Consider the following 288358-nt stretch of genomic DNA (forward strand, 5'->3'; position numbering starts at 1 on the left):
TCTCCTGCAAACAAACACTCACAGATAGTTTAGTGAGAGGAGTACTCACCCCGGCTCATGACAGCGGGACAACAAAATGCTGTGAACGATTGGTGTCGAAAGCATTTTGTTTATTAATAGAAAGATACACTTGCAGTAACCCCATCTATAGTTGCTGGATCAATGCTTAAAAAGAGAGGATGAAAATCTTATATCATCACATGTTGGCTTAGACAATGCTCTGACTATGGTGTTACTAGACAGTTTCAGACGACACATACATTTAGACATATAATTCCTCAAAACAGCATATAAAGTAGGAACATTACTACTAACAAACATCTGAATCGCTGAAGTCCATCTCGGGAGTCCAAGTATGATTCTAAAAGCGTCCTGATAAGCCACTTGTAATTTCCTCATGGCTGATTTGCCATAACTACACCACAAATGAGCTGTGTCAAAGGAAGTGCAGTAGGTCCGAAATAGGGCCACTTTGACATCATCAGAGCACATACTAAATTTACATGTCAGAATATTTGCTTGCATATACAACCTACTGCATTGTCTCTTTACATCTTCATCATCAGATATATCGCTTCTCAGAATAGGACCAAGATATTTTACTTCATCCACCACAGTCAGGGGCTGGTCCACCAGAAATAATGTTGGAAATTTCAAATTCTGATGTTTAGTTGTAGCAGTCACAATAACACTCTTTTTAGGATTAAACATGATGTCAAACTGAACCTTATCGAGCACATACCCGCAGTAACTGCTGCAGGCTAGCACTATACGGGGACAGGAGGACCAGATCATTTGCATATAACAAGTGATTAACAAGAAGATTCCCCATCCAGTTTTACAGGCAGATAGTTCCACAGACAACTCATCAAGCTGCAAGTTAAAAAGAGCACCCGCCCTGTCTAACTCCATCAGAGACAGAGAAAGATTCAGAGACCTCAGTGCCCCACTTGACCTGCATGGACTGATGAGAGTACCAGAAATGAAGTATTCGAATCAGATATGCAGGTACTCCCCTATATTTAGCGAACAGCTTATGATGGCTAACTCTGTCAAAAGCTTTTGATGCATCTAAAATGCACATAAAGACAGATGTTTTGTGTCTATTATAGTTGCCTACAACTTCCTTCAATGCATACACACAATAATCAGTACTAAGCCTACGTTTGAAGCCAAATTGATTATCGATTGTTACCATATACCACATGTGTCAGACACAAGGCCCGCAGGCCAGATGTGGCCCGCCACATCATTTTACGTGGCCCAGGAGAGATTCAAGTGCCTTAAAATAAGTCTATGCTGCTTCAAAGCGCACACTGACTATAAACTACATTTCCCATAATGCATGGCGATTGTGTTCCCAGTGCAATGACTCGCCAGTAGGTTGCAGTGTATCCTCTTCAGTGTTTAATTAATGCAATAAGTGAAAATAACTGTCCACACATCATCCCAGCATGTCCAGGAAGAGAAAGCCTGATGTCATGTTGATGCTTTAAGGAGAAAACCCGATATGTCTTTACAGTCATGAGCGTCCATGCTACTAGCATTATTAACTTGTTTTGCTCCAAAGCATGAAAGTTAACAGGTGAGTTATTACATTTTCTTTTAAGAGAATTACTATTTTTTATTTATGTTGTTGGCCTGTGAAAAAACATGTCACCTACTTTAAAACAGGACAGATTACAGATAGAAGAATAGAATAGAAATAAAATAGAAAATTTCTTTATTGTCCCTCAGTGGGGAAAGCTTGGTGTCACCGCAGCAATGACATTCATTACAGGAGCAACAAAGGAGAGTAAAAGATAAAATAATAAAGCATAAAATAGAAACACTTAAAAGATTCAAAAGATAAAAAATAAGAAGAAATGCTGAATGTATGCAGATTTTAAGGAATAAAAATATTTAAACAAAATGGAGACATAAGTAACGAATACCACTGATGTGTGCTTTATTTAAAATCGATTTGCTCGTGTGTAATTTGGTTATTCCACATTCAGTGTTACTGCAAAAATAAGTTTGTTTCCAAATGAAAAGGTTCAACCATTTATATCTGTAGATAAAGGAAAATGTTGTAGCGTTATGAATATGCCCTTTCTGCCCGTAACAGCTGCCCTTTGACCCAGTGACAGTGTGCATAAGTTGCCACGGTCGTGCGCTTGCTTCTGATGTTTACATTCCAGCAAAGAAGACAGAAGAAGGACGAAGAACGCTTTTCATTAGTTAATCAAAGAACTTTATTTTTAATAAAGCTAATCAAAACAACTGTTGGTCAATAATAATCAGGTGACCGATCTGTGAAATCACAATGTTATGATTTATGTGTTTAATGAATAACAGGACTTGGGCTAACTGAGCTAGACATCCTGATCCACAGAAGGTAAACACATGACACATTGTTCACTCATCCAATCAGAACTTCCTCTCTGATGCGTGGCAGAGTCCTGTGGTGTTTAGTTAATCTGTCTACTCCGATTGGCTAAGAACCATAAACAACTAAGCTTAATAAAAGACAACAACGCCATTTTAATTCAGTTCCACCGCAAGTTTCAACGTGAGTTCAACGTGAGTTCAACGTGAGTTCAACCAGCTCTCAAGTCCATCTGATGTCCATCATCGCTAAGTGAAGTACAGACTGGCCAGCTGTATTTTCTACTTTTAAGCTGAGAACTGTCAAGCTGGAAAACTCTGTCGTTTTATCATCAAGGCGACGGTTCCTTCAGAATAAAAGCTGAACTCTATGACCCAATAAGGGGGGTCTCTACGGGACGCTGAAACCCTGCCGTTGTACCGGGAGACGATCCTCAGACTGGTTTGTCGTGCTGTCGACGCTGTTTCACCAGTTACAGCACAAGGAGGGTCCGAGGACCTGGCATCCGGATCTAACACAGAAGTCTCCGCACGGTACGTAGATCGGCATAGATTGCGTCTCATGTCTTCCTCCTGAAGTCCATCGTCGGTCAGTTAGGAGCAAACAACACCTCGCACTCAGACTCGCCTCCACCAGATGGAGGTTCTGAACTGACACACACACACCAACACTTCAGCATTACATCCATCTGCATCCATCATTAGAGAGTTAGTCCTGGTGATTGTTTCAAATAATTATAAAATAAATATTCTTAAACGTCCCATCTCTCTCTCTTCTTGTCTCTAATTCAATACAAGGTGTTTGAATAAAATTCCCTGTGGTAAAAACAACCTCTTCTGATTCTAAGGGCCCGGTCCAAAGATCAATGATCCAGCTCAGGTTTGGATCAGTGATATCTCTGAACCGTAATAAAAGTGTATGAATATATCAACTATATTCTGCTACAATGTGCACATTTACCGTCACTTTTTAGTAAATATTGCGTTTGGCCCGCAAATTCGTCACAGTTTTTCATTTTGATCCAGTGTGAATTTGAGTTCGACACCCCTGCCATAAACATTTGAAGTATGTCCTATAGAGTGTGTTTGAACACTCTGGATACTACACTAGCCAAGGCAGTTGGTCTATAGTTGTCAATGCTAGATGTCTTTCCTGTTTTATCTTACTACTGGCACTAAGATGACAGACAGTGTGCAATCAGGTAAGACACCGAGTTTTATAAAACATGTAAAGCACAAAGAAAGCAACACATGAGCTCTCCGACTCGTGCCCTTCACATGCTCTGCTGACAGCGGATCGGGGCCAAAGGCTTTGTTCAACAACATTTTATCAGTAGAAAGATACACTTGCAGTAACCCCATCTGTAGCTGCTGGCACTAAAAACTTAATATTTTTTAATATCCTTGATTTCCTTCCAGAAACCAGTCACATTGCTGTTCTGTAGCTTATTAGCAGGGGAATCAGCCTGCATTCTTTGCTCATTCTTTTTTTATAAAGCGGACAGCTTTTTTGAATGTAATGTTTGCCATTTTTAAGCTCCAGCATCACTCCAGAGCTCGGTTTTCCAGCATCAAGCCAGTTCCTATATGCTGTTCTTGATCCAGCATAGTGCCGAGGCACACTCCAGCCAGCCTGGTTTTGGTTTATGGACAGATGTCTTTCTTTGACACAAGAACTTACCGCCACTATCCAAATAACATATATTGGTATGCAGAGTAGATCTCATTTATGTGTTCCACATTTTTACAATTAGCATTTTTACATAGGAAGGTTTCCCTGGCTATGCTGATACTGCTCAAACTTCTATCAGACAAAAAAAAAAACAATACCTCGTAATATCTTGGTCGGACACTTTAGCCCAGTTTGGCTTCTGTTTGTGGGTCGAACTTTCATGCCTACACGTCTCTGGCAGATTACCGTGATTCAGCTCGATATACACTGGAATATGATCAGTTGTTCCTGAGCAACATAGAATCTCTACCTTAGTGATGCATTCATGTGCATCAGTAGAGCAGCAATGAAGCCAAGATGTTGTTTGCCAAGCTTCGCTAACATATGTGTGACTATCAGCAGGCGACTTTTCTTTTGTTGAGAGAATCCAATTATTACTCTGACAAAACTGCACTAAATGCTGCCCAAAGACGTACATCAGATATATCAGCATTTATATCCCCAAAAATAAAAATACAATTACATTCACACTCATTAGTTTAGCCAAGTACTCATCTTCATTTTGCTGACACTCAAAAGGAGTGTAAATAGTCCACCTCTAGCCTTATGACTGATATATAGGGGTCGTATTCCTTGCGCCAGAACGTGGCCACCCCTCCAGTTATTCTACCATGAGTTATTCCAGATTTAATATCTGTGGTGGACTCTCCTGCACCATAAAAGTCACTACGTAAAGAGTCTAATTGGTCCAAGTTCTGTTTAGACAGCATAGTTTCTTGTACGCACAGGATATCTGTGCACTCCAGCAGCTGATCAATAACAATACGACACACTTTATCCACATCTCTAGGCACAGACCACGGGAGTTATATGCAACAACTCATGTATTAGTTTAAATTAGATCCCTCTGTTACAGCAGCATCCACATCAGCCTCACCCTCGTATCCATCATGTGTGGGCCTTTATGCCCTACTAAACGTTGCGTTGTATTTGGGCAGACTTCAAAGAGGACCTTTTTGGACGCCTCGGTCCACTCCGATCCAAAATGATTCACAGCCAGGGAGGTTAGGTTCAAACTTTTCATTTTGATGACGAGAAAATCAAAAAACTCGTCCTCCACAATAGTTTTGCCTTCAGAAGTACTATACACTTCTGGTCTCACTCTGGTTTTGGTAAGAGCAGTCCCAGCTCGCACCCCACCCGTGTCCCCTATGTCGCTGCCGCTGCTGCATTACTGTCTGCTTCACAAATTAGTTTTATAAAAGCTAATAATGAATGCATTTTAATAATCTGGTGCTTTTTGTCTGCTTTAAGATGTTTAAAGGTTTTAAATGTTTCTAGGCCTGCACAATATATAGCAAATATATTGATATCGCGATATCAGCATGCACAATATGCATATCGCAAAGAACAGATCAAAGAACAAATATTAATATAATTATGCAAAACAAATACATTTAAATATAAAATCCCTTCAGGTAGGCTAGAAAGGTCGATAGCAATCCCACGTGATCTGTTTTCAATAATATGCCGGGTGTAACCGCAGGCTTCACAAAACCAGGCTCATCATCTGCACATTTACGTACTGCGACATCCGTTCTGATGTTAGGACCTTGTGGCGTTATATGGTTAGCACACACAGACTGCTGATTAAAAAGCTGTTTTCTGCATTTTGTGGCTCAAAGGGGAAAAACATTTCAAGTCTAACAGATTGGACCAGTAATGAATATTCTTTGTTTGGTTTTCTTTTAAATGAAGGAAGTCTGGTGGGGTTTTCCATAATAAGACGACTTTGATGTTTTATACTTGCTTTGTCTGTTGGAGGCGGCATGTGCACCACTGTGAACTTTATTTTTTTCTTAAACAGTTTAACCTAAATTCGCTATGTGAGTTCTGGATTAAATGAGTCTTACGTTGGCTTAGTGATGCATTACATAATATGGTTAAACAGTTGTTATTAAATAGTTTATTAATGCTTAATAATGCATCAAGTAATGTAACTAAAGGGGCCCTTACTGTAATGCAGGGGTACTCAAATACTACAAATAATACTGAAATACTTGTGGCCGGAGTACCACTGCTGTAAAGTGTTACCAGATTGTTATAAACTTCAGTTACTTCCTGTCTCTCCAGTTGAATTAGAAATGTTGTTTAAACTATAATACATCATCTTATAAACATGTGAAATTGATCAAGTATAAATGTGGTTCATAAAGTAAGAGAATTAAATCAAGGTTCATCAAAGTGCAAGAAAACCAACGAAAAGAAACTCATCGTTGTCGGCAGGATTCGAACCTGCGCGGGGAGACCCCAATGGATTTCTAGTCCATCGCCTTAACCACTCGGCCACGACAACTGTCGCTTCCACCTCGAAGCTGTTAGTTTAAATCCAAAATTTTATATGAGAACACTGTATTTGTTCAATATTTTGGATTGTTTATTTTCAAATGTTCAACGTCTGTCAGATTATTAGATCTTGTGTCTGAAATTGCCGTCAGAGCAACACGGAACGGATACCCGGTGCAGTCATGACGCTGCATCGACTACAGCACCACCTGGTGGCCTTTGACACAAGTTGCAACAAACTGGTGTCTGTTATTTCTGTTGAAGCAATGTGCTCTAAACAGATGCATCCAAGCATGAATCCTGCAAGTTATTGAATATGAGTTGCAACATTGGATTTCCCTCTGCCACACAGTATTTTTGAAATTAATTGAAATTGACTTCCTAAATGTTAACGTTTCTTAATGATGTTGCATAATTATACTGTACTGGAACACAGTTTCATTGACCCTCATTCTGATTTATGTTTCATTTTAACACCTAAATCAAACAATCCAAAACTGAAAAAACAAAATCAAATGACATCTATGAAAATATGTGAAAAATGAAATGGAGAGGAAAATATGTTCAAACGTATCCATCTTTGCTGTCTTGTAGGGGGATTCACAGCAGCATGTATTGATTGGACTGCATTGCTCTGACCCCTTGCAGCATGAAGGATTATGGGTATTCAGCCAGAGGAAGTTGCATTCAGTCCTCTGAAAAGCAGAGGTGATGTGTAGGTTGAATCGTGGTCAGATTAGTGGCTTTGCTTAAATTTTCTTTATTCTTAGAAATGTTGGTTTTGCTGTGTGCTTCAGCTCCTAATTTGGTAATCACCACACCTTCTAGCACTAAGTTTTCTCCCCGAGTATCAATTCAACTCAATCATGTATTTATTGTTGTGTGCTGTTCAGGACTGATTTACTTTTCTGAGGCCTTTGAAAATCAAAATGGAATTTATTATTTTAGGCAGGCCCACGGTCTTGAAGGAATAATATGCCTTTTCATATTTTTAAATGATTTTCTTAAGACAGAATGTGCTAAAATGACCCTTTAAAGGGTTAATGAAACGTCACTCACCCTACTGCCCTCTGTGGACAGCATACCGGGGTTCTTTTTATCTCGCTTAAAAAAATTGGAATGGGAGTGAGACTGCAATAACTATTTTCAAACAATTTTCAGAATCCTTCAATCATTAATGGTGAGGATGTTGGAGAGGATTCTTGCACGCTTTAATAACGTCCTAACGCCGCTTGTAGTCAAAACAGAAACCTCCTTCTACCAGTTTAGGCACAGTCACCAAATAGCAGTAAAAGATAGTGTGACAGGGTGAGTGTCACTGCATCCCGACTGATCGTGCAACCTTGCTACTTGGCCAAAGGATGCGTGTCTCTTACCCGCGAGTCTGGGGATCGAATCCCACCCGGGCCCTCGTTTCTCCGCCTTGCCACATTTGGCGTTGTTGGCAGGATCCATGTAGTACTGTCAAGTAGGTCCATGGGTTTGAAGTTTGTGGCACCCTGCGCGGGAGCACGAGGACGTGCTTGTGGAAAGAGGGGGGAAGATGTGACAGGGTGAGTGTCACTGTATCCCGATTTGCTCATGCACCCTGGCTACTGGGGTGCATGGTTGGTGCGTGTGACTCTCACCTGGCGGTCTGGGCCCTCGTTTCTCCACTTTGCCACAACAGGTGTTATATTCTGGATCTGTTTGTTCGGATGCATTCGAGCAAAAGTACTCACCACTGCAAAAGTAATTATTTTTTTGTCCTAAATGGTTAATAGGCTTGGATACAACTAGATAAGTGCAGTCCCCTTTGGGGAAGCCGATGATTGGCTCCCCCGGAAGCCTTCAAGTGACACACGCAGGGACCCCTATAAAAGATCCAAGAGCTTCCTCGCTCTCATGGAGCTTCAACAGAGGTAATAGGATGGATTACTCCACCCCTTCTCACCCCCCCCCCCCCCCCCAGAAACCTGTGTAATACAATATTGTTGTGACAATCATATTTACACAACGCACACACACACACAGCATGTTACATTTCGTGATATAAATTATTTATTTACATTTACAGAAAAGAATGACCCCATCAAGACAATGTCGTAGTAACTATTGGAAATAGAACTCAGGAAACAGTAGCCGACGTCATCGTCACAACCTAACGAAGAGCTCTATTGTGCCCTCTGTCAAAAATCTCCTATAACACAAGGTGCAAGGCATCACGTGTAGCCCCGAACCCCCCACCCCCGCCCCATTCCCAGACTGAACACACACTGCATTTAAAGCCCAGTACCCTGCTTTGCACTACCCCGATTTGCTTGGTACCCCTCATCTACAAAGAACAGAGGCCGGCTAGTCCGCCCTTACCAAAACACACACACATACTCACACATCTAAGAGACACTCACACACACTCACATTCTGTGTCCTAAACACTCCCTCCCTCCCCTCTCCAGAATTGTTCCGTCTTTCTGTAAAAACAAAATCCTCTGAAAAAGGTGCAAGGACACACGTTGGTGTCTGTAAAGTTGGAAGGAGAGGTTGGCAGCGGCTGATGACATCATCGTCCCAACGTGCAAGTCTCATCGCTCACTGCCGTGCCAGCCCAGTCTCTGCAATGCCGCCGTCCTCTGTGGGCATTTACACATTTCATTTGGGAGAGAGGGAGAAGAGTGAAGGAAGGCAGATGCTAATCGTCACGCTTGGCCTACAAAGGGGGAACATCTATCGTCACAGCGCTCCATAGTGTGAGGGGGGCTCGTTCTAGCGTGTCTGGGCTCAGATAAGTCGAGTGGAGGCGCGCATGGTGTTCTCAGAGCTGAAGTGGACATTGTTCTGCTTCTGCCGGTTGATCCTGTTGGTCCGTGGGCACTTCCTGTACAGAGAATAATGAAGAGGCACGATTTACTGACTTGTAACCAACTGAGCAGCACTCCACACAGAAAAAAGTACAACAAATCCCAATTCTATATTTGGTGTGTGGGGGGTTGAATCAGCACGATTTTTGTGGCATCATCCAGAAACAACATGCAGAAACATTCATCCCTTTTTCCTGTTTGTTATCCAAGGCTGAATTAGCCTAGCAAGCCGTCCTATACATGTAAATATATAGTCTGGCCATGACCCACATAGACAGAGCTCGATTACGAGGCAGAATCTATGATTGTCTGTTAATCTGTCTCCGCTCGCAATGGGACAGCGCCAGGACCAATCAGATGTATTATTAGCTACAGAAACCAGTAAAGAGGGGAGTTCGCCATAGGTCGTCAAAGAAGATGCAAATACTTCCTTTTTCAAAATAAAGGACTTCATTACCTCCATCTGCTCTTGTCTAAAAAAGGCCCGAGTCTAAATATTCCAAAGATGATGCCACAGTCCTTCTGAATGTGCGCCGTTCCTGAGCCGATGTAATCTTGATAACTTTTCTCATTGCAGTTCTGGACCTAAGCCCACCCAATGTCTCCACAGAGAGGGACGTGACTGGCCCAACCTCAGGGTAATGGTAGACCTGCTGAGGCTACAATGGAGCAAAGCTAGAAGAGCTAGATCTCTTGCCACTGCCACTACTTACCGTCTGGCTGAGTTGGATAGGAAACATCCAGAACAGAAACCCAAACCTTCGTCTCCCCAGGAAGTCTCTGCACCTCTTCCTGATTAGATCCCAAGGTATTCCCAGGCCTGACTCTCGGCCGTCTCCTAGAACATGTCAAGGAAACCTCCAGACAGAGGCGATCGGGATGTATCCTCATCAGACACCTGAACCATCTCAGTCGGTGGCTCTCTCTCAGGCTGGGATCACGGAACGCTACAAAGTTCCCTCATTTCAGCCACTTTTTCAGAGCTTTGCTCGTTTGGCTCAGCTGCAGAGAAAAGTCTAGTCCTTTGGCTAAATCCAATCTCACGAAACCCAAAGACACCTGAGGTTAAGGCAGACTCTCTCCCAACCCAGCGGTGTAATTTTAGACTTCACCCTCGGAAAACCGTGATCCAAAAACTTGTTTCTTTTCATCGAATGCAAACAGAACAAGTATAGCATAATGTGGCAACACCGTGGTTTCTGGTGAGGTTTTTATTTTCGAGCAGAGCTTTCCCTCGACGTGACAGAACGTCGTACACAAGAGGCAAAGAGCGGAGATGACCTTTTCTGCTCCCACCTGTTTGTCCTTTAAGTGAACAGAAAACAAGCAGAAATCCTATAAAACTCTGGCAACATTCATAAAATGCAACACAAGGCCTGCAGAGCTGGAGCACGACAATAATCCCCCGGTGTTTTCAGAGTCAATAACCCGAGCTCCTGCAGTTGGGCGGTGAACTCCTACAAGGTGTGTGTGTGTTTAAAATCTTTGTTAAATGAGTATCGCTGAGCTGCATGAAGCATCAGCGCCACCGGAGCTGCATTCGGCGGTATAAACTCTCCCTCTGCTTCTTTATCTCCCCCTTTCCCTCCTCACCCAGCTCCTTTACAGCTGCTCGCTCTTTCATTTTATCCCTCCTCCTCCTCCTTTTCCTCCTGCCCTCCTTTGCTCAGAGGAGCCGTTTTGTTTCAGCCAGAAGTCTTAAAATCTTTTATTAAATGTCATAAATTGCTACGGTCAGCCGGAGGCAGACAAGCTGCAGGCTACAACTATAAATGTGTGTGTGGGTTTTCCTTACCGTCTCACAGTGATTACATAATGCCTGTTAAGCCACAACCAGCACAGCTATCGCCGTGCCTGCCCTTGTGTGCACACGCAGCGTGTTTTCGGATGTGTGCGCCCTCAGGGAAAGTGACAGCACTTTGTCCCAGGGGTGAGGAGCTATGTGACCTTTCTGCTGTTTCCTCCAGGCTGCAGGAGCTTTTCGTGTCTAAATACTTGCACAGAATGGGAAATGTACCTCTAAAGCTCATTACTTTGCTGTGTTGGCCTGTTTGTGTGTGGGCGTGCATGCATGAGGTAGCAGTCGGACGTGTTGTGGGGACCTGAATCTGTCTGCACAGCATCGGAGAGTAAAGACACTTTGCTGCAGTTATTTAAAGAGAAAATATGAACTCTTCTTTTTTTATTAGCTGACTCCTCAAAATGACACTTGGCACCAAGTCGAGGGATTGTTTCCACCCACAGAAAAGTAGTGCGGGACATTAGACAAGACTATAACTTGTGATTTTTGAGAAAAAGCATGCAGATATCGTGGTTCTTAGAAGAAAGTTTTAACCTAAAAGACTTCAATCCACAAAATGGGATCGGATCCAAACACAACCATGTCCCGAAGCCGAGGCTTCCAAACCCACATCTGTGCTTCCAGTCATGATATGGGAGCGTCTTTATGGAGGCAAACAGTTGATGAAGATGATCAAATCTGAAGATGAGCATGTGTTTCACTAGGAGACGTTAACGGCTACAGCTGCAGTAAACATCTGTAAATGTGTGATTATAATGTTCTCTTAAGTTATGGATACACAATCTGGAGTGTGTGTGTGTGTGTGTGTGTGTGTTAGCATATGACTAACCTGGTAATGCAGAGCACCACCACACAGATGATGACCACCTGGAGGGCTCCGATGATAGAGGCGATGAGGACGTAGTGCAGTTTTCCGGACCCTGGCACCACGTAGAGCACGTTGTACTCTTTGATGTCACATTTAGGTCCCCTGAAGCCTGAGTGACAGCTGAGATCACACACACACACACACACACACACACACACACACACACACACACACACACACACACACACACACACACACACACACACACACACACACATTGAGAAAGACATGCAACACTTCCACCATGACTAAGATGCTTCCTGTCTCACTAGGATGAAGCCCCCGCTCTCCATCACCAGCAGGGGGCAGCAGAGGTCCTCCACACTGCCCCTCCTATTATCGGTGCTCTGTATTCAACACGAGTGTCTGGCGGGGACAGCCAGGCCAACCCAGGTTAAGAGAGAACTGAGACAGAAAGAGGGAGCAGGAGGCATAAAGACCCCGTGGCTACACACCTGAGCAATACGAAGGTGTGTGTGTGTGTGTGTGTGTGTGTGTGTGTGTGTGTGTGTGTGTGTGTGTGTGTGTGTGTACTAGGGGAATTAATAAAAGTCCTCATACATTATTGCATGTTTGTTTCAGTGCAGTCTGTGAATCTGGATGTTTATGTTTATTAGCACATGCTAACGTAGCTTAGCACTGTAAGCAGAATGTTTGTTTTTATAAATGTGCAAAGTGGCTTTCTGTTTGTCTGAGTCACAAATATACCCAGACATACTCCCAAGGTGCTCCAAGCCCAGAGAGGGTACAGAAGGTATGTTTCCACTCGAGCCAACGGAGCACCTGAGCTGGGGAAGGTACTTCCCGGTAGACATTCTGGTTAACTCACACTGACTGGCTGTAACTCAGAAGGAAATGCCATCGGCAACATTGCCTAAAAACCGCTATCTGTAAAATTTCAAGAGTTGCTGCTGAAGTGCAACAGAAGGAAAAAAAATGCTCACAGTTTTAAAATCGCTGTTACTAAACTTACAACACCCAAAAATACAGCAGACCCCCCCCCCCCCACACACACACACACACACAACACAGTAATTCAATAAATCAAAGCTTTATTTATAAAGTGCCTTCCACGACCCTGTCGGGAAGCCCAAGGCGCTGAACATGGTTCATGAGAAAGGTAAATATGATGAATAAAAGCAATTCAAATATTACAAAAACAGGTAAAACATTCTAGTAGAAGACAAATGGGTGAAACAAGGGATGGAGTGAACCAATGAAAACAGGGAAATAAATTCAACATAAAAGAGGGCCAAAATCAAACATGTTCTGGAAACGCCAAGCGGAGGAGGTGTGTTTTTAGGCGACTCTTAAAGACTGGCAGAGAAGGGGACAGCCTAACTGAGGGTGGCCACTGGTTCCAGAGTAACGGTGCTAGGACTGAGAAAGCCCGGTCCCCACGAGTACGACACCTAGAACGAGGGACAGCGAGCAGGCCTTGGTCAGAGGAGCGCAGAGCGAGTGATGGGGAGTGTCTGTTCAGGAGAGTGGCTAGATAGGGGGGAGCACCATCCTGGATGAAATGATAAACAAAGACGAGGAGTTTGAAGTGTGAGCGATAGCAAACCGGAAGCCAGTGCAGGGAGGCCAGAACCGGACTGATGTGGTCCTGTTTCCTGGTCCCAGTCAGGAACCTGGCTGCGCTGTTCTGCACAACCTGTAGGTGGCGCAGTGATGACTGATTCACAGGGCTTTGTGAAAAACGGCACTTCTTCTGGTCATTGAGCATCATACAGCCACTCTCCTGGCACTTCTACAGAATCAAACTTTTAAAACTATGTCCTCAGATACCTCTCGGCGCTCATCTGTGATGTCATCACCACTGAAGCAGTCTTGATCTGCTCACATAGCAAAGTCCTGAAAAGGCTGAATTTGTATGGAGACAGTGGCTGAGAGGACCGAGTCACCGTGTCCTCTGCTTACTTTTCTCTTGCCCAGACATTTCCGTAGAAACATGGCTAAATCCTCTCCAGTAAGTTCTGGGTCTTCCACAGGGTCTCCTTCCAGTGGGACATTTCTGGAAAACCTCCAGATGCTTGAACCACCTCAGCTGACATGTTTGATGTAGAGGACCAGCAGCTCGACTCTGAGGCCCCCCTCAGTGTAGGGAGCATTCCACCTTTCTCCAGTTAGGAACCATCAGATATGGAGGAGCTGTGGACAACCCCTCTGCAGTTTAAAGGTCATAACTTGGAGGCACCAACTGAATCACATCACCTGCAAATGGCACATACGAGATCCTGAGATTCTCCCACCAGACTGATCTTTTCCATTAAATTCATCCATCCATCCTTTTTTGGCCGCTTATCGGGGGTCAGGTCGCGGGCGCAGCGGCCGAAGCAGAGAGGCCCAGACGTCCCTCTATCCAGCCACTTGGGCCAGCTCCTCCACGGAAATCTCAAGGTGGTGTTTACCGGCCAGCCGAGAGACGTAGTCCTTCCAGCGTGTCCTGGGTCTTCCTTTAGGTCTTCTCCTGGTTGGATGTGCCTGGAAAACCTCACCAGGGAGGTGTCCAGAAGGCATCCTAATCAGATGCCCGAGCCACCTCAACCGGCTCCTCTCGACATGGAGGAGCAGCAGGTCTACTCCGAGCCCCTCCCGGATGACTGAGCTTCTCACCCTCTCTCTAAAGGAGATTCCAGCCACCCTGCAGATAAAACTCATCTCAGCTGCTTGTATTCGCAAAGTTGTGTCCATGAAATTCCACTCCGTTTCATCAGCCTTACGCAGCCAACAGGCTCAGGCTACACACACGTATTCTGAGATACTTCAGCCTGGCTCTAGTATCGTTACAAATTAAATCCAATTTTGCCTCATGGCTTTTAATAAAGTATTCCTGCTCATTTTTGTTCTTCCTTTCCCAAGGAAAGCCCAGACTGGGGTAAGAAGACCCATTATGAAGTTTCCTTTGAAACTTTAATCATCAAAGGTTCCAGCAGCGTTTACAAAAAAGACCCTCATGAAAAGTCACGTGGCATAAAACAAATAAAGTTTTTATTCTTGGATAAAAATCAGAACTAGTGTGTTTCCATGCTGTAACTCATGCTAGCAGATGGTTTTAACGTGCCGGTTAAAGATGGCATCAGAGTGGGAGAGAAAACAGAAACAAAGGTCTGGAACAGCTGCACAGCGCTGGAAATAAAGCTAATAAAGTCCATATTTATGTAACTGAATGTAAAGAGGGATTACTCTGATTAGTTCCCGGTGAGGTGAGGTTTTCCGAGCACGTTCAACCTGGAGGAAGCCTACAGGAAGAGCCGGGACACGCTGGAGGGACGGTGTTTCTTGTCTGACCAGGAACACCTAGAACACCACCAAAGGAGCTGACACTAACGTCTCACAAGAGGGAAGTCAGGGACTCTGCGTAGGATGCTCCCCCTGAGCCCCGGCACCCGGATAAGCAGGAAAATGAATGGTTAGATGTTCTGAGTCTGACAGGAGACGATCACTGCAGCGCAGTCGTTATGCATGACTGCACCACTTTGTTAACCTTTATTAAGTCTTATAGAACTGGCACAGTGTTCTTTTTAATTAATCAAGCACCTCATGCAGCTTGTTGGTTTGCAACAGCCAAGAATTCCTAAGTTTCCTGTTCAGCCACAGCAATGCATCATCATTACTTCATTCTTAGAGCGTAATTGGAAGCAAGCTGCTGTTTGGCTCTTTATGATTTGATGTGACCATTTATGACAGGAGATAAAGAAGTAATAAAACCAAAATTGTGTTGTATCATTGCTAGTTATTTCTGACAAACTACATAATTAACTCTTTATTAGTAATATTTATACCTCCAAAAAAAATCATCTAGTAAAATCAAATCAGTTTGGCTCCATCTGTGGATTCGGGTTGTTGTGTGATCATGCAACTTCCTGGAGATGCATCTTTCAGTCTGAGCCATTGATGTCATGTTTTCTGTGAACAGCACAGCTGCTTCAGAGCAGGAACGCACTTGTAAATCCATGAAGCATCGTTCTCTTTAATGATCAGCAGCATCATGAAGACCACCTGCCCCAGATCGCTTCTCCTGGCCAAAACAGCTGTGACCCATTGGGGTATTGGATGCAGGATGTCCGTTCTTGTTTGGTACCAAACGGGTTTAAGTAGATTTTTAGATACTCTTGAGTTATGAGGTTGTCTTTCTGACTCGTACCAAAGGGATCTGGGAATGCTCGGCCTGAACTTTCAATTGGATTTTAATGGTGTGTCAGAAAACGAGGGCCAGATTGTGACAGTTTCAGGACTAATGCTGAAGTTTAGGGGAAAATTCTTCAAATACATAAACTCGGACTAATGCATTTTTGCTCATACTTCAGTGACATGAGATTTCATGCAATGATGCAAAAATACCATTAACCTAGTAAGAATTCAATATGAAGTACCATTTACTAGGATTTTTTTCTTTATCAGAAACATGAGTTTCATAGTTTTCAGCTTTTACAAGAAGTCTGAAAAAATATTTGCAAAATATTTGTTTTCTAATAGTAAGGATTTTTGTCAGTGGTGTCATGAACAATAAAAATTCTACTTATCTCTTAGGCAGGTCAACCACTTGACTGTCGTCTATAAATGTGGTCCCTAAATTCAATAACTGCAAATAAATAAATAAATAAATAATAAAAAACAACAAAAACAAACAAAAAAAACCCATAAAAATAAATTAATTAATTTGAGATACATTTTATTTACCTGAATATTAACATATTTTTAGTTTTTTACAGTATAATAACCACGTATCATTTTCTTTATCACTCTAAATTGATAAATGGTGCAAAAAAAAGATTTTTGTTTGGTGTGGAAATTAAAAGGGCAGCCTTTTTTATTATTAAAGGTGCATTATGTAACAATGACATCCTGTGGTTAAATTTGGGTACTGCAGCCCTTTTTTTAAAGGTGTAGAACATTTGTTTAATCGACACATTTGTAGTGGTCTCTTGGAATGAATGCCTTGTAAGTGGTGCTCTGGGGAAACAAAGCACTGGCGCACCATTTTCAGGAAAGACGCAATGGATTCTAAGGGATACAAAAAATAACGTCTTAGTTGCTTCGGTTCTTTAAACAGCTCTGGAGTGATTTTTCTGCTGGTGTTGAATTATAAATGCCGGCGCTGCTGCGTTAGATCGGCACAGACTCAACCCCACGTCCCTCCTTGACCAGTTTGAAAGGAGAGAAACTGACAACTTCCCAGCCGGCTGAGAAGGAAATCTGTTTCAATGTAACCTTCCTTCCAACATGAGTGAGATATTAGTGTGTTTTGTTATTATTTCACTGTAGAATTCTTACATATCACACCTTTAAATACATTTTTTCATTAATTACAAAAAACTACGCTTCTGTTTTTCAATACTAAATATTGAGGACTAAAATGTACTTTACCAAATGTCAAAGGGTTAATTCCATGCATCTGTTCTGTTTACAATTAGTCATTCTTTCTTAGGATAAGCCAGATGTTAACTGGCTTCAGCAGAATTACATGACATCACTATCATGGATCTCCAAGCAGCTCAACCAGTCCAGATACATTCCTGCAAGCCAGATCGCCCCAACAACACTAATTGTAGCCTTAATTGCAGTGGTTTGAATGTTGTGGCTGATCCGAGCATTCACTCCACTCCACCCAGCTCTTTTGCCACTTCGTGCTGCTGCACATGTGCAAACCACAACGGGAGTTGTGATTGGTGATGCCCACACAGTCCGCCTTGCACACTTGGAAGCAGAACCCAAGATCATAAGGCGTGGGGCCAGGAACGCCAACATCCTCATGAAGCAGTGAGACATCCAACATGGAATTAATTTGAAGCAGAGCAGCATGTTTGACTGGTCACGGGCCCGACTTACTGTACTGCCACAGCAGGAGGCATCTCCGACACTTGTACCTCTCAACACATTGGCTTACACTCACTAAAAACTAACAAGGCTGATTAAAACGTAAACGGATTCCAGCATTTGCTAGTGACTGTTAGATTTTACAGCCTATTGGCAAACTTACAGTACATGCTTTTCAATTTTAGTTTCCATAACTGAGGGAAGACCAACAATTTGTGGTGGGAGAAAGCTTTGTTTATAAATCGACCCTGTAAACTTTAATTTGACTGTAACACAAGAATCGGTTGAGCAATCTTCCTCCAATTGGCAGACATTGCACACCTCATTGCCTTCTTGGTGTGTAGAGTGCAAAAAAAAAAAAACAAGCACCATGAGTGTGTGTTTGAAGGTGGGAATGAGAAACACACTTTAGAATACTCCGTAGAATCAGGATTTAAATGGTGCTATACGAGTGTGCACCATTCACTGCATTTTATTACACCATGACTTCTACAATACCAAATGTCGTAAAATAATTTCAGTATGGCTGATTTTACTGCAGTGTTGTAGTGTTACACCACAACTTAGTCCTAGCAATAGGAATCATTTTTAAATGACCTCATGGCACTTATTTATAAATCACAAGAAGTGGTTTAAATATTCCCCGAGACAGAAAGAGACTAGCTAGTCATAAAAAGCTTGGTTCTGGCCTGCTAACTAGATTCAGTTGAGATGTGAGAAAGAAAGTCGCTGGGGAAGATGGCCTCCATCTTGGAAAACCCCTCCTATCCATTGCATTCCACTGTGGGCAGCTCCTCCAGTGGCAGACTGAGACATCCCAGATGTAAAACAGAACGCTACCGTAGGCCATTCCTCCCTTCTGCTGAATGCATACGTCCTCAGTTTAACTGGTACTGGTATTGTTACACAGTAACATCAGTGTAATATTCACTATGTGCAGGAGTTTTAATACCGTTCTGCTGAAAGGGACTGAACAAATGTACCAGCTGTTAGCCACCAGTTAGCATGCATGGCAGTAAAACATGAATCGTACTACCCATAAGCATCAGTAAGAATGAACTTCCAAGTCTGCGTGGAGCAGTCTAGATCAGATGCTTTTAAAAATGTTGGCTTTTTGAGAAAGCCAAAGCAAAATAATTTTGTCTAGCCACGCTCCATTGTAGTCCCAGCAGATCTACCATTGGACCAATCAGCTTTGTGTCATGTCAGTCACAGAACCCTATTGGTTTGATGTGATGGAGTGGAACAACTAAGATGGTGGCTGTTATTTTGAAACAGCATCAACATTATCCCATTTAGATTTGGGCTTTTCTTTGAGTTGGGAAGATAGATACTTAAGTCCTTTTATTTAGAAAAAAATATGTATTTGATTCTTCTTCAAGAGTATATGGCAGACTGTCCCGGTGACGGACATCTTTAGTGATGAGTACGTCACGTTGTTTGTTGTCCAATAGCATGTGGAGACAGTATGAAAGACAATATGGACTCCACCCTATGACTGAGCTCTGTCAGTGGGTTGTAGCCAGACTATATATTCACATAGACAGGGTGGCTTGTCAGGACAGCGTTTCTGTTAGCTTATTAATGTAAGTTATAGGAGCATAACTATGTGAAGCTGTTTTTGAAAAGTTTCATTCTCATGTACAACCAAAACATGTTAAAGCGCATATTTCTAGAATCTGAAAATGGCCTTACCTTTTGGTGGTGGTTGACAAAAGATGGCTTGGGGTGTCCAATGTAGCAAACCAAAAGTCTACGCTAGGGCTATTCAATTCCGGGCATCAGGGGCCGGTATCCAGCACGTTTTAGTGCTTCAACACACCTTATTCAATGAACAGGTTATTAATAAGCTTCTGCAGAGCCTGATGAGCTGCTGCACAGGTGACTCAACCACTGAATCTAGTGTGTTGGACCAGAAAAACGACTCAGGCCCTGTCCACACGTAGCCGGGGATCTGCCAAAACGTAGATATTTTTCTACGTTTTGGCCCGTCATCCACACGAAAACTGAGTTTTTTCACACGAAAACGGATCTTTTTAAAAACTCCGGCCAAAGTGAAGATCTGCGTTTTCTCCGTTTTGGGTGTCTGCGTGTGGACGGACAAAACCGGAGTTTTAAGGTCCGCAACGTCACTTTCCACGACAAAAAAATGCTGACATCACGTGTGCGACCTGTGTTTACACTAGCCGACAGCATGGATGCCCTCAGAGCTGCGCTCGCTTTATCAACTGTCCAAGCGCTTTCTGCTTGTTTGTTTTTGCAAGAGGAATTACTGCTCCTTGCGGAAGACCACAGACAAAGGACGAGGTTAAGAACGGGGGAAGTACTGCCACCTACAGGTCTGGCATGTCCTTAACAACGTATTTATCCGGGTACGTGTGGACAGAGTTTGTTTAAAACGAGGCGGTGTGGATGCAAGTTTTTGGAGGGGCGGATATTCGTTTTAAAAAAAACCCGGCTACGTGTGGACTAGGCCTTAAACACGCTAGATACTGGCCCTCAAGGTTGGAAGTTGAATAGCCCTGGTCTACGCCATCTCTGACCTGCTGTCTTATGCAAATGAGCAATTCTCTAGTGGCCATGGAGTAACAGTCCAGTCTGGATAAAGCTGTGATAACACATCATTGGAGCTGTAGCCCACTTAGACACACCCCCTTAAATGTGCGTGTCCCAACCACTTCATCATCAGTTATATTCAATTTCAATTCAGTTTATTGATATAGCACCAGATCTTGACAAGAATCGTCACAAGGTACTTCACAAAGTAAACATTCCAATTTAGTTCAGTTCATTAAGCCAAATTAGCTAAACGCTTCCTGTTTAAGGAACCTAGCAGATTGCATTGAGTCAATGCTTTGTGTGTCGATGTCATTACAGCAGTCCTCATACTACGCAAACATGTAGCGACAGTGGAGAGAAAAACTCCCATTTAACAGGAAGAAACCGCCAACGAATCCTGGCTTAGTATAAGCAGTCATCCTCCAGTAATATATAAATGTTGGGGTAACGCTAACAGCAGACCAATGCTGGCCCGAGCTACTGCAAACGCTATCCTGGGCTACTGCCAATGTCCTTGTTGGATGAGAGGGAATCAACAAAGAGGAATGTCAGAGCGCACATGTACTGTTCCAGGAGGTTCTAGGAACAGCCACACTTTGAATGAATGGCAAATTGTTCCATAGCTTGCCTGTTGCATTTTTCCAAATCGGATCTCTGCTGTAGAGTTTCAAGCTTTAGGCAGCGTCATAGATCCATTGAGGTAACCTGGCTAATCAGCATGCTTCATGTCCTGGCCGAGTGGGCGAAGTGAACCAGTCTTTTTGGATTGGGGGTATTTGGCCATTTATCAGGGCTCCGGGGCCATTGTGAGCCCCAACAGTCTAATATGCTATATAGAGGCTCAAAGAACAGTTTCCTTTAAGGAATGCTTTGTTGTGATCAAACTAATGTGGGAGATGCAGAGACTGACCCAGATGTGTGAATTCATACCTGCAGGAGGGTTGGGACAGCCTACTGGGGAACTGGCACTCTCCGTGGACGCAGTAGTTTTTGTAGAGATCTGGACAAGGAATGTACAAGCCACTGGCCATCCCATTGCTCAAGTCATCCAGTTCCTCTCCTACAGAGACAAACACACGGACATGTTATTGCTAAAAGCTTGTATTCGCCTGTTTGCTCTGCAACAGACTATGTGACGGGAGGGAGAGGTGAGTAATAGAAAGGGAAAAAACAAGAACATAGAAAACGGATGATGATAAGAAAGTCTAATTCAGCTCTGACAGCTCGAGTTCTTTTGCTAATCCCCCACCCGTTACAGAAGCACTCACCCTTGTGGTCACTGTGTGCCAAGTGTCCATCGCCTTTGCTCCCAGGTTTGACGTCACCTGGAAAGGCCAAAGACGTGTTAAAGCAGATCTTGCGCCAGTGCAACTTCTCCTCAAACACCAGTCCCATCCACTAAACGTTCCCCCTTTTAACCAATGCCACTGCGAGCGGAGAAGTGTGGATGTGAATGATCATTTTAACAAAGGGCTTTCACGGCGTGCACCTGTGCGCCTAATACGTATAAATGCATCCCTCCTCTTCTGAAGCGGTCTGCGCTAATGCATTAGACCGAACAAAAGCAGAATCTGCAAGGAAGATCAGAGGGAATAATGCATTTTTCTCACCTTATTGATGCTGCGTTGAATTTTCTTTGCTGAACGGCTAAACAAACTCTTCAGATCATTATTGGAATGGATTTTTAAGAAGTCAGAGTTTGTGCTTTGAATTTAAAGTTGCAAAAGTAGACTAGTCAAAAAAATGAAAGGTTTGTAACTTCAAGTCAAATCAAACTATCCACTTAGGATAGTTGTGCAAACGGAAAAGGTGGAAATTATAAGCTATGGCAGGACATCCCCAACAAAGGAGTGGATCTGCAGACGGTGACCACTTCTCAGCTCCTGTTTCTGGCTGATGTTTTGGTCACTATTGAATGTCGGTGGTGCTTTCACTCCAGTGGTAGCGTGAGACGGAGTCTACAACCCACACAGGTGGCTCAGGTAGTGCAGCTCATCCAGGATGGCACATCAATGTGAGCTGTGGCTAGGTTTAATGTGTCGGTCCAGAGCCTGGAGGCACCACCAGGAGACAGGCCAGTATATCAGGACACGTGGAGGAGGCCATAGGAGGGCAGCAACACAGAAGCAGGACCTTTGTGCAAGGAGGAGCACTGTCAGAGCCCTGACGTCCAGGAGGCCACAAACGTGCATGTGTCTGTTTAATCCATGAGGGCGGTGTATGCTATATTTTGAAATTTTTCGGATGCTCATGTTTCATTTCCTGTCAAACCTGATTTGAACTGCTGAGCTTGATGTGTTCTGGGAGCGCAGCGCGTAAAAAATAGACCAACGGAGACCAACTTATTGACCATGACGGCGGCTGTTTGCTTCTTTACACACTACTCATGCAGCTGGTGGAAGGCAGAGGGTGTTTCTGCTTCTGCACAAGTGTTGGTTATACCAGTTCAGTCTCATTCCAGCTGAAAATGTACACACTTTGTTGTGATTTTTAGTTGCCAACGGTCGGCGCTGAGACACTGACTGAAGAGAGAACAACTGAACAAAAAGAAAAGAGACTGCACAGACTAAAGTTGTTGTTTGTGTCTTTTTGTCGTTCCATGTGAAGCCAATGTCTGCTCAGACCGACAGCTTCTGCTCCCTTTCTGACCGTTTAGCGTCAGCGCATGCATGATTCTCTGTGTGAGAGTCAAACCTTGGCAGTGGCCCAGGTACTTGACTTCAATGCGCTCCTGCCTCTGACAGGACGCCTCCTTCACCTGGCAGGGGTTGTCATAGGAGTGACCGTCTGAGGCACACACGGGGTTGAAGCTGATGTGTGAACAATCGATGTTGCAAACGCACCTGAAGAACAGAAAACACGTTAGAGTTCTATGCTTTTTTTAACCCTCCCACATTGTTAATGGTGTCAGACGGACCTCTGGTGTGTTTTTATTTTTATTTTAATATTTTTTAACGGGTGCTTCACTTCCCTACATTTTAAACCCTGTTTAGCCACCCCCTGTCCTGGTGGGGTCACCTGATTGGAAAGTGGAAGAGTTAATACATTCATGTATTTATGCAGAATACAAGAACATTAGAACGTCTGAAAGTGTGTGTGTGTGCGTGTGTGTGTCCGACTAAAGGACACACCTGATGCAGTGAGGGATTAGAACTGTGATAAGAAAATAAAGGGTTAGTACAGCTTACACTCAGTCAGAATGTTGGACCATGAACAATAATCCTGTTCTAACTGAGTTTTAGCTCATTCAATTTCACACAAGAGCAAAACGCCAACCTGCAAGACTGACAGACAAATGATGTACCTCTACAGCAAGAAGCAATTAATGGTAGAAGAGCTGCAGATAACAAGGCTGTACAGTCGACTTTGCAGAGAAAATAAAAAGTTGTCATTTATTTTATCTGAGACTGAAAACGGCCTAAATGGAAAATAACTTCATTGTGCAGAAAACCAATTAAAGACTCACCAAAATACTTGTTTTGAGGATAAAACTGAGGTTGTTCAGTTGAACTATCATCGGCGAGAGATTATAATGTAGAGATTATGACGTGAAGGTTTTGTTGGATTCACAGACGAGCCGGAAAAGTTCAATAACTGGTTGGAATTTCTCTGGATTGGGACTTAAGACACTTTGTTATTAAAACAGAATAAATGAAGAATTTTGTGTAAAGGGTCATAAATTAACCTTATCGTCCCAAATTCACCAACAGAGTTCAGACGGCTACCTCTGGTTTGGTAGGGCCAGCGGGAGTCGTGTGAGGCATTTAGCAGCATTTGAGGCTTTTCATGTCCTTTTTCCTGCTGTAACCTCTGCCCTTCATTAACATGCTTGAGTCTAATTTGCACCGGGTGCATCTGCAGCGCGTTACAGCAGTGCCACATCCCCGTAGCAAATGGAAGACAGCATAGTCTATGGTTTGATTCCCACCAGACGCAGCATGGAACGCTTCAGGCATGTTCCAGACGCGACCTCTGCACAATAACAGGATTGGGTTATATTCTTGAAGCAGCACATATCTGGGTCATGTAAAACTCTGCAGTTAGCTAGGACTAGACAGGAAATAGCACTGTATCAGTGTAAAGCATCTAGAAATTTTCAAAATAAAAGACTAATGCAGATTTGCACTTCCGTATATGTAGAAATGATGTTTTTACCGGTGACAGCTCTTTGCTTTCTGCGTCTTTTCAGAGGAGCAACGATGTGTTTTTCAGCATGAACAAAGCTTTTATTCTGGCAGAGGGAACTCGCAACATGAAGACAATCTAAAGAGTCCACCAACATGAACAGCCGCTCCACGACGCTACTGCCCAGAGAGGATTAGGGGAGACGCTGGGAAGGAGAAAGCTGGAGGACTAACCCCGGTTTCACACTGCAAGCATCAGCTGAACGGAACAGCAGCGGAGCGGCTCACTCGCGAACTTCAAAGCGGCCCTTTTCACACCGGGAGAGTCTTGGCCGCGGCACGGCTTCCTCGCCGCGCCTCTCTGTACCCGCGAGATTCTAAAATCCCTCGAGACTTCCGACACCTTCCTCATCAAGAGATCACAACCCCTGCGAGGAATCACACCGTTGCACTTCTCGAAAGAAACCGGTGGTAAACAAAGCCGTTCGGTCACACGTGCAGACCTAAGTTACACATAACATCGCAACGTTGCATTTTATTTTGAAAATAACCGGGGATTTTACACTGAAACCGTGTGGTTTCCTGTCTCGCACTATGCGAACTGCGGAAATTGACGTGTCCCAGAAGCGGCTTGCGGAAAAAATATAACTCGATCCTATCTTTAGCGGCGCGGCGCGGCACGCCGCTTCTGGGACGCGCCTGGAAATTGCCGCGTCGCGACTGGTTAGAAACGCTCCATAGACTATAATTGGATTCTATTGAAGCGGTGCCGCTTCGCTGCATTCCGTTCCGCTGATGCTTGCAGTGTGAAACCGGGGTTAAGGTAAAACTTGCATTGCACAACAGAACTGCTTCCCCTGACAGTGTCTTTATTAGGCTTGTAATTGAGCCTAATTGAATTTCCAAACTCTAAAATGTCTTGAAATGTCTGGTTCTGGATTGCAGGTTAGAATTAGGACGTTTCTCACGGTGGACGGATGTAAACTAAACCACAAAGGGTTCTTCATCTCCAGTGTCATTCCTTTTTTATTGCCAGTGAGATTCTGGCTTCAGCCCAACACAGAACATCTATAAAGAAAGTTTTGCTCCTCGTTGTCTATAATTGTTTCATTTCCAAGCTTTTACTTCATTTTTTTGGTTCCCTAAATTATTGAGTGAAATTTAATTAAAGTCCTATTTGTCCAATCTCGTAATCAGGTGAGATTTTTTTAAATGAGCCGGGTTTCGTGTTCTCTACCTGGTGAATCATTCATGTTCTTCCATTAAGCTGATGTCTTAGTGCTGCACTGCGATGACGACTTTCCCTTCGGGGAGTTTAGGTGATCATTTCATCTCCAACAGATTAACTGGGCAATCTGCTGTTGCACCCACATTTTAGATGGAATTCTTTTGCATGCCACGTATGCTTCTGTGCGTGTGAGCGTGTGCGTGTGTGTATTCTATTATACCTGCACTATGACCGTTAAGTGTGTGGCGGGCCTGATCAGCAGAAATTACACCCAGATTGCGTTCCACAGACAGTTGGTGCTGAGCAGTGCTGAACGCACGACTCAGTAATTATAAATCTGTCATTACTCTGCCGGTCTTTTCTTTCTCCCCTGGTGCCGAGCTTCCGGTAAAGCATGGGCATTCGACTGTCTCACAGCTGCGTTTGCATGCACGCCCACGTGGGTGCCCACGAACGCAAAAATGTGTTCACACACACGCACACACACACCTTCACAGTCAGTAGGGATGATTCCTAGCTGCTGAAGCTGATGTTGACTGAGAAGTCGTGCAGCAAAGCGTGGCACTGTCGGACGGTTGCTGCTATGATGACTCAGCAAAGTGAGCGAGAAGAGGAGGAAAGCATCAGAGAGGACAGGATTGTGGAAATGTTGGCAATAACCTAAAAATCCCAGATGGTGAGCTGCAGAAGATATCCTGCAGCTTAGTAAAAATATAATTTTAAACGTTTTACTTAAATTAAGAAGAATTATTTACATTTGTCTGTAATTAATGCTGCAAAAATGAGCTGAAACTGCATTTATTCATGGTCAATGCAAAGATGTGACAGAGAACTGACACAGCTGGGGAAAAAGCCTTTTTTTATCCTTTCCCTACATCCAAAGTGTTTAGACAGTTATGGAGAAAGCTGCCTGAAATCTTAGCAGTAATTTCTCCCGAGGAACTGATAAAACGTACCTGTTGCACGTTGTGCTTTGCTAACTGTTCACATACTGCAGTGAAGAATAGCTTCCTTCATATGTCTGAGGGTTGCTGCAGACATCTTTTGGAAGCTCCGTTTCTGTTTTATTCTGTTTCTCCAACCGAACCTGAGCTAAGCGGGCGTTGCACCGGTCTGTCGTGGTGAAAAGAGAGCCGAGCCAGAAGGTTGATTGACCGGTCGATCTACGTTCCTACCCTCACCTACTTGTGGTCACGGCTTTGGGTGGTGACGGAAAGAATAAGATCGCGGATACAAGCAGCCGAAATGAGTTTTCTCTGCAGAGAGGCTGGGCTCTCCCTAAGATATGAGGTGAGAATGTCGGTATCTGAGAGGGGCTCGGAGTAGACCCGCTGCTCCTCCACAACGAGAGGAGGCAGTTGAGGTGGTTCGGGCATCTGGTCAGGAAGCTTCCTGGACCTTTCTGGTGAGGTTTTCCTGGCACGTCCAACTGGGAGGAGACCCAGGACACGTTGGAGGGACTACGTCTCTCGGCTGGCCAGGGAACGCCTTGGGATTCCCCGGAGTAGCTGCCCAAGTGGCTGGGGAGAGGGCAGTCTGGGCCTCCCTGCTTAGGCTGCTGCCCCCGCGATCCAAAATAAGCAGACGAAAATGGTTGGATGGAATAATCAATTGATATTCAATAATTGTTTCATTTAAAATGTGATGCAGGCAACAGACACAGGGATGAAATAATGGTTTACTTCCTTGTAAAAACAAATCCTGAAACCATTAAATGTATTTTGTGGCGGTACACGATCCTGATTAAAACAGGGACTGTTCAGTGCAGATTAAATACTTAAATCTCAATGCATAGTAATTATTTTAAAAATTACAAAGAACTCAATAAACTTGATTTTTTAAACATAATTCAAAATGTTAAATTATCCAAAAATAATAATTATAGAAGGTAAATGGAGAAGACTTGTATTTGACTAAGACCTGGAACATTTAAGGTTCCACATCAAAGAAAATGTGTGAATTTTATATGAACAGAAATGTACTTTGCATCAAGTCAATTGTTAAGACGAAGAAAAATGAAGCAGATTAAGATATTCAAATACAAAATTCTCCTATTTCCATCTGTTGAAGCCAGAATTATCTGCGTAGCTGAACGCTTCTCGGGGCAAGAGACGAAAACATTTTTTAGCAGTGTGGGTTAACCTTTAAAGATTATGCAAGACTTGTTGTTAAATTTGTAAAAGCAACCCTTAAGACAAGATTAGTCGTACAATCAAAGCGTCGTCATTATCATAAAAGAGGATCTAAATGGGAACAGTTTCAACATGAAAGGAGACAGAAAAAAGAACTGAGGAAGGCGAATCAAAGCAAAAAGATCTATAAAAAAGAGATTTCCTCACATCCGCCAATTAAAAAGAGAAGATATGATATAGGCTCATCATCACATGCATGGATTCATGCACACCACCACTAATCCCAACCACGGAGGAGCTTTCCATCTCGAGAGAGGCTGCTGCTTGGTTGGCTGCTGATGCCTGGGCCGCATACATTTTTAATGAGGTCTCACTTTCTCCACAATAGGCACCACACCACCTGACTGCAGTGCGCCAACACATCCAAGTGCTTCCCGCAGACACGCGTGCACGGACGCTCACATGCATGTGCGTGCAGGACAGAAAATCGCCTTGTGATAATCCTTGTTTTAGCCGTGGCTTCACTCACACATGCCAAATCATTCATTTACACATTCTGTGGAGCGGTACGGGAGGAGGGGGAGTGTTAAATGAAACTTATCGGTGCGTGGATGTGTGTGAAAGCGAGTGAGTGTGCCTCGTGTGTGTGTGTGTGTGTGTGTGTGAGTGAGAATACTTTCTTAGCAGGATGTGTCGTATTGATTAGTTCCCTGCGATTCCCCTCCAATCAAAGCCTCCCCACCTCCAGACTGTCTGCAGGCTACGCGGTGAAAGGGCCTCTTTATGCACATTTCAACTCTTAAATACACACACACACACACACACACACACACACACACGCACACTAAGGCCAACAGATCCACTAACTGCCTCATGTTGTGTACAAATCCCTAGCAGCAAACCTCGTTGCAACTGAACATAGCATTGATTTTTCATAATCCTTAGCCTCAAATTTCACTGTAATCCTTTGAAAAAGTGAGCGAGAAAGTCAAACAGATAAACAGAGAGCGAGAGAGGGAGTGAGGAAGGGAGCGAGCATAGCAACAGAGAGAACAAAACAGGAATGTTGCAGGAAAAAGGAGAAAGTGGGCAGAGCATAAACACCCACAACCACAAGCTGCTGAATCACTGACACAGTCCATACTTGGTCTCAAACATCATACAGGTGACATTCATTTCATTGCATCATCATCTTTCTCAGGATTTTTTTTAAATTAGTTGTCATGTATTAAACTAATTTGAGGTTGGGGTTTTTTTTTTTCATTGTAGAATTAAAACTTCTGTCTGAACAAACTCTGGTAGCTGCACTTACTGACCAAGCCATGATGGGAAGCTATTAGAGCAGGAACACACTCCCACTGCAGGGAAATGTTTAACATTTTGAATAATTTAATGTTAATGAGATGGTTTTTAAAGTGGAGTTTTGCTGGGAAACGTAGAACACTCTGAGTTTCACATTCACGCTGGACACGAACTCAGTCTTCTACCCCTGTTTCCTACATTAGCTGCAGAAAAGAAAGAAAATGGGAAAACTCGAGTCAGAAAAACACACACATATCTATGTCACACAGTTACATTTGCATTTGTGGCACCACCTGCTATGGTCTGCAATCTCAGAGGGCCGGATGGATTTAGCGGCTAGGAAGGCATAGACCACGTCTAAGCTAGTAGAAGCTAACCATTAGCAAGAACGATGAGTGAACAAAGGCAATAGAAGAGTCGCGTTAGCTAATCAGAGGCTAGATTTTCACATATCCTGAAAAGGTCAGTAAGACCATTTTCACCCCATTCCTCTAACTTCACCCCATGAAACAGGAGCAACAGAGTTTTCATCCTGCAGAAAAAGACTCAAAAAGCATTTATTCTTACTGACCACAGCAAATTTTGAAGATACTAGTAAAAAGGTGATGTTGAATGTTATAAAGCTGCATCCTACACATCTCATCAGACTGTGGCAGAAGGCAGAATGATTTTGGTTTGCGTGTCAGTCCAGCCACTCTATTAGACCCTCAGCACACCCAAACAGTCTCGTGTCTGGCCAATCACAGTGCTCTATCAGTTTGGTGGGTGGGCTGTTACTGCGACTGAGCGAAACAATGCAGATGGTGGCAGCTAATATGAAAATCAGCTTTAGATTTTTAGACGTGGGGTTTACTCTGAGTCAAGAGCAGATAGAGGTACTGAAGTCCTTTCTTGAGACAGAGGATGCGTTCGCATCTGTTTCAACAGTTACGGCCTCGTTGGCTTTCCAGGATAATAAAGCTGCAGATTAGGGCTGGAAGATATGGACCAAAACGTATGTCTCAATATCTTTTTGCTGAATTCCGATATACGATATATATCTCGATATTTTTTCTCTTGTAAATATTTACAAGTTGACTCACTTCAAGCTGACTTGAGAAATTATATACATGAATCAGTAGATTAATGCATAAAAATGTATTGATTCTTGTCAAACTTTAACCTTTGTGCCTATTCTCTACCAGTCTGAGCTTTAGAAACACTGGTGCAGCTGTCTGCTAACACACACACACACACACACACACACACACACACACACACACACACACACACACACACACACACACACACACACACACACAGTTGAGAGCTAGAGGTGTATCAAATGTCCCACAGGCACTTTTTAATTATATATTTATAATTAATGTAAAATTGTTTAAATGTCATCTAGAGGTGGGCCATGTCGTATATTTCTTATCCAGAGAAAATAAATCTATCATGTTAAACTAAATGTATGATGATGTAATTGCATCTACTGAAGATCACGTGGGTCATGCACTGTGGGGTTATTAGTTATCAGGGCAAACATGGCTGGAGTCCAACAGTACTGGCTCATATCAGCGATGATACTGTAATGACTCAGAGTCTCTGGTTGCTCTTTTATCAGGATTATTTTCGGGCTACTGTTGCCGTAACCCACGCCTTACAAACTCTTAACTTTTTCAACAGAATTGCTCGTAACAGAGTATTTACTAGCATAGCAAACCAGAGCGGAAAAAACCCGGAACCGGAACAACATTTCTCACCCATTGAGCTCACCTTCAAAATAAAACGTTTACCCTAAAGTTTACTATTCAAACCCTTACATTATGTTTGAGGTAATTTGGCCACTCCGGCTATCCGTAGATGTTTCCCGATTACACAGGAGATAGAGGGGTTTGGCTCAGTGTTGCCAGATGTACGATAATTATCGTATTTGTACCATAATTTTGGGCTCTGTACGATGTACGATCAATAGTTTCAAAAATCCTCCAATGTACGATAATTTCACATTGCATCTAGTAACACCGTCTTTCGCTGTGGCTTTCCCAAGTCCATTACATCATTTTAAACTGTTCTGAAGTCAGATTTCACCTCAGTGCTTACAGGTTTATGCTATTGTGTCTATTACAAAAACTGACTCTGGAACTAGGTGAGTAGGCTGCTTTGTCATTTATTGGGTCAGTTTTTCCACTGGTGTGATGTTTTGTCGCGTGCGTTTAACCTATGTAGAAATGACATAAATAGGACTGCGCAAATGTGCATGTTGTGTCAATGCGTGGAGGTCGGAGTGGTGCCGACACACTCTGCACGTTTATAGGCATTATATTACTGGTTTTAAAGATGTTTGTTTAAACAGGGCAATATAAAACACCTTCTTTGTTATATTATATTGGAGTGAGAAGTCATTTATAGAACGTTATTATCAAATGTATAATGTACGATAATTTGTACTGAAAAACGATAATTTAGGCCTCTCTGTACGATATTGTGGGATTTTGGATCTGGCAACACTGGTTTGGCTCGTCTCTCCGCGCGAGCAGGATGGAAAACAGAACTCTGTTGGCGTTGAACGTCCCCAAATAATTAAAAACCAGGACGCCAAATGCAAAGTTTAGAGCAGCACGTTTACTCAGAGGCTCTGAGATTGAGCAAACTTGTGAGAATACACGCAATAGCTGCTTAGAGATGGAGCAACGTGTCGCTAGCATAGTGGCTAATTGCTAGCGTAACAGTTTGACCAGATATATCAATAAAAAGATATAAAGTCATCTTGTATTTTGTTTAAATTGTATATCAATGTTTTAAACATATCCCACTGCAGATGCTGCATTGTTGCCAAAGATTAAAATGACAACAGATCTCATAATCTGCTTTTATATTAGTATTTTTCACGAATGCATGATTATTACACATGATGTAATGGTGTACGAATAGCAGTTCCAACAGCTGCGGCTGGTGCATTTGCTGTTGACTGGCCAGGACCAAATGGTGCCAAAATCTTCAGACTGTTAATAAAAATGTAAAAGCAACACTTCTTAGCTTATAGCATCATATAAAAACTTACTGCCCACTCATCAATCCTAGACTTTCATCATCAAACAGAAAAGGAGTCCGAAATACAAAAGAGTAACTTCCTACATTCGTTTAGGGTCCTTTAGACAATGTTCAGAACCCCGAGGGATAAAGTGTGTTTGTGGATTTTACTACCTCCGCATTTCTCCTTTTGAACAAATTTAATAAAGAATAATTGTTTAACAAAAGCTCAATGGCCATGAAGCGTAACCATGTAAGGCCCCGCTCTGCCTGTACAAAGCAGAGCAGAAGTAAGAAAATCCGCCTTTGAGCGCTGAAGGTTTTGAGCAGAGAAAGCACACTCAACCTCTCAAAGAAAGGGCTCCGATGATGGTGTCTGTCTGCAGCAGGAGGGAGGAATAAGTCACGGTGCGTCTCTGCATCTGTTTTCAGAGTTTATCAGAGACGGGATGAGAGAGCGAGGTGAGCTCCTCCAAATATAGAAATTCAATTTGTAGTAAGTAAAGTTTTATTGTAGCTGCCTGCCAGAAATAAATGAATATATGGGGAACACTGCTGCGCTCCGACTGTGCCGGGCTTAACCAAGGTGCCGTCTCGCTTCCTGACACAATGAGCCCTCTGGAACTCCTGCTCCCTGTGTCGGCAGGTTTTAGGGATTTTTATGTTTTTGAATTTTGTCTGATAAGTTTGTTTTGTCTGTTATTTATTTATTTATTTGTTTATTTATTTATTAATTATCATCCTAATGGCAGCATAGCTCCAGAGAGCCCGGCTTTATAAGCTACCCAAAACTTTTGGTTGCGTTTGTTTAGATCTCAAGCTTAAACACACTGAGCGTCTGAATGAAATGGGCTCTGATGGCACGGACCTACGTAGGCGGAGTTTCAGCCAGATTCCTTGTTCAGATCTAGCAGAGAGAACGGCGCACGTTCCCACTAGAACCATCTGACTTAATGCTATTAAGTCCATGACTCTGGTCAATGCACTAATGGATACATGTGCAGGTGATTTGTTTTGCATTATTAGAATCAGAATCAGAAGGTTGTATTGCCATTCGTGCAGAAATCACAACATTAGGACAATGCTGCAGTACTTGGTGCAAAAAAGGAAGATGGAAGTAAGAGATGAGAAAAGATAGGAAGGAAGAATATAATCATGATAAAATAAAAACAGAAAGTGGCAATAATTAGAAACACGGCTGCTATATACATGTGAGTGTAGGTGCTAATCAGAGCAGTTCAGTTACAAACGCAACACCGGGTCATGTGACTGGAATCAAGCGACTGGTGTGGGCAGTCCTAGGTTTGTCATTCATGAGTCCAACAGCAGAGGGGAAGAAACCGTTCTTGAGGTTCTGGTCCGAATGGATCTGAGCCTCCTGCCAGATGGGAGCCAGTCAAAAAGACGGTCCAGGGTGACACGAGTCAGCTGTGATCCAACCTGCACCCCTCAGTGTCCTGCAGGTGTACAGGTCCTGTATGGAGGGGAGTTTGCAGCCAATGACCTTCTCAGCAGAGCGTACAACACGCTGCAGCCTCTTCTTGTCCCCGGTAGTCGCTGCTTTACGGATAAAGTGAGTCATCTTAATTTTCCCCCATTTATGAAGTTTTTTGGCCACTTTGTGTGTAAGTTATTGAAAATAAATCACCTTCTACAGTTGCAGATAGTTTACTGAATGACTGAAGAAATAGTGTCTGTTCTACAGGACTGATGAGCTAACTGCTAGTCTGTGCTCAGCTGAAACCAAATTTTTCATAAACATTTACAATCACAGTTTTTGTGGTTTACGTATGTCAGCAGCGGCACCCAAACGCATCCCTTCTGGTCTAGATAGTCTTGCCTTCCTAAAATTTCAGTCCAAGTAACAGCTGATGCAACACGGATGGTTATGCAAAGCTTTAAGATATAAACTTTCCTTAAATTCTTCAAACATTTTGGATATTTGTTTTGAACCGTGAGAAATCCCAGAATGCACCTGAGGTGCTGAGTATAGCTTTCAGAGACGACTGCAGTCCTTTTTGGTGTTGGTTACACGCAGACTAGCTCTTCAGTTCTATTCTCTTTTTCTCTGAACAGAGGCTGTTCGGGAGGCCATTTTTAACAAGATTCAAACAGAAACACACTTGAAAATGGCAGAAACTTGCCTTTGTGAAATCCATTTTACTCATCTCTTATTTGGGTCATGGCCCGGCTGAATGAGAGGGAACGACGAGACGACGCGATGCCGAACATTTAAAAGTGTTAGCCTCATTGTTGGGTCCAGTGGGAAAGGAACTCCTAAATTAATGATTCACTGTAAAAATGATAAAATGCGTAAGTTAATAAGTTAAAATGTGCAAAAGTTAGCATGAATAAAACAAGTTATGGAGGCAAGAGTCACGGCAACGTTTCTTTATAAGAATATTTGTTCTCTGGAGGGTCAAAGATGAAGTAAATTTATTTTACATACTTCACATCTGTTTTCAGGCATTAGGGTTAAGAATGACAACAACTTTTGTTTTATTATCGCACAAAATGAGCTTTGAACCACCTCAAAGTCTTTTCTCAGCGTTCACACGCAGCGTCCCTCTGGAGCCTCGATGAGACCGGCCAGCTACCTGCTTTAATCCCACCAACACCAGTGGCTGCTGCTGCTGATGCCTTTGAAAGCATAGATTTTCGTGGGTAATTACTGATTTACACCACAAATGGATCTAAATGGAATTTTGTGATGCTATATTGATCCCTCTGGGGCAAATTAGCCTCTTTTTTTTCCGCCCGGTTCCGGCCCCTGGAGAATATGGAGCTATGGAAGGATGGAGAGCAGATAAAGTCTCTCCCAGCATTCAGCCAAATGGACCTCACCAAGCGTGCGTTATCTGCACCACAGCACAGAACAGTCTTCTTTATGTGAAAATGCAAGAAGAGGCAAAATATTAATTTTTAGGTGAATCACAAATGATGACAAATGGAATCATTATTTTTGGGGGCTGGAATCGTCATTTTCTCCTGACCAGGCACAGCCCCTTATTACAACAGGCAAATATGTGTTATTTTATGCTGTCAGAACACATCAGGAAGATAATTTTTTCTTTAAAGACCATCCAAACGCTAAAAGCATAAAGAGATTTTTTCTGTAAAAATGCACAGAAATGTTTCATCCTCCTGTCTAGATACAGAACCTCCAAACTGATTCTAACATCTTAAAAATGCTCAGCGATGAACACAATTTACTTTCAGATGTTTTTGAATAAATCAGACTTTTAATATCTTTGTTGTCTAGAGAGGAGGTTCTGTTACTGCCGAGCCAAACAGCGCAAAACATCTTTAAATGGTTCTGTGGGTTGGTGGGTATAATTAGTTCCTTAACAGATAGCTAGTTTTTAATCTATGTGGCTTATTTTGATGTAAAAATACTGAATAATAAATACGAGAAAATGTATTTTTCTTTTGTTTTAGCATTTTTCAGTGATGTCTGTAAATATGAAAAGTTTGCAGTTTCAGGACTATCGGCTGGAAATTTAATATTAAAAAATCAATTTCCTCAATCCAAAGGTGTAAATTAAGAAGATATAACCCATGGGCTCCAACCATCTAATGCAGATGAGGTAAAAATATAAATCTTGACAGGTTTTTAAAAGTGGAACTAACTGATACATCTAGATCAGTGGTTTACCAAAGCTGTCCAGACATGGTCCAAAATCATATTTGCCACAAGAATGAGTTAAAAATAAAAATACAATCTTTTTTTATTTTTATTTATCCACTTAAAGGTGCATTGTGTAAGAATGAAGTAAAACTGACATCCATGGTCAAATCTGGTTACTGCAGCTCATTGTCGAAACATACGAGTCACTTTCTCACCACCGTTTCATGGCTGTTGGCTACAGATCAGCACCAGGGGTCTCATTTATCAAACATTGTGTAGAATACTTACTAAAACGTACTTAGGCTCAGCAAAAAAAAAAAAAAAAAAAAAAAGGACTTACGCCAAGTAGGTTTGTGATCTATCAAACATGGAGTATGCACAGCTGCACGCAATCTCCGCTTCATGAATCAGAGACTAACGAGAATGTTTCTCAGCTGCTTTTTAGTCACATCCCGCCCTCACCACGCCCACTTACTGCCATAAATGGTCAATGCAAAGTGCCTTGTGGATCTCATGCATATACATAAGCCGGCTTGTTGCAGCATTTCTATCACGACCGCAGATCAAGGAAGATGTCTCCACAAGCAGAAGTTGAGGTACCTGTGGGTGAGGTGGAAAAATGAAAGGAAGTGCTTTTGCAAAACAAATAAGAGAAAATCCATGGAGTGGCACAGCGTTGCTGAAGCCGTCAATGTTGTGAATTCTTCAGAAAGATCTGGATATAAAAAAATGGTCTAATCAGGATTTGATCCCCAGATTGCCAGGTGAAAGTCACGCGCTCTAACAGTCACCCAAACGGAGATCTCCCTTCTCCAAGTAGCCAGGGCGCATGATCAATCGGGTCACAGTGACAGGACACACATTGTCACAGATGCATGACGTTCTGTCTCAATCTGCCCCCCTGCTGATTTTCTGCATTCCGTATTCTGTGCTTCAGGCTGTGTGTGTGTGTGAGTGTGCATGTGCATGTGTGTGTGCATGTGGGGGGTCTTGTTCTGTGTGAAAACGAAGCGGTACAAGTGATGATGCTGCAGGATTTCATTATTTTATCCTTCTCAGCAGCAGCACTGCAGGCGCTCTCCATGTCCAACATGTGCGTAAGCCAGGTCCTTAGTCAACTTAAAGTTGTGCACAGTTTTCTTTCACAAATCCCAAAGTTTGCGTGGAAAGTGTCTTACGCAGTTTTCAGACCCCGTTTTGTGCGTAAGCAAGCTTGATAAATGAGGCTCCTGATGATTCTAGAAGTCGAGCAGATATGAGTCTGACACAGTAAGTCGATACGTAGATAAATACATTTCACTGTAATACTGAAATTTTTTAGAGCAGACTATTTGCTTCTAATTCACCGTTAGCATTGTTAGTTCAACGTTAGCCTCTAGCCTGCATCAACCGATATCAGAATATAACAAGACACCGTGGCTTCTTAGGGGTACAAGACATAACTTCTGGGTCGCTCTTGTTTACTGGCTTCGGCTCTAGAAACAACTCTGGAGCTTCTTGCCTGCTGGTGTTGAATTACAAAAGCTGACGCTACAGCGTTAGGTCAGCGCAATCCTGCGGGTTCACAGATAGTAAACACACTTCTCTCTGACACCCACACAACTGGCTGATAAAGACATCTGTTTCAATGTAACCTTCCTTCCAATAAGATTGAGACATTCAGCTGTTTTGTGATTATTTAACTGTATAATTCTTACATATTGCTCCTTTAATACAACCCAGTAAAAACATTCAAGCTTCCAAAAAGGATTTCCAGGTATTGCAAGAAACAAACCTCCCTGGGGGATCGAGTCAACGCTTTACACACACTTTCACTACATCATAAAGCTTAGAATAAACCAAACTTGTATTATGTTTATGCTGAAAACCCAGTTTTGAAAAGCTGGAGTGGAATGAGATCCCGTTTATTGTCTACAATAAAAATCAACTGAGCCCAAAGAATAATAAATGCATCTACTTAGAAAAAAAGTTGCCCAGTTGTTTTTAAAGGGCACACCAAAGGAACGGATTTATTAATCTGGACTGTTTGTGTGAAAATAAGAAGGTTTTTGATTACAGTCACCTCTGTGTTCAATCACTGTGTGGTTAACTGACAGTCTGATTAAAACCAGCTGCCGCTTGATTGGAATAACCTGTCATTTTAATCAAAACAATCTCCAATGACAGCAGTTGTTGGCTGCTGTTTCATAAAAATCACCCACCGTTGGGTTGCAATTACCTTCCTGATTATTCACCAGACGCTTTCTTATCCAAACACCTCTGGGCTTTTTAAAGATTAAAGATGGCGTGTAGTTTCCGTTTTACAAGTCAGGACACTGAAATATTTATGGCTGTTCTAATATTTGAGTCAAATGCTTTAACAGGACTGATTTACTCACCTCTTCAGTTTGTTGTCTTGTGTAATGTGTAATTGTCTTTGTTTCAGTTTGAGCTAAATAAGATTAAAAGCCCCATTTTCCTAATGTTTTCAGGTTTATGCGCACAAACCGGCAGCTGTACCTCTGAATCTCATGAATCCTCCCGTTGGGGATTCAAAAATTGCCAATAAATCAATTTCTGTGTTTTAGTGGCATATTAAGGTGCATTTGCTAAAGTGGGTAGCATCAGAAGGAGTGGACTCCAGCTGTTTAGTATTTGCAACAAGACTCAAAAAGCATCATGAAGCCATTCCTTGGCATTATGGTTATAGCACACCAGGGTACATTATCTTTCCATTACATCAAGCCGTCTGATGGAGTCGTACTCTCAGGGCACTTCTAATTTCTAGCGGTACGTCTGGGATTCCTTACAAGCACTGCCTCCCATTTGCTGATAGCAGCTGATTATGTTCAGCAGTGTTGGTTCATTTAAGTCTGATTCATGCTGTACAAAGCACCGGTGCTGGTGCTGGAGCAGTTCACCAGTTGAGCCTCCGTTTAATTGGGTTTTCCTTTTTTCCACAGACATGTTTTTATGTAGCTACCCCCCGAGGGTGTTCTCTTCTGCCGCTTCCTCGCATACAAGCAAACCAAAAAAACACATTAGCCGCATCCGTCTCATCTGCAATAAATGGTTAAATCTCTGACAAACGTTATTTCATCACTGAGCTAGCTTTTCTTGTGTGAGTCAAAGTCATTTTTGGCCTGACATTGCCAAGTCCTGTAAGAATAGTAATTGGATTTCCAGCATAAGCGAAAATCTCCTTTCTCTCTTAACCCTGCTCTGGTAATTGAGGTTAAATGAAATGGTCAGCCATGCAATAAACCCTCAGTGGGTGTTCAGTGGTGGGTGGGTGCAGGACAAAGGAGCACTTCTCTACAGTCTTTGTGTTTTAAACTACATGTGAGGCTTGAAATGTTTGAAAGAGTCAGTGTGGTCTGAGCAGGAAGCGGGCTATAGCAGCGTTTGTGTTTGAACTGACCAAACGTCTTCTGCGTCCACATCGCACTCTGCCCCAAACTGGCAAATGTCGCAGGTGGACGTCTCCTTCTGCCCAGTCTCAGATGATCCTTCTCCTCCTAAAAGCGACACAAAAAAGACTGTAAACTAGATAAATTGCATTCCTTGCAGAAATGCTGTTTGAATGCTGGATAGCTTCAACTGTTAGCTGAGCCAGCTTAATAGCTGAACTGAAGCTGAAACTAAGCAAAACTGTCAAAATGAGCTGAATGTATCGACAGATGTAGGAGCAAAAAGCACCAACCAAGTAAAGCACAAAAAGTAAGTGAATAATAGAGAAAAATAATCCTAAACAGCAGAAAACTGAAATCTGTGAATAATGTATAAAAATCTGGACAGCTAAAATGTCTAAACACATGTTATTTCAGTAGGACAAGTTTAACAGTTTAATATTTACATTTAGCTGAACTGTGAAATTAGCAGCATTTGCTAAATTTGAAAACTGATTGCTGAAGCTGCTGAATAGCTGAAGTGAAGCTGAAACTAATCTAAACTGTCAAAATTAGCTGAAAGTATTAAAAGATTTAGAAGCAAAAATCACCAACAAGTGTAATAAAGCTCAGAATATAGGTGGAGAATGGACAAAAAAAGCTAAAAAGCAGAAAACTTAAATATTTGAGCATTGATTAAAAAGTCAAAAGTTGAAATATTTAAACAGCTGGCATTTGAATGAGAATAGTTTAATAGGTAAATTTTTACAATTGGCTGAACTGTGAATTTAGAAACATTTACTGATATCTGAAACAGATTAACATATGTTCAGACTTAGTATGGAATTGATGAATGGTTGGATGAATGAAATGATAAATGGACTGTTGGATGGATGATAGATGGTTTATTGGATGGATGGATAAATGGATGGATGGATAGAAGCATGTATGGATTTATATGTGGATGGATGGATTCCTTAGGCCAAGCCGATCGGGTTGATGTCTCACATGCGTGGGTGTGTAAGTCCATTTAGCCAGAAGATGATTGACCTCTCTCAACCAATCAGGGGACTGAGAGGGAGTGGGGCACTTTCCCACCTTCTGACGGTCAATAAAATTTAACTTGTTTCTAGATTTAAGTACAGATAGTTCAAAAAGATCAAAAACAGAAGTCTGTTATTGGCTCAATATTCAGCTTTTATATTAATTCCTATGAGACTTGGTTAAAGTGATTTGTAGTTCCTTGTGTTGCCATGGTAACAGATGACAGGAGTCTGATTTAATAAAGCAATGTACAATGACACATGACTTTTAAACTTTGAATAACATTTCTATATTAAAGTATGTTGATACAGTTGTGTCTAAAATGTTTTTAAATGTTGTTGCTAAGCACGTTGCCATGGTAATGCAGAACACAATATCAAGTTAATACAAGACTCCTGGGACCAAGCAGGTTGAATTGATGTATCATATGTGTGGGTGCACATTTCCTTTTAGGCAGAAGACGATTGAAAACTCTCAGTAGGGATGAGCGAGTACACCACTATCAGTATCTGTATCTGCTCAACCATCTAAATAATCTGTATCTGTATCTGTACTCGGAGTGGGCGTGGCCTAACCCAGAAGTGGGTGTAGTTTAACCGGAAGTGGGTGTGGTTTACATCAATACATTATTTTAAGTCGGATCAGAAGTTGCTGTGTGTATTGTTTATTTGAAAACTATTTACAGAGCAGCCTCAGAGTTGAGATTAAATGTTTTTGATCACAATAGTAAAGGAACTATTACGTGCCAAGTTTTTCAATAAAATCTGAACATTATATTTAAGTGCATGAATTAAGAGAGAGAGAGAGAAGAAAAGATCTTTTCTATAGCGCTTCTCAAGATAAAAATCATGGGGTGCTTCACAAAAACAAAACATGTAAAATAGAAAAGAGAATTTAGAAAATGCTTAAAATATATTCAAAATGAGCAACAAATAGACAATTGTGATTTAAAAATGTAAAGAAAGAGAGAGTGAATATGAAAGAGGGAGTGGATCCTGAGGAAGAGGAGGGAGGAAGAGGAAAAAAAAACGACCGGAGCGGAGGCAGTGACTGACACAGCACGAGCCGTTTTCAGCTCTGTCTTGTCAAATGCACCTCGTGCGTTATGGAAAAAGTAACTTTAAATAACTTTAAAGTAACTTTAAAAAGAAGCAAACTGAAGAAAACATAGGGAGTTCTGACGAAACGTGAACAGTGAAGCAAGCACAGAGAGATCCGTTACTGTGTGTGTGTGTGTGTGTGTGTGTGTGTGCGTGGATGGACCGGACGTGGACTGAGCTGTGAGCTCCCAGCTGCAGAGTTTTGTGTGTAGGGAGGGGCGAGCGCTCTATTTGACCAGCCAATCACAGAGCGTGAAGACAGTCAGTTACCCAATGAGGATTTTCCTTCAGCACGATTACAGATATTTACCAGTTTTGCTCGTTTCATGCTCGTACTCGTCAAAAATGCTTTATCCGTACCGGGCACTCGTCTGAAACAAGTATCCAGCTCATCCCTAACTGTCAGCCAATGAGAGAGCAGCGAAGGAGGAGGGGGCAGTTCCTGCCTTCGGACTAGTGTTAAAATGTCACCTATGCTGCTAGTTTTAAGTGTATAGAGCTCAGAACGATAAGAAACAGCAGTATGTTATAGGCTCAATATTAGGCTTTTCACATTCATTTCAGTGAGAGTTGTTGGGGGATATCCTTATGCACTTGTGTTACCATGGTAAAAGATAACGCATTTAAAATTGAGTACAAGATTCCTGAGACCAAGCTGGCCGATTTGATGCATCATATGTGTGGGTTCACGATCCAGCTTGGACAGAAAATGGTTGAACACTCTCAACCAATCAGAGAGAAGCACTGTTTTCCCGCCTTTTCCTCGGCTGTTGGAGGCCTGCAGCTGTTCTCCTGTTAATGAGAGAAGCCTTTAAAGCTGTCCTTCAGAAGTGAAATTGGACCTGTCAAACTTCTCATCACCATTCGAAAAGTACTGCACCGAATTGAAAAAGTCAAAAAGCGTGAGTGGCAGAAGCCTTTGGTGGTCATGTGTGTGAAGTCTTGTGTGCCTACCGCAAATGTTCTGGAAGATATGAGGAGAAAATTTCCGCTGTCTGTCGACCACAGGTGCCTTTTTCTAAAGGGATTTAAATGGAGGAAAGCAGGCACAGTCCTCCTTCTGGGGCTTATAGCACAAAAAATGTAATACTAACAGCAGAACTGAAGACATCCCTTTGAAGTTGACAAAATAACCTACTAAATTTGAGAAAATCATTGGTGTACTATAAAATATGTGGTCGGTGGAAATTTGTGTTTCAAGATTTCATAAATCATGCATTTAACAGAGCTCAGCTGCTCAGATGTCATTTGAGACCTCTGACACGTCTCATCGCCATTCAAAAACCACTGCACCTATTGGAAAAATTCAAAATGCATGAGCGGCAGAAGGCTTTGATGGTCATCTATGCAAATTTTTATTTGCCTACCATGAATTGTCTAGAAGCTATGATGAGAACATTTTAGCTGTCTGAAGCCAATCGGAGGAGAAAATCTCTGTTCCTTTAACATGGGTTTCAACGAGAGAATCAGGGTGTCTCCTCCTTCTGAGGCTTGTAGAGAAAGAACCGTAATACTGAAAATCTCAAGCCGTGCCTCAACTTCTACCTGCGATTTTGGAAAAACTGTAATAGATATCAAAAAGATTTTAACCAGTAATAGCTGAAAGTCTTGTGAGTTTGTTGAAACTTGAATGAAGTCTCTAGGTTAAAGTTAAACTATAAGAGTAAGAGCTCAAAAATGTGATAGGATTTAGCTGAAAATTGAGCAATCCCGTTCATTTCAATGTGACCAAAACTCGCAGAAAAAGCTGAATATCTCAAAAAGTATAAAATATTTTAATACCAAAAGTCATTGCCCGCATAAGCTGAACGAGCTGAACGTTTTGATACCAAAATTGTGTAAATAGTTGAAGAATTGTGGAAGTAGTTAAATGCCAAAAAACGTACGGAAGCAGAATAACAAACCGACTGCAAAGAGAAACAGGATCACTATAGTTTGAATAACGATTAAAACATGTGATGCCTGTTTGATCCCAACTTATACCAAGTTTGCTCCAAAGTAGATCAAACCTTTCAAAAAGTGCATTTGATGCGATAAAGAAAAACTGGAGTGCATTTACATTCTGCCATATGCCACCGAAATCCCACCGAAGCCACCTCCTTCATCCGTTCACCCTCTCTCCACCATTCCCTCGCCTGCATCTCATCTATCACTCTCAAATCCCCTGCTGATCTTTCCTGAGTCCCTCTTTTATTTCATGGCGTTGACTTTTCTCGTGCTGCGAGTGAACGACTCCTTGGCGGTGGTGTGGAGAATGGCGTCAGACTTATTGCGGCTTAGGGACCTTGCTGGTGCATATCACGCCTCGTGAGTGGCCGACGGGGAGATGAAGGAGGAATAAAAAGCAATCTGGCCAATCTCAAATTGCATTCTCCAACCACAGAAGACCCACTTTCCTCACCCTCCCAACTCTCTATTAGACAAGCTCTATTTTTAAACTGCCCCAGCCTCACGAGAACAACTTTGAAAAAGAAGATGAAGAGGTGGAAGTTGGCATCATTTCCCCATGTCATATCTTTAATATCCCTGACCGCAGCCGCCGTGCATTGCTCCCTTGTGTCATGTCTTTCATTTCCCCTTCTGCAACTTTTGTTATTTCTTGTGATCCCTTGTGATGTGCTGGATTGAACTGAAAATAACTCTGGTAGTGTGGTTTAACCTAATTTTCCACTTTAAGGCTTAAGTTTGCTCAGACATTTTATTTTAAGGTCAAAGTCGGTGAAGTTTGAGTGTTGAACATGATCAGCAAACTCTACTTGGACTTTCCCACCGTTGAGTCCCTCCAGCAGCTTTCATTCACCTCTTCAGTCCAAAATCACAATGAAATAAACCAGTGGAGAGCTGCTTTGCTGGGATCTTCAAACTCCTTCAAAAGCCCTGCTTTCCTTTCAGAGTTTGTGCTTTGTCTGTTTGAAGCTGCAGGTGTTGACCGCTAGCTGCTCTTCCTCTGAGAGCCAAACGTTTGCAGTCATGCAGAACGCTGTACATTCTGTAGTCACGGCTTTACCTTCAGGTCACTGAACTGTCCAGGTGACAGGACGTGAAGCTGACTGATGGAGCTTGTATGGCAAGTCTTCCAAGAGATTACGGCTAAAACATGTTGCTCTGTCTGTGAAATGTTCTTTTTTTAGATCTTGCATTGCACCTATGTATACTGCTCAGTTGTGGTCTGGCTACAAAAAGATTCTGCACGGCCTCAAGGTAGCTTATAATGATGCACTGAGGTGTACAGTCTGTTGGGTGTCCCCAGGTGGCATAATGCCAGTCTACTATTTGTGGCTAACACAGTGCCTACACTTGAGGTAGAGGCTGACCGATGGGTGATGTCCGTCCGTCCGTCCGTCCGTCCGTCTGTCTATCTATTCAGTTGCTGAGAAACACATAACTGAAACATTTTAACACTCATTTATTTCTAGATTACTAAAACCAGTCATTTGGGGCATGCCCTGGACATGTCGCTAGTCCATCACACGTCTGTCTGTCTGTCTGTCTGTCTGTCTGTCTGTCTGTCTGTCTGCCTGCCTGCCTGTCTGTCTGTCTGTCTGTCTGTCTGTCTGTCTGTCTGCCTGTCTGTCTGCCTGTCTGTCTGTCTGTCTGCCTGTCTGTCTGCCTGTCTGTCTGTCTGTCTGTCTGCCTGTCTGTCTGTCTGTCTGTCTGTCTGCCTGCCTGTCTGCCTGTCTGTCTGCCTGTCTGTCTGCCTGTCTGTCTGTCTGTCTGGCTGTCTGTCTGTCTGTCTGTCTGTCTGCCTGTCTGTCTGCCTGTCTGTCTGTCTGTCTGTCTGTCTGTCTGTCTGTCTGTCTGCCTGTCTGTCTGTCTGTCTGTCTGTCTGCCTGTCTGTCTGCCTGTCTGTCTGTCTGTCTGCCTGTCTGTCTGCCTGTCTGTCTGCCTGTCTGTCTGTCTGTCTGTCTGTCTGCCTGTCTGTCTGCCTGTCTGTCTGTCTGTCTGCCTGTCTGTCTGCCTGTCTGTCTGCCTGTCTGTCTGTCTGCCTGTCTGTCTGTCTGTCTGTCTGTCTGTCTGCCTGCCTGTCTGTCTGTCTGTCTGCCTGTCTGTCTGTCTGCCTGTCTGTCTGTCTGTCTGTCTGTCTGTCTGCCTGCCTGTCTGTCTGTCTGTCTACACACACACACACTTTAGCAGCACATTGATCCTGAAAGACAACTGAGCACTCACTGTGTGCCATATAAATTAAATGGGTCAATAAATGTCTTAATATTTATTAAAATATTTTGAACTTCAATACCAAAACAAACTCAAAACATTTCAAAAGACAGTGTGTTTGGGTCCTTCTGGTTTTTATGCTTCCGTTTAGCAGTGGTGGCAGTTGGCCACACAGGTGCCTGCTTTTTAAATTGTTTTTATCGGCTTTAAAAATAATTATAGCCGATATAGAAAAAATTGAATCTATCGGCCGGCTTCTAATTTGAGGCACAGTAAAAAACAATTGATGTTTGGCTTTAGGAGCCACCTGGACAATTCTGAGAATCCAATAATTGTGGCAAAAGTAAATCCTCATAACAGTAGTTTTATGTCACTGGTGTAACAGCCTGCACATTTTGTAATTCTCCTGTGTTGTGTGTTGGTTTTGTGTTGTTATGGACTTGTGTGTGGAATAATAAAGTTTAATAAATAACTACCCTTTGTTTGTTCATGAGTTAAAAAATGGAGCAGGAGATGGATTGGTGATGATCTGCAGTGATGCAGGCGTTGTACCGGTCTGTCGCGGAGAAACGAGAGGATGAGGTGGAAGGTGAAGTTCCTGATTTACTGCTCGATCTACGTTCCTACCCTCATCTATGGTCATGAGCTTTGGGTAGTAATAGAAAGAATGAGATTGTGGACACAAGTGGTCAAAATGAGTTTCTGCATAGGGGGTCTGGACTCTCCCTTAGAGATAGGGTGAGAAGCCAAGACATCTGGTTAAGACGCCCCCTGGTGGAGTTTTCTGGGCACGCCCAACCAGGAGGAGACCTAAAGGAAGACCCAGGACACGCTGGAAGGACTGCGTCTCTTGTCTGGCCAGGGAACGCCTGAGGATTCCCCCCGAGGAGCTGGCCCAAGTGACTGGGAAGAGGGAAGTCTGGGCCTCTCTGAGGCTGCTGCCCCCGTAACCCGACACCAAATATACACGATGAATGGATTTTTTATTGGATTGATGAATGAATGAACGGATGTACTACATGTTGCAATTTCATTCCAATTTGACAGAATTTAATTGAGAACTACTTACACAAAAATTACAGTTTGACAATAAAATTCAAACGCCCACAGCAACTTACTGAATTAATTTAAAGTTAGGAAAATACTGACAAGACAAGGTCCTGTACCTTTAGGCTAGTTTGAAGCTGCACGACTACTGAAAATGAAATCAGTTAAGAAAAAATGCTTTTAATGTGCAGATTCACACAGTTGCTAGAGAAGCAAAAGCAGAGTATTCCTCAGAAGTTCTGAGTCAGAACACACATGTTCGGTGGCCTACAGTCACATTTTAGACAGATCAGGTTGGGATAATAATTGGATGCTATGATACTATATGTGTAGGACTTTTACAAAAAAAAAATCAAACCTTTAAGCTGCAGCTTGAGTTTGGCCTTGGTTTGCATCTGCATGCTTTGGCTCATCAACCACCTCTGCAGACTTGGCATAGATTGTTAAACCCTCAGAGGAGCTTCCTCGGTTTAGTCTCCACTAGAACAACTGCTTTGGACACAGATGTTGGCCTAGCTGGGACCCACAACACATGCAGGGTTCACATACCAGCATGTGTGTGTGTGTGTGTGTGTGTGTGTGTGTGTGTGTGTGTGTGTGTGTGTGTGTGTGTGTGTGTGTGAATGATTGTTTGTGTTGTAAAGCACCTTGGGGGGCTTTACAACCCTAGGAGGCGCTATATCAAATGCAGGCCATCTACTTTCATGAACCTGAGAAAACCTTGTAGTTCTGTGGGAACAGAACGGTTCCCCTGGCAGGTCATGCTAGTGGAGTCATGATCCAGTCATGTCACACGTGGGACCACAGCTGATTGATTAGCCTGTTCCAGCTCTCTGACCACTCACATCCATGTGATTTTCCCTCTTTTCTGCACTCCCAGTATGTTACAACGTGTGAAATTCTCACACATGCCAATTTTCAGGTCTTGCAGGCACGCCCGCCTCCCTTGCCTCTTTGTCTGCTGTCAAACGATCAGCTCCACGTAAAGGCCTGTGGGCAGACAAGCATGTAAGCTCTCCCATGAATCCCCTCTCCCACATTGCGGGAGGGGGCAGAGCTAATGCCGGACAGTCGACTCGGATTTCCCCACATATGTACACAAACACGTGCAAGGCAAAGTCTCCATTTCCTCCTCCTTCTGTCCGTCCCGTCCTCACAGAAACACCGTGCAGACACACTCTTCACCACATCCCCGTTTACAGGTCTGCAGACGCAGCTGTCAAAGTCAGCTGGGGACGGGCCGTGTTTTCTACTCCTCAAATCCCTGATAGTCTCATGTAGCACTAACACAACATCTCCCCTGCTTCTATGTCTGCTAATCCCTGGGATCAGGAGACACGGCTGGGTAATGACTGAAATGATTAGCCCTTCTACTTCCCCCTCCATCACCCCCCACCAGCTCCTACATCACCTAGTATCGATCCACGCCTGGACGAGAGCGGTCAGCTGGGCCGCTCCTTGGGTAAAATCTTTGTCTCACTTTCATCTCAAACAAATCCTCTCTTCCAGAGTATTGTCTTGGTTGGAAACAGTTGTGTTTGCTTGAAACGCCCCAGAGAAGAGCAAAGAAAAAAACAAGAGTTTCGGAGCGAGTTACAAGGCAGAGGAAGTGGGAGATAATACAGAGGAGATATGAAATGAAAGAGCAAAAGTAAGAGATCTGGGGGTAAAGAGCAGCTTTAATCCTCTAAAAGGCTTCTAGAGCTTCACGGTTTCACTGAAACCAACTCAGACAAGAAACTATTCTTTAAGATGTCTGTGTGTAAACCTGCATCTTTTCTGATTGTGCCGAACATCCACACACAAGACTCAAAGGGCAGAGGCTTTCTGCATGAGGGGAACTGGCAACACGCTCGGAGATTATTTAACTGCAGCGGCTGGTTCAGTCGCTCTGCTGAGGGTAGCTCCGGTCGATTGGTTTAACTCCTGTAAATCGTGAAATGCAACCTGGGATGAACACTTTTCATGGCAAACCAGACAGATATGTGATGATGGAGCTGGAAACGTCGCTGAAGAAATATGCGTTTAGGCACATCTGATGTAATCACACTTAGCACTCTCAGTATTCATGCATCTAAAGGAAACCCTCAAAAGAATGCACAAAGCCAGGTTTGCATTTCTGTGACTGTCAGGCTTCTTATTGAGCTTGACTAATACATTTCTTTCTGTCCACTTCGATTTTGTCTCTCTGCAAATGTTCATGAACCGCATAACGCCTCAGGAAAAAACACAATATTTTCACTCATTCATGTTAACATTTTCTCAGCGATTCACATTCTACTCACACCGTCCACAGAAAGCAATTTATTAAAACGTGTCAGGGGTGTGTGTGTGTGTGTGTGTGTGTGTGTGTGTGTGTGTGTGTGTGTGCGTACGTGTGTGTGCGTGGGTATGTGTGTGTGTGTGTATGTGTGTGTGTGTGTGTGTGTGCGTGTGTGTGTGTGTGCGTGTGTGTGTATGTGTGTGTGTATGTGTGTGTGTATGTGTGTATGTGTGTGTGCGTACGTGCGTGCGTGTGTGTGTGTGTGTGTGTGTGTATGTGTGTGTGCGTACGTGTGTGTGTGTGTGTGTGTGTGTGTGTGTGCGTGCGTGTGTGTGTGTGTGTGTGTGTATGTGTGTGTGTGTGTGTGTGTGTGTGTGTGTGTGTGTGTGTGTGTGTGTGTGTGTGTATGTGTGTGTGCGTACGTGCGTGCGTGTGTGTGTGTGTGTGTGTGTGTATGTGTGTGCGTGCGTGTGTGTGTGTGTGTGTGTATGTGTGTGTGTGTGTGTGTGTGTGTGTATGTGTGTGTGCGTACGTGTGTGCGTGTGTGTGTGTGTGTGTGTATGTGTGCGTGCGTGTGTGTGTGTGTGTGTGTGTATGTGTGTGTGTGTGTGTGTGTGTGCGTGCGTGTGTGTGTGTGCGTGTGTGTGTGTGTGCGTGCGTGTGTGTGTGTGTGTGTGTGTGTATGTGTGTGTGTGTGTGTGTGTGTGTGTGTGTAAAGCTGCAAAGGCAAATTTAGAAAACAAATTAGCTTACAACATTTTTTCATGCATCTTAAACAAACCAAAAACTGTATGAAGTGGTTCTCTCACATTTATCCGCCAAGAGCATGTTTCAGACCCAAAGCAGCTATTGGACCATCCGGTTATCAGTCTCACTGAGTCGCTGCACTTCCCTGGCCCTCCACTCATCACACACTCACGTAGTCAGCAACAGAACGCCGCTGCTGTGAAAGCCTCTCCGCTCAATAATATCAGAGAAGGAGAAACCACTTCAACTTTAGGTCAAACTCCCCAAAAAAGTCCCACAGAGAAAAACTCCATTTGAAGTCACCAAAGACGTCGGGACAACCGGTGTTTCCTCCTGCATCGCAGGCTTTCGCTTCCTGCAGAAGCATCTCAGGGAAGAATCTGAAGGGTGGCTGAGTGTTCAGTTACCAAGTTTGTGTTCAAAACTTAGCTCGTTTGCAGGTGAGTCATAACAGCTTTGAGTGTTGAACGGCTCTTTCAGAGTGTAGCCTGCAGACAGGCTGGAGGTGGGAAGGATTTGATTGGAAGGAAAACCCAAATACTTAGTTTTAGAAGAATGGTGTGAATTAACTTTTAGTTGAGGCTAGGGTTAAGAACATAACAGCTGTGGTCAGGGTTAGACAGTGCACTCACTAAAATGAATGCAAAACAATGAAGGGTCCCCAGAACTGTGTGTGTGTGTGTGTGTGTGTGTGTGTGTGTGTGTGTGTGTGTGTGTGTGTGTGTGTGTGGGTGTGGCTGAAGAGGATTTGGAACGAAATCACTAAGCAGATGCAAAAGATTTATGAAAATAAAAGTTGCTAAATGACAATGCTGGCAAGGGTAATCCTGCAAAATCCGCTGAATAGAAAAGGAGAAGCTGATCACACCAGGGTGGAGATCCATGCAGAGACCAGAAGACTGGATCGACTCAAAGACTCAAACAGCAATGTCAAAACTAAAGCGGCACGCTGAGGCTGGGAGAGGTTTACACGTCTTTAGCGTGTTTTCATTTCTCGCACAAAAAGCGTCACCTGTGTTCTCGAAGAAAAAACAAGTTAACCATCAGTTTGACCAAGGTCATCCTTGATCGTTCTATCAAGCATTTATTTTCTCACATTTTGGTTTTAAAGCATTTTTGACATTTTTCCCATTGATCAGCCCCTCGGAGGAGCCACTTAGCTTCTGTTAGCTTCTGTTAGCTTCTGTTAGCACAGAACATTAAAACGCCAAAAAATAAAAAAAAAACAACCTTTGATCACCTTGTTTGGAAACTTGGTGATTTTTATGTGGATGATTAAAAAGAAATAATGCAACTTTTTTACAGGTCATGCATGTGCATATTTAACCAGGCGAGTAAAAGGAGCTGCAGCAGCTGCTGCTACATTCATCTCTGTATCTGGAAATGTTACGCGTGAACACTCTTCCATTTGAATCTTTTAAATGTTTTACCAAGTGGTGTTTAATAAATGCATTTTAGTCATGCAACTATATTGCTGCTGGACTGGAATAAAATAAAAAAAAAACAATCTAAACATCAAATGAACCTTTTATATTAGCAGTCAGCTCCTCTGTTTTCTGAAGCCTGGCATCAAAACAGCAGGACGTTTGTGCCAGAAGCCACAAAAACACAGTTTCCTTCCAGAGTTTCAGTAACTCAGAGCTCTTAGAATAGAATAAAGAGGAACTGAATATTTGGAGGAGGGTTTTAAAGTTGTTGCTGTATTTTTAAACACACTCAGAAGGAAGGCCGTAATAGAGCTACCCATCGGGCATCCTCCTTGTAATGCATTGCTTTGAGAGGAGGGACATTACAAAGGAACTGCATATTCCTCAAAGCGCACAATCTTAAACCTTAAAAAAAAAGAGATGCAGACAACAATTTGGCCGAAGGTGTTTGTTAAAGAACTGTCAGGCCGGGAGGGAGATGAGTGAAGAGGCCATAATGAGTTCTCTGAATGAGCAGCCGGGTTTCATGGCTGTGATGGGAGATGCTGCTGCAGGGATGATTCACCTGTCACTGTTTTATGGCGGCTAAAAAAAAACAACCTCCCGTGACATCTTGGCGTGTGTTTGCCTGGCGGTGTAGAGGAGAATCAGTGAAAAGGCCTCTGCAGCCCTGGAAAACTGATCTCAACAGCCCAGATTGTTGTGGTGTGACTGTAACGACTGAAAATCAACCGGCCCAGTCTCAATCCATTCCAGATTTTACGGTCCCCAGCCAGCCAACCTGACAGAAGCGAAGTCATTTTGCAGCAGAGAATAGAGGACAAATTGCAGTGTCCAGATGTGCCAAGCCGATATAGATCCGCTGATACCGGCCCAAGGCTGCAGCCGCTGCCAAAAACGGACCGCTAACTATTGATTGGACCGGAGTGAATCTTCCTGTATTACATTTTCTTTGTTGCTCCTCCTTTCATTTTGTTGTGTTTTCTATTCCACATTTATCTGCCTCACTGTACAACGCTGTGCCGTCTCTGGGATACATCTGCGAAATCAAAAGGAGTTTAAGAGAGAGCCGAGACAAAGGATCTTTCAGCTGAACGAGCACACCCAGGAACAAAAGTCCATTTCTCCCAGTGAGAAACACACAAACACACACGGGCGTTCACGGACAACGACACACACCCAAACGCAGACAGGAAGGGGGGGATTTAGGGCATGCTAGCTATCATAGGGATGATGAATGAAGCCCACACACCCCTGGAAAACAGAGCAGGACCACTTCGACCTTGGTTGCAAACACACCAGGGAGGGACGCGGTGAGGGATGAGAGAGACGCAGGCCAATGCATCCTGCCTACGTCTGTGTGGCTGCTGCTGAAAACCCCACACAGCTACCGAATCAACCTTCACGAGATTCCCAAAGTGATTTATTCCATTTCCCCGGAGCTCGCCGCTCGTTTATTTGCCTCATATGGGAAAAGCGTGATTGCCATACGCTGCAATGGCCTAATACGAGATCACATGATTAAGATGCGTGCACATATAAGATGTCAAAGTGACTGATTTATGACAGGATTCATTTGGTGTAGATTAACACATGAGGGGGCTATTCATTCAAAACCAAAGCACAGTGAAGTAACCCATAAACAATCCCCTGTTCACACTCGTGATGGATGAGGTAGGCGGGATATCAAGAACACTGCTCTAACCTTCCTGAGGGTGCAGGGTTGGTGTTTTAAATGCACTACTTTTGGCCATATGTAGCTAATAAATGACCACTTATAAATATAATCCGTTGCATTGAGTGTTCCGGAGGAGTTGCACCCAAGCAGCCAGACAAAATTATTCCAGGTGACAGGTGTGATAAATCATACCAAAGGCTACTCTGTTCCAGTAAAAGGACATGTGATCCATGAAAGGTGATACAGGAAGCAATGAACATGAGCCAAAGAGCTGATAATGGCCCAGCATGATGATGCAGAGTCTGTCCCGCAGCATTCGCCGCACAACCAGCGCGCACACACTTTGAACTCTGACTCATCTAAGATGTAATCTCTCAGTCGTGTGGGGAGCTCCATTAAAACTGGACTGTGCTGACAATTAAACTATGAAACCCATCAATCAGAAGGATGTTATCAACGGGCCGCTGCCCCGAGTGGCCGGTCTGATGGGCCGAGCTGGGCCAGAGAACAGAAGACAGCCAAATAATCCATAAACATAATGGACATCAATATTGAAAAGATGACAGATGAGACTGCCGACAGAGGCCAGGATTCAATTTCTATTCTTTTTTTTGTTGTTGTTGGCTGCAGGAGGCCGTATCGCTTTTCACAAAGTCGTTTGTCAGCCATGAAGCCGATGAGGAGAAGCTGCTCCAACATGTGAGCCAACGGTGCTTGTTCCCGTGACGCAAATGACAAAATGAATTAGGGACGGTACAATAACGACTCTGATAGAAGTAATGATACCATCAAATGCTTTTGTGGACACTGGCAAAGAAACGGTCGAGTGTGGCGGTGAACATGAGACCCAGCAGGCTGCGTTTTTCTGAGGGTTAGACTCGACGCTAGGGCTGCACGATATTAGGAAAACCTGCGATATTCGATAACAGTGCTTAATATTGAGATATCGATATTACTCACGATAAATGAACAAATACTAAAGTATGCAGTGTTGATGTCGTCTGGCGTGTGACGTCTGCTCTGGGTTCAAAGCAAACAAAAACGAATGCATGAATTCCATTACAACATAACGTTTTTATTGCAAACATATGCAGCTGCACCCGCTACTGTATTAGCACCTGCACCTGCTACTGTATTAGCAGCTGCACCCGCTACTGTATTAGCAGCTGCACCTGCTACTGTATTAGCAGCTGCACCCGCTACTGTATTAGCAGCTGCACCCGCTACTGTATTAGCAGCTGCACCTGCTACTGTATTAGCAGCTGCACCTGCTACTGTATTAGCAGCAACACCTGCTACTGTATTAGCAGCCGCACCTGCTGCTGTATTAGCAGCCGCACCTGCTGCTGTATTAGCAGCCGCACCTGCTGCTGTATTAGCAGCCGCACCTGCTACTGTATTAGCAGCTGCACCCGCTACTGTATTAGCAGCTGCACCCGCTACTGTATTAGCAGCTGCACCCGCTACTGTATTAGCAGCTGCACCTGCTACTGTATTAGCAGCTGCACCCGCTACTGTATTAGCAGCTGCACCCGCTACTGTATTAGCAGCTGCACCTGCTACTGTATTAGCAGCAACACCTGCTACTGTATTAGCAGCCGCACCTGCTGCTGTATTAGCAGCCGCACCTGCTGCTGTATTAGCAGCTGCACCCGCTACTGTATTAGCAGCCGTACCCGCTACTGTATTAGCAGCTGCACCTGCTACTGTATTAGCAGCTGCACCTGCTACTGTATTAGCAGCTGCACCCGCTACTGTATTAGCAGCTGCACCCGCTACTGTATTAGCAGCTGCACCCGCTACTGTATTAGCAGCTGCACCTGCTACTGTATTAGCAGCTACACCTGCTACTGTATTAGCAGCAACACCTGCTACTGTATTAGCAGCTGCACCCGCTACTGTATTAGCAGCTGCACCCGCTACTGTATTAGCAGCCGCACCTGCTGCTGTATTAGCAGCTGCACCCGCTACTGTATTAGCAGCCGCACCCGCTACTGTATTAGCAGCCGCACCCGCTACTGTATTAGCAGCCGCACCCGCTACTGTATTAGCAGCCGCACCTGCTGCTGTATTAGCAGCTGCACCTGCTACTGTATTAGCAGCCGCACCTGCTGCTGTATTAGCAGCTGCACCCGCTACTGTATTAGCAGCTGCACCTGCTACTGTATTAGCAGCCGCACCTGCTACTGCATTAGCAGCCGCACCCGCTACTGTATTAGCAGCCGCACCTGCTACTGTATTAGCAGCTGCACCTGCTAATACACCTGCTACTGTATTAGAAGCCGCACCTGCTACTGTATTAGCAGCCGCACCTGCTACTGTATTAGCAGCTGCACCTGCTACTGTATTAGCAGCTGCACCTGCTGCTGTATTAGCAGCTGCACCCGCTACTGTATTAGCAGCTGCACCTGCTACTGTATTAGCAGCTGCACCTGCTGCTGTATTAGCAGCTGCACCTGCTACTGTATTAGCAGCTGCACCTGCTACTGTATTAGCAGCTGCACCTGCTACTGTATTAGCAGCTGCACCCGCTACTGTATTAGCAGCTGCACCTGCTAATACACCTGCTACTGTATTAGCAGCCGCACCTGCTACTGTATTAGCAGCTGCACCTGCTACTGCATTAGCAGCCGCACCCGCTACTGTATTAGCAGCCGCACCTGCTACTGTATTAGCAGCTGCACCCGCTACTGTATTAGCAGCTGCACCTGCTAATACACCTGCTACTGTATTAGCAGCCGCACCTGCTACTGTATTAGCAGCCGCACCTGCTACTGTATTAGCAGCTGCACCTGCTACTGTATTAGCAGCTGCACCTGCTGCTGTATTAGCAGCTGCACCCGCAACTGTATTAGCAGCTGCACCTGCTACTGTATTAGCAGCTGCACCTGCTACTGTATTAGCAGCTGCACCTGCTACTGTATTAGCAGCCGCACCTGCTACTGTATTAGCAGCCGCACCTGCTACTGTATTAGCAGCTGCACCTGCTGCTGTATTAGCAGCCGTACCCGCTACTGCATTAGCAGCCGCACCCGCTACTGTATTAGCCGCCGCACCCTCTACTGTATTAGCAGCCGCACCTGCTACTGTATTAGCAGCCGCACCTGCTGCTGTATTAGCAGCTGCACCCTCTACTGTATTAGCAGCTGCACCTGCTGCTGTATTAGCAGCTGCACCCGCTACTGTATTAGCAGCTGCACCTGCTACTGTATTAGCAGCAACACCCGCTACTGTATTAGCAGCTACACCTGCTACTGTATTAGCAGCAACACCTGCTACTGTATTAGCAGCTGCACCTGCTACTGTATTAGCAGCTACACCTGCTACTGTATTAGCAGCAACACCTGCTACTGTATTAGCAGCCGCACCTGCTACTGTATGAGCAGCTGCACCTGCTGCTGTATTAGCAGCCGCACCCGCTACTGTATTAGCAGCTGCACCCGCTACTGTATTAGCAGCTGCACCCGCTACTGTATTAGCAGCTGCACCCGCTACTGTATTAGCAGCTGCGCCTGCTACTGTATTAGCAGCTGCACCCGCTACTGTATTAGCAGCTGCACCCGCTACTGTATTAGCAGCTGCACCCGCTACTGCATTAGCAGCTGCACCCGCTACTGTATTAGCAGCTGCACCCGCTACTGTATTGGCAGCAGCACTCGCTACTGTATTAGCAGCTGCACTCGCTACTGTATTAGCAGCTGCACCCGCTACTGTATTGGCAGCAGCACCCGCTACTGTATTGGCAGCTGCACCCGCTACTGTATGCGGCAGCACCCGCTACTGTATGCGGCAGCACCCGCTACTGTATTAGCGGCAGCACCCGCTACTGTATTGGCAGCTGCACCCGCTACTGTATTAGCAGCTGCACCCGCTACTGTATTAGCGGCAGCACCCGCTACTGTATGCGGCAGCACCCGCTACTGTATTAGCGGCTGCACCCGCTACTGTATTGGCAGCTGCACCTGCTACTGTATTGGCAGCTGCACCTGCTACTGTATTAGCAGCTGCACCCGCTACTGTATTAGCAGCTGCACCTGCTACTGTATTAGCAGCTGCACCCGCTACTGTATTAGCAGCTGCACTTGCTACTGTATTAGCAGCTGCACCCGCTACTGTATTAGCAGCAGCACCCGCTACTGTATGCGGCAGCACCCGCTACTGTATTAGCGGCAGCACCCGCTACTGTATTAGCAGCTGCACCTGCTACTGTATTGGCAGCTGCACCTGCTACTGTATTAGCAGCTGCACCCGCTACTGTATTAGCAGCTGCACCTGCTACTGTATTAGCAGCTGCACCCGCTACTGTATTAGCAGCTGCACCCTCTACTGTATTAGCAGCTGCACCCGCTACTGTATTAGCAGCTGCACCCTCTACTGTATTAGCAGCTGCACCTGCTACTGTATTAGCAGCGGCACCCGCTACTGTATTAGCAGCTGCACCCTCTACTGTATTAGCAGCTGTACCCGCTACTGTATTAGCAGCTGCACCTGCTACTGTATTAGCAGCTGCACCCGCTACTGTATTAGTAGCTGTACCTGCTACTGTATTAGCAGCTGCACCCTCTACTGTATTAGCAGCTGTACCTGCTACTGTATTAGCAGCTGCACCTGCTACTGTATTAGCAGCTGCACCCGCTACTGTATTAGTAGCTGTACCTGCTACTGTATTAGCAGCTGCACCCTCTACTGTATTAGCAGCTGTACCTGCTACTGTATTAGCAGCTGCACCTGCTACTGTATTAGCAGCTGCACCTGCTACTGTATTAGCAGCTGCACCCGCTACTGTATTAGCAGCTGCACCTGCTACTGTATTAGCAGCTTCACCAGCTACTGTATTAGCAGCTGCACCCGCTACTGTATTAGCAGCCGCACCTGTTACTGTATTAGCAGCTGCACCCGCTACTGTATTAGCAGCCGCACCTGCTACTGTATTAGCAGCCGCACCCGCTACTGTATTAGCAGCTGCACCTGCTACTGTATTAGCAGCTTCACCAGCTACTGTATTAGCAGCTGCACCCGCTACTGTATTAGCAGCCGCACCTGCTACTGTATTAGCAGCCACACCCGCTACTGTATTAGCAGCCGCACCTGCTACTGTATTAGCAGCCGCACCCGCTACTGTATTAGCAGCCGCACCCGCTACTGTATTAGCAGCCGCACCCGCTACTGTATTAGCAGCCGTACCCGCTACTGTATTAGCAGCTGCACCCGCTACTGTATTAGCAGCTGCACCTGCTACTGTATTAGCAGCTTCACCAGCTACTGTATTAGCAGCTGCACCCGCTACTGTATTAGCAGCCGCACCTGCTACTGTATTAGCAGCAGCACCCGCTACTGTATTAGCAGCTACACCTGCTACTGTATTAGCAGCTGCACCTGCTACTACATTAGCAGCTACACCCGCTACTGTATTAGCAGCTGCACCCGCTACTGTATTAGCAGCTACACCCGCTACTGTATTAGCAGCTGCACCCGCTACTGTAATAGCAGCAAAACAACAAACTGCATGCAGTTTCTCAGTGACTTTAAAACATCACCTCCACCATAAAACTTTTTCTGATGCTCCAAATACAGAAAAACATCCCTTACCAGGGTCTTTTAATAAATTTAAAAAATCAGAAAATTACTTTAAATGTTAAATAATAGTTAACATCACTTACATGCAACAGCAAATTCTCTCATTGCTACTGAACATTTTCTCCACTTATGTGGTTATGATATAAGGCTGTTGCTGTAACTGGGAAGTGAACTGTGCTGGGCCAAACTAGGAGAATATTAAGATTTTCTGAGGGAAAGAGAAAAACAATTGTCTACCTTTCAGAAGAGGAACTGGCAAAAAAAAAAACTACATGGAAAAGATGTGAAAATGTTTGTTTTTAACCCCAAATTGAACAAGTTCACCTAGATCTTAAAAATCAGCTCAGATGATGAAACTGCAACTATGATTCTGATAACAAGCTAACACATTGAACTAGCTCCTCGAAGATAACCGGCTAGCAGAGCTTCTGACTGACAGTTTATGTGCAGCAGCAAATCAACTATCCTGATTAACAAGGTTATAAAAGCTCATAAATGAAAAATCACTTTGATGTGTGGGGGAACTTTTCCAGGCCCTCTTTAGCAGGGTGGGACTGGGAGGAGAGTGCTGTAGCCTTTTAGCTGGAAGCTAACCGGAGCCTGGGCTAACGTCAGTGACATGGAGGTGGGTTGGTTCACCGGCACGTGTCGGAGTCAGCCCGGTTATTATCAGCTGCTTAACGACACCGAGCGGACTCACGTTCATGTTTGAAAGCAGCGCTGATTCCAGAAACCTCAGCACAAAGTGCGTTCGTTAATCTGAGCCAGCATGACAAACAAGGGAAGCGAGCGGCAGCGGAAAGCGGGGCGGAGCGGAGCGGAGATAGTGGAATTTTGGGGTAAGGGTCTATGTAGGGGGCGGGCGTATTACGTGAACGGACCCATCTGATTGGCCGCATATCAGAAGGGCTACATTTGATTGGTCAAATAATACTTCCGCATAAAAAACAGAGCTGGTTTACAAAAAGTTGATGTATGACACGGATGGAAATGTTGAACCAAACATTTATCGCCGTTTTTGACGTGCTTTGTGATGGGCCTATCGCACGTCTTGTTATCGCGATGACGATAAATTTTCGATATATTGTGCAGCCCTACTTGACGCCGATGACTTTCTTTGGATTATTTATATTTCTAAGTGTCAGGCTGTTCATTTCACAGAGGATGTAATAAAACCAACATTTACTTTTAACCACTTTTTCCGTTTTATTTATAAGAGCTGGCCGATGACGAGGTCCCGGTCAGATTTACTGTTAATTTCTATTCATGACTGCATTTTCAAACAAAACATGCATCGGAGGAGGAGACTGACATCGTTGTGTTTTTTTCTTCTCTATAATAAACGTAGTTCTGCCAACATTGACTTGACGACCGTAACTCAGGTCATGTTCTCACCGCGGTGTATTTACAATTGGCTGACTCATTTTTAATCTCTCTCTAATCAGAAATGCCAGCCATCACGCACATGATGTTCCTCTCTGATGCAGCCACCTTTCTTTCATTTTATTTATTCGCCAGTAAAAGTTAGAAGGTTTTTCAAACATTATTTTTTCCATATAAAGGCTAACATGGCTTAATTTTATGTATAACATGTTTGTGAAGGTTCTCTCATCCAGATCATGCAGAACATAGTTGAGATGAGCAGAAATATTAGGTTCAAACTGTCTGCATTTAAACAAAATCCTATTTTTCAGCTTTTCTCAAGATTTTCTCATTTGTTCATTTTTACTGAGACACCATCAAAAAGTAATCCATAACCATGCTTCCTGGGGGGCGTTTGAACTTTCTCGGAATGGATTAAAAGACAAATTGTTGCCTTAAAAACATCTTTGTTCTACCTGCTGGTTTTAAAGGATAAGACCCAGCAATTTTCCTCACTTACCCATAAGCCTCAGAGCTGGAGGTCTAAAACATATTTTATTTTCTGCGTTTAGGAAACAAATATCAAGAGTTTAAAATATTGTTTTGTTTTCTACAAAAACTGGTTGGATTTGGTGGTTGTGTCAGAAATCCAACCAAACTGCAACCAAAAACTCAGAGATTGTAAAGGGGGAAGCCAGGAAGTGTAAGTGCAAATCTGGTAGTGAGAGCAAAGCTCTGAGCAGCAATAATGAAACAAAGGAAATTGATAACAAAAATGCATAAACAGAAAAAGGAAACATGCAATATTCACTTTTAAGAAGTTGATTCAGATAGTAAATTTTACTTTTGAAACAATTTTTTCCTTTAGTTAATATTTTAGTTCTGTCAATTTCTTAATTTTTGTTTGATCATCAAAGTGTTTTTCTTGATCCTATTGGCACAAATCTAATCCCATATAGCCATCTTGAATCAGGTTGTTGATGGAAATCTAATGACTGTTTTCTGAGAGTTTCATTAAACTCTCGTCAGATCTTTCAGTCACTCCTAGTGCAAGGTTGTCAGTAAATAAAGTATAATCCATATCCACATAAACTACACGTTTGGTCAATTTAGAGACTAGTTAGTTTATGTGTGTGTGTGTGTGTGTGTGTGTGTGTGTGTGTGTGTGTGTGTGTGTGTGTGTGTGTGTGTGTGTGTGTGTGTGTGTGTGTGTGTGTGTGTGTGTCAAGAACTCATAACCACAAACAACCTGCAAACTCCACAGAACAAACCCCTTCATGCTGTGAGGCAGGCGCCGCCAACCTCTGCTGCCCACAATATTCATCTAAAAATAGCAAAACACGAATAATCTGAGCAGACAAACAGAGCCGCTTTATGATGCCCTGCGCTCTAGCACAGAGCAACTGGAGCCCAACTGAAGAGGAACATTTTCCATTTTCTGCAGCAAAAACACTCAGAAATGGATAGTTTGGGTTGAGTTTCAATAACAGCCTGCCTTCTGTCATAGGAGCAACCTTCATGGAGGATTTTCTGCATAGATTCAGAATTATTGATGGCTTTACAAACTAAATTGACCAAAGAAATCAGGATATGAACAGTAACGTTTAAAATGTGGGCAGCTGTTAGTTTTGTACAACACGCATTTCACAGTGTCACCACTAGCTCGGTGTGGAATCAGCTCTTTGTGCCGTTTCCTTTTCTATTTGCAACGGTTTACGATACCTTGTGTAAGCAGGCCCCTTTCCGTGTTGTGTCCGAGACGAGATTCCTCTTTTGAATCCAGAAATGCACACAGCACATGGTGGACTTCAAAAACACCAGTTTTAGGTTGTACGAATGCCCCGTGTCCAGGACTCCATTTTTAATGTCTGTAAAATGTATAAGGATCATTGCCTTTCACGTCCATCTAGTTCCATATAGTGGTCTTCTAAGGAATCCAATAAAATAATGATTCACTATTAGCCAAATGCTTTTTTTCCTTCTTCCCATTTTCCCTCCTTTATTTGTCTCACACACACACACATTTTGAATTTTCTACCCATACCTCACATCAGCATGCTTGTTGGAAATTCAATTAATTTCCCTCTCAAATGGCAGCGGGAGCTAGGCCTTTCTAACCTTGTCATATTTACTCTCCAAGCCCCAGCACAATGTGGAGAATACAGGAACAAGCTGGCAGCGAGTAACAAACACCCTCTGTCTTTTTCTCCCTCCTGTCTCTATCTTTTTCTATTCACTCTTGTGGAAAATTGTGATGCACTCTTTTTTGCCGAGTGGTCCTTCTGCAGCGAAATACCCTCTCTCATGTGGCTTGTATAGGCCGCTAGTGGACCACCTGTGATGAAGCTGCAGTGTGGTGCTGCAGAGGGCAGAAAGTACTGTAAGTTACAGAAGTTGCAACTGTTCAGAAGGACAGATGAGTAAATCAGCTGACGATGTTACCATTAAAGGATCATGGGCAAAAATAAAACATGTTGGGACCCTCAAGATTCCAAATATTAAAGGTAGGGCAGGTGTTCTTGGAAAAAGCAGTTCATGCAAGCACCTTTTACCCTTTCTTTCCACTGGATGTGAAAGTTGCTTGTAACAAAATAGAGGTGCACTCCCTTCCAACTGGGAGAGACTCTGACACCAAAGTGTTCCACGCAGCTGATCTCATGAGGCCACGAAATCACGGGAGAATTGCAACACCACGCGTGATTTTGGAAGTTTACAAGCAAAGGGAAAGCAAAGAGAAAAACAGCTGCTTGTGTCCGAAAAGGTCGTTGGCCTATTTTCTGTTCCGCTTACATAAGGAAATGGATTAGGGGTAATGGCGTACATTTATCTGCACATGACTTACATTTTGAACGTTTCTGGATGTTTTACACTGCTGTCATCTTTGACTTCCTGTCCTGGTCTGTGTTTTGGAAACACAGCACATAAAAATTAGACTCAAAATATAATGATGGCGTCTCTTTGCTTCTGGGACGCGTCCAAAATGTTTCACTTTGCTGCCAGTGGAACGGAACCCATCCATAGGGATGGGTACCGAATTCGGTACTTTTTAAGGCACCGACCGAATTCCATAGTGCCGAACGAGCACCGATTCACATCATTTCAAATGGTGCCTCGTTTCGGTACCGGTCCTTCACAACGAGAACTTGCCTAGACAGCTGCGCATGCGCAAGAGCGTTATGTCGTCGCTCGCTGCGAGCCAGTTGTAAACAGAGCAGCATGGTAGAAAGAACGCACGCTAACGCTTGGGTCCACTTCACTAAATGTGATGGGTAACTGGGTGATGATGAAACTAGCGACAACGATCTAAGTGAGACATCCTCATCTTAATCTGCTCCGGTAGGTGAATAAAACGTTTAAGATAACGTTAGCTTGATATGTTAGCTTCCGTTCTGCTAATGGTGCGTTCGCTTTCTCCTCGGAACTCCGAATTCCCGACTAGAAGAACATGAACGCGCTCTAAAGTTTGGCCTCACTTTACTAAATGCGACGGGTGATTGGGTGAAGATGAAACCAGTGACAACGATCTAAGTGTGAGGCATCATCGTTTTAATCTGCTCCAGCAGTTAAATAAACCGTTTAAGATAACGTTAGCTTGATATGTTAGCTTCCATTGCCACCGTTGTTATCAGCTAATGGTGCGTTCGCTTTCTCCTCGGAAATTCTAGCTTCCCAGTAGGAAAAATCAATTGAAAAAAGACGGCAAAAGGAATGAAGATACACAGTAAATTTAGTTCACAGTAAAGATGTTTGCTTCAGTTTAATTATCAGCTTATAAAACTACAAGGACAATGTTAAAATACAAACAGTTGAATGTTATTTATCGTGATATTTATCAAATATGGTTATATAATGAAAAAAAAATATTTAATTATAAAAGAGAATTAAAATAATAAACACTCAAAAGTATCGAAAATTGGTACCGTTAAGTACCGGTATCGATTCCTAGGTACCGGGAATTAGTACCGAATCAATTCAAATGTCAAAGGTACCCATCCCTACTTATAACGATGGCTAATTGTGCGGTGTACATTTTCAAATATTTTGTGCACATAGAGGGGTAGGCAAATAGGGGGAAGGAATGATCATAGGGTAGTTTGAAAGATGGATCAGGATCTAATTTTTAAGAACTGGACACACAAAATGATTAGTTTTTTTCAGGATTGTAGTTAGAAGTGATTAAAATAATTCATACAAAATCATGGACTGATGGTGACCTGGCTTTGTTGCTACTGGACTTGTAAGTAATATTTTTATCCAACAGTGTAGATCGTTTTACTTTGTAGTTTATGTTTGTATTAGTTGGCTCATGTTTAGTGTTAGCTCGCTGTTAGCGCTATCTACAGCAGGCTGCTGCATGACTCTTTACAGAAGTTGTAATCCCACTTTCAACCAGTAGGAAGGAGGAGAAGGAAACTGTTCTGCGTTTCATTAAATGGCTGCAGTTTCATGCCAATTCCAATGCCAAAATCCCCACCAATAAAAAGATCTTTTATACTTCCACTATCCTACATCATTAATGTATCCTGAATTTACACACAGATAGTGAAAACTCACTGTTTTTTTATGACAATAAAACAATCTAAGATAATCACCTAACAAAAGCACATCCAGAGATCAATGGGGCTAAGTGCAAAAAGAAAGTAAAAAGGTCCGTTAGTTCTCCATCAGCGGGGGTTAGTAGTTCCAATCAGCTGTCTGGTTGCTAATTTAAAGACGGACTAAATGTAGCATTAAGCTCCAAATGAAGCACCGTACTTAATGCTTATCAATGTCCTAAACAGCTAGTAATAAATGCCAGTGCTAAGCTAACATGGCACACCAACAAGACAGCAGCTGACTAATGACCATGTCTGTAATCTCATGCTTCAGTTGACCAGCAGTGTAATTATATACAGTGTAATTTGTTGTTATTGCAGAAAGCGATGGCTGCAGCAGTACATGCAACCTTTGTTGGGTTGATGAATAGCGAGTCAGCTCTCCATTATGTCCCTTTATTGAAGTAGCCACCATATCACTCAGCTTTTAACACAGAGCATGTCTCGTGGTCGTAGTTTTTAAATGAAATGACACCATTTAGAGTTCCCAGGGGCACTTTTGCAGCAACGTTTCATTTCTTTTTAAGTATTTCCCCAAAAGCATACTCGATTAAAGTTTAAAGGAACAGTAAAAAGCTTCTTTGATCAGAAAAAAAGACCCACAAGTGAGATACGATTTAAAATGTGAATGTTTTACATCTACAAATCTGAGATTCTCGACCGGAAAAGGGAGGCTTGCCACCTCCGGGTCGGGGGAGAGGTCCTACCTCAAGTGGAGGAGTTTAAGTATCTCGGGGTCTTGTTCACGAGTGAGGGTAGGAGGGATCGGGAGATCGACAGGCGGATTGGTTCGGCGTCTGCAGTGATGCGGACGCTGAGCCGATCTGTCGTGGGGAAGAGGGAGCTGAGCCAGAAAGCCAGGCTCTCGATTTACCGGTCGATCTACGTCCCAATCCTCACCTATGGTCATGAGCTTTGGGTAATGACCGAAAGAACGAGATTGCGGATACAAGCGGCCGAAATGAGTTTCCTCCGTAGGGTGGCCGGGCTCAGCCTTAGAGATAGGGTGAGGAGCTCGGACATTCGGGAGGGACTCGGAGTAGAACCGCTGCTCCTCCGGATCGAAAGGAGCCAGTTGAGGTGGTTTGGGCATCTGGTCAGGATGCCTCCTGGACGCCTCCCCGGGGAGGTGTTTCGGGCATGTCCTGCCGGCAGGAGGCCCCCGGGTCGACCCAGGACACGTTGGAGAGGTTACATCTCCAATCTGGTCCGGGAACGCCTTGGGGTCCTGCCGGAGGAGCTGGTGGACAAGGCCGGGGAGAGGACGGCCTGGAGCTCCCTAATTGGGATGCTGCCCCCGCGACCCAGACCCGGATAAGCGGAGGAAGACGAAGACGAAATCTGAGATTAGATGAATCATCTGGTTAGAATAATTGATATGAGTTCAGCTGTGAAACCTAGCATTGGGCCTGAAACCGGACATCTGTGAAGGCCTCCTAAGGAGAATTAATAAAACAATCTGATAAAAGGCAAAGAAATGTTCAGCTGGGAAATCAGTGAGTATAAACATCATTTTGTATTCAGCTGCAAATGTCATCCCAAAGTTGGCCATAGCCTCGGGTACCAAACCCTGCTCCACTAAATCTACAACAAGGTTTTCTTGAAAATGATTCCAGAATTTGTCCAGAAAACAAATTATTCTGGGATTTTCAAGTGCTAATCTGTTAAAATGTACCTTCATTCACTCTTACCTAAGTACATGCATGAAGGGAAAAATGATGGAAAGTGTCTTTCCCTGCAGAAACCTACCATTCAGATCCTTTTGTGCAAGCATGGAATATATAACAGTTGTCTCAAAAACTCCACTTTTCATTTCACTACCTAATGCTCGGAGCCATTTAGAAGCACTTCAGGCGCTTTCACGACAAAAGAAATCTACTGAGTCTAACTGGCTGACAAGCCTAAATATATTTTCTGTTGGGACAAGAAGACCTCTGTAGTGTCATTTTGGTAGATACCATGGACCTGCAGCATTTGGACTGGCACTCGTTCTGTGACTAGTCCATTTCTTGACATGTTCAAGCGGCTCGTCACTTCTCTGGTAAAGCTATTTTGGGCCAGCCATGTGCCACTTATGGCCACCATGCCAATTACAAACACACATCTTCTGTGTGCTATGGAAAAGACGGTCGCTGCGTTGGATGTTTGAGTTAAACATAATCTTTTATTTAGGGTCAGCAATAGCTCTGGAGGTAGAGCGGGTTGTCCAGAAGGTTGTAGGTTTGATCCCGGCTCCTGACAGAATTCTGCTGTTGTGTCCTTGGGCAAGACGCTTAACCCTCCCTGCCTGCTGGTGATGGTCGCAGGGACCAGTGGCACTTGTGCTATGCAGTCTCGCCTATGCCAGTGTGCCCCAGGGCAGCTGGGGCTACACGCCAGGAGAGTCTTGGCCGTGGTACGGCGTCCATGCTGTGCGCCTTGCTGGACTCGCGAGATCACAAGATCCCTCAAGACTTCAAAGGTTACGGTTTGTTTATGCAATCCTCCATTAAACCCAAAAGAAGGAAATAATGCTTGATGTCATATATGATGCTCTTCCTCTCCACTGCCAGGATTAAGGCTATAAAAACACACCGCTATAAATCTGGAAAGATATTAGGAGTAAATAAGCCGTTAGGTCACACGTAAGCTTCATGAATTTGAAATAGCATCGCTGCAGTACTTTTACTAAACCATATGTGATTTCCTGTTAACAGCAGAAATTGACATGTCCCAGAAGCTGCAAAAATAGAACCCAAACCTATCTTTAGCGGCGCCGCGTGCCGCTTCTGGGACAAACCTGAAAATTGCCACTTCGCGGCTGCTTTGACTATAATAGATTCTATTTGAAGCAGCAGTGTCCCGCGTCACTGATGCTTTCAGTGTGAAACAGAGGTTTTACACTGTAGTGTAAAGTGCTCTGGAGTCCTCTGACTCTGAAAGGCGCTACAAGAGCAAGTCATTAATCATTAATTTATCATAATACAAGTTTAAAGCTTGAAACTTACCAGAATATTTTTAGTCTCATTTGTTAAATTCACACTGGTGAGTTCTAGGTAGCAGTAGATTTTGTAGCCGAGCAAATAAGAGACACATATCTCTTCTGTATATTTGATCTATGTGTTGATACGTATCATCTTTTTTCTTATTCATCACAGTGCAGTAATTAGATGTTTCTTTACCCTCACCTTCGTCAGAGCCACCAGCTGTTCGTGGCGTCACTTCCGTTCATGTGCAGGCAGGAGAGAACGATGTCGCCTTCTGCTGCCTGCATCCTTCATGCTGATAACACAGTCCCATGTGTGATCTAACATGTGAACATCGTTGTCTCTGTTCATGGTGTTGTGTCTGCATCTCCTAATCTCTATCGCTTCCTTAATCCATCTTCTGTATTTTTGTTGTTCCGTGTTTAATATCCGCGTGCTGTCCCAATCCGTGCATGTGATACCATCAGTTCTGGTGTCGCTAAGCTACAAACCCAGCACCCCAATGCATTTGTGGCTATATCTGGTGATTTTAATCATGCCTTGCTCTCTGCTACACTTCCAACATTTCAACAGTTTGTCAGCTGCTCCACCAGAGAAAACAAGACATTGGATTTCTGTTATGCAAATGTAAAGAATGCATACATGTCCAAAACAAGACCTCCTCTGGGACAATCAGATCACAATCTTGTTTTTCACTGCTCAGAATACAAACCACTTGTTCAGGGGCAAACTGTGACAAGATGAACTGTGAGAAATTGGTCACAGGACGCTGAAGAAGCCCTGCGGGGTTGTTTTGAGACCACAGATTGGATGACTCTCTGCCAAGGATATGAAGAGGACATCAATGCCATGACTTGATGTGTCACTGACTATATAAACGTCTGTGTGGACAACATCATACCCACCAGAACAGTGAGATGCTTTGCTAATAACAAACACTGGATCACCAGTGAACTGAAGAATCTGCTAAATGAGAAAAAAAGAGCCTTCAAGGAGGGAGACAGGGATCTACTGAGGAGTATACAGAAGCAACTGAAGATCAAGATCAGAGACAGCAAGGAGGCATACAGGAAGAAGCTGGAGAACAACCTACAGAGGAACAATATCAGAGATGTCTGGTCAGGGATGAAGAAGATCACAGGCTTCAAGCAGAGGAAGGATTGCACAGATGGCAGCCTGGACACAGCCAATGAACTGAACAAGTTCTTCAATAGGTTCAGTTCAGGAACAAACCCAGCATCCTCCTCGCCTATCCCCAGCCAATCAGACATCCCATCTTCCTCTGATCCAACAATTTCCTGTCACATGCCAGCTCTTTTGTCCTCTAACACAGTCATGGACTCTTCTGGTTCTATAAATCTGTCTTCAACCAAGTCAGGAGATACTGTTGCCCCAGTTACCTCCCCCTCCCACCTATCTGTCTCTAGAAGTCAGGTGAAGAGGCAGCTGGAGAGACTGAACAGGAACAAGGCTGTAGGTCCAGATGGTGTCAGCCCCAGAGTACTGAAGGCCTGTGCAGAGCAGCTCTGTGGGATTCTGCAGCACCTCTTCAACCTCAGCCTGGCCCAGGAGAAGGTTCCAGTCCTGTGGAAGACATCCTGCCTTGTTCCAGTTCCAAAGAAAACTCGCCCATCAGTCAGTGACGACTACAGACCGGTTGCCCTGACATCTCACATCATGAAGGTCCTGGAGAGACTCCTGTTGGTCCACCTGAATAAGCAAACTAGAACATATCAGGACCCGCTGCAGTTTGCTTATCGCCATGGAGTTGGAGTTGAAGATGCCATCATCCAGCTGCTTCAACCAACCCACTGTCATCTGGACAAAGCAGGCAGCACTGTGAGGGTCATGTTCTTTGATGTCTCCAGTGCATTTAACACAATCCAGCCTGATGTACTTTGCCAGAAACTCCAGAAGACACAGGTGGGGGCCTCAACTATCGCCTGGATTAAAGACTACCTGACAAACAGACCACAGTTTGTGAGGCTGAAGAACTGCACATCAAACCAGGCGATCAGTAACATTGGAGCACCACAGGGGACTGTACTCTCACCATTCCTTTTCACCCTGTACACCTCAGACTTCCAGTACAAATCAGAGACCTGTCATCTACAGAAATACTCAGATGACTCTGCAGTTGTCGGGTGTATCAGAGACGGACAGGAAGCTGAGTACAGAGAGCTGGTGGAGCGCTTTGTGGCATGGTGTGGAAACAATCATCTGACCTTGAACGTGAACAAAACAAAGGAGATGATTTTAGACTTCAGAAGAAACAGGGTGGAGTCAAACACTGTTTCCATCATGGGAGAAGAAGTGGAGGTGGTTGAGGAATACAAATACCTTGGAGTTCACCTGGACAACAGACTGGACTGGAGAAAGAACAGCGAAGCCGTTTACAAGAAGGGACACAGCAGACTGCACTTCTTGAGGACGCTTAGGTCCTTCAATGTCTGTAGCAAGATGCTGCAGATCTTCTACAAGTCTGTTGTTGAGAGTGTAATCTCTTCAGCCATCGTCTGTTGGGGTAGCAGCATCAGAAGCAGGGACCTGAAAAGGCTCAACAGCCTAATAAAAAAGGCTGGTTCTGTTCTGGGGACAACTGTGGAACCACTGGAGGAGATCATGCAAAGAAGGATTCTCCAGAGAATCAAGAACATGATGGACAACCCTGAGCATTCTCTTCACAAGACTGTCCGACAATGGAAGAGTGTCTTCAGTCAGAGGCTTCTTCAGTTTGGCTGCAACACTGACCGCTACTGGAGATCCTTCCTGCCAACAGCCATTGTAATATACAACAACTCTTTGATGACTTGAATATTATTATTATCCTGAGCTACTACAGCAATCAGTTTCCCTCTGGGATTAATAAAGTATTTTTGAATTGAATTAAAACAACGATGCTGAAATTTCTCAAATGCTGTGTGTGTGCGTGCGTGCGTGTGTGTGTGTGTGTTGGAGAAAGAGAGAGAGAGTGTGTATTTTGTCTATGTAAAATAAATACCCATTTAAATTACTTGAAAGTGTTTCAACATGATGTGGGTGATGGAATGCATTTACCTTACCAAGACCAGGGATGTTGTGTGAAGATGTTGGATTAAATGTGGCCCTTCTACAAATATTGCCACCCCTTTGATGTCAAAACGTCCAAAAAATCATAAATCCACCTCTGGTTTTTCTGTATGCGCAAACAAACCATTGATTTTCCCCCAACTGTTCTGTGCACTGACACTACAAAAAATTAGAACAAATGACAAGACTGTGGACAGAAGAAGTGCTGCCAAGATTGGTCAACTAGTCATGATAACAGACAAGATGTAATAATCAAAGATTTTGTTGATGTTTGAAGCTTCGGTTTTCTCACAAAACTGGCGCTGTACCTCCCGCTGGCATCACAGGACAAGACTAAACAATCACCATGATACAGCAACGGAGCTACAAAATGTGGAAACATTTTGTGACAGTCCAAGGTAAAATCTGCAATGTAGAAGCTGCCTTCTATGGCAGTAAGACTGTGACGCACAAGTATTTTAAAATGATGATTACGAAGAAAGAGTCGCCTCATTTCACCAAGAAAACATTTACAGATGTACATCTATTGTTTGTTTCGTCTTGGTTGATGCCTGATACGTTTCAACTAACCATGACCTGCTAATTTCAAATTCTTTCCAGCCTCCCACACACCTGACCGAACACATCTGAAAGCCTCCACCCTCCTGTGACGGGGCTCAGAAACGCTGGTGGCTACAGCCCCTGCTGTTCCCTTCACCTGCTCCCTCTCTTATGCAGCGGTGACAGAACAGCTCAGCAAATGTCCGCCTACAGCCTCCAACCAAGCTGTACAAACTCCACTGGTGTCAGCTGGTTGCACAGTCAACCCCAACATGCCACTTCTAATCTCGCCCCCAGTCCGTTGGGCCGAGTTCTGGAGTGGAGCCTCAGACAGCCGGATGGCTGGTGAGAAGTGGCAGGATTTGGTCTCAGAGGCAGACGAGGAAGCCTAATCTTGTGTGCATAAGACCACCAGAGAGGCTTGGCCAGGACTTAGGAGAGATAGACAGAGAATTGAGAGTTGGAGACCAGACCAGACCAGGTAAGCAGAATGGAGCTGAAGGATGTAGAAGAGCTGTATGAGGGTGAGGGATAAGAGCTCAGGGAGAAGGTAGGTATTACTGTGCTGCAAGAATTTTATAATAAAAGGCTCAAGTGCAAAGAAAGTTGATAATTACATTGAATGGAAATAAGCCTTGAGTGTGCAAAAACCCATATTCATCTGTCAGCACACCACTTGTTCATGTACAGTTCATGGAGATCTGTAGCTTTCATCTATTTGTGACTAAAGTATTTCGTTTAGGTCTTTAGAGAGAAACATCTTGGAGCTGCACAGTGCATTTGTGGTTGGTCTTAATCTGAATCTGGACTCAGGTATTTGTGTCTAAGTCCTTATCCATAGTGGCCCACCAGGTCAGCCAAGAGCTGTTGTCAAGATCCACAAACAAGTGCAAGGGTGTTGAACACCTTTTCCAGTAGTAGCACATGAACACACCTGCTGGTAACTGAGCTAATCATCCACCTCCTTTGGGATGGAAAAACATAAAAAATGTATGTGACGTTTTCAGTTTCCTACCATGTACCTCGCACGTTAGTTAGTTCAATCAAACATCTTCCAGTATGGCCAGAAACATTCTTTAAAGGGAGACTAGGTAGGTTTGGCCAGCTATTAGCACCCCCTAGTGTCCGTTTTGTAGACCCAAAAGCAAAACCTAACTCCCCGATGTGCGTTCGTCTTTTTAACACCTGAATGGCTGCTTATACTGAGCCACAACATGCTCTCACACACGAAGCGTTGAAAAATGATGCTGGGTGACCAGCCGTCACAACGCGTCGGAAGGCGACGCGCTGTGCCAGAGCATCGGTTTCCGACGCCTGCGGTTAAACACACATTTCACTGACATCGTCTTCGTCTTCGTCTTCATCTTCCTCCGCTTATCCGGGTCCGGGTCGCGGGGGCAGCATCCCAATTAGGGAGCTCCAGGCCGTCCTCTCCCCGGCCTTGTCCACCAGCTCCTCCGGCAGGACCCCAAGGCGTTCCCGGACCAGATTGGAGATGTAACTTCTCCAACGTGTCCTGGGTCGACCTGGGGGCCTCCTGTCGGCAGGACATGCCCGAAACACCTCCCCGGGGAGGCGTCCAGGAGGCAACCTGACCAGATGCCCAAACCACCTCAACTGGCTCCTTTCGATCCGGAGGAGCAGCGGTTCTACTCCGAGTCCCTCCCGAATGTCCGAGCTCCTCACCCTATCTCTAAGGCTGAGTCCGGCCACCCTACGGAGGAAACTCATTTCGGCCGCTTGTATCCGCGATCTCGTTCTTTCGGTCATTACCCAAAGCTCATGACCATAGGTGAGGATTGGGACGTAGATCGACCGGTAAATCGAGAGCCTGGCTTTCTGGCTCAGCTCCCTCTTCCCCACGACAGATCGGCTCAGCGTCCGCATCACTGCAGACGCCGAACCAATCCGCCTGTCGATCTCCCGATCCCTCCTACCCTCACTCGTGAACAAGACCCCGAGATACTTAAACTCCTCCACTTGAGGTAGGACCACTCCCCCGACCCGGAGGTGGCAAGCCACCCTTTTCCGGTCGAGAACCATGGTCTCAGATTTGGAGGTGCTGATCCTCATCCCAGCCGCTTCACATTCGGCCGCGAACCTACCCAGCAAGAGCTGAAGGTCAGAGCTGGATGAAGCTAGGAGGACCACATCATCCGCAAAAAGCAGAGACGAGATTCTCCTGCCACCAAACTCGACACACTCCACACCACGGCTGCGTCTAGAAATTCTGTCCATAAAGGTAATGAACAGAACCGGTGACAAAGGGCAGCCCTGGCGGAGTCCAACCCTCACTGGGAACAGGTCCGACTTACTACCGGCTATGTGGACCAAACTCACGCTCCTCTGGTAAAGGGACTGAATGGCCCTTAACAGAAAGCCACCCACCCCATACTCCTGGAGCGTCCCCCACAGGGTGCCCCTGGGGACACGATCATAAGCCTTCTCCAAATCCACAAAGCACATGTGGATATGTTGGGCAAACTCCCATGCCCCCTCCATCACCCTTGCAAGGGTATAGAGCTGGTCCACAGTTCCACGGCCAGGACAAAAACCACACTGCTCCTCCTCTATCTGAGATTCAACTATCGATCGGACCCTCCTCTCCAGTACCTTGGCGTAGACCTTTCCAGGGAGGCTGAGGAGTGTGATCCCCCTATAGTTGGAACACACCCTCAGGTCACCCTTCTTAAAGATGGGGACCACCACCCCGGTCTGCCACTCCCTAGGAACTGCCCCCGATGACCACGCAATGTTGTAGAGACGTGTCAACCATGACAGCCCTACAACATCCATAGCCTTGAGATACCCAGGACGAACCTCATCCGCCCCCGGGGCTCCGCCGCTGTGTAGTTGTTTGACTACCTCAGCAACTTCTGTCCCCGAGATCGGACAGTCCATCCCCAGGCCTCCCAGCTCTGGTTCCTCCTCGGAATGCGCATTGGTGGGATTGAGGAGCTCCTCAAAGTATTCCTTCCACCGTCCGACTATAGCCTCAGTTGACGTCAGCAGCTCCCCATCCCCACTGTAAACAGTGTGAGCGAGTTGCTGCCTTCCTCTCCTGAGGTGCCGGACAGTTTGCCAGAACCTCTTTGGAGCCGATCGATAGTCTTTCTCCATGGCCTCACCAAACTCCTCCCACGCCCGAGATTTTGCCTCGGCAACTGCCACTGCTGCACCCCGCTTGGCTATCCGGTACCTGTCTGCTGCCTCCGGAGACCCACAGACCAGCCACGCCCTGTAGGCCTCCTTCTTCAGCCTGACGGCTCCCCGAACCTCTGGTGTCCACCAGCGGGTACGGGGGTTGCCACCACGACTGGCACCGGCCACCTTACGACCACAGCTAGCAACAGCCGCCTCGACAATCGCAGAGTGGAACAAGGCCCACTCGGACTCAATGTCCCCCACTGCTCTCGGGACGTGGTCAAAGCTCTGCCGGAGGTGGGAGTTGAAGACCGTCTTGACAGGTTCTTCTGCCAGGCGTTCCCAGCAGACCCTCACTATGCGTTTGGGTCTGCCAGGTCTACGCGGCATGTTCCCTTGCCATCTGATCCAACTCACCACCAGGTGGTGATCAGTTGACAGCTCCGCCCCTCTCTTCACTCGGGTGTCCAAAACATACGGCCGCAGGTCAGATGATACGACTACAAAATCTATCATCGACCTGTGACCTAGGCTGCCCTGGTACCAAGTGTACCGGTGGGCATCCTTATGTTCGAACATGGTGTTCGTTATGGCCAAACTGCGGCTTGCACAGAAGTCCAATAACAAAACACCGCTCGAGTTCAGATTAGGTGGGCCGTTCCTCCCAATCACACCCCTCCAGGTCAAGCTGTCATTGCCCACGTGAGCATTGAAGTCCCCCAGCAGGACAATGGAGTCCCCTGATGGAGCACTATCTAGCACTCGTCCCAGGGACTCCAAAAAGGGTGGGTACTCTGAACTGATATTTGGCCCATAAGCACAAACAACAGTCAGGACCCGTTCCCCAACCCGAAGGCGCAAGGAAGCTACCCTCTTGTCCCCCGGGGTAAACCCCAACACACAGGCAGAGAGTCTCGGGGCTAACAAAAAGCCAACCCCAGCCCTCCGCCTCTCACCCGGAGCAACTCCAGCAAAGTAGAGTGTCCAACCCCTCTCCAGGTCTCGGGTTCCAGAGCCAATGCAATGTGTCGAGGTGAGTCCGACTATATCTAGCCGGTACCGCTCAACCTCTGCCACAAGCTCCGGCTCCTTCCCCGCCAGCGAGGTGACGTTCCATGTCCCAAAAACTAGTTTTCTTGTCCGGGGATAGGACCGCCAAGGCTCCCGCCTTGGTCTGCCACCCGATTCACATTGCACCGGACCCTTCATGTTCCTCCTGCGGGTGGTGGGTCCACAGTTGGACGAGCCCATGTATCCGGTTCGGGCTGGGCCCGGCCGGGCCCCATGGGCGAAAGCCCGGCCACCAGGCGCTCGCTCACGGGCCCCAACCCCAGGCCTGGCTCCAGGGTGGGACCCCGGTAACCCTCCGGGCCGGGTACTCCGACTCTTCGTTTTAACCGCCATGAAAGATCCTTCGAACCGTTCTTTGTCTCACCCTTCACCTAAGACCAATTTGTCATGGGAGACCCTACCAGGGGCACTAAGTGCCCCAGACAACATAGCTCCTAGGATCATTAGGGCACTCAAACTCCTCCACCAAGATAAGGTGACGGTTCAAGGAGGTTTCACTGACATTTAACCTCTAACCTCTTGCTATTTAACCTTCCCCTCACCCCCATCCTAACCTTAACCCTGTTGCTCATTCTAAACTTCCCGTTAACCATGTTTGAGAGGGACATTACAACTAGAAACAAAGTTTTGCATGTGCAACAGGGTTAAGGTTAGGATGGGCGTGAGGGGAAGGTTGTATAGCAAGAGGGTAAAGGTCACAATTTGTTGAAATCTCCATTTTCCCGCGGCAGTCAGGAAACGACGCTCTGGCACAGCACGTTGCCTCTCGATGCGTTGGGGCTCCAAGTGTTTGTTTCCTGGGCTCCCAACACGTCGGAAACAAAAGCTTGGTCACCCATCATCAGTTTTCAGCGCTTTGGGTGTGAGAACGTGTTGTGAGCCACGATCCTCTGGAGGTATCTACAGGAGCGCTTTACCAATTGATTAACTAATTCAGCTGTGTTCATGATCTAAAACATGCTGGTCTAAGTCCCAACGGAGCAGCACGCCAGTCTGAAGTTGCAAGTGGAATATTCTGGCCACAGGGGGCGATAGAGGCTGGGTGGCCTTTCTTTAACCCTGTAAAGGATCACACCAGAGAAAATGTTTGTTTTCACATAACAGTGGGCTTGGATATTAATAGAAGCAGTTTGTTCTAAATGTGTTAATTGTCTCGCTGCCATTCTATCTGACACAGTAGAAATGTCATCAACAACTATTCATCACTCCCCCCCTCCCCCCCGTCGGAGGCTCAGCAGGGGGCATGAGATGAGAAAGGAGAAGGGTGACTGTGACACTTGGGCTGTGCTGCTTTAAGTGTGAGGCGTGCACTGCAAGATTGCTTTTAGTTAAAACTGCACAACACAGCTGTCTGTGACCAGAAAAGCTTGTTAATCAACCTGCTCTTTGTAGTTGTGACAGTAATGTTTTACATGTCAGTCACATCTACTAACCCTTCAGAAAGTGTAAAATGGTGATAAAGGGGGTAAAGTTTATTTTCATGAAAATAAAGTCCCACTAATGAGATTTGTCTGATGGTTAAAGGTGTTGAAAGCCAGTTTCCTGATGCATTTTCACAAAGAATGGAAGCTCCTTTACTTTTGAAGCGATGCTGTTCTTGTTTTATAAACAGAAATATGACCAAAAGCTCTGAGTAAAGGATTGAGGGGCTCTACCTGTGATTTCAACTCAACGTTTCGTCAAAAAGCATCGAAAAGGCAGAAAAACAAACTAAATGGAAAGAGCTGTGTTGGTTTTATGAGACTGCCCTCAAAAGAATCCACTTAAAATAATGATGAGAATGAAACAGAAAATGTGTTTTTTTAAACTCCAAATGCTAGAATGAGTGTTTTTTCCAGACATGACCCCCCCCCCCCCCCATCTTTAATATACTGTAATATTTGGAGGCTCTGCTCCATCATGCAGCGCTCCTGCTCCTCAATGCAATTTCAGCAAGTAAATAAACAAGAGAACTGTCCCTCTGCCAGTCTGCCATTACTGCTCGCGCAGTGATCTGCTCCTGTGATGTAAACAAACGGCCAGCCATGCTGGGCGCTCCCAAAGCGCCACGTATAAGTTCTCTCAAATCACAAAGCTCTCAGCACACAGAGAGTTTTTCCTCTTAAATGCCATAAGGGACACGCCCGCTTCTCCTGAGACAAGCGCTGAAACCCACAAATAAACAGCCTTCAGACGTTTACATATGGAGCGCGATGCCGCCGAGGGCCTCCAGAGAGTGAGCAGTAAGCTCATTTGCACTGCGGATGCAAAGATTCAGAAATGGCTGCTTGAGTTTGTGACTACTGACTAAGAGGGGGAAATATTCCAGCTGTAGGAGTAATGGAAATACTCAGAGCTATGATGGAGCTCCACGAATACTTATTTTTATTTTGTTTGTTTTTAACATGGGGCTGGCAGGGTGATGTGATGTTAGCAGTAAGCGTGGGTTTCTCTGGGTACTCCAGCTTCTTCCCACTGTGCAAAACATGCATGTTGGGTTAATTGGTGCTTTAAAAATAAATGCAAGAGTGTTCTTAAATAAAAAAAAAGACCGTTCCATTTTCACGATTGCATTTGAGATAATGTGCAGAGGTTCAATGCCCTGCAAGGCTATCACAATATAATACAATCTTGTTTTTCATATCGGTCGATATCAATATAAATGTAAAACTTGTCAATCTTTAAAGTGACAATGTGTATTTTTCCTGGCGATAGGGGGTAGTACACACCTAAATCACTTTATCTACGGATGGCCATTAGGGTCAAAAATCCCTGGGGGCTCAACCTCCAGCAAAATGACGAGAACATCAGATTCCCTTTCATCACTGGCAACGGGGTGAATGTGTATAACAACGTTCATGAATGGCAAACATTTTGTAACTGTTTGTTACAAATCAGTAAATGCATTTTGTCCTCAGGAGCTCCCAAAGGGGGAAACATGGCGTCCAATATGGCGCCGCCCAGAGACTTAGGCTACGTTCACACTGCAGGCAAAAGCGCATCAACTCTGCTTTTTTCCCTACGTGCAACCCATACCTGATTTTTTTATGACAGTCTGAACGCACAGATCCAGTTTTTCCGAACGCGACCCATGTCATTAGAATACGTGGTTTTGATTCCGACACATATCTGATGTTTTTGAAAGCGACTGCAGTCTGAACGGTCATGTCGCATTAAATCCGTCTCCTACGTCACTGAGTCAGCGGAGGACAGCGTCGTGATGGATGTTCCAGAGGAGACGCGCTGATGGAAGGGTTCAGGAGTCTGTCTGGACATCCTGTTTTAGGTTTAGGAATTACAAACACAGGAGAGCATGAGAACGGGAGGTGCTGCCGGGGCAAGGCGTTTTACCGGTCTCCATCTCCGTGAAGGGGGGGGGGGGGTTCTCTGTGAATAAATTAATACCAGAACATTTTTGGCGAATAATAATTCAGGAACACAGCAGGAACAAGGAGTAAAATAGTTTTTAAAACAGTTTCCATCCCAAAATGGAGGAATTAACAGGTGTGATCCTGATCCTGCGGATGAACCGTCAGTGAAGGGTACTGCACAGCTCCGCCGCTCCTGGTTTCGGCTCCACTGAGTGTGGCTGCTTGTCTTCTGCGCATGTGGGTCACTTTGGGGTCGTGAAGCGTTCACACTGGAGAGAGTTTGATGTCGCATTTCAGTCATAGTGTGAACAGCCACAAAAAACGATCGAATTTACTCAAAAAATTGGAATTGAGCCTCAAGGCCTGCAGTGTGAACGTAGCCTTAGATCCATTCCTGTGTATTCTAGACCTGATTTTTATGGTTTTGGTTACAAAACTGCCAATATTTTCAACAACATTTTGATGGATGTTTCCAGAGATTAACGGTGACGACTACACATTGTCACTTTAATGTTCTCTGGTACTTTTAAGTGAGATTCGATACCTCACTTCGTGTCTTTCTACTTTGTTGTGTATTTAGTATCAATTGGATCTTGTTAGCAATAACTTGTTGGCAATAACTTGTTGGCGCTAGCTACAGCAGGTGTGGTAGGGTTGTTTACAACTGCTGTAATTCCACCTTCAACCAGTAGGAGGGAGAAGCAAAACATACATTTAGTGTTGATTTGATTTAATTGGCTATTCATAGAAATGATCTCGAAATATACATTTTTATGGTTTTATTATCTAGCCCTATTTGATAGTTTAATTATTAATAAAACTAGTTTGTGGTGATTAAACAGACTCTGTGACCAGATTCTGGTGAACCATCAACATCAGTCTAGATCAGGGGTACTCCATTCTGGGCCTGGAGGGCCAGTATCCAGCACCTTTTAGTGGTTTCTCTGCTCCAACACACTTGGTTTAGAGTTGGAATCGCCTGTGCAGCAGCTCATCAGGCTCTGCAGAAACCTGCTAATTACCTGCTGCTTGAATTCAGGTGTGTTGAAGACTAAAAAGCGCTGAATACCGGCACCCTAGGCCCAGATGTTAATGCCCTGGCAGATGATCCGTCTTACTGCCGTTGCTTATGATACGAGTGAGTGGTGTAAATGATCATTTAGGTCAGGACAAATGTGATGTCCAGCTAATATCACGTTTTAACTGTGAATATAAAACTCATAAGAAATAACCTGTTCAGGTTTACTGCTGTACTGAACATCAGCACAACAGTAATGGCTGCAATTATGGTCAAGATAATGAGAAAATGTTCCTCTGCCTGCTGCAGTAGAGCACAAGAGAGGCAACAGAGGTGCTGCTTTATTCCTTTCCTCCCTTACACTTTCAATTATTTTTCCTCCCGTCTTTTATTCAGTCCTCCCTTCACCTTTACTTCCCCACGTTCCTCTGAGACCGTGGGTTTGCTAGCAACATCCATGCACACCATCTAATGAGCTAGTTTATGGAAACGGGGGCTGGTGTGGCTCGACCAAAAAGGTTGTGAAAGCAACCTGAAGATGGAGGGAACTGGTGTCAAAGTGGTAACAAGGTGGGGAATTAAATTCATTAGCAAAATTGCATTTTTAAAGAAAATTTGTTAGTCAACCTCAATTCCCCAAAGAAGAGCCAATGAGGGGATGGATGGCTCCACTTCGACGGCAGGAGGGATTATAATCCCTCGTTTATCCGGTAGATCATTTCTGCTTCCCTGAGCAGCTTTACTAGGCTGACGGTTACACTCTAGGTAGTTATGGGGCAGTTTATCATCACTGAGTAGGTATAGATTGCCAAGTTTGAGCAGGAGAGGAAAAATCTGTTGTGTCATTTGTATCATTTGTTGTTCTTTTGACAACTTTTAGATTGTGTTCCTCTCAGATTGGACGCCACAGCAGCTGAGCTGCACACACACTCATGCACACACACACACAGCATCACTGACATTCCCTCTTAAAGCATTCACCTGCTTCCTTGCCTCCGTCTCTTAATCCCAGTCAAATCCCACTATTATACAAAAAAAATAATCCTGCCTTCTCTCACCCAATATCTGCCTTGATTTGCTGCAATCCTCCCACCACACTGTACCTCTCAGCCTCGTTTCATTATTTTTGGAATAATGCGAAAAAAGCTTTGACAATAAAAATCCCTCGATGCTGGCGGGAGTCGGGGGTGGCCCCAAACGTAACGTGGCCGCTCTCTTCATGCCACTTTTCACCCACCGACGTGGAAAGCTGAGGAACACCGCCGGCCTGCACCGCCTGAACCTCACTGCCACTCCTTCTGAATGGATCTCACTCCGAGGACCCGCTGCACAAAAACACCCACACCAGTGAGGGAAATCTCAATCATTTCAGTGTGGTGTGACTGGATACGTTCCCATGGAGAGACAAAAGAAAGCAAGGCAGTGGAGGTGAGAGATGGGGATGAAAAGAGGAGGTGAGATGAAGAATCTGTGTGGATGAAGGGATCTAACCACTTTGCTTCCATCCCAGTTGCAGATTCTATCCCACTAGGTTGAGATTACATGGCCAGTATGAGGTTTATCTGCCCGTCCTGTCTTATGTGTGCTTCACTGTATTTTTTGGGTTCTGACCAACGCTGCATTAAAGTCAAACTTTCCATGTTTTCATGTCTCCTTCAAGAGGAAAAATAATAATAATAATTTTGCATCATTATTTAAAATCTGCCCACATAAAAAAAACAATCCCCTCAGCCGAGACGGCGTTTCTTAATACTTGTGTCATTTTTAAATTACACATTTCAGACAATTGGATCATTAGAACAAAACACCTCATTAAGACTCAGCCCCCAACGTTCATGAGCTTTCTGCAGCATCTGCTCCGTCACTTTTAGAACATGACTGCGGTAAATAATAGCTCATTAAATCACAGTAAGAAGTCTGCATGCAGACAATCTAAGCCTATTATTAGATCAAGAATCATAAATCACCTTAAGATTCGTGCAACACAGCACAGGGTAAGACTCACTATTTGACACGTTTCACCGTTTGTAATTTTAGTCTTTTAGTGTTTGTGGTTTCATGGTTTTAATTTCACCAGAGAAAACTGTTGTCGTCATGGAAACAAAAAGCATGCCTGTTATTCCCCGGCTCAGACACTGGAGCAGATCTGTGATGACATGAGAAGTGTCGATTAAATGGGCATGATTTCAGAAACCCCGAAGAGTAACTGAGGCCAGAGGAAAGTTGTAACCACAGGTCGGGCTTCCGTTTTACGGAAAGACCCCGAGCAGAAAGCCAGACAGATCCGGATCGCTGCAACGTTGCACCAAGGATGCATTTTTAAATGATGACATTGTTTTTTAGTTTCTATAAATCTACATGTTTGTGGTACAGTTAGTTTGTTTGAGCTGAAGTTACTTGTGGAAGATAACGGCACAACTTGATTATTTAGTTAAAGACTGCTTGGGCAGTTTGACTTTGTCCTTTATTCAGACAGTTTGAAACTCACCAAGAAATAAAGGTTTCATTAGGTCTAGGACGAGACTGTTGTTGGAGAACGATCCAACAAAGTACTTTACATTTTCACTGGAGAATAAAATATAAGGATTTTACTTCACATTACCAATATAGGATGGAAAATTCTCCCATTTTCAAGCTCTTAAACGGAAAAGGTTTTCCCCACATGAATGATTTAGTTAAAGTAACTTTGTTTATCCGTTCTGTTTGATATTTACTAGAAGTCTGGGATAAAAGATGCTAAAACATTTCTATCAACTCACTGAGTAAAACTCTTAAAAACAACGACACAGAGCTCTCAGGTCTTGGGCACTGAAAGACACATTTGGACAAGCTAACATAGGACATCTGAAGCTCATCGTATCAAATCAAAAAGTTATGAAAGTAGTTGTGTCCAAATTCAGGGGAAGTATTCTAGTGAGTACTCATCCTCTCTGCATTACATTAGTCGGGTCTTTCTTTGACCACCAAGGATGAGCAGCCCCAGCTTTGGGACAATAAGTCAAGAAATACGGGAGCGGTTGTGTTGTTGGTTTTAATTTGACTCTTCGATATTAATATAGTAACATTTAAAACTGTATTCCTCTTTCACTTCATTTGCCATCGTTACAAGAACCAGAATTTTCCTTTGGCCTGTAGGGAATCCTGGGCTAGCCTGTTTCATATGAGGGTGCATCAGAACTGCCCTCTAAATTTGGATTAAACTGGGACAAATTTTGGTTATCCTTCAAATTTGGACAGCCTTTGTTGGGTAAAAACAGTGTTGAAATGATTTTGACTGGGTAACATCTGGTGTTTTTAAATTAAACGAAGGTTCATCCTCATTATATTTTTTATTATTACTCTGTAAGTTCCAGCAGGGAGGTTTTCGACCTCGACCTTGCTGCCAGGACTGATGCAAATCTTGTTATCAGTAGAATTCCCTTGAGAAGTGCAGACTACAGCCTCTCTGTTGTATCAAGCACCTGGGAATGTTCTCTCCCTGGGTGAGAGTCTGAGAACGCCGTGTGTGCGTTTATCTTTTAATCTGTGTGTGCTGAGTAATTTCAATAAAACCTTTCTGATGGCGTCGGCCCGGCGAGAGAGCGAACCGACTACCGACTGGTGTGTATCTTCATTCTCTCTGACTTTGCAAAGTCTGATTATTGATTGGTGTTTGATCATTAGTTATTGGTATTGATAATCTAAAACCTGATAACCCTTGTGTGTGTTGGACTTTCTTTGAGGTAATCCTGGATTGAATAATAAAATTACCCAACAGCCTTCCTCCTTGGCTGTGATGCAGTTAGTCCAAAATGCATACTCCAAAGGACGCAGCCTCTGGATTTGGACACATCCTTGGTATTTCCAAATTTCCTTGAATGCAACATCAGTGGCTTAGCCCTTCCACTTTCCTATCAGGTGACCCCACCAGGACAGGGGGTGGTTAAACAGGGTTTAAAGTTTATGTCTTGGCAGGGGGGAAGTTATGCATCCTTTAAAAAACATTAAAATAAAAAAATCAAAATACACCAGAGGTCCATCTGACCCCAAGGCAGGAGGGTTAGTTGTGGTAGCTCCATAGAGCCGGGCCAATGTTTGACATCTATAACTGTATTACTGCTGTTTGAGGTAGATATTTGGAGCTCAATGTTGTGTTATTTAACTAAATGTATCATTTATTAGATTAATACATCTAATAATGTGATCTGTGTGCTGGTTTCAGCCAGGACATACAAACTGGACTGTTCTTAGATTATAACTGGGAGAACTGGGGTAGAGGGGCCACTGTGGTCATGACGAGCACATTTTGACGTAACTCCATCTTCAACAGATGTAATCTCACACAAGACGTGAGAGCTCTGCAACTATTACAACAATAAAAGCCTGGTTAATGACACAGATAAAGGTACTAAGTGAGACTATTTTTGAGAGGGATTGGAACGTATGGAATGGGAACCCCCTGGAAGTCAAAGACATTCTAGAGTCTAGAAGAAGCATCTCAGTAGTTTAACGCTCAAACCAAAGGTGTTTCTGCTTGGTTTACCGCTGACCAGTCAGTGAGACACAAACTCTGAACTTATTCTTAATGATGCAGTTTGATTTACTGCAAAGACAAATCGATGTTTGCCACCAAACGTTGGTCATGCAGTGATGAAGTCGGCTCTGTTCTATAAAGTTCCGTACACGTTCTACATACATGCAGCTCAGTTTATGGTCCAGGGTGTTTAGATGACCTCTGCAATGAACAGACTGCTTCTGTTGGATCTTGGTGCAAAAACGTCAACTTCAGTGACGTTCTGAGTTCCCAACGAGGCTGGGAGCCTATCTGGCCCTCGGCTTTCACCTGCCTGTTAAGGTGGAACATATTGGCTAGATGGGTTTTCTGTGTGTATAAGATTTGCAGCACAGAATAACAGAATAGGGGACACACACACACACACACACACACACACACACACGCACGCACGCACACACACACACACCAAATGGGTGGGCTGGGGGCGAGCCTTATCTCTGTGCCACAAAGTGGGAAGATTAGATTACTCACTTCCCTAAACCTCTAACTTGGTTACCATGGCAATAGCTGTGTGACTGAGGCAGCAGCGCACCACGCTGGAGGCTGTTGGATGGAGCAATCAGCAGGGAAACAAAGGGTTATCCAGATTCTATTTTATTTATTTATTTATTTATTTTTCTTCAAATCTATTTTATTTTATTTTATTTTATTCTGTCCACTGAGGTGTGCAGTTTGCATTTTGGAAACCTTTGCAAACATTAAGATTAGATTTGTTCCTCACAATATTTGGAAATCCAATGAAACAATTAAGTGTTTCATGGTGGTTTGTTGCATGCCGACCCAGGAAGATCAATTGATATTGAATTCATAATTGCACCATGGTGGAGCCTCGGCCTTAATTCAAACTAATGAAGTGCTGGCAAATCCATAGTGTTGTGGGTCTGATCATTGGATTAATTACCCCAGTCTGGCTATTGTATTTCAATTAGGCCCAGTACAGTGTTCATCTTTTCATTAGTCAACAAGCACAAAAACTGATACTGTTCAAAGGCTGGAGACAGAGCATGTGAGTCTGATTATAGCAGTACAAATTTAGCATCGCTAAAACGTGTTTAGTCATGACTATTCCTCAGCTTCAGTCTGCATTTAACGCGCTTTTGTCCTTATTACTCAACATATACATCACACAAACAGGGAATGTGTGAGGATGTTATCTCACTAGGCTGAGACTGTGTGAGAGAAAAAAGTAGCAGAAAAAAAAAACATTTTCAGTTTAAATCACACAAAACACTGAAAGGTGACATTTTTATATTGCATCATGGCAAAATCTACAACTCTGAATGTTAACTTTTTCTTTCTGGATCAAATTTGACCAACGCTTTTGCAGAGGCACATGTGGACCACGTAGCTACATCTTCAGGGGCCTCATTTATCAAGCTGGCTTACGCACAAAACAGAGTCGGGAAACTGCGTAAGCAACTTTCCACGCAAACTTTCCACACAAACTTTGGGATTTATGAAAGAAAAATGTGCGCAACTTTAAGTTGACTAGGGACCTGGCTTACACACATGTTGGGCATGGAGAGCACCTGCAGTGCTGCTGCTGAGAAGGATAAAATAATGAAATCCTGCAGCATTATCACTTGTACCGCTTCGTTTTCACACAGAACAAGACCCCCCACATGCACACACACATGCACTCGCACACACACACACAGCCTGAAGTGCAGAAAACAGAATGCAGAATATCAGCAGGGGGACAGATTGAGACAGAATGTCATGCGTCTGTGACAATGTGTGTCCTGTCACTGTGACCCGATTGATCATGCGCCCTGGCTACTTGGACAAATGGAGATCTCTGTTTGGAAGACTGGTTAGCGTGCATGACTTTAACCTGGGAGTCTGGGGATCGAATCCCGATTGGACCATTTTTTTATATCTGCCACAGCTATAGTGAAGCGCTATTTCACAAGCAGAAATTAGGTACCTGTGGGTGAGGTGGAAAAATGAAAGGAAGTGCTTTTGCAAAACAAATAAGAGAAAATCCACGGAGTGGCACAGCGCTGCTGAAGCCGTCAATGCTGTGAATTCTTCAGAGAGATCTGTGGCGGATATTAAAAAAAAAATTGTCCAATCAGGATTTGATCCCCAGACTACTCAGTGAGAGTCACGTGCGCTAACCGGTCAGCCAGACGGAGATCCCCCTTGACCAAGTAGCCAGGGCGCATGATCAATCGGGTCGCAGTGACAGGACACACACACACAGTCACAGATGCATGGCATTCTGTCTCAATCTGTCCCCCTGCTGATATTCAGCATTTTGTGTTCTGTGCTTCAGGCTGTGTGTGTGTGTGTGTGTGTGTGTGTGTGTGTGTGTGTGTGTGTGTGTGTGTGTGTGTGTGTGTGTGTGTGTGTGTGTGTGTGTGTGTGTGTGTGTGTGTGTGTGTGCGCACCAAGCAGTACAAGTGATAATGCTGCAGGATTTCATAACTTCATCCTTCTCAGCAGCAGCACTGCAGGCGCTCTCCATGTCCAACATGTGTGTAAGCCAGGTCCTTAGTCAACTTTAAGTTGTGCACAGTTTTCCGCTAAGTTTTCTTTCATAAATCCCAAAGTTTGTGTGGAAAGTTGCTTACGCAGTTTTCCAACCCCGTTTTGTGTGTAAGCAAGCTTGATAAATGAGGCCCCAGGCTGCTCGGATTCTCTCCAGCCAGGACTCATAATGGAGTCATTTTTTTCCATTTACTCGGAGAAATGGCCGTGAGAAGTCAGGGAAACTGTTCCGACCTTGACACAATACTTCATTTAGATAAGCGTTGGCCTTGAACCTGTGTTTAAATTAGGTCACTCTGGAGCCTGCAGCTCATGGAGCATGACCGTTTGACTGCCTGTGCTTGGCTTAGCCGCAGTCACCGGCCACTTCTTCAAACTTTTCTCCACTAACCTCCTCTTTTCCACCTTGCTCCTGTCTGCGATCCTCTTTAGTAGTGTCCCTGCTACCATCTCCTATGATCACCAGACTCTTTTGCCCTTCTGTTCGTTCACAATCACCCAAGATGCACCGGGGACGTACCATCTTGTTTGTTTACCTGAGTGGCGCACTGACCGGAGCCAAACGACGATCCCAACCAGGGCGCATCCAGCGATGTTTATCCGGTCCCGGGAAAAGGTCGCAGGAAAAGAGGTAAACGAGCAGGAATCAGGTGAGAATAATACTTCTCTTAAAGTGTGGTTTATCTAGTAAACATCGGCGTGATCTTCTAGCTTCTTGTCCTTTGTTTGGCGACCTGAGTGCCACATCCGCATTCCCGCCAGGCCGCGTTGCGGCGAAGTTTCTCCATCCAAGTTTTTTAAGGTCAGTTTATCCTCATTCCTCAGTGGTTTCTCCTCCTGTTCCCTCCATAAGTGGTTTTTATAAACACCGTGGATCTAACCCTGCTAATTTACGTCCACTAACTCCAGCTGTTTCTGTAGTTTCTGATTCCTCCACCTCACTCAGCATGGCTCTATTAAATACCCGCTCTGTTAACAATAAGTCCTTCCTGCTCAATGACTTAATTCTCTCTAAAAACCTGGATTTTCTGTTTCTGACTGAAGTTTGGCAGCAAACATCTGATTATTCTGCTCTGATTGAACTCTGCCCGAGTGGTTATTCTTTTCTTAGCCAGCCCCGGGGTTCTGGTCGTGGTGGAGGCCTAGCTGTTGTTTTCAGAGACCATCTTCCATGTAGCTCTACAACCTCTGGTCACTTTGCTTCCTTTGAACTGCAGCTGATTAAAGTTGGGCGTAAGGACCCGTTCTACTGTGCTGTGGTCTATCGTCCACCTGGTCCAAACAGTTCTTTCCTTCAGGAGTTTAGTGACTTTCTATCTTCCACTGTGAAGCTGTCCAGACTGGTGATTGTTGGTGACTTTAACATCCACGTTGATGATCCCTCCGATCTCTTTGCCATGAATTTCTCCAGCCTTATGGACTCCTTCGGCTTTACCCAACATGTTTCTGGCCCCACACACACCAGTGGACTCAGAGAACCCCTTTAAAAAGCAGCTGAAGACTCACTTGTTCAAGCTGGCTTTTGTATGACCTTCTTCACCTCTCTCTCTTTATTCTGCTCTCCCCACCTATTCCACCTTCCTCAGGATCCACTGATTTCTCTCTTTCGTGTTCACTTTCTCTCTTTCTTAACATTTTTTTATTTATCACAATTGTCTATTCTTTGCTCATTTTAAATATATTTTTAACAATTTTCTAAATTCTTTTTTATATTTTTAAATTTTTTGTTTTTGTGAAGCGCCTTGTGATTTTTATCTTGAGAGGTGCTATAGAAATGATATTTTCTTCTTCTTTCTTCTTTAAACCTCTGACTTCAGTACTGGAGGCAGCAGAGTATTGCTGAGTCATAACCAGAGTTGAAGCTGGTTGTGCCTCAGAGGAAATTAGGTCTACTGGAACTTTTTTCCAAGTTTGTTTAATATTAATTTGCGGAAACCTCAGAGAGAACACATACCTAAAGTACATTTGGGTCTTTTAAAACAAGGTCCTGGAAGGCAAACTAGGACTTTTAAAGGGTGATTTGTTTCCTTAAGGATTCATTAGATGCTGTGATTGTATTAAGTTGTTGGCCTTTCATTTGGTGTTGAACAGTTTGCTCGTCCAGTTAGCTTAGCCTCAGCACGGCTATGGCTACTTCTGTCTCTGCTTCTCCGTCTCCTATCTCTTGCTCTCTGTGTCAGATGTTTAGTTACTCCTCTGCCTCCTTTAGTGATAATGGTACGTGTAATAAATGTAGCATTTTTGTAGCTTTGGAGGCGAGGGTGTCGGAATTGGAGTCCCGGCTCCGCGCTGTTGAAAAACCCATAAACAGCCGTAGCTACTTAGCTAGCGTGGGGCTAACTAGCTCAGAACAACCCTGTAGCGATCCTCCAGCAGAACCCGAGCAGCCGGGACCTCAGGCCGGCTGGGTGACGGAAGCATAGAACCCAGCCCGTGGGCCACCACCCACCCATCCACATTTCTAATAGATTTTCCCCGCTCAGTGACGCACCCACTGACAAGCCGACTCTGATCATTGGCAGCTCCATAGTCAGAAACGTGGCATTAGAGACTCCAGCAACCATAGTTAAATGTTTACCTGGGGCCAGAGCGGGCGACATTAAATCTTATCTGAAACTGCTGGCTAAGGATAAGCGTAAATACAGTAAGATTGTTATTCACGCTGGCGGTAACGACACCCGGTTACGCCAATCGGAGGTCACTAAAATTAATGTTGCTTCGGTGTGTAAGTTTGCCAAAACAATGTCGGACTCCGTAATTTTCTCTGGCCCCCTGCCTGATCGGACCAGTGACGACATGTTTAGCCGCATGCTGTCCTTCAACCGCTGGTTGTCTAGGTGGTGTCCTGAAAACAGCGTGGGCTACATTGATAATTGGAAAACTTTTTGGGGAAAACCTGGTCTGATGCGGAGAGACGGCATCCATCCCTCTTTGGATGGTGCAGCTCTTCTTTCTAGGAACATGGCCAGTTTTATTAGTCCTCCATGACAACCCATGGTCCAGACCAGGAAGCAGAGTCTAGTTTAACCCACCCCTCTGCAGCTTCTGTACTGTTACCCACCCACTACCCCATAGAGACAGTGTCCTGCCCACGGCCAAAATCACACAGATTAAATATCAGGCTTAATAAAGCAAATCATGGAAATCTCATAAATATTAGAACAAATTCAACTGAGCAGATCACTAGAAAAATTATATGTGGGTTTTTGAACATTAGGTCTAACTTTTCTAAGATTTTGTTAGTTAATGACTTGATTTGTGATAATCAGATCTCTTTGCTCTCTCACAGAATCCTGGCAGCAGCAAGAGGACTATGTTAGCTTAAACGAGTCAACTCCTTCAAATTATTTAAATCATCATATTGCTCGAAGTACAGGGCGAGGAGGAGGAGTAGCAACCATTTTTCATTCGGACTTATCAGTCCCTTACAGATTAATAGCTACAGTTCGTTCGAACATCTTATTCTTAGTTTTCCTAATCCAGATTGTAAAACTGTAAAACCACTCTTGTTTGTAGTTTTATATCGTCCACCAGGCCCTTACTCTGAGTTTTTGGATCAGATCTCTGATTTTTTATCTGATTTGATGCTAAATACTGATAAGGTCATTGTAGTGGGGGATTTTAATATTCATGTGGACAATGAAAATGATAGCCTCAATGTAGCCTTTAGTAATATCTTAGACTCAATTGGTTTTACTCAAAGAATACATAGCTCCACCCACTCCTGCCATCATACATTGGACCTTGTTCTGACTTATGGCATTGAGTGTGAGGAAATAACAATCTTTCCACATAATCCAGTCCTCTCGGACCACTTTCTGATAACCTTTGAGTTTTTTATAACTGAGTTCTCGAGACACGAAAGTAAATTTCACTATAGTCGGTCTCTATCTGACAACGCAGTTGCATCTTTTAAATCAACTGTTCCATCTTTACTGTCCTCAGCATGTCAGAGGCATGTATCAGAGGGCAAAATTTTCAGTTCTAGTCCCTCACAAATTGATGCCTTAGTTCATCATGTTAATTCCTCTTTACGTGTGGCATTAGATGATGTTGCCCCTTTAAAAAAGAAGGTAATTAGGGACAGGAAGTTGGCTCTCTGGTTTAATTCTTATTTACAAGCCTTAAAACAAAACTCTAGGAAATAGGAGAGAACATGGCGCTCTACGCACCATGAGGAGGCCTACCTATCCTGGAAAAATAGTCTTGTGCTTTATAAAAATAAGCTTTGACAAACTAGAACTGCTTATTTCTCAGCATTAATTGAGGAGAATAAGCATAATCTTAAATTTCTTTTCAGTTCAGTTGCTAAACTTACACAGAATCATAGCTCTGAGCCATCTATTCCCTTAGCCCTCAGCAGCAATGACTTCATGGGATTTTTTACAAGTAAAATTAATTCTATTGGAAACAAAATCTTTAGCATCCTCCCTAATGTGATTTCTTCTTCCTCAGTAAGTGAGGCAGCATCAGAGGTGACTGTAGAACCTCATCTGTGCTTGAACCGTTTTGATCCAGTTGAGCTTTCAGAGTTATCAAAAATATTAGCTTCATCTAAACCTTCAACTTGCATTTTGGATCCAATCCCAACCAAATTATTTAAAGATGCATTTCCTTTGGTTACTGCCCCCATTCTAGATATGATCAATCTGCCCTTAGTAAATGGGTATGTACCACAAGATTGCTGTAATCAAACCTTCACTTAAGAAGCCTTCTCTGGATCCAGATGACCCAATGAATTATAGACCAATATCTAACCTTCCATTTTTATCTAAAGTCCTGGAGAAAATAGTGGCCATCCAAGTATGTGAGCATTTAAACACTAATGCTCTGTTTGAGGAATTTCAGTCTGGTTTTAGAGAGTATCACAGCACTGAAGCTGCATTAGTGAGAGTTACAAATGATATTCTCATGGCCTCAGATAAGAATCTTGTGTCTGTTCTAGTCTTGTTAGATCTCAGTGCTGCCTTTGACACAGTTGATCACAATGTTCTTTTAGAAAGACTTGAACATGTTGTAGGGATCAAAGGAACAGCGTTAGGCTGGTTTAAATCCTACCTGTCTGATAGATTTCATTTTGTAAATGTACAATCATCTTCATACTCCAGGGTTACTTGTGGAGTACCACAGGGTTCAGTGCTTGGAGCAATTATTTTTACTATATATATGCTCCCAATTAGTAAAATCATTAGACAGCATGGGATAAACTTCCACTGTTATGCTGACGATACTCAGTTATCCCATTCTTTCATTCTTTTTTAAACACAGAAACAGTTTTGTTTACCTGTTTGTAGCTACAGTTTGCTACAAATCTGCCCGCAGATAAACGGAGAAGGAAGTGACGCGCCACCATCAGTTTCAGCCTGAAGAAGCCGGCAGCCGTCGGCGAAACTGTAGCTACAAACAGGTAAACAAAACTGTTGCTGTGTTCAAAAAAGAACGAAAGAATGGAATTAGAAAGACACAGCAAGAACACACCTAAGATACTCAGTTATATTTATCCGTTAAGCCTGATTAACCTAATCGGTTGGGTAGATTACAGGCTTGTCTTGAGGGCATAAAAAATTGGATGACTCTAAACTTTTTGCTTTTAAATCAAGACAAGATGGAAGTTCTCATCTTTGGACCAGAAATCCAGAAAAGGAAATTGCTTAATCAATCACCTGACCTGAATGGCATTACATTAATCTCCGAGAACAAAGTAAGGAACCTTGGTGTTATCTTCGACCAGGACATGTCATTCAAATCCCAGGTTTCACAAGTTTGTAGGATTTCCTTTTTCCACCTTCGGAATATTGTTAAGATTAGAAGCATCCTTTCCAGGAGTGATGCTGAAAAACTAGTTCATGCATTTATTACATCAAGACTGGATTACTGTAATTCATTACTCTCAGGAAGTCCACAGAATGTAGTTAAAAGTCTTCAGCTTGTCCAAAATGCTGCAGCTAGAGTTCTGATGAGAATTAAAAAGAGAGATCATATCTCTCCTGTCTTAGCTTCCCTACATTGGCTACCTGTTAAATTCAGAATAGATTTTAAGATCCTCCTTCTCACATATAAAGCTCTTAATAATCAAGCTCCATCATACATCAGTGATCTGATTGTTCCATACGTTCCTAACCGAGCACTTCGCTCTCAGACTGCAGGTTTACTGGTGGTTCCCAGAATATCTAAACTTAGGATGGGAGGCAGATCTTTTAGTTATCAGGCTCCTCTCCTGTGGAACCAGCTCCCAGCTTTGGTCTGTAAGGCAGACACTTTGTCTACTTTTAAGACTAGGCTTAAAACATTTTTATTTGATAGGGCCTATAGTTAAAATCTGATGTTAGCCTAAATCTGGGCAAGTGGAGGAGTAGAGGGAGGTGGAGTGTACATTCGGTAAAGACGGCTCTCCCTTGCCCTGACTCCAACATGCCTCCATCTAAATAGGATAGATTATCCAGAGTTATCTCTGTAGTTATGCTGCTATAGGCTTAGACTGCTGGAGGACACACTGACCACTTTTCACACTCTACTGCTTTCTTCTACAGTCTGCTCTTTAACTGTATTATTTCCTGCTATTTCAGCTGTTAACTTTATTTTCTCTCTAAGTGTTTTTCTCCCCAGAAGAAGCTACAACGATGTTCTGCTGAGCTGTGGTGGCCTCATGGAGGGGGCCATCGACTAGCACACTGCTGCTAACCACTTAAACATTCTCTCTCTCCTGATAATAACTTTTTGCTTTCCTTGACGTTGGATGTGCTACTACTAGTTTACCCGTTTAATTATAGATCCACTAGGATAAATACAATAAAGTTTATCTCTCACCTAATAGAATATTTACTAAGACATCACGATATAACTGTAGACACATTACTTGGTGTGTGTGTGTGTGTGTGTGTGTGTGTGTGTGTGTGTGTGTGTGTGTGTGTGTGTGTGTGTGTGTGTGTGTGTGTGTGTGTGTGTGTGTGTCTGCACTGTCTCCTCCATCCCCAGTGAGTCGTGGAGGATGGCTGCTTTTACTGAGCCAGGATCCTCTGGAGGTTTCTTCCTGTTAAAAGGGAGTTTTCCTCTCCACTGTCGCTGCATGCTTGCTTAGGGTTAGGGTTAGGGTGAGGATTGCTGTATAGTCACTGACACTAGTCAGTGACTTGATGCAATTTGCTGGGTTCCTTATATAGGAAACATTATTTCTGATTGGCTTAATGAACTGACCTGAATTGGAATGTTTATTATGTGAAGGTCCTTGAGACGACTCTTGTCGTGATTTGGCGCTTTATAAATAAACTTGAATTGAATTGAATTTAATATGAGATGTGCCTCAACAGGTGCTTATGAACAAATACTGTTAGGACCTCTTAAATGGGGCATAGAAGTCAAGAATAAGGAGAATAGCATATTTGGGATAGAAGTGATGTCTCCTTCAGCAGGTGAAGACATATCATTTTTCTTTATGCATCAAATCTATTTATTATAATAAGTTAATGCGTTGATTTATTCATTCTTATTCCTAGGATGTCAAATCAAAAATCACTTTAGTTTTCCAACATGACTCGTGGTGAGAAACGGCAGCATGGCCCTTTTTCTTTCTTTTTCTAGATAAAAGAATGGTTGGACGCGCAGAAACCTTCTGAGCTTTTGTTGTCCTTCTCTGCGAGATCATGTGAAAGCAATTCAATCTGCCTGCTGTACAATTTGATTTGGACAAATATCTGATTCAGATTGAAGGGGCCATGTGACCATACTCATGTCCAAAGGCCCTCTCCCTGCACAGTTGACTTGTGTTCTCACTTATCAGATAAAAAAAAGCATTCTCGCTCACACGGGCATGGATGCACCCATGCGTGCGCTTCACTTATTCACACTTTCTGCCTACAGCCAATGAAGCTGGCATCTTCTTGGCTTACTCCGCCTTTATGTGTGTAGATTTATCGCTGACCATTAAAATAAATTTGATTTTCACCAGGATGGGTCTCCACTGCTGCTTTCCACACTTCAACTCCAGCCATCTTTTACAAGCATTTGCTTTAACCTTCTCCCCTGCTCATAAAACACCAGCAGCTTCTTCCACCTCTGCCAGAACCCTCTCTCCTTCTTCTCCTCCATCTCTTCTCCTGTATCTCTCCATCTATTTTGACCTCTCCTTTGATTCTATCTTTATAGGGAGCGTTTGTGCTTCTCCTCCCCTTGCCCTTGGCCCCGTGTTCCCACTTTCACTCTTCTGCTGCACAAATATACTCACTGCCCCACGGCTATTTTTTCCTAATTGTCTCTTTTCCTCCTGAATGATCGATTTGCCAGATTTATCTGGCAGTTGGTGGAAAGGACAGTTCTACTTTTAACTACCCGAGGGTAAGCATTTGTGATGAACTTTTATGAGGAGGTTACAGAAAATATATGTCTTACTTGTTTTTTACTCTTCTTTCATGTTTTGATAATAGGTATTTAACTTAAGTTAGAATTGTCTGTATTATTGTTTTGCCATTAAACAAAAAACTAATTTATGAAATACGATCACCAAAATCCACAATAAAAATAAACAAAAACTTAGTTAGGGTTCACTATCGTTTAGTGAATTTTTGCTAAATAGTTTGCATTTTAAGAAACTAAAATCAGCCTTTTTAAATTTAAAGAGCAAGTCACCCCCAAATAAACAATTTTTTGCTGATAAACTATATAAATGAGTGTCTAACTGTGTTTCAGACACGTGTTGACAAAAATTTAGCACTTTAGTGCATTTTTGTTAAAATAAAAAGGTTCTGCCTAAACCTGCCAGTGTTCTGTTGTCTTCAGGTAAGAACTCTGCACTGCATTTGAATTTAAATCGGCCATTGCTATTGGTTAGGAGGTACTCTATGACGTTAGCTGGTACCACATGATGTCACAATGTCGTTGTGAGCCTGTGTGTGTGCATTTTTTAGCAGCTCCGCCCTCTCGGTCTGCTAGGCAACAGTATTTGTTGCATTTTTCAAACAGGAAGTGGGAGTGGAGTAATACTCTGGTAGGGGGTGACTTGCACTTTAAACTTTTCTATAAAATCAAAACAATCCGTCCATTTCCATCCATTTTCATCCGCTTATCCGGAGTCGGGTCGCGGGGGCAGACGCCTAAGTCGAGAGGCCCGAACTTTCCTCTCCCCAGCCACTTGGGCCAGCTCCTCCGGGGGAATCCCAAGGTGTTCCCTGGCCAGGTGAGAGACATAGTCCCTCCAGCGTGTCCTGGGTCTACCTTTAGGCCTCCTCCCAGTTGGACGTGCCCGGAAAACCTCACCAGGGAGGCGTCCAGGAGGCATCCTGACCAGATGCCCGAGCCAAAATAATCTTAAATGGCAAATAAAATCAAGTCGAATGCTTGCTTTTGTCAAGTTGGTCTAAAAATTAGGGGTGGGAATTTAACGTGAAACTTCTATTAACCTTTTAAGACCTGCCATAGAACAAGTTCACCAGAACTTATATTTACATTTTTACATGCTGTGGTGCCATTTTTTGGAGCATTTCAACTTGCTGTACATCGATACAACCCTTATATTCTAAGTTTTAATAATATATATGTAAAATGTTCATAGCAACTAAATTACTTACTAAAAATGCAATTATCCATTCAGAAATTGAAAATTGTTTGTTTTTACACATATTTTTCATTATACAGGACCTTTATCCCTCAAAACTGTCAAAAAAGTTGCAGATAATCCTTTCAAACACCAACACATTTATTTGAAGTGCTTCCATAAATTAGTTTCTGAGATACACTCAGTTATATAAACTGTTACAGAAATGAGAAAATAAATAAATATTGTGCACAATTTGCAAAATGGCAGCATGTACATCAAAATAAACAATTCACACCAGTGCAAAGTTCTAAGTTCTTCAAGAACATGTGTAGAGAAAGGCAGAGAGTATTTTATAAGTTACCTCGTAATATACTCTATTTATATCTACTGTAAAAAAAACGAAAATTGAATAAACTGTGCAAAATTTGCAAAAAGACAGCATGTGCATCACAACAATTTCAGTCAGTGCAATTAAAGTTCTAAGTGCTTCGGGAACGTGTGTAGAGAAAAAAGTATTTCATAAAGGTATTGCTAACATACTCCATGTTATAGATTGGAATGAACACGAAAACAGAACCGACTGTGCAGAAAGACAGCAAGTACAAGTGCAAAGTTCTAAGTTCTTCTGGAACATGTATAGAATAAATTGTGTTAAAATGCAAAGAATCCCAGCATGCACACAAAAATTAACTATTTACTACGTTTGATTTATGTTGTACACGGTCAGACCTTACATTTCAGCAGCACCAGTGGAGCTGTGATCACACAGAGAGGCATCTTACAGGCCTCACACATGAAGGGAGTACACTTCCCACACACCCTGCACTTCCTGCGCCCCAGTGTGGCTTTTTAGTGGCCAAATGCCCCCTCGACAATGGTAACAGGGATGTGCTGATACTTTTCCTGGACTGGTTGGGAGGGAACTCCACAGGGCTCAGCTATCAGCTGCTCCTGGAAGGCCTGGCGTGTCTGCGGCGGCTGCTGCAGGCTGACACTCAGCTCTCTGCTGAGTAAATAGCTGTTTGTTACAGCAATGTCGATGAAGTGATGCAGCACCGTCGCGTACCACTTTCTGCTCTTTCTCCATGAGGAGTAGGAGCCAATCAGCTGGTCTGACAGGTCAACTTCCTCCATGAAGCAGTTGTAGTCTTCCAGAGCAGGTGGTACTGCTGTGGATTTTCCAACCTTGGAAGACCTTTTTACTGAGTCCCCTGAGAAGGCCTGTGTTGTCAGAAAGAACACAAAGTTTTATACCCCACTTTGTTGGCTTATTTTTGATGTACTGCTTCATGGCAATCCTGGCTTTGGTGGCAACCATACGCTCTTCCACGGAGAGGTTTTGCTGGGGGTGGTACACGGCTTTGCAGGCTAAACTGTCATACAGCGGGTGTATTCGGTGCAGGCAGTCATAGTCATCTGAGCCTTTTTTGCTGTCATTGAGGGCATCTTCCACAGGGTCACTCATATGAATGTTCCAAGTGGTGAGGAACCGGTCTCTTGGGAGGATATGGCACATGAAAAATTAAACTGGCATGCCAAAAATCACTCTTCAAGTCACTCTTCATGAAGAGAAGAAAGGAAATAAAAAAATCTACCTTTGTACTGTTATGTTTTCTAGTTAGTAGAAAGCAGGCAGGAGTAACTTTGTCCAAATGAACGTTATTACAGCAGGAGGAACACGCGTACACGCAGCATTCATCGTATAAACCTCAGCAGAACTTCCCCTGAACGCTACACTACACCTCTACATGTAGCAGCAGTGCTCTGCTGCCCCCTCGTGTTCAGCAATGTTTCAAATATACTCATTAAGGTGTCTGTATGTCATCTGTGCCTTACTAACTTACTTTTTAATTAAAAAAAATAGCTCGGCCACAGATTGTCTTGAACAAGGATTTAAAATCGATTAATCAAAATTGACTAATTACAAAACTGCTAATAAATTAGATTTTTAAACACATTTTAAAGTTCTTTTTTTAAACACAGGAACATTTTTTTGTACCTTGCTAAAAGTTTCAGTCGCTCCAGCGATCCTCTTCAGAGTGTGCCACTAACGACATTGTCACTTCTTTCTCCGTTTATTCGCGGGCAGCAGAGGACGGTGTCGCCCGTGTAAATAATGAACATTTGAGCTGTTTTTGTTTTCCTTTCTTGCATAACACCCAGTCCCACAGTTGTTATGGTAACCCCATGAGGACTCTAGTATTCAAAAACTTGATTTGTCATGTCATCGAGGGAAACATGTAAAAAAATAAAATACACCTTGGCCAACTTCCGATACATCGCAACTCCATGTCCATCCAGACTGCTAAAACATGCATGCATTCACTGACCTTCTCCTACCTCACATACTGTCTGACAACCTGGTCCCAGGCAAACTCCCCAACACTAAACCACTGCAGTCCCTATACAAGCAGACACTTACAGGTGCTGGATAAGAAGCTGAAACGTTATCCCCATTGTGACATCATAACAAAGCATAGACTCTTTAGTTGGGAAAGTCAAATAAAATTCACATACACATGTCAAATGTACAAAATTTTACATGGTATGGCCCCGCCACCTCTTGGTGATGTTGTGAAGATCAGAACATCCACACACAGACTCACTAGCGGAGCATCCAGAGGTCAGTCATCCCTCTGTGTTAGGGCAGCTCAGGAATGGAACAAAATCCCAACATCAATCAGGGAGATCTGCACATCAACCTTAGGCCTAGTCCACATGTAGCCGGGGTTTTTTAAAAACGAATATCCGCCCCTCCAGAAACTTGCATCCACACCACCTCGTTTTAAAAACAAACTCTGTCCACACGTACCCGGATAAATACGTTGTTAAGGACATGCCAGACCTGTAGGCGGCAGTACTTCCCCCGTTCTTAACCTCGTCCTTCGTCTGTGGTCTTCCACAAGGAGCAGTAATTCCTCTTGCAAAAACAAACAAGCAGAAAGCGCTTGGACAATTGATGAAGCGAGCGCAGCTCTGAGGGCGTCCATGCTGTCGGCTAGTGTAAACACAGGTCGCACACGTGATGTCAGCATTTTTTTGTCGCGGAAAGTGACGTCGCGGACCTTAAAACTCCGGTTTTGTCTGTCCACACGCAGACACCCAAAACGGAGAAAACGCGGATCTTCACTTTGGCCGGAGTTTTTAAAAAGATCTGTTTTCGTGTGGATGACAGGCCAGAACGTAGAAAAATATCTACGTTTTGGCAGATCCCCGGCTACGTGTGGACAGGGCCTTATTCTGCACCCATTTGAAAAGCTGGCTCATCAATAATCAAACCTGACAACACTGACCTCCTGCGCTGCCATTCTGTGTTCTTAGGCTGTATTGTCCTTTGACTCTTAAGTGTAATTACTGTATGTTGTACACTTTTACTAATAATATTATTCATTACATGTTTACGCTTTTAAGAATAATGTAAATCAGAACTTTTATAAGTGTCATCTTAACAGCCGGTTGTTGCAGCATGCTGCCCCTTCATTTTTTTATTTTTATCTCCGTGTGTACTCGAACCTTTTTTGCATTCACTACTCAGGCCTATCATCCTGTTCATTTTGTTACTAACATTTATTTAATACTGCTATCATGCTACTTTTTTCTACACTCGACTAATATGATGTTCAATTTTGTACCTGACTAAAGTAGCTTTTCTATAACAATCTTCATATGATGTACTTGTGATTGTCTAGGTGTTTTATAATGTCCTGCCTAGGACTGTGCAACTGGCACAGGACTACAGATGTAAACTAGCCTATGGATAACTCTGGCATGCTTCAGCGTGACTGATGTTAACATGCACCGTCCTGATTATTAAATAAATAAATTGGAACATTGGAATGCCAAATATCAAGTACACACCGTTGTTCTGTCACTCAGGCATGTTTGAATGAAGCCATATGGAACATTGAAATGAATGTGACCTGAGTCTGAATGACTGAGCATCTCTGGTTTATCACGTGTCACATATATCTGACCAGGAAAGGGCCGTGGGAGACTTCCCAATACACACATTTTAAAATACAGGCCCAAGGATTCCTTTAATAGTTTATAAACATGGGTTTTAAGTGTAAACATAATGCAGAAGAGTATTAAAAGGCAACTCTAAAATAAAAAGAAACTAGTTGACCTTAATCTGGGGTTTTTGCCCATTTTTCACATGTTCTGTTCCTTTAAAGGATTGTGAATGCTTAAAACTCAGCCCTGGGAACAGTGAGCCTTTATACGTGAAATCATTCCATTAAGATGCAGCGAGCGTGGCTTTGCAAAGCACGATGGTGAAGCTCTTGTCAGTCTGTATAATCCTTGAGTGAGCACATATAAAAGTTCTCGGTATGCCTCCTTTCCACATTCACGTATGTTCACTGAACACATACATGGTCCATCTCCTGCTCAGCCTTGTGTTTCCTCTGCTCTGGTGTCTACTCGGTGACCTTACCCGGGCCGTTTCTATGTCCACACTCCCTGAACTCCAGCCCATGTTTTTGTTTATCTCTCTATTTGACCTAACACCAATTCACTTTCTGTTTATTCATCCATCTTTCTGCCGTCTTTATCTCATTGTAATCTTTCCATCTCATACATGCAACTAATGAAGCTGCTGCAGCAGGAAATGAAATAAAGGACTGACTAGAACACACGTGCATGAATACTGATAATGCAAAGACTTGATAGACAATTAAATTTGGGCCCATAGGATATTCATGGGTACAAAAGTTATCAAAAGACCAGAAAAACTGATATAAACGGAAATAAAAAAAACTATACGAAGGAAGAAGTAACTCCTAGCTGGCTGCAGTACAAGTTTAAACTCCGCCCCTGCCATCTAAAATATTTAGACATTTTCTTTAATAAAAAACTAAATAATACATTTTTGCTTTCTTTCAGCAACATGCTCAGTTTTTGAAATTACATTTAAATCTGTACTTATTTGACATTTAAAAGCCCAAGGATCTTATACAGATCGGTTTGATTGTGTGTAGTTTCTCGGTTCTGATAAATAAATGAGTCCATTATCAGCAACAAGAACAGCATCTGGGTCACTCACTCATCTGTTTATGTTTGCTGGATTTAATCAAGTTTTAAATTGAAATTATTAATGGTGAATGGTGCTTAGCAAGTCTGCTTTTAGCAAAAGTCAGTAACACAAATACTTTCTATACTCTTTTTCATTTTAAAGTGGGGTTTTACCTTGTGGGCATTAAAAAAGGATCTGAGCATGAATTAATTCAGTTGTCTATCTGCAGGAAGAGGCTGCGCCATAATTCTTGATTTGCATGAACCGATATGGGTTAATACCAACGCGATGCTGACATGTAGAGGCACACCTGGGCAGACGGATGATATTTAGATGGTTTATAACATTATTTGAATGCTAAAATATTACACTGATGCACACCTTTTTTGAACTTGAAACTCTGAATTTAACCAACGGTTGAATCTTACATTTTCTGTGCTGCACAGTGTTAAGATCAAACGATTAACTAAAGCAGATCAGTCATCAACAAACTGACCAAGTATTACGTTTTTATAGTCTCTAAGACTATAAAGTCTTAGAGAATTAATTAAAATGATGGTTTCAACTTAAATTTATATATTTAAAGCTGTAACAGTAAATTTATGCAACAAGCTAGATCTTGAACGCAAACACGGTCACGGCCGAGTATCTTTCCTAGGTCCCATCCGGCTGAACCGGAAACCCGCATTGCCAGAGTAAACGAGAGTGCGCTAAACACCAGTCGCTGTTCTCTACATCCAATCTTCCTTTTGTTGTCTGTGACTTTGATGTTTTTCGTTTTGGGACTCTGGTAGTTTGTCCTAAAGTTGAAGTGGTAGCAGCCGGCTGTTTCGCCTCCTCTGATATTATTGAGCAAAGAACCTCTCACACCAGTGGTGTTCTGTTGATAAATGCACTTGTTAAGCCTGGTTCAGGCTTCTCCGTCAGCTCCACAAGGGACAGACGCGCACGGATTGACGGAAACGTTTTGCTCTCATACTTCTCCGTCTCCTGGAGAGCGTTGCAAAGCAATTCCCCGGCAGGACACCAGAGGGCGTAGCACTGTTCTGTGGTATCCTGTCATGTATCGGTCCAAGATCGTGTGTTTATATTGTGTTTTTTGTGTATATAAGTGACTTTTAACACGGACATATTTGTCTCTCATTCTCCCAACGCTTCATGCGCTCCCCACCTCTAAACCCACGTTTTCTGTCATTTCCGTCCACAAATAAAACGCTTGCTGCACATCTTTTCACTCCTCCAGTCACGGGAGGATGAAACGTTCATATTTTTAGAGTTTTTTCGCGAGGTATTCTTCAAGCTTCTCCGTGTCTGCCGCTAGTTATCCTCGGCTCTCTTTGCAATGGCGGCGCTGTAAGAAACAGCGGCGTCCTGACCAATCACAAGCCTGCGTAATCCGTCTCGTTCGACGGATGTTTAAAAAAGTGGGCTCGACTGCGTACGTGCTTGCGTGCCTGCCGGAGCCCTACGCAAGGACGGATAATGGCGTTGCGTGTCTCCGCACTGACGCAGACGGAGAAGCATAAACCAGGCTTAAGTCGCTTTGGACAAAAGCGTCTCCTAAATACATAAACAAAGACATAAATGTGTGAGTGTGTGATGAGTGGAGGACCCAGGGAGGTTTGGCGAGACCAAAACTGAATGGTCCAATGGTTACTTCTGGTCCAAAACATTTTTAGACAAATGCGATAGAATTTATTAATTATTTGTTTCTCCCCCCCAAAATAGTTATACCTATACAATGTTAGAATGTTAAGAGTCATGTAAAAGTGCTTTAAGCTAACTTATTTACTAAGGTTTGGCATGTGGCAAATAATGTGGCGTTAGCACCAGGCTGTCTGTAGATGTGCCTGAATTTAAATGGGTTCTACAAAGAGGTAGATCAACCTATCCCTGTTGAGAGCCCAGCATTAGCACTCTGAGGGCTGCAGATGGCCCACGGGACACAATTTGGACACCCTCGGTCTTCAGTTTCAGGCCTAGTCCACACGTAGCCGGGTTTTTTGAAAACGAATATCCGCCCCTCCAAAAACTTGCATCCACACCACCTCGTTTTAAAAACAAACTCTGTCCACACGTACCCGGATAAATACGTTGTTAAGGACATGCCAGACCTGTAGGCGGCAGTGCTTCCCCCGTTCTTAACCTCGTCCTTCGTCTGTGGTCTTCCGCAAGGAGCAGTAATTCCGCTTGCAACAACAAACAAGCAGAAAGCGCTTGGACAATTGATAAAGCGAGCGCAGCTCTAAGGGCATCCATGCTGTCGGCTAGTGTAAACACAGGTCGCACACGTGATGTCAGCATGTTTTTGTCGCGGAAAGTGACGTTGCGGACCTTAAAACTCCGGTTTTGTCCGTCCACACGCAGACACCCAAAACGGAGAAAACGCAGATCTTCACTTTGGCCGGAGTTTTTAAAAAGATCCGTTTTCGTGTGAAAAAACTCCGTTTTCGTGTGGATGACAGGCCAAAACGTAGAAAAATATCTACGTTTTGGCAGATCCCCGGCTACGTGTGGACAGGGCCTCAGTGTCACACACACACACACACACACACACACACACACACACACACACACACACACACACACACACACACACACACACACACACACAATAGCTAGTAGTGAAACTATTTTTAAATACAGACAACCTAAACAATCTCTGCGTACCTTTGCACCTATTTTTTCCCATCGGACCAAGAAAGTAAAAAGCAAATTTTCTGTCTGATGACATAAAAAGCGAAGAGAGCTTCGCCGGCTCATAAAAGAGCTGCAGAGTTGTGCAGTTCCAGGTATTTCAGTATGTCGGCAGTTCACTCCGTTAGCAACACTATACCGAAAAATAAACTGAAGGTTTATGTGATCCAGTTGACTCAACATCCAGAAGCGTGTCTAAAGAAGGTACACAGGCTCAAGATTAGATTAAATATGTGATTTTCTCACTTTATAAGAAATATTCTTTTCATCAGAGCCATTTTTTAGAAATTCACACTCCATCTGTGTGATCTGAGTGCTGGGGACTCATTTACCTTCAACACCAGCAGTTTGAGCGTACACACCAACACCATGGGGAACATCATGAAGGAAACTTGTAATCAAATCTGACTGCCATGCACAGAGTCAAAGCCACCGTCAAGGGTTTGACTTTAAAAGGCTGAAATCTGAATTTTTACAATCTTTTTTACACTGTTTTAAACAGTAGACAAAAACATTGAGCTGGTCTGCACAGTTTGACATTGTATTTGTATTTCTAATTTTTCTCATACACTTAAAAACGGTTTCATAGATGGGAAGGATCTTCATAAATAGGAGAGATGCTGCAGAGAAATTGTGTATTTGTTCATTTTGTGAGACTTTAAACAAAAGCGGTTATATTTTTGGAACTAATATTTATGGAAAAAATTAGGCAGAAAGAAAATTAACACTGACAAGTGTTTAATTTGGAATTAAATATTTGACGAGGCAGCAGGGCAGATTCATTATCCACAGCAATTTAACGCCTGAAATAGTTTTTTGTGTCCATTTCTGCCAACGGGACTCAAAAAACTGCTCTGATTGGGAAACGCAGGTGCAGGCGGTTTGTTTCAGTAATGACAAAAGCAAATTAGCACAGAGCTGCAATCAAGCAGAGCTGCTGATAATCAGGAGTCAGTAAATTACCCACAACAAAGACAGCTAGTTTCTTCTGAGCAGCAACTTCATCACCTGCTCAGGTATTTAAGCCTCAGGCCCTGTCCACACGTAGCCGGGGATCTGCCAAAACGTAGATATTTTTCTACGTTTTGGCCTGTCATCCACACGAAAACGGATCTTTTTAAAAACTCCGGCCAAAGTGAAGATCTGCGTTTTCTCCGTTTTGGGTGTCTGCGTGTGGACGGACAAAACCGGAGTTTTAAGGTCCGCAACGTCACTTTCCGCGACAAAAAAATGCTGACATCACGTGTGCGACTTGTGTTTACACTAGCCGACAGCATGGACGCCCTCAGAGCTGCGCTCGCTTTATCAATTGTCCAAGCGCTTTCTGCTTGTTTGTTTTTGCAAGAGGAATTACTGCTCCTTGCAGAAGACCACAGACGAAGGACGAGGTTAAGAACGGGGGAAGTACTGCCGCCTACAGGTCTGGCATGTCCTTAACAACGTATTTATCCGGGTACGTGTGGACAGAGTTTTTTTAAAACGAGGTGGTGTGGATGCAAGTTTTTGGAGGGGCGGATATTCGTTTTTAAAAACCCGGCTACGTGTGGACTAGGCCTCAATCTTTGGATCGGATTGAAAATTTGGTGCCCGCTGTTAAATAAAATGGCATCACTATTTTACAGTTCAGGATAAAAAAAAACTAACAATGAGGTTAGAAATCCTCAAATGTAAATACAGGAAGTGATTGGTTGAGATATTTTGCAGCTATTTACCAGATTACACCTGACGTTGTGTTTTATTTAAGAGAAATGAGAATAAAAACCTGCTGTGCATCAATCAATCAATTTGTGTCTCAAAATGGAGGTGAACATTGTTAACATCCCAGCAAGGATTTATGGTTTTTCAATATAAAATAATACAAAACTTCTTTATATATCATTTCATTATGCCAATTAGTTTTTTTAATCTAGGAAAACTCAGCAGATTGCCTGTGTCAGACTTTACAGCAGTCTCATACTGAGCAAGCATGTGGCAACAGTGGAGAGGAAAACTCCCTTTTAACAGGAAGAACTGAAACAAGAAATTCAAATCTCATTTAAAATTTTGCAGGAAACACACGTTAGATATATAGTTTTGCTGCAAATGCACAAACATAATAAGTCTGTAAACGTTTTGTATTGCTTGATCTTCTTTTTATCATGTAAATTGTGTGGTTTTTGTTAAAGGGTTATTCTACAAATAGAAACTACCTTCCAACTCAGGTGCATTTACACCCATGTGTATGCTCATTAGTAGATTTTTACCATCCAAATAAATCAAATAATTCAAAAAGAAGTTCATGTCAGTTGAATTTAATTCTTACTCTGGCAATAAGTCTTCTCACTTAAAGGTACGGAGAAGTTTGAGTAAATAGTCAAAGATGATTAGCCTGAAATGAACTATAGCTCTTATTGCCCTCCCCCAGAAATAAAACGTTGGTGCTTTATTGGTGTGGAAGATGAAAGGTTAATGAGTTGATGGAAACGGGAACTAAAGAAAAAGTAATGAAGATGCTAAACGTTTAGATTAAGTAAAAGATCTGAATCTTTAGTTGACAATTTTCTCATCATTTTCCTGCTTAAACCCGAAAACGTGATTTACTTCCAAACCAATGGTCTATTTTCCTCTAGACATCCGGAATTGTTACGTCGCTGAGCAAAGATTTCTAGTAAAACTCCCGTTTTTTACAGGAAACCTGTTAGTACTTCTCTTCTTCCCTCTGCATTCTCATGCAAAGACACAAGTCAGCTCTGCAACAAACAAAGGTCCAGAAATGAAATGTGGGCAACGCCATGTCTGCCATCCCTGTGTGTGTGTGTGTGTGTGTGTGTGTGTGTGTGTGTGGTGTGTGTGTGTGTGTGTGTGTGTGTGTGTGGTGTGTGTGTGTGTGTGTGTGTGTGTGTGTGTGTGTGTGTGCAGTCTACGGCAGCTTTTCAGAGGAGGAGGTACTTTCGCTGCCTGACAGCTGCAGTAATGCTGAGCAAACTGTGACGCTGAAAAGCTGCTTCCACGACTGCGTAGGTAAAGAGGAAGAGCCACTTGGCAGCATAATCAGACACCAGAGTGACACTTACTGCATTATGATCACAAGGTTGCTGAAGTGGATGTGTGAGAAAGCAGCTGCCTGTTTACACGTCTGACAGATGGAAAACTAAATTAGTATTCTGAAACAATTAAATGAGATTTCATTTGGAATAATTAATCTGGACATTTGCACATGAAATTTCCTTCATTTAAAGCATTTACAGTCTTTGGTGCGTGAGAATAAATTAAGGGTAAAGATGGAGGAAGTCATGCAATCTGTCAAATATTTACATCCTTTGCTTGTCCACCGTGTCCCTTCCATACCCCAGCTCCCTAGGCTCTGGTCCCCTTAGAGCACGAGTAGGCAACCCTGGTCCTAGTGAGCTGCAGTCCTGCTTGTTTTCCAACTGGTTGTTGTTCCTGCTGTTGATTACCTGGGTCAGGTGTGTTCAGCCAGTTAGAAGCTGCAAGTTCACGCATGGCTGGAAAACATGCAGAGCTGTGGCTCTGTAGGACCAGGGTGTACCCCTGCCTTGGACTTTTTTATTCATACCCAGCCACAGTTACGGCACCCCTCTGCCCCAGTCCTTCATTGTTTTTCTCCCTATTCATAAGATTTCTGGTTTGGTTCATGCATTTCCCGTAGACAGTCTTTGTGGTTTAGTTCAATTCGCCTGCTCAGTTGAAGTTTTGTTTTCTATTTATTGTGTTCTGTTCAGGTTTCACTAAGTCATCTATGAGTGTATTCTTTCATCTTTTAGTTATTCTGTTTTATAGTTTTATCTGGTTTTTACAGCCCTCTTGTGTTTTGGTATTTCCTCAGTTTCCCACAGTTCTGTTCTCTTGTCTTTGTGTTTTCTCTCAGTGCCCTGTTAACCAATCCAATCCAATCCAATTTTATTTATATCGCGCATTTAAAAACAGCATGCCAGCTGACCAAAGCACTGCGGAGAGTTAAACCTAAAAAGCCGTTCAAAATACACATACGTACACATTAAACACAGATAACAGCTGTCATAAAATAGAAACACCCAAAAACAATACAAATGTCACTCCTGGTGGTGGGGGGGGGGACTACCAATAGTTTTGAAAGCATAAAGATTCAAAAAGTGATGATATGAAGCTTAAAATGAGACATGATCTCGTTTCAGAAGGCAGACCACCCATGTGTTACAACAGGAAGCAGCGACTGTGGAAACTCAGGTGTCTCACTACAGATGTAACTCTGCAGGTGTTTTGGATTCGTTAGCTGATTAGTGTGACACTTTGAGTTAGAATATTGAATCTTTCATACTATTCTGATGGTCTGAGAGTTTGGATTTGGGGTTTTCATGAGCATCACAACTATAACAGAAAAAGACATTAAATATCTGCTTTTGTACATAATGAGGGTATCTTAAGTAGCTTTAAACAGTTTTTTGCACAATATTCTAAATGTCTGAGTTCCACCTGTGCAAATAGCAGTTATGAGAGGCTAGCCTATGAAATGGGAATCGTTTGTGCAACGTGCAAAATTAAAACACATTTCAAATTATTTTTGTTTTTCAAAAAAAGACAAACGAACTTGATATAACTGCACAGCCCTAGTCTAAAGAGCTTCACCAGAGGTCACTGTCTTGCAAAATATATCCTGAAACATGGGACACATTCAAATGAACCTCCCATGAAGTAATCACCAGATGTACACCTACACCTGCTTAGGGTTTGGAGTCGACCCAAACCAAGATGGCAGCCACAGCGTACTCCAGGCAAGAATACAGATAACGATTTCAACGTGTAAGATTGCACATCATGTTTTCTTTTGGGGATTTGATCAAAACAGCACTTATGCCTTCATTTTTCAACCTTAAATTTAATTAACTTGATGACATTTTAGGGTGAAAACTTCCGCTCCTCTCAAGCAAACTGAACTTATCTAGAAGCATTTTTTCTTTTGCCCTGCCTGTTAAAGACAAATCTACTTTCAGGGTTGGAACAGAGCAGATAGAGAGAATAATAATAATAAACAAAACTGTGAATGTGGAGTTAGAACAGAGGATGTGGAGGAGGAGGAGGAGGTGAGTAATCTTACCATCGTCTCCTGATCCCGAGCCAGCGTCTGCAGGAGAGAACAAACACAGTTATTAACCACGGGCTCCGGCAGCCGTGGACATCAGCTGAATAAGCGTGGCTGCATATGCAAGTGTGTGTCTGGGCCTGTTGGATTACAAACTGACACACAGGTTGTGTACTTGCAGATGAACGAGATGAGATTTCGCCAAAGATGGAGAGCAAAGTAATACTACAAGTCAAATGTGAGATGAAAATGAAGCTGAAAAAAGAAAAGGTGCTCAGACGGAGGATAGATGCACTCCCTGAGCGTTCTCCTTGTTCTGCTGCAGCTGTGGAGGGACCGAGGACACACACTGCTTCTAGTTGCAGATCTGTTTGTGTGTCAGTGAATCCTTTCCCACTGCCTTCTGACTGGATCTATGTGAAGCCCCCTCAAACACACCAAGCCCACTGAGCCGTTCAACAATACAGCTGTGAAAGCGATACTCACGAGCGCTCTGGAGCCCTGTGTAACTCGATCTGCTGAAATGCACAGAGCTAAGAGAGCGAACCCACACGGGCCCTCGGAGGACCGTGAGAGGAAAAGAGGCCGGCTTCGCATGAAGACCCATCTGAGATGGGTTTTTAAGTAAAAGTGCCCAAAGTGGGGTCATCCCGATGCCCCCACACACGTGGAATCTGAGCTGACACCGATATGCGCACGGATCAATAAAATACATTTTTAACAAGCAACATGTCTGCTTCTTGATGATTCTTTGACCATCAGCAGATGGTGGGAAGTGTCTGGGGGGAGAAACTCTTAAAGCAACCAGTTAAGAGTCTGAAGGTAATCGATGAGGTGGAGCCAGCTCCAGAATGATCAGTTCTATTCATTTAGTGATGAAATTCAAATGTTGCTTCATGTCATTTCAACTAAAATATCTCAAAAATGTCTTTGAATTATTAGCATATGGTCAAATTTAGCTGATTTTAATAGCATGCTGGATGAACTGGGTGAGCAGAATCAGGGTATGGAGGAAGGTGGTGGCAAACGCGTGACTGAGGTTTTTAACTCATTCACTGCCAATGACGACTACAGTCATCAGTTGCATTTTTTTACTGTTTGAGCATCGGAACGAGCCCCCGTGCGGAGAAAACAAACATCTCAGCTCTGAAGCCGATCTTCATCCGCATACGTCACACATCACATGATCAGGAAACAGAACATCCATGTGTTAGGAGATCGTTTTGGGCCATTCCAATAAAAAAAAGTGAGTCGCGAACCGGAAAAGCTTCTGCCGATCACAATCCAACAACGGATTCAAAGAACGGATAACGCTCGAAACGCGCGGATTCTTCCTGATGTAAGAGGTGACTCTCCGCTTTGTTTTGGTTGTTTTGCCGTCGACATCATGCTAGCGCGCAACGTTCTGTGACTTAAAAAACAGTAAAAACGGTGAGAAACGCTGGCAGCGAATGAGTCCAATGTGTCTGTTTACATCCACAGGAGCAAGTCACCCCCTACCAGAGTCCACCTCCACTCCCATTTCCTGTTTGAAAAATGCACCACAAGGAGGCATTTCCTGGCAGACCGAGAGGGCCGATCCGCTAACAAATACACACAAAAAGGCTTAGAGCGGCATTGTGACATCATATGGTACCAACTAAAGTCACAGGGTACCTCTTGGCCAATGGCAATGACAAATTTAAATACAAATGTAGCACAGAATTTTTACCTGAAGAGGGCGCAACATTGATAGTTATAGGCAGAATATTACAATTTTAACTGAGATGCACTAAAGTTCCAAATTATTGACCACATATGTCTACAGCATGATTAAACACACTAGTCATTAGCATCATCGTCATGTCACTCATCGTATTTTATCAGCAAACAAAAGTTGAGTTAATGGTGACTTGCTCGTTAAGTTAAAAATACATAATACAGTTTCTCTTCATCTTTTTAGGAGGACTTCCAGTTCTGTTTTAATGATTTAAAAAGAGCTCTATGAACCCTCTCTACAAAAGCTTCCTGTCTTCATCTGTTTCTAAAATCTGCAGACTTTTATTGACCTTAGATCATGTGGGACACTAAATTTGCTGGGTTTTTTGGAAAGACTCAGCTTAAAGGATCAGGCTCGAGTCAGAAGGGCTTCAAGGCAGATCAATAAAAACCTTTAGTATCCGCACAATAGCTGAGGTGTGAGGAGACAAAGACAAAATGGCCGGGAGGGAGTGGGGGCGAGGGTGGACGCGGGTTTACATTTTTACCTCAGTTTCTGCCAAATGAAGGGTCAGAAAGAGGGGACGCCGCACATTATTTAGTCAGTTAGTCACTGCAGGGTGAGTAATGGAGAGGAGAGAGTGCATTAGTGTTTGAATAGAGGTTTTTGTTTGTTTTGTGCTCTTGGGAGCACATATTAACCTTACTGATCTGCTGAGTTTATTCTGCTTTGTACATACCCAGCAAACACACACACACACACACACACACACACACACACACACACACACACACACACACACACACACACACACACACACACACACACACACACACACACAAGATAACACAAAACATGAAATGGGTAGACGCAGGTACAAGAATAATGATTATTTTGGTCAATTTTGAACCGACATCCTTTGTCTTTAAAGGCACACTTGGAAGTTTAGCGTGCTTTTAGCACCCCCTAGTGTCAGTTATTAATTCTCTGCAGTCACACCGAAACTAAAACCTATCTCCTCGCTATGCGTTTGTCTTTTTAACACATTGACCTAACAGCTGAAATACAGGAGCGGTTCATCCCTAAATTAAACAAATCAGCTGTGTTCATCATCTAAAACATGCAATAAATGTGCTGGAACCAGACTGCAGCGCCAGGTATGTCAGCTCCAACAGAGCGGCCCGCCAGTCTGAAGTTGCAAATACGAGTTTCTGGCCACAGGGGGCGCTAGGGGTCTGAGTGGCATTTCATTCACCCGGTAAAGGGTCATTTTAGCGCATACTGGCTCAACAACATTATCTAAAAATGTGAAAAAGTTGCAAAGTATAGCTAACCCACATGTTGGTTTTTTTTACTTCCTGGTAATTACAGTCTAAAAGGGTTCGGAGATCACCCTTTAAAGGCTGCAGTTACCATTTTGTGTAAGCAGGTGACAGAGGTGAGCTGTTTAATGCACCAGATCTCTTAAAGTCAATGTCAAATTTATTTATAAAGCACCTTAAAAACAACAGAGCTGCACCATAACTCTGTACAGCAAAAATAAAACCAAACAATCAGACCAGAACTATAAAATAGCAATAAAACAAACATAAAAGCAAAGGTAAAAAATTAAGAGATATCAATAAAAACAATGTCATTACAAGGACTTAAAGCCCAAGTTCACTGAGAAAATGCCTTTTACTTGTTATTTTTGAAACATGATTGTCACAGGCTAGACGTCTTCTACCCCTATTTCCTGCATCAGCCGCAGATAGGAAATAGTGAAGAAAATGTTTGAATTATGACAATGATGATGATGATGATGATCAGTCACGAACAGAACTTTTGAAATAACAAAGAAACGTATGAATAAATAGATCACGCTTGGTCTTGAGCCCAACTGAAGTGCTGTGGCTGAATTTTAAAAAGTGCAGCACATACAAGAAAACTCTCTAAACTTTGTTATAGCTTGCTCTTCCATTTACAACACTGGAATCCAAGCATGAATGTGCTTTCCTCATAAAATGTTCTCCATCCTTGAAATTATGTTACATCAAAGCCCAACTTCACAGGAACATTTCCAACTCAGCAGGGCACACAGGTTTTTAATCTGGAGACCACAGGGGGCGGAGGATGATGGGTCTCAGAGAGCCTTTAACATCTGACTGACCAAACTGCTTCAAGTATGTTTGACTGAGCCAGGCAGGAAGTGAGAGTTGGGCTCAGTTCACACGGAAAGATAATTATGCAGATTTTTGACCCAATCCTCTCCTTTGACCAAACTCAAGGAAGCACCCAATTGTCGTGATGGCTTTAGAAATAACTTTAGAGATATTCTGCCATGTGTTAAGAAAGGACCTCGGGACACGATCATGAATCAGCAATGTTTCCATTCATTTCAGTTCATTTAATCAATATAGCATCAAGACTCATCCCAAGGCACTTCACTAAGTAAACACTCCAATTGTGCCTACTGATCAGTGCACTGAGATCACTATTCCAACTAGTTATATATTTCCATCCATCCATTTTCATTTGCTTATCCGGAGTCGGATCGCGGGGGCAGCAGCCTAAGTTGAGAGGCTCAGACTTCCCTCCCCCCAGCCACTTGGGTCAACTCTTCCTGGGGAATCCCAAGGAGTTCCCTGGCCAGGTGAGAGACATAGTCCCTCCAGCGTGTCCTGGGTCTCCCTGTAGGCCTCCTCCCAGTTGGACGTGACTGGAAAACCTCACCAGGGAGATGTCCAGGAGGCATCCTGACCAGATGCTCGAGCCATCTCAACTGGCTCCTCTTGATGTGGAGGAGCAGTGAATCTACTCCGAGCCCCTTCCAGATGACTGAATGTTCATGTTCTACCGAGGCCTCTCTTCTTCGTTTGTTAGCTGTTTAGCTAGCTGAGCAAGAATACACAGGAAGTGCCTTCTCACCCTATCTCTAAGAGAGAGCCCACACACTCTGAAGAGAAAACTCATTTGGCCGCTTGTATCCGCAAGCTCGTTCTTTCGGTCACTACCCAAAGCTCATGACCATAGGTGAGGGTAGGAACATAGATCTGCCGGTAAATTGAGAGCTTCACCTTCTGACTCAGCTCTCTCTTCACCACGACAGTTCGGTACAACGCCCCCATCACTGCAGAATCAGTCCCAATCCGCTTCTCGATTTCGCGCTCCAGCTTTCCCTCACTCATGAACAAGACCCCAAGATACTTCAACCCACAGCCCTCTTCTGTCTCTTCTGGTGTGCCCCAGGGCGCTGTCCTTGGGCCCCTCCTTTTCATTACATGCATCCTTCCCCTTGGCAATATCTTCCGCAGATTCAATATTCATTTTCACTGCTTCGCGGATGACACCCAGCTCTATTTGTCCAGTAAGCCAAATCCTGCACTTCCTCCCTCCTCCCTCATCACCTGCCTTCAAGAAATAAAATCCTGGTTCAGTTCGCACTTCCTGAAATTAAATACAGACACAACAGAACTTCTTTTGGCTGGTACCAAGAACACCCTCTCAAAATTTGACTGTTTCTCTCTCACAGCTGATAATGCTTCAGTTTTCCCCTCTCCCCAGGTCGAGAGTCTGGGTGTCATCCTAGACAGCACACTATCCTTCCAATCTCATATCAATAGCATCACACGGTCAGCTTATTTCCATCTTCCTAACATTAACCGTCTTCGCCCCTCCCTTGATGTCCACTCTACTTCTATTCTTGTCCATAGTCTGGTTACATCACGTATTGATTATTGTAACTCTCTTCTCTCAGGCCTCCCTCAGAAAACCCTCCGTAAGCTCCAGTTGGTTCAGAATGCAGCAGCACGCATCATTACTAAAACTCCCATCTCTCATCACATCACCCCCATCCTCAAACAACTCCATTGGCTACCAGTGCACACCAGGATTAACTACAAGATTCTCCTTCTCACCTTCAAGGCCATCCATAACCTCGCCCCTCACTACCTCACAGATCTCGTTCACATTGTCACCTCGTCCCGTTCCCTCAGGTCCTCCTCCTCCATTCATCTCTCTGTGCCTCCTTTCGTCTCAGCACCATGGGGAGTAGAGCCTTCAGCTGCACCGCTCCCAAACTCTGGAACTCCCTTCCCCCTCTCATCAAGAACATTAACTCATTCACAGAATTCAAAAAACAACTCAAAACTCACCTCTTCATAACCACATAACAGCTTTGAATTTTAGAGTGCCTTGTTTGTTCATGTTTACATTCTGTACAGTGTCCTTGAGTGACCAGAAAGGCGCTTTTAAATAAAATGTATTATTATTATTAGCCCTTCCACTTGGGGCAAGACCTCATCCCTGACCCGGAGAAGGAATTCTACCCTTTTCTGAATCAAGTTATTTCCATCCGTTAAACGTTTCACATGCAGGAAAACCCAGCAGATTGAGCTAAAGCTTTCTGTTTCTCGATGCATCCATAGCAGCTGCAGTGAAAGGACTACATGCTTCTCTAAAGAGCTTCCACTGGCTGAAGCCCCCTGTCTACTTCACCATAAGTTAATAAATCCTGGAAGGAATTAAAACACAAAGAAATGTAAATTTGCTGTTTTAGAGCAATACAGTAAAAGTTTGTCACTTTATGTCACAAAACCTTGAAGATTTGTTCTTCCTGGGCTTGTTTTTCTGCAGCAGTGACTAATATTTATTTATTTATTTATTTATTTATATATGAAAGGGTAGTCATGATTATATGCCTCAGCATCTTCACCTAGTTTGAAAATGGCACCTCAGCAGGCTGCTTGTTTACTGTTTAGTGGAACAGCAGACTCCAACGTCTGGTCTCCTGGCCTTGACAGCATGTACCAACTTTTGCGAGCGTCTGCCTGAGGAGAGCTGCTGGGTGACCACATTTCTAGCTCATTAGATGCTTCATTTGCAGATTATCATTAAAACTGGCATTTCGAAACCAAGCAGAACATTACAAATCTCTGAAAACAAGTTGTATAAATGACCTATGGGCTAAACATGAGCCCATTGAAACAAATGTGTCTTTAACGGTTCAAATGATTCAAACAAAGGCATTTCTCCTCCCCCCGAAGCTGGTGTGGTCTTTCTTCTGAAGCCTAGATATTCTGACAAATTACTTCTGTATCGGAGACAAAGCACTGCCATAAAACCCACGCATCCTGTCTGAAAGGATGCACACAATGGTCAGCACAGGGTATGTTTCTTAGGTCATTATTGTTTGTAACAGACTTGGTGGTCTAGTTGTTTGAGTGCTGGGCTAGCTTGTAGTTTTGCGCCGGTTCACCTCCCGTTTTAGCGGCAGCAACTTTTTTTTTGTTCTTTTTTAACTACCCTTGCCAGTATTATGTTTTCAACCTGTTATTAAAAAAATTAAATATAAGGACTAATCTTTTGTTATTTTATCACCTAAATGCTGCTTGGGAATGACCAAATTCAAAGCAGTTTAAAGACACAAAATTGTTTGCAGAAATTAATCAATAAAACTAAAATATTGATAAATAAAATCGGCTTCAGCTGGCTAAAAAAATTACTGCCGGCATCGAGAGTCAAACCAGTGTAGCGACATGAATGGCCTCATATTTGTGACCCAAAGGTGACACTTCCCCAGCTGGGTCAGGCTGTAACTTTTGTTCCACAGATTATCCATCACAGGAGCCGTGCAGTCTGCTAAACATCGTCTTTCATCTGTCTGCTGTTCCGTCCCAAGATGAAGGACGCTTCAAGATTTTAAAATAATAATTTTAATAAACTGTTTTTACTGTTTATTACAGTCATATAAATAATCATCATGGTTCAGTATAAATGTATTTAATTACTGAAATGACTTATTCTTTGGGTTAATAATAATTATTATTTATGATAATCAGTAATGTGTGATCAGTAACCAGAAGGTCAGGGTAAAAGTTAACTTGCTCTCACGTCTTTGCTCCATAACAAAAAGCTTTCTGATGCTGAGAGGGCGTGTTCTGAGGTTTGTTATAACTAAACTCTCCGCAGCTCAAGTTCAGTTCTTGAACCAACCAGAGGACGAGGGACGGCCGCCTGACTCCTCACTAAGCGTTCTGTCACGCCGATAGAATCGCTCCGAATAAACGCACCTGTAACCAGCTGACGCAAAAACTCCTTCAGAGTTATTGATTTTGAGACGCAAATAGTTTCATCAGTCGTTGTGACCCGGAGACATCTCAGGACCGATTTGAGTCGCACTAAGGTCCTTCTACCAACCTCAGGAGGAAACCATCTCCACCTGACATCTCGGATCCACAGAGGGTCTCCTGAACTGGGTGAGGTAGACACTTCCCGACAGATGGCGTCTGATGCTGTTCTCTCTAAGAAACCATAAGTTAGCTGCAAAACAATATTTTTCACCCAGAACGCGTTTCTCTCTCTGAAAGCAATCTTCTGAGATATCACCCACGCCTCCAAACCTCGCATTTCATTTTAGCTTTTCATTCAGACACAGGTAAAGCTTTTAATGCCAAGTTTAATATCAAGCTGTTACAAATTGTCATTTTCAAACTTGTTAGTAATAAATTCTTAACTTTTTAAACCCGACTCTTCTTTGAAATGAAACACAGAATGGTGTATATTTGGTTATTGAATAAGCAAAGATTCCATTAAGTCTTCTGGTTAATAAATACACTTTTGTTATTAATTTAAATATCTTAAATCAAAAAGTAATCTTTGGATTAAATATAGACCGAGCCTGTTGGCGTATGAACTTCTATCGATTATATTAATATCCTAGATGTTTATACATGATAGAAGCTTCATTTGCTAACTTGTTTGATCTTCTTCAGAATCTAACAAAGCTGATAGCAAACAGCGTTAGTTCTAGTATGTAGTTTAACCACGCTAGACCAGCATCAGCACATGGCAAGACAAGACAAAAGGTAGACACAAACAGCTGGACCACCAAGACCAGTGTAACAGTAGACTCACCTAAAGCGCTGTTGTAGGCGCGTTTTATCTTTTTTCGGAGAGAGCGAACTGGCCGTTTCATTTCATAAATTCAGACTGACGAAAAGCACTTTTATTTGAGATGAGACATCTCAATAGTGCCAACGGTAGTATTTATCGTATATTGTGCCTACCTTTACTCTCAAATGTTTCAAATAGCATGATATGGAACCACTAAAATCAATGAATCCCATCATTATAATAATGAAATTGGCCCGCAGGAAACCAACACAAACTAGCAGCTGATCTGTTTGCCTCTGTCATCTAAACCATCTCAAACATATTTTTCTGCCTTTTCCTGCATTGTTGTTGCATTAAGGAACCCAGAGGTCACAGAGATGAGCCCTCCTGAAACTCAACCCTACCTGGGTTTAGTCCTGAAGCTTCCTGACCAGCAGATTAGACAGCCTGACTTCCCTGTTCCCTTTCCAGCTCCTCTGATCCATCCCTAATAAATGACTTTACAGCATCGTGGCATGGTCTTTGTTATGAAACTGAATACTACAACAGCACCGTCCCTCTCAGCTTGTTGATGTGATTCAGCCTCTTTCCGCTCTGTGTCTTTGTTCTGTTTTGTTCCATCTAGCCGAGCTCATCAGTGTCATCTCCAGCAGGAGCAGATGGCTCTTTTCAGCCACAAAGCTTCATTGAACCAACTACTGTGACGGCACATAATAGCAAACACGGCGAGGCAAAAGGCTAAAGAGACAGAAATTTGGAAAAAGTAAATATTGAAACTCCAGCCATCAGATGACTGAGAACATTGACGTCGTAATTTATCAGAAGATGCTGGAGGTGTATTTATCGTAGAGATCCAGATTATTTTCTATCAGATAAGTACATCCAAAGGTGCTTTACAGGGAAAAAAATAAAGCAAAATACTCCTCTTACATGTCACTTAGGATATCTAATAAATAGCTGCAGTAAATTCAAGAATAAAAAGGGAACGTTTTGACCCCCCCCCCCCCCCCCCCCCCCGCACTAAACCAGAGTTCCCTTTAACCATTTTTTATGCTTAACTTTCACCAAGTACAGGACACGGGCGAGCTGACACACATCCATTAAATTGTGCACTCTTCCTGCTAATAAGATTTTGGAACATGGAAGGGACGACAGCAAGACACGGAAGCCGATGAAAGGAGAACAAACGTTCTGTGCCAGAAAACACGGTAAAGCAGCACCGGCCTCCAACACAACCAGGACTAAACTATCCCACAATCAGTGACTTAAATTATATCTTAGATTCAACTGAATACAATTTTAAAGTGCTAAAGAGAACTGAGCTCTACAGAAGCTGCCCACTTTCTACACAAAAGGCTCGAGTTTAACAGTTACATAAGACCGCTCCCACACAAGCAGAGGTGTCTCAGTGACGAAAGCTGAGTTTCCCTGGTCACCAGCAATGGGATAAAATCTTAATTATCATTGTTCTGTTTCATTTGCATAAAAAGAAACACATATTTGCTACTTTTAGACTTGTTTAGCCAGGTTGCACGAAAATTCAGTACCACAATATGGGTGGAACCATGTTTTAAATAACAGCTGTGTCTTTGCCACCCATTCTGTCTTCTGTATTTGCTAACTTTTGCAAAGCTTGCAAAGATGTGATGCAGTAAATGTGTGTGTGTGTGTATATATATATATATATATATATATATATATATATATATATATATATATATATATACTGTAATAAATTGTAGGCCAGAATAACTTAAAAACGAAAGTTCAACAGCTGCCTTATAAACTTGAGTCATGTCAACTTAAATGAACACTTTCTTTCAACTCTTTATGTCAAGTTGTACAAATATCATAAATAATAACTATACTTTGTTTGAATATAATGTTGTGAGCTGAAACAACAAATCTTATTAAATTACAAGGTGGAAAAATAATTTTGGCTTGTTAAACATACACAAAAGTCTACATTATGTTGATTTAAAGGGCTGGGGGTAAACGATTATTTTTAAAACGATTATTCTGACGATTATTTTATCGAATAGTCGACTATTCTAATGACTATTTAGACAATTAATCTAATGATTATTTTTCTATTGCACAGTTTATAAAAACCAATTAATCTCTAATAAATTCCTCAAAAAAATTGATAAATTGTTACTGTAAGAGAATAAACACTACAGGCCTTCCATTTTGTATAACACTGCTTTTATTGTGTTGCGGTTGGTTATGTTCTGGTGGCGTGTAGAAGGTGGGAGTGCAGGCTGCTGCCTGAGAGGTGGTTGGAGACGGAGTGTCTCCATGCTGCTTTGTTTTGGTCACTTATGTGCGTGAGGCGAGTGGTGTTACGACCCTTCCTGGGGAGTTTTAGCCTAGTGAACTAACTAGTTCTAAGTTTGGTCTAGTGGTAAATAATACATTTATTTAGTCTGGCTTGCCAGGCTAGGGGAGTTTGGCTCGTGTGCAAAAAGGAAGGGACAATAACACGGGATTTAAAAGTTAAAATGATGATCAAGTTTATTTACAACTACAAAAAATATAAATCTTTCCATCCACAGGTTGGGAATAATAAAACTAATTCTACCTGTGGGGAATTAAAACAAATAAGTAGGGATGTCCCACTGGGCAAAGATTACAGGGTTCTGGACCAAAATAAGGATCTCCAAAGGTCCAAACTCTAAACTGGGTGGTTAAACCAAACTCAAGGTGATATTTTACATTAAACCGAAAACCCACAACACTCTAAATGTAATAAAAGGGAGATCTGCACCACAAAAACGATGAACTCTAAACCAAAACGTAACAGCTTATCCAAACGCAAGAAGCTGTTAGCGAAGATGCTAACAGTAGCTTTACCAACGTTAAGTTCAAGTTACCAAGTTTAAATAAACCAAAAACACCCAGCAGCAAACAGACCAGCACGGAGGAGAGACTGCTACCACCAAAACAGCTCTCCTCATGTCTGAAAGAAGCTCCTTTATGAAGGGAGAAGCGCTCCCGGTGATTTTCTACATCTGCGGTAGAGACGGAGCAGCGCATCTGACCCCGGAAGTTGTTGTCCGTTGCCGGGAGACGAAGGCGGGCAAAACAAGAAAGGAATCTAGTAGCGGACGGACGTTGTTCCGGGTCTTCGGTATTTGGTGGAGATGTTAGTGAAGGCGGAGAAGAGGGCGAACTAGAGGAAAAACAGGCAGATTCCTCCTCTATTTACAAACTCCTGGGGATGCAACAAGTTGGCGCGGTGCGTCGACTTCCGGATCTGACGTCGACAAATTTTTAGAATCGAGCCGTCGACGTCATCGAGGCTTCGCTACAGCCCTATTGATTTATAAATTTGAGTTAGACGTGTGGTTGTCCATTCAAAGTAAAAGTTTTTGTTAACTAAACAAATGGATGAATTGTTTGAACTTGTGTTATCAAAACTAACACGAAACAAAGCAAAAACTAAAAACAACACAACCACCCACAATAAATGTGCAGAAACACCTCAAATTAGAACAAAATAACTAAGAACAGGACTACCCACAATGCACCTCACCCACCACAGCTTTCACAGTGGGCGGGGTCATTTTTTATCAATAAATTGCAGCTTTAAATTGGCTGAACGCACGAGAATGAAGAAAATGTAATCATCTGTTCAAATGGCAAGCAGTTTTAAGTTTTCATTATCAAAACACTCAAAATTGAGTTTAACAATTAAAACTTATCAGGGAGACTTAGCTGAAATAGGAAACATGAATTGAAAGATTTTTTTGAGGCTGTCTTCTTTTACAATGTATATATATATATATATATATATATATATATATATATATATACATATATATATACTCCTCTAAAATTTCTTGAATCCATTTGAGGGAGATGTTTTAATGTAAAAGCAGAATCATTGTGTTCCAGCATTAGTCAGAGAAATGTTATTTTATCACTAATTCCACTTAAATAGTATTTCACCACAGCATGCATTATTCCTTCCCCACAGACAGCAGGTGTTGTTACTGTGACCTTGTCTGTGTACATCTGAATGCACTCAAACCACTTCTTATGGATTGTCAAACACCCACATCACAACAACGTCCTTGTTCCAATTGTGCAGAAGATTCTCAGAGGCGCTGCTTGTTGCACGAAAGAAAGGAGTCTTTATCTGATTCTTTATCAAACAGCTGAGAAATTCATATCACACACACTCACTTACTTATCACATGTCTTCAATAGGACTTCACGCACCACCAACAAACAAGCAATTTAAAAAGAGGAGCGCTCGTTGTTTCATGTGACTGTGTGTGTGTGTGTGTGTGTGTGTGTGTGTGTGTGTGTGTGTGTGTGTGTGTGTGTGTCCCTGTTCTGGAGCGAACACCACTACTCCAGTATCTCCACACGTTCCCTCCGCTCAACTGGACCCATTCACCGGGACCTTGCCAGCAGCTTTTCAGCGAGGGCGACTGAGTCAGCGGCTGCTCAGCTTGAGCCAACATCATCCTATACCGGCTTAAGAAGTGATTCACAAAAGCCCTAAAAAATTAAATAAAAACCATGAGCATCAGCCTGCCAGTGGAATAAGAACATTATTCATAATATGACTCATTAATTGGTTTATTCGTCAGTGGGCATCGCTGCTTTTGCTCAAGTACAAGCTCATTCCTTTAAAGGTGTCAACTAAGGATTAAGGCATAAGACATGAGAAAGGCATTGAAAAAAACAAACGTTGTGACAAAAACCTGACAAATGAATAGAGTATATGCTGATCTCTTACAGAGAACTTGTGGTTAAAAAGGTTTTCATGACAAAATGAACAATTAACCCTTGGTGAAAGGATTGTGCACAACTGGGAAGGACAAGTAAGAGTTCGATCCAATATTTGTAACAGAAACTCTGCATGAACAAGAATCTGTTACACAATCGAACTGCACATACGTATTTTTCTTAGTTTGATTACCTAATGTCCCACATTTGGGACATTACAGTCGTCCAACTCGCACCATTCAAAACAACTGGTCATCAATCACATTAGAGTTGCAAGATGTTCCGTTTGAGTAGCGACCACCCCACGCGTGCGCAGTAGTCACGTCGCAGGTTGTGCTGCAATGTCAGAGACAAACAAACTCGGCATGTTCTTATCTAATGTTCCTGACATACCGATCCACCAATCACAAACACTCTAACACAGCTTGCAGAAGTAGACCATGAATGGGTTGGTTGCCATATTTCGTAGATTATCTAATTCCATTGGCTGTTTGTTGCATCAATCAATAAAATACTGATGCTGTGATTGGTTTGAGCTGCACACGTGAGAACAGGTGGAGGCATCTATAGGCCTTCACATGTTGGATCGAGTAAGATGTTGATCCAAACTTAATGCTGATGGAGGGTATGATGTGAAATCTCTGTTAGACCAAGTCACATTCTGAGGAATAATATATAATGTTTGATTGTAGACGTAAGTCTTGTTGGGGCCAGACAACTTTAATTGGACCTGTGTGGATGTAAAGTGTCCATTTTGTGTTTCAGATGGCTCTAATCTGTCATTATTTTGCATGTCTACTTTTACCATGATGCACCAAACCCTGATTTGACCCAGAAGAATGTAATTTGCTGACTGAGGTGTGTACAGTAAAACACCAGATGGTGGGAGGGAAGCCTAACCTTACGTATCTCAGGATAAGGAAACCATCACTATGAATATTGTGCCTAAATCAGACCATCAGATCCATAACATTTGACTCAAATAGACTGGATGTGGATAAAACACGAGTTCCCAGACTCTAATTGTTGATAAAAACCAGGAAGTGTGATCAGAAATAGCTCCACATTCTTCATGCAGCACTACTTCTCCTCACAACAGGGCTAATGGAGTGCCTGACCTTTTCTAACTGATGACACCCACTCAGCAGCTTAAACACCTAACTACATCAGCGACCGGTAATCCCAATTATAGGTGATAAATATAAAATGTTGGCTTTTTCCTTGCAGCAAGTGGAAAGACGAAAACATTAGGTGATGGCATCAATAAAATGGGCACATAAAAGCACAATGAATACTCCAAAAGGTTGTTAAACACAATTAGGATTTCCTTCATTAACAAGGAGCCCCACAGCCACTGAGAATATTGACTTTACATAGTTATTTCTTTCCCTCTATAAATGTTTATTATGTTTATGATTATTTATTTAGCAGACGCTTTTATCCAAAGCGACTTACAATTTAGAACCTATAGGGCATGTTGTGATCTGTGGGGGAAACCGGAGCATCCGGAGGAAACCCACGCATGCATGGGGAGAACACGCAACTCCACGCAGAAAGGCCGCAGCCGAGTTTCGAACCTGCAACCTTCGTGCTGCGAGGCAGCAGTGCTAACCACTGCGCCACCATAAAGAATGAACAAAACGCCATTACATGAATCAATGCACAGCATTCAGGATGGACATGACAGTCTGCATCTGCAGAAAATGTTCATGTTAACAACTACTGTAATAACGGTATGTGCTTTTGTGAAATCTCAGTATTATTTTGCTTTATTGATGAAACAGGAAATTCACTACACTTTTCACATGATATCCTTCAATTTCAAGCTTTACTGAGCAAATGTTTTCATGCAAATGTTGCATTACCCCTCCATGATTTCCTAAAAAATGTTTAAATTCCGCATCATGTCACAACCATTTAAGGTGAAGTCGCTGTCCTGTTTAAGAAGCTCCCTTTGCCTTTTGCGTTGTCTGATGACATCAGGGTATGATTACTGAGAGGATTCTTCATGTTTTCTTTGAAAATACTTTCCTTTCCTATGGGGTGCCATTTGTAAAGGCAAACAGTCATAATCTAACAGCAATATTTTCAGCATTTTAAATAATTAGTTTGTAAAATAAATATTGAATTACCAATTAGCGGAAGTTGGTTACCAAAATAAAAGCTGGACCTCGCTAACCTCTTTATAAACTCTTGCTCCGAACCAGAACTTGTTTTATCTCCGGTTCTGTTCTTCTTCAGCCGACACGTCGGACATGTTCAGAAGAATAAAACCGGAGATAAAACAAGTTCTGGTTCGGAGCAAGAGTTTATAAAGAGGTTAGCGAGATCCAGCTTTTATTCTGGTAACCAACTTCCGCTTATTGGCAAGCAAATTTGCATATTAGCTAAATGTTTAAGTGTCAGCTAAATATTTATCTTCCACGATGTTATTTAGCTCCACAATATATTTTATATTTTTGGGTCAGACTTAAATATTTATTTCCCAAATACTGATTTTTCTAACTAAATGTTTAGCTTCAAAATAAATATTTAGCTGGGATCTAAATATTTATTTTGAAAAATAAATATTTAATTTACAAATTAAATACTTAGTTCCAAAATAAATATTTAATTAGTAAATTAAATATTTAGTTAGTGAATAAAATATTTATTTTACAAACTAAATATTCAGATCAGACCTAAATATTTAGTTTGCAAAAGAAATATTTAACTACAAATTAAATATTTAGCTTGCTAAAAAAACATTTATTTGGAAACTTTAACATTTATAAATGTATGAATAACATGATGAAAATATGACTTCGAAAAAGTGAACTCCCAATTTTTTCTCTTATGATATGCTAAATAACCAAAAGTATTGCTGTTAGATTATGACTGTTTGACTTTATAAATGGCACCCCATACTTTCCTTTAGATGAGCAGCTTGTAATAAACTGTTGAAGTTTAATTTGCCTGGCACCTGTACATTTTTCTTGTGTAGCTTTGTAATTTCATTGTATCAAAGCGTCGCTCCACAAGCACTGAATCCTGGCACTTGGAAGCGTAATTATATTCTAGAGAGTTTAACGTGCACGCCTGAATATCGTGCAGTGAAATTGGATTGGGTTTTCATACTCTGAAACTTAGCTCTGCATATGCAATTAAATGCTTTCATGCAGATGTAGGAGGAACGTTACATCCCTACTTTAATATTTTCTGTCCAAACATGTTTGTCCGTGCATCTGTTCTGCTTCCTGCTGAAGTAAGCTGGTATGAGATGTTGTAGAGATCCGAAAATACGTACCGACAGGACAGAGTCCTTCTGCCATAATCAGGACTTCAGACTGCTGCTTGCAGGAGTCTCTTCGAAGGAAACACTCGTTCTGGTAGTTCTTGTTGTTGGAGCCACACACGGGGACGTAGTTAGTGTTGCACTGCCAAAACGAGGAGAGAGATGAGGAAGATAAATTATGTCGATACGCAAAAAAGAAAGCATGTTTCTAAAAATAAAGCTCATCAAGATTCACGTATGAGCAGATGATTTCCTAGCTTAAAAAATGTTCAACCTCAAGAAAATGGTGAGCATTCAGACAATAACAACAGGTGCTTCCATGCTTCATGAACACTGAAAATAATTTAAAGCAAAAATAAATAAATAAATAAAAATCTGCAGCACTGGTGACAGTTTTAGAGCAACACAAACATTTCAAAGCAAAGCACAAGAATTATTATGAAGGACTCAACCGGGAAAACGTTTTTAATTATCAAATGGTTGTTTGTGGTTGTGGACCAATAACTGATCAATGCCTGCAGGACAGACTGAAACATCAAGGAAGTCAATAAAAGACAAACCAACCTGATAAATGTATGAAAATGATCCACCCAAGGCCACAAATACTGACATCAGTAGCTGTTATAGTCCAGAATGCTATTTTATCTGACATTTCAATAGAAATGTTTTGACAAAACAGAATATTATTGTTATTGTGATATATATTAGACTTATTTTATTAATTGTCATATTTAGAAAAGTAGCTTTTCTCTGCCGTTGATCTCGTGTTGCTCCACTGGAGCAGTGGGAGGTTAAGTGACTTGCTCAAGGGCACTCAGGAAAATAGCTGTTAAGGTACAGAGGAACATTACTCATTCATATCCCCACACGGTTTGTTGGCAACGGAGCAAGTCTGGATTTTTCAGATGACTGATGGCACTAGAGGGCTGAGTCCCAGGGTTCTTTTTTAGGGTTTGGGTGGGGGTGACACAGAAGAGATATTCATTTGATTTCATATTGATTTTCCACAGCGACGCTGCTAGAATAACAAATGTGATTATTCAGTTGAAAAATGTTCCCTGGGATGAGGCGGTGGCTGTGAGAGGCTGCAGAAAATTGTTGCTCCGCAGACAGAGCACATAACCCGATTACATTTAGAAGTGCTGATAATTTGGTAATGTGGGAAAATGTGTTCCAGCCAGCTGTAACATCACCGGGGCAAGGACTGTCCTCACAGGGGTGAGGCAAAGGCCCGGCTAATGGACTGACCAGCAAATCCTTCTCCCTGAGACGTCCTCTGCCTTCTAGAGAAGAGGCTTCGTGTTTGTTTCATCTTTTATTTAGTTGTAATGCAGATAATATTTCAGACTTTGATTTTTATGGGAGTTCTGTGTTTTCATTAGTAAACAAAAGTGAAAGTTTTACAAAGAACCAGTAGGAAGCCCAGATTCATCAACAGGCAACATGTCCTTTACAAGAGCAATGAAGTTTTTGTCTTACTCAAAACCGCATCTCATCCTGGGCTGTCAGTCATATTATCTGCCTGATTTTAAATGATTAAGATAACGATGAATTAATAAAATAATGCTTCCTTTTCTGAAAAAAATACCCACCCATGTTTATGTCAATTTAAAATGTTGATGTGCAACACATGTATCAAGAAAAATGAATGTCTCCCAAGAGTTTGTGTGTAGTTCTTGGGGAAACCAAAAGAAAAAGAAAAACAGACAAATGAAATTATTAAATAAGTATGACGACAAATAATGTTTCACATTCACCGGTGCCACAAAATTGGTCCTTGTTTGGATCCATCCATCCATTGTCTGAACCCGCTTTGCCCACGTAGGGTCGCCGGTGTGTGTGTGTGTGTGTGTGTGGGGGGGGGGGGGGGGGGGGGGGGGCTGGTGCCAATCTCCAGCAGTCAGTGGGCAATCAGGCGGGGTACACCCTGGACAGAGAGCCAGTCCATCGCAGGGCAACACAGAGACACACAGGACAAACAACCATGCACACACACACACACACACACACACACACACCTAAGGACAATTTAGAGCAGGGGTGTCAAACTCAAACTCACACGGGGCCGAAATGAAACTCTGGGACGGAGTCGAGGGCCAAACTTAATGTTTTTGAAAAAGTGTCGGCAAATTTGCACATTTTCTTTATCAACATAAATGCAATTTAGAACCTTTAAATTTGGAAACAAACTTATTTCTGCATTAACACTGAATGTGGAATAACCAAATTACACACGAGCAAGTCAGTTTGAAATAAAAGGCATCAGTGGTATTCATTACATATATATATATATATATATATATATATATATATATATATATATATATATATATATATATATATATATATATATAATCAGCATTTTTAAAATCTTTTAAATCTTTACATCTTTTCTCACGGGCCAACAACAAAATAAAAATATCATTTTATCTTAAATGAAAATGCAACATCTCACCTGTTAACTTTCATGTTTTGGAGCAGAAAAAGAGCATCAAACCAACATATTTAAAGCTCAGTTTGCTCCACTGGTTTACTGTGATGCTCACCTGTTCCAGCCAGATACCTGCATCATGGGGTTGACCTGAGCTGAGGAGGAGACTCCTGTTGTTTTGTTCATCTTCATCATAATAATGACAACATTAGATGACAACAGGTGCTCACATAGGTTTGTGCTGATGAACATGTCTGAGCAGCTTGACCATGTTGTTGTGTGTCGGGGAGGAAACACGACAGCAACGACAGAGTCGTGCTGGTTTGAGCGTGTCGCTGGAGTTATATCAGCTCTGTCTGGACGTTAGTTTGAAAACTTTCTCTTTCAGTCGTGAACACATTACTGAGCGGCTAGAATCTCCGTTTCTGGGCTTCAACGTCAGAAAACAGCTGAGTGAACTCGGAGCTGAGTGAGAGTGTTTGGTTTGTCCGAGACAGCGGAGCTGCACACCGGCAGCAGGCGCTGGAAAAACACAAAGGAGGGGGCGCGTTGGCTCTGCGCTGACGCCGCAAAGCATCATGGGAGTTGAAGTCTTTGCGGTAAAATCGGCCAGTGGGCCAGTTTTAATATATTTTTGATATTTATCTCGCGGGCCACATAAAAATGCTCCGCGGGCCGCATCTGGCCCGCGGGCCTTGAGTCTGACATATGTGATTTAGACAGACCAATCAACCTAACAGTCATGTTTTTGGACTGTGGGAGGAAGCCGGAGTACCCGGAGAGAACCCACGCATGCACAGGGAGAACATGCTAACTCCATGCAGAAAGACCCCATCCACCATGTGCGATTATGTTTTTTATGCATCAAATTCAGAACCCATAAAACGATTGTGCATGGGATAGAACACCTGCATACTGATACTACCTGTGTTTTTCACAGAAAGTGTTGACATATGACTCTGTTGGTGGTGGTCAGAGGGGCCGATGGCACTAAATGGCAGCCTGTCAGACCGCCCCAGGGCGGCTGTGGCAACAAAGTAGCTTACCATCACTGACAGTGTGTGAATGTGAGCGTGCATGAAAGCATCATTGAGTGTCCTAAAAAGCGCCATATAAGTTCAATGTATTATTATTATTATTATCCACCTTATCTTAGCACATGTTTTCTATAAGAACATCCATCCATTGTCTGAACCCGCTTGTCCATGCAGGGTCGCGGGGGGCTGGTGCCCATCTCCAGCAGTCAGTGGGCAATCAGGCGGGGTACACCCTGGACAGAGAGCCAGTCCATCGCAGGGCAACACAGAGACACACAGGACAAACAACCATGCACACACACACACACACACCTAGGGACAATGTAGACAGACCAATCAACCTAACAGTCATGTTTTTGGACTGTGGGAGGAAGCCGGAGAACCCGCAGAGAACCCACACATGCACAGGGAGAACATGCAAACTCCATGCAGAAAGATCCCAGGCCGGGGAGCGAACCCAGGACCTTCTTGCTGCAAGGCAACAGCTCTAACCACTGCGCCACCGCGCAGCCCTCCATGTTTGGAAATTAATGTTGGAAACTGATCAGCCAGCTTCATTACATTTTAGATTTTCACATGACTTTGTTCTTCATCCTTTAAGACCTGCAGATCACATTTTTCTCCTGGGTGACCTTAGACGCGGTTGTGTCCATCGTTTACTTTCCGCTGCCTGATCAGACATGACAGCTAATGGCTCGAACCTGCAGCAAGCCATAAAAGTCTTTATTCCAGCACGTAATTAGTGGTATTTGCTTACGTGCATCTGATACTGAGCAACTTGCACTTGTGCTGCACAGCATTGGTGCATTTGCTTGATGGTTCAATAAACATCTTCTTAGCTAAAAATAAATATTCAATGAAGAACTTGCATCACCCCAAACAATGTGTTGTCCCTTGAGTAGTTCTTGTCCAGTATGCATGATCGAAAAGTGCTTAAAACATCTAAACAAACGTAACATTTTAAGCACAGCTAGCTAGCATTTGCTGCACAGATTAAATAAAACAAAACAAGAATACTGTACAGACTATAGTTTCATTTCAGGAACCCAGAAGCTAAATAAAGATCAAATGTGAATAACCTACTGTTTTAACAAGCTAAAGGGAATAAAAGATAGCAGAAGACAGTAGCAAGAGGAGGAGTATGGGAGGGAAAAGAAAAGTGCACGCTGGCTCCTGATCAAAGGAATCGGGATGCTGGAACGAAGAGAGGCCGCAGGAAAGACGAGAGAGGCAAAAACGATGAGTGAAATTGGGTTAACGGGAGGAATAGGTCAGTGGAAATTAATAAGGCCAAGAGAGGAAAGTATTGAGGGGTGGCAGGAGTGAAAGAGAGAATTCAAATGCATACAGAAAGAAAAACAAAGCTCTGGATGAATAAAGTTGGCACGATTTTGTAAAAAGAGCCACATTGCCTGAAGAAATGGGAAAAAGTAACATCGCCAAATACAAGAAAAACAAAAAAGGAAAATGGGACACAGACGGGGGAGGGGGAAGATAGAAAATCCCCTTAAAGAACTGTGGGAGATTGGGAAAATGGCAACTCTACAAAGGTGCTTGGAATAGCTTCCTGCAGGGCTTGTAATTTTTGGGGTTTACTTTTAAAAGCCATCCTCTAGCATCCCACTCTTCTTCCCTGACACTCCTCCCTCTCTTCCTCTCTCTTCCCCCCCACCCCCCCACCCCACCCCATACATCCATCTGGCCTGGGCTGTCCTTAACCTGGGGACTCTCACATTTTGCCAGGCATGATGCAACAGAAGGCAAAGCTGGCCAGCAGAACCCTGCGGGTGTCTTTTGAGAGTGCCTTCATTTCTGTGAAAACTCCACCAACCCATCACCACACCTCCCTCACTATCTGGCTCTCACCACCACAGACAGGGGAGGACTGGTGACCGGCAGCGGGGGGTGAGTGAGGGAGGGCACAGATTTACCCTCCTGTGCGTGGGCTCAGAGGATTGTCTCCACTATCTTTCAGCACACTGGTTGCAACTTTTTCTGTAACGTTTTGAAGACAGCCGCCGAAATAGCGTGCTGGATAAAAGAGATAGAAAGGATGTGGAAGACTAAACTTCTTCTCTATTGAGCTCCTCCACCATTCTTGAACCAAATGTTTGTACCTCACTGCCGTCTTTGGGAATTTTGGTTGACGTGACAGCCGGGACGGGCGCGACCCGAGAGAACAGACTTCTTCCTGACTCTTGTTTCTTTGTGCAGCTCGTCTTCAGACAGCACATGACCATAATAAATACAACAAAAGGAGTTCTTGTCAGGGCCCGTGTCAGGGCCCGGCAGCATTCATCCCTTCGTTTCTTGATGAGTAGCAGCAAGTGATGTTGGCAGTCAGGAGAAATCAGCTGTGTCAGCTGTTGTGCACTACTGTAAGTCAGACAAGATGACAGTCAGCTGGATGGAAATGAAACAGACAGAGGTGTCAGGAAAATCTGAGAGGTGGGTTCTGAGCAAGAGGTTGAACAGGAGGCTCTGAAAAGACATTATGATAATGAGAAGCGGTGAATATGACTAAAGGTGAAAAAGAAACATGGTGCCCCGACAGTTCTCTGCAGACAGCAAAGGTGGGGCTAGTGGCCAGGGCCATACGGCGCAGCCTTATGCGCCCGCTGGCTCAGCCTTTTGCAAAAGTCCAAGACTTCTCCCATGAATCTGAGCTCTGACAAGAGCTGGACAGTTGGGTGCATTGCTGTCAAGAGTACAACAAGAAAGGAAGTGCAAATGGGTTCAAGATTTGCATGTTTTTTCTGATGCACTTAAACATTTTTGGTTAAAGAGAGTCTTGTGAGTTGTTTCAAGAAGTTAGCTGGAGGAGAGGGCGGCAGAAACTGACAGGATTTAGAGTCTTGCTCGTTATTCATGATATTCAGACGTCTCGCCTCTGATTTGATAATAGCAATGCAACTTCCTTCATTTGCTCTGTAATGTTTTATCTCCACAAATAACAAGCCCGTAAGAGTTCTGTCATTATGGAGTTGCTAATGCTAACTGTTAGCTTCCACTAGTCGAGATGAGCTCTACTCTCTCCTGGACACTGAACTAACAAAAAGCCTTGTCCGTTGTTAGCCTATATGGGTGAGTCCATGAATACAACTTTTCAGTGTGACATAGATCTGACTGGCTTTCGTAATACAAGAGTTTCCTCGTCTGTTTTCCATCGGCGGCTGATGTAGGAGATAGGGGTAGAAGACCTTGTTCATGCTCTGCAGGCATGTGAAACTCAGGGGGTGTTCCTCAATGTCAAGAAACCTTTCCTTGATCTCGTGGTCCCGCCCCGATTGACTAGGAGATACATGATCAGAAACCGCCAAGGTACTTCTGCTTGAGGACATAGATATCAGCCAGAGGAGAGAGTGGCAGAACAAAGCAGGATTTGGAGTCTCCATCATGTACTTTGGGCCGCGTAGCCGGGGTAGAGTCGCAGGGGCAGTAGCCTCAGCAGGGAGGCCCAGACTTCCCTCTCCCCAGCCACTTGGGTCGGCTCCTCCGGGGGAATCCTAAAGCATTCCCTGGCCAGCCGAGACACACGAGGTGTTTCTCAAAGCCAAACAATCTTGCCTTGAAGTCTTGGCCCCGCCCCGATTGACTAGGAGATACATGACCAGGAACCGCCAACCGTGTTCCAGTGTTCATGTTCTACAGAGGCATCTCTTCTCCGTTTGTTAGTCGTTTGGCTAGCTGAGCCACAGGAGGTGCGTTGTAGCCTGGCCTTGGTGAGAAAATTCCCAGAATACAGCGCAGTATTTTCAAAAAGATGGTGGATCAGGGGCCGTCAGCTACTTTGGGGGCAAATTTCTAGTTTTAATGAAAGTCAACTAATTGTAGCTATCGGGCTGGTATCTAAAATGCTTTTTTAGATCCAAAGAAGTTATCTATGGATGGTTAGTTGCTTAGTAGTTGCAGCTTCAGAGGCTAGCAGGTAGTAACTCACTTACATATTTAATTTAACCAAAATATACACAATTAAAAAAGTAAAAGGCTCTTTACATATCTATAATGAAGCATACGTATAAAAACATAACGACACCGCACGTGTTACGTGAGGTGAGTTGACCGCCGCGGAAGCCCCGGTCACGTGATGCAAGTCTCTTCCATTTAACCCTTTTCTCTGACCAAGAAAGAACAGCATCCTCGTAAGCCGGGCGCAAGAAACATCCCGGGTGACAAACCTCGTGTTTGTTAGGGTTAGAAGTCTGTTTTACACAGAACAAAAGTATATTTCCAGAGTCCTGATTTGGTTAGAATTATTTGGATCTGTTCAAAATCAAGGGTTTGGTGCAGATTCAAGTCATAATTCGGGTCTTATGAATGGTTTTTGTCACCTTTTGTTCTAAAGACAAAACAGTTTGGCAATGGAAATTCCTGTTTTCTTTATTTAAGCACTTATTAACACAAATATTTTTCTGTAACTTGGAAGGACAGGAGATTGGACATAATAAAGAAAAATGGCATTTATACACTTGATTATCATTTTTCATGGTTTAGATTTATTCTTGCACATGGTTCTCCTGCAACATGCACATACTTTTGCATCTCCTTCTGCTTTTCTAGCTTCCTAAAGCCTCCTGCAGGGGCTGCTGTGGATCTGCCTACCCTCAGCTCTCCTCATCCAGGTTCCAAATGCTCAGATTTGGGATGGCAGCCAGAACCTGTTGTCTCCCTGCCCGCCTAAGATCCTGCACACACAAACACGGGCAAAACTACAGATGCATCCACCATCTGAGAAGTTTGTGGTGAGAAAAAAAGGCATCTGCTCCTTACCAGGTCATAACACACAACAACCGAACAAAACAAGCAGAACCATCTTCATTCATAAGAGCAGAAAGCTAAATATCTAACTGCAAGCTGACAGGGAGGGGGGAAACAAGGACAGGTGGTGGAAAGAAGAGAGGATGGAGAAGAATAAGGATGTCAGGGAACAACAAGAACAGAGTTATCAGAATGAAGGGAAATAAAGACGGGTGAAGGGGTAAAAGAGCCAACAGGGATTACACTGAACATTTGAAACTAATGGTGGCCGAAGGACGAGAGGATGATAGCAATGTCGGTGAAGGGAGAACAAGGAGGGTAATGTTAGGGAACGGCGGGGGATATGCACCACACAAACCACATGGGAGCAGGAAACGGAGGAGCGGAGGCTTGTAAAGTGAAGGCGGGTTCACGCATCAGTGCGTGACTATGCAGCAAGGGGAAAGGAGCATGCCCATTCAGGGGTAGAGCTCTGCAAAATGCAGCAGCAGCAAACATGACAGGAAATCAGCATCGATAAGCCTGAAGACAAATGACACATCCCAGAATCCACTGGGGCCCACCTCCACGCCAAACCCCGCAAACTCCACATACTGTAGGTGAAAATGATCAAATTATCCAAGCAGCAATTATAGGTTGTTGACAGCAGTCACACTGAAGGGTGTGTGGACAACAGTGTAGCGAGTGGGGGGTAAATTTAAAGTGACACACACACACACACACACACACACACACACACACACACACACACACACACACACACACACACACCAGTTTGAACTTTTAATTACAAACACTGAAATCTATAGTTTGTCATAATTTCGGTGAAGTTAACAGCTGTTTGACACATCTGTCTTATAAACAAAGTAAACCTATTTTGCATTTGGTAAACTTTTTTAAACCTCAAATATCATTTATTAAAGATGAATTTTACTCATTTTTTAATACATTTGCAGTGGTCTCCAGTAGGAATGAATGCCTCGTAAGTCCTTCTCTGAGGAAAAAAGCTCAGGTACTTCTGCTTGAGGACATAGATATCAGCCAGAGGAGAGAGTGGCAGAACAAAGCAGGATTTAAAGTCTCCATCATGTACTTTGGGCCGCGTAGCCGGGGTAGAGTCGCAGGGGCAGTAGCCTCAGAAGGGAGGCCCAGACTTCCCTCTCCCCAGCCACTTGGGTCGGCTCCTCCGGGGAATCCTAAAGCATTCCCTGGCCAGCCGAGACACACGGGGTGTTTCTCAAAGCCAAAGAATCTTGCCTTGATGTCTTGGCCCCGCCCCGATTGACTAGGAGATACATGACCAGGAACCGCCAAGGCGTGTTCCAGTGTTCATGTTCTACAGAGGCATCTCTTCTTTGTTTGTTAGCCGTTTAGCTAGCTGAGCAAGAATACATGAGGTGCCTTCTCACCCTGAGGGAGAGCCCAGGCACCCTGCAAAGAAATCTTATTTTGGCCACTTGTATCTGCGATCTTGTTCTTTTGGTCACTACCCAAAGCTCTTGACCATAAGTGAGGGCAGGAACGTAGATCGACCAGAAAATTGGGAGCTTTGCCTTCTGGCTTAAGCTTGGTTTATGCTTGACGCATTCACTTTCCGCGCGGTGATGCGGCTCGCGGATGGAACGAGCTTCACAACTCGCAGCGTTTATGGTTCATGCAGCTCGTCTCTGCGGTGAGCCAATATTCTCCCAAACTGTAGGGGGCAGCATGGAGCTCTACGGCATGCACCCAACACTACACCGTAGTAGAAGTAGAAATGACTGTTTACAACATGGTATTTCAGCATTTTTTAACTGCGTTCTCGTCTTTTCCGACAGTGCGAGCTATTTCTCTCCAAGAATTATTTACAACATGTTGATCACGGTGATCTCTGAGAGCTGAATCATACAAATGTCTGTATTTACCAACCTCTGCCATTCTAGTTCTTGTCGGTCTGCCATGTTTTTCCGCGTCCGTCCGTCCGCGTGGTTAGAAATTTTCCGAGGTGCGCGTTGCGGAAATTCTGGGCCGTGCGGAGATGCGGTGGAGGGGCGTGGTTGTTAAAATGAGGCAAAATGATGCAACTTTTCCGCGCGGAGCCGTGCGGACCTCGCGGACGCGTCAAGCATAGACCAACCTTTAGCTCTGTCTTCTCTCTCTCCCTAACCCTAACCACGACAGACCAGTACAACGCCCGCATCACACTGCAAACACAGCACCAATCCACGTGTCAGTCCCGTGCTCCATCTTTCCTTCACTCGTGAACAAGACCTGTGAAACTTAAACTCCTCCACTTGGGGCAGGACCTCACCCCTGACTCGGAGAAGGCATTCTACCCTTTTCCAATTCATTTGGAGTCGGAATTGGAGTATTACTTCCTGATATTTGGACATCTCACTTCTGATTGGCTAACAGCAACACAACTCTGCTAACCCCGTTTGCTCTGCAACGTTCATGTTTTATCTCCATGAATACCACAAGCCTGGAGGAGCTTCTGCCATGTTCTTGAGTTGCTAATACTAATGGTTAGCTTCTGCTAGCTAAGATGTTCTCTGCTGATTCTGGAACCAACAACAGCCTTCCTCATTGGATGGGTGAGTCCATGAATGTTAAATGACAGTGTGACATAGATGCGTCGGGGTTTTCTAAACTGAGCATTTTTCCAGTCAATTTTTCATCAGAAGATAATGCAGAAAATATTTTCATATTCAGCCTGCATGTTAAACTCAGAGTGGCCGATCATTTTCAAAGTTAATGAGTGAAAATGGTTTCTTAGTGAACCTGGCCTGACGATAAAAACCTTTAGAGCACTGAAAACAAATCACGTATAGGCATAAGTATGAGAAAAATCAGTGGCATGTTTCCTCAGAGGCGGATAAAAACAAAAAGCAGCTATTTAGGAAACATTATTTCTGATTGGCTTAATGAACTGACCTGTATTGTAATGTTTATTATGTGAAGTGCCTTGAGACGACTCTTGTCGTGATTTGGCGCTTTATAAATAAACTTGAATTGAATTGAAATTGAATTTAAATTAATGTTTAAAATGTATTTTGGAGATGCTAATCTCTATGAAGGAGCTATTAAGGCACTGTAATGGAAGCAATTCCACACATCGTGAAATAAAAAATCGTTCCAACTGCTAACCACTCCAGTTAAAGTATTCTGGAACATTGGATGCAGACAGAGCCCTCTGCTCCTTCATTAATGGAGGTGGAGTTTTCTGAATTTCACCTCAGCCGGTGAGGTTGGTGCTTTGAAACTCTAAGATCACAGGATCAACTCGCACAGTAGGTGTTACGTTTAAGTACTCCTAATCCTCTGGTGTTGAGTCCTGGGATTAAAAATGACAAACTTGATTTCACATCTTGAAACATTTCCGTGATGTCCCAAAAGACATTTTTAAATAGTCAGTATATACATGCGATAATGCCGTATTATATTTTCTATCTATTCTTTAAAAAATGATGCAAATGAAAAAGAGCCATTAAATGCTATGAAAAGCTGCCATTGGCCTCTAGGCTGCACTTTGGAAATCTGTGTTTTAATGGATTTTCATGGTCGAATTAACCCTGCAGAGTCAATGTCATGAGTCAGCGTTTACAAAGAGCATCTAACACATCTAACACATCTATTACTATGTTAGATCAGCTCGGCACGTAGTTTGTCCAACAGAAACCCAACAGTGTTGTGAACAACTTTATAAACACCACAGGTAAGAAGATATGAATGAAAAAGGAGAGTAAAAGTGTGTTTTTGCAGTTAAGAACAAGGTACCTCTCAATATAATGTCAACGGTTGCAACTCTGTCACGAACTGAACTAGAAGGACCCGTGATGATGCCAAACACAGTAATGCACCTTTAAAAGTCTTCATTAGACGTGACGTTACCCGAGGAGGGTGAGGCTGGAGACAGAGTTGGAGAGGAGGCGTGGGACAAAAACCATAACGAGGCGAAGCAAGCAAATGGAGCAGGCCAGGGAAGAGGTCAAAGACAGGCGATGGTTGTGATGGCAGGCAGAGTCCTAGGCAGGGGTTCAGGCGTGAAAACGAGGTCGGGAGGCTGTGATCAGGCTAGGTGAAAGGCTGGAAGATCTACTGGCAAAGAGCGTTCAATAATCTGGCACTGGCTGGAGAGCAGGCTGGTTGTTATATAGCAGGGGGAGCAGGTGTGTGTGATGAGCTGATGACAGGGTGCAGGTGACGGTACTTCAGTGGCTGAGGGCTTGAGGAGGCAGCAGAGGCAGAGGAGGGTGTCAGCCTGGGAGTCATGACACTCTGGGTTCATATTTTGATTATTTTATAATTCATGACTGATTTAAGATTAACCTTTCAGTGTAAAAGGTCTCTCCTAAATGCCTTTGACTCTGTGGTTGCATCAGCCATCTTTAATGGAGTGGTCTGTTGGGGCAGCAGATTATCTGTCGCTAAGAGACACAAACTCGTTCAGAAGCTTGGTCCTAGGATGCCCCCCTGATCCGGTGCAGGAGGTGGGAGACAGAAGTACTCTAGTAAAATTATAATCACTCAGTGTGTTTATACACACATCTAGGTTGATCCAGGTTGATCTAAAATAATAAATTGGGAATCTTCATCCTAGTTTGCATGTACATTACAAAAACCGATCACTCATATGACATTTGTTCCACTCCGGTACAGTAGGTAGAGACGTGAACCCTTTCATGTGGGCACGCTTCCAGTTAGCTTGTAGCAACACAAATAGTAAACAAACGCTGGCAGGAAGCAGACAAAGTAAAAACAAGATATGCACAATGGCAGAAGGAATGGGCAACCATGCTACAGCACAGCCATCTGGTACGTATTATATGGTTGATGGTGTTACATGTGTTACTTTGTGGAGATGATATTATCAGAAGGCCGCGTCACTTCTGGAAGTTACCAATATAAGCTTGACTGAGCTGCTTACATGCAGATGAAGTCGTTTTCCTAAAGCATCATCTGGGTTTAGAATCAGTTCGCCTTCAACAAGACTAACGTGTTTACATCCTTTAAAAAAAACCAACAGCAGTTTATTTAGGGTAAACGTTTTGTTTTCTGATGCGCATGTAAACATCTACCACTCCATGCATAAATCCGTTGTGAAGCTGGAGAACTCCTTCTGTGAGTGACGCCGCATCCTCGTAGCACTAGGAACATTAGCGTATGTCCTTTCTCTCAGCAGCTGTTTGACTCCAGAACCACCACAGCTCCCACTAAACCCAGTAAATAACCTATCATGGATTCCTTCATTCCTGCTGCTTTTTGTGATTTGAAAAATTTCCTGTTGTCTTTCTACCTGAACACACTCATTCCATTAGCACAGTTCCCCATCCTACTTTCCCATTCCTTATAAACACACACACACACACACACACACACACACACGCACGCACGCACGCACGCACACACACGCACACACACACAATTTTTATTTTTAAATTTTTAACCCGTGAGTATTTTGACTCTTATGTATTTCTTTATGATGTTTTCTTGTTTTTTACTCTCATTTTTACTCTCCTGTGCTGCTGCTGTGTGACGGTAATTGCTGATGTGTCTGACAAATGGAAATTGTATAAAGTATTTCTTCTGGAAAAGGGGGCAGAAATTATAAGATGTTTTTCTTCATTCTGCTCCTTTACATTCACATTAGATTTTTTTGTTATGTATATCTTATTGTTTAAATGTTTTATGGTCACATGAGTATTTTATTTATTTATTTGTTTATTTATATTTATTTATTTATATTTATTCATTCGTTTGGCTTTATTTACCATCCAGACATGTTGTTTTAAAATCTCAAAAGGAAATAAGTGGGTATAGATAAATATAAGTAACATGTCTAATGGTCCAAAGAGAGTCCCGTCTTCCCACCAGTATCAAGTTAGCACATTTAAAATCATGTTGCACCAACAGATGCCATTGTCTTAACCCCTCTTAGATTCCTCAATGAAATGATGATTTATTAGTTAAATCAACCATCATAAAGTAGACAATGGCTGCTATTGTCGTCTTAACTGATCATTCTGATAGCTGGAGCTGCAGAATTCTTCACTTTTCAGTGCCACCTGTAGCAGACGCGTCCCCACGTCCTCCCGTCCTCCCGTCCACACGTCCTCCCGTTGACCTGATTATTAACATGGTAGAGGCCAGGACAGTGTGCGTTTAACACACTTACACAATCAATCCAAGGCAGCGCAGCTTTATTTTAGAGCACTTTTCACACACAGAGGCATTTCAGTGTGCTTTCCATTAGTAAGAACAGCAGGAACATTAAAATCAACATGACAGAAAATGTAATTTAAAAATAAAAAAGAAACAAGTTAAAGGGTGTGCAAATGCAATGGAGAATGTGCAGCATGAGAACATCCATTCAAAGGCTGAAAACATGCAGGTTTCCATTTAAAAATAATTAGAGCTGAGGTGCATTTGAGGTCATGAGGAAGCTGATTCCATGTGCAGCAAAAGCAGATTCACCCAGGTTATGAGCCCGTCAAGAAGGATGTGGTCCACAGTATCAAACGCTGCACTGAGATCGAGCCTCATCAGGGCCTGAATCTGTATTTAGACGAATATCATTTAGTACTTTAGTAAGTGCAGTTTCGGTCCTGTGGTGTTGTCTAAAGCCGGTCCACCACTCTCTGACTTCTGGTGCCTGACAACAGGATTGAATGAAAAGTTAGTCAGCCAGCGGCTGCAGATGAGACTTTCCAGTTCCCTAACAAGAAACCGGGCAGCAGCGTGTACTTTAGTAATTACTCAAAGCTCTAAAATATGAATTCATAACATAACACTAGCTGAATCAATTAAAAACAGCAAAAAATCCCACTGTGTGTAATGCTAGCATCTCATGATGCTGTTAATACATTAGAAAGATGTGATTTTGAGCACAGAAGCCAAAAGTGTCACTCGTTTGATCACATATCATCCCAACTCTTCCTGTTCTGCATGTGCTGATGAACTCAAGCTGAACAAAACGCAATTTCTTCAGTGCGAGCCAAAAGTGAAGTGAGTGAACAGATGATCTTGACCCAAAGCATTGCAACACACTGATTGTGAATTTATAGCCCTGCTCATTTTAATCGGGTCCACACAGATCAGGGTTTCCCTGTAGGAGAGTTGAAAGAGAGCAGCAGAGGTCGAAAGGACACCTGGCTGGAGAAAACAGAGGATGGGTGAAAAACACATGTAGACAAAGTAGATGACGTAATGATGTAGGTACTTTAACAACAGCGTCTACTCAAGAGTTCACTCCTCAGGAGTGTGTATGGGGGTGTGTGTGTGTGTGTGGGGGGGGGCTGTTCACTATTCTAAATACAGAGTCAGTGGTTCAGAACTGCTGAAAGGGGATTTTTTTGCAGTTGAAGGACACTCTTGGGAACCTTTCTGTGCTAGCGTCTCAGACCCTATCTCAACATAAAACGGAGGAATGAAAGGCTTCACTACACCGCTCTCCCTTCATCAGCATGTGTGGCACATAGAGTGAATTTCAATGGCAACGCCGGCATTTTCTGCAGGATCTGAAAACTGTTTCAAGAGGATGAGATCCGGCGGCCGCCATCCTCCACAACAACTAATTACCATGTCCTCTGAAACATCCCCTTTGAGTTTAGTTTGTGCATCTGAAGCTATGTGGGAAGATGCATGAACACATGAAACGCTGAGAGCAAACAACTGCACCGACAAAGAGGAGAACTGCTGTCGTCTGCACTCCATAAGCTCCTCCTGCTCTTACAGAGACCCTGCATAAGTCTAGATTATTAGACTGAATGGATTGTTTATGACAACGGTGTGCAGATATGACTCACTGAGAGGTCAGAGATGAGGTCAGCGTGGCTTTCTGCAAAGCTTCTTCTTCCTTACCAAACATTAAAGCATTCAGAGAGACAGCAGCCACATCACATTAGGTATGATTAGCAGACGAGAGGTGAGCTACAGGTTACGGAGGATGTCCTGGTCAGCAGAATCTTTCAGTGCATTTCCTGTTTTCTCCTGACGTACATATCAGCTTCCCTTAACCACAACCACAAGTGTTGTGAAGGTCCAAAACAGCGGTTAATCACCGAAACTATCAATGTCTAACTGACGTTCATCTGTTCGCCTAAAGACCTTCGGATGACGGGATTAACGCAGACAGGAGACAGATTAGAAGGCGAGCTTCACACAGACTGTAAATCCAACTGTGGAATGAAACTGAAGCAAAAATATTTAAACAAAAACCCACCAGGCTCATTTTTATGGATGTAGAGGAAATACAATTCCATTCACCGAGGAGAGAACAAACCGAGAGGTGGAGTCCACTTTCTTTTTATCGTGTTGCTTCACTCAACCTAAAACTCATCCAGTTTGTCAACTTGTCACATTCCCTGTGTTGTTTGATGATTTTGGCCTTCAGCGTGGGGTTCAACACAAACAAAATGCTCAGAAACTTTGAAAAACTGTCAATTAAAACGACGTAAGAATGTTTCAGAAACTGCTCTTCGAAGTTTATTTCCATTTGATTCTGTCCCATAAATGCACACTTTGCTTTTCTGACCAAATCCAATAAATGTTGTATTTCATTCATGCTCTAGAGTGCAGAAGCACAGGTGAAAAAGAGATAAAATAATAACAGGTAAAACGATTATAATACATCCACACCCAGTTCCACGTGATCTAGTTAATTTCTAAATCTAATAAAAGGCATTTTGTTTGGTCCAATCCACATGAAATGGAAATGACGTTTCACGTTATTTTGATATTTCATCAACGTTTCGGTGCAGTGAGTCGATACAGAAAGAACATAACAGAAAAGATGTAGAATTATGACAATCTGATGTTTATTCATCAGGTAAATTTATATTTCTTTTCAGAAAAATAAAGATTTCTTTTAATTATTAATGTTTTACAGGAGGATTTTTGTGCATGATGGTCTCCAGAGCTGCAGGTGGCCGTAACAGTTCTTTAAGTAGGTGGTTTTTGGACCTCCTGCTAGAGGATGGTGACGTTTCCAGTCAAACGCAGCGTCTCACAAACAGAAATGTAAAAAAACTTGTTGTTTTAACACTTTACATTTATTTTACATGAAGTGCTTTATTTTATTTTATTTTTTTCAGAATTTTTGATGTTCAGTGGGTTTCTGTGGTGCTAAAGGGTAAAAATGATGAATGCTGGAAGTTTCAGATTTCCTTGAGATAAAGCTCGAAGCCAAAAACTCACACTGAATAAAAAGGTTAGATCCACATTTTTAACAATAAGCCATTTACAAGCTAACTTTTCACTCTTTTCTGTGTTTTTTATTCTATCTTTACTTCATCCAACAAATCACAGAAAGCCTCTGCAGCTTACAGGTCACTGAGAAACCGTGTAACGTTTGTTTTTTCTGAAATACGATCCGAGTTTCTCATGCGTGTCGAACATGAACATTTCTTCAACTCCCGTTGCCGGCATTAGCTGCAGAAAGTAAATAAATGGGAAAATGATCAGGTCACACAAAGCCAATGTCTTCCACATCACAGTGAGTATTATGGTTCATGACCCCGCCCACAGCCAGCAAAGAGCCGCGCCTGTCTCAGCCAGTAGAAGCTAACCGCTAGCTGTCATTTGTGGAGGTAAAACATCAATGTTGCATTTTTTACTGAAAAAAGAAGAGCGAACAAAAGCAGCTTTTAAAAAGAACGCACAAGGCCTTTATTCATACAACAGCACATGTGTTTAAAAACGAAGGAATGAGACCTTTAATACTCGAACCTTTTGTAAAACATCAGTTTGCACAGTAGAGGGGACGTTTGGGTACTAAAGCCAAGAGCAGCTACCGCGTAAACAGTTAAAGCAACATGTTGCTCACTCAGCATGTGGAGCTGCTCTCTGCAGGGGGGCTGCACAGCCTCACCAGTATGGAGTCACATTATTTCACCTCACTCCTTTGTGCTGTTTAGCCCAATAATTAATCGCAATTTAAAGCAACACCACATTAAATGAAGGAAACAAGCAGCACTGTATCTACCTGTACTCCTAACACAGCTTTTAAAGCTCGTGGTTTTGGACAGAAGTGATGCATTTTTTATCCACATCTACCAAAAAATGAGCGCTGAGGTTTTAATCAAATCAGCAACTTACTTTCTAAAAGTAACATCTGTTCCAGTATGACGCATTCAGTGAGCTCCCAGAATTAATTAAAACACACACACACACACACACACACACACACACACACACACACACACACACACACACACACTGCATTAACTGAAATAATTAGATGTCTGACATTTAACACAGACTCAGGAAAAGTCTGACTTGGATCCTATTGAACCGTTTGACTCAGACGGAGTTTCGTGGAAAGGTTTCCGACTTGTCAGCCTTCTCAATCCTGAAGTTTACTTTCATCTTCTTTTAAAAATCAAAACCTCAAAATTTTTATTTGTCAATGTATTTATTTGCAGCATCCCCTCTAAAGGCAGTCCGCCCACATGGTTTGCACCTGATTAGGCCTCGTCTGACTGCTCTGTGGGCGTCTCTGATCACGTCAAGTGTTGTAACACCTGTCAGGGTGACTGAAACATGTTTTATCTGATCACTGACACTTTCATAAATGTGCCACATCTCAGCTTTCATACATCTGATCAGAATCATGGAGTTTTAAAGTGTTTGTATGTTTTTAATACACTTATGGAAGTCTCTGTTTATCTTTGTTTAAAGGTGCATTATGGAAGTGTGACAGCCAAAACATGTGTAGAAATAATAAATGTCTTCTTCATACATTCTCCTGCAATGCCCTGGTCCTGTAGAATGAGCCCTGGCATTTTTACTGGGATTGCCTGTTTTTCTGTAAAATCACAGAAAAAGAGAGATGCTCGGGTCGAGCAGGCTGCTTCATGCGCGTTCACGCTCAGGCATCGCCCGTAGCATTTGCTATCCGTAGCTTTAGCAGCAGAGAGAGAGGCAGTGCCACTTTGTCGCTGTTCCTAACGCCTAGTGACAAAGCTAGCTACATTTCTGAGGACCCTTAGCTACTTTCTGTAGAACTTTCTTCTAGATATTTCCTGCTAATTAGCAACAAAATAGGCATTTTCACTCCGAACCGTTCTTTGGACGTTGTTTCAGCTGTCATCAAGGATATAAATGTTACAGATGATGTGAATGTCAGCGGTGTGTAGCTCACCTAGTAAGATGTCTGACTCTCATGCAGAAGACCTGGATTTGATTCTGGTTGTGAACATAGTTCATTTAGAGTTTCTTTTTTACATTAACGGTATATTTGTTTACAGTAAGATGCCCAAATTTTTATTTGAGACTCGCCGAACGGCATTGAATTCACAGATAAAAAAGATGTGGGTTCAACTTTCATTTTGGAACAATTTTTCAAGCAAGGGAAGGGAATGATCTGAGCATGCAGGAGGACTGACCCATCATAAACCTTTGTCGGCTGTGCTGAAGAGAAAGCTACAGAACCACATTATTTAATTAATTAGCTGCGCGTTCTCCTGTCCTCCAGGCCACACACACACACACACACACACACACACACACACACACACACACACACAAGGGACTGTCTCAGCTGTTATTTTACAGCATGCGTGCCTCGTGCACGAGCCTACTATTGAAGCTGCCATTACGCTTTTGGCCTGAGGGGGCAATCACGAGCATAAAAATTCAAAATTCCGTAAAGTCCCTTTAAGGGTGTGGTTCACTCATTTGATCAGTACATCTGCAGTGGTCTCTAGTAGAAATGAATGCCTTGTAAGTTGTACTCTGGGGGAAAAACACTGATGCACCTGTTTCAGGAACTAGAAGTGAGCCGTGTCAGAGTTGAGCTTCGGATGGCAGAATTTGGATTCTGTCATCTGAAGTCCTGATGTTTGGACATATCTCCTCTGATATGACTCTGTTTGCTCTCCAACGTTGATGTTTTATCTTCACAAATAACATAAGCCTGGATGAGTTCTGCCATGTGGTTGAGTTGCTAATGCTAAAGGTTAGCTTCTACTAGTATAGGCGTTCTCTGCTGTTTCCTGGACGCTAAACCAACATCTGCCATCTCGAGTCAAGATGGATGGGTCCATGAATAATAACTGACAGTCTGACGTAGATCTGGGTGTAGGAGACTATTCATGTTCAGCCTGCATGTTAAACTCAGAGTGACTGATCATAATCAGAAATGATCATTTAAAGCATGGTTTTTCAGTGAACCGCTCCTTTAACTCGTTCACTGCCAACGACAGCTAAAGTCATCAATTGTATTTGTTTACTGTGTGGGCGTCGGAACGAGCCCCCGCACCATGTGAACAAACATCCCAGCTCTAAAGCCGATCTTCATCCGCATACGTCACACGTCATGTGATCAGGAAGCAGAACATCCATGTGTTAGGAGACTGTTTTGGGCCGCTTGGGCCACTGCTGTAAAAAAAAGTGAGGAGTGAACTGGAAAAGCTTCTGCCGATCACAATTCAACAACGGATTATGAAAGAACGGATAACGATTGAAACTCGCGGATTCTTCCTGATGTAACAGGTGAGTCTCCGCTTTGTTTTGGTTGTTTTGGTTGTTTTGGCGTTGACATTATCCTAGCGCGCTACGTTCTGTGACTCTTAAAAAAACAGTAAAAACGGTGAGAAACGCTGGCAGCGACGGGCTTTACCGATCAGGAAACAGCTGGCAGCGAATGAGTTAACACCTTTTTGTTAATGGTGATCTCAGAACAGGAGCAATCTTTATGGAAATAAATAGTGAATGACTTTTTAGCCCAAAGTGCGGTCAGCAAAAGCTATTTTGTCAAAATTCATGATTCACACGTCAACGAAGAAGGCAGCACAACTATCTGAAAGATGTTAAACTGACATTCACGATAATTTCAGCTTCTGTTTTAAGCCTTTACGTGTATACAAGAATACCGTTTGAGATGTTTATTTTGTTGTTACGTGTAACTTAATGTCAGATTAATCTTATTTTTTATGTAAGGGTTATAGTAATCACATTCACACGGTGTCAAGCAGAAGTTTAAGATTTCAGTACTGCCCAGGCTTGCGGTGCACGCTCACACTCACATGCTTGCAGAAAGAGAGAAACATACAAACACACACATCCTCCATCTGCGGACACCTGACTGACAGCCTGATCCATTTCCTGTATCCATTAGAGGCGGCTCGAGATTATGCAATTCATTCCAAGGCTATCATCCACCTCTATCAATAATAAACATCACCAAACTAGGGCTAGCCTCGGAGGATCAACCCAGCACGCTCCACTTCTGATGAAACCCCGCGGCTGCTCGGCCTGAGCCTTCCACAGGACTCGTCCTCCGTCGCTGAGACCTCGCCCCCAGCACCACAATCTCTACTTCTCACATTTATCAAAGCTGCAGCTTTATCGGGTCTGACAAAGACGTCTCAGTGCCGACGGAGGTGGCAGAGAGCACACGAAGCCCATGACAAGAGACAGACGCTCACGCCTGAGATTCCCTGCATCAACTGATTGATTTCTGACGACCTTTGGACAAGGACGGGGCAGGAAGGGGTCGCGACAACAAGGAGAGGTCTTTAAGCATTTCATCAGATTCTTCCTGGCGTTTTGAAAACTTCTTCTACTTTGATATTGTTTATTTTAAAACTGGGGGTTCCAGCTGCAGATTTACAGATTTCTGAGCCAAGGCTTAAGGAAAGAAGATGGGGATGTGTTTTTTTTCACAATGCACACCAAGCATCAAAACACCTACATATATAAAGCTTTCGCCGTCATGTCCTGCATGCATTTCATAGAAGAACTGAATAAGAAGTCATTAATTTTCCATCTTTACTCTGAAACTAGAGCATTTTGCTCCGTGGACAAACTTGGCCATTATTCATGTCTTCCAGTGGAGCTCCGACGCTCTGCAGGCTAATTACCTTTTTCACAATTGTTTGGCTATTTGTTGAATAATGCATAAGCATGGCGGCAGTGACTTTTCCTGATAAAAATGACATTTTTAATCGATCATACAGATTACGATCCAGTAATTGTTTATTTCAATCACTTGTGTTTAATACGTGCTGGTTTTTATCTGAGATATGACGCATAAACATGCTTTCCTGCAAGGAAATGAGTTCCCTATTGTGTATAATTTCAAATGATAAAAAACTAAAGAAAGATCTGCAATGTGTTTTTTCTTTGTTTTGTTCAAAATCATCCCGTACACTCTTTCTTTATACGTCAATTATTTAAATATTAGGAGCAGACATGTTTGAAGTGATGAAAAATGAATATTGCTGAAGACATATCCAGATGTGGACGGGGTGATTCGTGCAACAAGTAAACGCCGTTCTCCTGAAGCTGAAACTTAAAAAAAGCCTGCAGTGGGTATTCCTGTTGCTTCACAGCATGAAAGATGATTTATGCTCGCCACTTATGGCCTCACAAATGCTGTCTTGTGCAAACAACTCAGACGGGGGAGGATTTTAAGTTGTTCTGGCAGGTCGTGCACAACTTAATTTTGTAAGTTTTTGTAGCGCAGCGAAACCAAAACACTGATTTAAACAGAAATGTACTTTGCTCTCAAAGCGAGTTGCATGACCGTGTTTCTGAATCTTGGCTGGAGGTTTTCTGTAGGAAGGTTTATTTGGATTGATAAAAAGACAGTAAACTGGGATTCTGGGCCAAATTATAATTGCTGGAATTCTGGATCGATGTGGCGTGTTTCTAGTTTTCAGTGGCCAACCACAACCTATCCAATGAAGGAAACAAGATGAACTGTGGCATGATCTCAGTGGCGAACAGCTACTGATTTACATAATCATCCAATGGAAACCCTGATGACTGAGATACTCTATGTAACTATTGATTATTCTGAGCTACCATGGCATCTTTCCTCTAAAGCTTCTACAAATGACTCATTAGAACAAAATCATGGAGCTTAATATCGGTGTTGACCAGTGATCATGAACCCACGATGTCTGCTTCCTGAATCAGAAAAATGTGCGCTACTCTTACCCCAACTTCCCACTGAACATGAAAGCAGCGTGCGATGTAATAGCAACATTTTACCCGCACGCCTCCAACCGGGAGCGTTTCAGACGCAAAACGGGAGCGGCAGCTTTCCACGCTGCTGGTCCCGCAGAATCCCAAAGTCACGGGAGAATTGCAACACCACGCATGACTTTGGAATTTACAAGCAAGGAGACGGACAGCTGCGTGTACCCAAAAAGGTCTGTGGCTTCTGTTCTGTTTGGCTTACACTGACTACGCAGCAGCAGATCTTCAGATGCCTCTGGGAGTTCATGCCTCAAGGGGTCAGAGCAGCGTTGGTGGCTCGAGGAGCGGTTGCAGGGATGCAAATGACTGAAATAATAAATATGACGCACTGCAAAAATGATTTTAAAGAAAGTAAAAAAAAAGTGTATATGTATTTATTTATTTTACTTTCTTTAAGATCTTTTTTGCAGTGCAAACATTTTTTGACTAAAAAGAAAAAGTTTGTATCTGAAAATGGCCTGTGTGTGATAAAGCACCTTCTGGAGTCCTAGAACCCCCAAAGGTGCTTTACAACACACTCATTCACACTCTGATGGTGATGTGCTACAAGGTAGCCACAGCTGCTTGAGGCCGCTAACCACTCTGCCCCTGAACCCTCCACCAGCAGGCAAGGCGGATTAAGTGTCTTGCTCAAGGACACAATGACCACCTGAGTGGGACTTGAACGTGCAACATTCTGATTACGGGGCATTCCCATTATTCCTCTGCCACTCTCGCCTAACAAAAGCAACACTCCCTGAAATAATGTATACATTTTAAAATATGATAAAACTAGCAAAACTTTTTCTAGATTTTTTTAAGAGTTATAGCCCATCGGCAGACGTTATAAACTCAAACAAAAAGATCATATTTAAAAATAATTATGTTGTTTCAAGTAGAGTTGTTTTTACATATAACTCATTTTTTCTTGTTAGAATCAAAAATAAGATAAATGTCTGTTTTGTAATTTCCTGAAAATCAGTTTGTGATGTGTGATATTACAGGTAACTTATTTTTAAAATCATTTTAGAATAAAAAATAAGATTGAATGTCTAAAATGAGGCTTTTTAAAATTTTCTAAAACCAGCGTGTGCAGTGTGTTCATACAGATACGTGGAAGTGACGCTACGGGTGTAGAAACCACATGATGCACATTGTAACTCCTGAGTCATGGAAGCAGCTGAGGGAACCGACGGATGCACACAGGAAGGAAAACAGAAGAAAACTCTGAGGAGCAGCCTCACAGCGACATGTGTGTTTAGAGCCTGACACCGTTGTACTCCACATGACCTCCTGCAAGGAAGAGTGTCAACCACTGTCTGTGCAAGCGGCAAGCTCATCCCATGTTGCCATGTTTGCAGACAGTGGTCAAACAGAGGAAAATAGCAGCAGTCAGGAACAGGTTTAGGGAGCTTCACCAGGACAACCAGACAGAGCGAGGAAAGAGACAAACACGGTCTTGGAAGAGATGGAAGTTACTGTGACAACGGGAAGATGGAGAGGGATGGTGGGTGAGGAGGCGGGGGACTGGGTGGTGGTTGGCTTGTGCTTCTGCTCTTTAACCACTTGGCAGTCTTCTCTTGATTAGGGCCTCGCCCGCCAGTCCTCGTGGAGTCTGGGCCGGCAAAATCGCTAGAGACGGTCTCCTCTGTAATAGTGTCTGACAGGCCAGCCCAGAGCCACAGAGGAGCTGACACAGATGCTCCGTTTTTCAGGAGAGATGGCTGACACAATTCCTGCCCAAGTCCAGCACCCTCCTTCACTGCCGACTCGACAAAACGGGCAGCTCCAAGCCTCAAGACAACAGAAACGTATCGACTTATTGACACGAGCTGCATCTGCAGACACTCATTTGCGTTTGCTGTGGTCTCACATTAAACTATTGTTTTCCCAACACAACACAAAAAAGGGTTCAGATGCATCAAAGGCATTAAACCAGAAAGCTTTAAAAACACATTGAGAGCGTCAGAAGCTTCCGTTGTTCCTCGCAAATGCAATCCTTTAAACAGTTTTCCCTGTTTGAGCGTACACTTGTGTTTCTTTCTGTCTTTTAGCCTAATGCACTCGTGTTTTCTGACACAAATGTGCTGCTGGAAAGCTGCTTCCTCCACTGTGTTGTCCTGCTGGTTTTAATTGGTATATTTATCTTACAAACCAAGTGTTGACTGTGTTCCACTGCAGAGAGCATCTACTGGGAGACGACGGGAGCCTGAAGAATGGACTGACCCAAATTACTAGAAAAAAAAAATATATATATAATCTGAACTATTTAAAAATGCCAAGAAAATCTCATTCACTGCAGCTGCAGCAGGTGGTTAAAACAGATTTTATCAGCATGGATCAAAGCCACTAGAGGTGAACGGGTCTCAGGGTAATTTTTCAGCATTTCAATGAACAAAATTTCACGGTTCACTACTTCTGCAGAATGGTGGTCACTGTGTTTATGATCACATCTTATGAAGACCTTAGAGAGGCTCTTCCTCAACCTCCTCCGACCACAGGTACAACATGCCCAGGACACACTACAGTTCGCATATAAGGCGGGTGTCGGAGTGGAGGATGCCATCCTGTACCTCCTGCATAGAGCTTACTCACACCTGGATGGGGGAAAAGGCTCGGTCAGGATCCTGTTTCTTGACTTTTCCAGTGCCTTTAATACAATCCAGCCTGGTCTGCTTCAGGAAAAACTGAACAGGATGGAGGTGGACCCCTGCCTGGTCGCTTGGATCACTGACTACCTCACTAACAGACCACAGTATGTCAGGCTGAAGGACATCACGTCCGGCACTGTGGTCAGCAGCACAGGAGCACCACAGGGAACTGTGCTGTCCCCACTTCTATTCACCCTGTACACCTCTGATTTCAGCTACAACTCTGAATTATGCCATATTCAGAAGTACGCAGATGATACAGCCATCATGGGGTGTATTTGGGATGATCAGGACGCGGAGTACAGAGGTCTGGTGAGAGATTTCGTCGCATGGAGTCACTCGAATCACCTGCAACTCAACACCTTAAAGACTAAGGAACTGGTTGTGGACTTCGGGAGGTCAAGAGAGGGTCCAGTGCCGATTAAGATAGAGGGGGAGGAGGTGGAGGTGGTCACTAAGTACAAGTACCTTGGGCTGTGGATGGACAATAAACTGGACTGGTCATGCAATACAGGCCACCTGTATAAGAAAGCCCAGGGCCGACTGTACTTCCTCAGGAGGCTGAGGTCTTTTAACATCTGCAGGAAGCTCCTGAGGATGCTTTACGAGTCAGTGGTTGCTGGAGTACTTCTTTTTGCTGTGGTGTGCTGGGGGAGTGGCACAGCGAAGAAGGACACATCTAGGCTGGAGAAGCTGATCAGGAAGGCAGGCTCTGTGGTCGGCATGAAACTGGACACGTTGGTGTCAGTGGCAGAGAAAAGGACATTAAAAAAACTGCTTGACATCATGGACAATGCTGGGCATCCTCTGCACACGGCCATAAACAAACAGAAGAGTCTATTCAGTGAAAGGCTGCTTCTCCCCAAGATGAGAACTAACAGACTTAAAAACTCCTTTGTCCCGCACGCCATCAGACTGTATAACTCCTCTCTGGAGGGGAGAGGGAGGAGAACCAGGAGGACAACGGAGGGGGGGACACCGAAGCTGTAGTGACTCTTCACTTCACTGTGCAATACCTCAATGCAAGTACCTTTGTTAAACAGTTAAATTGGTTTAATGGTCAACGGTGCTAAGGACGTTGATATCCGGAAGGTGCAATTCAATTGTATTTTTATATTTATTTCTATTTTTATTATTATATAATATTTTCTGACGTTCTGTAACCTCTGTCGGTGTTGCGCTGCTTTTTTTGGAAACTGAATTTCCCGAAGGAATTCACCCGAGGGATTAATAAAGTTTTTTATTATTATTATTATTATTATCTCTGGATAGAACAGAAACAGAAATCAAGTTGGCAGACCTGCAAAAATCTACATAATCAGATGATTTAGGCTAAAACAAACTGAATCTTTGTCCAAGTTGTTTTTTTCTCAGCCTGTTTGTTGCGGGGGTACTACTCGGGCACAGCTGGGATTTCATCTTGTTGGAGCTGGAATAAAGAAACCTCATTAGGTAAAGAAATCATGCTCCTCTCACCTTATACATCGCCATAACGACGAAGGATAACTTAACATCAAACTATTGAAATTTGAAGAATGAAAGTTGCATCAAATCACATCAAAAGCCCTTTATGTACTATATTTACCTTTAATGGTCCTTTGATACGTTCAAACCTATAAAATCTATATATTGTCCAGTTTTACCATCCTCATCATCAGTTGAACACACATTCTGATAGTTAACCTATAACTAAGTAACTACTGAACTCATCGTTTTAGTTTTTCACGCGTTTGTCTCGATCTACAGCCAAGCCCAGAGATGCGAACTGACCTGCATCTGAGGATAAACGTATTCAGAAGCCATGCTCCGTCAATAAAAAGAATCATAAATGAATGCAAATATATGGAATGGGGTCTACATCAGAGGTTGGTCTCTGCACCTGATCCTGTGAATGGATGAGTCTTAGGTGCACTGTATGACTGAATTCAAAATTATACGTCTGTTTGAGACACACAGCTGCATGCGCTATGGAGAGGTGATGAGAGGAGGATGCAAGAGTGAACGAGGGCACATCAGATTTGATGTCTCCCTCTGAAGAGCATGTAAGAGTTTGTTGCCTCCTGTGTGATTCTGAAAAGTGTGTGTCAAAACATTTTCACACGTTCCCGTTTAGCGTGCGATGAAGGACGTGCTGCCCTTCCACCCACCCATCCGACATCACATGAACCCACATTAGCACGCGTCCTTCTTTGATGTGCTGCGAGTTTCAGCGCCAAAGCCGTCTCAACCCAAACATTAGTTGGATTCTGGCAGCGAAAAGTGGAAGAGCAAGCTGAGGTCAGGCATTATAGTGAATTGTAGCCACATCAAACAAGCAGCAGGAGGCCCGCTGAATGGCTGAGTGTGAAGCCAACATTATCTTAAGCCCTTTTACATAAAGTCAATAAATTGCAGGTAGAAGCTACGGTATGACTCAATGTGTGCTTGATGATAGTAGTTGCAGAGGAATGACTTTAACCTTGAGCTTAAACACTAATCAAACAAAAGCAGCTGCTTTACAACAACCTAATTCTATTTTAAATCATTTTCATTCATCAAGTATATAAGAGAGTATGACGTAGTTTCACTTGTCAACGTCTCTAAATTCGTGGTAGAAAATTTGGGACAAACTGCTAATTATTCCTGTTTTGTCTCGTAAACCTAAAAATAAACATGTAATTTCAAACAGCTCATGAAGATTGTGTAGCTGAAAAGTCTAGTTATAGGCCAGTCTCCACTTCCGGAACTTCTGGTTAATTTTACCGGACCTTTGATGCAAGCCTGTGGCAACCAGACAAACCCGACAGGACCATTTCGGCACATTGCAGGAACCAACCTAGTACCTGAACTGGGGTATGTACTCAGAAATGGCCCAGCAGAGTTGACGGGTGGGACTTGTGGTTGATTCATGCTGATTGGTTGTACGTCAGTAGGAAATGATATCGGTAAAATTGGAAGAGTTGTTGGTGAAGCAGAATGAAAGCAAAGGAAAACCAGCAGCTTTGACTTTGCTTTAAAATTGTTGTTTCCAAACTCCCAATGCTGAAAAAGGCAGCAGAAATCTCATAAAAACTGTGATTCTCCTGGTCATTGAACAACATTTTCCACATCACCTCATATTTAGGTGATGTCAATCACCTTTTGCTGACATTTTAGCAAAGTCCTGAGAGGACTGATTATGTATGAAGACACAGCTGAGAGGAAAGAGATATCGTAATTTTCCTGTCACCTTCTCCCCAACCCAGAAATTTCCCAGAACTCCTAGTGGAGTCCAAACAGATTGGTTGTTTCCACCAAGTTGGTCAGATCCAGCCCTCACCACATTAGCTTTGCAGCTAAGATGCTAGCGAAACTGCGTCCATACCAATGACCTGTCCGGTGTCTTATTTTCAACAATGTTTCTGTGTCCTCCGTTTCTTTTTTCTGTTTGAGGCACTCCTTTTTTTTTGTTTTGTTTTTTTTCACCAGGAAGTTACCTGCAACTGGCTAAGCTAAACATTAGCAGCGCATCCATCTGAGCTATTCTTTCTATCAAAGTTTTATTGTCCCTGTTCTCGAATGTCCATGGAGGCAAAGTAATTCTGAAATGTAAATTGCTATTGTTTGGTCACCCCACTCTAATTTCCTTGTAACATTAAGTTGGTCATTGAAAAAGTAGCTTGACATCTTCATAGAGCCGGCAGTTTGCATCGACTTCACCGTTAGCATTGTTAGCTCAATGTTAGCCTCTAGCCTTCTTTACCCAATATTAGAGTAAAACAAAAAGTGGCCGTCACTTCTTAGGGGTACAAGAAATGACTTCTGGGTCGCTCCTGTTTATTAGTTTAGGTTTATTGAACCAATCGGGCTGCAGCTTTAGATTGGTGCATACTCTGCAACCTTACAGGCTCGTTGAGTATAAACAGTAACTACATCCTTCTTTAGTTTTTTGAACAAAGAAAAACTAACAACCTCCCAGCCAGCTGGCAAGGGAATCTGTTTCAATATAACCTTCCTTCTAACATGACTGAGACACTATCGTTTTGTGATTGTTTCACGGTAAAATTCATACATGTTGGGCCTGTAATCACTTCTTAACATAAAACAATCAAACTGGCATGAAATACTGGGTGGTATCCCATCCTATAACGAATTACAGAAATTCCCAATAAGTTTGACATGTCACGTGACCCTCTTCCTATTAAAAAAAAACAAAAAAACAAAAGTTGGATTCAAGATGACCAACTTCAAAATGGCCACCATGGTCACCACCCATCTTAAAAAGTTTTCCCCTTCACATATACTAATGTGCCACAAACAGGACGTTAATATCATCGACCATTGCCATTTTATCAAGGTGTATCCATATAAATGGCCCACCTTGTACTTTGTCTAATTTCAGTGGATATCATAAATAAAAGGGAGATGTTCGAAATGACGATATTGAAGGACTAAAATCTGATAGGAGAGCTGTAGTTACAATGCTCTAGTGACTCCCTGCTTTAACATCGTCTTCCAGACAGCATTACTGAGAGCAGTGAAATGTGCTTTTTATCCCGTGGTGGAATGCTTTAGTGGAAGTGTTTCACAGCGCCGTGAGCGCACATATTTTTAGACTGGACAAGGCCTCTGAGAATCAGCAATGTGACCTGACATTAACATAACCAAACCGGTAACAAACGCTGTTATGAGATGAATTAAGAGGATGTGTAACACGATTAGTCGTGGTATTGTGGTGCATCAAAAGCAAAAGGTCATTTTTTTAGGTTTATGTTGCTTTGGGTCTCTGTGAGAAACCCTTCCTCTTTTTAAGAGTCAACGTGCAGCAACTCTAATTCATCTTGGCAATGAATAGTGTCCATTAATTCGACCACATCAAGCTCACTTCCTCTTCACAGAGCCCCCTGCATGCTGTTTTTTTTTTATGTGTGTGTGCAAGTGTGTGACATAAACAGCAAATGTGTCCACATGCTCCTGGATTTAATTAAAACAAAGGAAATCCATCCAGGATGAGAATTCTCACTACTTGGACAGCTCGTCCGACAGTCCTGAATAAACTGACAACAGGAGAAAATCCTGGACTTAAATATCTGACACTAATTGAGAATGATTGATGACTTTGGGGCATTGCAACACTCGCTGAGCTAGGAAGGTCATGTTTATGCTGCCTGATGAAACAAGCCAGTGACACCGGTAACACCACGACACAAAAACAAAGACGTAAAGCTGAGTTAACCGCAGACTTATGGTATCAAGTCAGAGTTTTTTGGTGTGACCTGCTCCCTTCTGAGAGCAGGGAGCGTGCCTCGGAGCACAATGACAGCACTATCAGTGTGAGATCTCCTGAAGAGGAATGAAGCTGTAATGTCATTTATCTACAGGCTTCTGTTAACGTTTGCTCCGAGCGAAGTACGAAATTGAGATAAAAGCTGGCCAATGGAGTGTCAGCCAGCCTACTGCCTGCTTGTGCTGATGACGTGCTGATAAAAGCGATGGATGGGACTACGTACTATGCCTTTAAACCTCAGTGGCTTCATTTATCTTAGGCTCTCCATCAGTTAAGCTTACAAACGTTATACTAAAATCAATAGGCAGCTAACTGGCTTGCTCTCTCTTTATTATCGGTTTAGTTGTAAAATGACATATGAGTCATTATCGAGCAGCAGCGTTTCCTGATTTGTCGTTACTGAGGGTGTTTCTGTCTGGTCCCACACGAGGCTGTTTTATGAATGCAGACACTGTGCAGGTTCCAAAGTAAGCTTTAAACTAGTATCACAACACCCCCCGGACTAATCTCGCCTAGTCCACATCACATATTAGCCACAGCTCACATGGAAAGTTATGATTGTTCTATTGGCTAATTTAGCAACAACACATTTTCTTTCATTTATTGGACTTTTAAAGCACCTTCTCACGTTTTAATCAGGGCAGCTCACAATGATGAACACCCATGCACTAAAACAACTATAAAAACATTAATAAAAAGCAACAAAAGACACTAAAGCAACAATGAAAACACACAAAAGACCAATAGCCTACTAATTAAAAGATAGTGCACCGAAATACAACAATATTTAAAACTCTGCAGGGAGTTGGACCTGTCTAACATCCAGTGAGAGCTCGTTCCATAGAGTCAGTGCCATATCCATCAAAATGTTGTAGTAAATGACTTAAAAGATGCCCAGTTGTTAAAAAATATTGGCAGTTTCGTTACATATAACCATAAAAATCTGTTCTAAAATACATGGAGTGGGTCTAAGTCTCTGGGCGACGCCATATTGGATGCCATGTTTCCTTCTACGGAAGTCTGTGAGGACAAAATGCATTTACTGATTTGAAACAAACTCTTACAAAACTTTCACCATTAATAAACATTATTGTTTTACACATTTACCTCTTCACCAGGGATTTTTGACCCTAATAGCCATCCGTTGGTAAGGTCTTATTTGAACACAAAAATAATGCTTGCTTGCAGTGACTTAGGTCGCCAGGGAAACTGTCACTTTAACCAATTAAATCCTTGAATTCATGAACTATTTCCTTGTTTACTGTTAATCAATCAACATTGAGATATACTGCAAAATAAGAAGCTGCTCATAAATTATTGATATAAAGTACCAATGATATATGTGTACAGCGTTTTAGTAAGTAAGTAAATTTTATTTATAAAACACTTATCACAGACATAGAATCACAAAGTGCATCACACAGATCAAAATAAAACAAAGTCATAAAATCATAAATAGATTAACATCATAAAATGAAAATGCTCTCAAAACAGAATTAGATTAACATCCGAAAAAATAAAGTCATATAATTATAATTTTTCATAAACAGCTGAAAGATTAAACATTTGAGTTAAAAAGAAGAAAATAAAAGGTTTAGTTAAAAGCAGCTTTAAATAAAAGGCTCTTTAGCTGTTTTTTAAAAGTGTCCAGACTGTCAACGCTGCGTACGGATAAAGGAAGATCATTCCAGAGTCGGGGTGCAACAGTCTGGAAGGAGCGATCACCTCGACTTTTGTATCGGGTCTTTGGAACTTCTAGAAGGTTCTGGTGTGTGGACCCGAGGGCTCGGGTTGGAAGTAGATGGGGGTGAAAAACTTGCCCTGATATTTCTGGTTTTATTCTCAAAGAATGCTAGAAAGTTCTTCCAGTCAGACCTTGAGTAAACTGGCATAAGAGGGACGTGAGGTGAAACGATCGGGTTTATGGTGTCAAGCAGGACTTTAGAGTTATTCTTGTTTACAGCAATCAGCTGAGCAAAGTAAGTGGCCCCGGAAGTTTTCACCCTCTCATTCAGGGATATTATCAGTTCTTTAAAGTACAGCCCGTGACTTTCTAATCTAGTTGACTTCCAACGTCTCTCGGCTCTGCGGCGTGTCCTTCTGAGACTGTAAATGTTTTGATTAATCCAGGGACTTTTTCTCTTGCTAGAAAAGTAACCTGCTTAACAGGAGCTACTTTATCTAAGATGCTGCAGCGTTGCTTATCCAATGACTGGATGAACAAGCTTGGATCATCACCCTGAACTGAGCTGCTGTCAAATAATCTAGAAAATCCATCCACTGCTGACTGATTAATGATGCGTCTGTCTGACTTTAGGTTGTGAGGGACAGATTCAACATCAGATAGGACATTAAAGAAAATCCAGCTGTGGTCACTCACATGAACCTCTTCAACATGTAAATGATTGATTTTTAGTCCCAAAGAAAAAACAAGATCTTGTGTGGCCCATTTTGTGTGTGGGTCCGGAAACGTGCTGCTCTACGTCAAAAGACTCCATAATAGACATGAACTCTACTGCTGTGCTACAATTAGGATCATTAATGTGTAAGTTAAAATCACCAAGGATTAAAACTTTTTCTAGTTTGATCATTGATGACAGAGAATCTGCTAATTCAGAGAGAAAAGGGCCAGCTGGACCGGGAGGTCAATAGATTAAAAAACAGTGAAATACATTTTGTAACCCTGCTTTGATGACCTGACATTCAGAAGTTGTAAAAGAGACATTTTTCACCAGATTACAGACATGTTTGTCCTTAAAGACCACAGCAAGACCTCCAGCACGGCGTGTCGGGCGTGGTGTGGTAAACATAGAGCAGTTTGGTGGACACATTTCATTGAAATTAGGGCTGCACGATATTAGGAAAACCTGCGATATTCGATATTAGTCACGATAAATGAACAAATACTAAAGTATGCAGTGTTGATGTCGTCTGGCGTGTGACGTCTGCTCTGGGTTCAAAGCAAACAAAAACTAATGCATGAATTCCATTACAACATAACATTTTTATTGCAAAAACATGCAGCTGCACCCGCTACTGTATTAGCAGCTGCACCCGCTACTGTATTAGCAGCCGCACCCGCTACTGTATTAGCAGCTGCACCTGCTACTGTATTAGCAGCCGCACCCGCTACTGTATTAGCAGCTGCACCCGCTACTGTATTAGCAGCCGCACCCGCTATTGTATTAGCAGCCGCACCTGCTACTGTATTAGCAGCTGTACTAGCTACTGTATTAGCAGCTGCACCTGCTACTGTATTAGCAGCTGCACCTGCTACTGTATTAGCAGCTGTACCTGCTACTGTATTAGCAGCAAAACAACAAACTGCATGCATGCAGTTTCTCAGTGACTTTAAAACATCACCTCCACCATAAAACTTTTTCTGATGCTCCAAATACAGAAAAACATCCCTTACCAGGGTTTTTAGAATAAATAAAAAAATCTGAAAGTAAGTTTAAATGTTAAATAATAGTTAACATCACTTACATGCAACAGCAAATTCTCTCATTGCTACTGAACATTTTCTCCACTTATGTGGTTCTGATATAAGGCTGTTGCTGTAACTGGGAAGTGAACTGTGCCGGGCCAAACTAGGAGAATATTAAGATTTTCTGAGGGAAAGAGAAAAACAATTGTCTACCTTTCAGAAGAGGAACTGGCAAAAATCTACATGGAAAATATGTGAAAATGTTTGTTTTTAACCCCAAATTAAACAAGTTTACATAGATCTTAAAAAGCAGCTCAGATGATGAAACTGCAACTATGATTCTGATAACAAGCTAACAAACTGAACTAGCTCCTCTAAGATAACCGGCTAGCAGAGCTTCTGACTGACAGTTTATGTGCAGCAGCAAATCAACTATCCTGATTAACAAGGTTATAAAAGCTCATAAATGAAAAATCACTTTGATGTGTGGGGGAACTTTTCCAGGCCCTCTTTAGCAGGGTGGGACTGGGAGGAGAGTGCTAGCCTTTTAGCTGGAAGCTAACTGGAGCCTGGGGCTAACGTCACCACCCGGTGGAACACTAGCGACATGGAGGTGGGTGGTTTGGTTCACCGGCACGTGTCGGAGTCAGCCCGGTTATTATCAGCTGCTTAACGACACCGAGCGGACTCACGTTCACGTTTGAAAGCAGCGCTGAATCCAGAAACATCAGCACAAAGTGCGTTCATTAATCTGAGCCAGCATGACGAACAAGGGAACGGCGCCGCTAACTCAGTTCGGGTGTTGCGTTCCACCCATCCTAAGGGTCTACGTAGGGGGCGGGCGTATTACGTGAACGGACCCATCTGATTGGCCGCATATCAGAAGGGCTACATTTGATTGGTCAAACAATACTTCCGCATAAAAAACAGAGCTGGTTTACAAAAAGTTGATGTATGACACGGATGGAAATGTTTGAACCAAACATTCATCGCCGTTTTTGACGTGCTTTGCGATGGACCTATCGCACTTCCTGTTATCGCGATGACGATAAATTTTCGATATATTGTGCAGCCCTTATTGAAATGTACAAAATAGCCATCTTGCTGCCACATCTCTGTAAGAAATAAATAATCCAAATTTTCTCTGGTGAACAGCTAATTTAAAATAAAGGATTTGTTTGAGATGGAGCGGGCATTTAGCAGGGCACATTGAACTGAATCCTGGAGAACGTTTATCTTCTTAACCTGTTGGAGAGGGATGGGTCGTAAACATCTGGTGTTCTGGGTTCTCCGGCCATGAACACAGTTTATGTCTTTGCTGGTTGATAAATGAACTGGAATAGAGAAACGTTTGAGTTTGTCCGCAGAAGACAACATTTGGGAATTGTGACCTTTGGAAGACACATGGGAGGACTGTAGGGAGCAGTGTTGGGAACGTTACTTTTAAAAAGTAATTAGTTATAGTTACTGATTACTTTGTCAAAAAAGTAACTCAGTTACTTACCGCATTACGAGATTATAAAAGCAACTAATTACCAAGAAAAATAACTACTTAATTACTTTTTTCAATAAAGAATGAAAGAAAAATGGGTTCCCCTCTTAATTAAACTTACTTAATTTACTATAAATTACTACAATAGTGAAATATAAATGACTAATGACTGGAACATAATAAAATGTATGTCCAAATGTTTATTACAAACCTGAATAATTTAAATAAATAAGCACTTCTTCTCTTCTGGCACTCACAGACGCTTCCCTTCTTGCTCTTTCTTCTGATTGGAGTGGGAGGATATCTGGTTTTCTGGAAATTTGGGAAGTCGGGAGCGATTGGAGTGCGACCCGCACCTATGGCAAGCACCGTCCGGGCGGATGCCTCACAGACTGGCACGTTACTCGAGGTGAACCGTAAGCTGGACAATGTCCTTGCTGCGTTGCCGGTATTAGTGCGCAAAATGGATGTCATCACGGAGAGGGTCACTGGACGTGTGGAGATGTTTAATACCTGAATTGGCTTCACTGGAGGACTTGAATGATCAATACAGACTTTAAGGCAGAGTGGAAAATTATCTCTGCCTGACCCAAACAAAGTTCTGTTATCCAATCTGACGCCATAAGCAGCCTTGGAGTTGCGTGCAACAACCCCCACGATGGAAGGAATGCAGACAGATGCTGTGAAAACCCGACCTACCCCCCCCCCCCCCCCCCCCCCGCCTTCAGATTGTGGTCTCTGCATAGCGAGGTCATCAAAATAGAGGAAGTCAATGCGCTCTGTGCTTTCCCATGACCTCCCTCCCACCTGTGGATACAGTTGGCTGAGTGCCAAACGGGCTGCTCCCGCTGAGGAAACCAGGATCCCAGCCCCCCCACCTCCCCCCCCCCAGACCTCAACCTCTAATGCCCGACGCAAAATACTAAAGGATGCTGTGCGTTGGCACTTTGCTACAGGCTCCTGCTGGATGGGATCAGATGGTTGGGAGGGAAGTGGAGGCCTGGAGGAATCAGATGGTTGTTCCTCAGCAAGTGGAAAGAAGCGGTTTGAAAGACTGAGGTCAGGTGGGGGGTTGGGATCAACCACAGGGCCTCTCCTACGGCCACGTACCACAGCCTCTGACCAAGATGAAAATTGGTCAGGAGTAGAGCTGGAAGTCGGATTTTGTGGTGCAGAGGGATCCCAAGCAATGGAGTCTTGGAGTAGAGAGTTTTGCACGGATGTTTAATCTTCAAACTCACTGACAATGACCCCAGACAGGGGCGGATTTAGGACTGAAGAAGATCCGGGGCTTAACACACATACGCGCGCACACACACGTGACACGCACTAGTCAACATCATATATGTCTTGTACCACATAATTTTTAATCTGAAGCTACATATGAAGCATTTTCAGGGCAGAGTATAGTTCCTGTTAGTGTTTAGTGTGAGATGATAGTAAATATTCCCGCTCTTTCTCCAACAACTTTACCTGATAGTAAGCTAACTTTAGGCAAACCAGCAGCACAACAAATATTTTCAAATAAGACTCACAAACCTGAGTCAACACCAGTCTCATCAAAGCTGGGGTTCTGTCGTTGTACTTTTGGTCTAAAAACGTCCTCATGTCCATCTTCACTCATGCGTTTCAGTGTAGAAGAAGCCGGCTGCTGAAGGGCTTCTTCTTCAGTGGTGGAGGCTCAGGCAGGCTGTATACAAACTACTGCCAGCTGCTCCCTCTCTGTTGGACTTTGGTACTGCATGTTACTTCCACGTTTTAGGTCCGGGGCTTCAGCCCAAGTAGCCGGGCCTAACGCCGCCCCTGGCCCCAGACAGTCCAGGAAAACGAGATCTAAAACTATCCAGCACCATTTCCTTCTTTTGCAGTTCAGCAGAGTCGTTGTATATCCTCTTTAAGGTTTCCAATTCTTTTATTTACTTTAGAAAGCATAAAGGCATCATTGTAGGGCAGAAGCAACGGGATGACAGGCATTCAAGATAGCTTCAAGGTTGCTTACAGTTTAGCTGAGCTGCCTCTGTCGGATCCGAAAGATTTGTATTCCCAATAAAGGTCCAAGAAGTCAAGGAATCCCAAAAATAAACAAAGGTCCAACAAAATCACAAAATCCAGAGATCAGTGACAGGAAAAAACAGGTTTTAAGAGAAATTAGAGCACAAAAAGTAGGAGCTGAAGTAAACACGTCTGCCACGTCTCAAGGTCCAGGTATAGTCAATTTTATGATAAAATACAACAAGATATTTTGTTAGACATGGTAAAAAGTTGGAAGAGAGCTACTGCATTTATATGTAATGCACTTACATTGCTACTGATGTAAATAATTTAGCTCTTAATATTAATAAACACAATAAGAAGTAAAATCAATAGAATAGGCTGCACAAACACAAACTGTTAGTTAATCGTGCATGAGCCCAGACACTCATCCACTGAAAAATGTTGCACACAGACCGCATGATCCTCAGATCTGTTTTATCAGATGATCAACAAGCTTCCTTTTCAAATCCCCATGCATCACGCTTGTCGGAAACTTTCTTCTGGAAGATTCTTAAGTCTTTTGTTTGCCTTTGAGCACCGTTGGCCTTTGCACTACCGGTAAATATTACACACTTAATATTAAAATAATAAACAACATTAGAAAGTGCGGACTTCACTTCATACATGATGTCATTTCCAATCGATGACTGTATTTCCTGCCTTTCAGTTTGTGCTTCCTTCACACATTCCCTAAAACCTTAAGATTCATGTTTAAAGGTCACACTCATGCATAATATTTTTCATTTTTAATGCTTCTTAACAACATTCTAATATAGTAAGCGTATATTGTGGAGATTAAAAAATAACAAAGTGGATTCTCTTGTGTTTGTCAAAAAAACCTCCACCAATGACACGTTTCAGACCGAACCACTCATCACACACTCACGTATTTACTAACAGAACACCACTGGTGTGAGGGGTTCTGCGACCAATAATATCAGAGAAGGAGAAACAGTCGGCTGCAACCACTTCAACTTTAGGACAAACTACCAGAGTCCCAAAAAGAAAAACAAGTCACGAACAACAAAAGACGATTGGACCTAGGAAACGAAGACTGATGTTTAGCACCATCTTGTTTGCTCTGGCATTGTTGGTTTCTGGTTCTGGTCCCAGAGCAGATACCCAAGGGTCGGGGTCAGTGTTCCATGAATGTATTTGCATTCAAAACCTAGCTTGTTCTACAGATTCGCTATAACAGCTTTAATCGAGCCAAAAATCTGCAAACGAGTCAGTCACACAACCCGATCACTTCTCCTCCTTTCTTTGCTCCACTTCTAATTGTTTTGGCTGATCCGAGGACCCTGCTGTATTTAAATGCAAGAAGGAAATCAGAGCCATCGCTGAAAATTACAGCAGTGACAGCGATGATGTAACTAATGATGCTGCAAAGGGAAAACACAAGTTCTGATGATCTGTGAGCAGCCTTTTAACATACTCACAGGCCTGCAGCCTCATGCGGTTAAACGGGTTTAAAGCACTTCAAGCTGCACAATCTGATGGCTCACCTCAACAGCTTCATGTTGATACAAAAACAAACTAGCATCACGTATCCTAAATGAAGATGACCGCCTAGATTAGCTGAAGGAGTACAAGATATCATTCAACTCTGCGATGGTGGAGAAACACGTCAGCATCCACAAAGCAAGTTTCCAGAACTCGGCCCTGTAGGAGTCCAGAAACCACAGTTCTTACATTTATGTACTGTTGTTAGCTTTCTATCATTTACGTTCAATCTCTTTTCAGTTACTCATTTAGTGCAAATATTTCCCTTTTTATACTCTAATTAACAAATAATGAAGAAAAAAGTAATGTAAGAAAAAATCATTTTCTCAAATTTGCATTTTTTACTTGAATTGTGTCTCCACTATTGTTTATGTTTAGTTTGGAATCATCCTGGTCAGAAGTTGCCATAAATGCACAAAGAGGAATTTGGGGAAATATTTGCAGTCAGGGAGTAAACCAATCAAATAAAGGGAGTAATTGATGGAGGATGTGCAGTAAAGCCAGGTGCACACTAGGCGAACCAGTGGCACGGAACGGCAGCTGAGCATCGCTGCTTCAAATACAATCAACTACATTCTAAGGGGTTGATCCAAACCGGCCGGTGCCGAACTTTTCAGGCGCTTTTTGCCGTGCCGCGTCGCTAAAGGTAGGACTGGGTTATCTTTTGCCGCACGCTGCTTCTGGGATGCGTCAGTTTCTGCAAACAACAGCAAGGTAAAACATCCAGTAATTTTCAAAATAAAAGTATTTCAGCGATGCAGTGTCATATCTATTTAGATAACATCTATAATTGTGACCTGACGGCTTATTTACTACCAGTATCTTTCAAGAAGTGCAATAGTGTGCTTTTCAGAACGGATGTGATCTGGTTTTTCTCCTTTGTGCTTTGATGGTGAATTAAATCACGAAGGACTTGGTGCTCTAGCAAGTCCAGTGAGGACTGCTCCCACTGTGGATTGATGTGCCACGAAAAACCTTCCCGCAGCCGCTCAGCGCCCGCAGTGTGGAGCCGGCATAAAATTTAGCTGATATCTCAGATATGATGAATGAGAAGTTATTTTTAGTATAGTTAATTTCCTGCACGTTTTGTCAATTTAAAAACGCCACAATGTAAAAATGATGGATTTTAGAACCACGAGTTTTCTCTTCATCTTCACAAAAGAAAACAGATTTGAGAGCCAAAATCCCCAAAAGAGTTTAGGACATGTTTTTAAAACAGTCGATAGTGCTGCAAGCATTGCTGGTTTTACCTTAAAATCGCAGATGCACGTGACCATGTTCCCAATTCTTAGGCACTCCCCATCAAACTTGCACGTGTTGGTGTCGCACAAAAACAGATCTGTGTCCCGGTCATCGAAACCTGGAGGAACAAAGGCAACGGGAGACATTAGTGACATTAGTTTTTTTTTTCTTCTTCTTCCTGTTCATCCCTTAGGCAATCAAAACCTGAGCCCAGTTCACAGTCCCTGGTGAGCGTGTGCCGTTAGTCATGGCTCCCAAAGGATCACATTCTCTTTGATCATGCTGTGTAATTCACAAAAGAGAAAACTGGTGCAGCCCTGGCCCTTACAATAATCCAATTAAAATGGAAAATAAGAACAAGACAACATTTTACAGGGTGAGATTTAACTCAGTTGGGAGTTTTTGTGGTGAAGATGGTGACTGGCTTGAAGAACCAACTCGTCTTAGAATCACAAATAAAATTTAGAATCAACTATTTGTTTTATTTTCCAATGCATTCATCTTTTTGGTTAATATTTGTTTGTGCACAACAGGGCCGACTCCGAGCACCGTCCTGGAGAGGCGAACCTGGGATGTGATCCAATTCAGGCTATGTTATAGATCTCAAATGACATCCTGAATCAAATCATAGTCGTATGAGCATGAGACACTGAGCTCGGGGCTGTTTGTCTACCTACACTGATTGCTCACAGATTGCCCCCCCAACAGTAAAATGGTTTACATTCAACCAAATTCCAGCTGACATAAATATGGATTTGTTGTCTTCTTTTCTCTTTGAGTAAAAAGCAGGGCTTCTTTTATTTTTATTTTGTTGCGTGAATCGTGCCGTGCACGTTAAAATCAGCACAAGGATGTTGCTCCTTTATTTAGCTGCATACATGAATACAGCTGAACTTTACTGAGGTCAGAAAGAGCTGGAGTTAAAGTGAGGTAGACCCAGGACATCTACACCTATCCATCTAGGACCTAACTCAAAAAGACACACAACAAGACACACTTACAGAAGCAGTTAAGGAGCGCTAGCCAAGCTAAAATGTTTGCAGCCTCTGAGGGAAAACCTAAAGCAGCTCAGACAACCCAAACAAGCACAGAGGCAACACGGAGACCTACCAACCAGCAGACAGCCCACAGCAAGTTTCAGCTCAGAGTCTGTTTGGCTTTAGGCAGCACTGTTCACCACCATGAAACACAAAGTCACATTTTTTCCAAACCATTTCAACAGGATACAACAAAAAACACAATCCACGTGCAATAAAGTGAACTTCTACAAACCTGTGACAAAAACATGCAAAAATACACTAGACCATTAAGTCTCTCCACTGTAACAGATGAAAACCACTTAGATTGTAAACAAAAGCCCAAATTAGATTGTCCATGTAACCTCTGACGAAACACCTCGTGTTTGGAACGAGCTCCTTGGTTTGTGTTGGTCCTTCTGTTTGGAGCTACCTGGTGTTATGTCCAGATGTGTTCGCTTGTCAAAAATTGTCTTGGTGTTCTCACTTGTCCTTGATACTAACTCTATGCATGCAACAACCTAGAGCTTTAAAGCTGACACACTTTTATAATGTTGCTGTGGTCTCTTATATGAATAAAAATCTTGTGAGTCGTTCTCTGTGGAAAAAGCTCTGGCTCTCCTGTTTCAGGAAGTAGACGTTAGTCGGAGGAGAAGGGGGCACAAAACGACAGGATTTGGAGTCAACTCATTAATATTCATAATATTTGGACATCCAGCCTCGGATTGGCTAACGGCAACATTGTTCTTCCACTGTCTCCACACGCTCAGCAATGTTGATGTTTTATCTCCAATAACACAAGCCTGAAAGAGTTCTGCAGTTTAGTGGAGTTGCTAATGCTAACAGTTAGCTTCTACTAGCTGAGACGTGTTCATCTCTCTCCTGGATGCTAAATCCACAACAGCCTTCCCTGTCATGAGCCAAAATGGGTGTGTCCATGAATGCTGATTTCCAGTGTGACGTAGATTGGTGTGGCTTTTTCTGACCTGAGCATTGCCTGTCTGTTTTCTTTCTTAAGCTAATGCAGGAAATGGGACAGAAGACTAGACTGGACTCTAGTTTCATTTTCAGCATATATATGAAACTCAGACTAACCATATTTTTAAAAAAGAACTATTCATTTCTCAGTGAATATCATCTTCAAGTTACTTCAAAGAAGAGATTAATATCAGTTTATTTAGGTAACTACTGACATCAGACACTGACAGTGGATATTATTCAGCATTGTCGTTTACAGAAATTAAGTGTTCTTCAATTTTTAACAGTGAACTTGTGTTTTCTTTTGTTTTTATTCAAACTCCCTACGCTTTGGTTCATTCTCTTGCTGTAAAAGTGCAACCTAAAATATTTATTTTCACGTTCTCAAGTGGAAGAGACGAGATTCTCACCAAACGTAAAAAATGGACTTAATCCAACTTAAGACGTAAACAACTGATGAATTGCCTGCAGGTGTATTAAGTCTCACGTACAATATCATATCATATAAGTCAACTTTTTCCTTTAGAAAGAAAGAAACGGATATTTTATATAACGCCTCCTAAGATAAAAATTAGGAGGCACTTCACATGAACAAAAAAAAGATTAAAGTACAAAACAGATTAAAAAACTATCAAAAATATGTTCAAAATGAGAAAAAACATTAAATTGAGATAAAAAAATAATGGAAGGAAAGGGAGAGATAATGAATAGGAAATAGGGAAATCAGTGGATCTCCTTTAGCTGAGGAGCCAGTGCAAGAAGCAATAAAACCTATAATGCTGACCACTGAAACCCTGACACTTTGTAAGTGCTGGTAGGTAGTACAATATAAGAAAAGGCTTTCTAAAAAAATAAACAACCTCCTGCTACAGGAAAAAGAGACTGGCATGTGTAATGAGCACATTCAAATACAACACCTTGAATTAAAGCTATGAGCTGTGGCCTCCGCCGCTTTGAGGCTGTGAATTTCTAAGTGTTTGTGTTTAATGACGCATTAGATAACATAATACAGAAAGTCAAGGGGAGCTTGAAGTCGAGAGGCCATGGTACAATTAGAATTTCAAGCTCCATATGAACATCAAAGATGCTCATCTTTCAAGTTTAAAGACAAACCGTGTGGGCTTCGTTGGTATATTTGTCTCTATTCATGCTGCGCTGCCTCCAGGAAGGTTGTTTGAACTCGAACGCAAATCTTGCACAGTTTTTTTCAGTCCATGTGGATCAAATCATCCACAGTGAAAGTGACAGTCACAACATAAAATGCATCACTCACTTCAGACGAAATACACAGAAATCCCGAATCATGTTGGGAAAGGCACCGTGCTACGAAGGAGGGTCCGTGCATGTTCTGCATATTTGTGACTGGAACTGTGAATCACTGTTGCTGTAATGAGTTCAGGTGTAGCAGGTCACTGTAATTCTAGTCCTGATGGGGGTTTTAAATGAGGTACAGAGGAAGATGCAGCCATCTTTATCCAGTGTGTGCTGCAAGTCCCTACAGCATACACTACTCTCTAACTGCATTATTTCCTGTTATTTTAACTGTTAACTAAGTGTTTTGTGTCTCCAAGGAAGCTACACCAGGTCTGGCATTTTGCTGAGCTGTGAAACCTTCCTGGCCATCGGCTGACACACTACTGCCAACTAGGGATGAGCGAGTACACCACTATCTGTATCTGTTCAACCATCTAAACTATCTGTCTCCGTATCTGTACTTGGAGTGGGCGTGGCCTAACCTGGAAATGGGTGTAGTTTAACCAATACGTTATTTTAAGTCTGATCAGAAGTTGCTATGTGTATTGTTTATTTGAACACTTTACAGAGCAGCCTCAGACAGGCGCGTTGCAAGCTTTTCAAAAGTGTGGGGGATGTTGTCTGTGCCTAAAATAATTTCATGTTATTCATCTTGTTAGTTTAATTTCCATAATAGCGGAGCAGGGGCGAACTTTAGACGCGTCACGCATGTCTCCGTTTTAAACATGTTTAAACTGTTCAGAATACAAATCCAGGCTCTGTCTCGTTAGATTGGTGTAACTAAAGTTTGTACTGAATGAAACTTTATATTAAACCATGTTGAAAAGAAAAAGATCTGATTAAATCGTTTCCCCTCATTTACAGTCAGGAAGTACAGCGCAGTACGCGTGGCTCTGGGGTTAACCAGGTTTAGTTGTTTCTCTTTGCAACAATCTTCACAAGAAGGCAAAACAGTTAAATGGCAGGTTACAGATATTTCCATTTGACTTTTATTTTGACGGATAAACTCAAGGATGTTGGTTGTTTTGAAAGAATTACCCCGACGCACACTGATGCACACATGGATGAGCTGACATTTTAATCGTTACGCACATCGCAGAGGTAACTAAATCAATCAAGGAATGATTCCCATCAGAACATCAGAGCTTTATACTGGACACTGTGCTCAGCGCGGCTCGGAGCGCACACGGTGGACAGCAGGGATGTGTATTTTTTGAAATTCTGGCGATACGATACATATCACGATACAGGGGAGACGATACAATATATCACTATATATTGCGATACATTCAGTCAGACGTAACAAGCTTTTTTTTTACTGAATTTATTGTAAGAATGCTCAATAAACAGTCCAAACTGATACATAACATGTTTAACATGAGGTATCTGAATCATGACGGAGGGATTTACAGTTCAATGGTGGAGACAAAACCCGTTGCACGCCGCTGCCAACTAGCGGGTGGCGATTGAATTGCACAAAACGAAAAGAAAATACACAAAACTTTGCATGTAAATTCTTTCTAGAATTAGATACACAGCTTTTGAATATGGATGTAAAAATCGCAGGAAAAAATATCACGATATATTGCCATATCGATATTTTCTTACATCCCTAGTGGACAGTGAGCTGAAGATCTGTAGAAGGGTTTGCAGCGCAGTGCAGAACCACGACGCATGCGATAAGATTTCCTCCCACTGAAGCTGTCTGGAAAGCCGGTCTCTCTGAGGGATGTGTCACTTGGAAAAATGTTCTTTGATTACGAAACTTTGGCTGAACAGCGCTTGTTCCCGTCTCTAATATGGAGACACATGACGCATCCAGTCTGAGGCAAAATAGCCTCTTCAGCTCAGCAAGCACCTGTAGAGACATTTGATCACGCACAAAGTTTATGTGGAGCAGAAGCGGTCGGGCCACGGCAGGTGAAACGTTCCAAGCCTACATGAAGTGAAACTGTTTAATTGTAACATTAATGTGTTACTGGACACGCTGGTCTGGTTGGTTAGACCAGTGTTTGAAGTGGAAAACACACACACACACACACACACCAATTAAAATAATGCTGATAGCGTGGACTAGAGGACATGTGATGGTTTACGTATTTAAATGATGCTCAGGCTGATGTAAAATGTAATCTCCATCCACATCCAGACAGAATTATACTCTATTCTTTCTCTAGTTGCTCTGCTCTTGTCTGGGCTGATGTAGCTGACGGTGCGCGCGGCGCGCCTAACTAGCGGCTGATGCACATTTTACGCATTTGGAGAGGTGGACTGGATGCTTTGCTTTTACTGGAAGATGGTCCACTTAACGCACGGGTGTAGACTACATATTAATGACAAATGAATGAAAATTAAATTGTGAGTTTTTACTTCATATTTTAGAAATAAAAATGACGGGGGAACACATTTATGACGTCTTTTTAAACTAAATTTTCTAGCGCGACCTGCCTGCTTCACTTAAGTCACTGCTTATTAAGGTCCGTCCAGAATTACCGTGGCCCACCCAAAAATGAGAACCTGGCGCCGCGCCTGTTATAAACCTCTGCAAATGGTTGTTCTTCACTTTATCAAACTCAGACTTTGTACAGCTAATGTCAAGATGTAAAATTATGAATTCAGTCGAGCTCTTCCGTCCCTCCCTCTCCTGCTCTCCTGGAAACCCGACATCGGCTGTCAGAAGCGGGAGGTGAAGAAGGAGATGAGGCAAACAGAGTGAGTGCAACGTAGAGAAACCAGACTGGTGCGGAGGTGAGCAAAACAGCTGGAAAAGTGCTGGTGTTGAACGATCTCAATAAGAAAAGTGTGGGTGTTGAATCCCCCACATCCCCCACGGGTGCAACGCCCATGGCAGAGTTAAATGTTTTTGATCACAATAGTAAAGGAACTATTACAGAACAAGTTTTTCAATAAAATCAGAACATGAATATTTAAGTGCATGAATTAAGAGAGAGAGAGAGAGAGAGAGATCTTTTCTATAGCGCCTCTCAAGATAAAAATCATGGGGTGCTTCACAAAAATGTAAAGAAAGAGAGAGAGAGTGAATAGGAAAGAGGGAGTGGATCCTGAGGGAGGGGAGAGAGAGGAGAAAAACACCCGACCAGAGCAGAGATAGTGACTGACGCAGCACGAGCCGTTTTCAGCTCTGTCTTGTGAAATACACCAGGTACGTTACGAAAATTTTAACTTTAAATATCTTTAAAGTAACTTTAAACAGAGGCGAATTGAAGAAAACCTAGGGAGTACTGAAGAAACGTGAACAACAGTGAAGCAAGCACAGAGAGATCCGTTACTGTGTGTGTGTGTGTGTGTGTGTGTGTGTGTGTGTGTGTGTGTGTGTGTGTGTGTGTGTGTGTGGGCCGGACGCGGACTGAGCTCCCGGTGCAGAGTTCTGTATGTTGGGAGGGGCGGGCGCTCTATGTGACTGGCCAATCACAGAGCGTGAAGACAGTCAGTTAACAAATGTGGATTTTCCTTCAGCAAGATTACAGATGTTTACTCGTTTCATGCTCGTACTCGTCAAAAATGCTTTATCCGTACCGGATACTCGTCTGAAACGAGTATCCGGCTCATCCCTACTGCCAACCACCGTCTTCTCAAACGCCCAGTCTTTGTGACAGATGACTGAGCCAGGTTCTGTTGAAGGTTTCTTCTCGTTAAACGGGAGTTTTCCTCTCTACTGTCGCTACATGCATGCTTAAAATGGGGATTGCTGAGTCGCTCACACATGTCAGTGACTCAATGCAATCGGCTGGGCTGAGTTTTGGTGGCAGACTTGGGCTTTATGGACAAAGGAGATTGCGATGCCTGGGGGGAAAAATGAAGGAGAAAGTAGTTTGTTTTGAAGGTGGAGTATCATGCAGTTAAGTCTGTTCCACCACGATGACTTATTCCACTTATTCTACTGTGGCTCATTATAAAGCGTCTATCTGTGTATCAAATATTGCTGTGAAATGGCTCCAAGATGTTTTCTACATGTAAGCACCCACATACAAGTGGATGTTGCTCGGCCTTCACTGTCTGGTTTAAAATCCATCCAAACTGCAGACATTTTCATTCTCCTAATGCGAGCTGCTAGCTAACAACGGCATGTTATTGTGTGGGAATCTCTGCCTGTTTAATATTACGTCAGGGGCGTGTCCAGAGAGTGGCAGTGGGGTCAATCAATCAATCAATCAAAGCTTTATTTATAAAGCGCCTTCCGCAACCCTGTCAGGAAGCCCAAAGCGCTGATGCATAAAGAGGACGAGCAGCTCGCAGCATGCACCCGCGTGAGCGCCATCTTACTCCAACTCCAAGGGTAGCACATGCCACCCTTGGAATCTGATTGGCCACCCCAGGTGCCAACACTCTAATTTACCTTTAAATAGGCTTTTCATTGTCCACAAAAGGCTTGGGGGTAAAACAAAAAAAAGCATAGCCATTGGTGCCACCCATGAGCAAAGTTGTGCCTCACCTGGGCCACCCAGTTTTAAAAGATCTGGACACGCCACTGTGTTACGTTGTTTTCATCTAAGAAACAAAGAAGGCTGATGCCATTTTATTCCATTTTTAAATTCCTCACCAGGGGCGGCGTTAGGCCCGACTACTTGGGCTGAAGCCTGGATGTTTTATGAAAAGCCCCGGATCTAAATCGTGGAAGTAACATGCAGTACCAAAGTCCAACAGAGAGGGAGCAGCTGGCAGTAGTTTGTATACAGCCTGCCTGAGCCTCCACCACTGAAGAAGAAGCCCTTCAGCAGCCGGCTTCTTCTACACTCTCTGCCTGAAACACATGAGTGAAGATGGACATAAGGACGTTTTTTAGACCAAAAGTACGGCGACAGAACCCCAGCTCTGATGAGACTGGTGCTGACTCAGGTTTGTGAGTCTTATTAGAAAATATTTGTTGTGCTGCTGGTTTGCCTAAAGCTAGCTTACTATCAGGTAAAGTTGTTGGAGAAAGAACGGGAATATTTACTATCATCTCACACTAAACACTAACAGGAACAATACTCTGCCCTGAATATGCTTAATATGTAGCTTCAGATTAAAAATTATGTGGTACAAGACACATGTGTATGATGCTGACTAGTGCATGTCACGTGTGTGTGTGTGCGTGTGTGTGTGTGTTAAGCCCCGGATCTTCTTCAGTCCTAAATCCGACCCTGTTCCTCACGAGAGAGATTTTCAAAGTCGGGCATTTTGTTTTAGAAGGTTGAGTCCGATCTTCTCCACCCGATTCCAGATCTTTAAAGATTACTTGATTAGACCATCCCTACTGTTTATAAAACAATCCGTTGGGAATGACAGAGGGAATGTCTCCCTACGCGGTGTTCCTCCTTAGAAGCTTTGATAACTAATGTACATTTTACACATCAAACTTACTGAACTTGGTACTTCAATCAACAAAACCTCAAATAATTAATGAAATACAAGTTGAACGACAAAAAGCTTCTCTTTAGCCCCAGTAAATATAATTACACTCACATTTATTTTCTCTTTTTTTACTCATACATGTCACTTCATGATGTACTCTTACACACATCACCCTGTGTAAACTGAGTGTAACAATCGATCACCTTTCCACTTGTAAAAGCCCTTGTTGGCATGGAACAGCATCATCAGGCAATGATACACCGTAGAAGAGAAGCCCATGCTAAAACGAACCTGCTATTTGGCAGAGTCCTGAATGACCATGAAGTGTCAGTTCCCTGTTCAAATATACAATCATCGAGCCAGGAACGGCGACATGAGAGGTCTCGACGCTCTGAGAAGATAGATGGAACAAAGCCCTTAGCCTGGAGAGGGCCATGTGAGGCGGACTGGAGAGCCACAAAAAAACTGGCAACCAGGCAGCTGGCGTGTTGATGATACTCGCTGGAGCGATGCTTTGTTAGGGTGACAGTTGTACTGGCGACCAGTGCAGAAATTGCTGGAAAACATCAGATCCTCTTAATGCCAGCTGGTTGAGGTTCTTTTCTTTTTTTTTTTTTTTGTGATAAAACTCCAAACATCAAATTTTACAGTTTGATCTTTGAGGCACGTTTTCCAGGTTTCTCCTGAGCAGCAACTAATGGAAAAAATATCCAGTTTTAATCAAAAGCAAGCGTGACTTTTTTCTTCACATGCCATTAAACTCCCTTCTGTATCATAAAACAGATGTGCAGTTTGGACGTTTTTCAGATGCTGAAAACTACAAGAATACTTGCAATTTCTTGTAAACAACAACTTAAAGGGATTAGTTACTGCTGGAAGCAATCTCGTTGTTTCATGAACAAGAATGCAATCAAAACGTATGCAAGAAGACACTGTCCACACCAGAAAGAGAGAAGATTGCTTCTGTGACTCCATATCTCCACAGATCTGAATAAAACAACTGGAAAATGCCGTAAATTCACCAAAGCCACTGGCATTAAGAATGCACTACAAATCTCAGAATTGCACAACTGTATCTGTTTTTAGAAGTAAAGGCTTATTCGGCCAAACTTTTCACAAGTCACAAACAGAAAGAAGCCATCACGCTCACATATCATATTTGACCGAAAAGGGTAAATACAACTTATATAAGCCTACCCGTTACATTTAACAGATTTTGACAATCATACAATCATAAATGTGTATCTATACAAATAATATACTGTACGTCTTTGCCATCAGCTAAGCAATAAATCACGAATAAATGTCAGAATTGGACATCCTATATATGATTTTTTCCCCCGTAAAATAACATTTGAGACTCCTTTTGAATGTTTTCAGTGAGCTGGATATTTTTCAAACGTTCTTTGAGCTCATTCCATAGGGTCACTTCTCTCACTGAGACACATCATTGTTTTTGTTATTTTCTTTTACTTAAATATCCCTGTTCTTTTCAAACTATGTACCCCTTCTCTGTAAGATGTAGGGTGGTAAAGCAGCATGATACGCCTGATATACGATGGTCAAAGTGTACAGATCTATGCAAAAAATACTAAATGACTTTTTTGAAGTAGGAAAATTGGACCAACGTTTGCCCTGTAGTTGTTTACACATATTTCCACCCTATATGCCAAATACGGTAGAATAAGGGAATTATATAGTAACTGCAGGAATTTTATATCTAAGACTTTTCTCATTCTACTCGTCAATCAGATGTTTTTCTTAAAGAGCAAGTCACCCCCAAATAACCTTTTTTTTGCTGATAAACTAAATAAACGAGTTTCTAATCGTGCTGCAGACACGTGTCGTCAATAATTTGGCATTTCAGTGCATCTTAGTTAAAATTTAAATATTCTGCCTAAAACTGGCAGTTGTGCCGTTGTCAGGTAAAAACTCTGCACTGTATTCTAATTTAAATCTGCCACCGCTAATGGCTAAGAGGTATGCTATGATGTCATCTGGTACATTATGATGTCACAATGCTGTCCTGAGCCTGTGTGTGTGTGTATTTGTTAGCAGCTCCGCCCTCTCGGTCTGCCAGGCAACAGCATTTGTTGCATTTTTCAAACATGAAGTGGGAGTGGAGTTAGACTCTGGTAGGGGTTGACTTGCTCTTTAATCGTTTTAACTTTAATTCTTTTATATGCTGCTTCCAGCAAACTTTGTCCTCGATGATTCCTAAAAGTTTGTTGTACTTATTCCAGTAGTTTTCCATTGACTGTAACGATAATTAATTACCCTACATTGTATTTTGTTTTTGTCAGATTCATTGAAGGTTTGTTCCGATCAAACCATCCTTTCAGAACCACAACTTATTTACTGAGAATGGCTTTTATCTCATTTAAGTCATCATCAGATAAATACAGGCTGGTATCGTCAGCATACAACAAGTATGTAGGCAAGTGTTGTATTTGGAGAAAAATCTAAAAAATATTCATTTAGAGTTGTTGAGCTTTAGATTTATAGTACTAGTCCATTTTCAGTAGCAAAAATCCTATTTCATTAAACATCTGACATTTGTTTTCTTAACACGAAATATTCTCCTGTAGCTCTGCATATAACTTTTGACCAGGAGTAGGCGACCCTGGTCCTGGAGAACTGCAGTCCTGCTTGTCTTCCAACTATCTTTGTTGTTCCTGCTGTTGATTACCTGGATCAGGTGAAGCTGCAAGTTCAGGCATGGCTGGAAAACATGCTGGACTGTGGCTCTGTAGGACCAGGGTTGCATACCCCTGCTTTAGACCTTTGATGATGTGATGAGAAGGAAAAAAAATAGTATTTCTGAAATGTTTACATGTTTCTTTGCAGTAAACGGGGTTGGAAGCTCAAGAGCTTAAATTGTGCAAAAACAACACTTACATCTCACAAATGACTCGTGAAATCACACTTCTAGTGTTCTGACACTTCCTAGCAGGTGTTGGCAGGGGACCTGTATGTATGTGGAGTCAGAGGTTGATTGATCGGGTCATCGCCCATCCTGTGCTATTTGTATCGGCATTAGGGTTTATTGTGGAACCTAAGATCTCCCTGTTGCTAGGCAACCCCTCAAAGGTCACAGATGATGTTGCCCTCGCTGGCTGAGCTCTTATTCTGGAATCGTGACCTTAAAGATTATGTCAGAGATTTGGGTAATCAGAAAAGAGACACGATGTTGCTGTAGCTAGAGTGTACTTGTTTTTGTTTGTTTGTTTGCTTGTTTTGTTTTGAAAGAACATTTAAAAAAGCAGTGAGGTAACTGAGATTTGCAGGATTTAGGGCTGCACCTTTCAGAAAGTTCATTATATGACTTCAAGTTGCTCCGCAGTGGATATGCTTCCAAGCTTTGAGCGTGGTATATCCATGTTTAAGCAATTTTTGAGCTCATGCCCTTTAAAGTTTCTCCGAGTTTAACAAATAGAACATTGCTCAGACTCCCGATGGCTGGCTTGCTTCCTCTTGGTCCGTAAGAATTTGAACTTGGTCCATTAACAGCCGAATGTCACTGGATCAAACTTATAAGGCTGTGGTGCAAACGTTCTAATGCTAAAAATAATTGATTCCCTGTTTGTGCATGGGTGAAATGTGGAGGCATGTTTGTGTTAGACAAGCAAACTTTTTATTGAACAGTTACTGCAGAAGTTTCATTTCTAATGCTACAATATTCTATTTAAGCTCATGAGTGAACAAATTCAACACTTATTCTGCTGCAGCTCGTTATATAAGCGCCTATCATTGTCTGTATATAGAATATCGCTGTGAAATGGCTCTAAGATATTTTCTACATGTAAGCATCCACATCTCAGCATGCACGTTAATGCTAACCACTTGCAGGTAGAAAACATAATGTGTCATTAGTGATACTTTGTGGTTTTGCTTGCTTTTAGCGCCCCCTAGTCAAATTAAAAGTGAACATTTTCTCCCCGCTGTGTATTTGTTTTTTAACACCTTCATCTAACTGCTGAAATGTCTCTTCAGCCTTTATTTGTTTCTACACGAGTGAGTCATCATTACACCAAACAAATCAGCTGTGTTTATGATATAAAACATGCAGGAAACGTGCTGAAAGCAGGCTGCAGCACTGGCATATCAGCCCCACTTTCATTAAGTCCAACAGGGACCGAACCAGTACTCTAAAGTTGCAAGTGCAGTATTCTGGCCACAGAGGGCAGTGGGGGTCTGAGTGACATGTGATTAACCCTGTGAAGGGCCATTTTAGCACATACTGACTCAAGAAAATTAATTAAAAATATGAAAAAGTTGCATAGTGTCCCTTTAAGAATAGCTTTATGGAAAAAAATAATGCATGAAATATAAATCCTGCATTGGTGTCACCAACATTTTCTGGCCCAGGACCAACGTGTGTGTTGTAGCGACATTTTCATTTAATTTCAATTTATTTATTTTATTCATTTTAAAAGAAAATTATTTTGCACATAATAATACAACTTGCACTGCTTAAATGAAAAGGAGCAGACAGAAGAAAATCGTATACCGTAAATCCTCTAATACAGGCCCGGGCCTGTATTTGACTCAAGCTCATCAAGCTCCAGGCCTTTATTGGAAGGAGGGCCAGTATTAGAGACAGGCCTCTATTTCTATTTGAGCAAAATGAACTAATGGTTCGCTGGAGTTTTTAACAATTAAAATTGCGCCCACATTTTCAAAGTTAAACACATTTCTTTTAACAACGGTAGTTTCTGCTTCAGCCCTCTCCCCCCTCCCCCTGCTTCAGCCCTCTCCCCCCTCCCCCTGCTTCAGCCCTCTCCCCCCTCCCCCTGCTTCAGCCCTCTCCCCCCTCCCCCTGCTTCAGCCCTCTCCCCCCTCCCCCTGCTTCAGCCCTCTCCCCCCTCCCCCTACTTCAGCCCTCTCCCCCCTCCCCCTGCGCAGCAGCCACAAACTCACTGATGCGCCTGCAGCCTCTCGGAGTTCCTGCTGCTCTAAACATTAAAATAATTATTTCATTTTCTGCTCCTCACTTCTGATTACCTTCAATGGTGTCTGTTTGTTGCAACCAGCAGGTACAAAAACTAACTTGTTTTTATTTGACTATTTTTCTGTCCTGCCTGTTTATTATCTTCCTGCATCTCCTCTCAATCCTAAAGAGAAACTGCTACCTGGGTTCATATATATTCACCTCATGAGTTACCTTTGAACTGCAGTTCTAAAAGATCTACCGACCGCAAAAACAGCGGAGCGCTTGCTGTTTGGCGGCTGTATCAGTGATCAGTGCGTCGGAGGACAAGGTGATGCGCGCAGCGCCCCGCTCCACAGCATGCGGCGAAACGCATCAGGCGCAAATAAAAGACAGAAAACATTAAAGGAAATGAACCGACATGAACGATCGCGTGTCAGTAGCTACGGTCCGGCACAGCGCGTTGCTGATCACAGAGAATGTGATCATACGATAATTCAATAGGGAGCGTGGTTTCACAGACGCGGAAGTGAGAGCGTCGGTGAAACGCCGGCTGATCTAGGAAACCCCCGAGCGTTCGAGCGTCAACGAAGTGACACGGAAATGCCGGGCTTTCCAGAAGTAAGTAAGATAACTTACTATGAGCTGATAGTTCGTTGGATTGATCGGTAGGTTGGAAACTCTGATCATGAATCTGAAGAAACGATGACTGAGTGGTGAGCTGGAAAGGCGACTTCCGTTTGGTTTATAGCCGCGGTTTGTGACGTAGGTGCGACGTGGAGGGAATCCCCGCGAGGGGCATGCTGGGAGTCCCTACTTCGCGGATTTTCACCTATCGCGGCCAGGTCTGGAACGCATCTACCGCGATAAACGAGGGATTACTGTAGTTCATACACCCCCTACTGCTGCTCTCCAGAGTGTTCTGCAGCATAATCAGCACGTTCTCTTTGAACTTGATAGTGTAATGACCTGGCTGGGGTTGTAAGCCAGGTGCATTCTGGGTATTGTGTCATATGTGTTTCCTATCATTCTGCTAGTTCCTATGTGCTGATTTGCGTGTTGTGTGAGTGTTATGTAAGCCACAGGGAAGGTGATGTGTGTTCTGTGGAGCGGGTTGAATTAGCATGGTTAACTGACACCGTGACTCTGTGTGGTAGGAGCGTGATAGAGGATCGTGTCTGTAGCGTTACAAGGCGTTGCAGAAAAGCCTAATAAAGGTCTGTGTGAACCTCTACTGCCTCCTGCTGGTTGATTTGGGGACTATAACCCTGCCGCTGGGACGCTCGTACTTGCTTGTTACCACATACCATCCGGCCACAATAAGAGACCGGCCATTATTCACCTCCTCTGACTCCGACACCGGCCAAAATTGGAGACCCGGCCTTTAATTGAATACCGGCCTGTATTAGAGGATTTACGGTATATAGTCTGCCCCACTCACACAAGTAAATGAATCATAACAATAAAATAACTGTGTTAACTCACAAAATATAACTAAGAGTCAGCTGCCTAGCAGCATGCCAAAAGTTTAACAAGTAAATACTTAATGTTGCTGTTTCATTGTAGCACCATATAACATCATCAAATTGCATTTCAAGAAATCAGGAGAAATAAAAGAAAAAAAACATTGCAGATTAATCTATATATACTTTCTTATTATACTATTTTTTAAAGTATTTTCAAACATTATAATTGATTTAACTTCTTTTATTTCGAATTCCAGTTTGTTCCATAAACCGACTCCATACACAGAAACATATCTCTCCAACACTTTGCTAAACCTTGGTTTTATAAATAGCTCACAGCATTTTAAGCTATAACAACTCTGTCTCTTTTCATGTTTCATTTGGATATTTCTTGGTAGCATTTTCTTATGAGCTTTATAAACCAATTTTAGAATATTGTAATCAACTAGATCCCCAAGTTTATCACTCTCAACCTAGCCAATAATGGACTGGTTGGAGTTGTACAGCTGCTTTGAGTAATGCTTCTTATGGCTCTCTTTTGTAAAATCCAAACAGGGCTTGTGTATGTTTTGTATGTAATACCACAGATTTCAATACAGTAAGTCATATTTGGAACTATCAGTGAATTAGATAAGTATAATGCCTTTTTTTTTTATTAAGAGAGTCCTTCACTTTATGCAGTATAGCAGTTTATTTAGCTATTTTTGTTGTTATGCCATTTATGTTTAATTTTTGTCAGTGACCCCTAAAACCCTAATTTCCCTCACCCTTTCAATGGTAACATCTTTTATAGACAGTGACTAATCAATGTCTACTCTTCTTATACCAAATAACATAAAATGAGTTTTCTCCAGATTTAAGGACAATATTATATAAGCCTTAAATTATAAGCCACTGTTTCAGTTTTCTTAATTTAATTTGAATCACTTCTCCTATATGCTCTATATTGTCACTTGCGTAAAAATAATGTTGTGTCATCTCCAAATAAAATACAATTCAACAATTGGGATACCTTTGTGATATCATTAATATTAGATATTAAAAAGTTTGGGACCTAAAGCAGACCCCTGAGGAACTCCTCGTGAGATGTTGCATGTGTCTGATTTTACATTATTTACCTGATTATATTGTTGCCTATTCTTCAAGTAACTTGTGACCCAATGAAGTGCTGCTCCTCTGATACCATACTTACTAAGTTATCCTTTTATTATGACTCCAGAACAATTGGAGGAAAGTGCATTATTTAGCTGCATCAGTTTTCAGGGTTAAACAGCAAAATAAGTAAGTCTGACATAGTTCAGAAAATATATATTTCCAAAATGCTGCACATGCCTCACATTAGTTTATATCATTCATCAGAAGTTGCATATAAAACAATTGAAATGGTAAATATTTTAAAACCATTCAAATGCATTTAACTGCTGTACCCTGTGAACTGCTGCAGAACAGATTTTTGTTGGAGTGGTGGTGATGTGACATCACTACAATGTGACTGTATAATTGTAATGTTGGACCTGGACCAGGACTAAAACCAATATGGCTTGCTCCAACACAGCTGCTTCAAAGACTGAATCAACTCTTCAGTTTGTCTTCAAGCTCTTCAGAAGCCTGATAATCATCTATTAATTCAAACCAGGTGTGTGAAAGTAAGTAAGTAAGTAAAAGTTTATTTATAGAGCGCCTTTCTCAGATATAAATCACAAAGCGCTGTACAACATGATAAAGATCAGGGCAAATACCTGTAACCAATAAAAACATCAGAAAAACAATAGCAGTGATACACGTAGAAAATAAAATCATGAGTATAAACAAAGTGAAGGTGTGAACCCGAACAAAGCATGCAGGTAGGGGTCCTTAAAGAGCAAGTCACCCCCAAATCAACTTTTTATTTCTGATAAACTATATAAATGCATGCCTAATCCTGCTGCAGACACGTGTAGTCAATAGTTTTTGCACTTTAGTGAATTTTAGTTAAAATTGTAATTTTCTGCCTACAACTGTCAGTGTCAGGTAGAAACTCGACACTGCATTTGAATTTAAATCTGCAATCGCTACTGGCTAAGAGGTACCCTAGAACGTTAGCTGGTACCATATGATGTCACAATGTCGTTGTGAGTCTGTGTGTGTGTGTGTGTGTGTGTGTGTGTGTGTGTGTGTGTGTGTGTGTGTGTGTGTGTGTGTGTGTGTGTGTGTGTGTCTGTATTTTTTAGCGGCTCCGCCTTCTCGGTCTGCTAGGCAACTGCATTTGTTGCATTTTTCAAACAGGAAGTGGGATTTGAGTACGAATCTGGTTGGGGTGACTTGCTCTTTAAGCATGGGTGCCAGTTTGTTTTAAAAACTGGTTTGGACGAGATAAATACATGTGAGTGTGGCTTGAAGACTGCTGGGGACAATTATTTATGAGTATTTGTTTGATATTTAAGTACATTATGCACTGCAGTGAATTAACAGGTGTTTAAAATTGGAGCCCCAACCCTAACCTCTAGGCCACTACAGCGCTTTACGCTTTGTCGCTAAGTTCCATATACTCTATATTCGCTCACCACAGCCAAGCTGTCCGTGATCCGCTGGATTAATAAAATTATGAAAAAAGTCGCATTCTCATAGTAGGACCGTTTCTTGTGTAACAATATTTTTTCTGTGAATTAATAAACTAACTTTTAAATATTATCTGAGTATAAAACTTGAAAGCACTGTTTTAATTATGAGATTGTAACTTCGTGAAGTGAATTAAAGCAGCTACTTGGTCTTCTGTTAGGAAATAGGGCAGTTTAATCAGCTGTAATATACTTAGAATGTCAGTGTGCTGTGTTACACTATTTTATTCTCCTAAAGTGCCAACTACTTCAATTCAATTAGAGAATATGTTTCAACAGATCCAAAGTGCACTTTCATAAGTGTAAGTTGTCTCCGAATGCAGCTCTGAAGCACCTTTTCACAAAAGTTTACATTTAAATTTAAACAAAAAAATTGCTCTGTCCTTGGTTTTATTCAAAGAGCAGTGTAGAATTACACAAAAACAGCATCTGATACTTCACTCCTGCACCTAGAATGGCTCTTCAGAATAACAGAATACAGCACTAGAATATATTTTAAACATGTTTTCTGTCAATCATCCTCCCATCGATCTTGTCTTGTCGTGTATCCTCTGACTTTTACAAACCAACCGCTCTGTTGAGTTAGGCCCCACCATTCCTCCTCTCTGTCCCTCAGCACAGGAGCCCCACAAGGCTGTGTGCTAAGTCCCTTCCTGTACTCACATGACTGTAAGCCCATCCACAACACCAACACTTTCATTAAATTTACCGATGATACAACCTTGGTGAGCCTAATCAGCCAGGGAAATGAGTCAGCGTACTACAGCTAACAACTTGACCCTGAACACCAACAAAACCAAAGAAATCATCATTGACCCAAGAAGGAAAAAGATGGAGAACCAGTCACTCACAATAAATGGAGAGCAGGTGGAGAGGGGGTCACAGTTCAAGTTCCTGGGCGCAAACATATCAGAGGACCTCACATGGACACACAACACCAAATGTCTGATAAAGAAGGCACAACAGTGGCTATACTTCCTTAGAGCTCTGAGGAAGATCAACTAGGGATGAGCCGGATACTCGTTGTATGGATAAAACATTTTTGACGAATACGAGCATGAAACGAGTAAAACTCGTAAATATCTGTAATCGTGCTGAAGGAAAATCCTCACTGGGTAACTGACTGTCTTCACGGTCTGTGATTGGCCAGTCACAAAGAGCACCTGCCCCTCCCTACACATAAAACTCTCTAGCCGGCCGGGAGCGCAGTCCGTCCGGCTCATCCACGCACACACAGACAGTAACGGATCGCGCTGTGATGGCTTCACTGTTTCTCACGTTTCTTCAGTTTTCCCTAGGTTTTCTTCAGCTCGCCTCTTTTTCAGTTGAATATTTAAAGGTACTTTTTTCGTAACTTACATGGTGCATTTGACAAGACAGAGCTGACGTGCTGCATCAGTCACTCACTACCTCTGCTCCGGTCGGGTTTTTTTTAACTCCATCTCTCTCCCTCTCACACACACACCTTAATCAACATTGTTTTGTTTAACTTTGTGTGTGGGAAAATGCCAAGAACGTTAAGAAAAAATCAGTTTAATCAAATAAAAATAAAAAAAATATACATAAAGTTGTGTCTGGTTCTAGCATTTCATATGTCCTAGTTCCTACTGCATGAGTTCAGATGTATTAATCCATGCACTTAAATATTAATGTTCTGATTTTATTGAAACACTTGTTCTGTAATAGTTTCTTTACTATTGTGATCAAAAATATTTAATCTCAATTCTGAGGCTGCTCTGTAAATAGTTTTCAAATAAACAATACACATAGCAACTTCTGATCAATCCATATCAATTTCAGACTTAAAATAATACATTGATGTAAACCACGCCCACTTCCGGGTTATGCCACGCCCACTTCCGGGTTATGCCACGCCCATTCCGAGTACAGATATGTCACGATACGGTGGTGTGGACCCAAAATGCAGTACTCAGGATGACACGGAGGCAGGGATGAAGATTTTAAGTAAAAAGTCTTTATTTTGTGGGTGAGCCAAAAACCAAGGTAATCCAAACTGGGAGTCAAAATCCAAAAGGTCAAAAGCAGATTATTTTCTAGGGATCAAGAAACTCTGGTTAAACACAGAGGGACTAAACTGACAGAATCAACAAACATTAATGGACCGACACAAGACAGAGACAATTCCGGGCTCAAATAGACTGGGAGACAAATTAAGGAAACAGGAAGCAGGTGTGTGGGGTGAGCTGCTGGAGGGAAGGCAGGTGACACTAATCAACTCAATGGGGAAAACAGAAACAGAGGAGGGCAAATACCTAAACACAAAACTAAACAACAATTTCCTAAAGACAGAGGGAAGGACTCACACAAACTAGCTGGAGGAGGACACAGCACACACACCCACACACACTGAGCTGGGGAGAATGAGGCTGGAGCTGACCTGGGAGGAAAGAGTAGAAAAGATAACAAAAGGCACTAAACTGACATGCATAAAAAGGACACAGGAGGGCGCCAAAGAGCTACAACATAAGACACATAACAGGGATGCAGACAAGGACACATGAGGGCGCTAAGAGAGCACAAGGGGGGAACCTGGAGTGGAGCACAAGAGGAGCTGGGGAACAAAGGGACACAAGAGGGAATCTAGAGAGGGATGGAGGACACCAGGAGGCACAAAAAAGGAAGGGGCTGATGCAGACCATGACAAGATACAGATAATTTAGTTGGTTGAACAGATACAGATACAGATAGTGGTGTAATCGCTCATCCCTGAGATCAACCGGTTTTATCACTGCTCCATAGAGAATGTCCTGACCAACAGCATCCTGGCGTGGTACAGCAGCAGCTTTGCAGCTGACAGGAAGGCCCTGCAGAGAGTAAACGAACACACACCTGCCTGTCCTGGATGCACTAGATGCACCACTTCACTGCCTTTGAGTAGTACCTACAATACAGGGCAATAAAAACAGGCACCACCAGGCTGTTAAACAGCTTTTATTCAGGAGCATCACTGAACTGAATGTTGCTGCTAGGAGGTCACACTAACAGTGGTTCTACTGGATAGTTAGTGCACTAAAGCACCTTGACATCAAGCTATTTAATCCTGATACCTCAACAGGTAACAGATTACATTTATATTATGTTTAATTTATATTTCAGTTTATAGTTTAGATCAGTCTTATTGCCATGTTTACATTTATACTTTGCAGCGGTTTAAAAATTGTCTTTTAAATTGTCACGTTTTAAATTGTTTAGTAATAAATTTCTTAACTTTTTAAACTTGACTCGTCATTGAAATAAACACAGAGTGGGTATATAGATCACTGAACGAACAAAGATCTTTAGATCTTCTGAATTAACAAATAACTTTGCTATTAAATTAAATCTTTAAAATTATATATTAATCTTTTGATTAAACATAGACCAACAAGTTGGTGTATGAATTTCTATCCATTATGTGTGTGTGTGTGTGTGTGTGTGTGTGTGTGTGTGTGTGTGTGTGTGTGTGTGTGTGATTTTACTTTACTTATTTTTTACTACCTCCTTACGTGAGCTGTCTTTAGTGAGTGCAAAGTCCATTTCATTGTGCCCCTATGCAATGACAATAAATGATCTTGAATCGTGAATCAAACGCTCAACATTTCAGGTTTTGAGCACAAACAAGTTTAGTTTAGCCCAACCTCTTTGCCCTCCTTCCATCTCTCATCACAACCTGATTCCTGTCATTTCAATAGAATCAACATCACACAGCGTGAGAAGATAAATACAGGTCCTTCTAAAAAAATTAGCATATTGTGATAAAGTTAATTATTTTCTGTAATGTACAGATAAGCATTAGACTTTCATATACAGTATATTAGATTCATTACACACAACTGAAGTAGTTCAGGCCTTTTATTGTTTCTAATATTGATGACTTTGGCGTACAGCTCATGAAAACCCAAAATTTTTATCCCAAAAAATTTGCATACCATGAAAAGGTTCTCTAATCGAGCTATTAACCTAATCATCTGAATCAACTAATTAACTCTAAACAAAAGATTCCTGAGGCTTTTAAAAACTCCCAGCCTGGTTCATTACCCAAAACCACAATCATGGGTAAGACTGTCGACCTGACTGCTGTCCAGAAGGCCATCATTGACACCCTCAAGCAAGAGGGTCAGACACAGAAAGACATTTCTGAACGAATAGGCTGTTCCCAGAGTGCTGTATCAAGGCACCTCAGTGGGAAGTCTGTGGGAAGGAACAAGTGTGGCAGAAAACGCTGCACAACCAGAAGAGGTGACCGGACCCTGAGGAAGATTGTGGAGAAGGACCGATTCCAGACCTTGGGCGACCTGCGGAAGCAGTGGACTGAGTCTGGAGTAGAAACATCCAGAGCCACCGTGTACAGGCGTGTGCAGGAAATGGGCTACAGGTGCCGCATTCCCCAGGTCAAGCCACTTTTGAACCAGAAACAGCGGCAGAAGCGCCTGACCTGGGCTACAGAGAAGCAGCACTGGACTGTTGCTCAGTGGTCCAAAGTACTTTTTTCAGATGAAAGCAAATTTTGCACGTCATTCAGAAATCAAGGTGCCAGAGTCTGGAGGAAGACTGGGCAGAGGGAAATGCCAACATGCCTGAAGTCCAGTGTCAGGTACCCACAGTCAGTGATGGTCTGGGGCGCCATGTCAGCTGCTGGTGTTGGTCCACTGTGTTTTATCAAGGGCAGGGTCAATGCAGCTAGCTATCAGGAGATGTTGGAGCACTTCATGCTTCCATCTGCTGAAAAGCTTTATGGAGATGAAGATTTCATTTTTCAGCACGACCTGGCACCTGCTCACAGCGCCAACACCACTGCTAAATGGTTTACTGACCATGGTATTACTGGGCTCAACTGGCCTGCCAACTCTCCTGACCTGAACCCCGTAGAGAACCTGTGGGATATTGTGAAGAGAAAGTTGAGAGACACAATACCCAACACTCTGGATGAGCTTAAGGCCGCTATCGAAGCGTCCTGGGCCTCCATAACACCTCAGCAGTGCCACAGGCTGGTTGCCTCCATGCCACGCCGCATTGAAGCAGTCATTCCTGCTAAAGGATTCCCGACCAAGTATTGAATGCATAACTGAACATAATTATTTGAAGGTTTACTTTTGTTGTATTAAAAGCACCTTTTTTTATTGGTCGGATGAAATCTGCAAATTTTTTGAGATAGGAGTTTTGGGTTTTCATGAGCTGTACGCCAAAATCATCAATATTAGAAACAATAAAACGCTTGAACTACCTCAGTTGTGTGTAATGAATCTAATATATATGAAAGTCTAATGTTTATCAGTACATTACAGACAATAATGAACTTCATCACAATGTGCTAATGTTTTAGAAGGACCTTTATGAGGCGTACCTCAGATTACATGCCAAGATATTTTGTGTTGCCTTTGTGTGAGCCAAGGTGTGCTGCTCTCGTGTTGTCTTCCACCAAACGTTAAAAGTGCCTGACAGAGACGAGTTCTCAGCAGGACCTGTGTGCAGCATGTCGGAGGCCAGGAAATCGTATACTTCCTGCTCCTGCTCAGCTGCTCCAGGAGGAGATTACAGTAAACTAAATAATTAACCGAAACAAGCTGCCAAACATCAAGTATTGAATGGGTGGTTTATATGCTAACAATTAAGATGGCATGGGAAGAACTTTCTTGTCTAAAAGAGAGATCTTGTCAGCCAAATGCATCCTCTTCCATCTACCTGAAATTTCGCTTCACTTAAAAAGATCAAGAACAACTCCTTTGGTGTTTTAAGCATTATGCTGATCAATAATTAAGCAGGCTAAATTAATAATGAAGGCTGAACAAGCACAGCAGTGAGACATCCTCTCTTGACCCCTCTCTTGCTGGGGGGTATTTTTATATAACTCTGCAACAGGTTTTCATACATTCTGTTACCTCCAAGTCCGGCTGGGAGAAGTGAAAGAAAAGTAAATGTTCTAAAAATAGATGAATCAATCCGAGAAGATTTCCTTACGTTACACAACTTTGAACCTCATGGCTGAACTGTTACCCGTAGATCCTTGTCTGATTAGACAGCAAGAGGCCTGTCTTGTCTTATAACTCATTACTGCTACTGTTTACTGTCAGGAGTGTTGACCTGCATGCAAGACAACTGCTTTTGACCACTGCAGTAACAAATCTTGGAGCCAGATGGCCAATTCTCTGCAGACTTCTGGTAAATCTCATCCCTGGATGGGATTTATAGGAAGCTTTGCCTATTCTACACTTATCACTGCCACTTCAGCCATCAGGTCAACACACAGACTTTAGGATAAAGAGGAACAGCGGTGTGGCAGCAGATACAAAAAGGCATCTGTTGGGATCATTTAACAGTGAATGACCACAACCCACAGACAGATCTCAGTCATCAGGCGGAATCTAAGGCTGCTCTGCATGCTATTGGACAATGAACCATGTGGCGGACTGACCGCTACAGATGGTCAGCGGGACACGTAAGTACCTCTATCTGCTCTTGAGTCTAAGGCTGATGCTAAAGTTGTTTCAAACAAGTCGCCGCCATCTTTGTTTTTTAACTCAGTCGTAGTAACATCCCGCCCACAAAAATCGATAAGAGAGCTGTGATTGGCAAGAAGTGAGACTGTTTGGGCCAGTGGTGGATGTGCTGAGGCTCCTATGGAGCGTGGCTAGACCGCCCTGCAAAGCTAAAGCGTTTTGCTTCTGCGGCGGTCTATCTAGATTTCTAGGCTATTGCTTGTGTGAGACAGAACGTTCACTGACTCCTGTCTTAAAGCTGCAATGGCAAATTTGGAAAACAAATAAGCTTGAAACTTTTTTTTTCATGTCTCTTAACAAACATTCTAACATAGTAAAAAGGATTAAAGTGGTTCTCTCGGATTTGTCTAAAATCCTCAGCCAGTAACATGGCTCGGACTCAAAAGCTATGAGACCTTCTGGTTGTCGGTCTTTTCGAAACACCGCACTTCCCTGGGTCCTCCACTCATTACACACTTGTGTATTTAGCACCAGAACACCTCTGGTGTGAGAGGTTCTCCACTCAATAATATCAGAGAAGGAGAAACAGCCGGCTGCTACCACTTCAACTTCAGGAAAAACACCTTGTGAAGTCACGGACAACAAAAGACTTTTGGACCTGGAAAACAGCAACTGGTGTTTAGCGCTCTCTCGTTTCCGCTGGCAGAGACGCCTCAAGGACGATACCCGAGGGGAGGTGTGGGTGATCCATTACTGTGCAAACCTATCCCGTTCTGTAGATTCGCTACAGCAGCTTTAACAGAGTTGAAAATACTTTGATCAGTAAATCGATGCTCATGCAGAAGAAGAAGTCATGTTTCCTTTACAAAACGAATGGTGCACTGCCATGTGCACCACAAGACCCTGAAGGACAGTACGTGGAACAAAGCCATTACTAATTTTAATATTTTGCTGGGCCTTGTTTATTTGTGAGCAAGTGAAGTTTTCATTTTGATATTTTGGCACATAGATGAAACAGCCACAACATCACAGGGATACGCTAACATCAAGGCAGCGCTCTTTCCCTGGAGGCCCGTAGTTATGTCAGCATGACGATACCAGAGTGGCTCCATGGACGCTGAATGGGTACTGCTTGACTGGCTTGCATGCAAACCAGTTCAATCTCCTGCTGAGGATGTTTGAAGGATCATGTGGAGCGAATTCGAGCAACAATCACAGATTATGGAGCATGTTTAGTTCAGTATGAATGGATAAAACTGCAAAAATGAGCATTCTGTGATCCAAATGATACGAAATACCTAAAGTCAGGGCTGACGTATCACAATGATCCCAAATCAGTATGTTTAGAGTTCACGATTATCACAAACCTTTAGACATTATTCCAGAGACAAAATCTGATTTCATGTCTATCGCTTCACTTACAGAATCGAGGTCTGAATCTATCTAAAGGTCTGCTTTAATGAAAAGCTTCAGTGGTCATGCTGCAAATCATCTAAATACATAAACACCCCTTCCATCTTTCTCAAATGCAGCTCAGCTACAAGTGCTGCCTTATTTTCCTTTGTCTTAGCACAAAACGTGACGCTGAACTCAACACCAACTCATTTTCCAGTCACTCGTTATGTCTGAAGGGAAAGGTGTTGCACATTAGTGCTAAAACGCTTCATCCGCACACACAAATCGATAATTAAGGCCTGGAATTATTGCTGGTTTATTAATGCGATGCAGCTGGAAGTGCCCTATCTAGTTGTTGTTTTTTTTCCTTCTGGACAACAACTTGTTATGATTTATTCTGATTGATCCTTAGATGCACGTTGGTGTTGGTGTGAGTGTATACGTCTGTGCACACTCTTCTCAGTTTCTGCACTTAAGCCTCCTCAAGGCGTGTTGGATAAAAGCCTTCGCCGAAATGCACGAGTGTGTGTCAGGAAGTGGGTGGGAGGGCAAGTGTGTATTAGGGCAGGATGGGTACCATTATCGGTCATTACTGTACATGCTAAAAACCATCACCAGCATCGACAGCATGCACAGAATGAAGCTCTGGCACAATACCATACACATGTGGGATGGAGATAATCTGAGGGTGTATCTGAAAATGATCAATTACCAGGCTGAACCACCGGAAAAATACAACTAATATGTTTAACCAAATTAGCTCATCCATCACCGGGATTGGCATTCGTTGCATCTTTTGGAAAATATATGTTTTACTAATCTCTTTGCTTTGATGAAGCTTGACCCAAATGTTTGTCAGAAATTAATAGTTCAAACTTTTCTTCCTGGTTTCTGGGCAGTCAGAGATAAATTCATCATTAAAGCCACCAGAGGAGCAGCCAGTCACTAAAACATTCTGATCATACAGATGAAACACATCGAGATGTTTCTCCTTTCTGTGAAATGCCAACTCTAACGATGGCAAACTCTTCAAGCTGCAAATGGCACCATGACTCCGTATCGATGTCTGGATGTGAAGAGCCATCATATCAATACCGCTGTGTGTGTGTGTGTGTGTGTGTGTGTGTGTGTGTGTGTGTGTGTGTGTGTGTGTGTGTGTGATCGGCTTGGAGCTATTTTAGGGGCTCAGACTTGGACGGGCGACAGGGGAAATATATGGCGACGAGGCGCAGAGCTGCAGCTCGGCACGCGGCTTTTATTTATTTGTTGGTTTGTTTTTAGGGTTTAGGGTGCAGAGAAGGAAAGAAAAACGAGTTTACAGCTCCGTGGTATAAAAAATCTGTTTTATGAAACATCTGGCGCGCAGTAAAGCTAGATTTATATATTCCAGTTGGCTCGTGCACTAAACTTAATGCTCAGTCTGAGTAATGATGCGGACGAGACGTCCATAAGGTGACCAGGATGTGAAAGTTGCCCAGCATCCTCGTGAACCCCGTGCTATTCACGCTATGCGTAAGTCCAGCATCCTTCCTAAACGCGCTGTTTCTCCTCTGAGCTGGAAGCTGCACGACTAACAGGACTCAAGAGACCCAACACCAAAGAGAAGTCTGCAGCCTGGCCGCATCGTGGGGGGGAACCCGCAGCATGGATCCTCCTCCACTCACCAGGATGCCAGAAAAATGAAGCACAATAACCAGCTGGTGCGGACATTCTGTGTTTAGCAATGACGGTTGAAGTTTAAATGGTGTTCGTGCAGAGCCGTGAGAAAAGCAGCAACTCTGCCTAAGAGGAATGACTCTCACCGGAGCAGTTCCAGCCGGTCGGCGTCTGGCAGTCACTGAGGGAGGACGGGAAGGCGCGTAGCTGCTCCACAGGTAAAGTAGCGAGAAAGGAAACGAGGGTGATCCTGAGCCAGCCTCCCGCCGTCCCGCCCCACCGGCGCAGCCGTCGGCGCTCCTCAGGCGGTGCCTGCGCAGCCACAAACAGACCCATCTTTCACTGGCCGCGAAAGACGCGCAACGGTAGCTCCAAACCCGACAGGTTCCGCGGGGCGCCTAAAGACCCACAGCAGAACATGTTCCGTGCGAGACCGTGCGCCCCATGTAGCAGTGCCCCGGTTTGGGTCGACCGGTCAAACGGTGTTCCGCCCAGATCCGACGGGAAGCTGCAGTCAGGGATAGTAATGATAAAAAAGGGTGATGGAGGAGGGTGATGTGGGAAACAAAGTTAGTGAGGGGACTTGATGCTGAAGAGAGGAGCGAAACGATGGAAAATAAAAGTAACTGGTGATGGGGAGGGAGGGGGGGGGGTAAGATGCAAAAGTGAAGAGATGCAGCCGGAATCCCACAGGCTGGGTCTGGAGACGGCGGCAGCGGGGGAGTAGTATCCGAGCAGCGGTCCTCCCGTTCACTCTGTGGTGCGTTCAGAGTCGCAGCCACTTGGTGTTTCTCTCTCCCTCTCTCACCAGCAGCTGGTTATGATCACGTGGGGTGTGATGCGCGGAGGGAGGTGGGGGAGCGCCCCTCAGTGACAATTGAAATGTCTTAGTACTGATGGAGCAGACAAAAACAGAGCTACAGGCTAAAGGAAATAAAAAAGAAATAAAACCCATTAAAGATGGGCTCAGCCCCACCCGTTGGTGATGGTTACCCCACAGGTACACAATACAGGGATGAAATCCTCCCTTTGTAATTGGCCAACAGCATTAAAGAAAAGTCTGCAGGAACTGATTCGCCCTGCCTGCCTTTGGGTAATTGCTCCTCTTTGAAACAACACTGGTGCAGCTCTTGGGCCTCCACCTCCCAGCAATGTAAAATACCCTAATATAGTTAATTTATTTGGGGAATGGGGCTGCTGTCACGTGGGGGCAGGATGTGGCATGTGTTCGGCCACAAAGACCAGAAAGGCTCCGACATCTGCAGGAGGTTTCGAGGTCAGCAGGTTGAGAACACTCACCCTTTGAATTGAGGAAATTGGAAGCCACGCAGAAGAAAACATGAAACAAAGGGGTTGTTGTTGAAGCCTGTCATGGCCGTAACGGGACTTGACCTCATGATGTGATGGAGACAACACCGCAGTTGCATTTATACAAATAATCCTTTTACAGCTCGTCATTTGAAGATTATTACACGGTTCTTTTCTATGCTAATAGGGTTCGTGACACAATCAGTAGCTGAAAATAGCATCGCATAAGAGTTCCTCTGTCTTTTATCTTTAGTAAAGAAGCATGCCAAATGCATATGAAGTTGTAGGAGTGTTGGCAGCATGACCAGATTATTCAGATTATACCAGATTATTCAGACACTGAATTGAACCGGCCAACGGCTGCAATGTAAAATATAAGAAATGGGAACTGTATTTGATATAGCGCCTTCTAGGGTCCTGGAACCCCCCAAGGCACTTTACAACCCAATCAGTCATTCACCCATTCACACACACATCCACACCCTGGTGATGATGAGCTACAATGTAGTCGCAGCTGCCCTGGGGCGCACTGACAGAAGCGAGTCTATCGTGCACAGGCACCACCGGTCCGTCCGACCACCACCAGCAGGCAAGGACAGCGACAGACCGAGTGGGGCTCAAACCTGCAACCTTCCGATTACGGGGCGAGCTCAACTCCTGAGCCACCATCGCCCACAATAAAAATAAAATGGTAGTTGGATTTATTAATTTGTTAGCCCACTAACCGTAGCAGTAGCAAACAGATTTTGCTCTGCAGGCCGGTCTAGCCATGTTTCATTCAAGCCTCAGCAGGTCTTCCTTTGGCTAAACCTGGTTGGTGTCTGGCCAATCACAACAATCTGCAGTTGTTGGGTGCTACAATCAATCAATCAATCAATCAATCAATCAATCAATCAATCAATCAATCAAAGCTTTATTTATAAAGCGCCTTCCGCAACCCTGTCAGGAAGCCCAAAGCGCTGAACATGGTACAGTTGTAGGTAAATATATTGAATAAATCAACAATAAAAGCAATACAAATGACAAAATACAAATTACAAAATAGGTGAAACATTCTGGTACAGGACAGATGGGTAAAACAATGGATAGAGTGAACCAATGAAAACTGTGAAATAAATTCAACGTAAACGAGGGCCAAAAGCAAACATGTTCAGGAAACGCCAAGCGGAGGAGGTGGGTTTTTAGGCGACTCCAGTGGCGGTTCTACATGGAATTACTCCCTGGGCGAGGCCCCCTTTGAGCGCCCCCCCCCCCACCACCACCACCACCACCACCCCACCTGCACGCACACACGCATGTTTTCTACAAACAGGCATGTTTTATTAGAACAACCATTGAACACTCATTTTTCTAAGTTGCACATATTTACATTAAAGAGCAAGTCACTCCAAATCAACATTTTTTTCCTGATAAACTATATAAATGAGTGTCTGATCGTGCTGCAGATATGTGTAGTCAATAATTCGGCACTTTAGTGCATCTTAAATGTTCAGCCTAAAACTGTCAGTGTTCCACCGTCGTCAGGTAAAAACTCAGCACTGCATTTGAATTTAAATCTGCCGTCGCTATTGGCTAAGAGGTACATTATGATGTTGCAATGTCGTGAGTGTGTGTATTTGTTAGCGGCTCCACCCTCTCGGTCTGCTAGGCAACAGCATTTGTTGCATTTTTCAAACAGGAAGTGGGAGTTGAGTAAGAATCTGGTAGGGGGTGACTTGCTATGAAGCTGTCAGAATGTAAAAAAACAAACAATAACTAAAAATTAAGAATATATGAACATAATATATAATAAATATTCTAAATAGCAAAAATATTTCACACATAACAAACTAAAGATAATCACTACAGCATTGCACTTAGAACAGAAAACACAAACTAAAATTAAAACCTAACCTTGATGCAAAGTCATCAATAATGTTATCACATGAAATCTGCTCCCCTACTGAGTGATTGATACTAATCAGAGCCAGGTGAGCGAGCCGCCCCTGAAACACAGGTGACCTCAGGTATGACTTGATCAAGTTTTGAAAAGCTCCTCTCAGCTGGAGCCACAGTGACTGGCAGAGCAGTCCAAAAGTTGGGGTAGATCTCCAATAGATCTCATGATCCGTAATATTTTAGAATTGCCTCTGAAATTGTAATTTAAACTGACATAAATAAAACTGTAGACTACCAAAAATGCCAACTTTTACAGAACAAATCATGTAAAAATAATCAGTGCAGCCATCTGCAATAAATAAACAGGATAGTTGGTGGTGACTGGGGAGTTTTCTTCTGCTTGTAGAGTTGTTTTATTTATTATTATGTGAACATGATCAACATGTGTTTGTTGTTGTTCAGGCAGGCCACAGGCTGCAGCGAGCATTTAACAAATCCTAGTTTGAATCAGTAAAAAATGATTGAAGGAATTTTTTTGAACCATTTGTATATTAATTTCAATATTTCAGCCCTATTAGCTCTGTTAGCAACTAGTTGACCGAATTTAACCATTAAAATCCCAGTTAACTGGTTAAAAAATGAAAACATGCATCATGAGAGCTACATACCTTTATCTTTCTCCTCTTTTTTCTTTTTTTCCCCCTGAATGGGGCACCTGGTGGTTTTAGCCTTTTTATGTTCATCTCTTCTGTTTGGCTCCTGACTCAGTAAGTTTCCTTTAGTCAGGACTAAACAATTCGACCTTGATGGGGGGGTGACCACAAAATCGTTTTGTTTTTCCTTTTTTTATTCGGCCATTTCACACAATTCAGAGAAACCTGAAAGAATGATAGGCCTGTGTTTATGATATTATGAATGAAGTGTGCATTAAATGGAAGAACATCGAGATGTGACTGACTTTAGCCATGTTAATACAGTTGATTCAGCCCCTACCCGCTCATTTCATTTGGGAAAGACCCAGAGGTGAATTCCCCCGCCGCACCCCTCCCCTTCCTCTTCTTCATAAACACATGGAGCACGTGAATGTTCTCAGTCAGCAGGAGCGCCTGCAGCTGCAGGGGGCGCCAACTTGCTGTTTCCAATCCACACTCTGTGATATGACAGATGAGTAGAAAACCTCGGTGCGGCGCAGATTTCTTTCTTTTTTATTTTTTTACTCAGCGCTTGTGCGCCCCTTTTGTGTCATGAAAAAATGCCGCCCCGGGCAACTGCGCTGTCCGCCCGTGCCTAAAACCGCTACTGGGCGACTCTTAAAGACTGGCAGAGAAGGGGACAGCCTAACTGAGGGTGGCAACTGGTTCCAGAGTGACGGTGCTAGGACTGAGAAAGCCCGGTCCCCACGGGTACGACACCTAGAACGAGGGACAGCGAGCAGGCCTTGGTCAGAGGAGCGCAGAGCGCGTGATGGGGAATGTCTGTTCAGGAGCGTGGCCAGATAGGGGGGACCACCACCCTGGAAGAAATGATAAACAAAGATGAGGATTTTGAATTGTGAGCGATAGCAAACCGGAAGCCAGTGCAGGGAGGACAGAACTGGACTGATGTGGTCCTGTTTCCTGGTCCCAGTCAGGAACCTGGCTGCGCTGTTCTGCACAACCTGTAGGTGGCGCAGTGATGACTGACACAACCCTGCATAGAGAGAGTTGCAGTAGTCAAGCCTAGAAATAACAAAGGCATGCAGTACCCGCTCCAGGAGCTTTATCCCAATGGAGATAAACTACAAAGATGGTGTCTGCTAAAGACCAACGCTCATTTGAGATAGATTTGGCATCGACTTTGGACGATTTCCATTTGGGCTTTTCTTTGAAACACGAGCAGCTCCGTACAACTTGTAAGAATTCTACAGTGGAATAATCACAAAACAGCTAACGTCTCGATCGTGTTGGAAGGAAGGTTACATGGAAACAGATTTTCTTCCCAGCCAGCAGGGGGGGATGTCAGTTTTTTTCCTTACAAAAAAACTAAAGAGGGACGTAGTTACTGTTCACAATCTGAGCTCGTGAGGTTGCAGAGTCTGCACCAAGCTAATTGGTGCACTGGCATTTGTAATTTGAGACAAGCAGGAAAAAAGCTCCAGAGTTGTTTTAAGAACTGAAGCCAGTAAACAGGAGCAACCCAGAAGTTATTCCTTGTACCCCTAAAGCCTAATTTATGCTTCTCCGTCAGCTCCACGAGGGAGAGACGCACACATATTGACGGAGATGTTTTGCCTTCGGACTTCTCCATCACCTGGGGAGTGTTGCAAATCAATTCCCCGCAAGGACAAAAGTTAGTTATGTTGTGTATCTGGTCCAAAATGGTGAATTTACTATTGTGTTCATATAGTTTTTTTTGTATTTCAGAGACTTTTTAACACAGTTACATTTGTCTCTAATTATCCTCCTCCACTTCATGTTCTCACCGCCTCTAAACCCATGTTTCCCATGATTTTCGTTCACGCTTATACGCTTGCTGCACATACGTTCATATTTTCAGAGTTTCTCCATAAGGTATTCCTCAAGCTGCGTTGTGTCCGCTGCTAGACATAGACTACTCTCTGTTTATCTATTTATTTATTTTTTTGGTGGGGGCAGTGTCAGTGCTGTTGACAAATTTAAAGGAAGTGGCTTTCTGGCCAATCACAAGGTTGCGGTCTCCGTCTTGTTTGACGGATGTTTAGAAAAGTGGGCTCGACTCCGTCTGTCCTTGCGTGCCTGTTGAAGAGCCATTGCAATGACAGATAATAGTGTTGCATGTCTGCGTACCGATGCAGACAGAGAAGCATAGATTAGCTTAACTCATTCACTGCCAATGACGACTAAAGTCGTCATTTGCATTTTTTTACTGCGTGGGCATTGGAACGAGCCCCCGCGCTGAGAGAACAATCATCTGAGCTCTGAAGCCGATCTTCATCCGCATAGGTCACCCGTCACATAATCAGGAAGCAGAAAATCCATGTGTTAGGAGATCGTTTTGGGCCGTTGCTGTATAAAAAAAAAGGCGAGGCGCGAACCGAAAAAGCTTCTGCCGTTCACAATTCGACAACGGATTATGAAAGAACGGATAATGCTTGAAACAGGCAGATTCTTCCTGATGTAAGAGGTGAGTTTCCTCTTTGTTTTGGTGTCGACATCATCCTAGCGCGCAACGTTCTGTGACTCTTAAAACACAGTAAAAACGGTGAGAAACGCTGGCAGAGAAGGCCGTTAGCGATCAGGAAACGGCTGGCAGCGAATGAGTTAAGAAGACTCAGCACCTTTCTGTTTTACTCTATTACTAAGTGAACTAGGCTAGAGGATAACATTGAGCTAACAACGCCAATGGTGAATCAGAAGCAAATAATCGGCACTACAAATATCTCAAGCTATTTTGTCAATTACCAACACATTAAAGTTGAATGTATGTGTGACGTTAATGCGTCAGTTGTGGGTGTTTTGTTTCCTTTAATGCATAGGTGTCAAACTCAAGCCCTAAAGAGACAGAGCCTGGATTTGTATTCTGAACAGTTTAAACATGTTTTAAAAGGAGACGTGTGTGACGCGTCAAAAAGCGTCACCTGCTCATCATTAAAACCACTAACAGGGTGAAAAATATCTTAGTACTGTCGACACAGACGGGCTACAAGTTCTGGGTCAGTTTTATACAAACTGTTTTATTTATTATCTTCTGTTGAAAGACAACTTTAAGGTACACGAGCGACTGGTGTTGGTTGCTGTCACCTGTTGTGATTGGATAAAGCAGCTCTCGGCTGTGTTAGGGTAGGCCCCGCCCACAACGCCGCGGCTGCTGCGGCTCCCAGTGTTGTCTTTACTGTGGGAAATGGGTAATAATGGCTCTTTGATGGGAAAAGGTTGCCGGCCCCTGTACTACAGCGTGATCAACAATGGCGGGAGGAGAGTGAGGTGCGTTTTCTAGCTGGAAATATAGTCACTATTTTTAGTTTGTATCAGCTAAAGATGAAAATATTAAGGTTCGCTGTGTGCTGGCTCTGTGTGTTTTATTTTTTATGAATACTATTTATTTTAAGTGAGGTCAAGAAAGACTGTTTTTATTCTATTTTTATACAAACATGCATTATGTCAGGCAGCAGGTTTAAAGTTCAACTTAAAATGTAATAAGATACGTTGTTGACATTACTGTTAAACATTTGCAATAAAGTGAGTGTTGGCCAAACCAGTCGTAGTTTTTATGTTGAGGCAGTGGAGAGTGTTTTTGGTAGATGCTGAAAGTAACTAATAAAGCAACACATAATCTAACGTAGTTACTTTTTAAATGAATGAATCAGTAAACTATAAGTTACTTTTGGAAGGAGTAATCAATAGTCAGTAATCAGATTACTATTTCAAGGTAACTGTGGCAACACTGGTAATGACAGATGTTATATTTAAAAATGGCTTGTTCGTGTGTAATTTGGTTCATCCAGATTCAGTGTTTATGCAAACAGAAGTTTGTTTCCAAATGAAAAGGTTCAGCAACACACATCTGTAGATAAAGAAAAACGTGCACATTTGCCATCATTTTTTTCATTAAATATTGAGTTTGGCCCACGACTGCGTCCCAGTTTTTTATTTCGGCTCAGTGTGAATTTGAGTTTGACACCCCTGCTTTAACGAATTGTTCAGAAATATTACAGCAAGCTAACAGCAAGTCGGCACACAACACTTCCTTTAATGGCGGAGGGATATTACCATAATACGTGTAGTAAGTGCTCCCTACCGTAAAACACACAAGTGTGCTAACACCAGTTATGACAATGTTGACCTACTTATCAGCTTACTGTGTATGACTTGTCTTCACTTGTCATCAAGCGTTTTCTGGTGCTGATCCGAAACTGGCAACGGCCATGAGACTCCTGAGATGGAAGTGAGAGAGTGGCCTTTTGTTTGAGAAATCGGCTGCAGTACCTAAATCAGACCACAGGATGTCATTCCTACGTTTTACCTTTAAGTACTTCATTCTGAAAAGCAATGTAATTGCTTCTTCTTCTTTTACGACGTAGGGCGGACTGCCCCATTGACTGATTTCCATAGCGATGGATACGTCGCGTTGTTCGTTGCTCTGATTGGTCCAAGCGCTATCCACTTGTGTGCAGAGACAACCGTTGATTCTGCCTCACCACTGGCTTGTTTCAGTTGTTTGTGGCCAGACTAATATTTACAACTGAAGGATGGTTTGCCAGGTGCATACAAAAATTTCATACATGGACATCTCACATGGGTCATACGATGTGTTTACCAGTACTCTGAAACATGTTCTCTGGCTACAATTAAGTCAAAACGTTCTCACACTTTCTGACAAATGGGCACTGAGGTGAGAAGGGTTCAAAAGGAAACATTTTTAATGCTAATTGTTGATTGAACAAATCTGCAGAAATTAATTCTTTACTGACCCCAAAGTGAGACTTTGTGACTCACATAGGGAATTATGAACCATTGCAAATGTTTTCGGACATTTCAGAAGCATTTCATGGAAATGTAGCTACTGGCTTTACTGCGTCTGCCACATCAAAAACACCAAACGCTGCAGTTTTATGGACGTTGTGATGAAACTTAAACAAACATAAGTTGGTCATAGATAATGGTTTCCATAATTGGACAGATTTTATTCAATGAGGGACTGAAAAAGCACCAGCGGGTCTAAAAAGTTCCTCAGGAACGTGCCAGAAATTGTGTGATGTCTACTAATCTACTAAACAAACAGTCTTTTGAAAATAAATCATGATTCAAAACCAACTTTGACAGGCTTGTCTGCTCTGTAATGAGCATGTGTGGCTTTTCTCCTAAAATGCACTTACCACATACTTTTGATTCTGTTCTTGACTTGCCAGAGAAAATCTTTGGCACTTCTGCATCTAAGTGCTTCAGTATGTTCAGAGCTGCTGCTGACTGGGTCTTCCTGTACGTGCCTGGCAAGCATCTGATCACAAATCTGAATATGTGAGTGGTGCTCTGTGTAGTTATGCACAGGAAAAAGTTCATTTCATTTAGATAGCTAACTTTAAAGTTTGGTTTATGACTCATACCACCACCAAAAGGTCAACACGCAGCAGATGCAGTTCTCTCAGTTCTAATGCAAAAAAGGATAAAGTTGGTAATAAAGAGGACAGTTAAAAGTGAGGTCAAGTGATTGTTTGAGTGCTTTACATTATGATCTGTATCCGGGGCAGCTGTGACTTAGAATAAAGATTAGTCACCTGCTATTCTGACTGTCGGTGGTTTGATCCCCAGTTTTCTACCAGCCAAAAGCATGTTTGGGGGCAAGTTTCTGAATCTTTGCACCAATTTATGACAGAGAAAAATCAAAGAAAAGACAGAAAAAGGCTGCAGATTTAAAGGTGCAGTGTGAGTAGAAGAGTATGACTTTAACTTCTCAGCTAGTCAAGTGCCACATGAAATGCTGTCCAGTAAACCGTAGAGTGTTTTCAAAGCAGTGAGACTTGAATAAATCTGGATAAAGCGAGCACGGAGCTAGGACATGAGGGTAAAGTAAACAAGGCTAACTGCTAAAGTAGCAGCAAGGCAGCCCAAGGCTGTCTTTGTTCTGGGCTAATTTTGATTTCAAAGGAAGTGGCTCTGCTCCAGCGGTCTCCGTTTGGGCTAATTGTGTTTTTTTTCCTCCTCTATACAACCTAGTTAGTACAATAAGAGGAAAGGGAGTGAAAAGGTGACAGTTTCTGTCTTGGAAGTTTTAAAGTAGGACTATCCATTTTTGTACACTAGAAAGAGTCATTTCTTTGTTTATTTTCTGTAGAGAGGAAGAGGAAGGGTTGGACGTTGGTCACATCAGGGACACCTGTTAGTCAGGTGCTAAATTTATGAGTCTGCTTATTTCTAAACACGGTAAAAAGAATGTTGTAGTTTGTGTTCCTGCAGAGGAAGACTGCTGTTTTTGTTTAAGGATGGTCTAACTCCATCGGATTTACCATAGACTATAGGACATAGGACGCTGTCTTGGTTCTTTTTGTTATTGTGGACATTTTTATTGGTGTTTCCTTTTCTAGACAAACTGAGCCATGTCACTTCTGCTTGTCTGATTATTCTTTGGCAGCAAAGTGACTCGAAATAGGTCAAAGTTAAGTTGCAAGAAGTGTAAATAGTCTTTTTCCTTTTTCATTGTGGAGGCATCCTTATCAGATGCCTGAGCCGCCTCAACTGGCTCCTCTCGATGTGGAGGAGCAGCGAATCTACTCCGAGCCCCTCCCGGATGACTGAGCTTCTCACCCTATCTCTAAGGGAGAGCCCACACACCCTGCAGAGAAATCTCATTTCAGCCGCCTGATTCCACATCTCGTTCTTTCGGTCACTACCCAAAGCTCGTGACCATAGATGAGGGTAGGAATGTAGATCGAACAGTAAATCAAGAGCTTATTTTATTTTATAGCAATTTAATTTAATTTAATTTAAATTTATTTTATTTTATTTTAAACACTTAGTGTCAACGTTTATAAGTCATCTCCTCCTAAATCACTTTTTATTGATTTCTTTATTATTAATTTTAGTTTTTCACAGTTACCTTTAACCATTATAATGTCATAATCTTCACTTTCTTTCATCTAAATCCCATTTTCTGCTAATTATTTTTTACACTCAACCTTTTTTTTGGCAATTTAGTTCATTTATTTCTTCATTTATATATGCAAACTTTAATTTCAAGTAACATTCCTCTTAAAGTTGTCTGGTTTAGGTGTTTTTGCGTGTTAACTCTCCGTCTCGCTTGTTCTCCAGGTTGAATTTGTTTCTTAAAGGGGATTTAGATCCTCGCTAAACGTTTTACTGACAGTTCTCTTGTTGATGTTTCCAGCTCTTCCAGGTGCAATTGCTTGTTAAACAACTTTTTCACTCATTTGCATTTTCTGTTAACATGAATGTTTTTGAAGGGTGTTTTTAAAAAGTCAGCGTGTTCAGCTGTTGAATGAAAATGCTTTAGCCCTTTTCTTGTTTCTAACTAGATAAAACAGCAGTGTGAGGCTTCACCAAGGGTGGTGACATCATATCTTTCCTTTCCCATGGATTCTAAAATAATTCATTCAGAAAGGTTTAGGTTTATGAGGCGTTCCACACATCCTCATGGAGTAAATGTGTTCAGCTTTATCTCAGTCTTGGTGAGTTGGATGTTTCTGCAGCTACAGCTTCAGTTTTACTGTTGATCCTCAAAAATCTTCGTCCAAAATCATTCCTAAAGAAAATTCTCCTTCTGATTTAATGGCAACCTTGCGGCTCTACTACCAAATCTGTGAAGCGCTAAACTGTGACTCAGAAGCAACAAAATTTGAGGTCCAATTTAACAGCAATTTCCACAAGCCGTCTTTGTCTTTAACTTGCTTATCTGTGCATTAGTCTGACTAAATCTGTGGTCTGTCATCAGTGACAAGTGTGCAGGCGCACTGAGGTCACCAAAAATGCAGGCTAGCCCCAAGCTAAAGGCTAATTACATTTCTGACTTGCTGAAACGTACACCTTCTCCAGAGAGAGCATTCTGGAATAACACTCAGCCCTGTATCGGATAACCAATGATTGATTCTAACCTCATAATTACTTTGATGTATTAATAAATCATCCATTTATTTAGCAAATCCGGGACCTGACTAGGTTACACTGTGTTTGTTTGGCGGATAATTTATTTCGTAAAAAGGGGCAGAAATCATAAGATTTTTTCTTCTATCTGCTCCTTTTCATTCAAATGTTTTTTTTCAATATGTTAATGTATGTTGTATTTGTTTGTGTTTATTTTATACATTGTGAATTAAATAAAAGATTTAAAAAAAATGTTGTGGGAATCAGATGCTGGTGTATGTTACCCTCAGCAAAGTTGAAAGGTCACAACGAGTTTTTTTACTTTAACAACTTGATCATCAAAATGATAATAATAAGAAATATGCATGCGCTTCCACCATCTTTAATGCATGGAATGTTTTTTAAGCCTCCAAATCATCAAATCATCATTGTCTGCTTTTTTCTTTTTAATGACTCACTCATTTTCAACGAAGATAAACAAAGTATTCTTGAATTGAACAAAGTACTGGTTTGGTCTAAACAAGCAGAGAAACCAAATGGATGTGCCAACATTCTAAAAAAATCACGATAAAAGAAATAAAAGAAAGAAGAAACAAATGGAACAGTGGCTCATTTGGTTCCTCACAGCAAAAATGTTGGTGTTCTCTTAGGAAATAGAACATTACTTAAATTACGGGTTACAGGAACATGCATGAATCGGCCATCAGTGAACAGTGAACTCTGAAATTTAGATTTGCGTTGGGAAAAAACTAAAATGTTTGGAGTGGAACCAAAGTTTCCTTTTTCTTGGTAACTGATTGATTTAGATAATCTCCAAATGGTTAAGCTCCATAATCAAACATCATTCAAACTAATAAACAGAAATAAGAATAGATGCAAATACTTCTACCCATTCGACCCCTTAAACCAGCGGGGAGAACAACTTTTCTATTGGATAAAACTCTTTGTATGCACATGTAGGAAATCCCCCTTCACCATCAGAAAAGCACCAAACTTAGGAAAGACTGAAAATACAATCACTACCTTTAAATGAGTGAGACAACATTATTGTAAACAAACCCCTCGCATTCATCAGAAACAATGGTGGCTGGTGAGTATTCTTCATGGTGGGCCTTTTTTTGTTTATTTGTTTTTTCATCTTATTTATTTATTAAATGCTTGTTGTTGTGAATCCTTTCTTGAGCCGCGCTGTATAAAAGAACTTTTTTTCTTCCTTGTTCAGCCTTTTTTTGCGTCAGTTTTTCAGATGCACTAACCACATATGACCACTAGGGGGATGCCAAATTAACATATTGATGCGTCACACAAATTGAAACCAACGGACTGGTGGTGCTTAATATTCACCAAAAGATGCAAACAATAGAATCCACGTTTTCTACCTCAAGAACATCCGATGCCTACAAAAAAAAAAAACTGCCAAATAAAACCAAAACAAAGCTTCATGAAGTCAAAAGCATAAGTTTGGTCTTACCATTGCTGGTTTATGGTCATAATAATCTGTGTTATAGTCAAAAAATCCACTTGGTTTGTGGAGTCGGATGTCCCAACGTTATACTTAGCTGAATTCTGACTGTTTGGAGTCATTTATTTATTTATTTTAATGTTATATACCACATTTTATCATTTTCTAGTTCTCCATTATAAAAAAAAACTCCATGAGGTGTACTTGGCTGTTCTAAAACAAACAGTGAGATAAAGTAGCGTGAGCCCCCTGGAGCAAGCAGGAGGGCAAGCTGCTAGCGCTGACGTCTCATTTGAAACCTGTCAATCAAAAGGATACTCTTCTAAATAATCATATGTTCAAGTTTTAACTCCATCTAAACAGATGAGTTACAAAGCAAACCCCCCAGAGTGGTGATGACGATAAACTCTCCCTATTAAACCTTAAATGTATGTTTAACCGGGCTGAAATCATGCTTCTTTCTTCTATGAAACTGACATTTTGAACATAGGAAACAGTTGGGACTTGGTGCTTTCTGAAGCCAGCGCCTAGTGGATGCGGAGGGGAACTGCACTTCTGCGTTGGCTTCATTTTTGGCGGGTGGAGTTTGCCCCTTGATGAGAACAGATCCATCTGACATCGATTTGATGTTTTAGTCACACTTGCATAATATTTCCAGGAACTAGGGCCTTAACCAGCCATGTGTGGATGCTCGTGAGTTCACTGTGTAGCCGGCCCCCAGAGTCAGGGGCACCTGGTGAATATAAAGACATATTTAGCCATTAAAAGGGTGAAATGTTTCCTTCAGGACTTGTTTAAAAAAAGAAACAGAGCTGAAAGTGTAATGATTTGGCTCGATCGGAACACTGACAGAATGGGTGCTGCATTGTAAACGGTGGTTACTTCCTAGTTTGCCTCCAAAGGTCTTATATTTTAAATCCATCCACTAATGAGGTGGAAACTTTTCCTAGTAAAATGGGACAAACTGCAAGAACTGTGGAAGGAGCTAAAATAGGGACTGAGGTTAGCTCACTGCTTGTTTGATTCTATTCATAATAAAGAAATGAAATAAGCTGGCCCTTGTGTAATTATGCTTTTGTTCCTGAGACTTACCTCTTGCATATGTGTGGATTAATGTGCATACTCTGTGCAGTAATTACACAGGGACAGATGTGCACATTGGAGCAACGCGTGGCTCGGTGCAGCAGCGATCTGCACATTGAGCATGCCAGCACACCCACCCTAATCCAAACAGGTCCTGCCTCTCCATTTGAACAGTGTTTTTTTGATGAGCAGGTGCTTGGGAGTGGGACAAAAGGCATTAAGCAGCTCGTTTCCTCTGATTGCAGGCAGCCATGGTCCTCTGTGTTGGACAGAACTGGAGGATTGAGCCTCCACATATCCGTCCTTCACAGTCTCGTCTTCTGTTTGATTACACGTCTCCTTTTGGAATGAAATCCAGGCTTTGGATTTTACAAGAGCTTGTGCATAAAAAAATAAAAAAATATATATATTTTAATAGATACCAGGTTGTTTTGGTTCCTTGTTCTTACAGTTTAATAGAAGTTTGCTTGGTTTAAAGTTTGGCACAACTGAGAAAATAATAATAAATCACAGTTTAATTCAGACGCAGATGGTTGTTAATGTGGACGGAATTAGACTATTTTTATGTGAAGGTTTACTCAGATTGTAGATTCCAGGACAGATGTCCAAAATGTGGCAAACTGGTCATTTGTGGCCCTCAAAGTGGTTTTACCCGGCTCCCAATTACAGTTTCTACAATAGTGGGATTTTCATTCCAGCAAGTGGTTAAATGAGATCGACTTTTTGACATTTTATGTTCAGAAATGTCTTAATATGACGTCTATTTTAAGCAGCGCTGATTAAAAACAATAAAACCTTCATTAACTCATTCGCTGCCAATGTTTTTCAGCATTTTCACTGTTTTTACTGAGTCACAGAACGTTGCGTGCTAGGATGATATCAACGCTAAAACTACCAAAACAAAGCGGAGACTCACCTCTTACATCAGGAAGAATCCGCGCGTTTCGAGCGTTATCCGTTCTTTCATACTCCGTTGTCGAATTGTGATTGGCAGAAGCTTTTCTGGTTCACGCCTCACTTTTTACAGCAGCGGCCCAAAATGATCTCCTAACACATGGATGTTCTGCTTCCTGATCCCGTGATGCGTGACGTACGTGGATGAAGATCGGCTTTAGAGCAGGGATGTTTGTTCTCATGGTGCGGGGGCTCGTTCCGACTCCAACACAATAAAACAATGCAAATGACAACTTTGGTCGTCATTGGCGGTAAATGAGTTAAATATGTTTTGCTTTTTTATTGAAAAAAGTCCAGATTTTCTGACCCACAAGGCCTTTTAAAGTAACACTCAATTGTTTTATTTTTAGCTTTAAGCTGTAGCGTTAACATTGATCTCAGTGATTGTTGAGTTATAAACTTGACCAGTTTCATATTTGACACAATCTGCTGCCCTCTACTGGCCAGATACTGCACTTAACAGTTTTGTGGAGTGGGTAGGTGTCCTAGGAGGAGTTATACAGCCGTTAGCTGTTATGCTAGCTTTTTCAGTTAGCCAATTGTCAGTAAAAAGCACAAGAAAAAAAGAAGTTTGCTTTTTGTCATGTTCTCTAGAAGACTCTGGAGCGAACACACTTGGACACAGGAAAAAGGTTAACAGGTTTATTAAAAGTTCAGCAGGTTCTCGATGTGGTGGAGGAACTCTGGACGGGTTCGCAGAGGCGGCTTGGTCTGCGTAGCAAGGAGCGTTTTGAGGGGAGGTGAGGTCCAGTGTGAGAGTGTGGCAGGCTGTGGTTGAGATCTCTTAGGAGCGCTAGAGGCTCGAAGGTGGACAGGCAGGTGGAGAAGAGGAGGATCCATCAGGGCATTGAAGACAGAGCTGAAGCGTTGCAGGGTGAAGCAGACGCCGCGGTTCAGGGAAGACGCTGGGAGATCCTTAGGTCTGAGAACTCAGAAGGATAGGCCGGCTGTGAGACAAAACATCACAGGTGAGAAGAACACTGGGAAGCGCAGAGCTGACCTGATTACCAAGCTGTGTGGCTTAATCATCTGGCGTCTGCTTTCCTCCTCCGGCCTGCTTTTAAGTGCTCCACCTTAATTGCTTATGATTGATGGCACCTGGTGCAGCCTCCCTGTCACCTGAGAAGAGGTGAGGATCCACACACACACACACACACACGCACACACACACACACACACACACACACACACACACACACACACACACACACACACACACACACACACACACACGTACGTCTTTGGAGTTGAAGCAAAGAACAAAAACCAGAGTGAACATTAGGGCAGACTACGCTAGCTTAAGGAAGCTAAAGGAGACCACAAAATCACAGCCTGGTGGTGTAAGCTCGTTGTCAGCGCTAGCTAGAGCAGGCTGCTGCAGAGTTGTTTTCAACATCTGTAATTTCACTTTCAACCAGTAGAAGGGAGAAGCAGGAAACTGCTTAGCGCTACTTTATTGCACTCATCTTGAAAAGTTCGGACAGCCCAGGTCTAGGATTAGCTTTGCTGTTTGTATGTTCAAGTGTTGCAACACAATAAACAGTTTATTGCCTTTTTTTAGGGCTGAGCAGAGATACAGAAAAATCAAACATCTATTTGACATGTTTAAAAGTGCACAGAGTAAGGATTACATCCTGTGGTGAAGTTTGGGTTCTGCAGTCCATGTATCAAAACAAACATGTCCGCCCTGAGCAACTGTTGGTACAGTTCAGCCCTCTCCTCCTTGGCTTGTTTAAAAGGAGCAAAACTGGCAATCACCCAGTAGGCTGAAAAGAACATTTGCTTCGATTTAACCTTCGTTTCAACAGGAATGAGACACTTGTCTGTTTTATGATTATTTCATTGTAGAATTTATTCAACCTTAAAATAGATGTAAGATTATCAAAGTCTTTTGATTTTTATTTTGCACCGAGCAGGAATTAGTTTCTGGTTTATGTGTAACAACACATTAGTCATAAAAAAGTCATGTTCAACTTGACCTTTAGCTACAATTCACCAATCGTCATTCTGCCCACATTTTTCATGTTAGCAGGGTAAACCTAAAGCGATAGGGTCAGGCTGAGTTTACTAAGAAATGGCTGGGTTAAATGGAATTTCTTTAGTTTTGTTAAAACCAATTTTGTGTCTGGCAACACTGAGGATACAAGAATGTTTGTTGTTCAAAATGAGTTTCGAGATTTCACGTTTACTTTCAGAGATAACCTTGTCAGGACTCAACGTACTGGCCAAACCCAGGAAGGCCGTCGAGAGAACAGAATCTAACTTAAATGGAGGGGATGAGAGGTCATTCGTCATAAAAGTAACTGAATTTGACTCTTTAGTAGATTATAGGTATTAAAAGGCAATGAGACAAGACTCTTGCATGAATAAGAAATAGCCTGAAATCTAACTTTTTGAGAAGTTCTTCATTACTTCAGTCCTTAACACGGTTTGTAGGACACTCGCATTTTGAGTGACAGCAGGAAATTTAGAGAAATTAGTGCAATAGCCAGTGGCAAAGAAAAGAAGTACAGGGAGATGATATCTGGGCTACATCACAGACAGACGCAGAAGGAATGTGTTGTCAAACTTGTTTCTTAATTTTCTTGGTTGATTGGATTTTGAGACGTGTCAGGACATGAAATACACACCGAAACCTCCAGCCTCAAGGCTTCAGAAGCAACCTTTCTTCAAATGTAAAAGCATCAGAGGTCAATTATTTGGAAAGTATGAAGCTAATATCATTGAGGAATATCAAATTAATATATTGTAAAACATAATTTGTCTCACTTTTGAAAACAAAAACTTTACATTTGCAGTCAACACTTGGAAATTCATCCAACAATGTGTTTTCTGCTGTTTAATTGAATAAACATGATCAAGAAAACCTGCCGTGTAAAAAATCTGAAATGTAAAAGTGTTCTAACTCCCCATCGGCGCTGTGACTGGAGATGTCCACACCCTGACTCATCCTCTAGCAAATAATTTAGTGACATGTTGATTTTTCTCAAAAGTCTCAATCATCAGAACATGTTTGCTTTTGGGGGAAAATCCCTGAAGAATGGTGTACTTTTTTTAAACATACCTTACAAGGTTTCCTTGAATGCCTCATAGAAAAAAAATCTTCATAATTTGAAACACAAATATAATAAAATTAACAGTATAATCAAGATTTCTTGTGCAAAATACACTTTACAGGTGAAACCAGTCAAAAAAGTGTCATTCAACTTGGCAATGTGTAGATTTTACCATTAATCCCTGGAAATATCCATCGAAATGTTGTTGTAAATGAATTAACATATACCCAGTTGTTGAAAAATATTAGCAGTTTCATAAAATATATTCATACAAATCTGTTCTAAAATACATGGAGCGGGTCTATGTCTCTGGGCAACGCCATATTGGATGCCGTGTTTTCTTCTACGGAAGCCCGCAAGGACAGAATGCATTTACTGATTTGTAACAAATGCTCACAGAACTTTCACTATTAATGAACATTGTTCTTTTACACATTTACCACTTCACTCATTGCAAGTGATAAAAGGGAGTCTGATGTTCTTTTTATTTTGCTGGAGGTTGCAGTTTCAGGGATTTTTGACCCTAATGGCCATCTGTTGGTAAGGTTGTACTTGAACACAAAAGTAATGCTTGCTTGCAATGATTTAGTTATGTACTGCCGTTATCGCCAGAACAACTACACACTGTCAATTTCAAAGGTGAAACTAATACACGAGATGGACTCAAAGCCAGATTTTTCGAGTCCTAATTTTTTATATTTGTGATAATTATGGCTTACAGCTGATGAAACCCCAAATTCAAAATCTCAGAGTATTATTAAAAGGTTCTATATTCAAAAAGTGTCACACTCTAATCAGCTAATGAATCAAAAACACCTGCAAAGGGTTTCTGAGCCTTTTGATCGGTGGTTCTCAACCCTGGTCCTGGAGGGCCAGCAGGTTTTAGTTGTTCCTCTGCTCCAACACACATGATTCAGTGGTTGAATCAGGCTCTGTAGGATCTGTTATTTTGAAATCAGATGTGTTGAAACAGAGTTAAAACTAAAACAAGCTGGATACCCTTCAGGCCCAGGATTGAAAACCACTGCTTTAGATGGTTTCTCAAAAGCTGAATCACTGAAATTAAATATTTCCAGTTTCACCCATGTGTGCTGCTCTAGATCTGTGGTACAACGTTATTTGTGGTTTTTAACAAAATACACGTCTGCAGTTGTGCCAGAGGGATTTCCTTCTCTTCAGCTGGGCAAAGATTCCATGCTCTTCAGGTTTTTCTGTTTCACTGACTTTTGGTTATCAATCCTCAAGACGGCTTTCCACTTTCCCTCAATCAGTCAATCGGTCATGAATGAGGTCATGCTGAGGGAGAAGGATTGTGTTTCTAAAGTTGAAAACCAAGTTTGATGGAGATTTTCCATTGTAACTCACTTTTCCAGGATGTATTGGGTGTTTGAGTCTGGGACATTATTTTTATTAAATGTGTGGATTTTCCTCTGGATTCTCTAAACATCATCGTGTTTCTTTTAAATGTAGATTATTTAAGAATTAGAATGACATCTCATGGTCAAATGTGGGTACTGCAGCACATTTTTCAAAACAAAAGTTTACTTTCTCACTGCCGTTCCGTGATTTTAAAGGTTGCTGCCAGTTTCGAATCGGCGCCAGAAGATTCTAGATGACAAGCAAAGGCGAGCCATACACAGTACGTTAATAAATAGATAAATACATTGTTATATCAGGTGTTAGCACTCTTCAGTGTTTTACCATAGGGAGCATTTACTATACTGATTACGGTAGTGTGCCTCCAGGATTAGAGGAGTTTGCCGTCTTGCTGTTAGCCTGCGGTTAAGTTCTGAACGACTTATTACATGAAGTAAAACACCACTATTGACCATTATTCACTTCACACATAGATGTCACTGTAATTTCAAGTTGTTGGCTATTGAAAATTAGCTTGAGATATTTTTAGAGCAGACTATAGAGAGCCCAAGTCTTCTGTTGGCTCATGGGTCCCTAGAAGAAAAAAAAATAAATGCAAGTCATCAAGGCTAAAAAAAACAATTTTCAAATCTGCACTGCTCTTCAAATTTGCACTTATGTTGTTCTACAATTTAAATGAAATGTGTGTTTCGACCACATGCTCTCTGAGATTTATCAGTTTGTAAAATGTGTAAATACAATGGCTACAAATCAGAAATTGCCTCGTCAACAGACTCTCCTCCCCTGTAGCGTGGCTGCTATTTACCACATGGCAAGGTTTATGGTGGTTCTTTTCTCCTGAAGGAAGGATTCGAAGTTCGCCAAACTTACAGACTCTGCTCTTCTCCGTGTCTGATTCAATAACGTTAATTTGGTGATGCGCATTTGTAGTCCTGGACGTATTTTCACACAAAACCTAAAATAACTTTTGCCCTTATTTGAAAATAAGTTTTTTCTTGGCATAAGAACATGTCTTTAAAAATAACAGACATCATTTGTGAAATCCATGGCACAAGTTTAGAAAATAGCTTTTATAGCCCCATTGACATGCATTCATTTCAATCAATCAATCAGATTAATTTATAAAGTGCTTTTCAAACAAAGTGTTACTCAAAGTGCTTTACAAAATGACCCCAGATTCCCCTAACAGGTTAAAAACATTAACAGACATATGCAAGCACACACACACACGCACGCACACACACACACACACACACACACACACACACACACACACACACACAAGTAAAAATTATATTTGGCTGAGTCCAAATGAGCCAAGTAAGGTAAGGCAAGGAAACGCCATCAGAGGAGCCGTCTGCCCCGGCAGTATCAGGTCTTCCACACTAAGTCAGGGCGCTCAGTGGAGGGGGAGCATAGACCCCCACCTATAGAGTGCCCAGGAAGCTACAGTCGGCCACCACTTCCGGGGCAGAGGGCCCCTACAGAGGAAACATATGAGATAAAAATATAATAAAAGAGCTAATATAAATGACAACAGTAAGAAAATAAATAATAAATAAGTTCATATGGACAGTAAAATAGTAATATTATCAAATAATAAAACTGTGCTAAAATATAATCATATAAAACATGCAAGGCCAGTAATAAAATATAATCATGTAAAACAAGAAATAAAACTGTAGTGAATATTTAGATAAAAGCTAACCTAAAGAGGCGGGTCTTGAGCCTGGACTTAAAAACATGAACGTTCTCTGTGGCCCTGAGGTCCTCTGGCAGCTCGTTCCAGAGGCGAGGGCCATAACACTGGAAGGACGCCTCGCCGTGAGTATGTGTCCTGACTTTAGGGATGACCAGGAGACGCCTGCCAGAGGAGCGCAGAGGCCGTGAGGGTTCATATGGTAAAAACAGTTCTGAGAGATAAGAAGGCCCAAGACCGTTAAGACACTTAAAAACCATTAGAAGAACCTCAAAATGGATCCTGAAACATACAGGGAGCCAATGCAATGATTCTAAAACTGGAGTAATGTGCTCCCGCCTCCTGGTCTTCATCAGGACACGTGCTGCCGAATTTTGTAGAAGTTGTAAACCTGAGATGCTCTTTTTAGGAAGACCAGAAAGCTAGGGCATTACAGTAGTCTATCCTACTGATGATAAAAGCATGCATCAGCATCTCCGTATTGGACCGAGAGAGAATGGGGCGGACTCTGGCAATGTTCTTTAGATGATAAAAACCTATTTTTGTGATATTTTTAATGTGTGGGATAAAAGTCAGCTCAGAGTCAAAAATCACACCCAGGTTCTTCAATTGTTCAGATGGATTAAAAGACAGAGATTGTAATTTTGGTAAAAGCTTATCTCTCTGGGCCTCAGGACCAATGACTAAGACTTCAGTTTTGTCTTGGTTGAGCTGGAGAAAGTTCTCTGCCATCCAGGATTCAATGTCTAAAATACAGTTAAAAAGTGCATCCAGAGTCATCAGGAGACACGGAGATGTACAACTGTGTATCATCAGCATAATGGTGAAAGTTAACCCCATGTCTCCTGATGACTCCGCCAAGAGGGAGCATATAAAGATTAAAAAGCAATGGGCCTAAAATTGAACCCTGGGGCACACCACATGTAATTCCATGGACCCTAGAGGAACAGGTATCCAAACTCACCATAAAAGTCCTGTCTGTGAGGTAGGATTTGAACCATCTATGTACAGCACCAGAGAGGCCGATATGTTTTTAACAAGTTAAAAGAATAGTGTGGTCTGCTGTATCAAAGGCAGCACTTAGATCCAGTAGAACCAAAACTGTCAACTTCCGTTTTTCATAATTTACTCTAAAATCATTTAAAATCTTCAGAAGAGCCATCTCGGTGCTCTGGTTCACCCTAAAACCAGACTGAAATTTCTCTAGGACATTATTAGTGTTTATAAAATCATTTAGTTGATTTAAAACCAGCTTTTCTTTGCTTAAATATGGTAAGCTGGAAACCGGTCGATAATTGTTTAATACATTAAAATCTAAATTGCTCTTCTTCAACAGGGGCGTCAACACCACCCTTTTAAAGGCAGCAAGAAAGACCCCCGTCTGAAGGGAGCAGTTCTTCAGGGTTAAAATCTCATCACTAAAAGATCCATAAAATTGTTTAAAGAACGAAGTTGGAATTGGGTCCAGAACACATGTGGTGGGTCTCACTGAGGAGAAAACTTTATCAAGAGTCTCAGCTTCAACCAGGACAAAGCTGTCCAGTGTTTCCTCTGGTATAGACACACATTCAGATTTATCTAAAACCTTATTACTTATGGAGGATAAAATATTCCTTCTGATGGTGTCTACCAAGGGCGTCAGTTTGTTTTCAGAATTGCTGGGGACAATAACCATACACTTGAGTGGGGTTTAAAAATTGCTGGGGACAATAAAGTAGGCTAGCACAGGGGTCGGCAATCCGCGGCTCTGGAGCCGCATGCGGCTCTTCCATCCATCTGATGCGGCTCTCTGTGCTTGAGGAGGTGAGCATGCGCTGACGCTGACGGCCGAGCACCGGATACACGGCAGCGTTTGAAGCAGATGGCAGCTCGTTAACAAACATCCACACTTAAGATGCATTTTCGCCAAATTTATCTACTGACACTCAAAAAATAATCTGGTAATTATAACTCACTCAACCTGGAAGTAAGTGAAGAAAATTTAAAAAGTTTACAAAACTATATTGACAGTTTTTGAGTTTTTCGTTATGGATCCGAAGAAATCAGCAGCTGAGCCCGAAACACCTGGGACCAAGACGAGCCGATCTCAGGACTCGCCTGAGGCCTCATCTCCCCGTAAGGACATATTAGAATTATTAGATTCTATAGATAAACAGCTTCTGGGATTTGAGGGGTGACTTCATCTGCTTGAGGTTCTACACCAGGAGTTTCAGAACCTCCGTCAGTCTCTGGAGTTCAGCCAGGAGCAGGTGGAGCGGCTCGCTGCTGAGAACGCGTCTCTGCGGGAGTCCGTTTCTTCCCTGGAAGAGGGAATGACGCGGATCACCCAGGACAACAAGACTCTGAAGGAGACAGTTTTGGACCTTCAGGCCCGTAGTATGAGGGATAATTTGGTGTTCGCAGGCCTGCCGGAGCAGACAGGAGGGACGGAGAACTGCGAGCAAACGATAAAAAACTTTCTCCAGACCCAAATGAAGATACCCGAAGAAACGGTAAAAAACATCATCTTTCACCGGGTGCATCGCCTTGGAGCTAAAAGAGTGGACAGCAGAAGACCTCGTCCCATCGTGGCTAAATTTGAACATTTTAAGCAGAAGGATCTTGTTAAACGTCACGGAAGAGAGCTCAAAGGAAAAGACTTCAGCGTAAATGACGAGTTCCCTAAGGAAATCCTGGATCGGTGCAGAGTCCTCTTTCCGCTGCGCAAAAAGTTTATCCAGTATGGGAAGAGGGCTGTCCTCTCAGTGGATAAGCTTTATGTGGACAATAAGCTTTACAAGGAGCGAGGAGTGACAGACTGGCTGTATTAGCCCAACATCAGGTCAGACATTTATTATTCTTATCAGGATTCACTGGGTTTGATCACATCAGGATTAAACAGCTGCTAAATTCGTTTTCTAGATGATGAGATTACCTGTTCATCACCACCTCACACCCCTATCACCTTCTCTTTTTAGTTCTTTCTTCTTTTTTAACCTGTATCTGTATTTTCCTTTCCTCTTTACCTGCTTCTGTACCTTAACACCTGTATGGCACAACCACACAACTTTCCAACACTGCGTCACACACACACACACACACACACACACACACACACACACACACACACACACACACACACACACACACACACACACACACACACACACACACACACACAAATATATATATATTAAATCCTCAGCACAATATCATAATTTACGTGTCAAATAATACAACCACAAACACTGTTGGATCTTTATTATTATTTACTTTTCTGTTATTTATTAACAAATTAATGTGTACATTTAGATATTTATTCCATCTTATTCACAAGAAGGTGTCCTATTTTAGCTACTCACACACACATCTATGGGTGCACTAAGGTTTGTCTCATGGAACGTACATGGAGCTGGCTCCATAGAGAAGAGATTAAAGATTTTTGAGTGCAAGCAGACGTAATATTATTACAAGAGACTCATAGATCTGCCACATCCGCAGATGAACTTAAAACACCTGAGTTTCCCAGCATGTTCTCTGCCTGCTATAACTCTAGGCAAAGAGGTGTAGCTATTTTAATACACAAAAACATCAATTTCACAGTATTGGACACAGTCTCTGATCCAGAGGGTAGATTTATAATGTTAAAAATATCTGTACAGAACCAAAGTTTATGTATAGTCAGCATATACTGTCCATATATTGATGACCCTTCATTCTTTCATAATTTTTTCTCTGTACTCTCCAAACATTTGGACTGTCCACTTATACTTGGAGGCGATTTTAATTTTTGGATGAACTCTTTAACAGACGGGCTCAGTACAGCTGGGACTCAGCGCAATTGGCAATCCACTAACATAGTTAAACAGTACATGAGTGATTATGGGCTTTGTGATGCATGGCAATCTCTTCATCCTAACCGTAGAGAATATACTTTTTTTCCACACATCCATCACTCTCATTCACAGTTGGATTATTTTCTAGTCAGCAGCTCATTGTTGGCTGACATTTCAGACACTGAGATACACCCCATATTTGTCAGCGACCATGCTACGGTTTCTTTAACTCTGGTAAACAAGAAGACAATCCCACCAAGCAAAAACTGGAGGTTTAATACATCACTGCTTAAAGATGAAGGTTTATAGAATTTTTTAAAAAGGAGTGGGCTTTATATTTAGAACATGATGACCTGCCTGGAACATCAGCATCTATTGTCTGGGAGGCAGGAAAGGCAGTGATGAGAGGTAAAATAATTTCTTTCTCATCACATAAGGAAAAAACAGAAAACAAACGTATTCAGGAGTTAGAAGAAATCATTAAGTCTTTAGAGGCATCCACAGAAGAAGAGTTAATGAGCAAATTATGTCAAGCTAAATTAGAACTTCATGGAATTATTGAAAAAAGACACAATTTTTAGCACAAAGACTACGAATAGAAAACTTTGAACATAGTAATAAATCAGGTAAATTTTTAGCTAGCCAGTTAAAAATTAATGAAGAGAAAACTACCATATCTGCTGTTAAAGACTCAACTGGGAATATAGTTTATGACCCTGAAAGCATAAACAACACTTTCAGAGACTTTTACCAGACTTTGTACTCACCACAGATAAACCCATCGGATAACAAGATCAATGAGTTCCTTGACAGGATAACACTTCCGAAATTATCAAACAGCCAAGCTACAGTCCTGGACTCGCCACTAACATCAGCAGACCTCCAGGAAGCCTTTAAATCCATGACTAATAGGAAAGCTCCAGGTCCAGATGGGTTTCCAGCAGAGTTCTACAAAGAATTCTGGATCATTCTGGCTCCCAATATTTTTCAGAATGGTGAGGGAAATCGAAGCGAGCGGCAGATTACAGCCAAACATGAACTCAGCCAATATTAGTCTCTTGTTAAAACCAGGCAAAGACCCTGCATTTCCTACCAACTATCGCCCAATTTCTCTTATTAATGTTGATCTCAAAATAATTTGTAAAGCCCTGGCAAAAAGATTAGAAAAGGTATCCCCCTTCATAATACACCCTGACCAAACTGGTTTCATCAAGGGTAGACAGTCATCCACAAACTCACGTAGATTACTTAATTTGACAGATTTCTCTTACAGTAGAAACATAGAAACTAGTATATTATCTCTAGATGCAGAAAGGCTTTTGATAGAGTTAACTGGAAGTTCTTATTTGCAACTTTACATAAATTTGGGTTTGGGAACTTCTTCATAAACATGCTACAAACATTATACAGTTCACCAACTGCACGTGTCAGGACGAACGACCAAATATCAGCTAGCTTCTGTCTTCAGAGGGCGACCAGGCGGGGATGCCCACTCTCCCCCTCACTATTTGCTATCTTTATCGAACCACTAGCAGCAGCAATTAGGCAAACAACAGGTATTAAAGGGATAAAGTGTAAGAAAATAGAACATAAGATTAGTCTTTATGCAGATGATGTTTTACTCTTTCTCTGGAATTCTCAATCCTCTCTCTCTCATTCAGTAGAACTGATAAACTCTTTTTCAAAAGTTTCAGATTACTCTATAAACTGGTTAAAATCCACAGTTCTACCAATTAATTTCTCTTTTGTCAATTTACTCAATACACAATTGGAGTCAGGGAATATCACATACCTGGGAATTAATGTCTCTCCCAAGTTAGCAGATCTAACCTAACTAAACTACATCCCACTTTTAAAGAAAGTGGATGATGATCTTGCAAGATGGAAATCCTTACCAATATCACTCATGGGGAGAGTTGCTACAATTAAAATGATGGTCTTACCCAGAATAAATTACTTATTTTCAATGATCCTAAACAAACCACCAGCTGACTGGTTTAAATCTCTGGACTCCTCAATTACCAAATTCCTTTGGCAGCATAAACCTCCACGAATTAGCTTAAAAACGCTTCAGAAGACCAAAGACAGAGGAGGACTGGGTCTACCCAACTTTTATTATTATTTCTTAGCCAACAGGCTGCAATATATACCAAGATGGTTGCAAGATAACCCATTAGACGAGTCCTGGTTAGATATAGAACAGACACTTTGCAATACAATAGAGCTTTCAGACTTACCATTTATTAGCTCAAGCATAAGAAAACAGGAAGTCTTCAAAAGTATTAGTATCAGCACCTCTCTGACAGCATGGTGGGAGTATCTTAAAATGACAGAGTCTTCACTAGTACCATGCAGACGCACACCTATCTGGAACAATCCTGACATTTTGCAAAATAATTAAATGATGAACCTTCCGGACTGGAAAAATAAAGGAATCCTATACCTGGAACACATATATGAAGGATTGGACTTCATCCCATTTAATAGAATAGTCTCCCAATTTGGAATAAATAAGAATTGCTTTTTAGAATACCACCAAATTAAATCTGTAGTCAAACAAAAATTTAAGCTCAATAAAATAGAATTACAAACACCACCAAGGGTATTACACTTCTATAATCTCAAACCCCCCCCCCCCCCCCCCCCCCCCCCAAACTACTGTCTAAAGTATATAAGACACTGTCCAAAATAGATGATAGAATAGCAATCCCTATTGAAAAATGGAAGGTGGATCTATCAGTTAGCTTTGACCAGAACTTCTGGTCCCAAACTTGTTTAAAAACTTTAAAATGATCAGACACCCCAATTTACAATGAATTCAGTACAAAATTCTTCACAGAGTACACTATACAGGTCATCAGATGCTCAAGATGGGGGTTTGTGTCGTCTGACACCTGCACACACTGCACAAACAACGTTCCTGACAATTACACTCATGCACTGTGGTCCTGTCCACCTGTCCAGGAATTTTGGGGTAGAGTGTGTGAAGACCTGTCAAAGTGTCTGAAATGTCATATCCCAACCACCCCCTCTCTTTGTTTACTGGGAAACCTGGACGATGTCCCAATTGAAATGTATTTGGTTCACGTGGTTCTGACTGCCATATGCATTGCTAAGAAAACTATCCTCTTGAATTGGAAAATAGAGAAACTCTCTGCATTAACCAGTAAAGAAATCTTTTGTTAGATCATATTACACTTGATTTTGCCTCTGCTTCCACTTCAAATCAATCTCTCTGGGCTCCTTTGATCGGTTCCATCACATAGCGAGGGTGGGGGACCATTGATGTTGTCCTGCGGGATGATGTGGGTGGGGGGGTGGGGGGTCTGAGTTTGGAGTATCCGGATGTTCCCTGGAGGTGGGTTCACTGGGGGTGTCTGGGACAGGGGGGCCGTTGCCCCCCTCTGCAGGTGCTTGGGTTGCCTCGGGGGGTGGACTACTGGTGGTTGTGAATGGGGCCCCTTGGAGGTCTTGGCGGCGACCGTGGGTCACTGCCTGGCGGCTGCATTGCCCCTGGGCGCGTCTGGGTGGGGGCTCGGGGTGTGGGGGTGGCCGGCCCAGTGTGGGGATCGGGGCGGGGCCTTGGGGATCGGGTCCTGACAGGTATGCTGCCGGGAAGAAGGCAGAAACATGCAGCAGTGCCTGGTCCGGGTTCAGGGGCCTTGGGTAGACCTTGCCTCCTCTGCTGTCTCATCACAGGGGAGGGGGAAGTCCAAGAGGGGGAGGACCCAACCTTACCTGGATGTCCCATGTCTTATACTGTATATTCTGGAAGTTGTGCAAATGCAGGGATGGGCATAGATATTCTGCTGGGGTGGGGCTGGGTTGGTGCCTTCGGATTCCGTGAGGCTCTGTAATGCTGCTGCTTTGGGCCCTGGCAGGATGGGCTGGGGTCTCCTTGCCCTGGGTGGCAATTTGACAACAGAGGTGCCTATTTGGGCCAGTAGGGGAGCTGGCTCCCTGCAGGGCTAAGCCCAACCAGCCATTCCTCCCCATCCCCGCATATTTCTCTCCTCCTGCTCCCTCACATCATCACACAAACATACACATAGGACCTTGGGGGTGGACAAGTCAGGAAGTGTGGGTATGGACCCCATTTCCGCATTCCTGTGGCAACCTGCCCCCCAATTTTATTTGCACCTTATACACTTCCACCAACGACATTCCACGCAAACACACACTTAGGGCCTTGGGAGTGAGCACATCCAATGGCACTTGGCAGGGGGATTTCTCGGCCTCCTCCCGGGTGCCGGTGCCCACTTCCAATTTTAAAACGCACTTAGACACTGATGGCTGAGGGTGTAAGTGGGGTGGTGCGGTGGCATCAGCTGGCATATGCTGGATGATGCCCGCACTGCCCACTCACCACAGCCATGGAATACACCTCATGATCACACAACATTATATTGGAGCAGGCGGAGGGAGACTAGGGGTCTTAGCACACCTCTGTTGTTGCTTGGCTTCCTGGGGCTGGAGGCTAGGAGGGAGATCTGGCCGTCTGGTTGGGGTCTGGGGTGGTGGGTTGCTGTGCTCAGCGTTGGGTGGTGTGGGGGGTGGGGGCTGCTCATCAGCACTCCAGCAGAAAGGGTCAAACTCTGGTAACCGGTGATGGTTGTACCCAATGTGCAGCAGTACCGGGACCAGAGTGAATAGGGTGTGATTGGGGAGCATGAGTGGGTGTCCGGCGTGCATTTTTGTAAGTCTTGGGTTGTATGTGCATGTGTGAGCAAGAGGGAGGGAGTGTGTGACTGTGTTTGTGTATGACTGTATATGTCAGGTGGGGCCTTTGGGTCCTCCCCTCTCCTGGAACTTATTTTGATGATATAGATCTTCATCCCCCCTCCCCCTGCCACACCTGGTGTGGGGTGTGGTGCCTTGGTCTGCCTGAGTGTTTGTGACTCCCGGGTCAGGGGGGTTTAAGATTTTTGGCGTCTGCCTGATCAATCCCGGTGGCTGCCTGGTGGGGTCTGGGTCCCTGGGCTCTGCTGGGTCCCCGGCGGGGGTGGTCACCCCTGAGTCCCGGGCTCGGCCGGCTAGGGAGTGGGAGGCTGCGGGCGGGCCTGTGGGCTTGCCACTGATATCTCCAGGGACTCTTCCGGCTGCTGGTTGTGGCCCCCTGGGGCGATCCTCTGTGCCACTCGAGGGGGGCGGGGGCCTTTCTGGTTACAGTCTCCTTGGGGTTCCTGTGTTCTGGGACAGCGCCTGGATCTCTGGGACTTGGAGCTCCCCCCGTCTCCTAAAAATCTTTGGGGGGCAGATGTGTGGTCCCTCACACTCTCTATTGGATGCTGCTATAGGAAAACCTTACATAAACAAGCGCGTGTACACACACAGGTGCTCACATGGTGCTCTCATAAGTATGGGCTTGGGCACGTTCAACACAGGTCTTAAGACTATGGTGGGCACTTAATGCACTGTGATTTATTATCGTGTGATTGTTCAGTTAAACAATGTTGATTATATATTTCTTCATCAAGTTGACGCAGTGATAGTTTGATCTTGTATTGTTGTTGTGTCCCTTTTTTTTTTGTTCTTTAGCTTTTTGTTTCTCGTCTTTTTCTGCAGGTCTAGAAGCAGACTCTTGTTCATTATTGTTTATTTTTGTGGAACCCCCCACCCCCTTCCCCCCTCTCTCCCCACCTTTTGTCTTTTCCTTTCTCTTTCACCTCTGACTCCGTGTCTGGTCGGAATTACAAAGCGTTCCAAAACAATAACAATAAGTTTTAAGTATCAGGCGTGACATTAAAAGCAGACGCTTTGATGCTCCACCTGAGAGTAAATCTGTAAGGCTTGTTACGAGCATTCAGACATCAATTCTGTTTGCTTCACAGCCAGACAGGACACGGTAAAAAAAAAAAAAAAAAACACAGTAGTGATCAGAGACAGCCAAATCAATAACAGAGGACACACTGGTTGACAGGCCGTACATGATGACCAAGTCCAGGGTGTGTCCTTTGTTGTGAGTTGGCTGTGTGCTGCTGTATATTCAAAAGTGGTAAAATGATCAAATAAAACTGGTTTGACAAAAAGTATTGATGAACTAATAAAAGCAGTACCGCCTCCCCTTTTGCTACTCCTCGTTGAAAAATTAAAATTAAAATCTGGCGGAGAGGCCTCTGTGAGAACAACAGGTGCATCTGAACTCAGCCATGTTTCTGTTAAAAGCAGACAGTGAAGATTACGATCTAAAATCAGGTCATTTATTAAAACCATTTTGTTCAGCAGAGAACGAACATTTAAAAGAGCCATATTAATAGTAACTGGTGAAGGAGTGACTGTATCAACTGAAGATGGGACCTTTGGTAACTGTTTTAGATTTTTGGGGTTGCTTTTGTTTGGTTTATGATTGTTTGTCCACTCTCTGCTGATAATAACAGGCATGAATGAGGTATGGCAAGGTCCAAGTCCGATATGTGATTTACTGTTAAAATCAGGACTGGGTTGGTAGGAGTAGGAACCAGCTACACATCAGGAAGTGGGAGAGGATGAGGCCTTTCTTCATTCTTCTCGAGACCCACAGTCCAGAAATAGATGGGCGCTCCTTCTAATTCACCATTAGAATTGCTAGCTCAATGTTAGCCTTTAGCCTGCTTCACCTGATATTAGAGTATAACAAAATGATGACGTGGCTGCTTAGGGGTACAAGAAACTACTTCTGGGTCGCTCCTGTTTACTGGCTTCAGTTCTTTAAAAAACTCTGGAGCTTTTTGCTTGCTGGTGTCAGAATACAAATCTCAGCACTGCAGCATTAGCTTGGCGCAGATTCAGCAACTTCACAGGCTCACAGATTGTGATCAGTGACTACTTCCCTCTTTCGTAATTTTTGAAAGGGAAACACTGACAACCCCAGCCGGCTGAGAAGGAAATCTGTATCAATTCAACATTCCTTCCAACATGATTGAGACATTACACTGTTTTGTGATTATTTCACTGTAGAATTCTTACATATTGCTCATTTAACTCGAAATAGCAATATCATAGAAGGTGTGATTTTAAAATATAGATGTTTAATTGAGGCTTAAATGTACATTCATTTATAGCCATAAACCGTCTCTTTTGCTCTTCAGGCTGTAGCTAAAGTAACAGCAAGAGAAGAAAAATACACAATAAAGAGAAAGAAGCAGATATTTTTGGTGCTTAAACCAAGGTCTGAACTGCAGTTGTTCCAAGTTGCATCATTACATAGTTATATGTAGGATCCATCATCCTTGTGCAGTCGTCATGGTCATTTAGAACTCTACAGGAAATGCTCTTTTTTATAGCCAGCCTGCTTTAAATGTTCTGCTACAGGTCAATTGAAGAAATTCAATTGTGGGCCCATAAGGCAGAGAGGCTACATCATCCTGCCCGACCCCATAAAGTAATTAGAGCCACAGTTGGCTCAGACACTGAAATGCTTCTTAAAACTTCTCCTCTGTGAGGAGAAGGAGTGGGGGTTGCTGAAGACCTTGGGGTTTCCAGCAGCAGTGAAGCAGCCACAGACATGTCATGTCATTTGCTCGAGCATCCCACTCAGCTAATTGGTTAGGCACAGTTAATTTGGTCCCCCTCTTTAATTTGTCCAGCCACTGGGGACAGGAAGTGAGAGTAATTATGAAGTGCAAAAAAAAACGTAGTTTTCACAAATTACTGCGGATTCTGATGGCGCCCAAAGTGATGGCAGGTTGGCTTAATGAGCCATGAAGTGGTCTTCATGCTAACTCGTCACGTGTTGGTGTGATGTTAAAAATCTGATAAGATACTAATAAACATTTAGAGTAAAAGTTTTATTTTTCTGCAACAAAACGTGAAGAAGGAGCTTTATTATGGCAAAACATCAACACTTAGTCCATCATTACAACTTCCTTTAGAGATATGTGGTCACTGCTGCTTTTAGCTGCTTGGCAGTGAGTCATAACTTAACCCATAAACACCCGAGTTATAAACCTCCAGCTCGGCCCACGCTTAATGATGCACAAAACCCCCAGTTTAGGGCATTTGTGCATCATTAACTATGTATAATTTACAACCACGTGGGCGTCATTGCTGACCTTGACCCCGTAGTCCGAGTATCTCACTTTTCTAGCGCCGATGGTGCTTTGAAGAGCCGCAGACTGGAGGACAGGAGGAGTGATGCAGCCTCAATTAGGTCTGGTAAAAAGACAACAACAATCTGTTGCCATTTCAAAATACCTGTGCTTGGCTTCGTTTGAAAACAGCGTTGTATTAAAGACGAGAGGAAACTCCACCTGCCAAAAGTGACAAAAACTGCAGTGCCTCCGTCATCCATGAGGGGCTGACTCCAGGAGGGAGAACATTCCCACTGACTCTTGTTGTAAATAGCAAATCCACAGCCCCTCATGCCAACTCTGAGGGGGGTGAATGTTTTTCGTCTCCTCATCAGTTTAATTATGAATAATTAGGGGCGTGTCTATGTGACTGACAGGTAGCAGATGAGCCACCAGCGGTAGTGGTTTGCACCCTGCTTGTTCCATGGAAGGCCTCAGCCTTGATCTCATGTTAAACCGATACTATGCATCTTTCTCATATTTTTAAATCATTTTCTTGAGCCAGTATGTTTTAAAATGACCCTTTACAGTGTTAATGGAGTCTCACTCAGACCCCCACCATCCCCTAGAATAATGCACTTGCAACATCTGAGTGGCAGGCTACTTCTTTGGTTCCACTTTAGTTTTAGAAATGTGGAGCTGACATGCCCTGCGCTGCAGTCTGCTCCAGCACATTTCCTGCATGTTCTAGATTGTGAACACTGCTGATTTGTTTGATTTAGTGATGAATCACTCCTGTAGACACTGATAAAGGCAGAGGAGACATTTTAGCAGTTAGATTAATGTGTTAAAAAGACGAACGCACAGCGAAGAGATAAGTTTCACTTTTGGTTTAACTAAACGGGCACTAGGGGGTGCAAGCCAAACTGCCCGTCCCTTTAACAGAGTTACAACCTAGAAGGTAGAGAGTGTGTCAGAATCCAGAGAGTAGTAGAGTTGCTCAGTTTTTTTTAGTTAAAGTGCCCAACAACCTCTGTTAGCTAAGTTAGCTTGTAGCCACGTTGGCTCAGAGTTGGATGGGTGTCAAGCATCTGCCCTCACCCTCACAGTCCTAGTCTTAGCTCTATTTTGCAGGAGTGACAAGCTGTGTGATGCAGCCAAGATAGTGGTGGGAACCGCCCAGTGGGATTCAGTTCAGCTCTTAGAAACCTATGGGTGAGGATGCGGAGGATTTGTCCATTAAATATATAGTCTATGGAAGGGCTATTTAATCACCTGCTGATTGAAATCAGGTGTGTTGAACCAGAGAAACCACTAAAACATGCTGGATACCGGCCCTCGAGGCCTGGGATTGAATAGCCCTGGTCTATGGTTTAAGAATAGACGTGAGGAAAAGATGGAAGGAAACAGCAGCCAGAAACTGAAGATGCTTCATGAAAGTTAAACGAAACACTATTTGATAAAAAGAACATTTAAACAAATGCAATTAAGTTTTAATCTAATTGGATGCAATAATGTTGGAATTTACTTTCTAATTCGATTTCTAAGTTTGAATTAAACTTTCAAATGTTTTCATTACATTTTTCTGATTTCTACCACAGAACACTAGTGTCATGCTAAATAAAAAAATAATTTCAAAATGTTGAGAACAAAAATGAAACATTAATTTGATTTTACTAGCCCAGTGAAGAAAACCACATTTTATTATTTCAATGTCAATGTCAAGTTTATTTATGTAGCACCTTTCTAACAATCAAAGATTGCACAAAGTGCTGTACACAGACAACCAGTAAAAATAAAACGATAAAACACTGAGAAACATCCAGTAGACCCTAGGTAACATAAATGTGTGAAGAAATCAGTTTTTTTTTATTTAAAAGCAAGGGTACAGAGGTAGGTTTTTAAAAGAGGCTTAAAGGTAGAAAGGCTGTTAGCAGACCTATCTGTGGAGGAAGGCTGTTCCAGAGCTTGGGAGCGGCCACAGAAAAAGCCCGGTCACCTCTGGACTTCGGCCTAGACTGGGGAACAGATGAAAGATTTAAAGAGGATGATCGCAAGTTTCTTTTGGGGACCTGAGTGTTTAAGAGATGCGACAGATAAGGAGGGGCCAAATAGTGTAGTGCCTTAAAACAGAGCAGCAGCATTTTAAACTGAATCCTGTACGTGATCGGGAGCCAGTGAAGAGCTTGTAAGATCGGAGTTAAGTGATCCCTGCGTCTCCTACCAGTCAGCAAGCGAGCTGCCGCATTCTTAGTTCTGTTTTTTTTATTAGTTCTGTTTTTATTATTTTAAAGATTTACTAAATATAAAAGTTAGAAGTTTAGTTTAATATAAAGAGCAGTTTGGATTTTGATTCATGACCTGCACTTGTACAACGCTTTTCTGAGTCAGAGGACTCCAAAGCACTTTACACTACAGTGTTTCATTCATTCATGCACACACACATTTACACACTGGTGGTAATGAGCTATGATGTAGCCACAGCTGCCCTGGTGCACACTCACAGAGACGAGGCACCATCAGTCCCTCTGGCCACCACCAGAAGGCAGGGAGGGTTAAGTGTCTTGCCCAAGGGCACAGCAACAGAATTTGAGGTATTTCAGCATCATCTGTGAAGGAAGTCAATTAATTTCCTTCAGTCCTTCACAACAGGAATTTCAAACATGCTCATGTGCCTCTAAACATTTGGAGCTTATATATATATATATATATATATATATATATATATATATATATATATATAATTTTTTTCTCAACATTGGCTGGTTTATCCTCCCAGTCCAACCTCTTAGAGTTAATCTTTAAGTCTTTGGCGTGACCCGACCAGATTTGAGCCCCGGTCTGCAGTCTCAGGGTGAACACTCGTACCACTAGACCACTGAGCTGCAGGAAAAGATTTCCTTCTTTTTACACTTTCTTATGACCACCAATCCTAATGTTAAGCGAATTTTCAATTCTTCCACAAAGTACTTTGCATTCCTCCAAATGACCTTCAAATCTTTATTTTTAGTATTCTGGTCTCCCTTTTTCTCTAAGTTACTGCATGGCGTCATAGCAAACTGCACACTTGTGCTTCCACCTAAAGAGAAGGATGGAAATCAGTGGCCGCAGATCTGAAACCAGATCTGTCTTTGAGGAGGCTGAACACACTGAGGCTGCCTCTGCGGGAGAGCGAAGCCGGGTACGCCCCTGCAGCCCTTCCTCAGTAATCTGACATGTGCAGCGCTTCGCACCATTACAAGCTTTGAGGCTCTGATCAAAGGAAAGAGCTCTAACAGAGCCAGGAAACAAAAACAGAAACAAAGGAACAAATGATTCTGTTCCGATCCAAGTTTGATGTTTATCCCCCGCTCATCACAGGGTCTCCGCCTCCTGACTTCACACTGACATCCTCCTCATTCCATTTTCATCACTTCCTTAATCCATCCCTACTGCCAGCCTTTCACTCGTGTTCAACCAGATTAATCTAAAATGGTATTCTTTCGTTGGAAACCAGCTACTTGGTTATACATGAAGCCAGCACAGATGCATGGTTTCAATAGAGAAATGGAGTTTTTCAATACATTTTATTTTATCTTTTTTCCAATAGTCAAGGCGTTCTCTGCTGTTTCCTGGATGCAAGTGACAGCGTGACAGATCTGTCACTCTTTTTAAACCAGTTTCACCATCTAGTAGGTGTAGGAGACTATTTTCATGTTCAGCCTACATGAAAAACTCAGACTGATTATAATCATAAATAATAATTAAATATTGGCTTTTGGTGTCCCACACCTTTAAAATAGTAAAAAGCTATCGTCAAATCCCGATGTTACATTTGGATGCAGATCAGTGCCTAATTAAAATGCTGTTAGTTTTTTAGTTTTGGTCTTCAACGTTTTTTCACTTTACACTTTTAATTTAATCAATCTTTTCATGTACTTAGTCAATCCTGGTTAGCCTTCCTACCAACTCAAAATGCCACCAGTCAACAGCCACTTTTAGTTTTCTAGTTTTATTGCTCAATGTTTTAATTCCAAAGTTTATTTTTGCTTTGTTTGTTCCTGCTGCTGTAAACCACATCGAGTTGTCTCTTGTGTATGAAATGTGCTTTATAAATAAAGCTGTCTTGTCAGATATCGGGCCGATCATATTGGGTACCAGGTGTTTGACCCACGACATACAGAATCACCAAAGACAACGGAAGGTAAGACAGGATTTATTAAATAAGGGGGAGAATAACTCAGGGCGCTGCAAAGAAGCAGGAATGACGGCTGATTCGGAGGAGAACTCGGCGGGACGAGATCTAGAGAGGAGAACGGAGTGAGTATGCTGAGAAGTTTGAGAGGGCAGATGGCAGGAGGATATGAACAGTCTCTGAGGCTTACGTTCTTCAGGATGAAGGGAAGCAGGGGGGAGGTGAGTCAGGTCTGGGTGAGTGGATGACCCTGGAGGTAGCGGCAGGTGGGGGACTGAGGGCGGGCGACCAGAGGAGGGCAGCGAGACGTGACGTGAAGATCCGTAGTTATTGTCACAAGAGTAGATGAAGCAGACAGGGACCTGAGCAAACGGACAACACGGGTTAACACGCTAACAGGCGGATCGTTTGCCAGAAGTGCAGGACTGGTGATCAGATCTACCCAAACTGAGTAATCAACCAGCGTGGAGAAGAGTCACGCTGCTCCTTAAATACTCTGGTGCCGTGATGATGATGCCAGACAGCCGAGGAGTCTCAGCCACGCCCACCTGCAGGGAAGAAACTCAGAACAAACCAAACAGAGCAGTACCCGGACCGTGACAACGTCCCTAAATACGTTTTTGTCTCAGCGCTGTGCATCTGTCCACCACCAGTGCAGTTTAGTCCCCTCATTCAAGCAAGCACTGAAATTAACTTAAAGAACAATTCCCTTAACTACAAAAATTTCAAAAATTTTGGGTGTGAGTTGCATTATTATTATTATTATTATTATTGTTATTACTATTATTATTATAACCTTCCCTAACCAAACATAATGCATGAAGGTACTTGTTATGGAGGTTGAAGGGTTAGTGTATATTAAATAAATACAGAAACGTACTCTGTTCTCAGTTACCTGCTGCACAACCAGACAAACAGATGATGTCACACGATAAAACCCTCAGATGGAGCACAGGAGCATCAGTCAGCTCCAGAAGCTTTTAAAAAAACAATCAAAGACAAAAATCGAGCTGAAATAAAAATAAGGTTCCAGTAGAGTTCATATTTTCAAAAAGGAGACAAAAAGGAACAACTCCAACCAGAAATATTTGCATCACACACATTTTTTTATTTTTAAATCTTATTAAAATGTCATGACATGCAGGTAAGCTGTTATCCGGGAGCAACATTAAAAGTTACATTTATTGTTGTTGGCATTTCTCCTTTACCCAAATTCCTCTAGTTTTCTCAAGTTTTACTAGAATTATGCACAAACCCCGAGTCGTGATTTCTCTAACTACTGAAGCAAGCAACCTACAGTGAGAGGTGTTGATCTAGATTTAGTATCAGGACATGAAAAGATGGCACCGTGGAAAAAACAAAAAACAAAAAAAAACATCATTATTAAATTATCATGTTTCATTTTTCTTATGGAAAATTAAAACAATATACATTTACACATCTAAAATTGGACTTACTGCTTTTTAATAAACAGTTTCATCAGAGAACAGATCAAATTTGTCAACGTTATCCTTTTTATTTTCGCGTGGAAACTTGCATCATGTGACTGCTGCCAGATTTACTCATCTCCATTGCTTCTGGATGTAAAACAAAGCGGTTTCACAGTTGATTTATATGTTTTTGAGCTCAGTCACATGTTTTTACTGATTTACTTTCTCTCTGTACCTGCAGGAATTTAACAGTTTTCCCCTCATTTCCCAGATCTATGAGCTGGACATGAGTCTACTTTTGTACAGAATTTTAATTCTACATCAAACTGACTGATCTTTGACTCTGATTGCTTTAGATTATATTGTTTAAGTTTAATGGTAAGCATGAAGAACACTGTTAAATAATAGCTGGCCCATTTTGGCTAAGAATGAAGAAACAATGTACAGCTTTTATTGCAGCTTTAAGACAAATTATGTATTTTTCACCAAATTAATCTGATCAGGTTTTTTTAAATAACTTAAGGATTTAGGATAAAATTCTAGTATAATCGCATGAAGATACTCTCTCTCTCTTTGTTTTTTTCATGACTACAAACTGTTTTATTATAAACTCAGAGGACAGAGACCTTTTGTAAAATGAATGGTTTGAATAGAGTTTTCATTTTAGTGCAGTCATTTTCCACAGTGTCCCGCTAATTTAATAACACCCATTGATGTTATCTTCCAAGATCAAACACAAAAGCTCAGTTTTGTTAAATTACAGGAAGAGAATTAGATATTTTGGCTCACAGAGGAACAAAGGGACTTTATTTGTTATAAAAACAGTTTTTTACCCTGATGCTTGCAGTTTTTGTTTTTGGAGTTTAGAAAAATCTATCACTGAAATGAATTAACAAAAGTAACCATAACAAATAAAAAGAGCTTCCACGTTCAGTGGATAGGTGGAAGCAAACAAAAGGACCATCAGGTTATGGTTACCATTACAAACCCTTTCATCTTTTTAACTGGTCTGTATAAGTGCTTTGTTTTAACAACACACCGGAGCTGACTGCTTTCAGTTGATCATTTGCATACAAGCATTTGAGGAACTTGAGCCCCCTTCAGACAGGCCATGAAAAACGGAAATGTTCCGGACTCTGTCCGTAACCCCAAAATTCCACTATCTCCGCTCCGCTCCGGCACAAACTCCGCAGAAAAAACGGTCCCGTTGTAGTCAATCAGAGCTGTTCCACTACTGCTGAGAGTTCCACCATCCGGCAAAAATAGGACTGATTCTATTTTTGCCGGACGCCGGAGCACCTCCACAGTCAATGGACAGGAATCACAACCGCCCAACAGGAAAAGGAGCAAGCACAACTTCCGTTATTTCACAATAAATCGATAAACAAAAAGGTGTTTTTTGTTTCATGTGCACAGGTTTAACAACTTTTAACAACTATCAATGGCGGCTGAACTTTAAATGCACAAAAATAAGCCATAAATACAGTTTCCACTATCAAAGTAGTCACCCTTTGTTGATCCAAACCTGATCCAAACACTGCTGATCTCTCAACACAAATGAGGGGCAGATTAAACAGTTCATGCCGATGCTTCTCCCACACAACGGGTGTTTGGATCTAACTTCCGCGTTTATTGCTCGGACTGTATCGTAAGATCTCGAAAATCCCGCGCATGCCTGTTTGCGCACCTCAGGTCTCCGCACCAGAGCGGAGCCGTTGTAGAGCGGGTACCAGTAAAAATTGAGTTCGGAAGCGAGCGGCTGCAGAAGGCGGGGGTGGAGCGGAGGTAGTGGAATTTTGGGGTAAGACCTTTGTGTCTGAATACAAACATCCGGATAACGTTTTCCGTAATTAAACCGGACGAAGCCCCTAGTAACAGGTCCGGACTTGTTACGGACAAGGTGGCTGCTTCAAACTGGTGAGGTCGAGTTCCGGACAGGGAGGAGGGAGGAGGAGGGGACCGGGGGACGCTGTGCGCACCTAGATAGCTCGCTCCTATAGCGTGCGGCAAACCATGGCAGCTCGCCTCCTACGGTACCGTCTAGACACGCGACGGAGTGCTTCACACCGCTTCAGTGATTCCTTTAATTATTGAGCTTCATCATCCAGGTCTCTAATGTGTCTACGTGTGTGCAGAATCATGCTTAACATAAGTCCGAACCCCCCCCTCCCCCCCTCCCCCCGGAATGAATTGTCCATACATATTCCAGGGTGTCTATCTGAAAAGGGCTTTGGTTTTCTCTGGATGTTCCATCCCTGGCTCAGAGATCGACTTTGCATTTCTGAGATGTTCCTGCCAAAGTAGTGAATCATCTTGGAGCAACAGAAGAAACTTTCTAGACTTTATGGGGTCGCTGCTGTTTATTTAGTAATCATGCGTGAATAATCTTGTCGTCTGATAGAAAAGCTCTATTATCTCTTAGATCTATTCTAATGTAGCAGACGCAACAATTAGACAAACTTTCCCAGGGTTTGCAGTCGCGTGCTGAAACAAACACCCTAGTTGTGAGCCTGCGTAAAACAAAATGATAAAAGCACAAGATCTTTTACAATCTCTTCCTGTTGTATTTTAGGAGTACAGTGAGGGTACTTATTCCGTTGGATGGAGTGAGTTCTGTGATTGTGACTTCTCTTTTGTCATAGCTGGTCTGGCCCAGTTTTGGCCCACACATACTGCAAATGATGAAAGGCATTTTGGTTTCCCTGATCCAGTTCGAGGCTCACACATGGATGAGCAGGATGCCATCGGCAGCTGCACATCTGGCATGCCATCTTATAAATGGTACCACCACTGCCAGACCTGGGTTGTGTTCAAACCTAGGGGCCTTATCCTTACAGGTATGTATTTTAACACCAATTACATCACAGCAAAACAACAAGGTGTTCTCAATTCAAAAGATACTAAAAATACATCCTTGTTTTCCCCAAATATTGATCTATCCTCATAGGCAAAGGCTATCGTAGGATTCAATACATGTTGAACAAGAGATTTAGTTTTTTTGTAAAAATGGTGGATGATGCGGGAGAGGATTACAGTTTACACACACACACACACACACACACACACACACACACACACACACACACACACACACACACACATAATCGAAAAATACTTGTATGATAGGTTCCATAAATCTTTGCGTATGTAAGCGCTGAGTATATAGTTTAAGTTTAGCACTGTCACAGTTGCTAGGTGATAGGATGAGGTAGGATTGGTAGTAAATGTGAAGGCTAGACCGTTCAAATTCACAGTCGCTCACTTCCAGTCTTAGTGATTGAGGAAGGACATGACCTCAATGGACCAAGTGGGACAGGTCCTCACAAGAATACTGCCACTTATTTTGGACACAGCTCTGAACGAATCTATGGGGTGATGGTAGCAGAGGGGTTAGTGTCCATTCTTTAACTGGGGGGTTGCATGTTTGCACCCCACTCTGTCTGTTGCAGCTGTTGTATCCTTGGTCATAACTCACCCACATCGCCCACTAGTGGTGGTCGGAGGAACCAGTGGTGCCTTTGTAGCCAGCTGTGGCTACACGCATGAATGAGCAATTGACTAGTTCAATCAATCAATCAACCAATCAATCAATCAATCAATCAATCAATCAATCAATCATCAATCAATCAATCAATCAAAGCTTTATTTATAAAGCGCCTTCCGCAACCCTATCGGGAAGCCCAAGGCGCTGAACATGGTGCAAGAGAAAGTTAAATATGGTGAATAAATCGAAAATAAAAGCAATTCAAATTACAAATTACAAAAAAAGGTAAAACATTCTAGTAGAAGACAAACGGGTAAAACAAGGGATAGAGTGAACCAATGAAAACAGGGAAATAAAATCAACATACAGGAGGGCCAAATTCAAACACATTCAGGAAACGCCAAGCGGAGGAGGTGGGTTTTTAGGCGACTCTTAAAGACTGGCAGAGATGTGGACAGCCTAACTGAGGGTGGCAACTGGTTCCAGAGTGACGGTGCTAGGACTGAGAAAGCCCGGTCCCCGCGAGTACGACACCTAGAACGAGGGACAGCGAGCAGGCCTTGGTCAGAGGAGTGCAGAGCGTGTGATGGGGAATGTCTGTTCAGGAGTGTGGCTAGATAGGAGCCACCACCATCCTGGATGAAATTATAAACAAAGACGAGGAGTTTGAAGTGTGAACGATAACAGACCGGAAGCCAGTGCAGGGAGGCCAGAACTTCAGCCAAAAATCGAGCAAGAAATTGCCTTTTTTTGCCCATCAGCCAAGGCCAACATTAGAAACCTAGGAGTTATTTTTGATCCAGTTTTAAGTTTAGACTCACACGTCAAAACCATCTCCCGCTCTTGTTTCTTTCAACTGAGAAACATTTCAAAAGTCCGTAAACTGGTTTCTACTGCAGATCTGGAAAAAATCATCCATGCCTTTGTGTCATCACGCTTAGACTACTGTAACGCTCTTTTTACTGGTCTCAGCAAAACCTCCCTCTCACGCCTTCAAGCCATCCAAAATGCAGCAGCCAGACTCCTAACCAAATCCAGCAGACGAGCTCACATCACTCCAGTGTTACAGTCCCTCCACTGGCTCCCGGTAGAATATAGAATACAGTTTAAAGTTTTAGTCCTGACCTATAGAGCTCTTAACAACCAGGCTCCAAGCTACCTATCTGAGCTTTTATCCCCACACACCACCTCTCGGAACCTTAGATCCACATCTGAAAACCTCCTGGCTGTTCCTCGAACCAGACTGAAAACCAAAGGGGACAGGGCCTTTCAGACTATTGCCCCCAGACTTTGGAACAGTCTACCTTCAAATCTCCGTCTCTCTAACACTGTAGAGGTCTTTAAAAATCATCTAAAAACTCACCTTTTCATCCAGGCGTTCCCTCCCTAAATGTTTCAGAATGATGGCTTTGTTTGGGTTCACACCTTCACTTTGTTTATACTCATGATTTTATTTTCTACGTTTATCACTGCTATTGCTTTTCTGATGTTTTTATTGGTTAGAGGTATTTGCCCTGATCTTTATCATGTTGTACAGCGCTTTGTGATTTATATCTGTGAAAGGCGCTCTATAAATAAACTTTTACTTACTTACTTTCATCCCAACCCATCGTTCCAAGCGATCGAGTAGAATCGCGTGGTCAACTGTGTCGAAGGCTGCCGTCAGATCTAACAACAGAAGCAACACAGATGTTCCCTGATCTAGTGAAAGATAGATGTCATTTAAGACCCTCAGTGGAGCTGACTCTGTGCTATGGCCAGACCTGAACCCTGATTGGAAAACCTCAAACAGATCAGAGTCAGCTAAATGTGAGACCAGCTGCTGATAAACGACTTTCTCAAGCAGTTTAGATGTAAAAGGCAGGGTGGAGATAGGCCTGTAATTTTCTATCACAGAGACATCAGCACCAGGTTTCTTCAGGGTCGGCCGGATAACTGCTGCTTTCAAAGCAGCTGGGACAACACCTGTGCTGAGGCTCCCATTGATAATCTGACCAAGTGAAGGGCCAAGGCACGGAAAGGCAGCCTTCCAGAGACGAGGCGGTAGAACGTCAAGTGGAGAGCCAGATGGCTTCTGCCTCGCAACTAGCTTACTCAGCTCAGAGTATGAAACAGTATTGAGGGAGCTCAGGGTGGGTGGTGATGGAGGAACTGGAACAGGGTCAACAGAGTTACCAGAAATAGCTGCTCTAATGCCCGACACTTTATCAACAAAGAATCTGTGAAAAGCTTCAGAGTTTCCAGCAGCTGTAGGAGACATGGTGCTAGGCTCCTGATACACCAGAACTGAGTTTAGTGTTTTGTAGAGAATCCTGGGGCTCTTGGAGTTTGTTTCAATGATGTCTGCAAAATAGGCCATTCTTGCGGCCCTCACAGCATCCTGATAAGCAACCAGAGATGCTCTGAACAACTCACGCAAGACCTGTAGGCCATCCTTTTTCCACTTTCTCATAGAGGCCCTACACGCACGCCTACAAGCCCGTGTGACATCAGTGAGCCAAGGCTCCCTCCTAGGCCTAGACTTGCAAAGTTGAGAGGAACAACCACGTCCAGGATCTGATTACAAAGTACATCAAAGTGTTGTGAATAGTGATCAACGTTAGATGGATCTGGGTTAAAGGTCTCTAACCTTACAGACATACAGTCCACAAACTTTGAAATAGTTTCTGCATCCAGGGCTCTGAACCTAGTAGCTGGAGCTTCACACACAGGGACAGGACATGGCAACGTAACATCACAGAGTATTGGAGAGTGGTCAGAGAACACAGGAGGCAAAGTCACAAGGTTCATGACACGGAGACCAAAAGAGATAACCAGGTCCAGGGTGTGACCCCTGGCATGAGTTGGGGATGATACCCATTGAGTTAAATTGAATGAATCTAGCAAATAAAAAAACCTTTAGCAAGCACATTATCAGGACAGCAGATATGGATGTTAAATCACCAAAAAATAGGACATAGTCATATTTTAGGATGCAGTCTGCCACAAGATCACAGAAATCATTAAGGAAGTTAGAGTCAGTCTTTGGAGGGCGATAAATCAGCACTACGAGCAGGCGGGGGGAGATGCACAGTTCAAATAGGCATAGTTCAAAAGAAGAAAATGACATGGTGGGTGTAAGCAGTTTACAAGGAAAGCTGGATTTAAAAACAACAACCAGCCCACCACCTCTGCCCCGTGATCTGGGGATATTAAAACAGGAGCAGCCAGGTGGTACCAGCTCCAGCAGGGCGCTTGAGTCACCAAACGGGATCCAGGACTCACAGATGCACAGAAAACTCAAGTCATGCTGAATAAAAAAATCCTGAAGGATAAAAGTTTTGTTCAGCACAGACCTGGCATTGACCAGACCAAACCGGGTCTGCAGCACCGGGATCGCGTACGGGCACAGTCTCCTTTAACTCTGAGCCTGTAACTGAGCGTAGATTCTCCCAGCAAACCCCACTCTGGCGAGATTCCCGAGCCAATTGGCCGTGGCGCGGTGCCAGCTTACCCTCAGAGCCGGCCAAGTTCACTAGGCAGGGCGCAGAGTAATCCATAAGACATCTCGGAACCACCGGGTCAGAAGCTGGGCCGAATCAGACCAGCCACTTCTTCAGGGATCCAGGAAGTCCAGCCCGACATCTCACGCGTCGGCTACCTCTCTTTCCCCGTCTTCTCCGATGCTTCCTTCTCGAGCTGGGGCGGACAGAGGGCTGACACATCACGGCTTGGGGGGAGAGAGCACACGGGCAGTCCAAACAGCAACGCCATCCGTGAGGTTCCCAGCGCGCAGCACCCGCTACATCAACAGAAGGACGAAGCCTCAGCAGCGCAGCTCTATCATAAGTCACCAGAGAAGCCACACCATTCAAAAAAGGCATCAGAGACAACAAAAATACAGAAAAGCCAATAAAACACCAATAAAAGCCAATAAAACGCATGGTTCCATTGCATAAAGAGGACGAGCAGGTCGCTGCTTGCGCCCGCGCGATCGCCATCTCAACTCTCTTATTGCAAAAAAAAAAAAAACAAGTTAGTTAGTTGTAAAGCAGTCTGGTGAGTTGTAGAACTTCATGAGCAGCTATATGAATAACACATATGGTTGACATTCACGAGTGAAGGAAAGAAGAAGCACGGGATCGAGTGATGTGGGTGTTGTACCAGTCTGTGTTGATGAAGAGAGAGCTGAGCCAGTCTATCTGTGGTCCAACCCTCACCCATGGTCACGAGTTTTGAGAAGTGATAGAACAAGAATGTGGACACAAGCAGCCGGAATGGGTTTTCTCCCTGGGCTCTCCCTTAGAGATAAAGTGAGAGGTTTGGTCATCCAGGAGGGGCTGGGAGTAGATCCGCTGCTCCTCCACATTGAGAGGAGCCAGTTGAGGTATCCCAGGCACCTGGTTAGGGTGCCTACTGGACGCATCCCTGGTGAGGTTTTCCAACTGTGATAAGACCTAAAGGAAGATCCAGGACCGCTGGAGGGATTATGTCTCTCAGCTAGCCAGGGAAAACCTTAAGATTCCCCCTCGACTAAAGCTTGGTTTATGCTTGACGCATTCACTTTCCGCGCGGTGATGCGGCTCGCGGATGGAACGCGCTTCATAACTCGTAGCGTTTATGGTTTGTGTGGCTCGTCTCTGCGGTGAGCCAATATTCTCCCAAACTGAACGGGGCAGCATGGAGCTCTACGGCATACATCCAACACTACACCATAGTAGAAGTAGAAATCACTGTTTACAACATGGCATTTCAGCATTTTTAACAGCGTCCTCGTCTTTTCCGACAGTGCGAGCTATTTCTCTCCAAGAATTATTAACTACATGTTGATCACGGTGATCTCTGAGAGCTGAATCATACAAATGTCTGTATTTACGAACCTCTGCCATACTAGTTCTTGTCGGTCCGCCATGTTTTTCCGCCTCCGTCCGTCCACGTGGTTAGAAATTTTCCGAGGTGCGTGTTGCGGAAATCTTGGGCCGTGCGGAGACGCGGTGGAGGGGCGTGGTTGTTAAAATGACGCAAAATGACGCAACTTTTCCGCGCGGAGCCGTGCGGACCTCGCGGACGCATCAAGCATAAACCAACCTTTAGGCTGCTGTCCCCATGACCCAACTCTGTATAAGCGGATGAAAATGGAAAAAAAGGCCAACAGTGGTGACCTAAAAGCACGCTGGGCTCGTACATATCATGAATGAAACATCTTTGGCTAACCATGGTTTGGGAAACTAACAAAACCCAGTTTTGAGCTTTTTTTTTTCTTTTTTCTTTTTCTTTCTTTATTCACAGACCATTTTCATAACATTTCTGTACACAATATACACAATATCACTCTACTACATTAATTAGATCTGTGAAAGGGACTCCAGGAAGCTGAAACTGCTTATTTAAGGATCCCATGAAGATTAGATTACAATGATGCATTCTCATAAACCTGACTTTTATCAGAAAATCATCAGAAAAAAAACAATTAGTCAAATAAAACCATACATGCCAAAGAAAAAAAATAGTCAATTAATATTCAATTAAAATTCAAGCACGCATGTGATGTCAGCAAGATATTGCCACTATGTGTTCATTCCATATGTATTTAACATTTCCATCGTCAAGAGAGTTTTAAATTTACTAATTATTTTACATTTCTTGATTGCTTCTGTAACGGAATAGAGTGATGAAACTATCTAGAGTTGTATTTTAATACACTGTAAGTAGATCACTTTTTATATTCAGAAGAATAGGCTGTTTTTATCATCAGGGAGTTTAATTAAACACTCTGTATTGACTTTGAGACAAGAAAAGAGAGAGAGTTGGGATCGTTTGAGAATCTTTAATTTCTTAATTATAAATTCTAAACAATCTACCAGGACTAACTCTGTGATGGATGAAAATGGATTTGGATGTTGTGTTGGTGCGTGTGTGTGTGTGTGTGTGTGGTTGGTTCAGACTCCTTAGGCTGACATCATTGAATCTGGTAGTCTTTGTTATGACTAGATATCACGAGGCTTAGAAAGTGATGACATGAGCCGCTATTTTGCCGTGTACGTACCCAGTGGGGGCCTCCCAGGTAGATCAGGAAATGCCAGGTCTGGAGACCTCGGATGTGTACTGGAGCTGTCGGAGCAGCGGTCGTAGCACGTTAAAGCCCGTCTGAAGGGTCGACCCCGGTACCGATCGGCAGCGTCAGCAGGTGCTCTTATTTTGAAAGGATGTCGTCTGGTTGTTAAACGACGAAAATCTCCAACTTCACAGTTCTTAGTTTAAAGAAGAAAACACATCTGGCCAGGCTGTGCTTTTCTTTAGGATGACGGTGACTAGAACTGAAGTCAAAATGGAACTGACTTAAAATGGCGTTGCCTTGTTTTATATCTCTGAATTGTTGATAAGTTGTAGTAAAGTGGATTGGACACTTGAAGTCAACACCAGATTCTCCTGCGGCAGCCGAAAGCTCTGATTGGTTGGAACAATGTGTCATGCGTTTCTATGGAGATGAGGATCAGTATGTCTGTGCCGTAGTCCTGTTTCATTAAAAATAATTCATGACATATTTATTTCACAGATCATTCACTTGATTATTGTTGATCAACATCTGTTTTGCTTAATAATTTTAATCACAAATAAAGTACTTTGATTAAAGTTTCTTCTTCTGCTTCGGGCTCTTCTCCTGGAATGTAAACAGTCTGAGGAACACCCGACCTTGGTTTTTCTACATGGTGTTATTGTGCACAGGGGGCAGCTGTATGGAGTTGAAAATAATGAACTTCATAACCTTACATGTCCCCCCTTTTCAAGGTCAATGTGGTCCTTCAAGAGACCACTTGGTCGTTGAACAAACCCAAGTTATGAAGAATCTTGACAACAGAACCGGATGCGATCCCAAGGGAACAGCCATCTGTGGTGAGATACGAACGCCACGCCGGAGAACAGTCACGCATACTCCTCAGGAAGAACACAAGTCAGCAGGTTATTAATTATTCCCCATGGAAGCCATAAACGAAGCAACAGCAACGTCATATCCTCACGGGCAATAAAGCAAAGCAGGAGCAAATCTTGAACGTATCCACGAACAGGGTAGTATTCCAATTAAAAATCGATTGTTGTATCCGCAGGCAGGGTAATATTCCAAATAAAAATTGAACTTAGAAAGAGTACTTATCGTAATCCACAAAAAGGGAAGAGCAGGTGACAGTAATCCCAACGAATGAGGTGTCCCAGCAGCCATGCCGGAACCACAGTCGTCCAAGGCCAACGAGCCGGAGCACCCTCAGGAGTAGTCGATGCAGATGACGAGTCACGGATCCACCCCCAGGAAGCAGGATCCTCACAAGCTCAGCAGAGGAGAGAGAGCACAGTGTAGGCACTTCAATGTAGACACGACAAAAGTGCATTTCATGTCATCAAAGAAATAAAAAATAATAAAAACCTAACTCTATGAGTGCCTTTTGTACTATGTATTAGTTTTAAGTGTAATTACGCATTAAGTGAAGAAATGGATGCAGCCCTGTCTGTGTTAGATGCAAAAAGGATGATGCGAGAAGCAGAAAAATGAAAGAAACCCTAACTGGTATCAGTGAATCCTCACTGTAAATACTTGTGTCAGGACAGGGGCAAAATTGGTTATAGCCCCGTAGGATAAATCAAAGAATTGATAATCACAAACATAATATTCACTGTTAAAATCAACTGGTCAAAGGTACTATAAAAAACAGAAATGTAAATCAGTACTAAAATGTAAATCAGTGGTTAGTAATCATGTTCATGTTAATGTACCCCTAAGGAATTGTGATTAGTAAAGATGGAAAAAAAAATTTTTGGACAACAGTACTATGTGGCCTAACCCACTCACTGTTACCTGGCCGTTTACCTGACTCCAGGAGCCCACAGCACGTCCGTCTCAACACACCTTAAGTCTGCACGTGACGTATAACAGGAAGACCACCATGCACACTCACAAACAAACAAATTTGTGTAATCAGAGATAGAAATCTGTGGAACCAACGGGACGTATATATCACCCCCCTTTTGAAGTCGGTGGATTGTTGTTGTCGGTATCGGCCAAATCTGTGGGACCCTTGTGCAGTTTGATATGGTCCCTGTGTACCCATTTGTAGACGGGCGCCTTGTTTTTGTCGGCGATCTTGATCTGATACACGACCGGAGAGATCTTATCTGTAATCAGGTATGGACCCGACCATTTGGGCAAAAGTTTCTTAGCCAGCTTCCCCGAGGTCGCATTATTGTTACCCGTTTTGGGAGCGAAAATGTAGTACCAGGCCTGATCACCTACATCGAGTTCGGAATGTGAGGCTTTCTTATCGTAATAAGTTTTTCTGCCTTCAGCTGACTTTTCCAGAGATGCCTGTGTGAACGAGAATGCTGCAAGCAGGTGAGTTCTCAGGTCCTGCAAGTATTGGCCGCTCGTACAAGCCGGGGCTATGTCGGACCGAACCGGTCGTTGATACAGCAGGTGAAGCGGTAGGGTCATTTGTCGGCCCGTCATCATTTCAAACGGGGAGACACCTGTAGACTCATGGGGGGTAGCCCGTATGGCCATGAGGACCAACGGAAGTTTCACATCCCAATCTCTGTGGTTAGCTTTCACTTACTTTTTTAGCATGCTGATAACCGTGCGGTTCACCCTTTCAACCTGTCCAGAGGACTGGGGCCGGTGGCTAATGTGGAACTTAGCCTTGACACCCAACAGTTCCCAAAGATGTTTCATCACGTCAGAGGTGAAATGGGTACCCCTGTCCGAGTCGACCCTTGTGGGCAAACCGAAGCGGGCAAAAACGTGATTCAGCAAGAGGATCGCTGTAGTCTTAGCCGTGTCATCAGGTGCTGGCAAACATTCAACCCATTTGGTGAATGCGCATGTGACAGTCAGTATGTACTTACTCCCTCTGGTGGATTTGGTCAGAGGCCCCACCCAATCGAATTGCAAGTCCGACCATGGAGTGGTCGGCCCTTTTTCTTGTAGGGGAGCTCTGTGCGTAGAGTTGGACGGCTGAAACTGACAACAGACCAAGCAACGCTCGACGTGGTCCGAGATGTCACGACGCATCCCCGGCCAATAAGCAACCTGGCACAGGGCACCGAACGTGGCCTTGACGCCTTTGTGACCGGCGGATGGAGAGTCATGAGCCTGCGAGATCATGCCCCTCCTCAGCGGTTTTGGAGTAACAAGGACAGGCGGCAAAGGAGGCTTGGCAGCGTGCATCAGCAGTCCTTCGACGACCCTCAGCGTGGACCGCACACGAAAGAGAGAGCGAAGCTCTGGAACGGAATCAAGCTCGACGGAAGTTGGTAGCTGGGTTTTAGGATCAGAAATGTACTTGATCATCCTGCTGATAGCAGGGTCCTGGGATTGAAGACTGACAAGATCGGTATCCGAATAGGCAGGTTGAACGGCCACCGCACCTTTTGGTGGTTCCGAGGCGGACGCTTCAGCAGCCCGAGCTCGAGTGACAACACACACCTGGTTCTCATCAGGGAAAGACCACACAAGTCCCTCAAGCCACCCGGGGTCGAAAACCCACAGGGGGCCATCGGTCGCGCCCTGTTTGGCCAAAGAGTCTGCAAGATCGTTCAACTCCTTTTCAGGACCGGGTGCGCGAGAGTGACCTTTGACTTTACGCCAGTAAATGTGCATGTCAAGTGCAGTTACCAGAACGTCACATGCCCTGAAGAGGGCCTGATTTTTGACGGGATTCCGGCTAGCGGTCTGGAACCCGTTACTCTTCCAAGTAGGTAGATGACACAAGAAACTGAGACGCGCGTAGTCCGAGTCAGTGCAAATCACAAGTTCACGGAAGCCACGGTCCCTAGCGCTACGTAGCCCTATCACGGTCCCCGCTACTTCAGCATACTGTGAGGTCTTCTCACCCAGAGAGTAACATCGGGACTCCCTGTGGTCACCGTCCACCCAGACGACACCCACGCCCGCACCAGGCGCGGAACCGTGCCGAAAAGCACTGCCATCCACGTATACGGTCGGTAAACCCGCACAGTATGACTGGTCGTAGTAGTGGTGGTTGTGGTTTAGAAGAGCCTGAGGAGGCCTGGCTGGCGGGACTGACGCGATGGCATCGTCCGAGCAGTGTTGGCACGCAGCCAAACCCATGCCAACAGGGCTACGTCGGTTCTGGGCGTAGCGCACCTCGATGTCAAAGCTTTGAAGAGCCAGCAGCCACGAAGCGATTCGTGAATTGGTCACCACACCATCTCTGATGCGCTGACTGTTAAGGAAGGTCACCGGCTGGTGCTGTGTCTCAATGATGATTTTCTGTCCGCCAATGTAGTTCGCAAAGTACTTAACTGCCCACATGGTGGAAAGCAAAGCCTTTTCACAGTCCAAGTATTTCAACTCAGGTCCAGTCAAGAGCTTACTAGCATAGGCTACGACACGCCTGTCGCAGTCATGAATCTGGTAGAGACCAGCACTCAAACAGTGAGCTGAGAAACCAACCTCAAGATGGAACTCCTTGTCACAGTCGGGGAGCGCCAAGCACGGAGCCGAGCACATGGCGGCCTTCAGGTCATCCATGGCCTGCTGGTGCTGCTCCGCCCACTCGAACGCCACATTCTTCTTCAACAGATTAGTCAGAAGTTGTGCCAACTCAGCGTAATGTTCCACGAACTTACGTGAGTAGTTGCAGACCCCCAAGAAGCTGCGATGTTCGGAGACGTTCGTCGGAGTTGTGATGGTGGCAACACCCTGAATCCTGCCAAGCTGAGGCTGCACTCCCTGTGGTCCCACAAGGAGGCCAACGTACTGAACTTGCGACCTGCACCACTGTCCCTTGGCGAGAGAGATCTTCGCACCCGCCGCCGCGAGCTGACCCATGACATGGTCCAGCTCTGTCAGGTGGTCATCCAACGTACTCCGACGAATAAGAATGTCGTCGACATAGATGAGGGTCCCACGCTCTCGAGCATCAGGGCAGGCATTGTTCAGGAAGATGTTGAACTCAGCTGGCGAGTTGGAATAACCAAAAGGACACCGGGTGAAGGTGTACTGCCGGTTGGCAAAGGAGAAAGCAAGTTTGTGTTGATACGATTCGTGGACGGGAATCGTCCAAAATCCGGACGCAATGTCAAGGGTGGAAAAGTACTTAGCATTTTTCACTTTTGGAAGCTCCTGCTCCAGGCGTGCCATAGGCCACCTAGACAAGGGGACTTGTTTGTTGAGTTGCCGTAGTCAATGGTAAGTCGCCACTTACCATTAGGCTTCAGTACCGGCCACAACGGAGCCGAGTAGGTGCTGTTGCAGGGTCCAATGACCCCGTTAGCCAAGAGGCTGTCAATGATTTCCTGGACCGGTTCTATGGAAGCCAGGGGAATCTTGTATTGCCGCACAAAGGACGGCGGTGTATCTGGCCTGGTAGGAATCCGGACTTCATGGATAGTGGTCAGACCACAGTCCAAGGAGTCAAGTGAAAGAAAATCCTGGTACTTAAGCAAAAGTTGTCTTAGCTGGTCTCGCTCGACCTCGTTTGTGAGAGCATCCGCTTGGTCTATTACCTTCTCAATCTGTAACAGAAGTTCCGGGGTCTACCCGGTGGCTTCGAGAGTGGTGGCGAGGTCAAAATCGCGTCCCCCCGCGAAAGACTTGCCACAGAAAGGCGTCCGCCTGTGGCAGGCCACGGTTTGTACGGCTTTGGCTTCCTCACACGTGCAAACAGTTGTCCGGACGCGTAGCTGATTCTAGCGTCAAGGCGTTGGAGACAGTCCAACCCTATGAGCATGGGCATCCTCATCTCCTCGCTGATGTACACGAGGTGTTTAAAGGACATGCCTCCTATCCAGATGTTGACCTCGGTCGTCGCAGCCGCGGACGAGGGAGCGCCATAGAAATCGTCAAAATCCTTTGGGCCCGAAATGAGTGTGGGGGGTGAGATGTCCTCCCCCCTTTGGTCGCACATGCTGCTGTAAAGAGCTCCGCTGATGAGCGAGATATCCGCTCCTGTGTCTAATGATGCGACACAGCGATGTCTCTGATTTACAGTGACCTCCACTGCGGGCCTATTAGATCCCTTTCTCACGTCCAGAGGTGCAAGCAAAATTTTTTCAGTCACGGCGGTAGTAGTAGTGGTACTGCGGTCGTCATCTGCGGGTTCATCGCCTAACATCGCCACGGATGGAACGACCGGTGAGGTGTCGTCGCTTTCCTTTGAGGTGTTGCTGTTTTCCTGTGAGTCAGAACCTGTGAAAACATCAGCCTGCAGCATTTCAGTCTTATTTTGCGGCTTCTCAGGCAAACACGGAGTCTCTGACCGGGTCGCCTGAGAATCACGCACTAATTGTTTGACGCCCTCGACATCTTTCTGAAGATTGCAGATCATGTTCATCATGTTAGTCATCATTGGTAGGAAAGCGCTTTGAATCGCCGCCTGAAGTTGGGATGGTAATTGCATCGTTACCTCTGAGTCCATTTTCCAAAATAGTAATTAGTCTTTTAATTCACCAATTTTCTCTTTGAATTTGTTTCAGTTTAGATGTTTATTTAGAAACACCCTTACCTGTAGACTTATTAAAGAAATAGTTACAGGGAAGCTTGGCTTTTGAATGAATATTTTGGGCAAAATTGTTCAATAATGCCAAAAATAACATTGTCATTTGACCTGCCCAAGATGGCGGGTCGAGCTACGTGTCGGGCACCTAAGATGGCGGACTGTTGCGCATGCGCAGTCCGGCACTCGGTGTTTTTCCGTCGTAGCAGGATCACGATTCCAAACACCGTAGCGTTTATTAGAACCGTCGCTAACGTTACCTAAAAGTACTCCGTACCGAAAGGTTTAGCGTATTAAAGGACGCAGAATCGCTGCGTCAGAACGGCTTGAAAGCTTCGCGGGACGCGTTCCCGAGCCTTCCACCGAGAGTGGCTAGTTAGCTCTTCGGCTAATGCTAGCGAACGCCCTGGAGTGACCAGGGTCTTAAAATTGCCCGATCAACCAACGGGCATCTCGCTCCGTGGTTTAAAGGGTCTAACAGCGTACGCAATCTGGATGCAGTATCGCTCTACGGCAGGGGTGGGCAATTATTTTTTCCATGGGGCCACATGAGAAATAGAAAATATTGTGGAGGGCCGCAGGCCAAAAGGCTGAAGTCAATTATGCATAATATTAATGGTATTTCTTTATAAAAAGCAGTAAATACCATTGTTTCTTCAAGCTGGTAAGAGTAGACTATATGTTATAAATGAGCAAAAAGGAAAAAGTGAGGTTGGCTTACAAAAATGTGATTTATTCAAATTTACCAAGGCAATGGTAAACAAAGTATGCACATTTGGTTTTTGTTAAACATTTGTGACTTATATTAGTTAACAATTTCAGTCACATTCACTCCAAAACACATTCTGAGTTTCAAATATTGTTGGAAAGAGGTTCTTAGCATTCTACAGACACACAGTATTGTCTGTAAAATAAAATCACTGAACTGTGATCTTGAGAAAGAGGTTTAAAAAAAGTGTCCCAGTTCACTGCTAGTTGCCCACATTTGTGGTCCAAACACCTTATTTTGTGTTTTTAAGTGATTTTTTTCTTATTCAGTGAGAGAAATCTAGTCTCTGCTGGGCTTTAACGAGTGCATCAAAGTCAGGTTGAATGTCTGAGGTGGAGAAGCGAAGCACAGCTGACAAATGATCATCAGTGAGAGAGGATCTTTACCTGGATTTTGTAAACTTCATCATTGAAAATGTTTGTTCACAAATGTAGGTAGAGCTGAAGAGAACCAACATCTTCTGAGCATGTCTCCTCAGGTTTGGAAAGTCCTCCTTAAGAGAAGAGTAGAAATCCAGCAGAGATCCTGAATCTCTGCTTTCGAGTCCCAAACCCTCTTCAGCACTTTCCCCAGGCTGAGCCATCTGACAGCCGTGTGGAGTCCTCAGCAAGAGCCACAAACTGTCTGTGATTCATCGCCTGCGCCCTGATGAAGTTTATTATTTTAGTAACAACATCAGTAACATGGTTGATTTTTAGCACTGACTTGCACAACACATGTTGGTGTATAATTCAATGCAAAAACACCTATTTTTGATCTGCATCGATTTCTGTCACTTTATCTTGCATGCGTTTCAAAAGTCCGACATTTTTCCCTGTAAAGCCGGACGTACACTGTGCGACTTTTTCACTCGCAGCACTCAGCTTCAGCTCAAACTGTACGACTTCCCCGCAGAGCAGATCTCATGAGTCGTGTGCTCACACTGTACGACCCAGTTCTCGTATGCGACCTGACTGCTCACGCTGTACGTCTGGTAGCAACACGTCGGCCCTAAAAATGTGCTAAAAATAGCAGTTTTTACTCAACACGTTAGACTTTTTTGTCTTGTTTTGCCTGTTGTCCTTCGGGAGTGCTGCAGGAGGACACACAGGGATTTATGGGGGTTGGATGAGGAAAACGAAATAAAGAAAGTAAATCTGTGTTTTGTGATCAGTTTAATTTGACATGAACACGACAAACACACTTTCTTGACAATCTTTGTGAGTAAAAAAAACGTGTAGAAACAAAAACGAACAGCGTGTGTTATTAGGGAAATAGCGAGCGACAAGCGTTGATGCAGGATTGCGCATGCGCCGTGAGTGGTTCTGATACTTTTTGGGTTGCAGCTGCTCGCAGCGCCGCTTCAACAGTGCGATACCCTCACGAGGGACGAGCGAAATATTAAACACACCAGAGTGCGACCTCACGACTGCTGATCGGCGGCTGGTCACGTGGTGTTAATCGCCTCTCGTAACCCCCTGTACACTACACGACCGCTCGGCGCAAAACTCGCCCCGATGTCGTGGATTCTCGCACGACTGGAAAATCGGCTCAAAAAAGTGAAAAAGTCACACAGTGTACGCCCGGCTGTGACAGTCTCTCCCATTTCAATCCCAGAGTGTCCGTGCACGCATTTACCTCTGTAGAAACATCACTCCCTGTCGTTGTCCCTCTCATCGACCGCATTGCTGCCCGCTCCTCTGTGAGCTTGAAGTCCGTTATCCCCGGACAAATACGAGCAGCTGGGCTGTGTCCCGGACATCACAGCTCCCGTCTAATGAGAAAAAGTCTAAACTTGCCACTTCACGTTGCAGCTGAAGCTCCAGGTTCCCCGCAATGTCCTCGATCCTCCTGGTCACGGTTCGCTGTTTTTAGCTATTTTGTGGGATATCACAAAGCTGGTCCTGGTTGCTGCATCCCTGGATGTGTGAAGCTTAGTAAAAAAGCCTTGCTGCTTTAGCAACTTTGCTAGCAAAGCTTCGGATGTCCGTGCCCTCTCAGCATCAGACAAGTTCTTGTATTTTTCCGAGTGTTTCTTGTCGTAATGCCGACTCAAATTGTAGTCCTTAAACACGGCAATCTCCTCCCCGCAAACCAAACACACGGTTTTACCTCCGACTTCAGTAAAAAAAATACTTAGCAGTCCAATTTTTGTTGAAAATCCTGCATTCGGCATCTTTCTTTTTTTTTTTTTGCATGAGCGGACATTTCTCAGGCTACAATCACCATGTCAACCGCGGGCACTTGTTGCTATACGTATTGCGTCATTGTGCACGTAAAATACAACTTCAAAATAAAAGCAATGCAGCCTTAGCCCATGCATGAGGTAAAATGAGAAAATACATTTATTTTGTAATTTCCAATTAACCTTACGCGGGCCGGTCAAAGTCAACCAAAGGGCCGGATGTGGCCCGCGGGCCGTAAAATGCCCAGGTCTGCTCTACGGTAATAACCCGACTTACAGCGTTTACCAAGCAAGTTAAGCTACGGTAGGTGCCAACGTGTATTCCGACAAGGAACAGCGCGGATCAGGCGCTTATTGAACGGAAATAAATTTCCGACGGAGTCTTCTGTCTCCGATTACACAAATGGATGCACACAGTGTCACAAACACCGCGACAAACAATAAACAGACGGTTCCAACGTATTAAAACAGGAGAAATGTTTACCCTCAGATGTAGGCCCAAAATGGCCGTCAGCACACGTCAGCACTTAAGGTGTTTTGATGAAACAGTGCATCCTGTTGGAGGGTGATGAATGTGCACCCCCCTTTCTGAGAAGCTGAATGAGGGAAATGCTCGCCTTTCCTCTGAACTCACACTGAACCAAAAATCCCAAAATATGTCTCAAAATCGGCACAAAGTGTAATAAACTGTGCAGATATCATGCATGGCTCGCCACTTGTAACGGAATAGAGTGATGTAACTATCTAGAGTTGTATTTTAATACACTGTAAGTAGATCACTTTTATAATCAGAAGAATAGGCTGTTTTTATCATCAGGGAGTTTAATTAAACACTCTGTATTGACTTTGAGACAAGAAAAGAGAGAGAGTTGGGATCGTTTGAGAATCTTTAATTTCTTAATTATTAATTCTAAACAATCTACCAGGACTAACTCTGTGATGGATGAAAATGGATTTGGATGTTGTGTTGGTGCGTGTGTGTGTGTGTGTGGTTGGTTCAGACTCCTTAGGCTGACATCATTGAATCTGGTAGTCTTTGTTATGACTAGATATCACGAGGCTTATAAAGTGATGACATGAGCCGCTATTTTGCCGTGTACGTACCCAGTAGGGGGGCCTCCCAGGTAGATCAGGAAATGCCAGGTCTGGAGTCCTCGGATGTGTACTGGAGCTGTCGGAGCAGCGGTCGCAGCACGTCAAAGCCCGTCTGAAGGGTCGACCCCGGTACCGATCGGCAGCGTCAGCAGGTGCTCTTATTTTGAAAGGATGTCGTCTGGTTGTTAAACGACGAAAATCTCCAACTTCACAGTTCTTAGTTTAAAGAAGAAAACACATCTGGCCAGCCTGTGCTTCTCTTTAGGATGACGGTGAATAGAACTGAAGTCAAAATGGAACTGAGCTTAAAATGGCGTTGCCTTGTTTTATATCTCTGAATTGTTTTAAGTTTCAGTAAACGGGATTGGACACTTTAAGTCAACAAGCCAGATTCTCCTGCGGCAGCCGAAAGCTCTGATTGGTTGGACCAATGTGTCATGCGTTTCTATGGAGATGAGGATCAGTCTGTCTGTGCAATAGTCCTGTTTTCATTAAACATAAATCATGACATCTTTATTCCACAGATCATTCACTTGATTATTATTGATCAACATCTGTTTTGCTTAATTTTTTTAATCACAAATAAAGTACTTCGATTAAGTAAAAGCGTTCTTCTTCACCTTCGGACTCTTCTCCTGGAATGTAAACAGTCTGAGGAACACCCGACCTTGGCTTTTATACACTGGTGTTACTGTGTACAGGGGCAGCTGTGTGGAGCTGAAAATAATGAACTTCATAACCTTACACTTCACTCAAGTTATTCCATGTTTGTACTGCTCTGGATGTAATATAGTGATATTTTCTGTTGGTTCTAATCAAAGGTGTCTTATAAATAAATGTTCCACGTAAAGTATAATTTCCATCCCTTAGGTGAAACAACTTCTGGACACTGTAAGGGGCTTCCTGGTTAAGTATTTTAAGCATAAGTTGTGCTATTCAATAGTTAACAAGATCTTAAAACTTGAGAATTTTTAATTTAATAAACAGTGAATGAGTATGTTGTCTATATTCTGCATTAAATGATAAATGACCCGCACTTGTATAGCGCCTCTCAGAGTAAGGACTCCAAAGCGCTTCACACTTCATCCATTCACACACTCATTCACACACTGATGGTGATGAGCTACGATGTAGCCACAGCTGCCCTGGGGTGCACTGACAGAGGCGTGGCTGCCGCGCACAGGCGCCGCCGGTCCCCCCGACCACCATCAGCAGGCAAGGTGGGTTAAGTGTCTTGCCCAAGGACACAACAGCAGAATTCTCTGTCTGGAGCCAGGATCGAACCTGCAACCTTCCGATTACTGGACAACCCGCTCAACCTGTTGAGCTACTGCTGCCCCATAAGGGGCATTAGCCACTATTCGTATTGCTTTTTTTTTTTTGTACAGTACACAGAGGTTCTAAATTGGTTTTGTATGCATTGCCCCATACTTCTACGCCATATATTAAATAAGGGACAATAAAAGAAGAATATAGGGTTAGCAGAGAAGATGCATTGATAAACTTTTTAACTCTATACAGTATCGCTATTGATTTCAATATTTTTGTCTTAATGTAAGTTATATGTGGTTTCCAATTTAATTTATCATCTATTATCACTCCAAGAAACTTGATTGCTGTTACCCTTTCGATTTCAATATTATTGTTCTGTTTTCACTAAAAGTTGTAAAAATGTTGTATCACTAAAATGTCATTAGTCAGTGGTTATTCATTATATGTTTACAGCACCCTCTGTGGTTTCTTCGAGTGGTGCACTTTAGAAACGGCTTTATTTTGAAATAACTTTATTGAACAGGAAGTCCGCTCAGTCTAGCAAAGCAAGTGAGCAAGAAGAAAAGAAACATATCGGCACACAGTTTATGGTGTCCTGTTGGAGGAAAAAAAACACTGTCTACATCTTCTGTTTATGGTTGTATCGCCGGTATGTACTTAAAAGTATACGTTGCAACTTTGTTTTTGTGCTATATGTTGCCCGCTAATGCTGTATTTAGCGGCAAGCTAGTCCTTTTGTTAAGCTAGTTACCCGCGATTTTAGAGGTCGTCTGGATAGCGTCAATAGCACAAGTTCTCATAATTAGACCTGTGACATATACTGTGTAGTAGCAATGTGGTATATAAATGCATATTATGCTGCACATTTGTATGTCATAACTGTATTTTTTTGTCTTGTTTTTAGTTTTACCCTTTTGAATGTCAGTAAACCTGTTGACAACGCTCATCGGTCTTCAGAGTGGTGATATAAGAAAGGTGTTAATGCCCCTGCATCAGACATGCACCCATAATATTGAGAGCTCTTTATGTACAGTGTCCAGAATCTGATTCAAATTCTCCCTACCACAAACTAAGGTAGTATGTCTGCAAACAAAATGGGTTTAAGCTCCGTGCATGCCACCCTTAAATTATTTATATACAAGATGAACAAAAAGGGTCCCAACACTGACCCCTGGGGAATTCCACACTTGATTCTCTGTGTGTGGGATTTAACTTCCTGCATTTGCACATACTGTTCCCTATTTCCCACATATCTCTTTATCCTTAGATATGCAACGTCTCTAATTCCATAACTATTTAGTTTCTTCAGTAACAAGTTATGATCCACAGTATCAAATGCTTATTTTAAGTCAAGAAAAACTCCTATCAAATATTATTTTTTTTCTATTGCTGTTAATATCTTCTCTGTAAAGTCGATGAGTGAAATAGTGAAATAATCAATTTCCCTCTGGGATTAATAAAGTATTTTTGAATTTGAATTTGAATGTGTTGCTGTCCTTTTTCTCCGAAATCCATATTGTTGTTCATACAATATGTTGTGTTTTGTAATAAAGTTTTCCAGCCTTATAAGGAATAATTTTTCTAATATTTGGGAAAATTGTAGTAGTAATGAGACCGGCCTATAATTTGAAAGTAGCTGTTTATTGCCAGATTTAAATATAGGTATAACTTTAGCTATTTTCATCTTGTGGGGAAATACACCTGTTTGCAGTGATAGATTACAAATGTGAGCAATAGGTTTTGATATACAATCTATTATGTATTTCATTAGAAACATTTGCTCTTAAGCAGTTTAGCCTCTATTATCATTACATAGTGGCGAGCTAACCAGGTTTTATTAAAATTGTACACTTCGTTATGGTTTTTGAATCGTTATGGTTTTTGAATAATTAATATCAAAAGCTATTTTCTGTGTCTGGCTGAAAAACGAGGGCGATCTCGTTATTCACCACTAAGGGGTGCTGCTATCCCTTGTCAGGGCCGGATTATTATTGCAGGGACCCCTGGGCACAATGTGCTTAGCCCCCCCCCCCCCCCCCAACCTGGCCTCCCCAAACAATACTGTCACCCAGTAGCACATTTCATAACATTGTCAATATTTATTGTGCAGTAACTGTCCGTGTTTTCTCTCCTTCTACCATAATCTTGTCTTCCAGGTCTATGCTCCACTTCATGATCAGTCCTCTGACTTTGATGCACCTCGTGTACATCTGTGAGCGTGGTACCGTCTTTGATCCTTGGCGTGGATCTGTTAAAGCACTTTGAAGCTTTTATCGATCTGGAAAAGGGGGAACCTTGGGCGGGTGTCGAAGAACCCCTGCCATTCATCTTGCCTCCTGACCTCGACTCTCACTGCCTTGCGGTGGGTGACCCTGAGCATGGGGAAATTGCATGCTCACAGCCGAGTTCAAAGCCTCCATCAGAGCCATCCTCTGATTTATTAAGAGTGACCAGTCCTTCTACAGCCTCCAAGGTCAGTGACACCCGCAGAGTCTGCGTGGTCGATGCAGCCGGATCGCTTCAACCTGGGGTGGGAAAACCACCTGCTCCAGATGAGGTTGACGGTTGCAGTGGCACTCCATCTCCACCTGAGACTGCAAACCCTGCAGTGGGAACACCACTTGCCAATGGGGGAGTTGATGCTGGCCCTGAGACTCTGGCTGAAGCCCAGTACCCTGCGGTGGGGACATCACCTGCCGAAGGGGGGGGGGGGGGCTGATGACATCACTCACCCTCCTCCACTACAGTTGGCGCTGGTGACCTCTTGCCCTGAGGTTGGTGACCCACCTACCAAAGGGGGTTTGACTGGTGCCCTTTACCACTACTGGCTGACCCTGATCTCTCTGCACTCACCTGTGCATCGACCGAGGGTCCTCCAGAGCGCTCATCTGCGCCGACCCCTTGCACTGCCGCACCTACACCACTCTATAGTCCTAAACATTCTTTGTTTCAGTTTTCAGGACTGACAAAGTATCTTTGGCTGGTTGCGTGTGCCTGTCTGGTGTCCAATGCAGTTAAACAATTTTCCACTTACATCAGTGGACAGAAAATCATCATTGAAACTCAACATCAGCCAGTGACCTTCCTTAACAGTCAACGCATCAGAGATGGTGTAGTGACTAGGGGTTGTATGAACTAGTTGACTGCTCTGTAGTGACTTTTTATGTCTGTCATCAACTAGTCGCTGTCACGTGATAATGACAAGATGCAGTCCTCGGAAAAGACAGCAGGTGACAAGCCCCTGCGCGTCTGGATCGAGGCGGAGGCGACGCGCTGTGCCAGAGCGTCGGTACTGACACTCACCGTAAAACGGACATTTAACCAAATTGTGACCTTTTCCCTCTTGCAATTTAACCTTCCCCTCACCCCATCCTTACCTTAACCAGCTTGCGCATGCAAAGCTCTGATCGTCGCTCCAGACATCTGCGTCCTGAGCACGGCCACAGTAACATTATCAAATCAGGTGTCACCACTCAAAAACAAATGTAACGCGATCGTTCATGTTGGCTCATTTCCTTTTATGTTTTCTGTCTTTTATTTTTGCCTGATGCACCCCGCTGCTGTGGAGCGGGGCGCATCATCTGTTTTGTCCTCTGGTGACGCACTGCAACCGGCGAGCAGCTCGCACCCCGCTGTTTTTGCGGTCGGTAGATCTTTTAGAACTGTAACGGAATTGAAGTGATGTAACTATCTGGAGTTGTATTTTAATACACTGTAAGTAGATCACTTTTTATATTCAGAAGAATAGGCTGTTTTTATCATCAGGGAGTTTAATTAAACACTCTGTATTGACTTTGAGACAAGAAAAGAGAGAGAGATGAGATCGTTTGAGAATCTTTAATTTCGTAATTATAAATTCTAAACAATCTACCAGGACTAACTCTGTGATGGATGAAAATGGATTTGGATGTTGTGTTGGTGCGTGTGTGTGTGTGTGTGGTTGGTTCAGACTCTTTAGGCTGACGTCATTGAATCTGGTCGTCTTTGTTATGACTAGATATCACGAGGCTTATAAAGTGATGACATGAGCCGCTATTTTGCCGTGTACGTACCCAGTGGGGGCCTCCCAGGTAGATCAGGAAATGCCAGGTCTGGAGTCCTCGGATGTACGCTGGAGCTGTCGGAGCAGCGGTCGCAACGTTTCAAAGCCCGTCTGAAGGGTCGACCCCGGTACCGTTCGGCGGCGTCAGCAGGTGCTCTTATTTTGAAAGGACATCGTCTGGTTGTTAAACGACGAAAATCTCCAACTTCACAGTTCTTAGTTTAAAGAAGAAAACACATCTGGCCAGGCTGTGCTTTTCTTTAGGATGACGGTGAATAGAACTGAAGTCAAAATGGAACTGAGCTTAAAATGGCGTTGCCTTGTTTTATATCTCTGAATTGTTTTAAGTTTCAGTAAACGGGATTGGACACTTTAAGTCAACACCAGATTCTCTTGCGGCAGCCGAAAGCTCTGATTGGTTGGAACAATGTGTCATGCGTTTCTATGGAGATGAGGATCAGTATGTCTGTGCAGTAGTCCTGTTTTCATTAAACATAAATCATGACATATTTATTTCACAGATCATTCACTTAAATATTGTTGATCAACATCTGTTTTGCTTAATAATTTTAATCACAAATAAAGTACTTTGATTAAGTACAGGTGCTGGCCAGTAAATTAGAATATCATCAAAAGGTTGAAAATATTTCAGTAATTCCATTCAAAACGTGAAACTTGTACATTATATTCATGCAATGCACACAGACCAATGTATTTCCAATGTTCATTACATTTAAATTTGATATTCATAAGTGACAACTAATGAAAACTCCAAATTTGGTATCTCAGAAAATTAGAATATTCTGAAAAGGCTGAATATAGAAGACACCTGCTGCCACTCTAATCAGCTGATTTACTCAAAACACCTGCAAAGGCCTTTAAAAGGTCCCTCAGTCTTGTTTTGAAGGCACCACAATCATGGGGAAGACTTCTGACTTAACAGCTGTCCAAAAGACAATCATTGACACCTTGCACAAGGAGGGCAAGACACAAAAGGTGATTGCTAAAGAAGCTGGCTGTTCGCAGAGCTCTGTGTCCAAGCACATTAACAGACAGGCGAAGGGACGGAAAAAATGTGGTAGAAAAAAGTGTACAAGCTCTAGGGATAACCGCACCCTGCAGAGAATTGTGACGACAAACCCATTCAAAAATGTGGGGGAGATCCACAAAGAGTGGACTGCAGCTGGAGTCAGCGCTTCAAGAACCACCACGAGGAGACTCATGAAAGACATGGGATTCAGGTGTCGCATTCCGTGTGTCAAGCCACTCTTGAACATGAAACAGCGCAAGAAGCGTCTCGCCTGGGCCAAGGACAAAAAGGACTGGACTGATGCTGAGTGGTCCAAAGTTATGTTTTCTGATGAAAGCAAGTTCTGCATTTCCTTTGGAAATCAAGGACCCAGAGTCTGGAGGAAGAGCGGAGAAGCACAGAATCCACGTTGCATGAGGTCCAGTGTAAAGTTTCCACCGTCAGTGATGGTGTGGGGTGCCATGTCATCTGCCGGTGTTGGCCCACTCTGTTTCCTGAGGTCCAGGGTCAATGCAGCCGTCTACCAGGAAGTTTTAGAGCACTTCATGCTTCCTGCTGCTGACCAACTTTATGGGGATGCAGACTTCACCTTTCAACAGGACTTGGCACCTGCACACAGTGCCAAAACCACCAGCACCTGGTTCAAGGACCATGGTATCCCTGTCCTTGATTGGCCAGCAAACTCGCCTGACCTTAACCCCATAGAAAATCTATGGGGTATTGTGAAGCGGAGGATGCAATACGCTAGACCCAACAATGCAGAGGAGCTGAAGACGACTATCAGAGCAACCTGGGCTCTCATAACACCTGAGCAGTGCCACAGACTGATCGAGTCCATGCCACGCCGCATTACTGCAGTTATTGAGGCAAAAGGAGCCCCGACTAAGTATTGAGTGCTATACATGCACATTCTTTTCATGTTCATTCTTTTCAGTTGGCCAACATTAGAGAAACAAACATTTTTTCATTGGCCTTTAGAATATTCTAATTTTCTGAGATACCAGATTTGATGTTTTCATTGGTTGTCACCTATAAATATCAAAATTAAACGTAATAAACATCGGAAATACATTGGTCTGTGTGCATTGCATGAATATAATGTACAAGTTTCACGTTTTGAATGGAATTACTGAAATATTTTCAACCTTTTGATGATATTCTAATTTACTGGCCAGCACCTGTATATGAACCCAGGTAGCAGTTTTTCTTTAGGACTGAGAGGAGATGCAGGAAGATAATAAACAGAAAGGACAGAAAAATAGTCAAATAAAACAAGTTAGTTTTTGTACCTGATGGTTGCAACAAACAGACACCATTGAAGGTAATCAGAAGTGAGGAACAGAAAATGAAATAATTATTTTAATGTTTAGAGCAGCAGGAACTTCGAGAGGCTGCAGGTGCATCAGTGAGTTTGCGGCCACTGCGCAGGGGGAGGGGGGAGAGGGCTGAAGCAGAAACTACCGTTGTTAAAAGAAATGTGTTTAACTTTGAAAATGTGGGCGCAATTTTAATTGTCAAAAACTCCAGCGAACCAACCGACCCCCCCCCCCCCCCCCCCCCGCTTCAGGTGTATGACGTCATCCACGACTAGTCGAAGTCAACTCGATTTTCATTATTTGCCTGTCGACTTTAAAAAAAATAAGTCATGCAACCCCCAGTGGTCACCAATGCATTGCATCGTGGCTGCTTGCTCTTCAGAGCTTCGACATTGAAGTATGCTACACACAGAATCGACGTAGTCCTCTTCAATTCAATTCAATTCAATTCAATTCAAAAATACTTTATTAATCCCGGAGGGAAATTGATTGCTGTAGTAGCTCAGGATAATAATAATAATCAAGTCATCAAAGAGTTGTTGTATATTACAATGGCTGTTGGCAGGAAGGATCTCCATTAGCGGTCAGTGTTGCAGCCAAACTGAAGACGCCTCTGACTGAAGACACTCTTCCGTTGTCGGACAGTCTTGTGAAGAGAATGCTCAGGGTTGTCCATCATGTTCTTGATTCTCTGGAGAATCCTTCTATGCATCATCTCCTCCAGCGGTTCCACAGTCGTCCCCAGAACAGAACCAGCCTTTTTTATTAGGCTGTTGAGCCTTTTCAGGTCCCTGCTTCTGATGCTGCTACCCCAACAGACGATGGCTGAAGAGATTACACTCTCAACAACAGACTTGTAGAAGATCTGCAGCATCTTGCTACAGACATTGAAGGACCTAAGCGTCCTCAAGAAGTGCAGTCTGCTGTGTCCCTTCTTGTAAACGGCTTCGCTGTTCTTTCTCCAGTCCAGTCTGTTGTCCAGGTGAACTCCAAGGTATTTGTATTCCTCAACCACCTCCACTTCTTCTCCCATGATGGAAACAGTGTTTGACTCCACCCTGTTTCTTCTGAAGTCTAACATAATCTCCTTTGTTTTGTTCACGTTCAAGGTCAGATGATTGTTTCCACACCATGCCACAAAGCGCTCCACCAGCTCTCTGTACTCAGCTTCCTGTCCATCTCTGATACACCCGACAACTGCAGAGTCATCTGAGTATTTCTGTAGATGACAGGTCTCTGATTTGTACTGGACGTCTGAGGTGTACAGGGTGAAAAGGAATGGTGAGAGTACAGTCCCCTGTGGTGCTCCAATGTTACTGATGGCCTGGTTTGATGTGCAGTTCTCCAGCCTCACAAACTGTGGTCTGTTTGTCAGGTAGTCTTTAATCCAGGTGATAGTTGAGGCCCCCACCTGTGTCTTCTGGAGTTTCTGGCAAAGTACATCAGGCTGGATTGTGTTAAATGCACTGGAGACATCAAAGAACATGACCCTGACAGTGCTGCCTGCTTTGTCCAGATGACAGTGGGTTGGTTAAAGCAGCTGGATGATGGCATCTTCAACTCCAACTCCATGGCGATAAGCAAACTGCAGCGGGTCCTGATATGTTCTAGTTTGCTTATTCAGGTGGACCAACAGGAGTCTCTCCAGGACCTTCATGATGTGGGATGTCAGGACAACCGGTCTGTAGTCATCATTGACTGATGGGTGAGTTTTCTTTGGAACTGGAACAAGGCAGGATGTCTTCAACAGGACTGGAACCTTCTCCTGGGCCAGGCTGAGGTTGAAGAGGTGCTGCAGAATCCCACAGAGCTGTTCTGCACAGACCTTCAGTACTCTGGGGCTGACACCATCTGGACCTGCAGCCTTGTTCCTGTTCAGTCTCTCCAGCTGCCTGTTCACCTGACTTCTAGAGACAGATAGGTGGGAGGGGGAGGTAAATAGGGCAGCAGCATCTCCTGACTTGGATGAAGACAGATTTACAGAACCAGAAGAGTCCATGACTGCGTTAGAGGACAAAAGAGCTGGTGTGTGACAGGAAAATGTTGGATCAGAGGAGGATGGGATGTCTGATTGGCTGGGGACAGGCGAGAAGGATGCTGGGTTTGTTCCTGAACTGAACCTATTGAAGAACTTGTTGAGTTCATTTGCTGTGCCCAGGCTGCCATCTGTGCAATCCTTCCTCTGCTTGAAGCCTGTGATCTTCTTCATCCCTGACCAGACATCTCTGATATTGTTCCTCTGTAGGTTGTTCTCCAGCTTCTTCCTGTATGCCTCCTTGCTGTCTCTGATCTTGATCTTCAGTTGCTTCTGTATACTCCTCAATAATTCCCTGTCTCCCTCCTTGAAGGCTCTTTTTTTCTCATTTAGCAGATTCTTCAGTTCACTGGTGATCCAGGGTTTGTTATTAGCGAAGCATCTCACTGTTCTGGTGGGTATGATGTTGTCCACACAAAAGTTTATATAGTCAGTGACACATCCAGTCATGGCATTGATGTTCTCTTCATATCCTTGGCAGATAGTCATCCAATCTGTGGTCTCAAAACAACTCTGCAGGGCTTCTTCAGCGTCCTGTGACCAATTTCTCACAGTTCTTCTTGTCACAGGTTGCCTCTGAACACGTGGTTTGTATTCTGAGCAGAGAAAAACAAGATTGGGATCTGATTGTCCCAGAGGAGGTCTTGTGTTGGACATGTATGCATCCTTTACATTTGCATAACACAAATACAATGTCTTGTTTTCTCTGGTGGAGCAGCTGACAAACTGTTGAAATGTTGGAAGTGTAGCAGAGAGCGAGGCATGATTAAAATCACCAGATATAGCCACAAATGCATTGGGGTGCTGGGTTTGTAGCTTAGCGACAACGGAACTGATGGCATCACATGCATTTTCAGCAATGGCTGAAGGTGGAATATAAACGGTTGCCAAGACAACACTGGTGAACTCTCTTGGCAAATAATATGGGCGACAACTTACTACCAAGAGTTCAACATCTGGGCTGCAGAGACGACATTTCACTGAAACATGACCTGGATGGCACCATCTGTTGTTGACAAGCACTGCCACTCCACCTCCTTTTCTTTTCCCGCTCCTCTTCAGATCTCTGTCTGCTCGTACAGTCAGGAATCCTGGCAGAGAGACGCTGGAATCGGGGATATGGTCCTGCAGCCACGTCTCACTGAAACACATAACACTGCACTGCCGATACTCTGGCTGAGTCCTTGAAAGGGCTTGGAGTTCATCCATCTTGTTGGCCAGTGATCTCACATTGCCCATTATGATCGATGGCAGAGATCGTTTGAATTTCCTCTTTCTCTGTCTCCGTTTTGCTCCCGCTCTGGACCCACGCTTCTTGCGTTTTAGCTCATTTGGGATTTGTGGCTTCAGTTGAGGTATTATTTCAGCCTTCCCAATGTTAAGCAGCTGCTCCCGATTGTAAACCAGCTTGTTGCCATGGTTACGCATCATAACAAATGCTCAAAAAGTGAAAAATGAGCAGTAAAAATCCTCCAAGCTTCACAGCATCAGAAACAGAAAAGTAAAATGTCCAAAAGAATACCGTTTTTCTTGAGAAACTAAAGAAAAAATGTCCAAGAAAAGGCAAAACTTACATATAGTCTACAGAACTATTCCAACATGCAGCCACTCAGAGCAGCGCAGTTCCGAAAAAAAAAAAATTGCTTGGCATTGGACAACGCTGTCGCGTCAGTCCTACCAGCTTACCCTCCCCAGACTCTGCTGAACCCCAACCACCACTACTTCGACCAGGCTCTCTGTGTGGACTTGCCAACTGTGTACGTTGATGGCAGTTCCTTTCGACTCGGCGCTGAACCTCGTTCAGGCATAGGTGTTGTTTGGTTACACGCTAACCAGAAAGACTCTGAGTGTTACCAGTTGGGTCCTAAGACCTCACAGTTTGCAGAAGTGGCTGGGATCTTGATAGTGCTACAACTTGCTGCCGACCATGGTGTCCGCAAGCTGGTGATCTGCACGGACTTGGACTACGCGCGTCTCTGTTTCATTTGTCATCTACCTTCTTGGAAAAGTAACGGGTTCTTAACCTCTAACCGGAACCCCTTTAAACATCAAGACCTCTTCATGCTCGTGATGCCATAGCGACATCACATGACATGCAGATCTATTGGCGTAAGGTCAAAGGTCATTCTCATGCACCTGCAACTGATAAGGATCTGAACGATCTTGCAGACTCTCTTGCCAAACAAGGTGCAGCTGTTGGTACCCCATGGTCTTTCAACCCCTTGTGGCTCCCTTATGATGTGTCTTCTCGGTCAGACCCACCCCTCATGTCGTGACCCAAGCTCAGGCCGCTAACATGTCCACCACTCAACCTTCTGATGGCTTTGTGTCTATTCAACCTGTCTTTTCTGAAAACAACCTCGTCAGCCTCCAGTCCCAGGACCCTGCTCTCAGCAGGATGATCCTGTACCTTTCTGACCTGACAGCTTATCTGCCTTCTTTTGTCGAGCTTGACTCCGTTCCTGAGCTCTGTGCTCTCTTTCGGGTTCGTGTCACGCTGAGGATGGTTGAAGGGCTGCTGATGCACGACTCCAAGCCTCCGTCATCGCCTGTCCTTGAGGTGCCACCACCCTTGGGGGGGGGGGTATGATCACGCAAGCTCATGAGTCTCCTTCTGCCGGACACAAAGGTGTCAAGGCCACGTTCGGTGCCCTGAGCCAGGTTGCTTATTGGCCGGGGATGCGTCGAGACATCTCAGATTACGTCCAGAGCTGTCTGGTTTGCTGTCAATTTCAGCTCATTTATCCTTTTTGAAAGAATCACTTCAAGGATATACAAATGATCTACAGATTGTTTACTTAATCACTTCTTAAAGACATGATCCGTGACTGTTCACCGGCGTAGGGAATGCTTCCTCACTCCTTCTGCCTTCAACTGGGACATGACATCTGCCATTCGTCGACGGAGTCCTTCGGGCCTCTGGGATGTTACAACGCCAGGTGGTTTCTTTCGGACCACCGTGACCTTGTAAAAGGGGGGAGATGTAACGTCACAAAATGGCCTGATTTTGAAATCCCACAGGTCAAATACACACAAAGTCTGCATGTAGTCCCTTTAATCAGAGCCTACTTCCTCACACCAGCTGGACTGAGAAATAATTAAACATAAACAATAAGCATTTTCTCCTCCAAGGTCCATCACAGAGGAACTCTTTTAAATAAACTCCTTTATTGCAAGAAGAAAAAAGATTTTATAATTAAAAATAATCATTGAATGAACCTTTGTTATTGCTAATTATAAATAATGAAAAGTTTCGTTAATCTGTGCTTAATGATTGTTTTAGTATGTTTACTTGATGAGGTCATAACATTTGCACTCACAAGTAAAGTTAAGTTAAAAATGCATGACACATAAGTTAACCTTTGGCCTAGATTCGGAGTCTCCATCACAGAGGGTGTGTCTCTGCGATGTTTGGTAACATCTCTCAAACTTGTCAGCCCCTGATTGGCTGGCCAAACCATAATATCAATTCTGTAAAACTAGGTGGCTTTGAGTAATTTGTCAGTTCTAGAGCGAGCTTCAGACCGGCCATCTTTTGCACCTCTTTAACCAGAAGGATATTGACACGTCGTCAAAACCTTAAACCTTTCTCGCACCGGCAAAGCTGAAAAAACAAGATAGTTTTCCTGCAGAACAAAGCTGACTCCAAACTCCTTCAGCGTTATTTTTAAGGCACTTGGTTTCATCCATCTGTCATGACCTGAGAGACATCTCCAGACTGAAAGAACCGGCACCTAGGCGCTCTACAGCCCTCCGGTGCCAGCGGTCATCTGACCTCTCACTTTCGGATCCACCAAGAGGGTCTCTCCATCTGGGAAAAGTAGACACACAGATAGCGTCTGAATGTGGTTCTGATAATAACATCGTTATAGTTTAATTGCTAACCAAATTCTTTCCATCCAGAACTCAACTCTGAGAACGGAGATTCTGAATACAATATTCACACAAAGGTTCCAGACACCATCTTAGTTCAAATCCACTCACAGTAAATAATAGTTTAAACCATTTGTCAAGTCTTAAGTGTTTGTAAAATAAATTCTTACTTTGTTTAAAACCTGACTGTTTGATTTCTTAATAATTAAAATAATCGTAGGATCTTCTAATTAATCATACAAAGACCAAGCAGGGGATATTCTATTTATATAGAGTATCATAGCTTTGGTCACAAGTGGTGGTAATGATAATAAATAGCTCTTAAGCAATTTGCTCTCTATTATCATTACAGCCGGGAAGCTGACATTGTTTTTTCTTTAAACTGCCTTGTGGTTTTGGTTTGTCTTAGTTGTCACAGAGAGTAAAAAAGGCTTTAACTTTTCATGGACTTGTTCACAACATTTCATTTTCTGCCTGAATTCTGAGCTATCTACACCTCACACTGACACTTTAGTTTGGTTTGTACAGCAAACATAAAGCTGGAATCCATTGTGACGAGACAAAAATGCAATAAAAAGCCTGTTATGGTAACTCAAAAGAAAGAGATGCAATGAAACCACTTGCAGTGAATTCTGGGAAATACAAAAATAAACAGGCATCACAGGAGGGTTTTTGGATGGCTGAAGCAACAATAAGGACTGCTGAGGAGCAAAAATGAAGCAAGGCTGAAAGAACCACATAAGGATCAAAGAAGCCTGAGATAAAAAACACAGACACTGTAGAGCTCAGCTGGACAAAGCTCGACTTTGGAGAACAACTGCAGAAAAGGAACTGTTAGATAGATATCACATTGGCCCGAAGCAAGAAACAGAAACATGATTTAATAGCAAAGAGAGCTAAAGCTAAGAGCTGCGCTGTCAGAAATGGTCCAAAACTGGTTTTAATTTATGTAAACAGATGCTTACTTTGACTTCAGCCATAATTTACAAATAATTTCTGCGTTTTGTGACAATTTACCAATGAAAAGATGCTTTTTTTTTGAAGGAATCAAAGGTACTCCAATGTGATGCTCTAAGGTTAAATGTCAAACATTCAAGTGTTTCCAGCTGTGAGAACGTGTGTGACAAAAACCATCTGTTGCTGTGTGATGCTTATGTGGCAGGCTGACTTCAGATATTGTCCAGATCTGTTTCTCTGGACATCGTCTGAAGAAACAGCCTCGGGGTCCTGGGCTGAGAAGTAAAGACGAGTACACTTTTTTTTCTGTCAAATTCAACATTTTTTATGTTGGACGACTGATTTTACAAAGATACCAGACTTCTGGTTATTCCTCTACCTCCAGTCCATACACCACTCATCCATAGAACCATCTGGAACTGTCTCCCACTTAAATCATTCTGAAATCTTGTGTTTTTTTCTGCCTCCCAACTGTTATTTTCAGCAACTATTGAGTAAAAAAAACACTTTTTTTTAACTTCATCCATAGTCATTACAAAGAGATAATGATGCTCTTCCTATTTGCTCAGGTTGGTGTTAGACCAGCGACTCCAGAGGCATCGCCTCTATATTTAAAACAAAAAAGAAATACAAAACATTATTTTCTCATGGCTGATAATCCTAATTAACATAATAATTATTCTAATCCCACATGCACAGGCTGGATAATTAGGTTGGTAAAAGGATTGATCATTCATTCCCAGCATAGGAAAAACAGGATACTGGGACCAAGAAGTTGTGGGTGCAAACATGAGCTCCTCACATTTAGTTTCTATTATAAATGCAAACAAACTGGTTATTTTCTCAGTGGGAAGCTCTTTTCCAAACAGACCTGTTTAACAAAACCTTTTAATCTAATTTTCTAAATTGTTCATTATCTTAAAGTGGATGAATATACTTTATCAAATTGTTTGCTGCGGTTAAAATGACATCAGACACATTAAAAGCATCACTTGAATCATTCAGAGAACGTACGCAGCAGCACATCACCCTCAGGTGGATATAAAAAGATCCAAATTATGGAAACTTATATTTTGTTTATCATTCTTCCATCATTCCAGCAAACTCAAACTAGAGTCCATGTCTCCATCCACTAAATCCTGAAATATAACGTACCTACGATGAACAGAGTGGCTGTAATTAAACACCTCAGTGAGCAGATTACCAGTTTCCCCATTTGGAAAATCATTGCCATTCCTATAATTGGATTTTAAGTTTAATTAAAAATTCGTAGACTAAACAGAATGTGGTTCCAAAGTGAAGGCAGTCGAAGGTCTCAAATGCAGGTTTGACCTTCTTTAACTTTTTGGACATACTGGAAGAAAACATACATTTTTGAGAATAATTAGACTTAAGTTGAGCTGCTTTATTAAATTATCAAACAAATAACTTGCATAACTGCACCGCATGTACTGAATGAAAGTCTCACCAAAAATCACGGTGCAATTTTGACTCACAGTGAAGAAAACTGATGGCTATAATGAAGGAAATACTTTGAATATGAAAACATGGTTAACAAATAGTAAGTTTTGGCTGATTAAACATGGACTTGGAAAGGTTTAGGTTAAAATGGGAAAGCATTTTCTTTTCTTCATTTAAGGTAGATTGGATGTTCCTGCCAAAAATAGCCTAAATGTCCCTTGGTGACTTGTTGCAGTGTAAGGTTTAAGCCACGCCCCCTCCACGTAAACAAATGGTCATGACTAAAAAGTAAAAACCTCAGATGTTTATTTCCAGGTGTTACCTCCTGTTGATTCATATATTTCCTACCTTGCTGCAACACGCTCCAATGCTAAATTTGCATACACTTTTAACTGTATTTATTTATCTGCAGTTTAAAAACCCTCACGAGGGAGTGGGCGGGGCTTTCAGCCCCACATCTTTGCTTTGCAGAATCGAGCTAGAGAAACACAGTCTGGCAGCACCTGTAAAGGAAATGTTTGGATTGGAATAATGGAAGGCACTGATGTCTAATTTTATGTAAATCCTGATGTTGGGAAATTGATGAACACAAATTCCTTGATTTTAAAGGTGCCATTTGTAAAAATCTCATCCTGTGGTCACATTAGGTAACTGCAGTCCATTTTTCTAAGTAATAAGATCACTTTCATGACTGATGACAACTACAGATCAGCACCAGAAGATTCTAGATGACAAAGACAAGTCATACACACTAAGTTGATAAGTAGATAAACACTTGTCTGCACTTGAGTGTTTTGTGGTAGGGAGCACTGACTACACTTAATACGGCAATTTTTTTTTCTTGTGTTGTTCGCTGTATTGATGTTAGCTTGATGTTATAGTTCTGAACGACTCATTGAAGGAAGTAAAACGCCACAACTGACTCATTATTCACTTCTCACTACATTTCACTGTTGTATCAAGTTGTTGGTGACTGAAAATTTAGCTTGAGATATTTTTAGAGCAGACTATTTACTTCTAATTCACCGTTAGCATTGTTAGCTCAACGTTAGTCCATTGCCTTCTTCAACAGATATCAGAGTGAAACAAAAAGATGCGTGTATTCTTAGATGTACAATAAATAGGTCGCTCCTGTTTACTGACATTGCTTCTTTAAACTCTGAAGATTTTTGTCTGCTGGTATCAAATAAAAAAATGTCTGCAATGCTGCGTTAGCTTGCTGCAGATTTGGCAACTTCACAAACTGAGTGTAAACAGTAAATAGGTCCTACTTTCACTTTTTTCAAAAGCAAAAAAAAAAAAAAAAACTGGCTATCTCCTAGCCAGCTGAGAATAAAATCTGTTTCAGCATAAACTTCCTTTGAACATTCCATCTTTTAGTTCTTTTTAAAACACAGAAAGGTTTTATTTACCTGCAACGTTTTGTTTACGGGTTTGCAGCCGCAAAAGAAACGTTGCAGGTAAATAAAACCTTTCTGTGTTTTAAAAAGAACTAAAAGATGGAATTCGAATTTCAACACAGCAAGAACACACCAAAGATGTTCCTTTGAACATGATTGGCTGCTAGGTACTTGACGGACACAAAAGCTAAGGAGCATGTAACTCCTGTGCTGGAGTCTCTGCACTGGCTCCCCGTGCACTTCAGGGTGAAATTCGAGGTGCTAACTCTGGTATATAAGGCTCTTCAGCAAACTGCTCCTTTTTACTTCACTAGCCTTTTGAACAGTCATGCTCCATCAAGAGCCCTCCGCTTGGCTGATAGGGAACTGTTGGTAGTTCCATGTTCTAAGTATAAGTCACTGGGGATCCTGCATTCTTGGTGTTGGCTCTGAAGCTATGGCATGAATTGCCTCTGACCATGCACCGGTCACTTTTCTTGCTGTTTTTAAGTCTTATTTGAAGATGCATTTTTATGTCATGGTTTTCCAACAGCAGATGTTGTAGTGTGGCTTCATTGTCCTGCATGTGGTCTTTTTTATTAAGTTTTATGATTTCATGGCTGTTTAATAGTATTTTACTTGTACTTGTTGTTGATTGTTGCATTGTCCAGCACCTTGGGCGTCCAATAAGTTCGTGGAAAGGGCTTTACAAAAATAAGTGAAATTAAAGCTGCAAGCAGCGTCGTTCGGCCCTCGCAGCTCCGCGCCGCTCCGGCCTGGCCGGCAGCCCGGGGCACCAGGCTACGTCTGCGAAACAGAAACGTCAACCACCCCGACACCAGAAACTGCTAACGGTCACCTCATCCGCACCTCACCCTGACTCAGCATCCCCTTTGAGCCCACCATTATATTACACGTCTCACCACTAGGGCATACTCTATATTTACCACACTGGTGGTGTGATAACAGAGACAAACTTTAATGCTTTTCTGACCACGTTTTTTTAAGTTATCGTAGGTCAAATTTATCTAGAGTGCGTTGTGACCCATTGAGGTCAGCTTTGGTTGACAAAGATGGTTTTCTGTTATTTTGACATCAATCAGACACTGTGTGTTCTTTCTAGAACCAGTGAGCTGAAAGGGGCAGAGCTACAGGGATTAAAACCAACAACCACATCAATGTGTTTGGTGCAGTCATGTGATGTCACAAGCCAAGTATATTGCCATTCTGACTTTGTCTTTAGAAGTTAATAAAGTTTGAACCTATCTAGGGGTGCTGTGACCATTTACAACTAAATCCCATAGAGGTATATTTGGTCATCAAAGATGGTTTCCTGTTAATTTGGTACCAATCAATTGTTGCATGTGTCATCTAGAGACAAAAGGCTGCAAGTGGGCAGAGTTAAAGTGATTTGAAAAAGTGAGCACATACATGTGTTGATTGCAGTTGTGTGATGACTCCCATCAAGTTTAATATAGTTTGGAGCTTTTTTGCAGAAGTAACAAAGGTTTTATTGTATCTAGGGGGTGCTGTTCCAAATTTAGGAAATATTCCATGAAGAAGTTTCTAGGTTGATAAGAGTCATTTGTGTGCAGTTTGGTGTGAATTGCATCATGCATGTGTTATTCAGGGCCTAATATCTGTCAAGGGGCGGAGCTAAAGCTATATCTACCAATTACCACATGATTGTGTTGGGTTCCTTTGTGTGATAACATATGGCAAGTTTGATGCAATTACGACCTCTTCTGTAGGAGTTGTTACAGTTTTAAAGGTATGTAGGGGGCGCTGTGGTGATATTACACAACATTCTCCAACCGTTTGTGCCTCGTTGGCTAAAGGGCATGATTGTTCATTGCAATGTTCAGTCTCGGGCAGATTGGAGGCTGTTTGTGGAAGTTACAGTCAAACGTAAGGTCATGGCGTCACGCCAGAATTCGCCATGGCATCAAAGTCCCTCCCTATCTGGAAAGCTATCAGATCTGAATGGTCATTACAACATCATGAAGACAGTGCATGACCTTAGTGTCATGTTGACTAAATTAAAGGGGACAAATATGGGCATTTCACCAAAAATCAATGGACTTCCAATAGTCAGGGGGCGGGGCTTAGGTGATGTCAGCTGTCCACATTATCATTGTCTTCAGATGTGGTCAGTGATCACACAGACAACGTTTGATATACGATCTGATCATGCACATGGGAGTTAAGTCAAGTAATGTAATGGCGAAAGGTCAAAATTTGAGGCTTAGCCACGCCCACACCTTTATACTTATTTAAAATCCGACGGTTGAATTTTTTCCCCTTTGTCTTAAGAGTACATAGCAGATGTTTGAAGGTGATCGGTGAAAAGGGCGACGGGGCATCAAGGTCCAAACAACATGTGCGAAAACCACTAAATCAAGTACTTGGACCAAAATGGCCGACCTCCTGTGCGACTTTGCGCTTGGCTCCAAGAGACTTCTTTGTAGGTCCTGAGACACTACATTAGTGTACCAAATTTCGTGATCCTCAGTCAAAGCATGGCTTGGGGCTGACAGTTTTAATGGTCCTAGGGGGCACTATTTCAGAAAATAGGCCACGCCCACAAACTTCAGCTGTCCAGTTCTATTGGGGGTCAGACTCGGATCACTCACCAGACATTTTGTGGCGATGTCACGATAATTGAAGAAATGAGAGGCAAACGTATAGCCATGGCGTGATGGCGAATTTCGCCATGCTCCCAAAGCCCTGCCTTTTTTCGAAACCTGCCAGTACTGGAGACCAAGTGACCTCAACTTGTCAGCTGCTATTTGCCAGAGATTGCTGGTGATTGGGTAAAAGGAGTCCAATAGGGAGCTGTGAAAAAAAAGAGTGGTGTGGCGACAGGTCAAAGTTTGAGGCTTAGCCACGCCCAATCCTTTATACTTATTTAAAATCCGACGGTTGAATTTTTTCATCTATGTCTTAAGAGTATATAGCAGAAGCTTGAAGACAATTGGTGAAAAGGGCGACGGAGCATCACTCTCCAAACAACGTGTGCGAAAACCACTAAATCGAGTACTTGGACCAAAATGGCCGACTTCCTGTGCGACTTTGCACTTGGCCACAAGAGACTTTTTTGTAGGTCCTGAGACACCACATTAGTGTACCAAATTTTGTACTCCTCAGTCAAAGCATGGCTTGGGGCTGGCAGTTTTAATGGTCCTAGGGGGCGCTATTTCAGAAAATAGGCCACGCCCACCGGATGTTCACATCACATTTTTTGGGGGGCTGGACTTGGATCACTCCCAAGAAGTTTTGTGGCGATATCTCTAGAAATGACAAAATGGGAGGCAAACGTAAGGCCACGTCGGTACACCTGACTTCGCCGCGCCGCCACAGCCCCGCCTTCTGGAGAAAACCCCCATAAAGTGACGCCAAGCAACCCCAACTTGTCTTCAGTTACCTGCTACAAATTTGGGTTGATTATTTGAAAGGGCGAATTTTGGAAAATTTCCCAGTAAAACTTGACCTTTTAAGTCCTGAGGGGGCGGGGCTTATGTGACATCATCAATCGACCATTCATTTGTCTTCGTAGGGCGATGACGATTGTCCAAAGAACATTTCTTTAACTGTAATTCTTTCATTTATGAAATTATAGCAATTTGAATTTTTTTGGCGAGTGCTCGAACTTTGAGGCCTGGTCCCGCCCCTTCAGTATTTACGAAAAGTCAATTTTATTGTCTCATTTTAATCGTCCATCGCTTCTGTTCGATCGCACACTATTTTTGAGACCACCGTGCGAAAAATGACCAAACTGTTCAACCAAATATAGACCCTAGAAATGGCCAAAACGGGGTCAAAATGGCCACTTTAGTCCAAAATGGCTGACTTCCTGTTTGATTTTGACCATGGGTGCGAGAGGCTTTTCTGTGCGTATTGTTGAGTTCTACAAGTGTACCAAATTTCATCACTCTACTATGAAAAAAGGTCAAAGCGGAGGGGTATTTTAAAATTTCCAGGGGGCGCTGTCGAAACATTTTTTTACCAACTTTCACGTTGCCAGTGAAATATGTAAATTTCACGCACTTTCTATATTGGGCCAGAATTTGGTGAGTTTTTGGATATGCTAAGACCCCCTAAAGGCCATCCAAAGACGCGGAAGAAAAAAAAAGAAAAAAAAAGAAAAAGAAACGGAGCAGATACAATAGGCCTTCGCAGCGCTTCGCTGCTCGGGCCTAATTAAGATGACTGAGACATTAGACAGTTTAATGATAATTTCACTTTAGAATTATTGCATGTTGCACCTTTAAACATTAACACACTTGAAAATATCTTGCTTTTATATCAGTTTTTCCAGCAAACAAATAAGGCTTTAGTATCAGTTTACTGTTCAGACTAGTTTCTTTACAACAAAGCTCTGAGTATTAGTCACCACAAATACCTGCCTCTCTTGGCTTACTTCGTGCTTTTCAGTTGAATAAAGCAGGCAGGTCATTAAGCTCTGATGTTTGTACCACCAACATAAATATACTGGACAATTCATTTCCATAGGCTCCAATAACAAGTTTTTGAGGCCAAATGGGAGGTGGCAACCACCGCCATTTTGACCGTGTCACAGGTTCCGTCAAGCCCAGACAATTCCAAAAAACAGAGGAGGAGCTGAGGGTGGGGCTGTAAGGCTGGGATCAACTGACGACACCCGGTCAAACTAGCTACACGCTAACCTGAAGCTAACCCAAAGCTAATGCGGAGGTGGGAGCTAAGCTAACGGAGGTAGCAACCTGGCTACAACCGGAGTTAACTGTGCACAACACCAGAGCTTCTGAGTCAGAGATACGCCGGGCTGACGGCTGGGTAAAACCGGATGGAACACAGAGATCTCCGAGGCCTCCAGAGAGGTCTCCGAAACCTCCACAAGCTGGCAGCCGCACAGCAGACAAGCGCCGCTGCGATCTGAGATGCGCAGAGCTGCCGCTGGGGAGAACCGGGTGGAAAGGTTTCCATCCCAGAGCTCCACAAGCCGACAGCCCTCGCAGCAGACAGAAGCCGCGATCAGACAGAGATGCGCCGAGCTGCGGGGAGAAGTGGCATATTTTTTTTATTTTTTTTTACCGTGTCCTGTCTGGCTGTGAAGCAAGCAGAAATGATGTCTGAATGCTGGTGACAAGCCTTACAGATTTATTCTCAGGTGGAGCATCAAAGCGTTTGCTTTTAATGTCACGCCTGATACTTAAAACTTTATTGTCATTGTTGTTGAATGCTTTGTAATTCCGACCAGACACGGAGACAGAGGTGAAAGAGAAAGGAAGAGAAAAGGTGGAGAGAGAGGAGGGGGGGGGGGGGGGGGGGGGTCCACAAAAATAAACAATGAACAAGAGTCTGCTTCTAAACCTGCAGAAAAAGACAAAAAAAAACAAAAGGACACAAAAAAGGGACACAACAACAATACAACAAGATCTACCTATCACTGCGTCAACTTGATGAAAAAAAACAAAAAAAAACAATATATATATATATATATACATATTGTGCCGCCCCTTTAAGGCAGACATGTAAATTTAGCTCTGTGTGTGTGTGCGCGCGCATGTGCGTGCGTACGTATGTAATTTGTACCGGTAGTCTTGCCATAGTTATTCTCAACTGGAAATGACCGTTAAGCTAACTGTTATATTTTTTGCATATTGGTTCATCTTTTCTTGCTAAGCCTGAAAGAGCACATGCCTGTAAGTCATACATGTTTGTTCCGTTGAGCGTATTTATTATAGTTTTATGTAACAGTTGAGAATCTTGTGTGTGAAAGTTTTTATCTCTAGTAAAAATGGTTGTGATGCTAATGCGTTAGCCCGTCTATGGAATTTTACATATATTCTTAGCATTGAGCTAACCGCTAGGTTCTTGGGGAAAAACTTCTGATTGTGTTATTATATCTTTATGAAATACCCATAAAGTACATGAAAGTTTATTATTAAGTGTTTATTAATACAAAATACATATGAATACATCATAAATGTAACATTATTCATTTATTGTTTTTCTGTATTGCAGTTTTACAGTGCCTTCTACAGTAAATATCTAAAACGTCCCTGCTGACTCCTGGATGTTTATCGTGGACCTGTTAAGCTATCTGCCAAGCTAGAACCCAGCTTCATCCTCTAGTGAGGGCAGAATAGTAAAAAGGCATCTTCCCAACGGGTCGTTTACAGAAAAGTGAATCCCTGTGGAAACAGTTCTTCTGCCATTCAAGCTACAATGAACAGTAATGATGACACGCTTGAGACACGGTCAGTATGCTCCAACATTTCACGTGCCAGTCGACGTTCTTCAGCCAGTGCAATTGCAGCCAGAGCACGTGCAAAAGCAGAGGCTGCATGTGCGCAAGCATTATTTGCACAAAAAGAAGCAGAAATGATGAAAGCACAAGCACATATTGAAGAGGAGCAACAAAAAGCAGTAGCCTCAGCTGCTAGAAAGAAAGCAGAACTGCAAGCTAGTCTGCATACATTGAGACTGGAGAGTGAAGCTGCAGCAGCCATAGCTGAAGCCAATGTTCTAGAAGCAGCTGCTGAGAACGAGGTGGAGGAGTTAAGTCAAGCTAGCCAGAGAAATGAATTTGCTGAGCATAAAATTACTGAGCTTTACCCTGATTCTAGGCTGCATGAGCCCACATCAAAACTCATTTGCCAAATACCAATCGACAATGCTAATACGGCTGAAAACAATATTGAAGAAGGAAAAGAAAAGCTGCAAAAAGGTGGTAACTTTGACTTACCTATCTGACAATCATCCAATCTGAATGAAAATGCTGCTCCATACTACCCTGATACTCACCGCTCACGCAGGACAGGCTTCTTTGAACAGGAACATCAACATGGCTTAAACCCATTCAAAGATTCATGCAGTCATAAAATACAGTCATGTAACAGGAATCAGTTCAACAGCAACTACCAACCCCCTCAGCGTCAAACTGGTACTGTTGCCGGACCTAGTGAGCCCACTTCATCATCTACGACAGACTTGACAAAGTATCTAATTCATCGGGAGATGATAAGCTCTGGGTTGTTGAGGTTCGATGATCAACCTGAAAATTATTGGGCCTGGAAACAATCTTTCCACAGCTCTACAGAAGACCTAAACCTAACATCAAGAGAGGAGCTTGACCTCTTATGTAAATGGCTAGGACCAAAATCATCCGAGCATGCTAGAAGGATACGAGCAGTTCACATCAATGATGCAACGGCTGGCGTGCACATGATATGGCAAAGATTGGAAGAATGTTATGGATCACCTGAAGCAATTGAAGATGCACTTTTAAAGAAAGTGGATGAATTTCCAAGAATCTCAAGTCGAGAAAATCAAAAGCTGAGAGAACTAGGAGATATTCTCTTGGAGCTTGAGGCTGCCAGAGCAGACGGTTTTTTACCAGGACTCAGTTACCTGGATACGTCTCGAGGCATCACTCCAATTGTCCAGAAGCTGCCATACTCATTGCACGACAAGTGGGTCTCTCTGGCATCTCGTTACAAGGAAACAAACCAGATATCTTATCCCCCATTCTCATTTTTTGCAAAGTTTGTTTGTGATCAAGCCAAAATACTCAACGACCCAAGCTTTGCCTCACTCACAAGTAATTCAAGGTCAGGGAGACCAGAACCCTCCCTTAAACATAACACGAAAATTCCCATCTCTGTCAAAAAGACAGAAATCTCAACACAATTGAACAGCAGTCATAGCAAACCCTCAGAGAAAAGAATGGCTGACCCAGACCAGCAGTGTCCGCTCCACAACAAACCACACCCTCTCAGGAACTGCCGCGGTTTCAGGAGCAAACCTTTGGATGAGAGAAAAACTTACCTTAAAGAAAATAATATCTGTTTTAAGTGCTGTGCATCAACCTCTCACCTAGCAAAGGACTGTTCAAGAAACGTACAGTGCAGAGAGTGTAAAAGCGAGAACCACCCTACTGCATTACATCCAGGAGCACCCCCCTGGATTACAGAGACTTCCGGGAGTACAAGAGATCAAGGCGGGGAGCAAGAAGAAGAAACTCCTTCAGCTGTCATATCAAAATGTACTGAAATATGTGGAAGTACACTCAGAGCAAGGTCATGCTCTAAAATTTGTCTTGTCAGACTTTATCCAGCTGGCCAGATGGAGAAAGCGGTTAAGGCTTATGTTGTTCTTGACGAGCAGAGCAATAAGTCCCTGGCAAGATCAGAGTTTTTTGAACTCTTTGGTGTTACAGAGGGCACAGCAGCATACACATTAAAGACTTGCTCAGGAGTTATCGAAACCATGGGGCGACGAGCTAACAATTTTGTAATAGAGTCATTGGATGGACGGAATCAAATTCCACTTCCCACCTTAATTGAATGTGACATGCTCCCTGATGACAGGTCTGAAATCCCCACGCCTGAAATTGCCAAACATTATACACATCTCAAGTGGGTCATGGATAAAATCCCAGCTCTAGACCCCTCAGCAGGCATCCTCATCCTGCTCGGTCGTGATGTACCAAGGGCACACAAGGTTCGGGAGTATTGCAATGGACCTCACAATGCCCCCTATGCACAACGCCTCGACTTGGGATGGGTGATTGTAGGAGAGGTTTGTGTTGGAAGAGCGCACAAACCAGAGCTTGTAAATGTCTACCGCAGCAATGTGCTGAGCAATGGACGTGCATCTCTGTTCGAGCCTTGTTCTAACAGTCTTCATATTAAAGAGAAATTAGACACAGCAATCCATCACATTCATTTTCCTGTAGCTAACCCATCTCAAGACCTGTTTGAGGAGAAAGGTAACATCGGGGAAGGAGTCTTCCATCAAACCCCACATGATGACAAGCCTGCCTTGTCTGTAGAAGACAAAGTTTTTCTAGAAATAATGGATAAAGAGGTCTTCATGGATGATGCAAACAATTGGGTGGCACCATTGCCCTTCAAACAACCAAGGCGCAAACTCCCCAACAACCGTGCACAAGCGGTCAAACGTCTTTCAACCTTACTACACATGTTCAAAAAAAGGCCAGACCTGAAAATGCATATGATTACCTTCATGCAGGGGATCTTTGAGGCAGGCCACGCTGAACCTGTTTCATCACCCACTGATGGACAAGAGTGCTGGTACCTACCGATCTTTGGGGTTTACCATCCACGTAAACCAGGCCGAGTACGAGCAGTCTTTGACTCCAGCGCTAAACATGAAGGTGTCTCTCTTAACGACATCTTGTTGAGTGGCCCTGATTTAAATAACACTCTATTAGGAGTGCTCACTCGCTTTCGCAAGGAACCAGTGGCAGTGGCAGCAGACATAGAACAAATGTTCTATTGCTTCAAAGTCCGCCATGATCACAGAGACTTCCTACGTTTCCTTTGGTTCAAGGACAATGACCCTACCAAAAATATCACAGAGTACAGAATGACGGTGCACGTTTTTGGCAACAGCCCGTCTCCCGCTGTTGCAATATATGGCTTAAGGAAGGCTGCTCTGCAAGAGCAAGGAGAAAACAGCACGGAGGCTAAACAATTCGTTCTGAAGAATTTTTATGTGGATGATGGTCTTGCCTCATTTCCCACTGATGCTGAAGCCATCCAAGTCCTGAAAGAGACCAAGGAAATGTTAGCAGACTCAAATATATGGCTGCATAAAATAGCTTCCAACCACAATAAAGTAGTGGAAGAATTCCCATCTGAAGAGCGTGCGAAAGAACTGAAAGATCTAGAGCTCGGTGTAGATCCCTTGCCCATGCAAAGAAGCTTAGGTCTCAACTGGAATTTGCAAACTGACTGTTTTACCTTCCTCGTCTCTCAAGAGGAGAAACCCTTTACCCGCCGTGGCATTCTCTCCACTGTTAACAGCATATTTGACCCAATAGGATTTGTAGCTCCAGTAACAATACAGGGCAAGGCTATAGTCAGAGAGCTAAGCATCGAACATTGTGAATGGGATGCCCCGATACCTGCCAAAAAGGCAACCCAGTGGAAATCCTGGCGAGACTCTCTCAAATCTCTCGAGCAGCTCCACGTACCAAGACCATACTTACCTATGTCCTTGCTCTCTGCGCCACATAGAGAACTGTGTGTTTTTTCTGACGCATCCACCATGGCTATCTGTGCAGTCGCCTACCTCAGAGTAGTTGATGAAGACGGACACAGTCTTGTAGGATTCTGCATGGGAAAATCTAAAGTAGCTCCCCATCACACCACTACTGTGCCCCGTCTAGAGCTTTGTGCAGCTGTACTTGCAGTTGAACTAGCTGATACTCTGATTGACGAGCTAGATACCAACATCCATGCAGTAAAGTTTTACACAGATTCCAGAGTAGTGTTGGGATACATATACAACAGCAACCGCAGATTTTACGTATATGTTGCTAACAGAGTAGCACGTATCCGGAAATCATCACAGCCTGGGCAGTGGCATTTTATCAGCTCAGAAAACATTCCTGCAGACCATGGTACCAGACCAGTTCCAGCAAATCTTTTGGGAGAAACAAACTGGCTTTCTGGTCCATCTATTCTCAAAAATGATAAGGAAGTTGCACTTACCCAGACAGAGCCCTTTGAGCTAGTAGAACCTGATGATGATGTTGACGTGCGTCCACTAATTACAACCTTTTCAACAATGACTTCTAAAACATTGCTTGGCTCACATAGGTTTGAGCGCTTTTCCAGCTGGAAGACACTTGTATGTGGCATAGCTAAACTCATCCAGAAAATCAGATCTTGTGCTACATCCTCAAGGAGAGATACACCAAAGGCGGATGAGTTTATACAGGCAAGAACAGTAATCATACGAGCTGTACAACAAGAAGCCTTTAAAGAAGACATCAAAAGCCTATCAAAAGGAGAGATTGTCTCAAAACACAGTCCTCTCTGGAAACTTGACCCATTTCTAGATTCAGATGACGTACTGAGGATAGGGGGTCGTGCAGCATTAGCGGCAGTCTCCTGGGAAGAGAAACATCCCATAATCATCCCCAAAAATACTCATGTTGCAACATTGCTGGTTCGATATTATCACGAACGAGTAGCACACCAGGGCAGACACTTCACTGAAGGGGCAATCAGGTCTGCTGGTTTGTGGATCCTGGGAGGAAAAAGACTCATATCAAGCACCATACATAAGTGTGTCTCCTGCAGACGGTTGAGGGGAAGTATGGAAAAACAAAAGATGTCCAACTTACCTGCTGACCGGCTGGTTCAAGCTCCTCCATTCACACAAGTTGGATTAGATGTTTTTGGACCATGGACTGTCTCTGCCCGTCGTACCAGAGGAGGTCTATTCGAAAGTAAACGTTGGGCGGTGATGTTTACTTGTTTGGTAACAAGAGCAGTCCACATGGAAGTGATAGACTCTCTGTCAACATCAAGCTTCATAAATGCTCTCAGGCGGTTCACAGCCATCAGGGGACCAGCAAAGCTTTTTCGTTCTGACAGAGGCACAAACTTTGTTGGTGCGTGTAAGGAACTTGGAATAACTTCAGATGATGCAGCACTTCAGTCATACCTCAAAGACCAAGGCTGTACTTGGGACTTCAATCTTCCACACTCCTCTCATATGGGAGGAGCGTGGGAAAGAATGATAGGGATCGCTCGACGCATATTGGACAGCATGTTGCTCAAGATGCATTCTCCTACTCTTTCACACGAAGTACTCACTACGCTGATAGCAGAAGTAGTTGCCATAATGAATTCCCGGCCAATTGTTCCTGTGTCTTCAGATCCAGATGCGCCAACTGTACTTACACCTTCTATGCTTTTGACTCAGAAACTGGACTCTGCATCCTTTCCTTCAGGAGACCTTGATCTTAAAGATCTGTACCGGAGTCAATGGAAGCAAGTTCAAGGTCTTGCTGACTCATTCTGGAAACGATGGCGCCAATAGTACTTGGCTACTCTCCAGCCAAGAAGAAAGTGGCAAGCAGAACAAACTAACTTACAAGTTGGAGATCTTGTCCTTTTAAAGGACAAACAGGCTAAACGGAATGAGTGGCCTACAGGTCTCATTGTAAATACCTTCCCAGGTCAAGATAGCAAAGTTCGTAAAGTGGAGGTGAGAGTTGTCAAAGGTGGCTCACCCAGAGTGTATTTGAGACCTGCTACAGAAGTAGTACTGTTACTCAGAGGGACATAGTGGTATAGTACAATATACCATGCGGGGAGTGTGCCGCCCCTTTAAGGCAGACATGTAAATTTAGCTCTGTGTGTGTGTGCGCGCGCATGTGCGTGCGTACGTATGTAATTTGTACCGGTAGACTTGCCATAGTTATTCTCAACTGGAGATGACCGTTAAGCTAACTGTTATATTTTTTGCATATTGGTTCATCTTTTCTTGCTAAGCCTGAAAGAGCACATGCCTGTAAGTCATACATGTTTGTTCCGTTGAGCGTATTTATTATAGTTTTATGTAACAGTTGAGAATCTTGTGTGTGAAAGTTTTTATCTCTAGTAAAAACGGTTGTGATGCTAATGCGTTAGCCCGTCTATGGAATTTTACATATATTCTTAGCATTGAGCTAACCGCTAGGTTCTTGGGGAAAAACTTCTGATTGTGTTATTATATCTTTATGAAATACCCATAAAGTACATGAAAGTTTATTATTAAGTGTTTATTAATACAAAATACATATGAATACATCATAAATGTAACATTATTCATTTATTGTTTTTCTGTATTGCAGTTTTACAGTGCCTTCTACAGTAAATATCTAAAACGTCCCTGCTGACTCCTGGATGTTTATCGTGGACCTGTTAAGCTATCTGCCAAGCTAGAACCCAGCTTCATCCTCTAGTGAGGGCAGAATATATATAATCAACATTGCTTAACTGAAGAATCACGATAATAAATCACAATGCATTAAGTGCCTCCCATAGTCTTAAGACATGTGTTTAACGTGCCCAAGCCCATACTTTTGAGAGCACCATGTGAGCACCTGTGTGTGTACACGCGCTTGTTTATGTAAGGTTTCTCTATAGGAGCATCCAACAGAGAGTGTGAGGGACCACAGATCCGCCCCCCAAAGATGCGCAGGAGACGGGGGGAGCTCCAAGTCCCAGAGATCCAGGCGTTGCCCCAGAATGCAGGAACCCCAAGGAGACTGCAACCAGAAAGGCCCCCGCCCCCCTCGAGAGGCACAGAGGATCGCCCCGGGGGGCCACAACCAGCAGCCGGCAGAGTCCCTGGAGACATCAGCGGCAAGCCCACAGGCCCACCCGCAGCCTCCCACCCCCTAGCCGGCCGAGCCCGGGACCCAGCGACCCGGGACCCAGGGGTGACCACCCCCGCCGGGGACCCAGCAGAGCCCAGGGACCCAGACCCCACCAGGCAGCCACCGGCAGTTCTGGCTTGCCATAAGAACCAGCCGTCAGCCCGCGCAGCAAACAGACGCCGCGATCAGACAGAGATGTACCGGGCTGCAAGGAGGGGATAAGGGTGGAAAACATCGGTCTCCCTGGTGGGTGGTAATGGTGGCCCAAATTCCCGATGTATGCTATCCTGTACTGTGATGTATAACCAAGGAAGTCGTGTGTTGAAGGCTTTACTGGATTCTGGATGCGAACGTAACATGCTGGACAAATCAGTCGTTCAAGATCTGGACATCCCCACTATTCCCCTTCCGACTCCTCAACGAGCATCATCCCTGGATGGCAACACTCTCACTACCATAACCCACCAGACCGTGCCAGTCAGCTTACTGGTGTCAGGCAACCACCAGGAAAGTATTTCATTTTTTGTTTTTCCTTCTCCTCACTCCCCGGTAGTCCTTGGATATGATTGGTTACTGACTCATAACCCACAAATAAACTGGAAAACATCCCAAGTTACTGTTTGGAGCTCCCACTGTTTAACTAATTGCCTTCGTTCTGCTTCACCCATCTGTTCAGCACCAACCTCCAAACCAACAGCCGATTCCCCAGTTCTCCCCGACCTGTCAGGAGTGCCGGAGGAGTACCATGACCTCTCCCTTGTGTTCAGTAAGGACCGAGCCTCTTCTCTACCTCCTCACCAACCTTACGACTGTGCCATCGATCTCCTGCCAGGCGCCACACTTCCATCCAGCAGGTTGTATAACCTTTCAACAGCTCAGCATGTCCACCTACATAAACGAATCCCTTGCATCTGGTATCATCAGACCATCCACTTCACCATTAGGAGCAGGCTTCTTTTTTGTCTCTAAGAAAGATGGCTCACTCAGACCATGCATTGATTACCGAGGGCTCAACTAAATTACCATAAAAAACAAATATCCACTCCTGTTACTGTCATCTACATTTGAACCAGTCCAAGATGCCACCATCTTCACAAAACTGGACCTACGCAACGCTTACCATCTCGTCCGTATCAGGGAGGGCGATGAATGGAAAACCGCATTCAAAACTCCTCTGGGTCATTACGAATACTTAGTCGTGCCTTTCGGCCTCACAAATGCCCCGCAGTGTTCCAATCCCTGGTCCATTCCGTTCTTGGCGACTACCTCAACCAGTTTGTTACAGTCTATTTAGATGACATTCAGATTTTTTCCAGATCCCCTGCAGAACACCGACAACATGTTAGATGCATACTTCAACGCCTCCTGGAAAACCGGCTCTATGTGAAGGCAGAAAAGTGTGAGTTTCACGTCTCCTCAGTTAAGTTCCTCGGTTTCATCCTTGAGAGCGGGCGGTTGAAGACAGATCCGGAAAAAATCAAGTCAGTTCTCTCCTGGCCTACTCCCACCACACGCAAGCAGCTTCAACGCTTCCTAGGTTTTGCAAACTTTTATCGCCGCTTCATTAAAAACTACAGCCAGACTGCCGCCCCACTCACTCAGCTCACGTCCATAAACAAACCCTTTATTTGGTCCTCCTCTGCTGAAGATTCCTTCCAAGCCCTAAAAAACAAGTTCACACAAGCACCTATCCTGACCTGTCCCGACACTTCTGCCCAGTTCACCCTGGAGGTTGACGCTTCTGACTCTGGCGTTGGTGCTGTGCTGTCACAGGTTTCCCCCTCAGATCACCGTCTCCACCCATGCGCTTTCTTCTCTCGCCGCCTCTCCCCAGCTGAGCAGAACTATGATGTTGGGGATCGGGAATTGCTGGCCATAAAATTGGCCCTGGAGGAGTGGCGACACTGGCTGGAGGGAGCGGAACATCCTATAATCATCTGGACCGACCATAAAAACTTGGCTTACTTAAAGGAGGCTAAAAGACTGAATCCACGACAGTCCCGCTGGTCCCTATTTTTCTCCCGTTTTCACTTTCTCATCTCTTTCAGACCCGGTTCCAAAAACACGAAACCCGACGCCCTGTCCAGACTGTACTCACCCGACAAGGATCCCGAATCAGCTCCTATTCTGCCACCATCCTGCATTGTGGGCGCTGTATATTGGGACATCACAAAGATGGTGCAGGAGGCCCAGGAGACTGAACCCGATCCAAGTACCGGTCCACCACAAAAGATTTATGTCCCTGCCCGTGTTCGTGGTGACCTAATACATTGGGCCCACACTGCCAAGTTCTCTATTCACCCTGGAGTAGGCCGCATGTTAGCGTTAATCCGCAGAACCTTCTGGTGGCCCTCCATGTATAAGGACGTCCGTGAGTACATCAGTGCCTGTTCCATTTGTGCCCGAAACAAAAGCAGTAATCAACCTCTAGCTGGTCTTCTCTCTCCTCTTCCTGTACCCACTCGCCCATGGTCCCACATAGCTTTGGATTTTGTTACCGGTTTGCCCTCCTCTAATGGTTTTTCAGTCATTCTCACTATTGTAGATCGTTTCTCCAAATCCTGACACCTGGTTCCTCTAAAGTCTCTCCCAGCCTCTGCCGAAACAGCCAGTCTTCTAATCAAACATGTCTTCCGTCTCCATGGTATTCCAGCAGAGATCCTGTCTGACCGTGGCCCTCAATTCCTGTCCCGCGTATGAAGAGACTTTGCCAACCACCTGGGGGCCCGTGTTGCCCTGAGCTCCGGGTTCCATCCTCAGACAAACGGGCAATGTGAGAGGATGAGCCAGGAGCTCAAAGCCATGTTACGATGTGTGTGTTCCTCCAACCCTTCGGGATGGAGTTCCCAACTGCCCTGGGTGGAATACGCACACAACGCTCACACCTCTTCATCTACAGGTTTGTCCCCATTCGAAACCGTTCTAGGTTACCAGCCCCCTCTATTTCCATCCAGTCAGGACCCTCCTACCACAGCCCCCCAGTTCATTCGCCGTGCCAGGCGCACCTGGGCTCAGACCACGTCGGCCCTTCAACGAACAGCTGACCGCAACCGCCGTCTGGCAGATCGCCACAGACTGCCGCTCCTGTGTATGTCCCTGGGCAGAAGGTCTGGCTCTCCACCAGGGACATCCAGCTGAGGGACACCAGCAAGAAGTTGGCTCCTCGGTTCATTGGTCCTTATCCTATCACAGACGTCATAAGCCCCTCCACTGTCCGCCTGGCCTTGCCTCCGTCCATGAGAGTCCACCCTGTATTCCACGTCTCCCTGGTGAAGCCTGTTCTGTCCAGTCCCTTGTGTCCGGCCCCCGCTCCTCCTCCGCCTGCCCGGCTCGTCGGCGGTGGCCTGGTTTATCCGGTCCGTCGTCTCCTTGATGTCCGTCCCCGAGGCAGGGGCCTCCAGTACCTGGTGGACTGGGAGGGGTATGGTCCGGAGGATCGTTCCTGGGTGCCTCGTTCCTTCATCACAGATCCGGATCTCATCAGAGACTTCGAGGCCTCTCGGGCTTCCTCCTCCTCCGCCTCCTCCTCCTCTGCTCGGCTGCCAGATGGTGTCCGTTGAGGGGGGGGGGGTACTGTCACGGTCCGTGGTGAGCCTCCTGCATGTAACCTGTTTTCTCTGAGTATTGTTTCAGGTGGGTGTGTCTGAGAGCCACCAGCTGCAGCTGAACTCGTCATCAAGGCCCAGGGGATTTAAGGAGCAGTGTGACACTTCACCACGCCGGATGATTGCTCAGTTTTGGGTAGCTCTAGCCTCTGACCCGTTTTTGATCCTGTTTTTCTAGTTCCTGTTTGTTACCAGATCTTGAGAAATATTTGCTGGATTCCCTGTCGACCAGAAAAGACCCGGACTACTCTTCCCTGCTCTGCTCCAGGTTTCACTCCACACTCCACCATCTCAACACCAGCTCGGATTCCTGCACTTCATATCACGCTGTCTCCTCCCCTGGCCGCCCGCTCTCAGCCACTCACCTGCACCCACCAAGCCTCTGCTGCTACCTCCTCTCCGATCCAACAGTTCCTCCTCCTTCTGGAGCCTTGCTGCTCACCCGGACCTGACCTAGCCCCTCCAGAGGCTCTCACCACTATCTACATCAGTAAGCTCCCCTCCTCAGATTATCCTCCATCATTCCCTCCATATACTCACTCTTTCTCCCTCCTCAGAATCCTCTCCTGGAGCCTTGCTGCCAGCCTGCACGTCGTCTGTTCCCGTTCCTCTCATTTAATACTAAAGAACGTTTGACTTACTTGCCGGTTTCTTGTGATGATTCTGCATGTCGTGGGTCAAGAAACTCTCACCCAACATGACACAAACTGTGGAACAAGCTACCTCTCAACATCAGGACCACACAGAATCTAGAGCATTTAAATCCCTTCTTAAGATGCATTTTTTTGATTTGGCTTTTAATGCAGGTTGACTTGATCATCTTAATAGTTTTTAACAGTTTTTATCATTGTGAGTGTTGTGTGCTCATCTTATTTTAGGTTTTTATTGTTGATTTGTTGTATCTTGATTTGTTTTACCTTGTACAACGCTTTGGTGTAGCTTTGCTGCTGTAAATGTGCTCTGTAAGTAAAATTGACCTTGACCTTGACCAAAGCTGCATTATTGGTACTGGAAAGGTGAAATCTAAGCCCCGCCCCTATTTAAAGTGGGGTTTTCACGTTTTTACATAGATTGCTTCTTTTACTCCTCTCTCAAATCATCTATCTTCTCTGTCCAGAATGTGGACTTTGTCATCTTCAAAGGTGTGTCCCTTGTCCTTCAGGTGAAGGTGGACTGCAGAGTTTTGACCTGAAGAGGTGGCTCTCCTGTGTTGTGTTATGTTCTTGTGTAATTGTTGTTTAGTTTCTCTAATGTAAACATCTGGACAGTGCTCCTACACTGGACTGCATAAACGACCCCACTGAGCTTCTGTTTGGGTGTTTGTCTTCTGGATGGACCAGGTTCTGTCTGAGGGTGTTGTTGGGTTAAAGTTTACCGGGATGTTGTGTTTGGAGGAGATTCTTCTAAGTTCCTCTGAGACTCCTGCCACGTATGTGATGATGGTGCCTTTGTGTAAAGGGTGTTGTTGTTAGGTTGGTAGCAGAGCTCTCATGTTTAGTGGTAAGTTCAGTGAGATCATGGAATGGGATCAAGAATTTTCTACTGACAGGAAAAAGATCTCAGCTAACATAGCTGTAGATCACACTGGATAAGTCTCTGTGGTGCATTTGTTTTACATTTATTTTACTACCTCTTACTAGAGCTGTCTTTAGTAAGCACAACATATCTTTGGTTGTTCACCTGTGCAATAGCAATAAAGTATCTTGATTTCTGTTAAATGTACTTCCTGAATGAGTGACAGACAGAAGTACAGACAGAAGGACGACTTCTTCTTCTTTTATAACGCGTTGCATCACCACCTGGTATCAGAACAGGACTCAGTATTGGAAGATAATCAAAAATCAAACAACTTGGACTCGGATCGGGGCAGAAATGTGGTTGTAACATCTCTAGATATAAGTCAGCTTTAAAAACTAAAACTATTATTTATGAACTAACATTAACACTAATGACACTAACTTATATATTTTTATTATGTTGTTTGAACCCAAGGGTCTCATTATCTGAATTTTCTAACTTATTGGATTGCTCTATAAGTGCCCCTTTTTTTTACTTTGAGCACCCGCCCCGTCAAAGGTCTCTGCACGGCCCTGCATTTGACAAGACAGAGCTGACGTGCTGCATGAGTCACTATGTCCTCTCCGGTCGGGTTTTTTTTTTTATTTTTTTACTCCCTCTCACCCTCTCTATCTCTCTCAGACACACACACCTTAATCAACATTGTTTTGTTTAACTTTGTGTGGGAAAATGCCAAGAACGTTAAGAAAAAAATCAGTTTCATCAAATTAAAATAAAAAATATACATAAAGTTGTGTCTGGTTCTAGCATGTCATATTTCCTAGATCCTACTGCATGAGTTCAGATGTATTAATCCATGCACTCAAATATTAATGTTCTGATTTTATTGAAACACTTGTTCTGAAATAGTTCCTTTACTATTG

At 43.1% G+C, this 288358-nt stretch overlaps 1 protein-coding gene and 1 non-coding gene across 2 annotated transcripts; both read right to left on the reverse strand.

Moving 5' to 3' along the window:
- Positions 1-6313: 6313 nt before the first annotated feature.
- On the reverse strand, positions 6314-6395 carry trnas-aga (transfer RNA serine (anticodon AGA)). The gene has a single exon. It is a non-coding gene; the product is annotated as a tRNA-Ser (tRNA).
- A 2618-nt stretch (positions 6396-9013) lies between these two features.
- On the reverse strand, positions 9014-193491 carry tmeff2a (transmembrane protein with EGF-like and two follistatin-like domains 2a). The gene is made up of 10 exons (XM_015965494.3): positions 193153-193491; positions 165931-166040; positions 125172-125301; positions 108589-108615; positions 39106-39202; positions 22971-23119; positions 21545-21601; positions 21207-21336; positions 11856-12014; positions 9014-9242 (listed from the first exon to the last, which is right to left on the reverse strand). The coding sequence occupies exons 1-10, from the start codon at positions 193340-193342 to the stop codon at positions 9146-9148; spliced, it is 1146 nt and encodes a 381-aa protein (XP_015820980.1). The 5' UTR covers positions 193343-193491; the 3' UTR covers positions 9014-9145.
- Between the last annotated feature and the right edge of the window lie 94867 nt (positions 193492-288358).

This window comes from Nothobranchius furzeri, chromosome 14 (genome assembly GCF_043380555.1).
Source record: "Nothobranchius furzeri strain GRZ-AD chromosome 14, NfurGRZ-RIMD1, whole genome shotgun sequence".
NCBI lineage: Eukaryota > Metazoa > Chordata > Actinopteri > Cyprinodontiformes > Nothobranchiidae > Nothobranchius > Nothobranchius furzeri.

What these genes read in the sequence shown, in the direction of transcription:
- tmeff2a (XM_015965494.3), bottom strand. Translation starts at nt 193,342, where the DNA reads ATGGGTCTGTTTGTGGCTGCGCAGGCACCGCCTGAGGAGCGCCGACGG. An exon ending in CTCGGGATCAGGAGACGATG is followed by an intron (nt 39,203 to 108,588) that starts GTAAGATTACTC and finishes TGTCGCTTTTAG; the next exon opens with GAGGAGAAGGATCATCTGAG. An exon ending in GGCACACAGTGACCACAAGG is followed by an intron (nt 21,337 to 21,544) that starts GTGAGTGCTTCT and finishes TTGTCTCTGTAG; the next exon opens with GAGAGGAACTGGATGACTTG.